The sequence below is a fragment of the Aedes albopictus genome, chromosome 2 (genome assembly GCF_035046485.1).
Source record: "Aedes albopictus strain Foshan chromosome 2, AalbF5, whole genome shotgun sequence".
Lineage (NCBI taxonomy): Eukaryota > Metazoa > Arthropoda > Insecta > Diptera > Culicidae > Aedes > Aedes albopictus.
The window spans coordinates 339,264,262-339,552,619 of record NC_085137.1 but is presented as its reverse complement, the minus strand read 5'-3'; the positions used below and the strand labels follow the sequence as shown (position 1 = coordinate 339,552,619).

The 288,358-nt window shown below is 39.7% G+C and overlaps 10 protein-coding genes and 1 pseudogene across 16 annotated transcripts; 5 read left to right on the top strand and 6 right to left on the bottom strand.

Moving 5' to 3' along the window:
* The first annotated feature begins 23,436 nt into the window (after positions 1-23,436).
* Positions 23,437-24,679, top strand: LOC109430867 (uncharacterized). The gene is made up of 2 exons (XM_019706960.3): positions 23,437-23,871; positions 23,936-24,679. The coding sequence occupies exons 1-2, from the start codon at positions 23,695-23,697 to the stop codon at positions 24,374-24,376; spliced, it is 618 nt and encodes a 205-aa protein (XP_019562505.2). The 5' UTR covers positions 23,437-23,694; the 3' UTR covers positions 24,377-24,679.
* Positions 24,680-44,886: 20,207 nt separating this feature from the next.
* On the bottom strand, positions 44,887-46,689 carry LOC109431723 (origin recognition complex subunit 4). The gene is made up of 4 exons (XM_019707996.3): positions 46,329-46,689; positions 45,920-46,265; positions 45,709-45,860; positions 44,887-45,649 (listed from the first exon to the last, which is right to left on the bottom strand). The coding sequence occupies exons 1-4, from the start codon at positions 46,518-46,520 to the stop codon at positions 44,963-44,965; spliced, it is 1,377 nt and encodes a 458-aa protein (XP_019563541.3). The 5' UTR covers positions 46,521-46,689; the 3' UTR covers positions 44,887-44,962.
* Positions 46,690-71,702: 25,013 nt separating this feature from the next.
* LOC109431691 (uncharacterized) lies at positions 71,703-97,944 on the top strand. 2 transcript variants are annotated; one of them, XM_019707959.3, is made up of 2 exons: positions 71,703-72,144; positions 97,336-97,944. In XM_019707959.3, the coding sequence occupies exons 1-2, from the start codon at positions 71,853-71,855 to the stop codon at positions 97,428-97,430; spliced, it is 387 nt and encodes a 128-aa protein (XP_019563504.1). In that variant the 5' UTR covers positions 71,703-71,852; the 3' UTR covers positions 97,431-97,944. The 2 variants fall into 2 exon arrangements, with proteins under 2 accessions (XP_019563504.1, XP_019563503.3); XM_019707958.3 differs by lacking the exon at positions 71,703-72,144 and adding an exon at positions 96,189-97,260.
* Positions 97,945-100,635: 2,691 nt separating this feature from the next.
* On the bottom strand, positions 100,636-214,614 carry LOC109431629 (upstream-binding protein 1). 4 transcript variants are annotated; one of them, XM_029874525.2, is made up of 13 exons: positions 214,291-214,614; positions 190,020-190,130; positions 156,612-158,930; positions 129,350-129,731; positions 110,153-110,222; positions 108,863-109,335; positions 107,874-107,934; positions 107,536-107,803; positions 107,178-107,468; positions 106,908-107,080; positions 106,267-106,644; positions 102,879-102,953; positions 100,636-102,824 (listed from the first exon to the last, which is right to left on the bottom strand). In XM_029874525.2, the coding sequence occupies exons 3-13, from the start codon at positions 156,921-156,923 to the stop codon at positions 102,326-102,328; spliced, it is 2,982 nt and encodes a 993-aa protein (XP_029730385.2). In that variant the 5' UTR covers positions 156,924-158,930; positions 190,020-190,130; positions 214,291-214,614; the 3' UTR covers positions 100,636-102,325. The 4 variants fall into 4 exon arrangements, with proteins under 4 accessions (XP_029730385.2, XP_029730388.2, XP_029730389.2 ...); XM_029874528.2 differs by lacking the exon at positions 190,020-190,130 and having other exon boundaries at positions 156,612-157,385; positions 157,460-158,930; XM_029874529.2 differs by having other exon boundaries at positions 107,536-107,782; positions 214,291-214,613.
* LOC109430855 (uncharacterized) lies at positions 193,426-194,933 on the bottom strand. Its single transcript, XM_062848387.1, has 2 exons — positions 193,978-194,933; positions 193,426-193,432 (listed from the first exon to the last, which is right to left on the bottom strand). The coding sequence occupies exons 1-2, from the start codon at positions 194,931-194,933 to the stop codon at positions 193,426-193,428; spliced, it is 963 nt and encodes a 320-aa protein (XP_062704371.1).
* A 4,657-nt stretch (positions 214,615-219,271) lies between the features above and the next one.
* Positions 219,272-219,985, top strand: LOC134286722 (uncharacterized). The gene has a single exon (XM_062848386.1). It carries the CDS (start codon positions 219,272-219,274, stop codon positions 219,983-219,985), a length of 714 nt encoding a protein of 237 aa, XP_062704370.1.
* A 594-nt stretch (positions 219,986-220,579) lies between these two features.
* On the top strand, positions 220,580-222,207 carry LOC109430962 (WW domain-containing oxidoreductase). The gene is made up of 2 exons (XM_019707083.4): positions 220,580-222,020; positions 222,108-222,207. Exon 1 carries the CDS (start codon positions 220,786-220,788, stop codon positions 222,013-222,015), a length of 1,230 nt encoding a protein of 409 aa, XP_019562628.3. The 5' UTR covers positions 220,580-220,785; the 3' UTR covers positions 222,016-222,020; positions 222,108-222,207.
* A 4,016-nt stretch (positions 222,208-226,223) lies between these two features.
* LOC109431614 (iduronate 2-sulfatase) lies at positions 226,224-228,577 on the bottom strand. Its single transcript, XM_019707847.3, has 3 exons — positions 228,262-228,577; positions 226,999-228,199; positions 226,224-226,936 (listed from the first exon to the last, which is right to left on the bottom strand). The coding sequence occupies exons 1-3, from the start codon at positions 228,472-228,474 to the stop codon at positions 226,800-226,802; spliced, it is 1,551 nt and encodes a 516-aa protein (XP_019563392.3). The 5' UTR covers positions 228,475-228,577; the 3' UTR covers positions 226,224-226,799.
* A 16,022-nt stretch (positions 228,578-244,599) lies between these two features.
* On the top strand, positions 244,600-245,970 carry LOC109431654 (E3 ubiquitin-protein ligase RNF113A). The gene is made up of 3 exons (XM_029874532.2): positions 244,600-244,749; positions 244,813-245,527; positions 245,739-245,970. Exons 1-3 carry the CDS (start codon positions 244,680-244,682, stop codon positions 245,902-245,904), a joined length of 951 nt encoding a protein of 316 aa, XP_029730392.2. The 5' UTR covers positions 244,600-244,679; the 3' UTR covers positions 245,905-245,970.
* Positions 245,971-252,292: 6,322 nt separating this feature from the next.
* LOC109430917 (H(+)/Cl(-) exchange transporter 5) lies at positions 252,293-285,419 on the bottom strand. 3 transcript variants are annotated; one of them, XM_029874533.2, is made up of 13 exons: positions 284,624-285,419; positions 261,533-261,812; positions 256,262-256,300; positions 255,905-256,068; positions 254,995-255,831; positions 254,707-254,921; positions 254,442-254,650; positions 254,239-254,379; positions 253,823-253,932; positions 253,658-253,758; positions 253,428-253,591; positions 253,146-253,359; positions 252,293-253,079 (listed from the first exon to the last, which is right to left on the bottom strand). In XM_029874533.2, the coding sequence occupies exons 1-13, from the start codon at positions 284,729-284,731 to the stop codon at positions 252,989-252,991; spliced, it is 2,673 nt and encodes an 890-aa protein (XP_029730393.2). In that variant the 5' UTR covers positions 284,732-285,419; the 3' UTR covers positions 252,293-252,988. The 3 variants fall into 3 exon arrangements, with proteins under 3 accessions (XP_029730393.2, XP_019562570.3, XP_019562569.3); XM_019707025.3 differs by lacking the exon at positions 284,624-285,419 and adding an exon at positions 262,192-262,349; XM_019707024.3 differs by lacking the exon at positions 256,262-256,300 and having other exon boundaries at positions 284,624-285,418.
* Positions 262,266-266,336, bottom strand: LOC134288848 (uncharacterized; annotated as a pseudogene).
* Positions 285,420-288,358: the final 2,939 nt, after the last annotated feature.

Here is a 288,358-nt window from a genome sequence, read left to right as displayed (position 1 = left end):
ATCAAAGTACACAAATTCTTCAACCGCTTCAATTAATTCACCATCGATAGAAATTCGGGGCGCTACGATAGGTGCTGAAGTCGATAATGTCGAAGAAGTGACGTCCATCAATCAGAACTTGGTCAATTTGCGATTGCGTCTACCGTGGTGATCTGCAGGTGTAACGTTAAAAGAGGCTGTGTTAAAAAAAGGAGCTACGTTACAGGGAATGAAATTATCAGCAAATTGAGACGAAAAACGGCGTTTTTCGAGCAACCGATTTTTTCTGTTTTTACTTTTCCTGTGAGAAATGTTTATCGGTCGTTGCTGTTTGCCCCCGATCAAAGACAGCCGAAAACTGGAAATCCCTCTTTTCATTTTCGCTATCCAACTTTATCCGCCTGCAAAGTTATCGCGATAATTATCAGAAGGCAAATAACAAAAATTTGCCGCTGACGGGATTCGAACCTAGACCCTCCACAAAAATGTGTATGAGCGCGCACCATAACCACTCGACCACACAAGCTGCTCGAGAGAGAACAGAAATTTTGTACATAAAAGCTACAGCCGGTGACGACAGGACTACGGAAAGGCGAACAAAGAGCAGAAAGCAAACCAGTCAACTTTTCATTGCAGATGATAATCGATTTTCGGTGCTGCGGAACGAACGAAAACACATTCTCGGGAGAAACCCGGGTCTGAAATTATCGCACGTCTTTTTTCGCCGATAATTCGTGTGGGAGAGTTTTCTACTATCGCGATCGTGATCGATAATTTCATTCACTGGGCTACGTATGGCCATGTTTTTGATGGCGGCGAAATCGATGAGTCGTGGTCGTGGGCCGTTTTCGTTCGTCAGCTTTTGGGCCCTGAACTTTCCATTGCATTGGTGTGAATTCCTCCTCCTGGTATGGGTTATACACCACGTTGTCATCTTTCACTGAAACCGTTTACGCGATTTTCCGTGCATCTGCACCTCCGAAGCACATGAGAGCCTTGTTTGTCTCATTGTGGTCATCAGCTTCTTTTAGCAAAAGCTATCCCACAAATTGCTCCTTCCACTCTTCCCATTTTTTTCCTCCCCTGGTTGGGGAAATTAAGCCACTGCGTCCAATAGGCTGAACTTTTGTGGCATGTCCCGTTTTGATATTCGCATCTATCCAGCTAATTACCATGCGTCAAGTAATCAGCTACTGCCACGACGCGTCGTCTCCCAGTCAGGTGCAATGGAATTGATGAGCTCCAAGACCTTCCCAGGTTCTGCAGACCAGATCTCACTGGGTTGCAAGCAACCACTATTTAGAAATCTTTGCCTGCGCGTGTATAAAGCACCACAAGTGCAGAGCAGATGTTCCGAGGTTTCACGTTCCGTATTACAGAAACGACAGGTATCACTCTGAATATGGCCAATATTTTTCAAGTGATAACTGCTCGGGCAGTGTCAGTTACTAGGGCAGTGTATGTACATAGATCTCTCTTGTTGAGCTCTAAAAGCTTTTTGGTTTTATATGCATTTGGTGTTATAAATCGTTTTGACTGATTGCAATTTTTGACATCCATCCAATTGGATATCACCCTCTGCTCAGCCCAGCATTTCAGGTCCATTTTTATTGTACAGTTTGATATACCTACCGCAGAATGGTTCTGAGCCAGCAAACTGTAAATTGGAACCACTTTTAGCAAGCTCGTCTGCCATTTCATTCCCTTCAATGCCACAGTGACCTGGAACCCAGTACATATAATTTTACTGAATTCCCTTGGCACAGCCTGCGCAGTGAAAGAATGCATTCTCAGACAAGCTTTGAAGGACATTTGTAAGCGCACAATGCTTTTAGTGCAGCTTGACTATCGGAGAAAATACAATTATTTGCATATCTGTATTTGCTCTCAAGGCAGATATTTGCGCATTCCAAAATAGCAAGAATCTCTGCTTGAAACGCCGTAGGATAGTGTCCCATCGCCACTGTATTCCAGGGCCGTAGATTCCTGCTCCCGTTTTTTGTTCTTATTGTTTTTATTCCAACTTTTGAGCCATCTGTAAAGAATTTGATTGACCCTTGATGAACAGTGGGACCTCCGACTTCCCAATCTGCACGAGTTGTTTCGTGCAACTTGTAAGGAACATCATGGTTCTCCACAGGTTTCATCCAGTCTTTAATCATTTTCATTACTGGCCTATTTTGGAAGTATTGTGAAATGCTCCTCAGGGGGCATCCATTTAGTACGTCACGCTAAAAATGGTAATTTTCAACCCCCCCTCCCCCCTTCGTACGGGTTTTTCCTATATTTAATACATTGCTTGTCACACTTTTCAAAACCCCCCCTCCCCCCTCTAAGCGTGACGTACTTTATGGATGCCCCGACAGGTGACCTACAAGATCACCTGGCATAAACTTTTCAACTCGTTCAAGTCTCAGCAATTCCTTTTCTGCTTCTAATTGCACGTACCTACTCGTGCAAAGGTAGCAGATTGAGAATCGCATCTCAAGCTTTTGACGGAGTGCTTCGCATCGCTCCTGTAACAGCAATGGACGCAAGACGTTGAATTTTCGCAAGCTTTGATTGCGTGGTAGCCTCTTTTGTTTTTGGCCACCAGACAAACGAAGCATACGTCAGTTTTGGGCGGATTGTGGCAGTATAAATCCACATTATCATTTTTGGTTCAAGCCCCACTCTTCCCATCGAGAGCTCACGGCCTCACAAATGGAGAAATATTGAAGTTCAGCTAGCATTTTTCCTCGATTTAGTTTCTCTCAGTTTAACTCTGTTTTCCTATAGGTTACTATAGTAACAAACAGTGAAAATTTTCCGTTTACATAATTTTCCTCTACGTCAATCTTTTTCCATCCATCCAAATAGACTGAAATTATGTTTGGATTTGAAATGGACTGAGACCACCCGTAGTGTCTCCTACATTTCTTCATCCAAATAGACTAAGATATCTCTGTATCTCCTGGATTGGAAGTGGCCTGGAATTCCTCGTAGTGTTCCCTACATTCCTATTTATTTCTTTTTCCATATAGGCTGAGACATAAAAGCTCCTGAATTTGGAAATGCTTGACTTTCCAAAGTCTTATTTCTCAGCGGTCTAAGACACGTAGTCTTCTTCGCTTTAGTCTACGTCTTAAAATTTCCATAATTATCCTTAATATGTAGCTACAATCACACAATAACAATTAACACAACTTCATATTCAGCCAAACACCAATAAATTTTGCCAAATTAGATATTGTTACACTTTTTTACCTCAGACATTGTAGAATTTGCGGTAGGTTTCTTTTTAACTTGCTGGTTTCTGAATGACGAATTTCGTGGGCATAAACAATAGGTCTTTTTAAGCAACTTTGCATATTTTGTTTTTCGAAATTTTTCAAGAGTAGCATTTGAAGAGGGCCTAACTTTTTTTCATAATTTTTTTTCCAAATCGATGTAACTCAAAAATGACAAGACCTACAAAAAAGTGTTGTATGGCGGACTATCGTGAAATTCCATGAAGTTTTTTAGAAAAATATCCAAAAAATACAAAATTAATTCCTACACTGAAAAATAAAGGTTTTAAAAATTTAAATCGATATTACAAAAAAAACCCTATGTTTTTAAATCGATGATTTTTTTTTCTGGAGAAAGGTATTTCAATTACCTACATTTTTTCCAAACAATGTTGCTGTGACATATTTAAGGGAAAAAAGTTTTTCTAACAAAAACTTTTTTCATGCCTACACTGAGTGAATATTTTTCATCGTGTTTCGTGCCAACATGGCCATATACACTACCCGCCATAAATATGGAATCGCATCTTCTAGTATTGCAACACCCCAATTGAATATTGCAGCACCCCAAAAAGTTTGGCATCACCTGAAAACCTTATGATTTACTAAACTATATCTCAAAAACCGTATCCTCTGCAAAGTTTAGACCTTCGGCAAAGTTGTTCAGCAGGCTTATGACCTTCAAATGGTGAAATGTTTGATACGTAATTCTGCCGCTATGTGGCGCCAGTGTGCATTTACAATGAAGTACTTTGACATGGTTTATCTCATGATTCTGACCACCCAGAATGTTCGTGTCTTCAGTAATGTTGATCAGAAGGTCTATGGCTATCAAATGGTGGTAATTTTAGTGCGTAATTCCGCCACTATGTGGCGCTAGTGTACATTTACAATGAAGTACTTTGACATGGTTTATCTCAAGATTCTGACCACCTAGAATGTTCGTGTCTTCAGCAATGTTGATCAGAAGGGCTATGGCTATCAAATGTGCGTAATTCCGCCGCTATGTGGCGCTAGTGTGCATTTACAATGAAGTACTTTGACATGGTTTATCTCATGATTCTGACCACCTAGAATGTTCGTGTCTTCAGCAATGTTAATCAGAAGGGTTATGGCTATCAAATGGTGGTAAGTTTAGTGCGTAATTCCGCCGCTATGTAGCGCTAGTGTGCATCTTAAACAACGTACTTTGACATGGTTTATCTCATGATTCTGACCACCTAGAATGTTCGTGTCTTCAGTAATGTTGATCAGAAGGTCTATGGCTATCAAATGGTGGTAATTTTAGTGCGTAATTCCGCCGCTATGTGGCGCTAGTGTGCATTTACAACGAAGTACTTTGACAAGGTTTATCTCAAGATTCTGAAAACCTAGAATGTTCGTGTCTTCAGCAATGTTGATCAGAAGGGTTATGACTATCAAATGGTGGTAAGTTAAGTGCGTAATTCCGCCGCTATGTAGCGCTAGTGTGCATCTTAAACAACGTACTTTGGAATGGTTTATCTCATGATTCTGACCACGTAGAAAGTTCGTGTCTTCAGACAAGTTTGTCAGGCGGTCTATGGCTATCAAATGGTGATAAGTTTAGTGCGTAATTCCGCCACTATGTGGCGCCAGTGTGCATTTACAACAAAGTAGTTCGAAATGGTTTATCTCATGATTCTGACCACATAGACCTACCTGTGCGCCGACTATATTTTGCTCGGCGGCAGCGTGATGGCCATTTTTGGCCGGCGGCGGCGGCGACACGCCGGTGGCAGCTTTCGGCGGCGTGAATCGGCGTGACCAAAATTTGATCATAATGTTACATTGACAAAGCAAACAAGTTATCATTACGCTCTAGAATTTGTATTCTGAGCTATTTGATGACCATTGATGACATAAACTATTGATTGAATGAATACCTTTTGTAAGTCCTGTTCAGATCCGTTGCTGCGACCAGTGATTAGACCTATTGTGACAATACCCGCATCCTTAGTGTAGTTCATGTTGCAATACTGCATTGCAATTAAAGGCAATACAATAGAGATTTTGCTACAATTTTTGTTTTATTTATTTAGAGGGAAGGAATCTTGTTTCTTCAGGGAGGAATCTCAGAAGGAATTCCAGGAGGAACCCTGAAAGAAACTGGAGAAATCCGTGAAGAAAATTCTGGGCTTATCTCTGCAGGAACTGCAGTATGAAATCCTGAAGGAACTACTGCAGAAACCTCTGGTGGTTCAAGAGTCTGTCTTGGAGAGATCCCTGCAGAAACTTCTAAAGGAATCCATGACTGAAATTTTCGAGGAATTTCAGGATTCCATAAATGAATTCAAAAAGAAATCCTAAGGGTTTTACAGCAGAAATCCTCGAAGGAATTCCAGTGGGAATTTCTAAGGGAATTCGAGAAGGAATCCTTTAAGCAAGGATTTCTAGGGGGAATCAACGAAAAATAGCCAGGATAAATTCCGAAAGATTTTCCAGCAAGAAACCTCAAAGAATTAAAGTGGGAGTTTAAAAGAAAACTAGAAAAAGAGTCCCCAAAGGAATTCTAAGAGGAATCAACGAAAATTACCTTAGAGCTATTTCTGGAGGAATTCCAGGAGAAATCCCTGAGAGAATTCTAGGAGGAATCCCCGAAGGAATTCTAAGAGGAATCCCCGCTGGAATTCCAGAAATAATCTTCGAAGGAATTTCCGAAGAAATTACAGGAGAAATTTATGTAGAAATCCCAGGAGGAGCCACCCAAAGAACTTCGGAAGAAATCTTTGAAGGTATTCGTGCGGAATCCTCAAAGGTTTTTTAAGAGGAAACCCCCAAGAGGAATTTCCATAGGAAGTCAGAAGGAATCCCCGAAGAAATTCAAGAAGGAATCCTCGAAGGAACTCTAGGAAGAATCCACGAATTCTAGAAAGAATTTCCGAAGGAATTCTTGGACAAATCACCGAATAAATTCAAGAAGGAAACCCTGAAGGAATTCCAGGAGGAATTCCATGGAGAATTTAAGGAATTCCAGGAGGAATTTCCGAAAAAAATAAAAGAGGAATCACCACAGGAATTCGAAGAGGTAACTTCAAAGTTATTACAGGAGGAGTTCCCGTGTTCATTTTAGGAGGAATCCCCGACGGAATATCAGGAGGAATACCCGAAGAAATATCAGGAGGAAACTTTGAAGGAAGTCCAGCAGGAATCCACGAAGGAATTCCAAGACAAATCCCCGAAGGAACTCTAAGAGGATACCCCGAAGGAATTCCCGGTGGAATCCACGACGAAATATCAAGAGGAATCCTCGAAAGAATTTCAGGAGGAATCCAGAAGGAAGTCCAGCAGGAATCCCCAAAGAAATTCCAGAAAGAGTTTTTCAAAGTAATTCGTAAAGGAATCCTCAAAAGACTTCTAGGAGGAACCATCGAAAAAAAATAGATGAATCCTCGAAGAAATTTCATGAGGAACCCGTGGATAAAATTGAAAAGGAATTTTCGAAGGAATTTTAGGGGGAATCCCCAAAGGCATTTCAGGAGGAATCCCCGCAGGAATTTTAAGAGCAAATTCCGAAAATAATCCTGCGTGAATCCCAAAGGAATTCCACCAGTTATCCACAAAAAAAATCCAGCAGGACTCCAGTGGGAACTTCCAAGGGAATTCGTAAGAATCTCCAAAGGATTTCAACAACGGATCAACGAAAAATATCCTCTGAAAGAGTTCCAGGAGAAATTCGTGAGGGAATTCTAGGAGGAATCACCGAAGGAATTCCAAGAGGAGTCCCCGAATGAATTCCTGAAGAAATTCCCCAAGGAATTCCAGTAGGAAACCCCGAAGGAATTCCAGGTGGGATCCCCGGAGGAATTCAATGAGAAATTTCTGGAGCAATCTCCGAAGAAATTCGAAGAGGAATCACAACAGAAATTCCATGAGGAAACTCCAAAGGAAATCCAGGAAGAACCTCCGAAGTAATTGCTGGAGAAGTTCCCGTAGAAATTCCAGGGGGAATCCCCGACGGAGTGTCAGGAGGAATCCTTGAAGGAAGTTCAGCAGGAATTTCCGAAAGAACTCGCGGATCAGTCCCCGAAATAATTCCAGGAGAAATCCCCAAAAGAACTCTAGGAGGAGACCCCGAAGGAATTCCAAAAGAAATCTCCGAAAGAATTCAAGGAGTAATCTCCGAAGGAATCCCTGAAGGAAGCCCAGAATAAATACTTCGACGGAATTCCAGGAGGATATCCTGAAGAAATTTCAAGAGAAATCTCTGAAGAAATTACAGGAGAAATCCCTGCAGGAATCCCAGGGGGAAGAGGAAGTACAGAAGAAATCTCCGAAAAAACTCTAAGAGAAATCCCCGAAGAAATTCCAGGAGGACTCCTGGAGGAATTTTATGAGGAATTCCTGGAGGAAATCAAGGAGGTATCTCCGTAAGAATTCTAAAAGAAACCATCGAAGAAATTCCAGGAGGACACCCTGAAGGAATTTTAATAGAAATCCACGACAGCGTATCAGGAGAAATCCCCGAAAGAATTTCAAGAAGAATCCTTGAAGGAATGCAACATTAATTTTGTTTGTGCACTGATCGCCGGCGCGAAAAATAAAAACCGGCGGTGTGAAAAACTGCGGCGTATGGCCTAGGTGATCAGAATCATGAGATAAACCATGTCAAAGTACTTCGTTTTAAATGCACACTGGCGCCACATAGCGACGGAATTACGCACTAATCTTATCACCATTTGATAGTCATAGACCGTCTGATTAACTTTGCTGAAGACACGAACTTTCTAGGTGGTCAAAATCATGAGATAACCCATGTCAAAGTACTTCGTTTTAAATGCACACTGGCGCCACATAGCGACGGAATTACGCACTAGACTTATCACCATTTGATAGTCATAGACCGTCTGATTAACTTTGCTGAAGACACGAACTTTCTAGGTGGTCAAAATCATGAGATAAACCATGTCAAAGTACTTCGTTTTAAATGCACACTAGCGTCACATAGCGGCGGAATTACGCACTAAACTTACCACCATTTCATAGCCATAGACCGTCTGATCAACATTGCTGAAGACACGAATTTTCTAGGTGGTCAGAATCATGAGATAAACCATGTCAAAGAACTTCGTTTTAAATGCACACTGGCGCCACATAGCGGCCGAATTACGCACTAAACTTACTACCATTTGATAGCCATAAGTCTTCTGATCAACTTTGCTGAAGGTCTAAACTATGCAGGGGATACGGTTTTTGAGATACAGTTCAGAAAGTGATGAAGTCTTCAGGTGATGCCAAACTTTCTGGGGGTGCTGCAATATTCAACTGGGGTGTTGCAATACTAGGCGATGCGATTCCATATTTATGGCGGGTAGTGTATAGGTTCAGTAGCCTCTCATCAACCAATGAAACTTTATGGATGTTTAAAAATTTGTTTAAGAATCAATTTTGCATAATTTAACATTTATCTAGACTAATGGGTAGTACGCAGATCGCGAGAAATTTCTTGGCCTATCTCGATGCGTGGGAAATTCAGGCAAGGAATCGCTCAAGAAATAAGAAAGCGTCGCTTTATTCCGGATCCTAGTACGGAGCTGAAACGAAACGTCAAATCAAATGGGGCTTGCTATGTTAAATTTCTTGACCATTCCGGTCACGGAAAAATAATGCACTGAACGAAAATTACTTGAGCGATTCCGTTTGAAGTGCATACCTCGCATAACATTTGAAAAGGGCGTACATATTAGGGTGGCCCACACTTATATGAAAAACATAAAATTCGAAAAATGCCAAGTCTTACCTCCGGTATCGATTGTTTTGGACTCCCAGGAGCTAAGTTCAGCATTTGAGCGAAATCGAGTTAGTCTAGGAGTGATACACAAATTATGTCACGCAAAATTCGTCCATTTTCAACCCCCCCTCCCCTCTATGTCACGCTTTTTGTATGGGACCTCACCATTGTTTGTATGGGTCGTCACGTTCTGCAAAACCTCGCCCCCTCCCCTCCTAAAGCGTATATATTATTGTAGGTTTAGCGTTTATATTATTGTAGGTGACTATATGCCAAGCAACTTTGTTGAAGACCCGTAAGCGATCCGTCAGTGATGCGAAGCATTGGGATTTCATTATTGATATTCCTTTACATGTATTGAAAAAACGACAATAATGTTTCACCTCACTTTACCTAGGGTATACTTTTTTAACAAGCTTCGGATCACTTTGCGGTCTTCGACAAAGTTGTTCGACATATCGTCACCTACAAGAATAGCTAAGGTTTTATTAGTTGAACACTTGCAGCGCCACCTAGCGGCAATAATCAAAAGCTTAAGATTTCTCCATACATTTGGCCAAGTTTTCCCATATAATATAAACTTCAAGCTCGTTAAGCGCTCCCTTAGGGGCCATGCACAAATTACGTCACGCTTTAGGAAAGGAGGGGGGTCGAGGTTTTGCAGAACGTGACGACCCATACAAACAATCGTGAGGTCACATACAAAAAGCGTGGCATAGAGGAAAGGTGGCGTTGAAAAAGGTCGAATTTTGCGTGACATAATTTGTGTATCACCCCTTACGGCGCCGACATAGTGCCGCTTCAAAGTGAGAGTGGGAGTGCGCGTCCAAAGGATTTTCGTGGATTTGCTGTTGTTGATATTCTTTTTTGCGGCTTCGCACACGCGCACTCTCACTCTCACGCGTCACGGTGTGTCTGGTAGAACAAATTTATTACAAAAAAAATGGGCATTGCTAATTTTTACGCTAAGTGAAAGTTGACGCTACCAGCTTTCATTCAAGCCCAACATCGAAATATTCCATCGGGGGAACTTTTTCATACAAAAATTGGGTATGTTTGTTAAGTAGAAATAGGGATTAATTTGGAACCGTGTATTTTTTATGTGGAAAAACAGTATTCTGAAAAAGTTGTTCGGGATCCCTCGGTGGATTTTTTTGAGAGACCCTGCAAATGAAAGCTGAAAGCCTCTATTTTTGAATAGCGAAAAATTTGACGATGCCTATTTTTTTGTTATAAACTTTTCCCATACACACGCCGTGGCGTAACTATAACGGCACCCTTAGACTAAATCGATTTCGCTCAAATGCTGAACGTAGCTTCTGGGAGTCCAAAACAACTGATACCGGAGGTAAGCCTTGGAATTTTTCGAATTTTATGTTTTTCATATAAGTGTGGGCCACCCTAATACGTCTTTTTCAAATATTAGTCTAGATAAATGTTAAATTATGCAAAATTGATTCTTAAACAAATTTTCAAACATCCATAAAGTTTCATTGGTTGATGAGAGGCTTCAGAACCTATATATGGCCATGTTGGCACGAAACACGATGAAAAATATTCACTCAATGTAGACATGAAAAAAGTTTTTGTTAGAAAAATTTTTTTCCCTTAAATATATCACAGCAACATTGTTTGGAGAAAATATAGGTAATTGAAATACCTTTCTCCAGAAAAAAAATCATCGATTTAAAAACATAGGGTTTTCTGCAATATCGATTTAAATTTTTAAAACCTTGATTTTTCAGTGTAGGAATTAATTTTGTATTGTTTGGATATTTTTTTCTAAAAAACTTCATGGAATTTCACGATAGTCCGCCATACAACACTTTTTTGTAGGTCTTGTCATTTTTGAGTTACATCGATTTGAAAAAAAATCTATGAAAAAATTAGGCCCTCTTCAAATGTTACTCTTGAAAAATTTCGAAAAACAAAATATGCAAAGTTGCTGTTTATGCCCACAAAGTTTCGTTCGATTCTGAGAGGGTGCTGCCAACCGTTGGTCGAGTTGGCGCGAAATTCGTCGAATGCAGAATTTCGTAGTCGAGAATTTTCCTCTCCGTACTTTTCCACTTCGAGTTTTCCTACTTCCAATCTTGATTTTCCTTTCCTCTTTCTTCCAAATTTTGTCCCGGCTGATTTCCTCTGGTATTGATTAATCTAGTTCGCTTCTCCTGTCGTCACATTTGAAACACTTCCGTTCTGGTTGATGGTTTGTATCAAAGTGCTTTTATTATACAATCAAGGTTCCTACGATTATAAGTATGTTTCTACCGCCTACTACATAAATAAGCAGATAATCATGGCTTACACAGCTATTTACTATGTTTAGTGAATCCACTTAATAGTTTAGCGAATTAAATCTTGGAATGCTCTCAAGTAAATTACAGTATATTTGGATTTTTGAGCAAACACTAAACAAATGCATAATAACGAATATGGAAATACCAAATAAACAAACAGGCCAGGTTCCGGAAGGAACGTAATGTCACCTAGAGAAAACATTACATATGACGTGTTCATGACCATTTAACGATTTAACAAAACCATACTACACGAGTGCAATGACACGCGTCGTGTCGTGCTACGAAAACGTAAAAACAACATCCATCTGCTACATCATGGGCTGCGCACCCGTATATCTCCCAGACCAGTTACCCATATGCCGAAATGTAGGTATTTATGCTAACCAGCAGTAATCACCTATTCATTCGTTCCTAATGAATGTCCATCACTCCCAACAACTTAATGGATCGTTTAAAACCGCATAAACGGTGTGCAATCGGTAGTTACGTTTATTTACAGTAAACTTAATGCCATTTACAGCTTACTTCACACCTTTTCCCTTTCTTCCGGGCTGTACCACACGCCAATGACGTAGCTGAAGAGCATCCACCTAGGCATGATCATGAAAACACCAGCAACAACCAAATGTACAAAACCGTACTCCCTCGGAACTCGACGGACGGAAGCAATGCTGCACTCATGCGCCACAGTCGACTCCGGATGATAAATAAACACAAATAATGAATTTGATGATTGTTATTATCCTCATCAAAGACGATAATCATGGAATCATAACTTGATTGCTATACGAATCGCCATCGTTCACATGCAAACGAGGCTGGATGTGCATCATTCTCAATTTCTTTTCCCCTCGCTGAACAATCAACGCAGCGTTGTTGTAGCGCCAGCCCGATTATCTACGTATGTTCGACGACCGTGGCCTCAACTCGTGGTGGGCCAAGATTTTCTCCAAACAGCCGCCACCACCACCACCGGCCGCATTGGAACCGAACGATCGAAAAAGACTGCACAGCACAATCAAACGATCGACGTGCGCAACGCAAAACTGTGGCCTCCCCGGTGAGAAGCTTTTCGCGCGCAACATGATCGAAAATGACGATCGTCAAGTGTTATGACAGCGCACGTTTGGTTTTCCCCCCAGTTCTGCCTGGCAGCCAGCGCCAACAACGCCAGCATGTGGCACACTTGCTTTGGGCCAACGTTTCTATGGTAACGTGGCCGTGATTGGTGCAACGAGTGCGGCGTTGGCTCCGCCCCTATCGCCCATCTATGCAAGTTTCCACGCGATTCGTAGCGGCACAGTCGCTTGTTGCCACCACCTCACGACATTCATGAAACCATAATTCATTCGGCGCGTGCAAATATGGCTTTCGCTTGAAGTCTGCCAGTATGAGGCCATTGAAAAATAAGAAAAATTTTGGTTTCTCAATTTGTTCCAGACGACAGGGCCATGAAAACAAATTTAAATTAGGAAACAATGAATCAATACTAAAATCGACAGACATTTGCGAAAAACATCATGATGTCTAACTCCTTGTACAAAGTGCACGTGCATCGGTTTTGGTCAGTCTGACAAAAATATTTATCAATAGGATATTGAACCAACGTATGAAAGCTATCAACATATCAAAAAAGTTTTAAATCTACATTTTATAGGAGCTAACACTTCAAAAATAGAAACAATGCACTAGTTTCAGCAACATTCTTAATTTAGGTTTCTATTTTGGTCAATTGTGAATATTTTTATGTGAGTTGCCAAATTAGAAACACCCTGCCCAAAATAGTTGTAGGAAGACGGGGTAAGACGTGTACTATCTGTATTTCAACAAGAAACTTCCGTTTTCTGCAAAAGCTCATCTAGGCCTCTTTTAACCCTTTATAAGACTTAGAAAACTAAACAAGGTGTCAACGCATACAATTTTGGAAATGAAATAGTTGCCACTGCCCGTTTGGCATACTTCGAGTTTTTAGGTAGCAATATAGGGTAAAAAATATAATTTGGACATGTATGTAATTTGGACAGGCACGGCTATGTATGTCGTGTTATGGAGAGCTAATAAATGTAGATACTTCTTAGTATCGATTATTGGATAAAGTAGACCCTATTCTGATTACGTACGGTGAAAATACGCTTAACAATTAAGAATTTACTTCAAAATTATCGAAAATGTAAATTATTTCACTAAAACCCTTCAAATGTACAGGTATGCAAGACGACATACACTTCGCAGTCACATAAAATATTCACCTCAAAATCATTGAATCAATAATTGTAAGAATTTTAAAAGCCTTATTGCAATGAAACATGTTCAATAAAGAAGCATTAGGCAGCCAATCTCTTAACATTCAACTAGAACGCTTAAAATAGGTGGTGTCCAAAATACATTACAAGTTTTCTACTGTAAATATATTTTGGTCACCTGACGAACTACATGCGGATGCTGTACGATTGCATACTTGGAGGCGTATTCTGTGAGTCTGGCGATATTTCCTCGATTTTAACAAAAACTGTAATAGTTATCAAAACAGATGCCTGTTAAGCGGAGAAATATGATTATTCGTAAGGAAATATTTCTTAATTTATGCTACTTCCATGATTTAACAGTATTCATGGCTAAACATTGAGATAATTGCCCTGTCCAAATTATATATATTTGAGGGTGTCCAAAACATATATTCGGTGTCCAAAATGCAATTCTAACAGGCGATTGGAAATTGTGATTTTCTCAGCTTAAAATGCTTTCGTTAAGGTTTTTGTCACCAGGAATGCAAAGTACAATCATTTAATAAGCGTATTAGTAACTTTGCAAAATAATCAATTGCTTTCTAAGGGAGCTAGGGGACGATTTTTTCCAAAGTTGTCCTCAGCCTGTCCAAAATACATGAATTACCCAAGTTGCCACTGTCCGTTTATGCCACCAGCGTTGGCAATATTCTTGGGACTGCCCGTTTGAGGTACTTTTCTTCTCAAGACTGCGACAAACAGCCTGAAAAAAATGAAGTGGTAAAAGGCTAAACCCATAATATACACTGCGTAATTCAGCTCATGTTAACCCTCTAATACCCAATCCCGCCTTTAGACGGGGTATAGTTTGAGCATTTTTGTAATTTTTGTTTCGTGGAAAATATTTTTTTTTTTTTGGCTGATATTTAGGACTCTTCTGTATATCTCAAAATAATTTTTGGTGTATTTTGAATCGTTTTTACATTGTTTAAAAATCATTGAAAAATTGATGTTCTAGTAACCTTTTAGAAGTAATTGTTTATTTTGTATTGAATCGCTACAATTAACATATTTTAAATTTTTCCCAAGTCATTCTATCCTTGTTTAATAGTTTAAGGGAATCGAATACACTCTAAAATTATTTTCCTTAAAATTACACGGAAAATAAAATTTTCTATGAAAAAAAATTTAAATAATATTTCAACAATAATCATAAAATCTCAAAATGTTTTCATCTCAAAAAATCCGTTCTCCAAATTGACTTCCAGGAAAAATATAAAAGTGTGGGGATGTACAAAAATAAAAATTAGAAAAATCAAAAACTGAAATTCACGAAATCGAGAATTGAAAAGAATCATCTTCCAAAACATGCTTAAATCGATTTTAGATGACGAAAATGATATTTAGATCAAAATTAAAAATTTGGGTGATTTGATTATTTCTTAAAATATTTACAAAATCTTCGGTTTTACAGTAAGTTTGAGCTTATTTTCTTCACGCAGTTAAATTTTGTTATTTATCAGCTCCCAAATTGTAATTAAAGTTTAGTTCAGGACCAAAAAATTCCTAGCGTTGTTAGTAATCCCAGGTACGAGTGAACTGAAAAAGAATTACGATATAAGTTGTTATTAAGGCGAAACTGGATCCATTTCCTCACTTTTTGGTTTTTGATTTTTTATAAAATAACGAAGCAATATTTTCAAAATCGGTTTTCGTACACATGTAGAGTATGGATCAGGGTATCTTCTTAATTTTTTACGCGAGAGAAAATGTTTTTCGTTTTTGCAGAAACCATTTTTGAACAAAATTCCACTAAAAAATGGTTTCTGCAAAAACGAAAAACATTTTCTGCAACGTAAAAAATTCAGAAGATACCCTGATCCATACTCTACATGTGCACGAAAACCGATTTTGAAAATATTGCTTCGTTATTTAATAAAAAATCAAAAACCAAAAAAATGAGGAAATGCTTCCAGTTTCGCCTTAAGCAGGAAAAATATAGGTGGCAATATAGTTGCCACCTGTTGTCTTATAAGGGTTAAAATACAACGTACTTGTCAGTTTGAGCAATTTTGCGCAATTTCAGCAATAGCATTTTAAAAATAAATAAACAAAATAAAGATGTTTTCCTATGTTTTGTAGAGTACTAATTAACTTGTTTCTGTTTATGGCTTCAAATGCCTTTTTCAAATCTAAGAATATGACTACTTTTCTATTTTTTTAAAGCATTTTATTACACAAAATGTAACAAGTTTATTGCTGTTTCGCAAGAATGATGTTTTCTTAAACCTGACTGTTCTGTTTGGATTGATGATCCAAAGCCTCATCCACAACGCGGTCACCTATCCTACAGAAGGGACCGCAAGGCATCGGTACAGTAGGACTTGCATAGGCGACTTCCGAGCCCTGAGACCACATTTTGGTCGCGACTGACGTAGCCACTCACCAAACCCACGAACAACCTCTTCTGTAGTTTTGTTATTCGATAATCTAGAACAGATTTTTTTCTGTTTTAACCAGATTTTTAGCCCGAGGCTAGTTCATTTCGGGCCCACGATTTACTTCCCTTCCGAAGGAAAATTCACATTTTGTGAGTTTGTCGGAAGTGGGATTCGATCCCAGGTCCTGGGCGTAATAGTCACGTGTTTTAACTACCTTACCAGGTCCACTCCATCTCAAATGTCCTTATTGAATAACTTCGAAATACGCAATTTAAACACCATAGTGTCTTGGGAAAAGTTGTAGAGTATTGACTAACTATATTCGAACGGTATCTCCGGCACCTTTTTGGAGCAATTTTGTGAATTTCTGAGTAAATTTCTGCGAAAACGGCTAAAAACACGAAATCGATTTGATACACCTTTAACCCTTATGTGGCCGGCAGGGTACCCGGGTACCCAACACCCATTTAAAATACACGGTGTAGAAAAAAGCAAAAAGTTTGCCGGCCACATAACGGTTAAACCTTTAACAATTTGGCTCAATTTTGGACTGAAGACTTGTTCTTGCATGTGGATTGATAATTTGATGTGTCACGGAGAATCGGAGAAAAAAAGTTTCAAAGTGAACAGGTCTAATGCACATACGTCAACGGTCGTTCAATATTAAACGCGTCAGCACATTGATCGTTTCCTTAACCGTCTTGCCACGAAAATTGTCGCACGATTCTGATCCCGGATTCCGCACTCGCGTTCCCATCAAATTTACCTGAAAATCGTCTGCCACTCGAAAATTCTCGAGCAATTCTGGTTTCGCATTCTACACTCGCGTCTCCATCACCCTACCGTAAAAACTGGCCAACTCACGAAAATAGTCGCGCGCTTCTCAGTTGTACAGGATAGACAAACTGTTCGGGACGAAATTTTCACTTTTCAATAAATGGTCAAATGTAACTTCTTAAAAAAGTGTATCAAAAATATGTTTGATCAAAAATAACAAAAAAACCGGCAATAAATTCAAAAAGTAATAAGATGCATATTAAAAATTCACTAAAAAAAACATAAAGTAAAGGAAATGGCAATAGTTTTTTTTTTCTTAGGCGCAGTTTCGAGTTCAAAAGGAATCGTTTCAAGAAATTTCTTGAGTGATTCCTGGCAGAAACTTTCTTCGGTGACTGCCAATTGAGCTGTCATTTCTTCGCTACTGCGTACTGCGATCGAAGAAAAACCAGTTTCTTGAGCGATTCAGGCAAGGAATTTCCCATGCATCAAAATAGGCTGAGAAATTCCTTCTGATCTGCAAACAGCGCTTTATTGATAATTTCAAGTCAAGTCTAACGTTTTTAAGTTTGATATATTTATCAATAACTAGCTGTCCCCGGCAAACTTTGTCTTACCTACTTCGTTTTTTGACGTTTGAAGTCCAAGCCCCCCCCCCCCCCCCCCCCTCGCAAAACGTATAAAAAATCGATTTCCAAAAACTCTAAATTTCTCAATGTTTTTGGCTCATAAACCTTCCTTGGGTGAAAACTAACATAACAAAACTAAGACGACTCAAATCGGACCCTCCGTTCGCAAGTTATGCGCGTTCCCACGTATGCCATTACATTTATATAGATAGATAGATAGTCAAAATTTCATTGCATTTGGTTCATTGAATCCGGAGGTATAACAGCTCAAAGTTGGCTATCGGATAGTTATACCTATTTCTATAATCTTTCTTATTTCGTGTAGAATAGCCCGATCTTTTCCAAAATTGAACCACTGATACACTACTAGTTGATCAACTTACAGTGGAAGTTTGAGAATATTCGATGCACTTTTCAAAAAGTTGCAGCTGATTGAACACTTTTTGAAAATTTAAAATTTTGCCTGTTTCGTTCATTTTGTCTATCCCCTGTTACTCTGAAAATCAATGAGATACAAACTTGCCATCTTCGACAAAATTGTGAGTTTCTGGATGCTCTAAAAGTGACCAGAACAAAGTATTGCAAACAAAATCAACACAGAAAATTATCTATATTTATAGAAATGAATTTCTGTCTGCCATTAGGAAGTACACTGAATAACGGTCCTGTCTGTCCTGTCTGTCTGTCTGTCTTGAGTTAACACGAGGACCACTCTAATCAATTTTTTTTTTGAAAATATGCAGTAAACGAATGAAAACAACTTCTCTGCAATACCAAACGCCTAAAATTAACGATAACAGAGATAGGATTTTTTCTTGCTAAAACGTGGATTTGGACCATTGTGCATTGTGCAATGCTTTTCGCAGCTTCTTGTGTTTTGAACATTCATAGGATTAACAGGAAATGATAGATTTCATAATATTTCTGTTGGAAATATTACGAGGAACCAGCCCTCCGAAGACCGCAAAGTGATCTAAGTCTAAGGCATGTGGAAAAAGTTATTGACTGAAATCTGAATAGCATGGAAACACTGTTTAACATGTAAGGAATAACAATGAATAATGAAATCTCTTAATTTAATCGATCGTGTAAGGCTTAATAAGTCCGGAACAAATCTTATTTTCTTTTTTTTGTCACTATGCTAGTTGACTTGTGAAGGGGGGGGGTGATAAATAATAAATGTGTTTTATGAAAAATTACCCAAACAATTAGGCTCACCGGATTTGTTAAGAAATTTTCTCGACAATTTAAATTTCACTTAAAAAAAGAGTTTTTAAATAATTTATTTGTATCCCCCTCAAAATGTCGAATTCCGACTAAAATTTTCCGAGGGAGGGGTGACATAAGAGAAAATCGAAATCGCCTCGCAGTCTTCCGGAGATCTGATTCCTCGTGAAGTTTTCTACAGAGCCTTCGGGCAATGCCGGCGTACTTTTGGTACAACTTGGGGTCTAAAACCCAAGTATATCAAATGGATTTACACAACTGTTGTTCGTCCAATATTGGCTTATGGATGTCTGGTGCGGTGGCAAAAGGGCGAAGTGAGAACGGTCCAATCAAAATTAGGCCATCTCCAACGGATGTGCTTAATGGCGATGTCTGGAGCGTTCTCTTCAACTCCTACGGCAGCGCTCGAAGTGCTCTTTGACGTTGCCCCACTACACATTCATCTCAAACAAGAAGCCCTTTCTTGCACTTACCGTCTATGGGTACTCGGTTTACTAGAGGAAACTCCTGTGAACCGCAGTTCAACACACACCTCGTTGTTTCCACTTTTGGTGAATTGGGACAAAGTTGTCCTTGCTCCAAGTGATCTTACAATTGCTTGTAATTTTCCATATAGGACATTTTCCACGAAATTCCCTTCCCGGGAAGAGTGGTCATCTGGTTATCTGGAGAGAAGTATTTCAGACGGCATCGTATGTTACACTGATGGGATGGCTCCCTTCTCGAAGGTCGAGCAGGTGCTGGTGTTTATTCTCGTGAGCTAAGGCTGTATCAGTCTTATTCACTTGGTAGACACTGCACCGTTTTTCAGCAGCACGTAATGGGCAAAGTAATATACTTCTGTTCAGATAGCCAGGCTGCTATTAAAGCACTTGCTTCGGCCAACTCCAGGTCGAAGATAGTTATCGCTTGTCGAACTCAAATCGAGGAGCTGAATTCAGCAAACGCTGTTCACCTTGTATGGGTACCTGGCCATTCTTCCATCGCTGGAAATGAACTGGCTGATGAGTTAGCTCGCACTGGAGCATCACATGACTTCATTGGCACTGAGCCAGCTATTCCGGTATCCAAGTGTTGGGGAACGTCCATAAATTACGTCACGCAAAAATCGACCATTTTCAACCCCCCCTCCCCCCTATGACACACTTTTTGTATGGGACCTCTAAAATTTTTGTATGGGTTGTCACACTTTTCTGAACCCCCCCTCCCCTCTCAAAGCGTGACGTAATTTATGGACGTTCCCTTGGGTGAAGCTTCAGATTGACACCTGGGCTGCCACTCAGCACAAACAATATGGAATAGTTTAGAGTCATGTCGTCAAACAAAATTGTATTGTACTGAGCCATCTCTAGGGGTGGCAAAGTATCTAACAAATCTGTCAAAGCAGAATTGCAGCATGCTGGTCAAAGCATTGACTGGCCACAGCCGACTCAGTTATCACATGGCGAATATTCAGCAAGCTGAATTTGCCTGTGATAGCTGTGAATCCGATTATGGAACTTCGTATCATTTAATATGTAACTGTCCAGTTTTTGCGCAATTGCGTTTCCGAGTACTCGGGAAACACTTATTAAGTGAAACTGACTTCAGAAACCTGAATCTTCAGGACGTTCTGTTGTTCTTGACCCGCTGTGGTAAAGAGCTATAGGCTCTCTTTACGCTTTATGCGTTATCACAGTGCCCTTCTCAGGGCGCTGTTTGAAACCCATTGTGGTACGCTTATGCGTTATTACAGTGTCCTTTTCAGGACGCTATGTGAACCCATTGTGGTACGCTTTTGCGAGTATGACGATCCTATTCCCTTACCTGTCCTTTCCCATGTACTATCCTTTTTCCTTCCCTTCTCCGTCAGGTAAATGATGAATAGGCTCGTGTTCATGGCGATGGCACAAATTTCCCGAATGGAGGAGAACGTGCCTCTAAAGCCGACCTACTGATACCTGATACCTGACTTGTGAAGGGGGGGGTGATAAATAATAAATGTGTTTTATGAAAAATTACCCAAACAATTAGGCGTCAAACTCACCGGATTTGTTAAGAAATTTTCTCGACAACTTAAATTTCACTTAAAAAAAGAGTTTTTACATAATTTATTTGTATCCCCCCTCAAAATGTCGAATTCCGACTAAAATTTTCCGAGGGAGGGGTGACATAAGAGAAAATCGAAATCGCCTCGCGGTCTTCCGGAGATCTGATTCCTCGTGAAGTTTTCTACAGAAGTTATTCATTGACTTATTTTTAGAGATTCATCTTTGAAGAATTTTCCCCCTAATAAATCGTATTAAAAACTAAGAATGGCGGGCGTTGAAATATAGTTTTCGCGATCGATCACAAATTTTGCACCAAAATGGAACCTAAAAAGTATGCAGGATCTATATATTTTTTTTCTTTTTTTATATTTTTCCATATAAACCGTGTTCCAGGTTAGTATACACTCAATAATGATTTGCATGGCCTAGATTCTAGAATAATGTCTATTGTATAGTACCGTCAGTGGGGGTGTCATTGGGCCAAAACTGCATAACCCATCCCTTTGTAGGTCGTTACAACAATATTTTAGCTTTAAATCAATGTTTAATTCGGTAGATATGTTCATTTTTATATTGTTTAGGATTGTTTAAAGTATAAATGCTTCAAGTTTAATTTTGACAATAATATGGCCTAATTAAAATTGGCCCAATTTAACCCCTTCTAGGGGGTGACATTGGGCCAAACATCAAAATTCAAACAAAATAGTTCAATGTGACAGAATATCGCTTGCAAATCAAAACTAGTTTATATATAGATGATTGCGCACAACCTATCAATGTCTAGTCACTTTAAAATCACATCACAAACAAACAAACGTGAAAGTTTGACCACATTTATTGCAAGAGATCAATGATCCATTACAATACATCCGCTATCCCCTAGATAAAACTCCAACTAGCATTCTCAAAAGACGATAGAAATATTTCCTTATCATCTACCTAGAAACTGATATGCTTGCATTTTGAATTTAGCATGAATCTTACATTTATTTCTAAAACAAACACCGTATTATGCATAAAATAATGTGAATACTCTCAGTTGTTTTAATTCACATTTGTAGGGTTCTCGTACTGACTGCATTGCTTTTATATGGCCCAAAGTCACCCCCAAAATGAATGATTTGTACTACAGCTCCAATAAATAAGTTTTACATGCAAAATGGCATACAAAACCAAGAAAACTTATATTACTTTTCAAAACAACTACTCAATAAATCTAGAAAACAGCAGTTCATTACATGTCCTATGTTCAGCTGTTTTCTATTGGGCATTTTAAAACAACGATTTTGTACAGTACACTTAACCATGATATTCACATTACGTTTTCTCAATAGAAAATTAGCTAAATGTGACTTTTTTTTCATTGGATGATCAACGCAAGTTATATTTACCATATACTTATTCGCTTTTTGATAATCACTTTAATAAATGTTAGTGTTTTGAGCGAAACATCTTTCTTGATTTTTGGCCCAAAGTTACCCCCAGGCCCAATGTCACTCCGACTGACGGTAGTATATTATAGTAGCTTTGTATAATAAAAAAGATACCGTTGCATCCGTAGACATTAGGAAGTACACTGAATAACGGTTTAAATGACCGAGAATATCCCAAATGATCAGATAATGTCTTTTGAATATGTATTCAGAAGATTCACTGGACACGATAGCTTGCAAGTCTTAACTTTTTATAATAAATAAGGATACTGTTGCATCCATAGATTTTAAAATGTAAACTCAAGAACAGTTTGAATGACCTAGGATATCATGAAAAAATATTTTGCACCATGTTTGACCCTTTTTAAGTTTTTGATGATGATGATGATGATTGTGTACCCACCATCAGCGCAAGGATTACCTATGGCTGCAGAGTCATACCGGAACGGAATGATCTACCTGATGGTTTGTTGTAGCAGGGTAAGCTAAATTCACTGGAGACCTTCGGAAAACAACATGATAATTGTTATCTCGTGACAAAGTCTGGCCACCCCACGAACATTTGCCCGGAAACCAGTTCATTTAACTTCCTTAGGCTACCCCTCCGAAATCCCCATATATGTCATGTTCAAATATAAAAAGTAATAAGGAACGAACTCACCGGGTAATCCTGACCAGCTGGTTTTCTATGTTTGGCTTTGGTCTCAGCATGCAAACGGTCCAACCATATTAAATGTGCACTCGTTCACACCGCTCGTTGATTCTCCGATCGTCCATCGAAGAATCCGAAAAAATACATAAGCGAGAATACCCGACGCACTGAAAAACAATCTCTTGGATACTAGCATTTCCGAACTCGGAATAACGACGAACACGATCACCACGATGCGGGCAATGTGGTCTCTTGCCACCGAGCCATCGTCGATCGTTTACACAAAGTGCGAACAAAAAACACAAAGAAAAATACGAAAACGCGGGAACGACGAAATGCGGCAAGTTTCAGCCTCCGCGCCCTGCTTGTCACTGACGACCGTCGACCGTTCACTCTTCCATCAGCGTTCCACTCAAGTACGAACGAAAACACAAGAAAAATGCAAAAACGCGGTAAAGACGAAATGCGGCATGTTTCAGCCTCCGCGCCCTGCTTGTCACTTTGACCCTTTTTAAGTTTTTGAACACCTAAACTAAAGAAATACGTAAAAAATATAAAAACGCTTAAAAAAAATCAGGTCCCAAAGGGTTAAAGGGTAGGCATAGATTCAAAAAACTCATTCAAGGTGTCATGGTTTGCAAAAATCATATGGTTGAGTGAGTGTTCGAACACCTGTGAAAAGATATACATATGTATTCAGATGCCTGGTAGACAGGCAAACCACTAACGGGGATGCATCACCATGAAAAAAAAATGTTTGCCTAATCAAATTTGCAACATTCATAGAAGTGCGTTGCCTTTTTGAACTCTTTACGATTGAAATATTTAAATTCCTGCAAACTCATGCGGGTTACTTTGCATACAAGTCTAGGGAGATATCATATAAATGCGGCTCGAAACCTATGACAGGTATCAGTCCGCGAGCAAAGTTAACCTTTTGATAGTGATAATCAAGACTGATTAGGGGATTTGGATCAACGATGAAGCTTTTCCTGCTTCTTGTGGCTCTTTCGGTTGCAGCAGCTGACGAGACACCAGGGTTTTTCATCAAACTTTCCAAAAGCGTGCCTCGCATCGGACGCCGGGGTGATTTCGAAAACTTCTTCCTGAAGCAATCCAAGAGCGTACCAAGGATCGGCAGACGTAGTGGTCTTTTCGTAAGTATAGTTGAAATTTGGTGTTCGGAAACGTTGACAGAACTTAATCCATATTATTTCTTAGACCGAACATTCTGCGCCTCAAGATAATTCAAACTGGGTTGAACGTTTCATGCGCCCTGCAAAACGTCCCCTATCCAGCCCACCAACGGATAACGGAAAACTCTACAACAAAGTCCGTCCGCTGGATTTGCATCACATCATCGATATCCTTTCAGACGACTTGTTCTTCGGCTCGGACCTGAAATTTATCTCTTGGGATGTGTTGGATCAAGCCCTCGAAGAGGACCCCGAGCTGATGGGTAAACTGAGCGCTCTGGCAAGAGACAAAGAAGTGCATCAGTTGAAACAGCTGCTAACCGAAAATAAAGAGGAACTTGTTCAGTATGTGCCGCTGGAGAGCGGAACATCGGACATCCACTCCAACAAGGCCTATATTTATCGCACCGACAGGGATAACCAGAATGCGGAGCTGAACAAGGAAAAATTGGAATATCAACAATAACGCAATCGTTAGTCACGGACTGGAATCCACCTATGGCTTTATATTATATCGCAATCAACGGACATGCTTTATGAATTATATAAATGTTGTATTCATTGATTTAATATTTTAACAATTGGTTTGGCCCTCTATTAAGTATTGTTAATGGAAGAATATTTATAACATTACATGTATTTTGAAATAAATCTACGGTTTACATGCGATACATCAAGCGTTCTTGTAAAAAGTAGGTAAATCACCAAAACCCACAAAAAATCACAAGAAATCTCTACATTGAATTATTAAAGCCAAATACAAAATGAAATCCATGAACAAATTATTACGGTGAATAACTGCAGGACTTTTTTAGAAAATCGCTAGAGGTTTGGAGAAATGTTTGGTTGAACCTCAAAGAAGTTTTTTTTTCGAACTTTCAAGAAAATTTTCATTAGAGACGTTAATGGATTAATCCATGAGACATATATAATGAAAATCGCTACTGGAACATTGGAAAGAAATATATTTTGCCATTACGTTGTGAAAACATCAACTTTTCATTAAGGAAAATAGCGCTAAAACGGCTACTTTTTATTAACACAAAAGTGCCGAAAAGTACTAAATTTCGACACATGTGCTAAAAAGTAGCACTGTTCGGCGCTTTTGCCAATATACATGTTTCATTCATTTTTGTGTAATCAATAGTAGAATCAACTACATGTTAAATAAGATTGATTGACCATGATACTCAGTTGTACCTCATTCTGCAGAAGTATGTAACCATCCTATTCAAACCTCCTTTTTTGTAATGACAAAAATGTTCCCAACTCGTTGCAAAACTCGATTTTTTCAGCACTCAACGAGGCAAGCCTCGTTGGATAATTACGACGAGTGCTTTAAAAATCGAATTCTGCATCGAGTATCGTACAACGTTTTTTGCAATTTCAAAAATTACCGCTTGAGGATAGTTTTTAACAAAACTTTTTCATCAATCTGTAGGGGAGACTGGAGAGACTTGATCCCTTTTTCTTAATTAACCTGAAACTTTAAGAAAAACCCGATTTAATCCACCTATGGTGAACAGAACCCTTCTTACACTTATTAAAACTATTGTTGTATTTGTATTTGTATTTAACATATTTATTTTGTGTGATGGACCAAAAGTTCTAGAAAATATTGTGGATTTGGCATCTAGTGGATTGCTTTCTGAAATAGCATCATGGACCATGGACTAAACTACCAGAAATGCCAGACACCTTCTAGAATCTCGTGTGAAATTTTAAAAAAATAGCTTACATATTCTGGAATATTGTATCTTTTGTTAACTGAAAAAAGATCTTGAATCGTGAATTTCAAATAACTCAACGTACATATGTACAGATGGGTAAATTATTGGTTAAATTGGGAAAAATCCACAGCTCAGGTGACATTTGAACTCACGACCCTAAATCTCACCTGAGCTGTGGATCTTTTCCCAATTTAACCAATAATTTACCCATCTGTACATATGTACGTTGAGTTATTTGAAATTCATAATTGACCACACGGATTGGTATTACCGAAAATTTGCACTTTGAGTGAATCTTGAATCGATTAACCAATGTATAAGAAAATCAGCGAGATACACTTTGTCTAATATCTTTTAATCAGTCGTATAAATTAGCTCCGAAGTACTTGGTATTCATGGTTATGGTGTAAAAAGGACAAAAACAATATATCTACTATGCTAATCAGTTTTGGAATTCTGTTATTCTGTTATAATCAACGCACCCCCTGGCCGTGGCCAATCTGCGTTGTTTCGCTGGGCGATACGTCTACCAGTAGACTTGTATCTGCCCTATGCTAAACCGATTAGCATATCAAGTCCTTTCCACTGATGAGTAGGCTCGAATGTCCCGCCCCTCCCTATAACCCATAGGGGGAAATAAGGAGTTTCCAGTTTCAAGTATTGTATTGATTATGACACCAACTCTTTCTATTCCTTGGGAAAAAAAATCACTAGACTTGGATTATCAGACTACTATTAATAATGAACATAATTAAGATACAAGTTTACATACACAATTGTAAAAGCAGTGTCAGATACTTTAAAGTGAATTGAAAAATGTGAATAAGATAAATTGTAAACTATTTCGCGGCGACACGAATGCTTCAATAGTGTCATAAATAAAGGCGCAAACAAACAAATAATTGATATTGAAGTATGCATATTGAAGTATTAATCTATTAGCAAAGTAGTAGAAAGAGTTGGGTGCCTGCTTATAAAATTGTTGTACTTATCTTGTGTGTTTCGGACAAGTCCCGCTTGTGTTAGCCATTAGGACACTTCTTGCTTCAAAACGGTCGTTTCTGGAATGGAAAGAGAATAATTGGCCGCACAACTCCGCAAATGGGCGGCCCGCACATATTAGTATAATGTTGCAACGATTGAAAATAATAGAGTATAATTGTTAATCTATATGAATACTGCTACTAGTTCAGGTTTCTCACCCTCCACGATTCTCTAGATACTATTATAGCGTGTTTGTTGTAAATTTGTTAAAAAGTGAAGCCTCCAAAACAGTTACGTGAAGTTGTATCAAAATTCTACAGAGTGTTGGGGAAGGGGAGGGGAAATAAACATACTTCTTCCTGCACCTAGCAGTTCGGATCTTCTGTTCACACTGTCATTCCAACCTTCTTTCAGTGTGAAACGTTTCTGGATCTGGAACGGGTGGTATCACTTTACGCTACTCTTCTATCATGAACATAGATAACTACTTTTAAAAATAAAAGTTTTGTCCTACTACCTATTTTATACCTGAAAGATGTTAATTGGTCAAATGTTTCGTTCAGCAAGTCTATGTCCATATTGATGATACCACCTTTTATTAATGAGTAATAATGTTGCTCACAGTTGTGAGGCAATATAACATTCAACTCGTTGAGGGCAAGTTATGAACCTACAGAAAATTTCTTATTAGGCTGTTACCTCTAAAACTACTAAACACATATTGAAACGTGAAATTGTATTGTAATAATTGATCCTAATCTTAACCCTATCACTGGAACGCGTTTGAAGCAAATTGATATTGCTAATGATTTGGTTGGGCATTAAAAGTTTTTTTGGTTTCGACAATAGTCACATACTATTCCCTACGACATTGACGATTCTATTGTCTATGGCTCACCTATTTCGTGCCACCCAGCAGGGACTTGGTCTGGTACCCAATTCAGTATATCCGCTCCACTTAATATACCGCACCTCTTTTGATTTGTGATATATTACGCGGAACATTACTCTCTGCATTCGGATAGCGGCTATGTAACCCATTGGATTAAAAGCCTCCATCAAACATGAAGCGATTAATCGGAGACTGAAGACTCTATACCAAATTTGGCTCAGAGACAGGTAATCAGTGAAGTCAGTTAACTTTCCACTGCATCTGCCAGCAATAATCGGTGATCGATCAACATTCCGAGTACCCCAATTTACACAAGAATGCCAAGGATCACCGCTCATGCTTTACAATACAGTTGGAAAAACTAGAACAACACCTGGCCACAATGATGCATAAAGCACTAAAGCGGACCGGAAGTGTTGGTGAGCCAGCCCCCACCTATGCTAATCAGTTTTGGAATTAGCTAGTTATTTTGGCTGTCCAGTTCTTGCATTTTTCCTACAATACATAAATTCAAAGCATTCATTTGACATACCTATTGTTAGTTTTCATAGAATTCCTGTTTATTTGTAATTTGTTATTTATAATTTTATTGAAAACAATAACCTGCTAGTATACACTTTATATGAGGTCAGCATTATTGATTGAAAAATAATTTCCCATAGACTGGTCAAAAGCTCATGCAAGATAACAAACGAATATAATATTGTCGCGCTTATCTTAGATTCTCAACAAGCTGCGTTCGAAACGCGCAGCATCAGATCGCGCCAGACCGCGCCCGTATGATTCACACACGGTGTGCACCTTGGCTAAAACTGTGTTTGCAGCCGCCGGGTGGGAGCTGTCATGGATAATCAGCCGCCGTATACAAATCATACGGGGCACAATCTTTTCGCGATAAACGACGGCTGGTTAAGATCGTCAGCATCTGAGTGATTAAGCTGGGATGCACAATAATAAAAAAAAGGAATTTATTGAAATAGTCTTCGAAAGATATCTCAGTAACCAAATGTCCAATCTAAATAAAATTTCAGGGCCTATTAAAAGGATACTGTAACTTTCAATTGGTGCTAAGAGAACCTAAATCGGTTGACAAACGGCTGAGAAATTTATTATGATACACTTGGTCAAAAATCTCTCAAAAGGTTAACCTGTATTACTCCCAAGTACTCTTTGAAAGATATCTCGATAACTAAATGTCCAAATCTAATAAAATTGTATAGGGTTCTACTAGGATGTTATAGCTTTCATTTGGTGCCAGTACAACCGAAATCGGTTGACAGACGGTTGTGATATTTATTATGATACACTTGGTCAAAAATCTCAAAAAGTTTAGTTGAATAAATCCTAAATACTCTTCGAAAGATATCTCTGTAATCAAATGTCCAATCCTAATAAAATATCTGAGCAATCTAATAGGATAGTGTAGCTTTCATTTGGGGCCAAGAGAACCCAAATCGATTGACACACGACTGAGATATTTGATATGATACACTTTGTTAAAAATCTCAAAAAGTTTAGTTGTATAACTCCTAAGTACTCTTCGAAAGATATCTCAGTAACCAAATGTCCAATCGAAATAAAATTCCAGGGCGTTCTACTAGGATGTTGTAGCTTTCATTTGCTGCCAAGGGAACTCAAATCGGTTGACAGATGGCTGAGATATTCATCAATATGGTAAATGTCAAAAAACTCTCAAAAAGCTAACCTATATTACTTCAAATTACTCTTCGAAAGATATCTCGGTAACCAAATGTCCGATCGTAATAAAATTCAATAGGGTTCTACTAGGATGTTGTAGCTTTCATTTGCAACTAAGAAAATCCAAATCGGATATCAGACGACTGAGAAACGCGCGTGATTTTTTTTGTAAGATACGCACACACACACACACACACACACACACACACACACACACACACACACACACACACACACACACACACACACGCACACACACACACACACACACACACACACACACACACACACACACACACACACACGCACACACACACACACACACACACACACACACACACACACACACACACGCACACACACACACACACACACACACACACACACACACACACACACACACACACACACACACGCGCACACACACACACACACACACACACACACACACACACACACACACACACACACACACACACACACACACACACACACACACTTTCAGACAGTATTTGTATCGATTCGGTCATGCAGAGTCCCCATTCTGTCCGACATGCCCAAACAACGAGGAGACACCGGAGCACGTGATATTCGACTGTCCGCGATTTGAAGAAGTACGTGGTGACATGCTAGCGAGCGCTGCTGGTAATCTGAGTCCCAACAACGTAGTAGAGAGAATGTGTCAGGACGAAACCGTATGGAATGCGGTGAACAGAGCGGTCACGCGGATCATGTCAGCTCTCCAGCGGAGATGGCGCGAAGATCAAAGAGTATTGGGTCGCGATCGGAGTAGGCTTGATCCACCGCCGGGGACTTGACCGAGTCGTCCGTTGCGTAGTACCGGTTATAGGTCGTCGGGGCGCCGGTGAACCGGAAGTCTACCACCAACCGGAATCGCCGGGCCGACTTCGGCACCTTACTGGTCGGGTTGAAAACATCGGTGTCGAGAGAACTTCCACCGTCGGGGTCTTTCTCTGTCGGAGTAGGCTAGGTCCGTCCACCGCCGGGGACTAGACCGAGTAGACCGCGAAAAAGCACCGGTGCTTGGTCGTCAGGGCGCCTGTGAACCGGAAGCCAGTCTCCAACCGGAATCTCAGAACCGACCTTGGCACCAGCCTGGGAAGTATCGGTAACGGAAGAAGTTTCAGTGTCGGGGAACTCTTCGTCGGATAGGGTAGATCCACCGTCGGGGACTATCCGAGTCGTGCGCGAAAAGCCGGAGTGCTAAATGGCACACGGACGGCATTAGAATAACAAATTTGGTGTATGTTTGTACCAACTGTGTCCCTGAATGGCGATAGGTTAGGTACGAACACAAAAAAGATTAGAATAACAAATTTAGAAGCGACAAAATGTGCATGAGCACAGAAGAAGAAGAGCGCATGAGCGCATTGCCCCCCCTGAAGCAGTCGCATCAGTGGTACCAGGGGGATCGAGGCGACAAGGTGTAGCAGAGTTTTTCCAATCGGTTTTCTCTGCTCGGGAGGTTGGGAGGAAAAAAAAACACACACACACACACACACACACACACACACACACACACACACACACACACACACACACACACACACACACACACACATACACACACACACACACACACACACACACACACACACACACACACACACACACACACACACACACACACACACACACACACACACACACACACACACACACACACACACACACACACACACACACACACACACACACACACACACACACACACACACACACACACACACACACACACACACACACACACACACACACACAGACATTTGCTCAGTTCGTCGAGCTGAGTTGATTGGTATATGAGACTCGGCCCTACGGGTCTCGGATCGAAAGTCGGTTTTTCGAGCGGTATTTATACCCTTCTTATGGGTGTAAGAAGGGTAAAAACACAAAACTAGATCCAATTTCCGTACAAAATGGCAGGTAAACATCTATTGCCAGTTAATGCACAACAGAAGGCCTTTAAATTATTGTTAAAGTTTTCAAAACTGTGTTTTTATGGAGGCTTGTCTTATGATGTATTTTTTCAAAAATGGGTGACACTTGATCCCCTTGATCCCCCTTTGAGCACATGGATTATTTAAAGGGAAATAATTCCAGAGTCTTCCTATTTATTTTCTTCTCGAGTTTTCTTGTATTTTCAATGAATATGGAGTGTTTGAAATTGTAAGATTTCCTTAAATTTTTAAGGATATGCCGTATTTTCAAAATGGGGAGGCTTGATCTCCCTTTTCTTGGTTTATACTAAAGTTATAATTATCTGACACATTTTATCGTTGAATAGATCAGAGATGGCATGCTCCTCAGTGCGAAACGTGAGAAGAGAAAACATACCCGGGTAGAGGAAAAGAGCTCAATAATAGCATATTTTGATATTGAGATCAAAATGTGATATTGGTTTGATTGATATAAGAGATAAAAGATCAAACAATAATATCTAAAATTTACTCCTGGAACAACATTATCAGATCATATTTAGATCTTGTAAGATCTAACCAATAGCAGCAAGCTATTCGTTTGATCTTGAAATATCAAATTTTGATATTGTTCAGATGTTCTAGGAACATTTTTCAGATCTTTTATCTCTTATATCAATCAAACCAATATCACGTATTGATCGTCAGTACTTCACCTCTACCCGGGTACACTCTACACACGACTTTCAACGAGAGCGAGGGTGAACTACGCAACTTTTTTCACACACAAACCAGCCGCTCACTCTCTGGCATCCATCGCGGCACACTCAAAATGAGTGCTCAAACAAATGTTATATTTCTCCAGGAATTACGCCAGGAATTTTTCCAGAAGTTCCTCATGGCATTCCTCAACGATTATTTCTAGAATTTTTTTTGCTTCAGGGATTCCTCCAAGAATTCCTCCAGGAATTCATCCAGGAGTTCTATCCAGGAGTTCTTCCAGGAATTTCGCCGGTAATTCTTCCAAGGATTGCTCCAGAAATTGCAAAAGTGATTTTTTTTTAATTTCTCTCAGGTTCTTTTTTAAAATTCATTCAGCAGGAACTCTTCAATTCAGAAAATTCAGAAATCCTACAATCACCTCTTTCAGGGATGCACCCAAGAACTTTTGCAGGATTACTTGAAGATTCTTATTTGTTTTTTGAATTACTTCAAGAATTTTTAGGGAAATTTCTCCAGCCAATTGTATTTGAAGATAATTTTAAAAGAAGCATACTGGTACTGGGAAATTATCCAGGGATATCTCAAGGAAATGCACCATGAATTCCTCTAGAAAATCTTTATTAAATTCCTCCAAACTTTTCATTTTGAATAAATTCCTGGATTTTTCAAAAAATTCATTATTTGAGACATTTTCGGAAATACCTGAAAGATTTTTTTAAGATCCAGACATTTCCTTCCTGAATTCTCACAGGGATACCTCGAGGGTTTCATCCAGTGATAGTTTAGAACAAACATAGCAGATTATACTGTGCAGTTGACATAATTTTTCGAAACTACGTCCAGAAAGCATCAAGAAGTTGATCAAAACTGAAAACTGATTCATTACGCAACTTAAATCAGTGCTGTAATAAACCATTAAGATATTTTTAAGAACTTCCTCCAATGATTGGTCCAGTGCTTTTCTCGAGGATTGCACCAGGAATTTTTCTAAGGATTGCCAAAGAAATGCCAACAGAGATCCTTTTAGGTATTTCTGCAAGTGTTCCTCCAAAGATTTCCTCAGGAATTTCTCCATACATTCCTTCTAACTCTACTAGAGATTGCTATAATAATTCGTTCTGGAATAATTCCAAGTAGCTGCAGGAATTTCTTCCAGGAATCTTTTCAGAAAACTTTACCAGAGATTATCTAAAACTTAATGCAGGAATACCGTAAAAAAATTTGTACAAAAAATCTTCTGGGAGTCCATACAAAGATTCCTACAATAATTCGTCCAGAAATTATTGCAGACATGGATTTCTTCAGATTTTTTTCTAGTGTTTCCTACAGAAATTCTTCCAGAAATTTGTTAAGAAAGCTTTTCTGGAATTTCCTATGGAATTCCTCATGGTTTTTTTTTCAGGAATTCCTCAAGGTTTTCCTTCGAGAATGCCTACAGGGATTCATACGGAAATTTCTTCTGTGATTCTTTCAGGAACAACTCCAAGGATTATTTAAAAAAATCCTCCAGGGATTCCCCAGGAACTCTTTTTTAAATTTCTTCAGGAATTCCTCCTGGAATTCTTTCAAGAACTCAAACAGGAATTAATCCAGCATTTTTTTCAGGAAAAATAGAGGGATTCCCTTAGGATTTCCTCTTGATATTGTTTCCGGGATTTCTTTTAGGGATTCTTCAGGAATTCCTCCAGGGATTCCTTCAGGAACTGCTACAGGGATTCATCAAGGGTCAGAGATGATCCGGCCTAGGGCTGAAAATCTTTATAATAAAGCCAAAAAAAAATCTTCAACGAGTTCCTCCACGATCTCTTCTTAGGATTCCTTCAGGATTTTTTCAAGAATTTAATCTGTGATTTCTTAAGGAATTCACCCTGGGATTCCTCCACGGATTCCTCCAGGAATTCTTCCAGGGATTCCTCTGGGAATTGCTGCAGGGATTCCTCTAAAAATTCTCCAGGGATTCCTCCAGATATGTCTCTAAAGATATCTCTAGGAACTCCTCCAGAAATTCGTTTAGGGATTCTTCTAGAGATTCCTCCGGGACTCCCTACAGGCATTCCTCTAGGATAACCTCCAGGAATTCGTCCAGGAATTCCTCCAACGATTCCTCGAAGAATTTCTCCCGGGATTTACTCTGGAATTCGTTCTGTGATTCTTTCAGGAACAACTTCAGCAATTATTTTAAAAAATCCTTCATAGATTCCCCCAGTAACTCTTCTTAGGATTTCTCCAGGAATTTCTCCTTGTTTTTTTAAGGAATTTCCCCAGGCATCAATCCAGTACTGCCTCCAGGAACTGATTAGGGATTCCATTAGGAATTCCTCTTGAAATTGCTACCCGGATTGCTTTTTAGGTTTCTTCAGGAATTCCTCTAAGGTTTTCGACAGGTACTGATACGGGAATTCCTTAAGGAGTTCCTCCACGAACTCTTTAAAAGATTCCTTCAAGATTTCTTCAAGAATTTCATCTGCGATTTCTTCAGGAATTATTTCTGGTATTCGTCCACGAACTACTTAAGAGATTCCTCCAGAATTTTCTTCAGGAATTCCTCCAGGAATTCTTGCAGGAATTCCTCAGGGAATCTCTTCTAGGGATTCCTCTAGAAATTCCGCCACAAATTCATCCAGGAATACCTACAGGAATTCTATCAGGGATTCCTCCAAGAATTCCTCGAGGGTTTCCTCCATGCATTCCTTCAGGAATACCTCCAGGCATTCCTCCAAGAATTCTTCCAGGAATTGCTTCAGGTATTCTTCCAAGAATTCCACTAGGAGTTTCTCTAGCAATTTCTACAGAATTCTTCAAGAACTTTCCCAGAGATTTCCACAGGAATTCCTTCAGGGGTTCCTTTAGAAATTCATCCAGGAATCCCTCTAAAGATATCTCCGGGTATTACTTCAGGAATTTCTCCAAGAATTCCACCAAAAATTCTCCTATACATTATTCCAGTAATTTATTCAGGTATCTTCTAGGGATTCCTTTTTGGATTCTTGCAGAGATTCGTCCAAAAAAAATTGTCTGCGATTCCTCTTCCAGGAGATTTTTCTGAGATTGCTTAAGAAATTATTCCTGAGATTCCTCCAGGAATTCATGCTGGGATTTCTTCAGGGTCTCCACGTGGAATTCTTGCAGAATTCATTCCAGGAATTTCTTCAAGAATTCCATCAGGAATTTTACCAGGAATTCTTCCGGGTTCACTTCATAAATAATTTATGACAATGATTTTTCTCAAGGGCCTAACTGACTTGACAGATTTCTCTTCGTTGATTCTCTATTTCGCGAATAACTTGATCAAAACAAACAAAATCATTATATTTTGTTTCTAGAGCAAGATGTAGTCGTCGTCTTCGCATTTCAACCAGAAAAATTTTGGAAAACTTAATACACTTTCCGTAATAACACAAAGAGAGGATCGATGAAGAGAAATCGAAAATGTCAGTTGGGCCCTAATGAAGAATCAGTGTCGAATTCTGTCAGCAATTCATCCAGGAAATCTGTCAGATTCCTTAAGAAATTCTTCAAGGATTTTCACTAGGAATACCTTCTTTAATTTTTCCAGGGATTCCTCCAGCAATTCTTCCAGATTTTCCTCCAATAATTGCTGCGAGAATTCCTCCAAGGATTTCTCCAGGGATTCCTTCAAGGACTTCTCCAGAAATTCCTCTAGAAATTTCTCCAGGAATTTATCAAGGATTTTTTTTTATATTTCGCCTGAGATTTCTCCTATAACTACTCTTAAAATACATGCAGTAATTCGTTCAAGAATTCCTGTAGAGGAATACCTCCGAATTTCTCCAGGAACTCCTTCAGGAGTTTCTGTAGGAGTTCCTCCAGAAATTCTTCCAGGAGTTTCTCCAGAAAAACCTTCAGGATTTTTTCAGGGATTCCTCTAAGCATTCCTACAGAGACTCCTCCAGGAATTCCAGGAAATGTTTCAGGGATTTCTCCAGGGATTACTTCACGAATTTCTCTAGGGATTTCCCCAGAGATTCCTGCAGGAAATCCTCCAGAAATTCCTCCAAGGGTTCTTCCAGGAAATCCTCCTGCAATTTCTCATGGGAATTTTTCAGAAATCTCTCCAGGGATTCCTCCCAGAATTCTCCTGGAGTTTTCTCCAGGAATTCTTCCAAGGATTGCTCCAATAATTCACCCAAGAATATCTCCAATAATGCCTGCAGGGTCTCATCCAAGTATTTCTCCAGGAATTACGCCAGGAATTTTTCCAGAAATTCCTCATGGCATTCCTCCACGATTATTTCTAGAATTTTTTTGCTTCAGGGAATCCTCCAAGAATTCCTCCAGGAATTCATCCAGGAGTTCTATCCACGAGTTCCTACAGGAATTTCGCCGGTAATTCTTCCAAGGATTGCTCCAGAAATTGCAAAAGTGATATATTTTTTTAACTTTTTTCTCAGGTTCTTTTTTAAAATTCATTCAGCAGGAACTCTTGAATTCAGAAATCCTACAATCATCTCTTTCAGGGATGCACCCAAGAACTTCTGCAGGATTACCTGAAGATTCTTATTTGTTTTTTGAATTACTTCAAGAAATTCTAGGGAAATTTCTCCAGCAAATTGTATTTAAAGATAATTTTAAAAGAAGCATACTGGAACTGGGAAATTATCCAGGGATTTCTCAAGGAAATGCACCATGAATTCCTCTAGAAAATCTTTATTAAATTCCTCCAAACTTTTTTTTTTAATTCCTGGATTTTTCCAAAAAAAACATTATTTGAGAGTTTTTCGGATATACCAGCAGGATTTTTTTTTCAAGATCTAGACATTCTCTTCCAGAATTCTCACAGGAATACCTCGAGGGTTTCATCCAGTGATAGTTTCAGGGCTCTTACCAGAATACCCTCAAAAATACTACAAAGGATCCTTTCAGGAATACGTCAGTTGACATTTCTATAGGATTATGCTCTGAAATGAGTATATGAAACAATCTTTGGGGAGATTCCGGTAAGTACGTACTCGGAACAACAGAGGGTTTATTTTTAGGGGAATAGATTTCCAGGACATTCCAAGATTGCGAATAACACGGCGAATAAGCAATAACAAACTGGATGATTAATTAATTAATAAACAGGAAATAATGTTATTAAATACATGTTCATCGTATTGCGTTTCGTTATAAAAGCTAGTAGATATAAATTTGCTAAGGGTGCTTGCCCTCACCTAACCAAAAAGCTGGCTACGCCCTTGCATTACAGCACTGCTAATTTGGTGTGGTAAAGTAGGCCTTTTTCTGGCAGGTTTGCGTGAGGTGAAACAGCCTATTACGATTAGAAATTGCAGAAATAACTATTTCGGAACCTGTTGAGAATACCAAAGGTGTCATTACACTGTTTGCCATTATGCCAAATATTTTCCATTGAAGTCCAACATTCTTTCAAAGTTGCTATGATTCGCGTTGTTCGTTTTTTTTTTGTTGGGCATGTTTGGTCAAATATCAGTCATGTTTAATAGGACCTTCATTACATTGCTGCATTTTTTTAATGATTGTACATTTCCCCGAAAACCAGTTCCCCGAATGAAGTTTCCCCGAAAGGTTTTTCCCCGAATGTACCATTTCTCCGAATGTACCGTTTCCCCGAAAAGAATATTGCATCTGCAATTTAACATTTTTCGTGCATCAGCTGACGCTCACCACGCTGACGTAGTACACGTGGTCCGTAATGACCTCAATGCACAACTAGGGGTCTGGTCATTAGGCCGAAGTACGCTTAGCCAAAGTACGTCAGGCTGAAGTACGTTAAGCCGAATGAGTTGTTCAGCTGGAGTTCATAAGGGAGGCCAAATGGGTCAGTAGGCTAATTTCCTAATTTTCTTTATAAACGATGTTCAAATTTGGTTTTAAAGATGTATTGAGTCCCTTGAATTTTTTAACATTCCTCGAATCTAGCGCATTATATGGATACTGGGATATACCTACTTCCATGATTTTATGAAATTCTCTCTCATAGATGACTCCTTGATGTTGATGTTATAATGTTACGGAAATATTAATAATCAATCTGCCAACATATTATCTGAGATTTTCCTTTTTTTCTAACACGCAGTTGTTTCGAGTTTTACTATTGCATAGTTTATTAGTAGTAGTTCATTAAACTACTGACTACCTTATGGCAGATCCACCTTCTTTGAGAAGTCGGCTATTCTTTTGAGTATTGGGTTTTATTGTCGATCAAACTGTTTTTTTATTCTTTTTTTCAAAACAGCTATTCTATCACAGATGTTTCCATTTTTTTTTATTAGGCGGCTTTTTGACGTTTATTCATATATTCAAATTATTCCACTAGATTGCCCGTTTATGACTTTAAACATAATCGGACTGATGACCCATCACTTTCACGACACTTTCGTTCAAATGAACTTCGGCCCAACGTACTTCGGCCTGACATACTTCTGCTTAATGACCGACTTTTTGGCCTAATTGATAATCTTATAATAAAATTTACCTTCTTTCAAACATAGGCTGTTCTATCAAGATAAAGTGTTCAGTTAGTCATCAGTAATTTAAGTGCTGCTATATTTATTAATGATTTTTTTGTTTTCGTTTACAACTGCTCTAGTATCTATAGGCATTATATGTAGCAGAAATCTTCATCAGAAATTCTCCCTTCTTTCATCATATATTGTTCTTTCAAAATATGTTGTCGAAATAATGGCGGGGCTGCAAAACGGTGAGTCGATAAGGAGAGCGTCCAATATAGCTCTGGTTCTCACAAGTTCCTACCTCATGCTTCCACGGGTCAAGCGATGACAAAGACCGCCAGCTAAGAGTTGTGTGCTTAGCTGGTAGTGCAGCCTGGGCACTGTTGTCCTTCTGACTTCAGCTAGATTGAGGAGGTACGATCCGAGTGTCTGTTCACCAAGGAGGTGCGGCTCAAACAGCGTCTGTTCTGGCATCCAGCGGCTGAGTAAGAAACGCTGCACCATGCCCAGCTAGATCCAAGGTGGTAGCCCCATCAGCGTGGTCGTCCCAGTGTTGGTTGGGACGTTAAACAGAACTGGCACGATGGCCCTCCGGCGAGACAGGAGTGTTGGCGTAGGCCCAATAAGCCACCCGTAAAAATCCCCATTGCGAATAACATAGGAGAAAATACGACTCGATACAATCGACAAAGACCCACGCGACGAAATAAGGACTACGATTGGAAACTTGGAACATGGAATTGCAAGTCACTAGGTTTCGCAGGATGTGACAGGATAATCTACGACGAACTACATCCCCGCAACTTCGACATCGTGGCGTTGCAGGAACTTTGTTGGACTGGACAGAAAGTGTGGAAAAGCGGGCATCGAGCGGCTACCTTCTACCAAAGCTGTGGCACCACCAATGAACTGGGAACAGGATTTATAGTGTTGGGCAAGATGCGACAACGTGTGATCGGGTGGCAGCCGATCAACGCAAAGATGTGCATGTTGAGAGTTAAGGGCCGTTTCTTCAACTACAGCATCATCAACGTCCACTGCCCACACGAAGGGAGACCCGATGACGAGAAAGAAGCGTTCTACGCGCAGTTAGAGCAAACATACGATGGTTGCTCGCCGCGTGACGTGAAAATCGTTGTCGGCGACATGAACGCGCAGGTAGGAAGGGAGGAAATGTACAGACCGGTAATCGGGCGAAACAGCCTGCACGCCGTATCGAATGAAAACGGCCAGCGATGCGTAAACTTTGCAGCCTCCCGTGGTATGGTAGTCCGAAGCACCTTCTTCCCCCGCAAAGATATCCATAAAGCCACCTGGAGATCCCCCGACCATCAAACAGAAAACCAAATCGACCACGTTCTAATCGACGGTAAATTCTTCTCTGATATAACCAACGTCCGCACATACCGCAGTGCGAATATAGATTCGGATCACTACTTAGTCGCTGTATGCATGCGCTCAAAACTTTCGACAGTTATCACCACGCGTCGAAGTCGAACGCCGCGGCTCAACATCGAGCAACTTCGTAACGTAGAAGTGGCTCAAGACTACGCGCAGCAGTTAGCAGTGGCCCTACCAACAGAAGAGCAGCTTGGCGCAGCTACACTTGAAGATGGCTGGAGGGACATCCGATCCGCCATAGGTAGTACCTCGGTTACAGCACTAGGCTTCGCGACTCCGAATCACAGAAACGACTGGTACGACGGCGAATGTGAACAGTTGAAAAACGAGAAGAATGCAGCATGGGCGAGAATGCTGCAACACCGTACGAGAGCGAATGAGGCACGTTACAAACAGGCGCGGAACAGGCAGAACTCAGTCTTCCGGATGAAGAAGCGCCAGCAGGAAGAACGAGATCGCGAAGCGATGGAAGAGCTGTACCGCGCTAAGGACACACGAAAGTTCTACGAGAAGCTGAACCGCTCGCGCAGAGGCTTTGTGCCACAAGCCGACATGTGCCGAGATAATCACGGGAATATTCTTACGAGCGAGCGTGAGGTGGACGAGAGGTGGCGGCAGCATTACGATGAGCACCTCAATGGCGACGTTGCAAGTACCGAAGTTGGCGTGGTAACAGATCTAGGAGTATGTGCACAGGACAAAAGACTTCCGGCCCCTGACCTTCAAGAGATTGAGGAGGAGGTTGGCCGGTTGAAAAACAACAAAGCCGCTGGAGCAGATCAACTACCAAGCGAGCTTCTAAAATACGGTGGAGAAGCACTGGTGAGAGCACTACACTGGGTCATTACCAAGATTTGGGAGGAGGAAGTATTACCGGAGGAATGGATGGAAGGTATCGTGTGCCCCATCTACAAAAAGGGCGACAAGTTGGATTGCGGGAACTACCGCGCGATCACACTACTGAGCGCTGCCTACAAGATACTCTCTCAAATTTTATGCCGCCGTCTATCTCCGATTGCAAGAGAGTTCGTGGGGCAATATCAGGCTGGATTTATGGGTGAACGCGCTACAACGGACCAGATGTTCGCCATCCGCCAGGTGTTGCAGAAATGCCGCGAATACAACGTGCCCACATCACTTGTTCATCGATTTCAAATCGGCGTATGATACAATCGATCGAGAACAGCTATGGCAGATTATGCACGAATACGGATTCCCGGATAAACTGATACGGTTGATCAAGGCGACGATGGATCGAGTGATGTGCGTAGTTCGAGTATCAGGGACACTCTCGAGTCCCTTCGAATCTCGCAGAGGGTTACGGCAAGGTGATGGTCTTTCGTGCTTGCTGTTCAACATTGCTTTGGAGGGTGTAATACGAAGAGCGGGGATAAACACGAGTGGGACGATTTTCACGAAGTCCGTTCAGCTGCTTGGTTTCGCCGATGATATTGATATCATTGCTCGTAAATTTGAGACGATGGCGGAAACGTACCGTGTGCGCACCTAACTTTGCGCAGGTCCAAACTTTGCGCATTCTTGTAAAATAACGAAAAAAATAACTAAATGTCAACATTTTCACCAGTTTAATAATTGCACTAGCATTGTGTAAATATAAACATTATTTGACGAATATTTAATTGCCATGAAATCTTTGTTTATGTTGAAAAATAAACAAAAAAATACACAAAAATGTCAAAATTTGCCTCGCCTTAACACGGTTGCCAAGAAGTAATTCTACTAAAAATCAACATTTTCCTCGATAAAACTGTGCAACGATGATAAATTTTGGCGTTAATAGACAAAAAAGGTGATATTCTAGTAATATCAATTACAGTCCATGATATTTTTTTCAATTTAATTAGTAAATAGTGGTGCGCAATGTTTGGAACCATTATTTGCACTGTGTTCCTAATGTTTGCGCACTTTCAGTAAATGCATGTGCAACGTGAATACATGCCTTATGAACCATTTAAATATTATGTAACACTAGTACTGACAATTTCAGGCCTCCGTCTCCACTATGTAGCAGATTTTGTATAGAAATTAGTAGAAAAATGTATGAACCGTTGCACTATGGCAGGCACTCTCCATCTTTCAACAATGTGACGTAATTTATAAACAGTTATTTATTTGGCTTTTCCAGCGGTCAATGTTAGGGACTATTCAAATATGCCATCCACATTTTTTTTAGGATTTTAGAACTTGCTCACCTCAAAGATGGACTCCTGCTCCTCCCCTGGCCCCTCCGTCACGCTTGATAGTATACCTAATACATGGCATATCACACTTTTTTCAGGCAACCCCAACTCCCTCTCCTCAAAGATGGACGTCATATTTTAATGACCCCTTATTGTTCCTATCCGTAACGGTCATTTAATTTATCAGGAAGCTTTTACCTTTGATCTTTAGCCATTGGAAAACCCCTGATGAAGTTAGGATTGTTCACACGGTCAATGTCTAGTACGAACCGCAGACGAATTCAAGAACTCCGGAGGCCTCCGTTCCCCCTCCCTCCTAGGACAAAGTATTTCAACAAAGATCATTTAAGGGCACACTACCTGAATAACTTTAGTTTAACGGAAAAACATTAAAAAACAGTACCTATGTTTGATGACTTTTTTGAGCAATTCATAGCATGCGCAAAGTTAGGCACACCATGCGCAAAGTTAGGAACAATCAAAGATTTTGTGCGCAAAGTTAAGAACAAGGCAATGAAATAATTTTTCTATTTTAAATATTTTTTGGTTAATATTATGATTTTTTCTCTATTGCAGACTCAAAGCAGGATCATAAGTCTATCGTATGAGCATGTTGTTCATTATATATTTTGTTTGTTTGTATGTTTTATAACGACTAGAAATTTGATTTTTCTTAACTGCGCAAAGTTTGGTGCATACACGGTACATCCGACTAAAGAGTGAAGCCAGGCGAATCGGATTAGTCATTAATGTGTCGAAGACAAAGTACATGATGGCAAAGGGCTCCAGGGAGGAATCACCGCGCCCGCGTCGGATGTCGGATAGCAACCCGACTAAAATGGTTCTCGAGAGTCATCCTACCGGTACAAGAAGACGTGGAGCGCAGCGAGCTAGGTGGGTCGACCAAGTGGAGGACGATCTGCGGACCCTACGCAGAGTGTGGAACTGGAGACAAACAGCCATGGACCGAGTGGAATGGAGGCGGATACTATGTACAGCAGAGGCCACCCCCGGTAAGGTAAGTACGAAATAATGGCGGCAGTCTAACTAGGGTATGTGTGCCATCAGTAATCTCACGCTCCCATATTCATCCTATTCGAAAACAAGCGATTACGGCACCGAATGATTCCGTTCTTTTTGTTTTCATCCGTGCTTACTTCTAACAAAAAATACAAAAATAAGGAACAAAACAAACAACGCTTCAATCAACATTCAAATTGAGCTCATAGACTTCTTTCGTAAGCAAGCATACTTTATATTATCGCGTGTGTTATGCTTAGTATACAACTTTTATGCTGATACAGCGCAACATTTTTTTTGTCTGAAGAGCAAACTAATGTGTCTCTGACAGATTCTGGGCCGCTAAATCCGAAACCGGGCTCAGATTTGCTCCAGCACGTCACAGTTTGGAACTATACCTCAATTTATAGGGCAAAATATGTGATTTTGGGCTTTTTTGACTGCAAGCCATTAAGCATGGAAATATTTTTTTAAGCAATCAAAAGGTAAATTGGATAATTAACATCTAAATTAATCCAAAATCTCTCACATTAGTTTGCTCTTGAAACAGACCAAAAGTTATTTTTTGTTACGCTGTGTAATCAGTGAGGTCAGTTTTTCTCGTTTGTCAAAAACGATTGATACGTATTAGGACAAACTTTCCTCTGTATCTGACAGCAATAACCGGTCGTCACAGAAATGTAACGACTGCGGCTAGTGCTTTGCAATACAGCTACAAAAACTAGAACAACACCTGGCCTGCATGAAGCACTAAGGCGGACCGGAAGGGTTGATGAGGGATTCCCCACCTATCTCCAATGTGTTGTAGTGCAAATAAATGATCTCATTCTATGTATGGGAATTTGAACCTTGTAATGCATTGTTATTTATTAATCTTAATTTTCTAAGCTTGACAAAAGTTTGAAGACAAACATGAGATGAGAGAATTATCTAATAAAAAAGTAACATCAGCAAAGCTTTTACATATGTATGCAAATGCTATCCATGGGGTCAAAAATTTTGGATGCATAATTAAGCACTAACTTCAAAACGTGCTTAAAAAAAAATTTAAAGTAGAACAGTTTTTGAGTTTTAGCTCAATATCGAGTTTTACAACTTTTTAAAATATTTTGCGTCGATCATCGGAATGCAGGGTTTGTGTCAGATTGATGAAATTCAAGATATTGGCGAGTTTTGGGAACGATCTCCTCAAATTTTAGCAAAATTTCCAAAAATATATGAAGAAATGTATTTTTTTTTTCAATAAGAAAAAAAACAATTTAAAAAATTTTTCTCAATGTTTTTTGACATATCATATGTAGGCGAGATACAGTAAAAATACAGCTCAATCGGAGCATTGATTACGGAGAATAAGATGTGTGAAGTGAGCGACTTTGCTTAAAAAATAGAACAAAAAACGATTTCAAACCATCAACCTTGTATATAAAGTCGAAAAAATTTCAGCTCTACTGTAATTTTTTTACCTTCGCGTTTTCGAACTCAGGACATGATTCAACGCCAAAAACGATCATCAGCTTACCGAGTTCAAAAATGCTATAAACTAGTGTAATCAGTGAGGTCAGTTTTTCTCGTTTGTCAAAGACGATGGATACGTATTAAGACGAACTTTCCACTGTATTTGCCAGCAATAACCGGTCGTCACAGAAATGTAACGAGTGGAGCGGACCTGGTGTGATGGTTACAACACTTGACTATCACGCCGAGGACCTAGGATCGAATCCCACTCCCGACAAACTCACCAAATGTGAGTTCTTCCTTCGGAAGGGAAGTAAAGCGTGGGTCCCGAGATAAACTAGCCTAGAGCTAAAAATCTCGTTAATACAGATAAAAAAAGAAAGAAATGTAACGACCGCGACTAGTGCTTTACAATACAGCTGAAAGAACTAGAGCAATAGCTCTAGTCAAAAAGGAATGGTCATCACTTCTTATGACAGTTTTCACCGCATTGCAACTCAGTAATGATAATTCTTACAATTATTATTCAACGTAAACATACATTAAAGCGATAGGACTTATTCTAGTAGGTATCTTACTAAATCAATGAGCTTTGTGCCCATTGACACAATTCAGTGGGAAGGTTTGGCGTTTTCATCACAGCCTGGTTGATTTGTCCATAAGTCAACAGTAATCGATGCAACTGATATTCCTTTTGTACCTTAGAACTGGATCCGCACACTGGAGCTATCAATTCCAGGTTTTTCACGTGTTCATACGCCTTCAGCACCACACTACGATCAATACCTTGCATCGTAGTGCTGGAATTGGCAAACTTGTTGTACCGCGTTAGAATCATTTCAAAGTTGAACGGATCTCGATCGAATATTTCCGAATGATGTTTCATGGCAATTAGTAAGCACTGTTCTAGCACTGATAGGCCACATAGTAGATTGATCTTATCGTCACATTCGAACTGTTGTCCCAGTAGCTGAATGTCTTCAACGATGACGAAAGGATGAGTGTCACTCAAAAGAGACACCAGCTCGAACAGAAATGTCTTGAAGGTAGCTTCCACAACATCATAGTAGTACATGTTTTGCAGAACGGAAGTTACCTTGGGGTTGGCAGCAAGTACATCGATGTGCTTGTTCCACTGAGAAACCCATTTGGAATCGAATGAATAATCGCTAGGTTTGAAAACCCGCCGCAGTAACGGAAGCTCGTGGTTCTGAAGTGCTTCTGCTGGGATTGGCTTGATGCGTTTAGTGTGTTCTTTGAGCTCCTGAAAACACATTTGAATTTATAGTAGGTACCTTAATCAACGAATATATTTGTACAAACCTTATCGGTTGGCAATTTTAGTAACAGTTTAAATAGTTCAACTCGATCTTCTATTCCGTTTTCACGTGGGAGTATGAATATTTGACGATGAGAGAACCTTGACTTGACACGTTTTTCTAACAGTTCAATCACATCCAAACGAGCTGTTATACCTGAAATGATAATGAAAATACCTAATGATGATCCTTTGAATCATTTTCTCAAATCCTACCTAGCACACAAATCGGAGCCTGTGCGGATTGGGCGACATCGAATAAATTGTACAACAGCGTTTGATTATGGTGAGCACAGAACAGGTCGAACTCTTCCAGCAGAAATATCACACTCTTGGACCGTTTCTTGTCGCCCGCTTTAAGGCACTCCAACAGAAAGGCCAGGTTCTCCGCGAACGATCCGAACACTTTCCCGTCGACGGCATTCTCCAAGTTCATCTGTGCGGTGGCAGACTTCAGCGCCAATCGATCGTCCGTATGGAGCAATCCGTTGAGGTACACGATCAGGGTGTTCCTGTAGAAATTCTCATCCGGAAGCAAGTCTGCCAATACTGACGTAACGAGCTAAAACAAAAACACATTACAGCTTTTACTAACATACGAAAAACAGCAACATATTTTACTTACCGTGGTTTTCCCGCACCCTCTAGGACCCAGCAGTAGGGCACTGTTAGATTCGCCATGTTCCGCCGTACGGGACAGCAGATCTCGAATGTGTTGCCATTCCGATTCGTATCCGCGGAAAGTCGTAACGTCTCTTTGGAGTCGACCTTTCAGGAATTTACGTGTCGGTCCGATTTGCTTCACCGGAACAGGCATGGTAAATTGAAGCTTTCAGTTATAAATGCTTACCGTAGTTTATTCAATAAGTTATAAGCTTAGAAGCCTATCGAAATATTTAATTTTATAACAAAACTTGAACATCTGCCTGGAAGGTTTGCACGAACTGATGCGATTTTTGCGCCGAAATGTCGGACAATGTCGACCAAAACAGTCGACAAAACGAGACAAAACATTAGCACCATTCACTACTACCACCGTTAGCATCAGCTGAGAAAATCCAAGCATATTTTTTCAAAAGGATGTAATTATCAGGTAATTATTGAGTTAATATAAGGGCGGAAGCAAGGGCGAAAGTAACATCACAGACAAACAGACGTCTCACTTGTTGAAGGGGGCAATGCTCACATCTTCGACATTTTTCATTCTGTGTGCCTTTTGCTCAACCCTATCACGCACAGCCATATGCGCACCCCTACATTGCGTTGCGCGCCCATCGTCGTTCAGCATTCGTTCGTCGTCCGCTAGCGTGTAAACTGTACTTTTTCATTCTCGTTTTCTGCAATCATTAAAGTGTGTGATTTAGCAAGTAAACTTCGTGTGTGATTTCTCCGCCAATCTGAAATTCCTTTTGGGTATTCCACTGCCGCATTCCGGAATCTGCCAACAGGTTTTGGCCCCAGCAAGCGACCCAGAAAGGAAGAAAGTTTGCGTGGAAAGATTCGGCCGGGAAGAGCCGGATAGGGTGTTATTCTTCCGCTGCTGCGTCGGCACGGAAAGTTTCGCGTGGTGAAAAGTGTAGAAAACAGTTGCGGACAGGTATTCCGCCCCAGGAGAGGGTGAAGAAAAGTAATTTCCGAGTCAGTTCTCGAAGAAAGTGATTACTTCTCCAGGGGGAGAAAGTGGAAGGTGTTCTGAACTGAAAGTGTTTGAAGAAGGAAAAAGAAGACATTTCAGGGTTTTTCCATCGTGTTCCCTAGTGCATTGAGCAGCCGCCTCTGGTTATAGATATGAGCCAAAAGACCAGGTAGACCCCCAAACTCGGATTGCAGCAAGGATTGCAGAAAATCACGTGCAGGAAGAAGAATCAGTCGTGGTCGTAAGGATGACCAGCGATTCGCCGTCCAGAAATGTTTCGTTCCAGGAGGATGTCGTGTGGTACGATGCAACCGATGAACCGGTGGCCAACCGGTACCCGTTAGGAGGACGAAAGGATTCATTCGATGACAGCAAGCCGATTTCCTCGAATTCTCTCCCGACAAACCAGGCAGAAGCGGGCATCGGAAATAGGTTGCTGAATCTCCTTAAGTTTCCGGGATTACGCAAGCTGCTCGGACATGACGAAAGCCCACTGGATAAAGAGTATTCGCATTGAGGGGCAGTGTTGAAGGGGGCAATGCTCACATCTTCGACATTTTTCATTCTGTGTGCCTTTTGCTCAACCCTATCACGCACAGCCATATGCGCACCCCTACATTGCGTTGCGCGCCCATCGTCGTTCAGCATTCGTTCGTCGTCCGCTAGCGTGTAAACTGTACTTTTTCATTCTCGTTTTCTGCAATCATTAAAGTGTGTGATTTAGCCAGAGAAAATAAGTAGAGAAGCGAAGAGTGAACAGCCGCCAGAACGGCAACACTTTTTCTGTTTTGATTTCATCGCTCGGATGCTGGCAACTGCAGCAAAGCAGATTAATCCACCCATCGAAGGTAGTGCCTGTCTCGCATACCGCATTTGAAAACAATTTATACTGTTGTTTTATTAACTAGGCATTATCAAACTGATGTTCCAAAATGGAACAATTTTCATTAATTCAAGGAATCAATGTTATTTATACTGTTATGCATGGTTTTTAAAAACTTTGGCAAAAATATGTTTCAAATGATTGCAATACTTATCTTCACTTATGCGGTAATCGTCAAGGTTTGTTGATTTTGCTCGATAGGATAGTACCAGTTTGACGGTTCGATAAGGTATTTTTGGCTTCACACTCTTCGCTTCTCTACTTATTTTCTCTGATTTAGCAAGTAAACTTCGTGTGTGATTTCTCCGCCAATCTGAAATTCCTTTTGGGTATTCCACTGCCGCATTCCGGAATCTGCCAACATCACTTCCCATCGTTTCATTTTTAACGGTTGTTTCCAATAATCTGTAGTACGTAAATCACCCGCTCAGGGAGCATCCATTTAGTACGTCACGCAAAATTTGGGAATTTTAGACCCCCCCCCCCCCTCCCCCCCTTCGTACGGGTTTTTCGTATACCAAATACATTGCTCGTCACACTTTCCGAAACACCCCCTCCCCCCTTATGAGCGTGACGTACTTTATGGATGCCCCTTCACAGCGCTCGCATCGTTTTTGCTCCTGTTTAACGATGGCTACGAGATTGGCTCACTACCGCCACCTATAGTCAACCATACTTATACTTAACCTATACTAAACGGTTTGCGAAACACAGTGTTTTAAGCATTGGGCGATGATGTTTTCGTGACGATGATTTTAATCGCAGTTTGTATCGAGTGTATTTATTGCGAAAATATTTTCATAAACACCCCCCCGAATTCCGCGCCAAAACGCTGGCGGCTTGGCTGCCGGCAACAGCTGATCAGGGCGACCGGTTAGCTGTCCTTGTTCCACCAATTGAATGTTTTTGAAAACGCGTTTGCGCGCAAAATATTTCTCGCTCATTTCTGCTGTCAAATCCGTCACCGTCCATTTGAAACGGTGACTGTTTCGAACGGTCGTGAACAGCATGGGACTGGACAATCAATATTAATTTTCCGCGTGTGAGTCTATTACGGGGTAAAATCCGCAATAACATGATCGATTTCTCTTCATCGATTCTCTCTTCTTCAAATTAAAGTGACAAGATGCCAGATTGGCGTCGGCCAAGGAGGTTGCGCCCAAGCCCGTGAGTGTTAATATCAATATTGACCGTCCAGTTCCAAACTGTTCACGACCGTTCGAAACAGTCGGCGTTTCAAACGGTCGGTGAAACAGTCGGTGACGGATTTGACAGCGAAAATGAGCGAAAAAGATTTCGCGCGCAAACGCGTTTTCAAAAACATTCTAGTGGTGGAACAAGGACAGCTAACCGGTCGTCCTGATCAGCTGTTGCTGGCAGCGAAGCCGCCAGCTTTTTAGCGCGGAAGTCGGGGGGTGTTCAGATGCAATGTTTATCACTCAACAAATTGATGAAAATATTTTTTTCGCAATAAACGTTTTAAATGTTTTAAAGTGAGGTTTAATAAATTCAGTTTATATTATTTCCAGGATAATTGCCCATGTTTGTTATTCTGAAGACCTATACGTTTGAAATAATGATGTGCTTGAACAAAGTTGCTGATAAATTGGTTTCTGTTGAATACATCTAGAATCCCCTCGATATTCGACGACTGTTCTGAACAGTTTCACAAACAGTCAGGATAATCCAACCTTGAACTGAATACACAATATCAACACTGTTGTCGTTTCGTAAAATAGACTATACCCTGTGTTTTAAGCATTACCGTCTACCCTCGTTGGTTTGACCGTCTAATCTGAACACTTTTTAATTTGACCTCCGCTGATCTGCACATCGTTTAAACGAATGTTGTTTTAGTTTTTGCGGCGGTGCTACACCGGTGCAGCACTTTTGCACCGAAAACGTTCGTTTTTGATTTTCGTGCTACATCGGTGCAGCACTTTTTCTGCACCGCGCATGATAGTGTATCGCTCATAAAATCGGGAGTGAAGCCGTGAAGCTGCGGTGCACACCGTGTCCGCCAATCATCGTTTGCAAAGTTGTTAATAGTTTGGTGTTTATACACGCACACCAATGCAACTGCACGAAAATGTTCGTTTATTCAGCGAAAAATGTATTTAGCACGAAGCGCTGTAGCGCCGCCTCAAAAACGAAAACGACAGTTACGTCAAAATGAGTATAGCACCGAGGCATGCATAGAGATAAGTGACATTAAATTTTCAGCACACGAGCACTAGCGCAAATTTTTCCTTACACAAAAGTGCACGCCGATTGAAAGGCTATTCAGATTGCATATGCAAATATTACCCAATCGAATTGGGTAAAACGGGTAAATAATGATAAAACAAACGTCCGGGGCAAGAGTGCAAATATTTTCCTCGCAGTTTCACACATCTACATAAAAGGCACGCACACATTTGAACGTGATTACCTCTATTGAGTTGTCCAAAAAATGTCTCACGAAACCTAATGCAAGCCTATCCATAGGGGCTGTCCATAAACCACGTGGTCATTAGGGGGGGGGTTCGGCCAATGACCATTTTGTATGGACAAATAAAAAATTTTGTATGGACTAATGACCACGCGGGGGGGGGGTCGAAAAGTCCCAAAAAAATGACCACGTGGTTTATGGACAGCCCCATATACGTGAGAACAAAAGATGTTTACAAAGTTCTTACAGATAGATTAAAGCCTAGTACTCAGATGGCAAGAAATGAGGTCAAGGAAAAAACAGCATTTTTACCAAAGTAATTTTGACAGTCGATCTTGAGAGAGAAAAAAGAAAAAAAAATCGACGAAACAACTTGTTTACTAATTTTGTTTATCAACAATGAATCTACGCTCAGCTTAGACTGACTTGGTCTGGAACGCAGCACAGTGGAAGATTGACCAGCATTGACTAGAACCAGCATTGTGACCCGTTGATATTCCGGCCGGACAAACTGGTTGTATTCCGCAACCGGAAGAAAGGTTATATGATTTCCAGCTGGTGGTGCATACGGTGGCGGACATATACACCAGTTCCCTTGCCTGTGACGAGGTCGGATCATTTGGAATTGTGATGCAGTTGGTCAAGTTCGAGTGGAAGCTGACAATTACTCCCAAGAAAAAATCCATCGGGATTACGGGAGGAAAATAGATGGATTACCAGCCGCGGAAAATAGCGTCGGGAATGTAGATAAAAATCGTTCTTGAATCAAAGACTGAGAAAGCCATCCCCCTTTTCCATAGCTGCGAAAATGTATCTAAAGTTTGCTCAAATATAAGCTACAAATTCCCAGGAAAAAATGCGATTCGGTGGAAGTTCTTAGTGATTTGGCAGGGGATTTACTCCAGCAATATCTTCAGGGATTTCTCCGGGAATCCCTTCGAAAACACCTCCAGGGATCCCTCGCGGAATTCCTACGAGTATTCCTCTAGGGATTTCATCAGAAATTTCTCCGGGGGTTCCTCAAGCAATTCCTCCAGGAATACATCCCGAAATTCCTCCAAGAAGTCATCCATGCATTCCTCCAGGAATTCCTTCGAGGACTGCTCCAGAAAATCCTCTATTAATTCCTGAGGGGATTCCAACGTAAATTCCTCCATGAATTTCTCCGAGCACAGCTTCAGCAAGTTCTTCGCCTATTCCTCCGGGGATTCCTCCAGGGATTACATAAAAAAATCCTCCAGTAATATTTCCAGTAGTTCTTCCTGGGAATCCTCCGGGAATTTCTTTAGAAATTCTTCCAGCCATTCCTCCAGAAATCCTAACAGGAATACCTCCAGAAATTTCTTCCAAGGAATCCTGCATGAATTCCTCCGGGGATTCCTCGAGGAATATCTCGGAGGATTCCTCCAGGAAATCCTCCGCGGATTCCTCCGGGAATTCCTCCGGAGATTCCTCCAGGAATTCCTCCGGGGATTCCTCCAGGAATTCCTCCGGGGATTCCTTCCGAAATTCCTCCGGGGATTTCTTCAGGAATTCCTCTGGGACATCTTCAGTAAGTCATTCTGGGATCATCTCAGAAATTGCTGCTTGGATTCCTCTAGGAATATGCTTTGCGATTCATGCAGTTATTCTTTTTGGAATTTCTTCACGAATTCTTTCTGATTCCTCCCGGAATTCATTCGGAGATTCCTCCAGGAATTCCTCCGGGAGTTCCTCCAGGAAGTCCTCCGGGAGTTCCTCCAGGAATTCCTCCGGGAGTTCCTCCAGGAATTCGTCCAGGAATTGCTCCAGGAATTCCTCCGGGAATTGCTCCAGGAATTCCTCCGGCATTTCTCCAGGAAATCCTCCTGGAATTCCTCCGGGGATTCCTCCAGGAATTCCTCAGTGGATTCATCCAGGAATTCCTCAGTGGATTTATCCAGGAATTCCTCCGGGGATTCCTCCTGGAATTCCTCGAGGAATTCCTCCGGGGATTCCTCCAGGAATTCCTCCGGGGATTCCTCCAGGAATTCCTCCGGGGATTCCTCCAGGAATTCCTCCGGGGATTCCTCCAGGAATTCCTCCGGGGATTCCTCCAGGAATTCCTCCGGGGATTCCTCCAGGAATTCCTCCGGGGATTCCTCCAGGAATTCCTCCGGGGATTCCTCCAGGAATTCCTCCGGGGACTCCTCCAGGAATTCCTCCGGGGATTCCTCCAGGAATTCCTCCGGGGATTCCTCCAGGAATTCCTCCGGGGATTCCTCCAGGAATTCCTCCGGGGATTCCTCCAGGAATTCCTCCGGGGATTCCTCTAGGAATTCCTCCGGCGATTCCTCCAGGAATTCCTCCGGCGATTCCTCCAGGAATTCCTCCGGCGATTCCTCCAGGAATTCCTCCGGCGATTCCTCCAGGAATTCCTCCGGCGATTCCTCCAGGAATTCCTCTGGCGATTCCTCCAGGAATTCCTCCGGCGATTCCTCCAGGAATTCCTCCGGCGATTCCTCCAGGAATTCCTCCGGCGATTCCTCCAGGAATTCCTCCGGCGATTCCTCCAGGAATTCCTCCGGCGATTCCTCCAGGAATTCCTCCGGCGATTCCTCCAGGAATTCCTCCGGCGATTCCTCCAGGAATTCCTCCGGCGATTCCTCCAGGAATTCCTCCGGCGATTCCTCCAGGAATTCCTCCGGCGATTCCTCCAGGAATTCCTCCGGGGATTCCTCCAGGAATTCCTCCGGGGATTCCTCCAGGAATTCCTCTGGGGATTCCTCCAGGAATTCCTCTGGGGATTCCTCCAGGAATTCCTCTGGGGATTCCTCCAGGAATTCCTCTGGGGATTTCTCCAGGAATTCCTCTGGGGATTTCTCCAGGAATTCCTCCGGGGATTCCTTCAGGAGTTCCTCCGGAGATTCCTCCAGGAGTTCCTCCAGGAATTGCTCTGGGGATTCCTCCAGGAGTTCCTTCAGGAATTGCTCTGGGGATTCCTCCAGGAGTTGCTCTGGGGATTCCTCCAGGAGTTGCTCTGGGGATTCTTTTAGGAGTTCCTCTAGGGATTTTTTCAGAAGTTCCACCGCGGATTCCTTCAGGAGTTCCTCCGGGGATTCCTCCAGGAGTTCCTCCGGGGATTCCTCCTGGAGTTGCTCTGGGGATTCCTTCAGGAGTTCCTCTGGGGATTCTTTTAGGGGTTCCTCAGGCTCAGTGGATTTTTCCAGAAGTTCTCTGGGATTTCTTTTGGAGTTCCTTCGGGGATTCATCCAGGTATTCCTCCGGGGATTTTTCCAGGAATTCCTCCGGGGATTCCTCCAGGAATACCTGCAGGAACTCTTCACGGAATTCCTCCAGGAATTCTTTAACGAATTCCTTCAGCAATTTCTCCAGGAATTACTCCATGAATTCTTCCAAAAATTCCACCAGGAATTCCTTCAGTAATATTTTTAGGAATGCCTCCAGAAATTCTTCTAGAAATATTACCAGGTAATTCTCCAGGAATTCTTCCAATATTTTCTCCAGGAATTCCAACAGGAATTCTTTAAAGGGTTCCTCCAGGAAATCCTCTGGGGCTTCCATAATGAATTCTTTCGAGGATTCCTCCAAGAATTACTGCGGGAATTCATCCGGGAATTGTTTCGGAAATTTTTCCAGGAGTTTTGCAGGACTCCTTCGAGGATTCTTCTAGAAATTCCTTCTGGGACTCCTCCAGGAATTCTTGCTATTCAAGAATTACTTCAAGGATTCCTCCAAGAAGTCCTTCAAGAATTACTCTGGGATCTACTCTATGAATTCCTCTGGGGGTATTTCGTGCAATTTTTACAGGAATTTCTCCAGAAACTCTTTCATGAATTCTTACCGGAATTACTCTTTAAAAAATTCTTCCAGGAATTTATCCAAAAACTTCCAGAAATTATTTATGGAATTTCTCCTGGTACTCTTCCAGGAATTCCTCCTAGAATTCTTCCAAGACTTTCTCGAGGAATTCTTCCAGGAATTCCTTCAGAAAATGTTCCAGGTATTCCTCCAGGATTTCTTCAACCAATTTCTACAGGAATTCTTACAGGAGTTTCTCTAGAATTTTTTCCAATAATTTCTTCCAGGAATTCCTCCAAGAATTCTTCCCGTGAAAACTGCAGGATTTCTTTTTAAAATTCCTTAAGGAATTCTTCCAGAAATTTTTCAAATGATTCCTCCAGGTATTCCTCCAGAAATACTTCCGGGGATTTCTCCGAGAATGCCTCCAGGAATTTATGAGATGCGGATATTTTTCCAGGAATTCATTCAAGAATTCTTCCGGGGACTTCTCCAGGAATTGCTCCGGAGATTCCTCCAGGGACTCGTTCAGGATTTTTTCCAAGGATTCCTCCAGAAACTCTTCAAGGAATTCCAACAGCAATTTCTTCAGTAATTCTCTAACGAATTCCTTTGCAATTTATCCAGGAAATACTCAAGGAATTCTTCAAAGAATTCCTCCTGGATTACTCCGGAAAATCTTGCAATAATTCTTCCAATATTTCCTCCAGGAGTTTCTGCAAGAATTCCACCAGGAATTCCTCCAAGGAATCCTCCAGGAATTCCTCCAAGGATTCCGCCAGGAAATTCTGGAAGAATCCCCGGAAGAATTCCTGGAAGAGTCCCCAGAGGGATTCCTGGAGGAATCCCCGAAGAAATTCCTGAAGGAATCCCCGGAGGAATTCCTGGAGGAATTTCTGGAGGAATCCCAGGAGGAACTTTCCTGGAGGAATTGCTGGAGAAATCCCCGGAGGAATTCCTGGAGGAATCCCCGGAGGAATTCCTGGAGGAATTTCTGGAGGAATCCCAGGAGGAATCCTGGAGGAATTGCTGGAGAAATCCCCGGAGGAATTTCTTGAGGAATCCAAGGAGGAACTTTCCTGGAGGAATTGCTGGAGAAATCCCCGGAGGAATTCCTGGAGGAATCCCCGGAGGAATTCCTAGAGGAATCCCCGGAGGAGTTCCTGGATGAATCCACTGAGGAATTCCTGGAGGAATCCCCGGAGGAATTCCCGGAGGAATTCCCGGAGGAATCCCCTGAGGAATTCCTGGATGAATCCACTGAGGAATTCCTGGAGGAATCCCCGGAGGAATTCCTGGTGGAATCCCCGGAGGAATTCCTGGAGGGATCCGCGGAGGAATTCCTCGAGGAATTCCCGGAGGAATTCCTGGAGAAATCCCCGGAGGAATTCTAGGTGGATTTCCTGGAGAAATGCCCGGAGGAATTTCTGGAGGAATCCCCGGAGGAATTTCTGGAGGAATCCCCGGAGGAATTCCTGGAAAAAAACAACCCGGAGGAATTCCATAAGGAATCCTTAGAGGAATTCCTGAATGAACCTTCGGAGGAATTCCTGGAAGAATCATTTTAAAAATTTCTGGTAGAATTTCTTAAGGAATTTAAAAAAGAAATCCTGGAAATTTTACGGGAGGAATTACTGGAACTATTGGAAAAATTTCTGGAGAAACTCCTGTAAGAATTTCTGTAGAAATTGGTTGAAGAAATCCTGTAGGAATACCTGGAACATTTTCTGAAGGAATTCCTGAAACAATTCCTGGAAGAATTCCTAGAGGAATTCTTGGAAGAATTCTAGGAGGAATTCTTGGAAGAATTCTAGGAGGAATTCCTGGAAGAGTACCAGGAGAAATTCCATTAATAATTTCTGGAAGTTTTTGGATAAATTCCTGGAAGAATTTTTGAAAGAGTAATTCCGGTAAGAATTCATGAAAGAGTTTCTGGAGAAATTCCTGTAAAAATTGCTGGAAAAATCCCCAGAGGAATTCATAGAGTAGATCCCAGAGTAATTCTTAAAGGACTTCTTGGAGGAATCCTTGAAGTAATTCTTGAATAGGAAGAATTCCTGGAGGAGTCCCAGAAGGAATTTCTAGAAGAATCCTCGAAGGAGTCCTGCAAAACTCCTGGAAAAAATTCCGAAACAATTCCCGGATGAATCCCCGCAGTAATTCCTGGAGGAATCCTCGAAGGAATTCATTGTGGAAGCCCCGAAGAATTTCCTGGAGGAACTCTTTAAAGAATTCCTGAAGGAATTGCTGGAGGAAATATTGGAAGAATTCCTGGAGAATTACCTGGTAAAATTTCTAGAAGAATTTCTGGAGGCATTCCTGAAAATATTACTGAAGGAATTCCTGGTGGAATTTTTGGAAGAATTCATGGAGTAATTTCTGGAGAAATTGCTGAAGGAATTCGTTAAAGAATTCCTGGAGAAATTGCTGGAGGAATTTCATAAAGAGTTCCTGGAGGAATCCCTGAAGGAACTCCTAAAGGAATCCCCAGAGGAACTTCTGAAGGAATCTCCAGAGGAACTCCTAAAGGAATCCCCAGAGGAACTCCTGAAGGAATCCGCGGAGGAACTCCTGGAGGAAGCCCCGGTGTACCTCCTGGGGGAATTCGCGGAGAAACTCCTGGAGGAAATCCTGAAGGAATCGCCGGAGGAATTCCTGGAAGAATTTCCGGAAGAATTCCCAAAGGAATCCCCGGAAGAATTCCTTGAAAAATCCCCGGAACAATTTCTGGAGGAATCCCCGGAAGAATTCTTGGAGAAATACCAGAATGAATTCCTGCAGAACTCCCCGAAGGAATTTCTGGAGCAATCTACGAAGGAATTTTTGGAGCAATCCCCAAAGTAATTAATGGAGGAATCCCTGGAGGAATTTCTGGAGGAATCCCTGAAAAAAATCCGGGAAGAATCCCTGAAGGAATTCCAGGAGGAATCCCTGAAGGGATTTCTGGAGGAATCCCTAAAGAATTCCTGAGGGTATCCTTAAAGGAAATCCTGGAGGAATCTCCGAATGAACTCCGGGAGGAACCAGAAAGAATTCGTGAAGAAATTCCAAAAATAATTGCTGCATGAATCTCAGAGCATATTCCTAGAGGAATCCAAGCAGCAATTTCTGAGATATTCCCAGAATGACTTACTGAAGATGTCCCAGAAAGAATATTTGAAGAAATTCCAGAACAAATTCCTGAAGAAATACTATAAGGAATTCTCGGATACTTTTTCAAAACGACGTATAATATACGCAAATCCTATGTTGATACGTCGTTTTGAATAAGTATCCGAGAATTCCTGAAATAACACAACACCCATTCCCAATCCTGCAATCCCAGAAGGAATTTCTGCAGGAATCCCAGAAGCATTTCCTGTAGGAATCCTAGAAGGAATACCTGGAGAAATTCCAGAATAAATTCTTAGAGCAATCCTAGAAAAAAATCGTGGAGAAAATTACTCATAGAATTGCTCGACAAATCCCAGAATAAATTGTAAAATTCTAGAAATCCTAGTAGAAAATCCTGGATGAACGTCAGAAGCAATATGTGAAGAAATCCCAGATGCTATTCCTGGAGATATCTCAGAATAAATTTTTGAAGAAGTCCTTGAAGAAATATCCGGACGAATTCCAGAAGGGATTCCTAGAGAAATCTAAGAAGGAATTACTAGAGTAATGTATTCCTGGAGGAATACAACAACGAATTACTGAAGGAATCCCAGAAGAATTTTTTGGGAGAATTTTCCGAAGGAATTTGTGGAGGAATCTCAAAAAGAATTCCTGGAAAGTTCCAGAAAAAAATCCTGGGGAAATCCTAGGAGTTCGTGAAGGAATCCCAGAAGCAAATCGTGGAGAAGTTACAAAAAGAATTGCTTGACAAATCCCAGAATAAATTGAACAATTTTAGAAATCCTAGAATAAATTCCTGGAGAAATCCCAGAAGTAATACGTGAAGAATTCCCAAAGTTATTCCTGAAGAAATTTCAGAATAAATTCCAGGAGAAATTCTAGAAGAAATTCCTGGACTAATTCCAAAAGGGATTCCTGGAGAAATCCAAGAAGGAATTCCGGAAGAAATACCAGAATAAATTCCTGGAGGAATTGCTCGAATTGCTGCAGAATCCCAGAAATAATTTGTGGAGAACTTCCCGAACGAATTTCTGGAGCCGTAGCAGAATGAATAGTTGGAGAAATACTGGAACTCCTAGAAGAAAATCCTGAAGAAATCATAGAAATAATTCTTGTGAAAATGTTGCAATAAATTCCTGGAGAAATAATAGAAGAAAACCCTGGAGGGATAGAGATCTCGCATAGAATTATTAGTGGAATTTCGGTAAGTATTCAAGGAGTAATCCCGGAATTTTCTGGAGAAATCGCAGTCTAATTTCCTAGATTAATCGAAAGAGGACCTCCTGGAAGAATCTCGAAAATAATTCCTGGAGGAATGCCGGAAGGAACTCCTGAAAGAATCGCGGAAGAAATTTCTGGGAGAATCCTAGAAGGAATTCCAGAATAAATCCCTGGAAAAATCCCAAAAGGCGTTAAATTCCAGAAGGAATTCGTGGAGAACTTCCACAATTAATTTACAGGGAATCCCAGAACAAATTCGTGGAGAAATCCCAAAAGGGATTCCTGGTCACAGAATAAGTTCCTGGAGAAATCGCAGAATAAATTCAAAAAAATTAGAAGAGATTCATCGAGGATTCTAGAAGGAACTCGTGGAAAATCCCAGAAGGAAGTCCTAGAGGAATCCCATAAGGCATTTGTGGGGAAATTCCAGATGAAATTCTAGAGGGTATTCCAGGAATAAATTCAGATATTATCTTTGTTAAAGAGATTTTCAGCACGAAATTCTAGAAGGTATTCCTGAATGCATCGTAGAAAGAATTCTTGGAGAAATCCCAGAAGAAATTTCTAGAGAAATCCCAGAATAAATTTCTGAAGAAATCCTAGAAGTATGCCTGGAGGAATCTCAGAAGGGATTCAAGAAATCTCACAAGGAATTTATGGAGGTATATTGGAATCTGGAAAAATACCAGATGGAATTCGTGGAGAAATCCCAGAACAAACTTCTGCAGAAATCCTAGGAGCTTCTGTAGGAATCGCAGAAGGAATTATGCACTGCAGAAATCCTAACAGTTCCTGAGGAATTCTAGATCTGGAGAAATCCCAGATAAAAAAAACCCGAAAGAATTTCACTAGGTACTTCTGGAAAATAGTCCCATCATGATTCCCATAAATGAACTCCTGGAGCAATCCTACTAGGATTTTCTGATAGAATTTCTAACGGACCTTCTTTAAAAGTTCCTTAAGCAGCCCCAGGAGGAATTCTTTAACTCTTCACAGCGTTTCTAGAAGGAATCCCAAAAGAACTAGGGTAATAATTCTCCAAAGAACTAATGAACGGATGTGTTTTCAAAGGAACTTTTGAATATCTTTGTACAGAACTTCCGAGTGTTTATTAAAAAATGAAAAATCACTTACACACATTTAAACCTGCTTTATTTTATTGGCACACTTATTCCCGCAATCCATTTTGTATAATTCGCTTATTTCTTCTCATCACTAGCTCTTAATTAACTTTTTTTTTCGGAATTCATTATTCTTGTCAGTTTGCGGCCGGAATCTCTGCTGCAGGGCTTCAGTCTTTCTTCGCGCAAACTAATTCTACCGCGCTTTTCTTTTCAGGATCATTTTATCGTATGTAGTCTAAATACCTGTTCCATTTTGACAAACACTGCAATATGTACATACCTACCAATCCCATAAAAGATGATCCCTTTTCTTCCCGCCTCAGAAGAACCACGTCTGACTATTTTCCGCTGAGCTCCTACTGCGATGCATTGGACTGGTTCCGTTTGTTGTCGGTACTTCCTCCTTCTCGCATTTCCCAGTCCAGCTCGGGTGGACATCGCAAACTCCTCCGCAAGCTTGTTTGCAGCAGCATGATTGCAGGGCGCCGGATTATAACGTTCGAGGCCAAATAGTTCCGGTCCCCATGGTGGGATGACACTGCGCCGGATTGCAGAATTTGGCACATTGACGAACTGGTGCGGCCAGGGTGACCGTGTAGCATTTTCGTCTGAATCTGATGTTACGTCGTCGGAGAAAATTGCGAATGTTTCTCGATTGCGAGTGATCAGGATCACTCGAAAAAACACAAAAAAAACTAGTCCTGCCAATGAAATGTCACTTTTACTTTGGGAATAATCGGTCAGGCTATTTTTCCCGCAGAAAAAAAGTGACAGCTGGTTTGATCGACACAATCATCACCGTCATCAATGATCATCAAGTTCATCGATTATTCCGTTCCAGCTGAGTACGGCTCAAGAAATTTTGGCAGAAAATCGTTTCTTAAGCTTAGTACTCAGATCGCAAGAAATGAGGTCAAGGAAAAAAGTGTATTTTTACCAAAGTAATTTTGACAGTCGATCTTGAGAGAGAAAAAAGAAAAAAAAATCGACGAAACTCTTTGTTTACCAATCTGACTGACTTGGAATGGAACCGGGACAATCGGCAAGAACAAGCGAACTCCCCTCCCAGGAGCAGGCATGAATCAACTGATCTGGACCACAGCAAACTGGAAGATTGACCAGCAATTCGAAGCGCTCCAGCTCTATTTGACCGGTGATATTCTGAGCGGGCCAACTGGCTGTTTGCTGCAACCAGACACGATTTGTTTTAGAAAATATCCGGCTGCTGGAAAAATGTGATTTAGAATTCGAAAAGGAATTGCTTCGGGTATTCGGAAAATCCACCGAAGCCTCCTCCAGGGATTCCTCCAGGAATTCCGTAGAGGATTCTTCCCAGAAATTCCTTCGGTGATTCCTCCAGCAATTTGTGCAGATATAACTCCAGGAATTCCTCCGGGGATTCATCCTTAAAATCCTTCTAAACTTCCTCCAGGTCTTCTTCCGGGAATTCCTCCGAGGATTCTTTCAGAAATTCATCTGAAGACTCCTTCAGAAATTCCTCCAGGAATTTCATCGGTGATTCCTCCAAGAATTCCCCGGGGATTCATCCATGAAATCCTTCTAAGATTCCTCCTGGGATTCTTCCGGGGATTCCTTCAAGAATTTCTCCAAGGATTCCTTCGGAGATTCCTCCAGGAATTCCTTCGGAGATTCATCTGTGAATTCCTTCGGAAAATCATCCGTGAATTCCTTCGGAGATTCCTTCAGGAATTCCATCGGAGATTCCTCCGAGGTTTCTTCCAGAGATTCATCCATGGAAACCTTCTAGGATTCCTCCAGGACTTTTTCCAGGGATTCCTTCAGAAATCGCTCCGGGGATGCCTTCAGAAATTCGTCCAGGGATCCCTTCAGAGATTCCTCCGAAAATTGCATCGAAGATTCTTCCGGGAATTCCATCGGAGATTTCTCCGCGGTTTTCTCCAGGAATTCCTCCGGGGATTTCTCTTGGAATTCCTCCGGGGATTCCTCCAGGAATTCCTCCGGGGATTCCTCCAGGAATTCCTCCGGGGATTCCTCCAGGAATTCCTCCGGGGATTCCTCCAGGAATTCCTCCGGGGATTCCTCCAGGAATTCCTCCGGGGATTCCTCCAGAAATTCCTCCGGGGATTCCTCCAGGAATTCCTCCGGGGATTCCTCCAGGAATTCCTCCGGGGATTCCTCCAGGAATTCCTCCGGGGATTCCTCCAGGAATTCCTCCGGGGATTCCTCCAGGAATTCCTCCGGGGATTCCTCCAGGAATTCCTCCGGGGATTCCTCCAGGAATTCCTCCGGGGATTCCTCCAGGAATTCCTCCGGGGATTCCTCCAGGAATTCCTCCGGGGATTCCTCCAGGAATTCCTCCGGGGATTCCTCCAGGAATTCCTCCGGGGATTCCTCCAGGAATTCCTCCGGGGATTCCTCCAGGAATTCCTCCGGGGATTCCTCCAGGAATTCCTCCGGGGATTCCTCCAGGAATTCCTCCGGGGATTCCTCCAGGAATTCCTCCGGGGATTCCTCCAGGAATTCCTCCGGGGATTCCTCCAGGAATTCCTCCGGGGATTCCTCCAGGAATTCCTCCGGTGATTCCTCCAGGAATTCCTCCGGGGATTCCTCCAGGAATTCCTCCGGGGATTCCTTCAGGAATTCCTCCAGGAATTCCTCCGGGGATTCCTCCAGGAATTCCTCCGGGGATTCCTCCAGGAATTCCTCCGGGGATTCCTCCAGGAATTCCTCCGGGGATTCCTCCAGGAATTCCTCCGGGGATTCCTCCGGGGATTCCTCCAGGAATTCCTCCGGGGATTCCTCCAGGAATTCCTCCGGGGATTCCTCCAGGAATTCCTCCGGGGATTCCTCCAGGAATTCCTCCGGGGATTCCTCCAGGAATTCCTCCGGAGATTCCTCCAGGAATTCCTCCGGGGATTCCTCCAGGAATTCCTCCGGGAATTCCTCCAGGAATTCCTCCGGGGATTCCTCCAGGAATTCCTCCGGGGATTCCTCCAGGAATTCCTCCGGGGATTCTTCCAGGAATTCCTCCGGGGATTCCTCCAGGAATTCCTCCGGGGATTCCTCCAGGAATTCCTCCGGGGATTCCTCCAGGAATTCCTCCGGGGATTCCTCCAGGAATTCCTCCGGGGATTCCTCCAGGAATTCCCCCGGGGATTCCTCCAGGAATTCCTCCGGGGATTCCTCCAGGGATTCCTCCAGGAATTCCTCCAGGGATTCCTCCAAGGATTCCTTAGGTAGTTCCTCCATGAATTCCTTCAGGAATTTCACCACGATTTCTTCCGGTAATTTCTCCAGGAATTCCCTCGAGAATTCCTCCAGGAATCCCTCCATGAATTCCTACAGGGTTTCTCCCAAGAATTTATTCGGGGATTCCTCCAAGTAATTCCTCCATGAATTCATTCGGGAATTTCACCAGGAATTCTTTCGGGAATTTCTCCAGGAATTCCTCCAGAGATTCCTCCAGGAGTTCCTCCAGAAATTTCTCCAGGAATTCCTCCAGGGATTTCCCCCAGGATTCCTCCCGGAATTCCTCCAGAGATTCTTCCAAGAATTCCTCCAAGTATTCCTCCAGGGATTTTTCCAGGATTTCTTCTAGGGATTTCTCCAGGAATTTCTCTAGGGATTTCTCCAGGAATTCTTCTAGAGATTTCTCCAGCAATTCCTCTACGGATTTCTCCAGGAATTCCTCTAGAGATTTCTCCAGGAATTTCTTTTGGGATTTCTCCAGGAATTCCTCTAGGGATTTCTTCAGAAATTCCTCTAGAGATTTCTCCAGGAATTCCTGAAGAAATCCCTCATGGAATTCCTCGAGGAAGTCTTCCAGAAATTCCTTCCGGAATTTCTCCAGGGAATCCTTAATTCTTCCTTAATTCTTCCAGGGATTTGTCAAGGAATTCCTCTAGGGATTCTTCAAGAGATTCCTCCAGGTATTCCATAAGAAATTCCTCATGGGATTCTTTCAGGAAGTCCTCAAGGGATTCCTCCCGGAATTCCTCCAGGGATTCCTCCCTCAATTCCTCCAGGGATTCCTTAGGAATTTCTCCGGGGATTCTCAAAGGAATACCTCCAAGGATTTTTCCAGGATAATTCCTCCAGAGATTCCTTAAAGAATCCTTAATGGGATTCTCTCGGGAAGTTTTCCAGGGAATTCTCCAGAAATTCATCAAGGGAATCATCTATCAATTCCTTCAGGAATTTATTCTGGTATTTCTCTTGGGATTCCTCAGGGCTGGATCTAAGGGGGCCGGGCCCCACATCCGGGCCTCCACATCCGCTCTGGCCCCGGACCCCACAATCCTTAATCCTGGCCTGAATTCTACCAAGACTTCTGCCTGATATTCCTTCATGATTTCTGCGAGGAATTTTTCCAGTATGTCATCCTGGCATTCCAAACTATTTGTAAAATTCACCGATGGAAATCCTTGAAGAAATTTCTGAAGAAATCCCGAAAGGAGTACCTAAAGAAATCCAGAAAGAAATTTCTTTAAAACGCCAGTAGCAATTTCTGGAGAAATCCCAGAAGCGATTTCTGCAGAAATCCCAAAAGGAATTCCAGAAAACATCCTGGAAGAGATTTCTGGAAGAATCCCCGAAGGAATTTCTGGAACAATCCCCGCATGAATTCCTGGAGGATTCGCAGAAGGAATTTCTGGAGGATTCCCAGAAGAAATTACTTGAGATACTTCCGATGGAATTCCCTGAACAACGGAAGAATTATTTGAGGCGTCTCCAAAGAAATTCGGTGAGAAATCCCGAAAGGAATTCCTGGAGGAATACCCGAAGGAATTCCTGGACGAATCTCCGAAGAAATTGGATTTTGAGAAATTCGTTGAGAAATCCCTAAAGGAATTCCTGGGGGAATACTCGAAGAAATTCCTGGAGGAATCTCCGGAGGAATTCCTGGAGGAAACCCCGGAGGAATCTCCGATGGAATTCCCGGAAGAATCTCCGGTGCAATTTTCGGAGGAATCTCCGAAGGGATCCTGGAAGAATTTCTGAAGGCATCCCCGGAAGAATTTCTTAAGGAATCCCCGGAAGAAGTCCTGGAGGAATCCTAGAAGGTTTCTATAGATAAATCTCTGGAAGAAACCCCGGAGGAATCTCCGATGGAATTCCTGGAGGAATCCCCGGAGAAATACCTGGAGGAATCGCCGGAGGAATTCCTGAAAGAATTCCTGGAGGAACTCCTGGAAGAATTCCTTGAGGAATTCCTGGAGGAATTGCTGGATAAATTCCTGGATGAATTCCTGAACGAATTCCCGGAGGAATTCCTGGAGGAATTCCTGAAGGAAACCCCGAAGGAATTCCTGGAGGAATCTCCGAAGGAATTTCTGGAGGAATCCCCGAAGGAATTCCTGGAGGAATTCCTGGAGGAATTTCTGGAAGAATTCCTGGAAGAATTCCTGGAAAAATTCCTGGAGGAACTCCTGGAAGAATTCCTAGAAGAATTCCTTGAGGAATTCCTGGATGAATTCCTGGAGGAATTGCTGGATGAATTCCTGGAGGAATTGCTGGAAGAATTCCTGGATGAATTCCTGAACGAATTCCCGGAGGAATCCCTGGAGAAATTCCTGGAGGAATCCTCGAAGGAATTCCAGGAGGAATCCTCGAAGGAATTCCTGGAGGAATCCCCGAAGGAATTCCTGGAGGAATCCCCGAAGGAATTCCTGGAGGAATTCCTGGAGGAATTCCTGGAGGAATTCCTGGAGGAATTCCTGGAAGAATTCCTGGAGGAATTCCTGGAAGAATTCCTGGAGGAATTCCTGGAAGAATTCCTGGAGGAATTCTTGGAGGAATTCCTGGAAGAATTTCTGGAGGAATTCTTGGAGGAATTCCTGGAAGAATTCCTGAAGGAGCTCCTGGAAGAATTCCTGGAGGAACTCCTGGAAGAATTCCTGGAGGAACTCCTGGAAGAATTCCTGGAGGAACTCCTGGAAGAATTCCTGGAGGAACTCCTGGAAGAATTCCTGGAGGAACTCCTGGAAGAATTCCTGGAGGAACTCCTGGAAGAATTCCTGGAGGATTTCCTGGAAGAATTCCTGGAAGAATTCCTTGAGGAATTCCTGGATGAATTCCTGGAGGAATTGCTGGATGAATTCCTGGAGGAATTGCTGGAAGAATTCCTGAACGAATTCTCGGAGGAATCCCTGGAGGAATCCCGAAGGAATTCCTGAAGGAATCCCCGAAGGAATTCCTGAAGGAATCCCCGAAGGAATTCCTGGAGGAATCCCCGAAGAAATTCCTGGAGGAATTCCTGGAAGAATTCCTGGAGGAATTCCTGGAAGAATTCCTGGAGGAATTTCTGGAAGAATTCCTGGAGGAATTCCTGGAAGAATTCCTGGAGGAATTCCTGGAAGAATTCCTGGAGGAATTCCTGGAAGAATTCCTGGAGGAATTCCTGGAAGAATTCCTGGAGGAATTCCTGGAAGAATTCTTGGAGGAATTCCTAGAAGAATTCCTGGAGGAATTCCTGGAAGAATTCCTGGAGGAATTCCTGGAGGAATTCCTGGAGGAATTCCTGGAAGAATTCCTGGAGGAATTCCTGGAAGAATTCCTGGAGGAATTCCTGGAAGAATTCCTGGAAGAATTCCTGGAAGAATTCCTGGAAGAATTCCTGGAGGAATTCCTGGAAGAATTCCTGGAGGAATTCCTGGAAGAATTCTTGGAGGAATTCCTGGAAGAATTCCTGGAGGAATTCCTGGAAGAATTCCTGGAGGAATTCCTGGAAGAATTCCTGGAGGAATTCCTGGAAGGATTCCTGGAGGAATTCCTGGAAGAATTCCTGGAGGAATTCCTGGATGAATTCCTGGAGGAATTCCTGGAAGAATTCCTGGAGGGATTCCTGGAAGAATTCCTGGAGGAATTCCTGGAAGAATTCCTGGAGGAATTCCTGGAAGGATTCCTGGAGGAATTCCTGGAAGAATTTCTGGAGGAATTCCTGGAAGAATTCCTGGAAGAATTCCTGGAGGGATTCCTGGAAGAATTCCTGGAGGAATTCCTGGAAGAATTCCTGGAGGAATTCCTGGAAGAATTCCTGGAGGAATTCCTGGAAGGATTCCTGGAGGAATTCCTGGAAGAATTTCTGGAGGAATTCCTGGAAGAATTCCTGGAGGAATTCCTGGAAGAATTCCTGGAGGAATTCCTGGAAGAATTCCTGGAGGAATTCCTGGAAGAATTCCTGGAGGAATTCCTGGAAGAATTCCTGGAGGAATTCCTGGAAGAATTCCTGGAGGAATTCCTGGAAGAATTCCTGGAGGAATCCCTGGAAGAATTCCTGGAGGAATTCCTGGAAGAATTCCTGGAAGAATTCCTGGAGGAATTCCTGGAGGAATTCCTGGAAGAATTCCTGGAGGAATTCCTGGAAGAATTCCTGGAGGAATTCCTGGAAGAATTCCTGGAGGAATTCCTGGAAGAATTCCTGGAGGAATTCCTGGAAGAATTCCTGGAGGAATTCCTGGAAGAATTCCTGGAGGAATTCCTGGAAGAATTCCTGGAGGAATTCCTGGAAGAATTCCTGGAGGAATTCCTGGAAGAATTCCTGGAGGAATTCCTGGAGGAATTCCTGGAGGAATTCCTGGAGGAATTCCTGGAGGAATTCCTGGAGGAATTCCTGGAGGAATTCCTGGAGGAATTCCTGGAAGAATTCCTGGAGGAATCCCCGAAGGAATTTCTGAAAGAACCCCCGAAGGAATTCCTGAAGGATCCTCCGAAGGAATTCTTGGAGGAATTCCTGGAAGAATTCCTGGAGGAATTCCTGGAAGAATTCCTGGAGGAATTCCTGGAGGAATCCCCGAAAGAATTCCTGAAGGAACCCCCGAAGGAATTCCTGAAGGAACCCCCGAAGGAATTCCTGAAGGAATTCCCGAAGGAATTCCTGAAGGAACCCCCGAAGGAATTCCTGAAGGAACCCCCGAAGGAATTCCTGGAGGAATCTCCGAAGGAATTCCTGGAGGAATTCCTGGAAGAATTCCTGGAGAAATTCCTGGAAGAATTCCTGGATGAATTCCTGGAAGAACTCCTGGAGGAATTCTTGGAAGAATTCCTGGAAGAATTCCTGGAGGAACTCCGGGAAGAATTCCTGGAGGAACTCCTGGAAGAATTTCTGGAGAAACTCCTGGAAGAATTCCTGGAGGAACTCCTGAAAGAATTCCTGGAGGAACTTCTGGAAGAATTCCTGGAGGGATTCCTAGAGGAATTCCTGGATGAATTCCTGGAGGAATTGCTGGATGAATTCCTGGAGGAATTGCTGGAAGAATTCCTGGAGGAATTCCTAAACAAATTCCCGGAGGAATCCCCGAAGGAATTCCTGAAGGAACCCCCGAAGGAATTCCTGGAGGAATCCCCGAAGGAATTCCTGGAGGAATCCCCGAAGGAATTCCTGGAGGAATCCTCGAAGGAATTCCTGGAGGAATCCCCGAAGGAATTCCTGGAGGAATCCCCGAAGGAATTCCTGGAGGAATCCCCGAAGGAATTCCTGGAGGAATCCCCGAAGGAATTCCTGGAGGAATCCCCGAAGGAATTCCTGGAGGAATCCCCGAAGGAATTCCTGGAGGAATCCCCGAAGGAATTCCTGGAGGAATCACCGATGGAATTCCTGGAGAAATCCCCGAAGGAATTCCTGGAGAAATCCCCGAAGGAATTCCTGGAGGAGTCACGAAGGAATTCCAGGAGGAATCCCCGAAGGAATTCCTGGAGGAATCTCCGAAGGAATTCCTGGAGAAACCCACATGGGAACTTCTACAGGAATCCCCGAAAGGAATTCCTGGAGATATCTCTGAAGGAATTTCAGTAGGAATCCCCGAGGAATTCCCCGGAGGAATTCTTGGAAGAATGCCCGGAGGAATCTTAGGAGAAATTATTATAAGAATACCCAGAGGAATTCTTGGAAGAATTTTCAGAGGAATTCCTGTAGGAATCTATGGATGAATTCCTGGAGGAATTCCCGGAGGAACCCCTGGAGGAATCCCTGGAGGAATTCCTGGTGGAATCCCTGGAGGAATTCCTGAAGCAATCTCTGGAGGAGTTCGTGGAGGAATTCCAGAAAGAATCTCCGGAGGCATTCCTGAAAGAATGCCCGGAGGAATTCTAGGATGATTTTTTTGAGGAATTACTGGTGCAATCCTCGGATGAATTCCTGGAGGAATCCCTGGAGGTATTCCTGGAGGAATCCCTGGAGGAATTTCTGGAGGAATTCCTGGAAGAATCTCTGGAGGAATCCCTGATGGAATCCTCTCAAGAATTCGTGGTGAAATGGAATGTCAGGAGGAATTCCCTGAGGTTTTTTTTGGGGAATCACAGATAGAAATCTTGGAAAAATCACAAACTCAAATACTGGTTTTGAAATCCTAGAAGAAAAATTAGGACGAAATCTCAGAAAGAACTTTTAGGCGAATTCCAAAACTGCTGGAAATATTTGAAGGAATTGCTAAGAATTCACAACAGCTTCCGGAAAAAAATCAGGAAGAATCCAAGAAAGAAACTCCGGAGGAACTCTTGGAGGTTTGCCAGAAAGAGCTCCCGGAGGAATTCCCGTACTAATCACTAATCAACACCACTTCATTTTGAAAATAGTTGCTCCCCACACTCAATTTGTATGATTTGTAACAAGTTCCGGCGTCTCATCCAGTGGTTCATTCTAGCAACAGCTAACCGCAGTGTTCCGGTGATGGTTCCATAGAAATGTAGGCATTAGAATCCGGCAGAAACATCATCTAAATTCACACCAGCAGCAGCCGCTCTATGTTGTTTACATCTCGCACTTCGCACAAAATCCGAACAGCGCGAGAAACGTCACTTTTCCTTGCGGAATAATTGGTCAGGCTATTTTTCCCAAAAGAAAAATTGACAGCTGGCTTGATCGACACAATCATCACCACCCTTGTCACCATCATCATTGATCATCAAGTTCGTCGATTTTTCCGTTTCAGCTGAGTACCGCTCAAGAAATTTCGACAGAAAATCGTTTCTTGACCGTTTCTTGGCCTATCTTTTTACACAGTACTTACGATGTGAGTATCACCCCTTAACCGTTTCTTGGCCTATCTTTTTCTACAGTACTTACGAAGTCAGTACCACCCCTAACACGGGAAATCTGAACACAAACCACTACCACACAGGAATTTGGATTGGTCAATGTGCCCTATAGTTGGTGCTTGCCTACATACGAAGCGTAAATAAACAATCGTAACACCCCTTGTTACTAAAGTCGACCTAAACGTCAACCGCATCATCAAAATGCAACACGCACACGTCTACATCTAGCTCAATCAAAAAGTTACAACTCTACTGCCTACGTGTTGTGAATGAAACTTGTAGATTTTCGTATTTTATCAATCGAGATCAAATTCCATTGATAAAAAGTAACTATTTTACTACAAACAGTTTGACACTGGTAAGTTCACCTTGTTGAGCAACGGTAAATGTTGAAGAAAGCCTAAAGTGTGCTAAACTTTATTCAATTTTACACTTTTCAGTTTCTAATTGCACTGTCGAAAGATTTTCTCTTTACATTCCGATTAAAATGGTCGAACTGAGCTCCAGCACCGATCCCTACCAGCATGGGTTTCCGAACATTGTTTTTGTCCTTCCGGCCATCGTAGTTGTGGGACTGTGCGGTAAGTTGTGATTACGATCGTTAGCTTATGTTTTAAATAATCTTGATAGGTTGGTACGTGGAACTCTGCTTCCATATGGAGCCAATACCCGTAGGGCACTGAAATTGATAAGAAAATGTTATTTTAAGTAGGTACTAACTTGTAAGAGTTTTTACGGTGCCTGATAGAGATAAGCCTGCCTAGCTATCCTTATCGAAAGTTTCATACCAATTACAGTCAACTCTCCACAACGCGATATTTTTTTTTATAATTCAATGAAAATTCTGATAAGATTGATTAAGTTTTAATTAAATCAAAAATAGGATCCCATAATTATTAAATCATTAAACAAATCATTGAGGTACAATTTCTTCAGTGATTACAAAAACAAAACGATACTCTTAATAGATTAGTACTTTTATTTTTTGGTTTTATTTTTAATTTTATCACAGACTGTAAGTTAGATACCATGGTTGCTCAATTTGATGCTTTGAGTTAGATTACATGGTTGCTTAACTTGTTGGTTGATGATTGCTTGACATAAATCAACGAAATAATGTTTATGCAAATCTGTACCATAATTTCTCTTTTATATAACTCGTTTCGGTATCATAATGATCTACTTTTCCACACTGTTTTATTATGAATATGTAATGAGTGGCATAATGAAAAATAGTTGCATTACGCTCATTATGCAACTCATTTGAGTTCTAATTTCGTCTCCTAAGGGTTAAATAATAACTTCAGAAGTGCCCAAAGAACAATGTGGCAAATGAAGTTTGAACGGTAAGTAAGCCAGGAAAGGTAGAAGCATTTAAGTACAAAAATAAGCATGAGCCGAAAGGGGAGTGAAGATCTACCATATTTACCATGTATATGAAGAGCAATCTGAAGTGAATTGATTCCAAATCTTAAGAAAAAATGTGAATTTGTTTTCAAGTTTTTAAAGCCACCCCACATAAAGTAGATGCGATAAGCAACAATGGGCAACGTATTTTATGATCTCTTTTAATGTTACTTACTATGTATAACAGGTGAACGATGAATTTATAAGTTCATTCTCTACTCCTTGGTACGTTTGATCATCCCCTAAATATAATCCGCAAGCATGGTTTGTCGGTCTAGCATCTCATATTTTTTACCGCAACATTGAATAGATAAGAATCCCGTAAAGGTGGCTCTACTCCTTATCACCTTAATGTTACCTATTCGATGCTTGTTCGATTTCTTCAGCTTGTATTTTGGATCAGTTCATTGCACCTCATAGTCGAGAAAGATTGTCTGACGCGTAAATAGCCAAAACGTAGACGTGGCCCTCCAACGTGGTCAAAGTGATAGCCAGTTAATGAAGTTCAGCCAAAGAAATTAATAGGAACAATCAATATGGAAAATGTGATTGAAGATATCATTTCGGAATCGACGGCCGGTGATGCTGCAGACATGGGTCAAGATTTACCAAAAATGCCTTCGTTTGGAGGCGCGGGTAACTTCAAGATGCCAAGCATGGAAGAGTTTATCAAGATGCTGGAGAACATGGACAATCTGTCCGATGAAGAAAAGGAGCAGCTGAAACTTGACGTTATGAAAAATTCTATGGGAAGCCGCAAGATGGAAGCTGGACTTTCAGACTACATGGTGTTTCTTGTTATGGTGCTGTTGATTGCATCGGTATTTGGTAAGAGTTCAGTAGTTTATCAAATAAAGTTAGAAACTTTAATGTTGACTAGCAATCAACATCATCAATATTTACATATAGTCTGAAGTAATGTTTTGCACGACTCCAAAAAAGTATATTTGAACAGCTTCAAAAGCTTTTTCACAAATTCAAAATGTCTCATAAAAGCTTAAACATTAACGTCAAATGGAAAGTTTTCCTATTCTGCTAAGATCTACGAAACTTTATCAGCAATGTCAAAGACTGCTATTAGAAGCTTCAAAATTATAACACTCCACAAAGTTATGTATCTTGCGGAGACCAAAACATCCCGTAGTCAGAAAATGTAACATATCTTGGATTAATTCTTGACAAAAAGCTCAACTTTGGATTACACGTTAACAATTGTTTTAAAAAATGCGAAAAGCTCACCAGATCCCTTAGTAAATCCACAGACAAACAGACGTAACAATTGCGAAATTTCCATCGACCACGCTTTTAACGATCATTTTAAATTTTCATAGTTGTGGTTTTCACAACCAGAGGCGTGCGCATCGTTTTTCTATGCGTTTGACGTTTCACACTAGCGCCTTCTGTTGACGATATTGCACAACACAGTGATTCGTGCAACTTTTCCACCAGGTGATGGTAGTGTGAACTGGTCGATGGATTTCCATGAAAATAGTTCAAAGTGTTACGTCTGTTTGTCTGTGGTAAATCGTCGATCACGATTACAGACAACCATGAAACTCCTGTTATACAAAACTGTGTTTCGACCCATGATATCATACGGTTTTCCAGCCTGGTACAATTGCGCCCAAAGCAGGGTGGCCACTCAACCGGGAATTCCGGGAAAACCGGGAATTACCCGGGAATCGCAAACAACCGGGAAAAAACCGGGAATTTGCTTAAAACATAAACAACCCTTAAAATATCATACGGTTTTCCAGCCTGGTACAATTGCGCCCAAAGCAGGGTGGCCACTCAACCGGGAATTCCGGGAAAACCGGGAATTACCCGGGAATCGCAAACAACCGGGAAAAACCGGGAAAAACCGGTAATTTGCTTAAAACATAAACAACCCTTAAAATTGAAGGTCCAGGATAATAACTTCTATCGCTTCTACATGAGAATCATTATTTTTTATTAAACATGATCAATATTTTTGTAATCTAAAGATACTATATCGCAGATACTAGATGCAGAGTTCAAAACTTAATCATGAGATTTATTTTAAATTTTTCTTAAATTTTGATTTTGAATCTTGGACTTTTTTAATAGAACTGTTGTAGTGAATTACAATTGTTTTTGAAAAAGCTAAGATATAAATGGAAAACTTTAAATAATGTGTCTTAGGTAGGACAGTCAGTGTATTGTATCATTACAGAAAAAATATTGCCATATTAAAAAAATACCTTATTTTACAGCAGTGTTCCTTTACAATTACAAATGTGTATAATTTTAGAAATTCTGTTAAATCGGTCGTCTTCAAGAATTTCATAACGTGGAGCGGATCTGGTGTGATGGTTAGAACATTTGACTATCACGCCGAGGACATGGGATCGAATCCCACTCCCGACAAACTCACAACAATGTGGGTTCTTCCTTCGGAAGGGAAGTAAAGCGTGGATCCCGAGATGAACTAGCCTAGGGCTAAAAATCTCGTTAATACAGATAAAAACAAAAATCATAACATTTTTTCCAGTATTCCATGTTGGACATGTTCTTTAGATAGTATACAATCGATTCTTCCAGGTTGCCTAACATTTCTCTTGATGATAAACCAAGGTTTTCTTCGCAGATTCTCCTAGAGAATTCTCCAAACATTCATTAAGAGATTTAACAAGATATTTTCCCAGGGATTTCTTGAAACGTCTTACAAGTAACTTTTCCAAAACAATTCAACCATATCAAGCAGTTTTACCAATAGTTTCCTTTTTGCAAGAAGATTATTGATAAAATTATAAATAATTTCTAAAGACGTTCTTAAAGATTTTACATGCTTTTCGTCAAATACTTTTGAAGTAATTTATTTGGGAATTCCAACTATATTTTACCTATTTGAATCCTCCCATGGATTTCTTCAGGAGTCCCTCTTTCATTAGTATACTGTCAAGCATCTCAACAGTGAACATTATCAAGGAATCTTTTAATAATTATTCCAGAGATTCCACAAACAGTTTTTACATTCCAGATTACCTTTACAAGTTTCTTCAAGAGATCCAGTAGATTTTCGAGAAATTGATTTGAGTTATTTTTTTCAAAAATTTCATTTGGCATTTCTATTAAAAATCTGTACCCTAACTTTGAATAGAGCATATCTAATATATATAAAATTCCGAAAATACTTTCTTGAGAAATATTTTAAGTTTTTAAGACTAGAGAAAATATGGGCTTCTTACTAAATGTGGCCTATATTGGATTTTGTTTTTCCACCGAAGATGCTCTAATAGCAGGGCTCATTCGCTTCTAATTGTTAGGTATGATTTAGTTTTCGCTTTGTTCGAAATTTTACTTACATTTTCTGAATTTTGAATGTTGATAACTTGCACATAACAAAAGAACTTCTGGTACAAAAAATCGCATTCAAGTATTTTTATGTCATTTTGAGCGTTAAACAGTTCAAGCTTAAAGCATAAAATTGAACAGTTATGGTGTTATGTTGTTGGGGAATTCAAGCCGCCATAAATTGTCAACCTCCTAGAACACGATCAATTGAGCCAAAAGTCTACTTCACTTGGGCTGTTTATGATGAATGATATTTTTTGACATTGTTAGACCTTTGACAATGGTGCGCTTCCAGTAAGGTTAAACTGTTTACAAAATCAGAAAAGTGAGAAAATAGAAAATAGAAATATCAGTGTTCCGATTTAACCATATAAATCAATTTCTAGAAAACCGGGAAAAACCGGGAAATAACCGGGAATTTATTTTACCGAGTTGAGTGGTCACCCTGCCAAAGCCATCGTAAGAAAATCCAAGTCAAGCAAAATAAATTATTAAAAAAAAGATGTTGAATCCTCCGCCGTTTCACCCTACCGATGATGTGCATAGGATGGCTGGGGTTGAACCGCTGGATGAATGGTTCGAGAGATTATTGCCGAAATTCAACCTAAGTTGCGCGACGTCTATAAACCCACTTCTTCAAGAGCTGGCGCATAGTCCACTGTGATATTACTGTTAAGTGTTCTTGTATTTGTTTATTTTTCGCTTTCTTGTTTCCTTTTGTTTTTAATAATGCAAATTTGAAGGTTTTTTTTTGTATAGAAAATTTTTCCTTCCATGCTAAACTTTAAATTAGAATACTAAATGAAACAGCATGTATTTAGTGTAATCAACGGTTGAAAGGGAACACCACACCTCAGTTAGGAATATGAGAAAACAAATTGTATGTTATAATAATTGCAATAAAATTATATATGAGTATGAGTTAAAAATTATAACACAAAATTCTTATTGTTCAATAAATAGGAGCTTTTATGTATTGACATGATCAATCAAAACAACTGAATCATAGTTTTCAGATGCCAATTCATGATTCAGCTATTGTTCAATTGACTAAAGTGATCTGAGCTTCGTGACAGTCAGTGTTGCGGTTAGCGTTATTATTTGTTTAATTGTACTATGCTATTAAGTGAATGTTCTGAGAAAAATACTATTATGAAACAAATTTAGCAGAATTAAAGATAATATTAGGATTTAAGAAATTTTCTAGAATTTCAAAAGTATTTTCAATCTGGTTTCCAAGAGAATGTGTTAGAAGAAACTAATTTCAATTAGAACCAGAAATTATGTAGGTATGCCAAAATTTAGATAAGATTTTTTTTTAGTGAAATACATGTTTCTTAATTCATGTCAAAAATCAAGAGTCTTCAACCAGAAGTTGCACAAATTAAAAGAACACGAACATTTCGCTACGAACAACTTAGTGTACCAGCGGAGGATTTCTTGTGTAACGTAAAGTTTTGCGGCGCGTCAATTTAACCCTCAACTTTCTGTCGTGAATTTTGCGTTGAAAATTCCACCACAAATACCACGAACGAACTACTAGATTTTTTATTTTTACGACACATTTGAATGACGTGCATAAGAGCTCCTGCATCATTTAAATCACGATTTCAAGACTTTTTCTTATAAAACGATAATGTCTGAAGGGATTTTAAGAAAGTTTTTTGAAGAAATTCCTAAATAAACTTTTAGAAAAAAAAAATCTTGAAGGAATCTTTGGATAAATTCTTGATAGAATCTTTGGATGAATTCCTTAAGAAATCTAGGAGAAATCTCTGATTGAATCTTTTTAATGTCATTTTCGTTTTTGCGGTGGCGCTACACCGGTGTAGCACTTTTGCACCGAAAATGTTCGTTTTTGATTTTCGTGCCACACCGGTGCAGCACTTTTTCTGCACCGCGCATGATAGTGTAGCACTCAAAAAATCGGGAGTGTAGCTGGTGCACACCGTGTCCACCAATCAGCGTTTGCAAAGTTGTCAATATTTTGGTGTTTATACACGCACACCAATGCAACTGCACCGAAAATGTTCGTTTATTCAGCGAAAAGTGTAGCACGAAGCGGTGTAGCACCGCCGCAAAAACGAAAACGACATAAGAGTTTCTTAAAAACCATTGAAAGTTATTCCTGAAAGAATCTATTGATTTGTGGTGGTGTCAAACCATTGGCACACCCCCCGTGTTCTAGAGCTGACCTTGTCAAACGAGTCAGTTGTTGTCTAAACTAATGTGAGAAGAGCCGAGAAATAAAAGCAGAGTAAATCAGTGTTAATCCTCGCGTTTTATTGATCACGATCTTGGAAATCCCACAGATTAATTGCAATGTAATCCGTGGAAGATCTTGCGAAACAAAATTCTTAAAAGAATTCCTGAAGGAATTTTTGGACAAGTTTCTTATGAAATGCTGAATGAATCCTGAAAAGAGATACTGAACGAATCACAGCCAGAATTTCTGTAATAATTATTTAAGAAATTTCTTAGGCAATTTTTGAATGTCTACTATCTGGAAAAATTAGGAAAACCGGCAATCCTCAGGGTTTTTTTTTAAACTGGGAAAAACTTGGAATACTCAGGGAATATCTTGAGTACCGTCAGTGTGCCAGAAGCCTTTTTTTTATTTATGTGTATTTTAACTAGTTGCTAATTCTACACTAGTGCCAGAAGCCGCTTGTGTTCCACTAGCCGCTCACCGTCTTGAAAATTAAGTTTATTGGCATAAATATGTATGATGGTCTTCATCCGTGTATAATTTGACACGCATATTTTGAATATCCGTGGAAAAAATATTACTTTTTTGCAGGGAACTTTGTTTTTTACACTCGTGAGCGGCTATTGGAGCACGAGCGGCTACTGGTACACTGAGAGTACTCAGGGAAATTTTACACCGATGAAAAAAAATGGGTCGTATGAATAAAAACCTGGTAGTGAAAATCCATATAGAAAATTTTGCTACAAGGATTTTTTCCAGAAATTCCATCAGGGTTTTTTTTTTTCTGGAACTTCTTTAGAAATACCTCCTGGAATGCTTCCCAGGATTTCTTATGAAATTCCTTCCGCATTTTTGACGCTATTTTTCTTGGTATTCCTTTTTGATTTTTTCCAGAAAGGTATACTTCCGGATTCCTTCCAGAATTCCTGAATTCCAACCGATTTCTTCTGGAGCTTTTCACGGGGATGCTAGAGTTCTTCCAGTGTTTTGCTCAAAGAAATCTTCGTAGGATTTCTACCAGAATTCATCCCGAATACTCTATAAGAATTTCGGTCGGGATAAATCATGGAATTTCTTTCGGCATTCCTCATAGAAATTTTACGCGATTCCTTCCGGTGTTCCTCTTGGGACTTCCACAGAAGATCTCCCAGATTTTTTTTTCAGATTTGCCAAAGGAGTTATTCCTGGGGTTTCTACTAAAGTTCCTCCAAGGGTTTCTGAAGGAGGAATTTACTGCAAGAGTTCCTCAAGAGATTTATTTAATATTTTTTCTGTGATATCTTGAAACAATTGCTTTGGGCTTCCTTCGAGATGTTCTTCCTGGTCTCCTACAGCTACAGGAATTTCTTAAAAGTTTTCGCGAGGTTTATTTTGAAGTTTTATCTGAGATTTCTCTTGGAGTATCTCCTGGAACTTCTCTTAGAAGATTCCTTCCGATGTTGGTCATGAGATGTCTCTCAGAGTTTTTCTTAATTTACCCTGGACTTTCTCCTATTTTTTTTCCAGAGTGCCTTCTGGGATTTCCACAGGAATTATTGTTGATATTTCTCATTGAATTCTTCTCTTGCATTCCTTCAGAGCCAGGCTGTTCCTTGTAGATGTACCGGATTTCTTGCAGTGATCCACCTGAGATTTTTTTTAACAGATATTCTCTGCATTATTCCCAAAATTCTTCCCGGAATCTTTACCAGAAATTGTCACGAGATTCTGGATACTCCGCCCATAGTTATCTCTTGCGATAACGTACGAAATACCTTATAGGAAATTCCTGGATAAATATTAGAGGGAATTCAAATAAAATCTTGCGAGAAACCCAAAGCAGGGTTGTGCAGTTTCAGGATGGTCAATGTCGAATGACACTCGCTCTAACCATCACTTCATACGACAAACGCAGTCCATCAAAACATAATCGATTCACGCAAAAGCCACTCAAGCCAACCCTCGTTCAATGCAGAGTCAACCACATCCAACAGCAGCGATCGTCTCTTGTTTTCGAACCACACGATGAAACACCGAAGCGAGTTTTGTTCTACGCTTTGCATTCTATTCATAGGGCGTGCTATGTTTGTGTTTGCTGCGCCATGCAATACTACTTAACAAATTGACCCTCATCCTGGCATTTTCAGACGAGAGTCACCCAGCAGTGAGTGACATAGCTCTGCGTCGGAACGACGGTTAAGAAGCGTTCGGCAACTCAAGAGATTTGCAGAGAAAGAGCGTGGCGGCGGCAGCCACCGTATCAATGTGTTCGTTTCGAATGTGTTCGATAGCAACATAGAGACGGTCGGCTGTAGCGTTGATGGAGGAAGAAGGGCAATGTTGATGTTGCGGCTTTTTTGTGTTATGATGGTGATAATGCACAAGACTGACCCAAAGTATTATTGAAGAAATCTCGACAGGAACTTCAGGAAAAACCTGAGAAAAAATGAGACATCTCGAAAAAAGTTCTAGGTAATAGTAATCCCGAGAAGAAATATTAAGGACATCCAAGGGGGAATTCTGAAAACCTCATGGAAAGCAGCTTCTGACGATTTTCTGCGAGGAAAACAAGAGAAATATCGGAAAACTATCCGTAAAAATCTCGACACAAACTATTGGATAGCTATCCCGGAAAACCACTAAAAAAGACACGGACACTGGCTTCAGCCGGCGGCTGTACCGATTGAACGAAACTTAACACGCAGAGGCTACGAAAAAAAGCTATCCTCGTGAAAAATTTCATCGCTCGGAGCGAGAATCGAACCCTCATCCATCCGGACTCTAACCACATGGCGACGAGACTCAACCAATTGCATTCTTGAAGAAACTTTGAAGTTTTAGACGGATCTTTCAAGAGGAAGCCAAGCGAGAATCTCTGGAAGTATATCGGAAAACCTTTGCAAGAAATATCAGGACGTACTCAAACAGATATTTCGTTAAAGAATCCTGCGGAAAGCCAGGAAGAAACTTTGGAAGAAATTTCTGGAATTACGCTCAGATTTCTCAGATTCAAAGAATTTATGAAGAGAAGGGGAACTTACGTATCTTCGGCAGTTTTGTGCTCTTCGTCATGGGGTTTTTTTTTTAACCTGTTGGACATGAGTTGGTATAAAATCCTTTCCAACCAAGCTGAATATGATCAAGTTTCAGGCAATTTGGCCGACATAAATCCTTCATGACAAAGAGAAGCACCCCTAAGTCACCCTTTATAATTTTAAGAAAATTTGTTTTTTTTATTAGGGTATGTGTTCCATCAGTAATCTCACGCTCCCATATTCATCCTATTCGAAAACTAGCGATTACGGCACCGATTGATTCCGTTCTTTTTGTTTTCATGCGTGCTCACTCCTAACAAAAAATACAAAAATAAGAAACAAAACAAAAAACGCTTGAATCCTTTGTTTTTCGTACGATGAAAATAGGAGCCACATGCTTAATAAGGGAACCAGCACCCTATAAACTTTCAAAATTTCATCTGGAAAAACCTGGAAAACTCAGGGAATTTTATTTTAAGTTATGAGTAGACACCCTGATAAGGGGCCGTTCATAAACCACGTAGACTTTTTGGGGGGTGGGGGTTGTGGTTCTGGTCAAAGTCTACGCTCTATACATATTTCAAAATTTTTGTATGGACAAAAGTCTACGAGGGGGAGGGGGGGGGGGTCTGAGATGAACAAATTTTGGTCTACGTGGTTTATGAACAGCTCCTAAAGAAACCTCTGAGGAAATTTTCGAACGAACCCTTGGAAGAATTTCTGATGGCATCGTTAGATGAATTAGGGAGGATCGAAGGATTTTCTTGACATACAAATACAAAATTGTCATTAGCAGAAAAAGCTCTCAACTAATAATTTTCGAAATTTGTATGGACCGTAGACTTTGGCCAGGGCCTGTCAGTTAATATCAAGGTTTATACTAGAGATATTTTGTTCAGTCACTTAGACTGGGTCAACAAAGTCGATTTTTTGGAACAAAGCTTTTTCGATTCATTTTAGCGTCCAAAGTCACTGTGCAAAATTTGGGAGCGATCGATTGCTTCTCCGTATTCCGCATTGCGATTGAAATTTGTATGGAATTTAGTATGGGAAACCGTGCTTTTTTGCATTTTTCTCGTAAATTGAAATTTTTCGTCTAAAACAATCTTACCAATGACGGTAAAGTATAGCCTAGGATATGCCGAAAAACTTTGCCGAAGACCGCAAATTGATCCGACACTTGTGAAAAAAAGTTATAACGTACAGATTGCCCGGTGGTGCTTAACATTTAACATGTAAAGGAATAACATCAATAATAAAATCTCAATTTTTGGCCTAAGTTACCAGGCGAATAACTTTTTTCACAAGCGTCGGATCACTTTGCGGTTTTCGGCAAAGTGTCTCGGCATTTCCTAGGCTATACTCTAACGTCATTAGTTACATGGTATTGAACAGAAGAATTCAACTTATGAGTAAAATGCAAAAAAAATACGTTTTCCCATATTAACTTCCATACAAATTTCAATCGCAATGCGGAATACGGGGACGCAACCAATCGCTCCCAAATTTTGCACAGTTGTTTTGGACGCTAATATAGATTGAACAAGCTTTGTTCCGGATTGATACGATGAAATTTAAAGTTTCTCCATACAACGTTGACCCACTCTACTATATATACAGTCTGGCAGATAGAGCTATCGGAGCCAATTCGATCGGAGCCAATTGAACTTGAAATTCCGAAAGAGCTTAAATACGAGGGGAGTGTGGAGCGGACCTGATGTGATGGTTAGAACACTTGACTATCACGCCGAGGACCTGGGATCGAATCCAACTCCCGAAAAAACTTACAAAAAATGTGAGTTCTTCCTTCGGAAGGAAAGTAAAGCGTGCGTCCCGAGATGAACTAGCCTAGGGCTAAAAATCTCGTTAATATAGATAAAAAAACGAGGGGAGTATTGTATCCGTAAAGATAATAAATTTATGTTCTAAAAACACAAAGTCAAACGAAAGCTTGAACGTTTCCTAGTGTTGGCAGTAAATAATCCAGTTGCCAGTTCTTAGGATTTTCTATTCGCCAGACTGCATATATAGTGACTGTAATCGCACATTTGTTCATCGAGCACATGTTCTGTTGTGCACATGGATGTCAAAGCATTTTCAACAGTGTAATTTCTCACATGGCTTGGTCAGCCAAAGCAAAATCAAGAAATTGACATTTGTAAGGTGCTACGGTCACCCTTGCCGTATTCGGTCGGCCCAGGACCGACCCGTCGAGAGTCCGGCTGCACACTAATTGTCATACCAATAAGTGATTGCGAGGCAGTGCCCGAAGCTCTCGACAATTAAAAATAACTTCCTCTTCCGCTTTGACATACATGTGCACAACAGTGTATGTGTTTGATGTTCATCTAATCCCATCCGAAGGAGGTTTGGATTGTGAAAAGAAGATAACCATGTGCGATTGTGGAATCGAGTTCAGTTCTAGGCCTACTGGCGACGGAGATAGTCGAGTGACTCCGTAGCTTGAAGGAATAGAAACGCCCGTCTAGCGAATTGGGAGTCGTGAGTTCGAGTCTCACCGGAGTACGTCGATTTCTTTTCATAATTTCAAATCTCAATTTGTTCATCGAGCACATGTTCTGTTGTGCACATGGATGTCAAAGCATTTTCAACAGTGCTATTTTTCTCTGTTTCTCCATTTTTTCTCTTTCTATTCTACTCTCATTAGCTCTAACTCACGCTCAGATCTAAAGCTGTTAATACACAGGATCAAATATTGGTCCAATGCTCAAACATCTTGTTTGACTCGATCGAATTTTCATTAGTATCAAACTGATGTTGTTTCTTGAGTACTTTCCTTGTCTAATATTTGACCCTGTGTACTAACAGCTTGCTACTTTTACGTCCTATGCTGAAATCACGGAAATCGCTCAAAGGTTCTTCATAAACTACGTAATACTATAGAATGAATAAATCGGAAATTTCAAAATTTTCCATACAAAGAATTTCTAAACCGATTCCGGCAGAAATCATCGAAGAAATTCCGGGAGAAATATCTATAAGAATATTGAGATAACTTCCTGAAATCCGAATACCAATAGAAATCCCAGCACGTAGGTATATATTGAAGAATTTCAATTTCCTCGTTTTTTTTGGTTTTTGATTTTTTATAAAATAACGAAGCAATATTTTCAAAATCGGTTTTCGTGCACATGTAGAGTATGGATGAAGGTATCTTCTGATTTTTTTGTGGTGGAAAAAGTTTTCCATTTTTGCGGAAACCATTTTTTTGTGAAATTTTATTCAAAAATGGTTTTTGCGAAAACGATAGACATTTTCCACCATGAAAAAAAATCAGGAGATACCTTGATCCATACTCAACATGTGCACGAAAACCGATTTTGAAAATATTGCTTCGTTATTTTAAAAAAAAATCAAAAACCAAAAAGTGAGGAAATGGATCACAAGAAACATCAACAGGAATCCCGGCTGGAAGCTGATCAAAAATCCCTGAAAGAGTTTTTTTTTTTTTTTTAATGTCTTTATTTATGAGATTTTCAGCCCGAGGCTGGTTCATCTCAGTTTCAAAGCGAGAGAAAAGAAAACTAGGGAGACCTGAGGGGTATTTCCTAGTCTGGAATATACATTTCAAGTTCTGGGCTGTCAATTTGTCTACTTGTCTTTGTTGTTCAAAAAGTTTCCATCTCGTATCCGTGGGAATAGCCTTGGTTGGTTGCCTTCAAGTGGGGGTTGGTAACGTAGAGATACAATCATAGTCAGTGGGTGGTGCTTGGTTCGGTTGTCCGTTTTTGGGGGTTGATAGAGTTGAAATCCAATCGTTGTCCGTTGTCATGCCTATGTCGTTGTTGGGTTTGGAGGTGGGATTCTGAAGCCTCGGGGGATATTACCCCAGAGGGCTATTGTCAGGTTCGACAGAATCGAATTTTAGTCAGGTAGTGAAGTTTAGATTAGTACAAACAGGCCAGCCTCTTTTAGGAACGTGATCAGTTTTGCTTCACTCGTCTCGTGATTTTGGAGCACGTCTGTGATGCTTCCTAGCTGGTGGGATGTTCGGAGGTATTCCAGTTTGGGGCATTCGCAAAGAACGTGTTCAACAGTGTTGAGGATGTTACAGGTGTCACATATCTTGCGGAAAGTTGATCCCCCAGAAAAATTGTGCGATATCCTGGAGTGCCCTGTTCGTAGTCTGGATAAAATAACTTGTTCTCGCCAGTTGTGACGGTCTTTCCAGGTTTCGGTGTCCCCTTTGATTTTCCGGAAGAATAAGGACCGGTTTGCCCTCCATTCCGCGGACCATGCGTCTTCAATAGTCCGTCTGCACCACAATTTCACGTCCGCTCCGGGCACATGCTGGGTGCGGCGGCGTCCTGTCCGTCCTATATTTGCCATGGTGTCGGCTTCTTCGTTACCACTGATTCCGCAGTGACCCGGGACCCACGTGAAAATTATACGGTGACCTTCTTCTTCCAGAAACTTCTGAGTTTTCTGGATCCAGGGATGTTTTGACTTCGGCGACTCCAGAGCTAGAAGAACGCTAGCTGAATCTGTAGCGACCAACACAGGTTTGTCGCTGCTTTTCGAGGCTGCCATATAGAGGGCTGCTGCCTCCGCCGAGAAGACGGAGCATTGTTCGGGTAGACTGTAGCATTTTCGGATATCGGGTCCGATAACGCCTATACCAACGGTACCGGCCGCCTTGGATCCGTCGGAATATCTGACTGTAGTCGAGGCATATCGACTGCTTATCGTTTCCGCCAAAAGAGCTTTTGCCCGTATCGAGCTTGTTCCCTTGGTGAGATGAGTTTTCATCGTGCTGTCGAAAGTAGGATCTTCAGCCGTCCAGCTTCGCGGCCTGACACGGTAGAGTTCCTCCACCGGGGGAAGCACGGATCCGGTTACATTGTTTAGGGCTCGGTTCGCCTGCTCTTCGATGAAGCAGATCTCTCCGTCACCTCTGGTTTTCTCTAGGTAGCTTATTGCTCTGCAGCATACGGCTAGGGTCGTCTTGTGATGAAAGGGTAAAATACCGGCTTCGGCACACGCAGAGAGAGCGGGTGTGGAAGGGAGGAGCCCTGACAACGCTCTAACGGTGTTGTTATATACTGGTGCAAGAATAGCGAGTAGGCTCTCCATGGCACGACAAGTGATTTCGATGCCATAAAAAAGCCTGCTGTTAATAATAGCATCGGCTACTCTGCGACGTGTCCCGCGATCGCTTCTGGTGCGTCGATTGGAGATGTTCCTTACTAGGCAGACTCGGTTTTTACAGGCGTCCTTAACATTGGTAAAGTGACTGCGGAAGGTTAGGTGCCGGTCGATGGTGATTCCAAGGATCTTGAGACTACGTTTGCTTGGCATCGGGTAACCGTTGACAATAATAGGCTTCGATGGCGGTGTGTGCTTCATTTCACAGGCATGTAATCTAACACATTTTTCTGCTGAGATGTCGAAGCCAACTTCTTGTGCCCATTTAGCGACGGCGGTGACACCAGCCTGCAACTTCCGCCTGACGATTTTCGGATGCACGCCGGTTACAATAAGGAGGATGTCGTCGGCATAGACAAGTATGTATAACCCATTGGGAAGTACTGTGAAAACGCCACTCATGGCCACGAGGAACAGGGTGACCGCAATTACCGATCCCTGTGGAACGCCGGTCTCCTCTGTGACAATTTTAGATTTTGTGTTACCTACGAGCACCTGGAATGTTCGTCCGTCCAAGAAGTTTTTTAGAAAGGTAAGCATATTGCCAGTGATGCCCCAGCTGGCCAGTCTATGTAAGACATCAGGGGTCCATGCCCTATTGTAGGCCTTGGCCAAATCCAAGGACGCCATTTCGATGTGGAGTCCTTCTTTCGTTGCATCGTTGATTATCTGGCCGAGCGATGCCAGGTAAGTACCGGTGCCGTAACCAGGACGGAGAGCGTGCTGTCGGAAATCTAATCTGTGGTTCTCTTCCAAATATTCAGTCAACCGCCGGTTCACCATTCGCTCCATGATTTTGCATATGCAGCTTGTCAGGGCGATTGGTCGGTAGCTGCTAACACTGTTGGCAGGGCCGTTGTTTTTTGGGATTGGGATGACGAAACTGTGCCGCCAGTCGTCTGGAAAAGTTCCCGAACTCCACTCTTGGTTGATGATGGAGAGAAGAGTAGCCTTTCCTCCCGTCGTTAACTTTTTCAACATTGGATATCCGATGCCATCAGGACCCGCCGACTTTCCGCTAGCCTTCTGAAGAGCGTACTCTAGCTCTTTTATTGTGAAAGGGAGGTTGAAGTTTTGTCCTTCATCAGGTGGGACCGAGAATCTGTGAATCGCTGTTTCGGGAGATGGATGTTTCTTTAGAAAGCGATCCGGGTATCGATGTAGTGAGGATAGATCGTGAAAGTATTCCGCCAAGGAATCAGTAATAATTTGCGGATCTCTTGTCGTTGTGCCATCTATTTTGATCGCTATTCCTTTGTGGCGCCTCTTTCCTTGTATGCTGTTTATTCGTTGCCACAGCTCTGAGGAGGATTGATTCTCATTAATAGAATCGAGAAACTCAACCCAAGATTTCTCTTTCGCTTCCCTGATCACTTGCCTGCAGGTGTTGCGGGCTACCTGATATTCCTCCAAGGTTCGGGTCCTATCGGGGTGACCTTCCGGTAGCTTTCTTTTCGAGTTCGGGATATCGTTGTTTATACAAGCAACCGCGAACGCGCTCGTAGTACCATTATTAAATTTAGTGGTTTTCGCGATCGTACCGGAATTTGAAGTCCTCGGTCGTTAAAAGGACAGTTATTACAAGTGCTTTCACTCAAATACCAATAAAAATCGGTGAAAACAGTGCCAAAACAGCGGTGTTGAAGTGCCTCGTTTTTGCGGGTACCGCGTGTACAATCATAAGCCATCGCATTGTTCGATGTGCACTGAAAAAAGGGACATAGTAACGGTGACCAAATCGAGGGTGAAATTAAAACATATTTACTACTTGATTTTCGTAGACCATAACTTTTATTTGAAACTACAATGTGAAGGGTCCAATTTACCATGTCGTTCTTTATTTACATTTCATGGTAATGTCGAAAATGCTTCCATAGTTCGTTTTACTATGTGTATGACAAGTGGCATAGTACGTTTGACCATCGCAATACGGTTCAAATTACTATGCACATGGTTAAATAAATAGTCTGTAGTGTCGCCACTTTATATTTACGTTTCAAAAAAAAAAACTCAGAAAGATAAACAGAATGATTTTATTATTTTTTGATTAAAAAAGACTTATTGCAAACATAACAAAAACGTGAATGAATATTTTTCGGAGGGTGTTGAGACAGGGTTTCCTTAATCATCTTCAGCTTGGTTTTTCAGTGAGTCAATCTGTGGAAATGTAAAAGTATCCGCTCCACGAATAGTTTCCCGATTCGGTGCTGTTTCTGGAGGACGCCTGTTGGGAGTGAGCGATGCTGTCCGGGAACTTGGGATAGAGCGGATGCGATGTTGATAGTCCTCTATGAAGCAATGATGATTGATGCAATCCTGGATGAGGCCGTGGCCCGCGGGTCGGGGAATGTAAGCACGTCCACAGTTCAAGGGTAGGGTCAGTTCAACTTGGAGGATCTGCTGCTTCTGGGAGGTCGGATTTCTCAAACGGTTGTCAGCGCTGTGACCCGCAAAGTGATATAGTTGGGGTAAAGGAGACCTGAAATTATAGTTCAGGCGGCTCAGAATAAGGCTAGGGAATACCTCCAACAAATAATTACCTCTTGATGTTGCCAACGTTCGATCGCGAGACACGATTCCATATTTTCCCCGTACAAGCGGCCTTCCCTATTTTTCGGCACTTCCACGATCTGCACCAGTGGCTAAGTTATCGGGATTCTTTGACGGCCGAGAATTCGATCCGCAGTCAACCAACTGCAGTCACTTCCGCACACAATTAACTAAAAACTGCAATTACCCGCTGTTCCAGTTCAAATAAAAATGAATCTTGATTCCGGGAAACAAAATTTATTAAGATAACGAACACGAACTAAACAATTCAAATAACATCCATATATTTGCAACAACTAGGGTATATGTACCATTCCTTGGCCTAATTTGCAAGCCGCCGTGTCAATTTTGACAATAACTCATGAATTAATAGCACTAGAAATAATATGTTGACCTTATTACACACTCTAGGCAATGCATGTTTCACTAATTGGAAGTAAACTTACGTAAATACTCAAGAATTTACTTAATTAAGCTGAAAAGATTCGATGCGATGGTATGCAACGTTGGTCTATGGTACAAAAATTGGCCTATTAGTGGATACAACGTTGGCCTATTGCTTTCCATGCATTAGAACCACCAATTATCTTATTTTTTCAATATTTCTGCTGAAGTATTATCTCTGCTTGTTCACCAATCTTACTTTTAAATTACATTTTCGGAGATAAATTTTCAAAAAACTATAAATAAATCACTTTAACTAAAGTTCTTTCTTAATTTAGTAACGAAAACAACGCAACCCTATTATTGTGTTATATTTTTACAGTCACCGCAAACAAAATCTTTCTTCCTGTTCGTTCTTTCTGGTTCTTACGCAAGAAATATTGTTGACGTCTTTTTATCGCTGTTTTTGACGTCACTTTACTGATGGGCCAAGATTTGGGTACATAGTTAAAAAATGTCCTCAATATTCGGCCCACATTTAATTTGTAAAATAGTTATTATTCGTTGAAAACAAATACACAAGCTCAAAATAGCGTCTTTGACCGTCGCACCAAATGTTCAGTTATTGAAAAGTCAATTCGAAATGTTCCAGAATCATGCCATTTATGATCATGTGTATAGACTACCCACTAAGCCGGAAAATCATGGCGTCTACAAAAGCTAAACAAAGTGACATTTTCATTCATTTTTAATGCTCCAAAGTGCTAAAATTGAAACGAAATGTTACAGTTGTTTGGTGCATAGCTTTTCCGATATTCAGTTATGCGTGTTTGTTTGAGTTTCTGGTTCACATTGAGATAGGCCAAACGAGTGGACTATGCCAACGAAGCATCCCGATACCCTATGTTATTTTGTAAGCTCAAAAATGTTGAATGTTTGGGCTAGCACTTTTCGAGTCAATATTACTATGTGTGCTCGCCGAATTGTAAACATCGTATAGTACTGTTGAATATGTATATTATGAAACTCACCATGTTACAGTTACCACGCAGCATGGTAATTTTTATTGATTTGTGGTAGGTGTAAAGAAATGTTTGGTTGTGTTTACGATATTTCGGCATGGTAAAATTAAGCACAATGCCGTGGTTCGCATTACTATACTTTTTTTCTCAGTGTGCTTCTCTGGACAGTGGTGTGCAGTAAAACCCGAGTAGTAGAAAGTTGCAAAACGAGAACAAACCGACTTCTTCGGTTTTCCGTGAAAAGTCTGGGAATTTGCGAAAAAGTGTGAAGCGGTGTTTTCCGTGTCGTTTAGTGCCGCGGAACTGACGTTAAGTGTTCCAGCTGTTCCCAAACAACAACTGCGGCCCACGTAAAGAAAAGAAGTGTGAAGAACGATTTCTAACATATTTCCCCGAAAAAGTTAAACCTCCCCGCCTGTACTACTGGAGTCGCCCTACCTGTGTTGAATCCCACTCCCGCCTCGCCAGTATGTCACTGGCGAGCGGACAACCACCCCGTCCAGGGGACCCAGGGGGCCCCGGTGGTGGTTGTTATGGTCCATCCAATTTCGTAAATGGGGAATACACCGGAGCTCGTGTTCCGAGCTTCATGGACAGGGATGGCACTGCAGGGCCCTTGCAGTACTTGAAAATGGAAGCTACGTCCGGACCCATGCCGCAGGATCCTTTCCTGCTACGGCTTTCAGTCGAGAAGTACATTAACGCACAAATCGACGGTGCTTACAAGGAGAACCGGGGAATCTCGTACGTTCTCAAGGTGAGAAGCCAAGCCCAGTTTGAAAAGCTGTGTAAGATGACGAAATTGGCTGACGGAACTACAATCAAGATTAGTGAACACCCCCAGCTCAACCAACGACAATGCGTAGTGTCTTGCTACGACTCCGTGACCCTTGACGACGAGTACTTAAGGCAGCAACTGGAACCTCAAGGTGTGAAGGATCTCCGGCGAATTAGACGTCGGAAACCGGATGGAACCTTCGAAAACACGCCCACAATTATCCTGACAATTAGTGGAACGGTGATCCCACCGCATGTGGACTTTGGCTGGTCGCGCTGTAAGACTAGGAACTATTATCCATCCCCGATGCAATGCTACTGCTGCTGGTCCTTTGGGCACACGGGAAAACGGTGCACCGAACCCTTTCGCATCTGTGGACGGTGCAGTAAAGTGCACGAAGAGGACCGTATTCAATCAACGGAAGCAGGAGCGGCGAACCATATGGCCATAGATCGACCGCCTTGTGTTGAAACCGTTTTTTGTAAAAACTGCAAGGTAAACGAGCACCCTGCCTCCAGCCGTAAATGCCCGATTTACGAAAAGGAAGTCGAGATCCAGCGTATTCGTATCGACCAAGGAATTTCATATCCCCAAGCCAGTCGTGAGTACGAAGTCCGCAATGGTCAAAACCAACATTCCAGTGCATACTCGAACGTCGTGAGTGCTAGCAAGGATGCCGAAATCGGGGAGCTAAAGGCGGTAGTAGCTCAACTCCAACTCGACTCCAAGAAGAAGGACGAGAGAATCCGTGACATGGAAAGAGCGGTACAGAACCGTAGCGTGAGTGACCGCCTAGATACTGTCAAAGAGCACGGGACCATAGAGGAATTAGTGCGTCAAGTTGCCGCGCTAACAACAACGGTCCGATCTCTCCAAATGGAGTTGAAAAAGAAAGACCAAATTATCGAAAAGCTTCTGTCAAGTGAAACATCCCAACATATCCAGGACGAAAACGTATCCACAGAACTACCTGAACATGGCGAGATGTTCCACTCCCAAACATCAAACTGTGGACTACTTACAAAAACACCAACACTAGATTCGACGACCACGCAGTCCGTTGCAAACTGGATCGAAGCCAGTGCTTTATCGGATTGCAAAGGGCCGAAAAAGGATAAGATAAAGCAGCAACCAAAGCTAAATAAGGATGGATACCTGTCGGACACTAGTATCGCATCACAGCAGTCAATACAAACCATCACTTCCACACCATCAAAGCGCGGCCACGCAAGTTCCTCCTCCTCCGGTGGCGAATCTTCAAATTACGTTACGGGAGCCAAGCGAGCTAGCAAAGCTGGCAAGGCAAACCCGAATTTGAGAGCACCCAAGAAGTAATCCTTGCTAACGCTCAGTACTCCCAACTATTGACACCTCGACCAGATATGAGCATGAGCATGAGCATGAGCATAGATGACCGCACAATTCGTAGTTGCTACTCCGTGATTGACCAGAGCAATCGAAATTGCACAAGGAACCAATGAACAGGGCTTGGGACTAGCTTACTATTCTCAATGTACACAGGTCGAGAGCTCTCAACTTTAATAAGGTCAATAACGGCGCCGGCCACGTCCTTACGGTCATCGAGGATGGAAGGGAATGTTAGTAAGACAAACGTTGTTAAAAAGACCGCGAATCGCTGCATCTCACCGTTTGTCTCAGGAAGGAATTTTTTGTTAGTAGGGTAAGGTACATTGTCAGTCCGGGAGTCACCTATGGTTGGTGATATGATTTGACAATGGATCAATATACACAAACCGCCGTTAACAACCGACCACTTTTCGACGCAAGAACTAGCCAAAAAGAAAATTCTATCGCGCGTCTCCACTCCACTAGGGAGCAGAAACCTTTAGTCTATTCCACACCGAAATACACTGAACGCGACTCACTTGTCGGCGCCCGGATTTTTTCTCGACCGGCGAACCCGAAGTAACATTTTTCACTCTTTTGTGTAAATGCAAAAAATGAAAGAAAATATTTATTATCAACTAAAAGTGTATTGGAAACTAGCGCCGAAGGGAAGCGAAAAATTCGGAACCGACTCGAACCACGGCGCGCGCACACTCGTCCCGTCGTCGGAGCCCCGCAGAGAGAAGAGGAAAAAAAATCGCAAAAATCTAGCAAAGCGATCGCGCGAAACTTTGCTGCTGCCGAACTACCGCACACTACTGACTGCTTGGCGTCCCGTCGTCGGAGCCCCGCAGAGGGAAGAGGAAAAAAAATCGCAAAAATCTAGCAAAGCGAGCGCGCGAAACTTTGCTGCTGCCGAACTACCGCACACCCCGCACACTACTGACTGCTTGGCGTCCCGTCGTCGGAGCCCCGCAGAGAGAAGGGGAAAGAAAATCGCAAAAATCTAGCAAAGCGAGCGCGCGAAACTTTGCTGCTGCCGAACTACCGCACACCCCGCACACTACTGACTGCTTGGCGTCCCGTCGTCGGAGCCCCGCAGAGAGGAGGGGAAAGAAAATCGCAAAAATCTAGCAAAGCGAGCGCGCGAAACTTTGCTGCTGCCGAAGTACCGCACACCCCGCACACTACTGACTCTATTGACACCTCGACCAGATATGGACGTATAACCCACCACCATCATCATCTTCCCAAGCCAAGAGCATAACATCGAATCAACGGAGTCGACTGAGCAAAAAACAACACCAAACCGTCAAACCACACCCGTTGTAGCAGCTACAGTGGAGGCCTCAGGCAGCCGAGGCCCCGTCAGTGCGGACGCTACACCCCAACCGGAACTGGCGGACAACCCTCGGCACCTGAATGTCCTCGCTGTCGGGACGCAAAAGGGTTTATACACCCATTCCCCGAAGGACGACGAGGGAGTTTCTGCGCTGGACAACGTGGGAGTCAAGCCAACCCTGAATCTGCTTACAAACCACCGAAAACGCACTACAACTGGAAACAACAATACTGCACCCACATCCGACAAGTTCTCGTTTCGTCCTCTTACGGAAGCGGAAGCGACTAATGCGTCCGCGTACGATGCTCTACATAAGGTAAGATACGGCCAAACCGCCGAGATCCTGCCCGGAACCCTAAAGAATCATCGGAATCTAGACCAGGACTTCGTTGGTTGCAAACCAGCGCAGGCTACAAGGACACACCATACGAAACATACCAGGTACCCAGGTCTGAGCGACGGCATCACGCCTCCTGGCACGGGGCAAGACCCGCACGGAGAGAATCTTGCTCCAACATTTGGGCACCCCAACCCGAGCGATAAGTCCCACAGAAGCCCTCAACAACAACAACTGCCTAATCAACGTCGCAGAAAACAAACTTTCGCCATCCAGTGGAATATAAACGGATTTTTCCACAATCTGCAGGACCTGGAGATGTTGGTACATGACCTAGAACCCACGGTACTGGCATTACAGGAGATCCACCGAGCCAATCCCAGCACGATGAAGAACACCCTGGGAAAGAAGTATCAATGGTTCTCAAAAAGTGGGCCCAATTTATACCACTCAGTGGCCGTCGGAGTATCTTCCGAGTTAGCCGTCCAGGAAATAGATCTAGACACCGATTTACCCATAGTCGCTGTCCGCACTCCATGGCCTTTCCCTATTTCGGTAGTCTGTGTCTATCTTCCGAACGGAAAGCTTCCAAACCTAGGAAACAGGATAGACATGGTTTTAGACCAGATCCCAGAGCCGATAATCTTCCTTGGCGACGTCAATAGCCACCATCACGCTTGGGGCAGCCGCACCAACAACGCGCGAGGTACTACCATCGCCCGCCTGGCAGGTCGGCGCAATCTTACCATCTTGAACGACGGTTCACCCACCTTTTTTCGTGGCCAGGCAGAATCCTCGATAGATGTCTCTCTTGCATCAGCCTCCACAACTAACCATTTTCTTTGGTCCGTGGATACCGACTTCAAAGGAAGTGATCATGCCCCGATCTGTATCACATTAGAAAACAGGGTCGCACCAGAAACTGAAAGAAGACCACGGTGGCTTTTCGATAAGGCTGACTGGGCCGGATTCCAAACTGCACTCGAAACCCAACTAGACATCCAAGTTCCAACATCGATACCTGACTTTACTGCTATCATCAACAGCGCAGCATCGTCCAATATACCGAGTACCAGCCCAAATCCTGGACGCCGTGCACTTCATTGGTGGAACGAAGACACCAAAACAGCTGTCAAAACGCGTCGAAAATCCCTGAAAGAGTCATAGAAGGAATTGTTGAAGAATCCCTGTAAAAAATCGAGAAGAATTTTTTAAAGAAACCCATCAGAAATTCCGACACGTACACTAAGTTATTTTTTTACACGGGGGATACGTCCCGTGTAAAAAAAACGTGTTAATCCGCGAAACCGTGTAAAAAAACATGTTAATTCTCGAAACCGTGTAAAAAAACCGTGTTAATTTGAGAAACCGTGTAAAAAATACCGTGCTAATTCAGGAATCCGTGTAAAAAAATGAGGGAAAGCTGAAAATATTTGAAATGTCAACACCTTCAGATATCCGAGGTTTGTTTTAGAGAGTTAATAAGGAAAGGGAGGGGGTAGTAGTAAGGGTTGAATCTACGGATTAGTGGGGAAGGAGAGAAGGGATGGGTTATGGGTAGCAGAGTGCATACTGTTTTCAAGGAAGATCGCAGAGGATATTTTGGGGCGTTAAGGACTGTTTAGACGGATGAAACGAATAATCAAGGAGAATGTTAACACCCAACAGGTCTACGGTTTCTTGTTGCATTACCGATGCATTGTAACATCCCAGAGGTCCATTGAGCATTGTACTGAAGAGTATTCATTTCTATAAATATGCTAGGTCTTCCATGAACTTTCGCGAGTTAAGGCCTTAAGATCTACAAGCGTAATCAAGCGTTGTTGTTACATTTCTGATACGTTGTAAAATGCTACAGGTTCATGAATCATTTTTCTGTAAGGAACTGATTTCCACAGATGGCCTAGGTCCTCCAAGAACTTCTATGAGTAAAGACCTGAAGATCTACAAGCGTTATCAATGGTTTATTCTTACATTACTGATAAAGTGTAGCGCCCTACAGGTCAAGGGAGCATAGTTCTGTAGAGAAATAATTTCCAAAGATAATCTAGGACCTCTAAGAACTTCCGCGAGTAAAAGCCTACATCTACGATCTACAATCGTAATGAATGGATTGTTGTTACATTTCTTATACATGTATACCTAAAAGATCCCCTCCAGGATTGCCTGAAAAAAATTCGACAGAAATCTATATTCTTTTACATTCTTTTTCGGAGGGAATCATGACAGGAATCCCGGAAAGAATAAGAATACCTAAAAGATCATTTTAAGGATTTTCTAAAGCAATTTCTGCAGAAATTCCTAATGAGATCCCAGGATGAATTCCGCAAGAAACATCCCGTTAGGAATCCTGGGAAGAATCTAAATAGAAATATGTACATGAAAAAATCTTCAAAAAAAAAACCAGAAGGTATCTTGAGAAAATCTCGAGATGTCCATCTCATACCATCTTCATGATCATCTCCTTTTTTATCCTCTTTGCTTCCCTAATTCTCTACCCTCATCCCTATAGGACTGTTAACATGAATTTAAAATAAAGCAATGAGCTCAATTGAAAAGAGTCAAACATTGAATTGCACTAAACAGTTTGTCGTGTGAAAATTTGGCGAAATTTTGAAGTTTCAAAATGAATTGGCTTGTTTAGCGCTGTTGAGATAATTTCATATTCTGAATCTGCATGCCAAACTGAGCCGAAATCCAAATTTTCATGAATATTGGTGCCCGAGAACCTATTTTATAATCAGTTTGAAGTTTGTATGGGAGCGATTTGTCGAATCACCCCTCGTCGCATTTTGTACTGGGCGGAGCTGCCAAACAGTTGCCAAGCTGTCAAAAAGTGATTTCAAAAAATCTCTTTGAAAATGTTTTAGGTATCAAACTAATATTTTTAAAAGTCTGAAAATAATCATAGTGGCTCAGAGAATGGTGCTCTTTCATATGAAATCTAAAAATCAGTATTTTTTTCTTAATTTAAAAACCCAACTGCTAAGTGGATCATTTTTCTGTCATACCCTTAAAACCCATTTTTTTTCCAATATTATTAGAATTCACTTTATTCCTCAAAAACCAAATATTTTTCAACACAGATTACTAAAACAATGTAAAATGGAAGTATTGCATTCATTGAAAGGTATATTTTATCATTTTTGCATGCAGTTTTCATTAGAAAGTGTAACAATTATATGGTGGATCTTTTTTGTGCCGGTCACTGTAGAATAGTACGATACTTCCCATTTGGACCTAATTGACCCACTTACAGTGAAAATCTGTGATTTTTTATGCACTTTTCGAAAAGTTACAGCTAGTTTACCATTTTTTGAAAAGTGAAAATTTTGCCCTTCCTGATTATTTTGTCTATCGCCCCTGCATCTCTAAATCTTCTAACACAATCTTCAAAACTTGATACTACATCTTGCCGATAAAATATACATCATTGTTATGCATAAAGAGTGTCACATGTTTGCTCATAATTGCGAGCCATTATTTCAATGTCTTCTAGCAATCCAATTATCAAACAAGTACCCGTTTGGATCATCTCACGAAAAAAACCATAGGTTCTGGTTATGGATCGGATATTTTATCGCCCTTATCTGAGGGATTTCTTATCAGCCTGTCCACGTTGGCACTTTTACAGGCCAGTCGTTTCCAGATCTAATCAAAGTACCTAGTACAGATAAGTAGATGTATACTATTATAGGTAGGTGCAAGGCGAAGTGTTCAAGTGTTAAGCCGCGCGTATTCACATTGGCAACCGATGAAAGCATGCAATCCACCACGTCACCTTCAAGCTCCATCCACAACCTCAAGTTATCGCTCCCGGGGAGGGCGATTGATTCGACAAAAGACGGTTTCAGTATCAAATTTGATATCGCCGGCTATTCATGCCGGCAGTTTGTTCAGCTTTTAACGGGCGACACGCACGCTAATTGAGTAAATTCCGAAAAAGCAATTGTTTTTTATAGAATTCCCACACATCTAACGTGTGCGCGCGCGACCGTTGGAGCATCATATCGCGGTTCAAATAGAGACTATCCAGTCACTCTCAGGCCTACGTAAAGTGTAGACCGAATTAGCACCTTTTTATTGTTTATTGAAATATTTTATCGCACAAACATGAACGCCGCTGACGGAGAGGAAAACCCCTTCATACATGCTCTGCAGTCCGATGCACTGAACGAGCTTCTTAACGATAAGGACAAACATGAAATGGCACAGCAATTGGCGGATAATTTACGGAAACTATCGGACATGTTCGTTAAACTATCCGATCAAGAGAAGCAACAGTTCGTAAAGGAGTTCAAAGGTCAATTCATAAACCAATTGAAAGGGTTGTCGGAGATGGTAAAACAGCAGAAGGTAACCCATGATAACGCCGAGGATTTGAAATCTATTCCTCTATTTGGTGCCAACGAAATTCTGCATGAAGAACTCAACTTTTATTTGATGATTGCTTTTGGGATGTTGATAGTGTTATTTGTGGGTCAGTTGAAGTTACAGATACGTTCGCTAAAAATGTACTATACTCACGATCCATATTTACATTTTATCATTTCAGTATTCTTCGGCTACAAACTATATCTTTCTCTAACCGAGAAAGAACGCAAGCTGCAGGAAAAACAGAAAGCCAAGCAGAGCAAAAAGAAGAAATGAGCTGCTGTGAACCCGCGTGGTCATACCATCAGTGGAGGTAGTCGGACGGTTCGCCACCATCAGCACAAAAACATTCCACTGGCGAAGAACTACTAATTTTTGGTACAAGTTTTTCGCCCACCACCTCCTTCTACGAAGCGCAATCAAGTGAGACTATATAGTAATATTTATGATAACTATTTTACTACAGCAACTTTTCTTTATGTCGTCTGCAATTTTATCATAAGCAAGCAAGATCTAACAAAAGGGCATCTATTGAATTGTTAAGGCAAAATAGCAGAACTTCCTATTGCTTTCGTCTGTTAAGTTTGAAAATTTCGGTCAGGACATTACAAAGAAAAACCCGAGTTGAGAAAATGTATTCAGATGTGTTATATATACAAACCCATATGTAAAGACGTTAATCAAAATCAAACAATGCCAAGCAGACAAAAGATATCTGTATATGATATTAACTTTACAGTTAATGTGTGTTTTCCTTTAAATGATGAATAAAAAATATATCATACTTGAAGCTACATGCCTTATTAAATGGATCCGAAATTCTTCGTAAATAATACACTGAACACTGAACCCATATAGCCGAAGCATTTAGCACGCTGGTATTCAGCAAGAGGATGATGGATGGGCATATGGGTGATGATCGTAATGTAAATAGGGTCTTGCAGCACTTGGGCAGGTATATCTATTTTGGACACTAACAGCCCTAGCTAAGTCAATTTTATACCTAATAACTTAATTTTTGGCACACGGTGAGATACGTACAGTATCTAATTTTATACAAAATTTCAAATCAGGTTTAAAATTGACTTAGTAATAAGCAGCGACAAGTGCCCTAAATAGGTACAAGATGCTATTGTTGAATTTTGGGCACAGAATATCATCGCACCTGCCACGCGAAGAATTATGACCACTACCCAAGGCACCACGTCAAGATCATCAAACGCGCAGGTAAGCCGAGAAAATGAGTTCAGACCGAAAATTTAAGAGTCCAGCACCCACCAGCTTAAACAAACAATCTCCCTTATTGTTACACCTGGAGATTGTAGATCGCCATAGCAGACCTAAATCGCATATCGATCATGTTCTGGCAGATGGACAGCAATTCTCATCGACGTTATGGCCTATCATGGTTAACATTGATTTTAACCACTATAGACGAGTGCACCGATGAACTGAATTCATCGCGGTCCGAGAATTTTGACACTTCAGCGGGGTCGCTTCCAATCAGAAGTGAAAGATTTCCAATCAGAATTGAACAATTCTGATTGGGAACGACCCCGCTGTAGTGTCAAAATTCTCGGACCGCGATGAATTCAGTTCATCGGTGCACTCGTCTATAGGACACTTGCTGGCTTTGATTATGTTGGGCAACATACAGTCCAGTACGCAACGATACAACCTAAAGCGACGAAGACAGCCGAATGTCGCCTCAGTATACGCGCAAAATCTCGAGGCAGCGTCGTCAGGTGAGGGCAAGCTCTATGGCCCCTCTAGATAACTGCTGGAGTACAGTAAAAGCAGCCATCAACAACGTAGCCCAGAACACCATCGGCCAATCGGATACGAAAAAAGGAATCGACAAAACGAATGGTTCGACGACGAGAGCAGAGCGATTATGGAAAAGAAGAACGCAGCGCGGGCGGTAATGCTGCAGCATGGAGCCCGACAGAACGTGGAACGATACAAATAGAAACGGAAACAGCAGACCCTCTTGTTGCAAGAGATAAACGATGCCGGATTGCGAGGAAATAGAACAGTTGTGCCGATCTCAAGAAACATGGAAGCTCTAAATAGCAGAAGCTCAACGCATCCCAGAACGGTTTCATGTCGCTAGCCGAAATGTACAAGGATAAGGATGGGAGCCCCTTGAAGAATGGACGTTGTGATGCGGTTGAGAGGTGGAAGAAGCCTTCGATGAACACCTGAATGGCAAAAACGGAGGTAACATCTACGTCAGTGCTGCAGATGGTGGAACTTATGCAACTCCTACGCTGGACAACCTGCAAAGTTGGTGTTTACTACTGATCCGGTTACCTCAAGATACCATTACGACTTTAAGGGGTCCCCACAAAATCCTTTTGTTTTGGTTATTACACATTAACTTTATGTTTCAGATTGCTCAAATACTGTTTGAAAACAAAGATTTTTTTTGCGCATCACTTTTGTAGCTCTAAGGGGCCCTCACATTCTTAAACTGGGCCTGAGAGTACACACTTAATTTAGAATGCCGAATCTCGGTTTACGTATGCCGAGATTTGCACAGCCGAGTAGTCAGTTAAATGTTTTAATAAGATCTCAGCTAATAAATGCCGAGAATCAGTATAACATGCCTTGTTGTCTAGCAACCTACCAGTTTGTTAGCTGAGTCTCGGATAAAATTCAGAAACCGAGATTTGCACAGCCGAGCTCGGTGAATAAAACTAGATTCGATCCCGAGTCCTAGGTGTAATAAGCATGCGCTCTCATAAAATGATTTTCTGATCATTCAACAGCTTTTCGAGATGCGATTCCGTAAGAATAGGCCGTATGAATAAAGTTGAGTAAATACTCTTTACTAAATCTATATGAAGCCTTGGAGCAAATCTCTGTGAAACTTGAGAGATCTGAGTAAAGAGTATTTACTCAGCTTTATTCATATGGCATAATGTCACAAGCTACTCGTCAATTATCGCAGATATGTGCGCCGAACATATCTCCAGGAACTGGTCCTGGAATCGAAAATCTGGTAAAAAATCTTGAATGTAGAACATAAAGACGCACTTGATTTAGCTTTGTGGATCTGGAATAAACTTCAAGTCACAAAAAGTAACGACTTTCTTGCTGAGATTCAGACTGTGTCCCAAACATATTTTTTATTTGCAGCAGCTGCCCATTTTTATGAAGAAAATCTGCTACTCTAGTTACAGAAAATAATGCAAGGAATTTATTTGATTTCTTTCAACTACGAAGCCAATTAAGTAAGAGTGTTTCAACCCGCCAATATCTACTTACGATTGTGTAAATGTTATCAAAGGAAAAGATGAGTATAAAAACGCAGCGAATTTTATTTCCTTCCACTTAATTCAACCGACCCTGTACGTCAAGAAACATTGTCACTGCATTTACAGAAAAAATATTACTTTATTAACCCTGCTTTACTCATTATCATTACCCTGACTTGGTTGACTTCTTTCACTTTATTTTTATTAACAACAGAGAATCATATAGCTAACTACAATTTTATTTGAGATAACATATATTTCGTCTAAAGAACATAGGTCTAGAAAACATTTTTGATTGTTGTAGATAAAAGAAAAAAAACAGAATCCATGGCATCAAAAACTGATCCAGCCACGGTAGCAACTTGTGCCACAAGAATTTTAAAACATTTAATCACATGCAATGCTGCAAAGTACCGGTATGAGTTCTTTTGTTAGTAATGGATTCATTCTTCTAGTTTCCAGTGTTTTAATAGTGTTCTTTTTTTATTATTGTTGTTGTGTGTACGATTTCTTCCTCTAAAATGTGATGATTTTGTTTCTCTGTACTTTCACAGCTACATCGGTAAGGCACGTTAATAATTCCGCCTTCGCCATATTTCACGTGGTTCCCTTTGTAGGGTGGCTCTTATATATTTTACTATAAAAGGGGTCCAGTTCTTATTTGTACTTGTGAAAAATCTCCTATGATTGATCTGATCGACACGGCACGTTCTCTACTTGCATCACAAATGCATCCTGTTCTATGGCTACAATACATTTGATTGTTAGTAAAAGTAGTGCTTGGCATTGAATGTTCTTTTGTAGCAAGATAGGTTAAAGGTTATCTTTTACTAAACGAGGCACATCAGAAACAATGAAGAATTCTAGCATTTTTTTTGTGAAATCAGTTTTTAATGTAAAATGGGTAATGGGACTGACGGACAAACATAAGTTCTAACATTACTATACGAATAAATGCGCCGCGCTAAAAGGTTATTGGACAACAATCTACACAAGAGACACAGTTTTGAAAGTTAAACATTTCACGTGATGATTGCACTTAAAAGAAACATACTCCAAAAAATAATTTAGTATGTGATTCAATGGAAGCCTGCACTCTCTTGAATTCTGACTAACTTAGGCTATCTTACCTGTAAGCGCAAATAAGTCCCAAACTTGTTGTGTTTCCTATTTAGATGGGACAGTTACGCAATAACAGTCAGACATGCTATTTCTTCGACATTTCCAATAAGTTTGATGTGCATCGTTCTCGGGAATATATATTTTAAATGATCAACTAGATGGATATGAAACCTGTTTTGAAATATGGATATGTCAACAAATTTCTTTTAGAACAGAAAATTTTGATGTTCTGCACGCATATAATGTACCATATTTGTGATTTATTCAATGAGTGCAATCAATTTCAACGAAATCATAAAATATAAATTTCATAGGTTACGTATATTCACTATATGTGCTTCGCCAAAACTTACCGAAACACAATCTGATTATCCAGGAAATGCAGCAATTGTTTCTTTGAAACAAAAAAAAATCTGTGATGCAGAGATTGTTGTTTGTGCGGTACGTTCAGTTTCGACAATGTTGTACAATGTTTATCTGTTTCGCCATGTTTTAATGTTGACTTAATGTTATTCAATAGACTTTCTGGCAATCACTTTCTATAAGATACGGGTGAAATTAGCAGTTGAAGAGGACCTATATATGTGCTCATGCATGCAACATTTTTAATGGATATAACATGAAGTTTGTCCATCATATGGTTTATCGTGAAATATGTTTAAATAAAAAGCACATCCAACACCGAACGTCAAACAACAAATGGTAACAGTTACGTCATAAAACAGAGTATAAATCAAAACACCATCTGCAAGAGAGAACGGTTGAGCATTTCCGAATAAAAGGAATCCTTTAATTCATTTCATTCTCATCCGCACTGCCAGGAGTAGTGCTGCCTGCAGCTGAAATGGCCTTCATAAGGACATTTCCGTTCGGTTTAACTTCGAGTTGGAACAAGCTCTCATCTTTGATGTTGCTCAGTACGTCTTCGGTTAAAAGCACGTTGACTCCGTTGGGGCCGTTGATCAACAGGTTCGGTCTTGGCGGAAGCGAAGATGATGATATCGGAGACGAAGGCGATGGAACGGACGTGTGGACGTCGCTTGTGGTGATGCTGGAATACTTGTTTCCACCGGCGGCACCGTTGACCGCATTCTTCAAGGCACGTTGGTAGTTGGAGGCCCACGGGTTGCTGCTTTCGGCTGTGTGCGAACATTGTACGGCATCAAGGAATCCCGGAATTTTCTGCAAATTATGTGTTAGCTCCGATATGGTATTGGAGTGCAGATAAACGGCATGATATGTGCTTCCCTCGAAACACACGTATAGAGTTAAACGTGGTGTAATAGCCCTAAAACAATATGGTTAGGTAAGTTGGTGGAGGATACCATATAAATCGGCTTACTTTGAATGAAGTATGTTGAACATACGGATGCCATCAGCTAATCCACAGATTTTGCATAAGTCATCTTTGGACATTCTAAAAACAAAAACAAAACATTTGTATTGAACAACGAAATGCAAGACATAATAGTAAAGTTTCTGAAACATTTAGATATGTGCCGGGGTCGCTGATTTCGAATATGTTGTCCAAATTCTTACAAGTTATGTACTTTTTGAGTTATTTTAAGATTAAAATCCTCCAAACCGCGAATAACGCCTAAAGGTAGACAATGGCTTAAGGATTTGATAGCCTACTTTTAATAAATCGTATATTTTACTGAAAAAGAGCATTTTTATAAAAGTTTCGTTTACTAAATCCAACTCTAGGATATCAGATTGAAGTAATACAGTGATTTTGAACCTCATATTGTACCTAGTATTCATGCCATGCATAAATGTTTAACCATGTATCTCATTGCGCTACGAATCACAGTTATGGAAAAATCGATTTATTTCAATGTTTATGAAATTAAATTTTCAAGAATTACATGCCATTTAATAGCTAAATAATATCAGATTACGATATACCCTTCGATAACAGAAACTGATTCAATGTAAAATGCTTGTTTGAACATTTCATCAGGTCGGTCAAGCCGATCAATGTTACCCCGCTGATCAATGATACCCCGTTTTACGGTAATTGAAAGATGGAACGAGTGTTTCCTAGAACATCTAAACTGCGTGCAGAAAGTACGGACGGATGACTAAAGCAGTGAGAAAACTTTTTAAATTTTAAGGAAAATGCGACAGATTTATTGATCCTTTGCTTAATTCTTTCAAGAACTGTTGTACTCTGTGACGAAGAATAGGCAAAGGTTTTCTCAAAATTTGACCAGGATTCTTTCAGATATTTCTCTAGGTATTCCTACAAGAAATCTTGTAAGTTTTCTCAAAAGACATTCCGAGAAAAACTCTGAAAAAAATCGCACAAATTCTGGTAGAAATTCCGAGTAGAGCTCTGGGAATAACCCAGAGAAAATCTGTAAGAAAATTATCTCAGGTGGATCACTGCAAGAAATTAGATAATCTACTACAAGAAAAAGCAATGAAAAACATCCGAAAATAAAATCATGAGACGAACTCCATGAGAAATACCAGCAGTAGCTCCTGCAGAAATCCCAGAAGATTCTTCAAAAAATCTTGGGAAGATGTCCAGGATAAATTCTTAAAAAAAACTCTAAGAGACATTCCAGGATTACCACCGGAAGGAATCTTCTGAAGCCACGGAAGAAACTCCGAGAAATATCAAAAGAAATCCCGTGAGAACCTTTGGGAAATGGTCAGGGTTCTGCTAAACCGAACCAAAGACCATTTTTTGAAAAAATGAGTTTTATTAACCATTGTATGAAGAATAAGATAATCTTCTTTCCGTATAAAAATCCAGTAATTCTGACAGTTCTTCGTTGAGTAAATTCAAAATTTCTGTTTGGCAGAACATACAAAAAATAAAATTGCATCCAACCAGAGTGAACTGTAAACCATTCCATAGAATCAGCGAAATATTTTAGTTTTGGTCTAGATGATGAACATTTCAATTTCTCCTCATCGCCGTCAGATTTCTAACTTCTAACCACTCATAGTAACAATCTGTGACAGAATTGAATACGTAATTAGAAATATGGATGTTGGAGGATCCACTTTTGTTTCGATGGCGCTGATCGCCATTTTTCCAAATCACATTCAGCCAGACCGAACCAAATCCACTGCATTTTAGAATCAATTTATTCTCAACAATACAAAAATCAATTGGTTTTAAATTCCTGCATTGGGTGGGCTTCCGCTGTTCATATTTCAAACTATTTTTAAACCTGTAAAGGATTGTGAGTGATATCGATTTTAACTTAATAGACGATAAAAAATCGAGATTTTTTTTTACAATCCGACTGGTTTTCACTGAAACGAAGAAACACAGTCAGCAAAACTGAACTATAAACCATATTCCAATGTTTTTGTTCAGCCAGAGTGAACTAAGTGCAAAGTGCTGAGAAATTAAATGTAATTTTATCAATGATTTCAAATAATTTACATCTATACTTCATCTCTGATGGTCAATGAAGGCTTGTAAGTTACATGTGTGTGGAAAAGTTTCAAATAATCTTAGCTGTTGTTTATTTGTTACTGTTTGAACTTTAGGCTTAATTATCTCGGAATAAAGTTTTTGGCGCTTAGTTTGGTTTAGCAGAACCCCGGCCAAATATACCAGCTGAACCTTCTGTCTGAGGAGAAACTCTAGAAGAAATCTATCTGAAATTGTTTAATTAAATCACAGGAGAAACTTCGGAAGAAATCCTGAATTCCTGCAGAAAACACCTTAAAACCCTTGGAGGAGCTTTAGTAAAAATCCCAGGAAGAACTCTTTCCAGAGGAATCCCAAGAGAAATTCTAACAGAAATTACGCGACAAAATCTGCGGTTTATCCTGAGACAGTGGCGTCGCGTAACCTCACTTTTTACCTGTGCACCGACCCCAAAACTTGCAATTGCAGGGGATTTATGATGAAAATCGAACTAGAAATGAATGAAAGCATCTATTCTCGTCATTTTCTAATTATTACAAGCAAATTTGTTAAAAAAAATATACTCGGTGCACAGGTAAAAAGTGAGGTTTCGCGACGCCACTGTCCTGAGAGAAACTTTTGTGGAGATCTCGGAAGAAATCCTGGTAGAAACCCACTGGAAATCTGGGAGCAATACTGGGAAAACCTCTAGAGAAATTCTGTATAATATCCCTCTAAAAATTCCAGAATCGTCGATCGGAATTCTGGAATCCTGAAAAATTCTCAGGGAAGAATCCTAGAAGGAAATGTTCGAATCTCCGGAAGGAATTCAAAAAGAAATACCAAGACAAATGGCGTGAAAAAAATGTAGATGGAATCTTGTGAAAACCCAGGGAGGAATTTCAAGAGTTTTATTACCTAACAAATTTCAGAAAGAAACCCTTACGGGATTTCTGGAAAAATCGTTGTAGCACTACATAATCATTTTTTTATCCATATCCACTATGTAGTAAACTCTGTGGACTCTATTTATGAGTAGATAATTAATAAAATTCGCTACTTTTTTCATAAAACCCAATGTTTTATTTTTTTTTGTCGGTGCAAAATTTCCCTGAGTATTGCAGATTTTTCCCCTTTTAATAAAATTCACTGAGGATTTCCGGTTTTCCAAGTATTGGTGAAATGATTTAGGAAAGATTGGAAATTTTAACTACCGCCAAAATGTTACAAAAGAACGGTGTGACGATGTACATTATTATGATGAAATTTCATACTGTACATTAAAATGCTTCTGTGGCCCTACCATGGCAAATAAATGTATAGCAAACCCTATTGCAGCTCCAAAATTACCTACCTCAACAGATCGGAACCTGCAAATTGCGAAAAGGTTTTCGCATACGCGCCTAACCGATGATAGCTCAGCCACTGAGCCAACGCTGCCGGATTGGAGTCCTTCGAGATGTTTGGCACATAGTCATCCAAATCGACGCTGGCCTGCGGTGGAGAAAGAACGTTCTGGTCCATCAGTTTGCACAGCCCGTTGGTCGAAGACACGTTGCCGATTGCTATCGGGTTGCTACTAACGGCAGCTGCCACCGCTGCGGCCATTACTGCTTGCTTGTTGGCCGAGTTGACCGGTCCGCTGCAGAAGGTGGACATGATGTTTTCGAACTTGTTGATGTGCACTGGCGAACTCGGTGCTCCCAGAAGTGGCGATATATTGCGTTTGATGCTGGAAAAAGTAATGTTTGGGTTGAATTGAACGCGTTGGTAGCACATGTAGCACAGATATACTTGAATTTGAATCTGAGAAAAGGAATAATAAGGACTACACCGCACTGCAAGATTGTATCGTAGATATGTATTACAAGACATACCTATAAAATTGAGAGCGTGGCCATAAAAAATGGTCGCATTTGCTTGGTGATCACTATTTAAAATTGTTTCCATCCCAGATCCAGAAGTTCGATAATATGTATATTTTCTAATACTTACTGCTCTGGACTAAATCCGCCAACCAGCGGAGTTATCATCGATTCCGTTGTGATATCGGTCAAAATCGTACACTCACAACTGCGTTGATATTTATCTTGTTCTGCTACTGGCCGCTTAAGGATCTTTTCACGATCCTGCTTGTGCTTTCGATCAGCTCCTTTCAATTTGAAAACCTTAGAAAGAGAATCACACCGTGGTGTAAGCAACAAAGAATTTGAGGCTCTTCAACCAAAGGCCGAGAGCATCCCCCATCAAAGAAATAGAATTAACCTTAATTTGGCAAGCTGCCGCATGCAGTGGTCGCACGGTATTGTCCATTCCATTCGAACCGTTCCCGCCGCCGTCGTTCAACGAGCTATCCAAAAAGGTTTCCACCTGTATGCGAAATGGAACGCCCTTCTCACCGCCATGCTTTTTCGGTGTGAATTCGGTCGAAATACAGTTCACCTTGATGTACACACCGACCTCTTTCATGGCGTCCCAGTAAACTTCAATCGTGTTCAGAAGACTGCTCGTATTCGGTTGCACCTGAATCAATCCATACGAAAGGGGAATATCAACCTGGAAAAGACGAAAAGTTCGGTCAAACTCAGCAGAATCAAGGAAACCCGGCCGAAGCCAAACTCACATCTAAAATTCTTTCCCCGGGTCGGGAAGCTTGCCACAGTTGCATCTGTTCGCGTTCCATGTACTGAAGGCGTCGCTCGTGGAAGCATATCTTGATGACACTTTTCAGTATCTTCCCCCGGAAGGGCGACAGATCGCCCAGCTTTTTCAACTTAATCTCATAGCTTTGACCCTGATTAAGATAGGTGAGAGATTCTTCATTGTTCTTGGTGGCAATGGAAGTGGCCGCAGCCAATACGTACTGGAACCTGCCGAACGAATTGAATGTACTGTTGAGGCTTGGTTTTGATTTGGTGCATTGGATTGCAAACGCGTGAGTAAAATTTATTGGATATTTACCTATTGTCATCGTGGAATGACTCTGATCGTTGTAGATTCTCGTTGGATTGAGCGAGATTTCCTAGAAAGAATGAAAATGCTTTACGATTGCATAATGGATGCAATGAAAAATTGGGACTTTGTATGATTTTGATTACCACCGAAAAACTTATCGATATCAACCAAAGCTAATGAGGTTAAACAGAGAATCAGCTAAAGACCGGAACGTGTTCAACCCTCTACTTCCCACGACTTTGAACAATTATTTCTATGCTAAGAAAGCGTTTCCAAGAAGTGGTTGAACAAAAGTTCTTGAAAATTGGCCAAATTTTCCGAAATCAACGAAAAAGTTTTTATTTGAAAATCAATAGTTTTTTTTATTGTTTATCAATAGTTCCACAGGAGCGGACCTGGTGTGATGGTTAGAACACTTGACTATCACGCCGAGGACTTGGGGTCGAATCCCACTTCCGACAAACTCACAAAATGTGCATTCTTCCTTCGGAAGGGAAGTTAAGCGTGGGTCCCAAGATGAACTAGCCTAGGGCTAAAATCTTATTAATACAGATAAAATAACATAGTTCCACTATTGAAACAATTAGATGGCAGTTGGGTTCAACTAATGAGATTACAATTATATTCAAAAAAAAAAACGAATCATGTTCTTCTAATTCCGTTTGTCTCAAGTTCGGCGAAAATCGATGGTGCAACCATGGGAAGTAGAGGGTTAATTCTGCCGTTTGATTTGTATAGGTCTTTCCTGTGATTCCTATACTGATACGACCTATTCAAATCGAACGCCAGAATTAGTAATAAACACGTGATCACATTATAGGCAATATCTTTAATGTTCATATTCTGCAGTAACAGTTTTTAGATATCGTTTTCTGATCTTCCGTTTCTTATATCAATCCAACCAATATCACGTTCTGATTATTAGGACATCATCTTTACCCGGAATTCAAGAGACATACGTTCAATGTCATAGAAAAAAATAAATGTTTCCTCACCTGTACTATCGTATCGACTGCCATGCATAAAATTCTGCAAGCCGCTCATATTGCCCATGCTTCCCGACCCATTACCGCTCATTCCCGGCACGAGTGCCTGCTCATTACCAATCGATGCTGACTGCCCTCCATTGTTGCTAGTATTATTATTATTATTGGCGTTGTTACTGTTGTTGTTCAAACTTTGCTGTTGATCACCTTGAGTGTGATGCTGTTGTGGTTGTTGTTGCTGTGGCGGTTGTAATTGCTGTGATTGAAGCTGTTCGGAGTTCTGCAAAGTATGTTGATGATGAGTCTGATGATGAGAGGGATGCTGAGAATGTTGCTGCTGTTGGGGGTGTTGTTGTTGTTGTTGCTGTTGTTGTGAGCTTGGGCCTTGAATGGTTTTTGTACTTTTAATTACTTCATGGCCTAGCTTTTGTGGTGGAGAAGGTAATTCTTGCTTGAATACGGGGAAGTTCAGCAATGAGTCACTGGAATAAATATTTGCATTAATATAATTGGACGTATCCTACATTGGCTTACTTAAGGTGAATATATGACGAAGCCACAACTCGAATTTTCAAGAGCACAAATCTGAAGAACCGAATGTCGGTTTGCGCTGAAAAGTTGATCGATTGGTTACCCCCTGGTGGTCAGTTTAAACCGACATTCGGTTCTTCAGATTTGTGCTTTCGAAAATTCGAGGTGTGGCTTCGTTATATATTCACCTTAAAAGATCTTAGCCTCAATATTGTATACCGTTAGCGCATCTTATTTCAGTATTTTTTCTGCGTTACCTTATTCCGTTCACACCACTTCAAACAAATGGCGCGAAGTGAATACCGTGTTACTATAATTGCTAGATTGCAGTGCATTTATTTTCTGGGGTTAACTTGCTTTATCGAACAAAAATGCTTATTTCTTAGATTAAAACCATCTACAAATAAAATTGACAAATCTTCCTGAAGAGTTTGTCAGAAACTTAATTTCAATGAAGAAAATGTTACACCGACAAATAAACTGTAACTGATAGCATACAATGACATTTATTCGAGTGCTAAGGGGCCGTTCATAAACCACGTAGACGTTAAGATGGAAGGGGAGTTACTAGCAAAAGTCTACGCTCCATACAAATTTTCAAATGTTTTCATGGACAAATGACGAGGGAGGAGGGGGGCTCTAAGATGGCCAGATTGCTTTACGTGATTCTTGAACCCCTAAGTACCGTTGACTTAAAATAAGGAATAAGTTAGCGTTTATAGAGTACACATATATCGTAACTAGATCTAAGGAATAGGTAATACTAACCTAATATATCCATTGTTCGAAAGGTCATTACTCAAATCTAGATCTAATTCTTCTGGCCAGCGCATTGAACCTGTAAGATAACAAACAAAAAAATACTCATATAAAAACATATAAAGCTCTTTGGCATTACATTTACTCAATTCATTATTGTTGTTTGCACTGGCATTGAAGCACTTCAATCTTTTGCGCAAAAAATCCTTATCCATAGCGGTTTCCTCATTCCCATACGCCTCGCACATTTCTGCAACCGGTTTAGTAAAATTTATTCCAAACCGGCGCGGGGGTCCAAGCATTGACAATTCAGCTGTTGTATAGCCCAGGTCAATTCACGTGGACATTGTTGTCAAGCCTGTCGAGCTGGCGCTCCATCAGTAAAACCGAATCGACTTAATTTTGCGTTCGAAACGTAAACAATCTGCCTAGCCAGCGCATTGAGCTGATGGTGACGGAATCACTTAAACAAACAGGTTCTATACGATCCGAACAACATGTGATAGCAGCAGGGATGCAAGCTCACGCTGCAGTGCAACGCGCCGCTATTATTTTCCGTTCCGTTCAAGAGTTTTAAATTGTGGCGCGAGCGCGTAAACTACGTTACCATTACACAGTAAGACTACACGTGGCTCTACCATCGACCGCGGAGGTTCACTAAATGAATTGAAGCGCTATTGTATGTAGCTCGCTCTCCATCCGACACTTCGGAATCATCTTTACCCCGTTGGCAATTATTAAACAAACAAACACCCAACTGACGGTGCGGCTTAACAGTCGTGAATCCTCGAGAAGCGAACAACAAGCGAACCGACGGACATCCCGTATCATCAGACCTAGACCCACCATCATTCCTGTTGTGATCCCCACATCAGCCATAGCGAGTTCCATGTCCCATGCGAGCAAAAGAGTGAACACACTCTAGCCCAGGAGAGCGCAATATGTTTGTGTAGACGGTTATCACGAAAAATTTACACGTTATCAACGTAATTATTAAATAAATCAAAAACACTTTGTCCAACCACCACCATCGCCATTGTCGATAACAGAGAGGAGCAGCGGTTCTCAAAGAACTTTGATTTGGCAGGTTCCAGAAACCGTATAAGTATAAATCAACGACTTTTAGGAAAATCGTATGCCAAGAACCGTATTATAACGTCATTGTCATAGACCGCTGAAAGTTGCCTCCTTTCCCACCGATACCAGGCTTCACTAAGCACTGACTCCAAGACTCAACGGCGCTCTGATATGCAGAGTGAACTCGATGATCTAGCCGAACTCTCCTCGGTCAAATCGTTAGATGTAAACACGGTCAACCCTTCAGCTTTACAGTAGCTGGGCTAGCAGTGGAGAATGTTGAAAGCTTCCAATATCTTGGTAGCCAAATGGCGGCAGGTTCACGGATCAAGAAGGCGTGTGCTTCTTATGCGAGTTTCAGAAATGTATGGAAAAATAATTAAAATAGTCGACGCATCAAAATCCGAATTTCAGACTCAAATGTGCTGCTGTACAAGTGAAACTTGGTATGTATCAATGGAGAACACCCAACGGCTGCAAGTCCTTCATCAATAGATGTCTGCGGTATATAATTCGAGCATGGTGGCCTCACAGTCGGCTCTACAATGTGACACTCCATTGGTGGGCGGGAACAACATCTGCAAGCAGGCGTTAGATTGGAGCCCAGCAGGATATCGCTGCAGAAGCAGGCCCAGAGACTAATGACGGTGCAACCTCAACAAAGAAATAAAGGAAGTCTACAGAAGTTTGACCTGGCCACAGTGACAGATCGAAGCGATGACTGGTAATCGCCCAGGATGGGGATCTTTCAATTCGGCCCTATACTTCACCATGGGTACTCAGAACTGAACGAAAGTAAGTAAATTCTGATTCTAAAACAATATTAACGCAATCTTCCAACGGTCAATAGATGTCCTTGCAGCAGCTGGAGATGGGGAGGAATGATTTATTGGATGCCCACTGAAGAGAGCAACAAAGATTTATACCTCCCTAGGGATCCCTTATAGACATCACAGGAAGTTGGCTACTTTTGTCGTAGGGTAGAGACCGCAGCATACGCTTGGTCAACGCTTAGGCACCGAAGTTCAAGATGATGTAATGCTTATTATGCGGGAACGAACTCACAAGACCATACGATCATTGCGAAACTTGCTTCGTAAATTGCTGCTAGTTATTGTAGTAGATTGGTATCGTAAGAGTGTATATTGGTCAAGATCTTTGGTGCGAACGTTTAGAAGTAATGATACCGTCTACCAGAGTTTCGACAACACACGTGAGCTGGGAACAGCTTTTATCATGGTGGGCGGCATGCAGAAGTGCATGATCGGCTGGTGACCGATCGGCGAAAGAATGTGCAATGCACATTGTGCATGTTGCACTCCGGAAGCACTAATGATGATAAAGACGCATTTTACGCGTAGCTCGAATGCGAATACGACCGCTGCCCAAACCAAGACGTCAACATCACCATGAGATACCTAAACGCTCAGATAGGCCAGGAGGAAGAATTCAGACCGACGATTGAAAAGTTCAGCGCCCACCAGCTGACGAACGAAAACGGCCAACGACTCATTGATTTCGCGGCCTCCAAAAATATGCCCATACGTAGCTTTTCCCAACACAACCTCCCTTTATCGTTACACCTGAAGATCACCACAGCAGACGGAATCGCAAATCGACCACGTTCTGATTGACGGATGGCACTTCTCCGACATTATCGACGTCAGAGCCTATCGTAGCGCAGACATCGACAAACTACACCCAAAACTTTCCATCATCAACAATGTACGGTACATGATACGGTACCGGCGATCGCCACGGTATATCCTAGAGCGACTGAAGCAACCAGATGTCGCCTCAGCATACGCACAGAATCTCAAATCAGTGTTGTAAGACGTGGGCGAGCTCGATGTGGCCCGTCTAGCGGACTGCTGGAGAACAGCAAAAGCAGTCATTAACGATGCAGCCGAGAGCACCATCGGGTACGTGGAAAGAAGTCGACGAATGGTTCGATATGGAGTGCAGAGTGATTTTGGAGAAGAAGAACACAGCATGGGCGGTAGTGTTGCAGCAAGAAACTCGGCAGAACGTGAAACGTTACAAACAGAAGCGGAGCCCAATAGCTACCAGCGTAGGGGAAGGAAGGGTTAATCTGCCCCATTCAGAAGAAAGGCGACCATTTAGAATGTGAGAACGATGTCGGAGCGATCACCATTTTGAATGCTACAAATAGTTAAAGACCGCCCCAGAAAGTATGGACGCACAGAGAAAATACTGCAATTTAAAAGTTATTGATGACTAGTTCTTTTTGAAGGCTGCATCCTGTTGACCAACCTATTGTCTCTGCATTTGTGCAGCGGTTTGTACGATTTGAACAGTTTGTTTCAAAATACTTGAACTTTCAGCGGAACATCGTCAAAAAATTGTGCACAAATGATGTACAGATCTTAAAATACCACTTGGGAAATAGGCAAAGTATGGAGGGAGTAAGTGAGAAAACCATGTAAGCAGCAAACATGGTGGGAAGAACACGTTTAAGCATAAGAAAAAAAAAAATTTTTTTTTTTCATAGTGATTACGGCGGTAGCACACTGTGCTTATGTTCTAACACCGCACCCTTTCCCTACGTTTGCTTCTATGAGCCTCTATTTTTGTTTCAACACACAGAAGTACGTAGGCATATCGTGGCCCAAGTCGACACTGTTTTGGCCTGCGTTGAACAAAAATAGTTATAATAAAAGTTTCCCTTTTTTCTTTTTGTCAATTGGTTTTTTTTAGTATGGTCCATGTATTTAGTTAGGTTCTTGTCAATTTGTCAGCTATTCGAAGTAGATTCCCAAGGTAATAGTCAATTAAGTCATTCTGATCTGTTCTATCATACCAGTTTTAGTCATTGCGTTATTGAAGTATAGTTTTATTGGAAATATGCTGAATGTCGTTATTAAAAAGAGACGTATGGAACTGTGTCCTGGTAGTTGTTGCGACATGCACATACGTCATGTCTTAATAATGCCTAGGAGATTAACGAAAACACGTGTGTTCGGTCAGATGTCCATTGCGTAGAAAGTCAAGGAAAATAGGTTTCTTTATTGTCAGTTGTTATGTAAGCCTCGCTTGAAGCACTTCCCGTGAGAACCCTGTCATCTGTACACCAACTAATCCGTATCTTCGTACTCAGCTAAATACCGTACTGTCAACCGTCGAAAAGCCTACGGGTAAATATTAAAAAAAATGAATAATAATGCTGTCTAGCGCATTGTTTTCTATTGGCCACTATTTTAGTCTAGTCCCAACTGCAAGCTATTTTCCAATCTTAGCATCAATTGTCTTCTAGATACTTCTAGATAGATTCATCGAATCAGTCGAACCCGTATGTTAAAATATAGTCGATTCTTTGTCAAATTGTTTTCTTGATTTCTACTTCTCTGTGTTCATCTCTTGTGTCCTTAAATTGTCATCGGTGAAAAACCCACAGAAACATGTAACTGAACTCCTGATATTTTTCTGTTGGTGTCATAACACTATCTAAGAGAAGAACAAAAATACGCAAAGTTGGTCAGTTGATTGTAATAAAACAAAAATTGCTTGTCAACTATTATGTATTCATCTCCCTACAAATACTATGAAAAATATTCAAATTCGTTCTATCCTAGCGGTCCTACCTCGATAAACCATGTCATTTTCTCATGCGTGGCCTAGAAATGTCAACCTAGTCATACAAAAGTAACGTTGTTCAGTTAATAAAAAGCAGTCAGCTTTTGTCCAAAATGTCACGTCGAACGCATTGATGTCAACAATGCGTTTAAATGTTCGCATGTTAGCTTCGAATCTATCAGCACAATTAAGTGCTGCAAATCTCCTTCCCACTATCAATTCGTCTGTTGATTTTAATTGCATTATTTAAAGAAAATATGACCAACTAACATGGTCTCTCTCTCTCTTCTTGGCGTAACGTCCTCATTGGGACAAAGCCTGCTTCTCAGCTTAGTGTTCTATGAGCACTTCCACAGTTATTAACTGAGAGCTTCCTCTGCCAATGACCATTTTGCATGTGTATATCGTGTGGCAGGCACGAAGATACTCTATGTCCAAGGAAGTCAAGGAAATTTCCTTTACGAAAAGATCCTGGACCGACCGGGAATCGAACCCGTCACCCTCAGCATGGTCATGCTAAATACCCGTGCGTTTACCGCCTCGGCTATATGGGCCCTAACATGGTAAAAAATCGAAAAAGCGACTATGACATTAATGAATTACTAATCAAAATCAACCGAGAAACGTGGGAAATAGAGCCCAAACAACATTTTAAAGTCAGCTGGCTGTTAAAGGTTCTAAAACCTGTCACAAATCCTATAATACTTTTATTAGGATTTGTAACGATCATCAAAACCTTCTCAAATCCAACCGACTTGAAACTGTTGTTTGGGAATAGACTCTACTGAGCCCTGGCGGTTCCTCCGTGTTTATCGAGCATATCTGATGCATATGATCAGCCATACTCCATCTGCAGCAGCCGGTTCGTGATGAACCGTTGGAGGCGCATTAAAGTGTTAAAAAGGTGATATGTTTCACTAAAGAACACTACATTACAATAATCAAAATGAAACTCCTTCACTTTAATACCGTCAACCCCTGCGAACTTGGCCAGGGAAAGCATAAGCATAAGCATAAGCAAAAAATTGGGTCAAAAATAAAGGTTATGCTAACCCTAGTTTTGATAGACGTATAATGAAGGCATTTGAGTACAAGAAAAAATCGTCTTTCCTTTAGTAATCCTCCTTTAGTAAGCAGAAACAACCAAAACGAAGCCCGAAACAAGAACCATCGATTAGGCCCAGACATCTGAAGACTAGATGCGTCCATACTTTCTGGGGCATTCTTTATATCAGATCATCTTCCATCGTCTTTCACCTAAAACGAATGAGTTCGAGGGAAGTTATCGAGCCGGCATAATCGACGGCCGGTCCATAACGAACCAGATCTTAACCGTACGGTAAATCCTCCACAAAAGCCGAAAATACCAGGTCCTATTGCACCACCTGTTCATCGCTCCAAAGCGGCATACGACAGTATCGACCGCTCAGAGCTATGGAAAATCATAGACGACGGTTTTTTTGGGAAGCTGACCGAATCTCGCCGGGAACTGTGACAAGGTCAGAATGTTATACATATCGCGGAGAAGGATAAAGGATGAAGTATTCAGAAGGTGGCCGAAGCCGGAAGGATACGGTGGGCAAGGCATATTACAAGAATGCCGGACAATAACCCTGCAAAGTTGGTATTCGCTACACAGAGTTTCTTCGCACCTTCAGACTGACGAAAAATCTCTCAATTAGATAAAATCAAATCAGAGAAACTAGAAGAAACTCTATGGATTGCAAGATGCAATACATTCACAAGAATAAATGAGAACCACTGCCAGGTCAGCTCATTCACCAGGTTGTTTTTCCCTATTTCTGTCGATGTATTTGATTGTATAGCAACAAGTAGGTAGGTGCGTTTCATCATTCACTCACAACTATAAATCAGAATGACGACGGCACACAAACAACAAACATAGAAGCGGGAAGAAGCGATAGTGCTGGGATCCCAAACATGCATTTCTTCATCACTGCATTATCCCGGCCAGTATCAACGACCAACGTCATTGAAAGAGCTGATTTGAAGGCTATGTTCCTAATGCTCGACCAAAGTTGAATGGCAGTTGATAGCCGTTTATGATTATTGAGTTTGTTACGTTTATTGTCAGTGGAACTTAGCAAAACCAAATATTTCGATCTTGCGTGTGACGATTTAACCAAATATTATTCGGAATTACAAACTGATATATTAAATTTAATTTGAACTAGACTAGTTGCAATGGAAGTATAACCACGAATTAAGAAATGAACTGTCAAAATGATGATAAGGCTCTAAATAGAAATTGATGTGTTTTTAGAAAAAAAAAAAAAGAAAAAGTTTGACAAAAATCTTTGCTTTGTAAAGCATAAAAATGTAAGCAAAAGTCCACGAGAGAGAAAAAGGTGGTGTCTGAAAATCCTCAAAATTTCAACAAACACTTCGTATCTTTCTGATGACACGACAACCCCCACTAACAGCCAAATATAAACGCAAAAGAAATAAAAAAAAGAAACGAAACAAATTGGGCTTCAACAGCAACAATCGAAGGTGCATGTTTGGGGATTCCCAATATCTACAGAAAAACAAAAACTTGTTTTGCAGACTTTATTTTCACGTGAGGATAATTGAAGAAAAAAATCAGTCATCACGTGAGAAATCGCGGTTCAAAAAATACCAGGATGGTGTGGACGTCGAGGGTATTATAAAAACCCGCCAGGAGGCAATTTTTTGCACGATTACTAATTATTCAGCAAAAAAATACACGATCGTTCGATGAGTACAAAGAAATATGATATGGGTTTACACACGCAAAAAGTTGTGCCAATAAGGACTGTAAGGAATATTATACCGAGTCTGCAGAAGATAAGTTGATGTAGAATTTTGGATTGATCATTAATAACGTCATAATAAGTGTACCATACCATGATCGAGAGTTTTCAATCTCCTGTGGCGTTGTGGCAGTTCATCATCGTTAGTTAGATCATCAATCATTAATAATTCAAAATCCACCAATCTTGTACTTACTGCACCGTCATTCCATATCTGTCTTACAATTGAATCATATGAATTTTGGCGTGACTATATTTTAAAATGGGATATTTCCTATAACAAAAAAATATTAACTAAAATGGTTGAAAGACAACTGAGGAATAACGATGGGTGTCAACTAGTGTTTTACAGGAGACTGAGCTGTAAATGAACATGTTTTGACCCCACACTTCATAGTCTGTGGCTATGGTCATCGAGCTATACATGAGCTATACAGCTCATATCCGAATGTGGCGATAGGACCAGTATCGGATGCACCAGACATCGGAACCACACAGTAAAAATTTCATGAGAAATGATTTACTGCCCGTAAATGCTATTCCAGTATCACCAGATCTACCACACCTAAACAAGGAATCAATAAGATAGCTATTTGGGACGTACAGTCGGCCGCCTTTATTTTTGCAAAAAAAAAAAACTGAAAACGTTAAAAGTACAATGTTGCAAATTGATCATTTTAGTTATAATCAATCAGGTCAAAATTTTAAGACCGTATTCTAAGGCTAAGCAGTCCCTGGACCTAAAGTTCTCACAAAAAAAAACATAAAATTTTTACTTGAGTATTAAAATACACAAACAAATTCCTTATAATGTGAAGAAAAATCATTTTACTAAAATTGATGAATTGCAATTATCCTTTATGTTTTTAAGCTATCGACGAAAAACTACCGAAAACTGTGCATTTTGACCATTCTTTGAAGTTCCTAAGGAAACCTACCCTATTTGACCTGATTAAGAAAAAAAATATTGTGACTTCAGAGAAGAACTGAGAAAAGTGGGAATCATTTGATCTTGTCTACAGGATTTCAAATTTTGGCATAGTTACCCGGGCAGACGAGAATATCTAAATCAAATCTCAAATCGAACAATTTTTGCTGTCATAGCTCGCTGCGATTTTGATGTGTTATTTAAAAAAAATAAAGAATAACGCACCAATAACTCAGAATGATATGATATCAGTTTTTGTTCTTGTCGAAATATCTGAAAATTTCTACATATTAACAAATTTAGCTCTTCTGCACGAAATGGAACACATACACCCATATGGCTCAATGTTAGTGAAATGTCATGTGTCCCTTTTTGAGCTGGGGAAACGAAAAACCTCATGCTCTTGTTGCCCAACAGTGAGCCGCAGTTGAGTGGTAAGCATCGCCGTCTGTGAGTCCTAAGGTCGTAGATTCGATGCTGGATGTTGGCATTTTTTTTTTTTCAAGAAAAAGGTCGACAAATCTTGCCTGCTATTGTTATGATCTTGTAATATCTTATGGAGCTATTATTGAGCACTTCTCCATACTAGATTTTGTTATTATTTCTGATGTTTTACCTCTTATCTCAATCAAACCGATATCAGTTTTTGTTCTTCAGTATTTCAAATATTAAAAAATGAATGTGTTATTCGTTAGATTTTCTCACCTACTCGGGTGTTTTCAAATTTGAACATATCCATTCTAAAACAGGAGAAGCCTAACGAAAACGCATTTTCAGTGTGTGAGTGGTGAGTGTTGATGTTGATAATATTCTATTTTTAGGCGAGAATGGCGCCTGCTACGTCAGATTGCAGGTAAATGTGGATAATGGAAGTGATAATTACTGTGGCCTGTTGACGGCAGATTGTGAGTTTACTCCAGTCCTGCAAAATATCAGTCTCAGTGCCTGTTTTTCAGCCGAAAATGAATGCCTGCGGCGGTCGTTTTCAGTTCCTCGATGTGAGAACTGACAGAGTCCGAGAGCTCCATTCGTGAGCGACCCAACAAGATCAATTCCCAATCATCCACACACTACTCATGCTGAAAGGCCATTCGTCTCAAGCGGTGGCTTGTGAGAGTGAGTGCCCTATACGTTAGCACGGGTGAAAACACTCAACTACAGAAAATTGAATGGAAATTTAGCCCTGTCAGCTCTCGCTTTCAGCACGCTGCGTGCGAGTGTGAGTACCTATTTCATTTCGCTCCCGTGTTGTTGATCGGATAGCAACTTTGACAGGAAAACCGAAACGGAGAAAATGAAAAAAGCAAAATATCGCTATCATAAAGGCCTGTCGAAAAATTGCAACACTGGTTTACTCCACCTGAGCTTCTATCATGCGATTGCTGGAGTGTTGTTGAGAAGTGATATTTTTATTTGTTTTTGGAAAGAGTTCACACATTGATGCGTGGATGGCAGTCGTAAATTGATTACTCTCATGATGATGCCACACAGTTCGCTTATTTGCATAGCTTGTAGGCGGTATATGATAGATGGGCACAATGCTGTGAAAGTTGAGACTTTTTTCAGCCTGTTTTTGGTTCTAGTCATGACTACAAACATTTGAATATACATCAGTTGTAAATGTATGTAGACAAGAGTGAGAAAGTAAATAAACCTCTACAAAGTATAAGGGAAGAGACGGGCCAGACATTGAATCTATAACGTTCTGCACACGGATCAAAAACGGTAGCCACTAGAACACCATAAGCCGTCTTTTTAGGTGGCGCGGATGGGATTTGAAACCATGACCATACCCATGTATAGCAAACGTGTGATCCCCAGGCATTGAAATATTTATTATAGTTGAGTAAACAAGATAACTGGATGGAGATCAACAATCATATAAGGAGTGGCAATCTCCAATAAAGCCAGAGAATGAAAGTATCGATCATGATCACGATCGTTGAATTCTTTCTAACGCGCATTCGGCAAAAAAAAGGGCAATAAATAGGACACAATCGGTGAAGTACTAGAATTGGCGTAGATCAATTCTCCGTTTCTGCAATGTAATAGGGTAAATGTACCAATAGTGGTGCTATTAGTAGCTGCTTGCACTAAAATAATTGAAAAAAAAAATGATAAAACCACAACATAAAAAGTCTTAAAATGTTAATCGGTAGTTTTTCACTTAAATTTGCTAGGAAAAATGTAAAAACCATTGTTTATTTAAGTTTTTTCTAATAAATCACTTGCACCAACTATAGGTACACTGTTCCTATTATGGTGATAAAATTTATGGTTCCTATAGTGGCGCATCCCATTGAATTCTTTTGGGACCCACCACTATAGGTGCAAAGGAGCAAAAAAATAAGGAAAATAATTGTTCAAAATAGGTTTTTCGACTAATCCTGAACACAAAACTGAATTAATGTCATTAATTAGGTATGATGCATCTTTTAAAAATGTCATTTGCGTGCTTTTTGGTCGAAATAGTGCTAAATTGGTACTACCTCCACTAAGGGAACAATTTCTGGTCATAACTCAAAAACGGAAAAAAATGCATTCCAAAAATTGCAGCGTTTAAGCTTATAAAATAACCTTCTCAAAAATATCTTTTGAAATTTTTTCACGAGTTCGGGCATAGTTTTTCCGACTTTTCTTTACGAATTTTCTCATCGGTGGAGAATTTTGTGAAAAACTTTTTCCGATTCATTTTTTTTTTTATTTCTGAGAAAATTTGCTTTCATTTTCTTAAAAAAAATGTTTCTACGATGCTTCGTTCTTGAGTTGATTTTTCAAAGTAAGTAGTGTCAGGGGAAAACAAAAAATTTCCACCTGAGTTTTCCGGGAAATAGGCGACCCTGTTTGTTTTTCATTTTTGTGTACATACATCCATGAGCCCTGCATGTTAAAAAAGTTTCATGAAAATCTGAGACCCTTCGGCCCAAACCAGTAGGGTAATAAAAAAAACTCCCCAATCCTTAAATTCTTCAGTTTTTCAGTATAGTGAAAATGAAAAAAAGGACAAAAGTAACGACCAATAAACATTTCTAACAGTAAAGGGATTCAGGGTTGTTACGATAATTTTTCTCCAACAAAAAATACTATATCTTCTATTTTTTCTCTATACATCTAAGCTTCACAGACGTACAGATTACATGAAAAAAGTGTTGAAACATATCGGTAGATTATTCTCAGAACTAGAAGATTTTTGTTCAGGTAGCCATGAACGGACTTTGAAAACTTATATTTTTTGTAGGAAAATTTCAAAAATAGTTTCACAAACTCTCAGTGCTCAAATTGCTTCGATAATGTAGGTCACAGAATAGCCTTTCAATGAAGAATAAAACATTTTCAAAAACTATGCAAACATACCGAAAAATTAGGGTGACCCATCTTGCCCCGTCTACACAATACACGTAGTTATGTGGAATGTATAGCAAAAGAAGTATAACGAAAAAATATTTTATTTTTTTCTGTGCAAGGAACGTAAAGAATTTTTAAAACAATATATCACTTTTTTGTGTATCCACTTCGTTCATCTGGGAAAATTATTGAAAGATTCAAAAAATATATAGTACGGTTGAAAACGGTACTGACCCATCTTGCCCCCTGACCCATCTTGCCCCCACATACCATAATTGAATTGAGGTAAATCGGTATAGAAATTCGGCGTTCCTGAAAAAAAAACATCCAGAAACAGTCAGGGAAAGTTTCAGGAGAAACATGCCTTCAGGATGTTTCAGGCGAAAAATCCAGAAAGATGTCTCTACTCTGCTACAGAAAAACAAACAATTTTGCAGGGATTTATATGTATTTTTATAAACTTCCTCTAAGATGAAAAACAACTGATTTTCCCGGGGAATTGTCTGGAAATTATCTAGGGATTCGCGCCAAATCCGCCAAATTTGCGAAATCCGGGCAGTTGCTCGAAAAAAAACGATTTTTGTCTTAAATTGCCGATAAGTTCTTTTTAAGAGCAATGCTATCCTGTTTTTAATTCTGTTTCACTGTGTGTTCTTAGGATCAACAGGTTAAGGTCAAATAAAATATATGGGCAAGAGAAGATCCGATTATGATTAAAGATTTGGCGCTTCTACGGCATTCAGTTTAGATCAATTTAATTTCTTCATTCAAGTATTCAAACGTTTTTATTTGATGCTTAGAAAACCGTTTGTGAATATTTCATGAGTTTGTCAAGCATCTCGTCAAAAATATACCAAAGAATCTGCTAATATCCACCGAAGATTTTAAAGCGATCCGTATCGATATGATACATCCTAGTACTGTATATTGTTACTTATTATGTCAAACGTAATTACTAACCCACAAATGAGCTAGTGACGAACTATTCGTCAAACAGAATAGATTCGTGACTCGAACTATTATCAAAGGTTGATAACTCGAATAACCTTTAGGCCCTCGCTCCAAATGCGAGAAACAAAATTTCGACATTACAGTGACCCCACACCGATGAATCACCTTAAATTTTGTACACTATTTATGAATCACCGTGTTGATCAAATGGAGTGATCCATAAACTGTGGTCATTTTTGCCGATTCATAAATTGTGGGGTCACTGTACAACAGATTGGGCTTTGCACGTTTTTGTATGTCTCTAGCGTACTCTACCAATCACGGTTTCCTCATTATGTCTTAACACTTAAACTACTGAGGGGGTAAAAATTCCCGCGAACTACCAAGGGTCCAAAAAAAGTCGGAAGTCCAACTTTGACAAGGCATTTCTCGGCCGTTTTCCAGCCGATTTCAAAACTTTTTTTTTGCGATGGAACCGGACAGGTTTCAAGATCATCGTCCATTTAGAAAAATATAAAATAGATGCGTCTACCCAAAGTTATTAAGCAAAAGGCACTTCCTAGTTTTTTTGAGATCACATTTTTTGCGCACATTGATCAATAAAACAAAATTTAAAGCGATGACATATGGTTTTTTCGACTCTAAATCATACGTACAGCTGGAGTGAACATGTTTATGCAAAATTAGTGATTTTTCAGTACACTGATATTTTACCTTACTCAAAAAACTGCTAAAATACCCTATTTTTCACATAAAGCAAGCAATAAATCAAAATTCAAAGCGATGACATATAGTTTTTTTGGTCTTAAATTGTTCGTAGGATTGTACTCGACATTTTTGATGAACAATGAAAATGTTCTAATAACACTCTTATTTTGTTTTACCCGGAAAACTGCGAAAACTCCATACTTTTTACACAAAGTAGTCAACAAAACTAAATTTGAAACGATAATATGTAGTTGTTTAGCCTTGAAATGTTCGTAGCAGTTTGGGGGACATACTCGAAGAATAATAGTGATGTTTTCATTACACTCTAATTTTGATTGACTCAAAAATCAACGAAAGTACCACATTTTTCACGCAAAGTTATTTACAAAAATAATGGCTTACAATGCAAAGTAGTTGTCTGCCTTTAAATTATTCATGAAAGCGTACTGAATGTTCTTGATGAGTAATAGTGACGTTTTCATGACACACTTAATTTGTTTTACTCGAAAATCTACAAATATACTATTTTTTTTACAAAACAGTCAATAAAACAAAATTTAAAGCCATAACATGTAGTTTTATGGCCTTAAATTTTCCGTTACAATGTACTGGACCTGTTTTTGATAAAATGTTGATGTTTACATTACACTAATATTTTGTTTTATAAAAAGTTGTACGAAAATACCAAAAAAAACGAATAAGCCAAAATTTAAAGCAATGATATTTAGTTTTTCAACTTTGAATTTATCGTAGTAGTTTTGTGGATATATTTGAACAACCCTAGCGATGTTTTTATTACACTCATATTTTATTTCACTTTGAATACTAGGAAAATACCACATTTTTCACACAAAGTAGTCAACAAATAAAAATATAAGGCAATGCATTCTGTTTTTTTGCCTTGATTTTTTTCGTGAAATTATGAACATTGAATAATAATACCTCCTTCATGACACTCTTAATTTATTTTACCAAACAAGTTTTAAAATTTCATAACTTTCTTACAAAATAGTCAATAAAACAAAATTCAAAGCAATGACATGTAGTTGATAGTCTTAAAATTTTCCGTTCGAATGTACTAGACATGTGTTTGATAAAATTTAGATGTTAACATCACATCCACATTTTGTTTTACACAAAATAGTCATTTTATTTTTCACACAAAATAGTCAATAACACAAAATTCAAAACAAACACATGCAGATTTCTATAGCTGTTTTTTTTTTGTACCAGTTTCACGTTATCTACTACCTGAAAAAATACAAGGCAAACCGAAAATCCACCATGGATTTTTTTATTTGTTTTTATTTGAGTCCATTTGCGTCTCCTGAACATGCAGTAGCAATCACCAAAAAATAAACGGAAATCCCGTGAAAATGAAACAAATTATGAACTTAACTGATTTCCAAAGTTAAGGTTAGGTTTTGTGTCTTTATTAGAGAGATTTTCAGCCTTCTTTCATTCCTGTTCCTTGGGATTCCTTTTCAAATTCCTCTCGGAGATTCTTTCGTATTCCTATCGACGTGTTTATTTTAGATTCAAACAGTTCTTTCCGGAAATATTCCTGGAGAATATTGCAGGATGTTTGAATTCCAAATATTGTCTCCTGAAGTTTTTATGGGAATCCTATGGATTTTCTTCCTGAGATTTTTCCATGTTGCTCTCAGAGTCTCTCGTTGGATTTTTCCTACAGCGTTTTGCTCAAACAAAATTTCGTGGAATTTATTCTCTTTCCTCCTGGAATATACCTCATATGTTGTCGTAGAATTTCTCTTAGAGTTTCTCTCGGAATTTTGCTTGAAGGTTTTCCGCGATTTGTTCCGGTATTCCTCTTGGTACTTCTCCATGAGATTTTTCCGGTGTTTCTAAGGTTTTTACAGAAACTATTGCTGGGATTTCAACTAAGGCTCCTCCCGGATGTTAAAGGAGTTTTTCACGAGTTTTCTGAAGGAATTGCTTCTGGGATTTCTCCCGAAGTTTTAAGTAATTTCAATGATTTTTTCTGGAGTTTCTTCCCGGATTTCTACAGAAGTTTCATCCGGGATATTTTATAAAGGTTTTTGCGAGAGAGTTTTAAAGTTTCACCTGAGATTATTCTCGGAGTTAGTGCTCTAGAAGCTGAAATGCAGAACTCCAAACTTAAGCATTTTGTATGAAAACCGATCAATGCGTCCAGTACTGTACTTTTCTAGGAGTGTTTCTCGGAAAATCGCCTGCCTGAGATAACCTACAAATTTCATTGTTGTAAATTCCCGGAGACATGTCGGAATGAATCCACGTGATTTTTGCGAGAAATGCTGCAATGAGGAACGCAAGAGAAACTTCGGAATAAATCCTGAGAAGAACTGGGAAATCTCGGAAAAAAGCTCTTGTAGGAAATATTTAGAAAATTCATAAAAGAACTCTGAAAAACTCCAAGAGAAATCCAGGAAGAAACTTCGGATGGAAACCAGCGAAGAATTTTAGAAGAAATATCGGAAAACTCTTTGGCAGAAATTCCAGATATAATTATCGGAAATCTAAAAAAATACCGAAAAAAAACACGAAGTAACCATTAATGAGAGTAAATAAAAGAAAAATTCATGGGAACTAGAATGGAAACTTGAGAGAACTGGAGAAAGCCAGAAAAAAACTTCGAAAATGCTCCAGGAAAAAAAATAAGAGATTCCTGAAAAAATATGATAATATTCTAAATAATTCTTTGGTGGATTCACTGAGAAAATCTACGGAAGGTTTTTTAAATGAATCCTTGGAGAAATTTATCAAGCAATCGCTAGAGGAATTTCTGATGAAAACCCAAGGGAATAATTCACGAAAACATTTCAAAAGTTTTCTAAAAGAATCCCTTGAGAAATAGAACCCCTAAATAAATTCCGCATGAATCTTTGATGTTCTTGAAAATATCCCTGAAAGAATCTCAAGAATATTTTTGAAAGATTTTCAAAAAGAACCCACGACAAAATATTTTGAAAGAATCTTTGGAAGATATCCTAGAATATAAATGCACTTTTTGGGAAATTTCTGAAAAACAAATGTATAGAAGAGTTTCTGAAGCAATACCGTAAAACGGGGTAACTTTGATAGTATTTTCCCTGTTTTAATAGTTTTAAAACAAGTACTGGTGTCTCAGTTATAATTGCAATGTAAGGATTGGATAGTTTTAATTGTTTTGGGTGATCAATATTTTTTTCATATGAGCGAGAATCACATTTTTATTTTGGGGAAATTTTGATAGTGCTCTGAAAAACATATCAAATCCCAAAAAAATATTACAGATTGCAACGCAAAGAGTATCAGCATGATGGGAAAAGCCGTATGAAACATGTTAGGTTTATTTATTGTATCAAAACATTTTATAAAATTATAAATAACAAAGTGAGTCAGTACTCCACCAGAGTGAAAATCTCAGTGCTTTTAGCTATCAAAAATCATTATCTGTAAAAAAATATATATTTTTTACGGTACAACATGTGACTATATGCTGCGCATAGTAAGTTCTCTTTATTTGAGTTGTTTTTGGTTTTTTATAAACAAATTTAGAAAACAACGAGTGTAATTGAAAGATCACTATTATTTATCAAACAAGTCTAGTACTTTTTTACAAATAATTTCATGGCAAAAAAACTATAATGCATTGACTCCAATTTTTATCTGATGGCTACTTTGTGTGAAAAATGTGGTATTTTCCTAGTATTTCGAGTGAAATAAAATATGAGTGTAATAAAAACATCACTAGGATTGTTCAAATCAATCCCTTAAACTACTACGATAAATTCAAAGTTGAAAAACTAAATATCATTGCTTTAAATTTTGGCTTATTCGCTTTTTTTGGTATTTTCGTCCTTTTTTATAAAACAAAATATAAATGTAATGTAAACATCAACATTTTATCAAAAACACGTCCAGTACATTGTAACGGAAAATTTAAGGCCGTAAAACTACATGTTATGGCTTTAAATTTTAATTTATTGACTGTATTGTAAGAAAATTATGGTATTTTTGTAAATTTTCGAGTAAAATAAATTAAGTGTGTCATGAAAACGTCACTATTACTCATCAAGAACGTCCAGTACGCTTTCACGAATAATTTAAAGGCAAAAAACTACTTTGCATTGTAGGCCATTATTTTTGTTAACCATTTTGCGTGAAAAATGTGGTACTTTCGTTGATTTTTGAGTTAATCAAAATTAGAGTGTAATGAAAACATCACTATTATTCTTCGAGTATGTCCCCCAAACTGCTACGAACATTTCAAGGCTAAAAAACTACATATTATCGTTTCAAATTTAGTTTTGTTGACTACTTTGTGTAAAAAGTATGGAGTTTTCGCAGTTTTCCGGGTAAAACAAAGTAAGAGTGTTATTAGAACATTTTCATTGTTCATCAAAAATGTCGAGTACAATCCTACGAACAATTTAAGACCAAAAAACTATATGTCATCGCTTTGAATTTTGATTTATTGCTTGCTTTATGTGAAAAATAGGGTATTTTAGTAGTTTTTTGAGTAAGGTAAAATATCAGTGTACTGAAAAATCACTAATTTTGCATAAACATGTTCACTCCAGCTGTACGTATGATTTAGAGTCGAAAAAACCATATGTCATCGCTTTAAATTTTGTTTTATTGATCAATGTGCGCAAAAAATGTGATCTCAAAAAAACTAGGAAGTGCCTTTTGCTTAATAACTTTGGGTAGACGCATCTATTTTATATTTTTTGAAATGGACGATGATCTTGAAACCTGTTCGGTTCCATCGCAAAAAAAAGTTTTGAAATCGGTTGGAAAACGGCCGAGAAATGCCTTGTCAAAGTTGGACTTCCGACTTTTTTTGGACCCTTGGTAGTTTAGGAGTTAAAAAAAAAGCCATCGCAAACTGTTCACTCAGAAATAAATGTATACACGGAATTACTATTATTTATGCATTTTGTATCCGCATCTCTCTCACTCTCTTTCTGTTTTCATGCTATCTGCCGTTTAGCTTGGGTTGAAGAGAAGTGTTTCGTCAACCCAGGCGAAGCACCAGATAGCATGAAAACAGAAAGAGAGTGAGAGAGATACGGAAACAAAATGCATAAATAATAGTAATTCCGTGTATACTTTTATTTCTGAGTGTTCAGAGATGAACATTTAATGCGACAACATTTTTTTGAATTGTTTCTACAACAGTTTCATTCATATTATATTAATGCGTAGGGATTTAGCGAAAACAAAAACATAACGACAAAAAGTCGCGTCGATTTGGGGGAGCCCTAATATCTTCATACAACACTGCACTTTTTCAAATCATGCATACGTGATACGTGGTAAGAACATGTTCATTTTGTCGTCGTTACCTTTGTTGCAAGTACACCTTCAAGTTGTCAACGCTTAAGGTTAAAATTGGCCTTAAAGATAAACCGTGTTTTGGAATTATTTATTACGCTCTGACAGGCAGACTATTTGGTCATTTTTCTAAAAGATAAGAGGGAACAAATTAACACAGACAGTTTCAGAGCTGAAACATACATCCTTCTACGAAGGCCTTGGACTACTTATGGAGTAATATTCAAATTCAAACAGTCAATCTAATCAGTGGATGATTACATACAATCAAAATGGTCTGGAAGTAGTCTGTTTTGTTAGTTTACTAAACAGATAAGCCAGAACATGTGAACAAACACAACCTCAATGAATTGAGACACATGTCTCATTTCTGTTCACATACACTTTGGGTGGATTCTTCAAGCAGACTCAAATTAGAACGTTCATCTCTGGTAGCTAACTAAAATTTGCCGAGAAAGTATAAAACCATGATAAAAAAAAACTTACCTTTGCGTCTGACATCTCGTTCCTTTTCCGTGTTTGCAATTTTCGACTCGGATCCATCGTTCTCCTCTTCCTGGTGGGTGGACATCCATTCGAGACGGCGCTTACGGTTGGGCATAACAACGGAGTACGAGCTCTCCTGCTGGGCGGCCGCAGCAGCTGCAGCAGCCGCAGCCGCTGCCGCTGCCACTGCCACGACATTGGGCGATGTAGCCGTGTTGGCGCCACTATTCGCGGGCAATCCGGACTGCATTTTGTTGTATTCCACGGGCCAAGATTCCTTAGAGTCTGGAGGTGAGTCGACGAAGTTGTTACGATAGTCCTGGAAGTTGTTCGGCGATCCACTGTAGGTATCGTCGTTGTCGAGGTTATAGTTTTGGGAAATCTGCAAGGGATACGAAGAATATAGTTCTAATGAAATGTTTCCGTAGAACATGCTTTTTATATAAAGTTGAGCACAAACATTCCTTAAAATTCAATGCTAATCCTTGACTTAAAATCATATTACAGAATTTAAACAAGTTTTCCTGAGTAACCGACTTGAACCAGTAATCCTGTTCTCATTAGCACTAAATTCATAAAAAATGCGCCTTATCTAAAGTATGCATCCACAATAATCGGGACTCAGAAATACGAGTGTAACTCTGAAATGGATACGCTAAACTTGCTAAAACTTGACCTGAGAACATCTTGAGATGTGCTCGTTTCACCTGTAAAATATCATGAGAATCGGTTCAGTACTTTTAGTTTTGTACAGTGAAACAGTACCCAGCCAGCAATTTGATTGCTATATCGAAATTGCAACTGAAATAGTCACACATATATAGCACCGAAGAAATCGTATTCAATGCACGAAACACGCACATACATACTGAAGTGGAGCCCATATCAAAACATGTATCCGATTACTGCGATTCCATCCAACATGATTTACGATCTCTCGAAAGAAAAATACGATTTCGCCGATTTTCTCCGTCTAAATATACGATTATGTATGATCTTATTACGATTGAGAGTACTGATATACAACTCAAGATTTTCAACTTAAAAAATCAATTGGTGTTCAGTAGGAATCGAACTTTGGTCCTTTGATTGAGGACTGTGCGTTATCTCTATCTCTATTGGCTATATAGCTAAGTTGGAAGTAGAGAGTTCAAAGTGAATGGGATGAAACGAATAAAAATTAGCATGATTCGGTGCCAGATTTGGGGTGGGAGCATTGTTGTTGTACATTGAGTGGCACCAAAAGTGGTACCGTGAAAGATGCTCGGAACTCCGTCCTTGTTGGAATCTATACACCACTTATTAAAAGTCATTTGCTGTATATAAATAGTATGAAAACCAACCTAGGTATTTGTTTGAAATAATTGCTATCATAGTTCACATGTGCCAACAAAAAAAAAAAAACAAATTTGCGATGAATATTTTTTTCCTTTCCTCCATCATACAAATATGTAAACAAATCCATTTACGATTTCCTAGATTAAAATTTGACTATTAAAAGTGCAGTAACAATCATATGCGACTGTAAAAATGAATATACGATTTGTACGATTTCGTTTTCTTCGTATACGACGCAAGTATGACGCAAACGATCAATATACAATATTATTATCGTTGTATACGATTGCACCGATTTTAATCATACCTCTGGGAAGGCAGCTCGATTTATCAGATTCATATACGATGTAAAACGACGATTTTCACGATTCAAAGAGATCACTTATACGATTTTAGCGAACTTGAAGCTTCACACCCAGAACGTATGATTTTTTACGATTCTACCCGATTATGTGCGATCCTACCGATAGTATCTAGCACCTTTTATGATTGGAGACGACTATATGCAACGAAATCGGAATTGAAATTTAATTTGTCATAAAATGCGATTTTACGCAATCATTGGCAACAAATATACATATTATCATACAATTCTGATTCAATATATCGAAATATACGACTTTTTTCACACAATGATTTACGATATGTGATTGGCAGGGTAGAACGTGTGCAATTGAATTTTATAAAACACTTAGTTCGGATTTCCAGCGCTGTAACTTTTGAAATTGATAAGAAAATGGCTGAAATCATGCACAAACCTCTCAATAGATATGACTTGTATCGACAAAATTTCAGAAAACAACGATGCAAACAACAATCAAGTGAGCACCACTTATTGTTCCGATTGTTCTGTTTAAAGTACTATTCCAATAATCAAAAAAAATTTGCAGGCATAGGGTAAATTGACAATGATTGCACACCTTATAAGAAAAGCATGGAGTGTGCAGCAATAGGTGTTCAACAAGCTGCAACTTTTCATAGGGTGCATAAAAAATTCTCAAATTTGGACTGTTTGACAAGCTATTATATATGCATCATTGGTACAAATTTTAGCCTCTTTGGTTAATCTTTCTCGAAGCTAGAACAGCTCTCGTAAAACACTATTTTTCAAACAACTACACGCAGAAAAAAGCATGGTAAAATCAAAAATATTTCAGGTAAACTCAAATAAATTGTCAATTTGTTCTGGCAACAAAAATAAAACTGTTTGGAGCAAATCGAACGTCACATTTGAAGCAAATTCAATCCGTTTTTGAAACAAACATGTATCTTCTGACTGGTTATGTTAGAAACAAATGTAAAAATTTTTGCTTTTTTTTGTGGCAGGTCGGCCCAACGGAAAAATTTGTTTTCCAATTAAATTTACAAAATTATTTCCTTCTCTAGGAAAATCCACTTCCCGCGTGGCACTTTCAATGCCAACATCATGTAGATAACATACGCTCCCGAAATCAATGGGAGTTCGTGGAAACTTTTGCTGGAACTTTAGAGTTTTGTTTATGTTCTCGACGGCGGAACGGGGGGCTCTTCAATGGGTATTGTAGAAATCAATATGTAATTGAGTTTGTTTTAAAAATTAATATTTTAGTTTTAAAGACGGGCTTGGTGGTCTAGTGGCTACCGCTTCTGATTTATATGCAGAAGGTCCTGGGTTCAATCCCTGGCCCGTCCCTTTCCTCCTACTTTGTATCTTTCTATATACTTTCTCTCTGCTCTCTACATATACATCTCATGTATATAAACATGTTCATAGCCGTCGCTAGAACAGAAACGGGTTGAAAAAGCCGTTTCCCTTCCTTCCCAAAACTTTCACAGCACAGTGTCACAATCCTATTAGAAATCGCCTACAAGTTATGCAATCAAGCGAACTGTGCCGCACATCTTCAAAATAATAAAAACACACAATTCTATCACCTTCCACTGGTATCCACACACCAATGTGTGAACCATCTGCCAACCAATTCCCACCAACACTCCAACATCCGCATGAGTTTGTGCTGGCGCAGAGGTATATTCGGCCAGATGTGGATACAAACGATTGCAATCATCACTTCCTTACCCCTTTCCCACATTGACCTGCAACCTGACGTGGCAGGCGCCATTGTCGCCTAAAAATAGAAGATCATCAACGCTCACACACTGAAGATGCCTGCTAGTCCCCGGCAGTTATCTCATTGGTCCTTGTGTGAGTGTAGCTGGTCTGGCGATACTGGAGTAGCATCCACGGGCGGTCAATCAAGCTCAAGCTCAAGCTCAAAATTAATATTTTAGTTTTAAATATTTTATCAGTTTACCGAATAAACATGAATATTTTTGTTTCAAACGAACGAAATTTGTCTCCGTGTAATTTTTGAACTGTTATATCTCGGAAACCAGTGAATCGAATTTAATAAAATTTTGAGCATTTTTTAACAATACATTACTAATTGATACGACGCTAAAAAATGTAATGTGAGCTCACAACAAATAAAGTTGAATGTTTGACGCACGCTATTAAAAGTTAAAGCTTGTTGAACTTGAAAAAAAAGTTGCCTATCCCAAACATTTTGGTATACATAATCAACTACCTTCTGTAAAAATGCTGTGTAAATCGGAAAAGGCAACCAAACGTCATGATTGTGCAGACATCGCACTTGGAAAATACGAAAAATATTTACAAATACTCTCCTCACATCAACATTCATAGCTTTCAAACCAGACGTTGATGAATGATTACATTTTTCTAGAAAGTTTATGTATGTGTTGTGTATTACACCCTAGATTACATTCGATTCTTTTTTTTCACGGGTCATTTTTTTTTTTGCATAAGTCAATTTTTTTGTATAAGGGTAACTCTCGCTGAGACCGGCCCACTATTTACACCTTGTCTTCAAAATTGTTTAAAGTGCCGATTTTCTGTAAGCCCTCGCTAAAAAAGTAAGAAAAATGCATTTGGTTACTCAAATTGATGGACGGGGGGGTTAGTTAGAGCCACAACAATTTTTGCAGACCCCTCGGTTTGGTCAAATGGTGGCTCATTTAAACCGTTATAACTCGAAAGTTTCTCCAAAAACCACCTCAAAACGAATTGTTGTTGAAAAGAGGAAAGATAGAGCTACTATTTTCAATAATAAAAAGTTGGGTCGGCCATATTGATTTTGGCCGCCATCTTGGATTTTTATACCAAAACATTTTTTTCATCATGAGGGCAACCACCGATTTTCAAAATTTTTGCATCAATTGAAAGCTGAGGCATTTATACACAACATATCAAAAAATTAGAGATGTCTTTTTTTCCTATCAAAAGTTATCTACAGTTTTGTAAATTTAGCCACGTTTTCTCCATACATTTCCATGCGCACCGGCAACGACATGCAACCACCGACGAACCGACGTGACAGCTAGAACAAATAAATTCAAATTTGTTGTCCGCGACGCCATGATGAAAAATAGCCGAACACTATCGCCACCTCTATAACGGCTCGCGATGATTTGATAGCTCGACACCAAACCCCCGTGTGTTCATATAGGAAACGGTTCGCGTCTGCGCTGATTTGACAGAAGCGATCGCTCGCTTCGCTGGTCGACCGTTAAATTTGGGGGGGACAGTTTTGAATCGCCACTGTCACGTCGGTTCGTCGGTGATGCAACAGCATTCTACTTTACGCCTGCATGTATACACAAAGGCGCGTGACGCAAAATTTGGCCAAATCGGAGTTTCGTTTCCGTTTTTGACTGTTTCTAAATGATGCGGGCATTGTTTTCATAACTTTTATAGTGTTTTGAAAAGCTTAAATCTTCAGCTTTCCATTAATGGACTCAGAATTTAAATTCGTGCTCGTAAACACTGCGAAATAACGCTGCATTTATGTGAACGTCCGGCACCGGGCCCAGTGCGCAAAAGTGGCATGTTTTACAAAACGGCAGATAACTTTAGAAAGAAGAAAAAGACATCTCTAATTTTTTTATATGTTATGTATAAATGTCTCAGCTTTCAATTGATGCAAAAATTTTGAAAATCGGTGGTTGCCCTCATGGTGAAAAAAATGTTTTGGTATAAAAATCCAAGATAGCGGCCAAAATCAATATGGTTGACCCAAATTTTTATTACTGTAAATAGTAGCTCTATCTTTCCTCTTTTCAACAACAATTCGTTTTAAGGTGGTTTTTGGAGAAACTTTCGAGTTATAACGGTTTAAATGAGCCACCATTTGACCAAACCGAGGGGTCTGCAAAAAATGTTGTGGCTCTAACTAACGGGGGGTCCATCAATTTGAGTAACGAAATGCATTTTTCTTACTTTTTTAGCGAGGGCTTCCAGAAAATCGGCACTTTAAACATTTTTAAAGACAAGGTGTAAATAGTGGGCCGGTCTCAGCGAGAATTACCCATAAGTCAATTTTGAACCAATCGACTTGATTTTTCGTACACGGATAGTACCAACTGATGGAGTTATAGCAAAAACCCGACCCGCGCAAAAAATATTCGGGTGTATAACTGATTACTGCTTCATCATTATCCGTACTTTGAGGTAGCGGAGAACTACCATCTCACATGCAGATAAAAATTGGTCATGATTGTACAAAATGCTTAAATGTACACCCGATTCTATTTTTGCACGGGTCGCTATAACGGCGTTATTGAATGATGAGTTTACATGCTTTATAGCCAATTAGTCTCATATTTCTAAATACAAATTTTCCAACACTGCGTGTTAGGCGAACTTCAAAGACATTTTCAAACTTTTGTTGCCGAAGCAGTATCGCACTTGTAATGAATGTTCCTAGCTGCCAACCGCAAAACCCGATTTCACCATCAACAATTCTATAAATACTCAAATTTATGTATAAAATTATACTTTTCGAAAGTAATCACATATTTAGTATGGAAATCGCATACTTTCAGGCGTTTTCTTGGGATTTAAACTTAAATAATAAAAGTTTAGTAAAGTTGTAAAAGTTTTGCATAGCTTTTCGCATTCTGAGATGGTTAATTCAGGTGGAAAAATATTTTCACGACTTACAAAGACATTTCTCTAACTGATCAATTTCACCCGAAGGTAAAATGTTTGTTTTTTTTTTCAAATGACATTTAGGCTGATACAAATTTATTTTTGACTTTTTGTCTCCCCCCACTTCAAAAATTTTTGACAGGATTTAGCATTTTGAGGGGGCAGATGAAAAATATTTATCAAAATATCAGGTCTTGCTGGAAATTCTTTAACAAATCCGATGAGTTTTTAATATTTTTCAGAATAAATGCTTTATTATTTTTATCCCCCCCCCCTCGACCAGCCAAAGAGTGGTGGGACAAAAAGTGAAATAAATATTTGTAACGGCCTTGTTATAATAAAACGATTTACATTTAAAGTTTCAACCTCGTTGGCAGATGAAAGCCATGGTCGTACTTGTTCTAAAGCATAAAGTTAAACCATATCTATAAATATTCAAAAAAAAATTAGGAAACTGCAAAAAGTAATCCATTTCACCCGAAATCACGGTATCTCAGCAAAATTGTCGAATACTCTGCTGTGCGAATGCTTTCAAAAGTTTATAGCAGTGATGATAATTCGGCAAAATTAGTTAAGTTTATAAAATGATGGGATTCAAGCTCCGAGGATATCTACAACTGTGAATCCGGGTGAATTACATTAGAATAGTGTGTTACGGCGTAAGATCTACATACCATATTATGTTGTAAAACATTTTGGCAGATAACCGGCAAATTTTGCTTGGTTTTGTCATGCTGTTTGCTTTGCAGTAGTGTTTAGTGTGTTGATCTTAATATTTTCCATGCCTGATTACTTCAAATGCAGAAACATTCGAGGATCAAGATGTGATTAATTTATTTATTTTTTACTTTTTTCTAATATTTTGTGCTTGTAATAAACGTTTTATTTCAGACGAATTCAGGTTAATTTATTGTGTAAGACCATTTGAAGACAATGCCACTGTTGAGAGAGTATAACTATTTATTTAATAGAAGATAAACATTTCTTAAACTAATAATATAAACTTTCCTTTCTTTCTTAAACAGTAACTTACAGCTTTCGTTACTACACAATAGGAAATGATATTCGGCACATGCATCTCCAGTGAAATGCTGTACACGCAAACAGTGCTGTACACGTAAAAAGTGCACTCACATATCTATGCAGCTCTGACATTTGGGAATGAATGCATAAACAAACGTTATTTTCATACACATCCTGCCTTAATATACATATTAACATGATATGTCAATTATAAAAATTTGTTTGCAAAAAACAATCCCTAAAATACTTTATAGAGCTTCTGCAAAAATTGCTATATTTTTCAAGAACATTGCTTAGCAAATTATTTTCTACGCATGAAATTGAGCGCTATAATTAAAAAATATATCCATGATTTTCTTGAATCTGATAATTGAATTCAAACACCAAAATCGATATTTTTGAAAACCCTATTTACTAATAAATGAAAACAAGCTAGTTTTTGGAGTTTTCTGAATATATATCACAGCATGCAGGAAACTACAATTGTATTTCACTATAAATAAAATGAATGCTTCAGCCTGATTGAGTGTAGATTAAATTATTTTTAAACACATGTTTTAAAACTCAAATTTTTGTAGACATGTCTTATCCAGAAATAGAAAAGTTGAAATTTTCAGTTTTCTCAAAATACTGAAGTACCCGTACGCACAGGCAAAACATATATTTATGGTAAGTGGGGGCAGGATGGGTCACCTAAGAAATGGATCCCTATAACATTCTGAATATAAATAGCATTTCTCTTTTTCTATCACGACTTCCAGATACACTAGTCAGCTATGATATAAGGGTATAGAAAGGTCATACAGTTTGAAACCTGCTTCTTGACAAACAATTGTCAAAACATGACCCATCTTGCCCCACCTCATTTCTACGGGGGCAAGATGGGTCAGCTATCAGAAATTCGATTTTTCTCCAACAAAAAATACTAGATCTTCTATTTTTTCTTTATACATCTAAGCTTCACATACGTACAGATTACATGAAAGAAGTGTTGAAACATATCGGTAGATTATTCTCAGAAATAGAATATTTTTATTCAGGTAGCCATAAAAAACTTTTTTGTAGAAAAATATTAAAAATATGTTCACAAATTTTCAGCGCTCTAGTCGCTTCGATAATGTAGGTCACATAATAGCCTTTCTATGAAAAATAAAACATTTTTAAAAACTATGCAAACATACCGAAAAATTAGTGTGACCCATCTTGCCCCGTCTACACATTACACGTAGTTATATGGAATGTATAGCATAAGGAGTATAACGAAAAAATACTTTTTTTTTTCTGCGTAAGGAACGTAAAGAATTTTAAAAACAATATATCACTTTTTTGTGTATCCACGTCGTTCATCTGGGAAAATTATAGAAAGATTCAAAAAATAAATAGTACGGTTGAAAACGGTACTGACCCATCTTGCCCCCACATACCATATAAAAAATTAAATTAAGCGTCTAAAGAAACATTTTTTTGCAAAAAAAAAAGTTTCTTGCAAAATGTTGCGAATTTGGGTATTTGGCAAAACCGTAAAAAAGTAGTTTGTGCAGGAGTTTCAAAAGTTGATTTTTTTAGTTTGCATACAAAAACTCTTTATAAAGTATAAAGGTAAGGTATGTACAGATAATAATATTATCATGTACAGATAATAATATTATCATAGTATTATCAAACACGGAACGGAAACGTTTAAGGCTTCTAGTGAGCTACTAGTTCATTGAACCGAGCATGATACTAGACAACGGACTAGTGTGAAGCGCCCAGTGGCAAAAAACTTCAGTACATGAACATAATGTTGCACGGTAAAACTTAACATTTAAGCTTCAACACGTTTTGCCATCGTTTAATATCACAGCGAAGCGTTTTTCTTTCATCTCAAAGGCAAACTTATGTATCTGACAGATTTTGAGTCGCGAATCTGAGAGAATTTGAAATATATCTCAATTTATAGAGCAAAATACACTGTGGTACATAATTGTTCATACAAAATGGCCAAGTTTGGAATGCTGTAACTTTGGTTTACGTGGACAGATTGAGCTCAATTTTTGACACGGAACTACTATATGCTGAATTTTACGTATACAAGGTACAAAATGTTTCCGTTTTCAGGTTTGGGCGTGGCAAGGCGTTCAAAATGTGCAAAAGTGATCGGATAGCGGCACGCGTGTAAATCAAAGGGGTATTCTATAGTAGTTCCTTATCAAAAATTGAGCTCAATCCATCAACGCAAACCATAGTTACAGCATCTCAAACTTGGCCATTTTGTATGGAAATCAGCGTTTGTCCGATCAATTATGCATCACAGTGTATATAATTTTGGGCTTTATTGACTGCAAACCATTAGCCATGGATGTTTTTTTTTTTCATTCAAAGAGTAAATTATTCGAATAACAACTAAATTAAGGATTTGTGAAAAATATTTCGTTTGATCAAATCATCTATTTTATGTTATGTCCAATATTTATCACACAAGTTGGCCCTAAAATGTTGCATGCAAGTTTATGTACCATGAAGAGAATAAACCTGCCGATAATACCCTTAGTCAAGAGAGAAAATCTTCGGTATACATAATAAGTTGCATATACTTTACAACGGTCAGAACGTGGTATTGGTGGTGGTGGTATGTAAGAGATAAAAGTACTGAAAACAAGGTTGCGACTTCATTTACGCTGTGGAAAGTTGCCTTCACAGCTCGCTCACGACTTTGGTATACGTTTGCGACCCCAATGTTATTCAGCAAACTTTCAGATAAAACTGCAAGGTTAAATTCATCCATATATTGTTTTTCGATAGTATGCTTCTGAACTGAGATAATAGCAAATGAATGTAAATCTTTGCAAATGAATGGTCGCAACCTTGACTGAAAATAATATCTAGAAATGTTCCTGGAACATCTTAACAATATCAAATAACAAATATTTATATTTAAAGATCAACCGAACAGCTCTCTGTTATTGCTTAGATCTTACAAGAGATCTTGCATGATATGATGCTGATGTTCTGGGACTGAATTTGAGAAATTATTTTTAGATCAATCAAATCTAAATATCAAAATATGCTACTGTTGAGATCTTTTTCTCTACTCGGGCTCTGACGACAATTGCCTAAGCGTAAAACTTTCCACAACAGACGAGTTAAACAAGCTTAATCCTCTGAACATGGAACTACTCGAAAAGTACGGTTTGTAAACGATAACGTACCCAAGACTTGTAACTGATGTATGTACACGAAAATCTTACGTGAATTCCATAGAACTGTTCCAACTAAAAATCAACTTTATTTGGAAACTAGCTGACCCGGCAAACTTTGTATTGCCCCATTTTAATTGTGGATCTTTCTTTACGACACTTTAGATTGGTTTAGTTCTGATGGTTTTGAATATCTTCTTTTCTCATAGAACTTATGATATTTTCTCAATTTTTCTAATGTTTTTGTTTATTTTCTTAATGTTAATGCTCTCACCCTGAGAACAAATTCAAAAATCTTGTTGATCATTTCTTTCGTTTATTAGTTATATGGCTACAAATGATATGTAAATTATTGTGTGTATTGATTGGAAAGTTGGCTGCAGAAGCACTTTATCTTCCATTTGAATCATTTGACTTTATCTTATTTTATCTCTGGTTATTTTTTTATGTGAAGGCCTATTCTTTCATAACAGTTCAAAAGAACAGCCTATTTCAAAAGAATGAAAAATCTCTGATGGAGTGAGCATTATAAGCAGCAGGATGTACAACCTGTGTGACAAAGAGGACATGGTCATTCTACCTGTGGATTTATTGTTATATGAACTTCGGCCTAATAACCGTCGGCCGTACACTTTTCCTAGTTATGCAAAAATTTCTTTTTAATTTGCATGAGAACCCCCTACACTCTCTGGAAGCACTCACAATAGCATAGACATTCCATGCCTTCAAAAATGTCTCTCTCTCTCTTCTTGGCGTAACGTCCTCAATGGGACAAAGCCTGCTTCTCAGCTTAGTGTTCTATGAGCACTTCCACAGTTATTAACTGAGAGCTTCCTCTGCCAATGACCATTTTGCATGCGTATATCGTGTGGCAGGCACGAAGATACTCTATGCCCAAGGAAGTCAAGGAAATTTCCTTTACGAAAAGATCCTGGACCGACCGGGAATCGAACCCGTCACCCTCAGCATGGTCATGCTGAATACCCGTGCGTTTACCGCCTCGGCTATATGGGCCCTTCAAAAATGTCCACATTCTAAATGTAGATTGTTTTACACATATTATGCAGATATTCTCTGGATTCTGTTTCATTAGGATTGTTTCTTTTTGCTCCCAGATGAAGGAAGGGTCGTTGACCCTCAACTTTTGAAACATTCCTTGCCTTCAAAACCCTCCATGCCAAATTTTGATTTATTTTCTTGATTAATTTTTGAGTTATGATTCATGTTTTATCTGTATGAGAGCCTTTACCTCTGGAGGAATCTCCGAAAGAATCTTTAGTGGAATCCCTGAAGGCATAAATTCCTCGAGGATTTGCTGATAAATTACTGGTGAATCCTGTTCGTATTACTGGAGGAATCCCTTGAATCAATTCCTGGAGAAATCTCCGAAGGACTACCTGGATGCTTGGAATAATGCGTGTATAAACTCCGGGAGGATGATTTCCTGGAGAAATTCCTCGATAAATTGCCGTTTTATTTTCCGAGGTGTTCCTGGGGTAATTCTTGGAGGAATTTTAAAGGTATTTCTGGAGGAGTCCCATATTTAAATCCTGAAGAAATACCTGGATGAATCCCTATAAAATTCCCTGGAGGAGTGCCTGGAGGTATTCCTAAAAGATTTCCTGGAGGAATTCCTAGAGCGATCCCTAGAGGATTCCCTAGGAGGAACCCCTGAAGGAATGTCTGTGCGAATTCCTGGAGGAATTTCTAGAGAAAATCCTTGAGAAATTGTCAGAAGAACTCCTTAAGGAATTTCTGGAGGATTTTCTTGAAGAATCTCTGGAAAACTTTCAGGTCGAATCCCTGGATGAATCCTTTAAAGATTTTCTGAAGAAATTTCTCGAGGAATCCCTTGTGGAATTTCCACAGGAATTTCATGAGGTATCTCTAGAGAAATACCTGGCGGAATTCCTCGAGGAATCCTTGAGAAATCTCCAGAGGAACTCCTGGAGGAATCCTTGCAGAAATTCCATTTGAAATTTGAAATTTCTGGAAAAAATCATCAAGGAAACCCTGGATGAATTCCCGGAGGAATCCCTGGAAAAACTCATGGAGGAATTACTGAAGAAAATATTAAAATATGCAGAGTGAGAGGGATTTCACATCACAATATAAACACATCTCTTGACTTCTAGGCTCTCGATTCGCTTAATCGGCTCTCAAGCAAACTTTCATTGATTTTTTTAAAGAAAATTTTGCCAGCTTAGGATAAGTTTAAGAACAACCATTTATAGAATAGATTCGCAGAAATCATATTAAAAAAAAGGTTTCTGTTAAATTCCTCGGTCGGTGGATGCCAGCGCGGCCATTCCGCGCCCCGATATCTTCGGAATTGACCTTATGGGTTCGGACGCATGCCTGCAAGTGGAGCTCGACGACGAATCCGAAAAGTTGTTGACCATCAACACTCACTGAGGCTTTTCCGATTCAACCGTTTGGCACCGGGTGTCAAATCAGCCCCCGGCGCGTTTCAGCAGCTGATGGCGAAGATGGTAGCCGGACTACGCGGCGTTGAAGTTTTCCTCGACGACATTCTGGTGCACAGCAAAACACTCGCGGAACCCAACCGAATCCTGCACATGCTTTTCCGGTGCCTACGTGAGTATGGTTTCCACTTGTAATCCATTAATCCAGAGGTGATGTTTCCGATTCCAAAATAACCCTACACGATCACATTGTTGACATATCTGTTCGCTCATTTGTATTTCCCGGCAAACTTCGTACTGCCTGCCTACTGTGGTTTTTGACATGCAGCTCCATATGGACGTCCCCCGCGAAGTTATCTGTATAGGAGCCCCCCTTTCCAGAGACCGGAGAGGTCTCACACCAAGCTAAGAACCTTCCCCGACCTCAAACATACCCGCATACAAAATTTCACATCAATCGGTTCAGTAGTTTCCAAATGCATAGCGTTCATACAGACAGACAGACAGACAGACGGAAATCCATTTTTATATACATAGATTATGCAAATATTAGACATATGTAGGGCTGTTACAAAAGGGTCGATTTGGAAACCGCAAAATCCGCGCCAAGCCATTTGAAATCCGCGCTGAGGTCATCAAATCCGCGCCAGTACAAAAACATATGGTTTTGAAGACTGAAGCTAATGAAAAGCCAGACTTTATATGTACTCCATATAAATAGCATTTTTAATGAAAAATAAATTTTTAACTATTACTAATCTATGACTTTAGATGACAACTTATACATCAAACAAGAATTGAAAAATGTTGCAAACAGGCTAGTTCTTTTTATTAAAATAAAAAGTTTTGAATCGATCGTCCTTTGATTTTTTATCAATCAGTGTATCTGCAATTTAACGAGAATAGGTTTTCCTGATCTCTAGGATTCCGAAAAGGGACCATTCTTGGCGAATGTTTTGAAACAATTTATAACCAAGGTTATGGTAGAAATGGGCCCATATAGCCGAGGCGGTAAACGCACGGGTATTCAGCATGACCATGCTGAGGGTGACGGGTTCGATTCCCGGTCGGTCCAGGATCTTTTCGTAAAGGAAATTTCCTTGACTTCCTTGGGCATAGAGTATCTTCGTGCCTGCCACACGATATACGCATGCAAAATGGTCATTGGCAGAGGAAGCTCTCAGTTAATAACTGTGGAAGTGCTCATAGAACACTAAGCTGAGAAGTAGGCTTTGTCCCAATGAGGACGTTACGCCAAGAAGAGAGAGAGAGTTATGGTAGAAATCCTGGATTAAAATCTAGTAAATACCAAAAGATCGTTCGAGAGAATCGAAAGAAAATTATCAGAAACTTCTTAAGAATTTCATGGTTTATTTTCTACAGAAACTTATTTTATAAAGAAATAGAGTAATACTAGTGGAGTTCATTGATTATATCACCAAGAAACTTTACTTCTAAGAGATATATTTATAAAAATGAAGCACTTCAAAAAAACTGTCTGGAAATTCAGTGAAGATTTTAACAAGTTAGGATTCCGAAAACTTCAACGATTTCTACAAGTATTCTGCCAAAAAAAAATCCTCAAAAAATTCTGCCAAGAAACCCAAGTAATCACGAGGCACTATAATTCACCTGGAGGCGAATATAATGCTACTAACGAGCTGACATGCGCTATATTGGCCGCTTAATAGCCCTGTGAGCCAAAAGTGGCGAAATATAGTGCTAATGGTTACTAGGGAACCCTCTAATAATCGTTCCCGCTATTCTCTTCAAAACGAGTGTTCCGACTGGAAATCAAAGAGAAATTTTACAACAGAAGTTTACGTATTTTTTGGATAATTCTACCAGAATTTCAGCAAAAAATCGATTCTACATAAATTCCACAAATAACTGATTCAGGAATTCCGCGAACTCCGCTAAATTCATCAATAATGAATGAAAAAAGTCCTGAATGTTAAAAAAAATCACTAGAGTTTTTTCAAGCTTTTATACGTGGCCTTTTATAAGAATGCAATCATAAAAGTCTTCAGGACGTCTTACCTGTATTACCTGTATTTTTTTAGGAATATCTGAATTTTAACGACATACTGTGTCAGAAAACCAATCAGATTGATTTTTCACGACACATACAGTCTACAAAACCAATGATTTTTTTGTGAGATTCTATTAAATGTGGCTACAAAACTCACAAATACAATGTTTGTCCAAAATTTCCGGTAGGCGTCATTTTACAATTTCCATAAAAAACAGCTTTCAGTATCACCAAGGAAGCCCAGCCCCATAACTCTAATTTGAAAATGTTCATTTTTACTGATTGTGTTGAGCCTCATGTCCAAATATTTAATGTAAATGTATTTGAAAACGATTTCCGCAAAATCCGCGCTGAAATTAGCAAAAGCGCGCGAAACACAAAAATCGCAAAGAAACGCAAAATCCGCGCCACGTGTAACAGCCTTGCATATGTAAGAAAGATGATATGTTGTCTTTCATATAGATTAGATTCGCCCTTGTAGAGAACGAGCGTCGTCATCTATTTCCTCCAATCATTCTTATTTATACATTCTATCGTGGTCGTAAGCATCAGTGTTGTCTAAGTATATTTGATCGTCAGCTTTAGCATATTGTAGATAACTTGTTTAAAGTAGTCGACAGTTGATATTTTGTACAAATACATGATATGAGAATGATGGAATTTCACCCACAGGTTGCTCAGTTTGCTCGTCAGTAAAATCTTCCGCTCCTATGGAGCCATGAGTATACGCATTCAATTCAAATCAAGCCTAACTTTACCAAACACCGTATCTAACAAAATCCAAGAACCGAGAAAATCGAAGGAGAAGTTCACTGTTCCCATAGCAACTCATACATTGAGCATATTAGAAACGTGAAAAATAGATAGATAGATAGATAGATGTCTTTATTAAAGAGATTTTCAGCCCGAGGCTTGCTCATCTCTAAAACGTGAAAAATCCGGGTATTTTTTTTCACAAATCATCCCAAAAGGTGAGTGATACAAGTAATCCTTAATGAAATTCAGAGCCTCAAGTAAAAATCTCTTTTTTGTTTACATATGTTGCATATGGTGTTTGAACACAGTTAAATCTTCTACATAGAACCATAACAGAATTTTGTAAGTCATTCAAACCAAGTTGGGAGCTGGGTAAATTGATGTACAAAACAGTAATAGGACCATCGTTGTTGTATGGAACAAAAGTATCAGTATTAACAAAGAAAAGTAGGGTGTCAATAGCTAATTATGAAAAGTTAATTCTTGGAAATATTTACCAATATTGCAGAAAACCAAAGAACCTCAAATTCAACGCGAGAAAGTTATTAGACGGAAAAACTATAAACAGAAGAATTAGAGTAGGAAGAACCACTCTCTCAAGTTAGCTTTTAAACTAAATCATAGGAAGAAGAAAGAGGGACGGCCCTCTCAGACATGGTTAAAATCATTAGAACAGGATTTTCTTAAATATGAAAACATGAATAGGGACAGCTTTGAAGAACTTTCGAAGGATAGGGAAAAACTGAAAAGTAAGTTAGATGAGATCTATAAAAAAGAGGATAGTGAAATTTCGGATGGGGAATCAGATGAGGACAGTAATGACAAAACATACAAGCATTGGAAAAGGAAAAGAAGGAATGAAACTTAGTGAGAGGGGTAGCGGCTCTCTGAAACCAGGTTTGAAGTACACCACCGTCGGTTTCAATCGGATTAATATATTGGGAGGTAATAATACAATTTTGAAAGCATAAATACCAAGTAAAATCAATAAATGTTGTGGTGACGAGTGTCTTCACTCGTTTACCTTAATACAATGCACTCGCGCGCATTCATGCTCCTACGTGTCAGCCGACCGACTGTGCGCAGCACAACAGAAGAATAGTCAGTCTAATATACACACTCGCGCTTGCCAGACGCGGCTACCACAAGTGGCGACGAGGATGAAAAGTAAAATCAAATTCTACCGCGTAAAGTTCGCGTTTTTGATTCGTTTTTGATTGATATAATTTTTGCTTATATTCTGTGCTAGTATATCGCAAAGTATTTAGTTGCATTGGAGTGAAAAAAAATACGATGTGATTGGAATACAAACGAGAAAAAAATGGTATTTATTGGTGAAAAATGCAAATAGATTGGAAAGAAATGAAAAAAAAATAATAATAATAATAATAAAATCAATTGTGAAAAGTGAAGAAAGAAGGCTAATAGTGTGAAGAGTTTTGATTTTCCAGCAGGCGAAAAATGAAAACAACGATGTGACGCCGCGTAGCGTGTAGCGTGGGTGCTTTGTGCAGAAAAAAGTGTTGACCTTGAGTCATTGTTCCATGCGCGCGGCATGGGGGAGTGTTTTTACAGTGCATGTGCTAGTGACCAACCGCGGGGAATCAATGTTACACAGATCGTGCAAATGTGTGTCTGTTTCTGCTGGATGAAGGTGGTAATTGGAATTACTGCAAGATGCGGTGATGTGGTACGGTGATACCGTGGAAGAACACAGTGAGTATATTTATTGTAGCCAGATGCACTGGCGCGATGAAGGATGTGTGCTGTTTTTTACTGCGAGGTATGTAGGTATTATCAATTCGGTTGATCTCGTATCTAAAGTGAAAGAAAGGTGCAATCGAACACAGTCTAATTTTGTGAACGCCCATTATTGCACCAAAATCTTTGAAGACATCGTGATTAAATTCACTACTGATAAAAGATAGTACTTTGAAATATTGTGATTAAATTCACTCCTGGTATTATAAAATCTTTTTATTGAGTGCTGCTATGTTAATATTAAAAAATGCCATTCTTCAAGTTTCCAGCACCTATTGGACCGGTTTGGTCTCTGTATAGTTTAGGAATAACGAAATATACACTCCGTTTCTTTTTCTGTATATGTACTCGCAGGGAGTTAGTCGATTGTTTATTGAAAACACCAACTGAATAAGTATGTGCGTAGTACATTTGATGTAGAAATGAGTTTCTTATAAGCCGCAGTTTCTTTTACAATCCATAGAATGCATAAATTCTACTGATGGTAGAAAAAAAAAAACAACTAATTTCGATATCTGCCGTTGGGTTTGACGCTTTCGGTTTGTTGCGGATGGTGCATTCTAGCTATCAATCCACACATACAGTTGAAAATTATCATGCCATCCACAAATATAAAAAAGTCCAGACTTTAAGACAATCGTACCCAGTTTAATAAACTTTCAACGTTTCATGACACTATTTTGATTTTGAACTTAATTCAACAAATACTCCATAAAGTCCATAATTTAATTCAAGTGATCAGCGGTGCAGTTTGTTCAAAGCTAGAGGTTGTATTTAGTGGTTGATTGCATCAACGGATTTCAATAGACCTCCCCAAGTAATCGCAATATTTCTGACGAATTTTCCTCACCTTCTGAATGTAGTCCATGCCATGTATTTAAACATTTTGATAGAGTTTATCGTTAGTACATGGTGCAGGATTTAGTTGGTTTATGAGTAGATTCACGAGAAGTGCGTGAAGGATGTTGTGATTGGATTCACTGAACACATATGGAAGGTATTTGTGTTAAGATAATGAGAAGAACGTGACACGCATTGAGAGGACTGTGATTAAATTCACTGAGAGCAAGACGATGTTGTGATTAAGCTCACTTGAAAACCACGGATAGGTAACAGTCATGTGATTAAATTCACTAACAATGTGGTGAAATCGGCTAATTGAGTCACTGAGAGAGCTCATGGGACCAACTGTGATTAAATTCACTGACTGACCGCCTGAGTACATAAAGAGTTGTGATTAAATTCACTTACATGCGGAAGGAGAAAGAAGTGTATTGAATAAAGAGTACAACAGAGATATTTGAGTTCACGGAGGATGAGGGAGCACATATAAGCTATGAGGCTGGGAGAGGGGCTGTTCAGCGAGATCCTGCCGAGAGAGTCTTGGTTCAAGTTCTGGTCCCAAGGAAGATCTTTTCATTTTTTTCGCTCATCTGAGACATACATTATTTCTTGATACACGAGTGCAAATGGTAAAGCGAAACACTGAGGTGGTCAGCGTCAAAGGGAGAAATAAACATGGAAGATAGTGATTTCACATGCTGGCATCTGGAAAAGGGCAGAATTGTTTTTCATATCATATCTTGGTTTGAATTTTAGGTGGTGCTTTTGTGGTAGAGGATGTTATCAGGATAACCATACCATAAGGGACCACTTGTAATGAAATTAGCGCAGTTTTGTTCCTTTGCTACGTTGGTAGCCGGACAGAGTTTTGTGTATTCATTGTTTCTCTCATGTATTGTCCTGGTAGCTGCTTCGTTTCGGCGGTTTAACGAGAAAATGATTGAACAATTCCATGGATCAAACTGGATATATGATTGCTTCAAATGTGAAATTAGAGTCAAGTCCAAGCACGCATATTTTGATCCAGACTGGTACCACGGTGTACAACATTTAGAAGGTGAAAAAAAAAATCCGAAAAGCTGACACTTCTTGATGACATAAATCAAATCGTTCAAAGACGTGAACAAAATGATCTAGTATATCAATTTGATCAACGTAAAAGGACGATAAGAACGACGACACATGTTTACGTCGGAAATTTGTGTGTACATAGTACTGCCTATCTTGTGATCTTGTGTGCCGTTGCTGGCACTATGAGTTTTGATATAGGATCTTAGGATATTGCTCAATCGAAATGCATGTGTTGTAGTGACTTGTTTCTATATTCCATGTGTTAATAATTTATGAGTACTTTGAAAACATTTTGTTTTGTTCTCCCGTATATAGATTTCTTGCATTAGGTTTCGTGAGACTTTTCTGAACAACTCAATATGATGGTACAGGCTCACATCTTTATTGATGAAGTACTCTGCTTGACAAATGCTTTAGTCGGAAAGAAAGTTGATGGAAGTTGATGGAGTGGAGTGATATTGTTCTGCAGTTGAAACGGATTTAACAGCGGTCTGATCAAGGATGTGTTCACACAAAGTGAGCTCTGCCCCTGGGAAATGTCCGTTAGTAGCCTGAGGTATTCAATGGGTCTATTTGGTTTGATGCGCAGTAAATATTGTTATAATTAGACAAGTGTTTCAAGTTTGAATGTAAGGAGTGATTTGATTAAGTGGAGCGAGTTTTTGCTTGAAGCCGCGTTGTTTGGAGTTGTTGTACCAAACAGTGTCCAGGACTTTGTTAGGAGTGTGATTAGTTGTATCGGTCCTATGATCGAAGCAGTGGATGAGCGAGTGTTCGGCAAGACTTAATCGTAGTTTCCTTGGACTTCTTAAGTGTGGAATGTCTTTGCATGCAGTTGCAAGTTTGTCATTGAAGGGAGATCTCAGGTGGCGTAAAGGTGGTCTAGCATTCACTTGACTGAGAAGCAGACGATGTCCTAGTTGGTGCGTTGCGCCTTGCAGAGGAATTAAGACGTTCAGGTGTAGGTCGGTGCAACATGGTGAGGACTTGTGATTAAATTCACTGGAAGCGTGCCGTTGTGATTAAATTCACTGAGGGTGTTCAAGAAGCAGTGGATTCGATTACAGGAATCCATTATATGGAGGATGGTAAATGTGGTAATTAAATTTACAGGGATGAACATCATCCGTTCTACCTAAGGGTGTCTTGAGGAAGAAATACAGTAAAGCGGAATTGATTCTATTGCGAGATGGTGTGTTTCAGAAAGTCGGATTACAAAGTGCATGGTGGTGCTGTGGAGTTGTGCTGAAATGAGATCTAGCAGCATTCTTTGGATGATCAAAATGAGAGCTGCACTGCAGTGGTCACATATTAGAAGAGTGACTATCGGAAGAGGTGTTCAATGGGAAAGCAAAATATGACGTTATTTTCATGCCAGGCTACTCACATGAAAGATTTTGCGATTGCAAAGAATATTTGTAGTATCATGGTCGTACGGTTGGGTTCGATTCACGTGTTGATGTTTTTGCATATACAAGAGAACATTCAGTGCAACTGAAAGCGTTTGACTACGACAAATGAAGAACAGACCCATAATTCAAAGATAACTAATAAAAAGTAATTATTCATTGAAAGGAGAAGACTTTCGAGGAAGTCGTATATTCGGAACTTAGAGATAATATGCGTATGTTAATGTATAGTGATCCTATGAGGAGTAAGGGGAGCAACTGCTCTGCCATGCTAAAATACCTTTAGAGTAGTTTAACACTGTGTGGTCATGGTTATTTGCGTAATCATTGGTCAGATGCTGATTGGTGTTTAGACAGGAGAAAGCCACGGTGCCACATTTTGATAAGTCGTACAAGGCCGGCCGATTGTGTACTTGATTAGGGGACACACTTCATTATATGGGGGGAGAGACGGAGCCGGTCTGCAGAAACTTGAAAGTATTGGTCTGGCGACAGCCTCATGATTACCTGAAGGATGTTGGCGTGCGGATCAAGGGAATCATAGAAAATTCATGGAGTACTAGTAGGTGTACTTTATTCATGGAGTGTGGCATCGAATCACTACATTAAATTCATGATTATCCCATATGGCGTTAAGACGATTCTGACACTCGACGTTTCAAGGTTCATTCGGACTTTAAAGAACTCTAAGCCAATGCGCAAATTCAGATTATAGAAAGGGGGATGTGGTGACGAGTGTCTTCACTCGTTTACCTTAATACAATGCACTCGCGCGCATTCATGCTCCTACGTGTCAGCCGACCGACTGTGCGCAGCACAACAGAAGAATAGTCAGTCTAATATACACACTCGCGCTTGCCAGACGCGGCTACCACAAATGTCACAAAAGGTAAGACTGTATTATAAATTCATGAACATCAAGATAATGGTAAGTGTCTTCTACTTTAAATGTTATCATAGAAACATATTCCAAAAATAAATATATAAATATAGGATGTCTGAGTGAAGTAATATGGAAGGGAAGAGTGGAATTGCCAACTTTTTATCTTCAACATATTGCGGAGCAAGGCAGAGTCCTTTCCCACTTATTGAGACATCCTTCTATATGGTGTGATGGCTGGATGAAAATCAGGCTTGAGGCCATAATCATTTTATACATTAATGATTGAATAAAATCTGCATTTCAGCTGGACCCACACATGTAGAGAGGACAGTCTATTGTCTAACGGCTGTGCCCTGCAACAATAAGTGGTTACCTTTACATACATACATACATAGGGGAGACTGAGGAGACTTGATCCCTGGGGAGACTTGTTCCCCCCATATTTTCTCGGAACCAAAAACAGTTTTCTTTTGGCATATTTTTTTCCAAAACTACATCTGGGCAGACGACAATGTTTTGGATACAAGCGATTTTGATTGTGTGTTGCATTATTTTTTAGTGGTTGATGGTTTATTTTCAGTCCTTCAGAAATCTTTTAGACGATTCCGAAAAATCTCAATAACTTTGTGAAAATTGAGCCAAACTGTGTCAAAATTTCACAGCACATATTTTAAATAATATACATACTATCAAATAAGGCTGTAATATGAATATTTTATTTATGGCAGCTTAGTATATCCAACAGTGGGGAGCAGTGTTGCAATTTTTCGACAGGCCTTTATGATAACGATATTTTGCTTTTTTCATTTTCTCCGTTTTGTTTTTCGTGTCAAAGTTGTTTTCCGATCAGGTACACTCGCACGCAGCGTGCTGAAAGCGAGAGCTGACAGGGCTAAATTTCTATTCAATTTTCTTTAGTTGAGTGTTTTCACCCGTGCTAACGTATAGGGCACTCACTCTCACAAGCCACCGCTTGAGACGAATGGCCTTTCAGCATGAGTAGTGTGTGGATGATTGGGAATTGATCTTGTTGGGTCGCTCACGAATGGAGCTCTCGGACTCTGTCAGTTCTCACATCGAGGAACTGAAAACGACCGCCGCAGTCATTTATTTTCGGCTGAAAAACAGGCACTGAGACTGATATTTTGCAGGACTGGTGGGGAGACTTCATCCCTCGAGGATGACACGCGCATTATGCATGTGAAAAATAAAATTCTATTTGGAAGCCTCTATTTAATCGGAGTTCTAGTATTTTCAATGATAAAATGTGTCAGATAATTATTATTTTATTACCCACCATAAAAAGGGGGATCAAGTCTCCCAATTTTCAAAATACGGCATACCCTTAAAAATTTAAGGAAATCTTGCAATTTCAAATACACTATATTCATCAAAAATATAAGAAAACTTTAAAAGAAAATGAATAGGAAGATTCTGGAGTTATTTTCCCTTTAAATTAACCATGTGCTCAAAAGGGGATCTGTTGTGACCCATTTTTGAAAAATACATCATAAGACATGCCTCCATGAAAACACAGATTTGATCACTTTAACAATAATTTAAAGTCCTTCTGTTGTGTATAAAGTAGCAATAGATGTTTACCTGCCATTCTGTACGAAAAACGGATCTAGTTTTGGGTTTTTCTTAAAGTTACAGGCAAATTAAGAAAAAGGGATCAAGTCTACCCAGTCTCCCCTACATGTTGCATACGGTGTTGTTCTTTTTTACTGAAAGTGTATCAAATTTGTAAAGTTTTCAGAAATACGATTTAATTGAAGTTTAGTTGGAACTTGCTATTGGAGATGACTGGTCGACGACGTCCTTTTGTTTGCGCCGAACTGCTGCGACCTTCTCTTGAATGGACTTCGGCTTTTATAAAAAAAAAAATTAATTATCTTGTTCAGATAATTCAACGATGTAAAAATTAGGGATTGCAAAAGCAACGACCCAGCCTAGTATTGCCTCTAGCCTTGACCTTACAGTTCTACGACAATAGGCCATATATTGACCTCGCAGCACCAAATCTGGACGAACATTTGAAAAGGGCCTATCTGCTTTGCGTAAACAAACAATGTTTTTGTCTCTGTAGGGCCCATCTGCATCCACCCACGCACGTCAACACCCTTATCAGAAAGAGTGTTAAGGGTTTGATGTGCGTGGGTGGATGCAGATGGGCCCTACAGAGACAAAAACATGTTTGTTTACAAAAAGCAGATAGGCCCTTTTCAAATGTTCGTCCAGAAATCGGAGTTCGCCAGTTGCACTAGCGAAGCGAAGTTTTCAGCGAACTTTCTGTCATTCCTCATCCGACCCGACATGCATCCCTGATGTTTTCGTTTTCAGTCCGACGCCGTGTCGACAATCACGACTTTATCCTACCTGGGCGTCTGTCAGAGCGAGCGCGCCAAATTTTTCGTGAGTGAGCATGTGGTGTTGGTGGTTAAGATGAAACGGTACGCTAGCCGCTATTAATTGGAAAAATTGTTTCGGTAATGTCGATCGGCTTTTTTTTTGCGAAAACGCAAATTGAAAAGTATTAATTTATTAAAAATAGTAAGCGCACGGGTACAATAGGTTAGCAAGTTCGGAATTTTGTGTGAAATTAGTTTTTGTTTTCACCACGGAAAAATGCTTCTGACTACCATGGTGAGTTCGTCTCATTTTCCCTTAAGTTCGCTAGTAATGCAGTGAAGTTTGAGCGATGCTCATTCTTCGGTTTTCTTCCAAATCCACAATAAATGGAGCTGAGCAAATGCTCTTTATTTTATTTTTTATATGATCCACGGTCTTGCATAGTAAGAAAAGAATATTTAGTCAACTTTATTCATATAACCTGTTAAATTTGTTAACGGGAATTCTAATCTAATCTAAGACAAACACAGTTCGAGAAACTATCCTGGAAAGTAATCAGGTTAGATTAGGCTCATTTACTTTTCTTGTCAATATTGGGGCTTGTAGCATATCAAAGATATGATATGATAAAAGCGTCAAGGCGGCCTTCAAAAAATGCCAATGATATTCATGGTGAATATCAATTGGCATTTTTGTAAGGTAGCCCGTGACATTTACCTTAAATATTCGCGAGTGTAGAATTAGCATTTAAGTTAAAATACACAAAAATAAAAACTAAAAAAAAACCTAAATATTCGAAAAAATAGCGGTTTTTCCGTGACTTTCTTGTAGTACTGATCTAGCCGCAAAAGTTTTTCATATACCATATTCTGCGGTTTGGCTTCTAAAATGAGCTGTAGGTGGTTGAATTTAGATATGACGAAATGATTTTTTCAGCACTGGATACTGCACTTATGATTTTCATAGTTTTCGTCTAATGAATCTTTTTTTTATTTTTTTTAATGATTTCATAGTATTTGTATACTTTTCATAAACGGGGTAGCGAAATGCATAAGATTTATCGTATGACAAACCTCATAAGAAGATAACACTGAAGTTTTTTTTACGACGGTAATGGTACCGCGTAAAAAACCGCGTTATTTATACGTCTTAAAAAACCGCGTTATTTCAAAACAGTCGTAAAAACCGCGTCATTTCAAAAAACGTCGTATAAAAATGTCAAGTCACGGTAGATGTGGACCTGACTATTTTACGCGTGTTTTAAAAAAAACGCGTTTTTTACAACGGTTTTTGAAATAACGTGGTTTTTTAGGACGGACTGCGTAAAAAAACTTCAAAGTATTATGAAAATCATAAGATACATTATATAACGCCGTTGATAAAAAACAATAAAACTTTTTATTGGCTTCTAACCACTTCATCTTTTGAAGCATTGCGACATGTCAAAGAAGGAAAAACTCATTTTTTGCATCCAAAAACACTTCAGATTTAACCAAAAACATAATACTATACAGCGTATTAAATTCTTCCGGCGTTATGTTTTTGAAATATAGTGCCAAAGGCACGACACCTACATATATAACAATGATTTGATCTCTCTATGTACACTTCTGACCCTTAGTAATATTTAGCTCAAACAACGACGGTAAAACTGTAAATATTACTCTTCGAATTGTTGAAAAAGTCCATTAGAGCAAGCCTTACTAGAAGGTCTTTATACTAAAGCAACATTAAATTTAGGTCATCATAGATTTCTATTGAGCATTACTTCAAATTCTACTTCCTCGAATGATTTAATCTTTTCTCCCGTCAAAAGGTGATCAATACCGACATCTACGCCTTTAAAACGACGAAACCATCGTCACAATGTGTCAAAATGAAATAATCATTTTGGAATTCATTTGAGGCTTTCATAAACGCTTAATCCAGCGTTTAGTTTAGAATGAAAAGAGACAATTTTCCGCAAACTCAATTCATGATAGGGGAACTTACGTATTCTCGGCAGTTTTGTTCTCTTCGTCATGGGGGGGTTTTTTGAAACCTGTAGGTCTCAAAATTGGCCTCAAATCCTTCCCAACCAAGGTGAGTTACATGCCCAAATTTCAGGCAATTCGGCCCACAAAAACCCCCCATGACGAAGAGAACAAACCTGCCGATAATACCCATCGTCACCCTATTTTGAATATTTGTGAACATTTACCTGCGCTATCTGAAGAAAAATGCTAGAAACAAAAATATTGCGCACTTAAAACTTGTGCATGTATGATTCAGAAAAACGTGCTGCTGGGAGCAAATAAATATTGTATTTTCAAGAGAAAATATAAAAGTTTATTTAACTTTGGGCTAAACTATGTTTAGAGTAACATACCAAAAACTTTCATATTCATTGGGAACACATCTAAAACGCGTAACCATAAAATGTCCTGTTTCGTTTGGCAGCTTTACGAAGACGATATAAAGGTGAAATTAGAAGCATGTCCTGATTTTTTTTGGTTTGGATTTTATTACATAAATAACGAAGCAATATTTTCAAAATCGGTTTTCGTACACATGTAGAATATGATTGATTGATTGATTTGTCTTTATTAAAGAGACTTTCGGCCCTTGGCTGGTTCGTCTCTCCGATGTAGAATATGGATAAAGGTATCTTTTGTTTTTTTCCGTGGTGGAAAATGTTTTCCATTTTTGCAGAAACCATTTTTTTACGAAATTTTGTTTAAAAATTGTTTCTGCAAAAACGAAAAAACATTTTCCACCAGGACAAAAAAATCAGAAGATATCTTGATCCATACTCTACATGTGTACAAAAACCGATTTTGAAAATATTGCTTCAATGTTTTATGATTAATCAAAAATCAAAAAAATGAGGAGATGGAACCAGTTTCGCCTCAATGGGAACATCTGGGATAATTCCGTTACCGTTGTACTCCATCATACATCTTCCAATTCCAAATTTTCTGCGACAGTGATCAATTTAAATGTTTTATAAAATTAACGAAGCAGACTTGATGAAATAGTAATTGGAACAGATCACATTGGCATCGAATATAGTGACCAAAATGTTCCCCTGATTTTACGCTTGGATTAGGCAAAGATTGCATATATTGAATTTTGCTACATTCTTCTCATTGTAATTTAGCCTGGGGTATTTTAAAAATTCTGAAAGTAGATTGAATGAAATACTGTTACAAAGACATACCTCTTCGAATTCCTGCTGATTTGGTTGATGTTGTTGATTTGAGTGTTGCGGTCGTTGATCTTGCTGTTGCTGATGTTGTTGCTGCTGCTGTTGGTGTTGCTGCTGCTGCTGATAGAACGAGTTCTGGTATTCCATTTGTTCTTCTTTTCCACACAGATCGCGTCCACCTTGTTGATGCTGGTGTTGTTGCTGATGATAGTGGTGGTTGTTGTAATGGCCGTTGGTGTGATAGTAAAACTTTAACGGCTCAGGTGTTTGGCAGAGCTGCTCTAATCCACTATTGCATAAGTTTGCCAACAGCGATACCGCCATTCGTGATTCTATCTCACCAAATTTCACCCGGCTGATTCAAACGAAGAAGTCGAAATTTCTAACTCTCGATATATCTTATCAGCAGCCTTCGCGGCTTCCACAAAACGACGCGCAACCGTGACGACAACACACAACCCCGATGTTATTGGGTATTTTCTTCTCGAGAAGTTTTGGAATGAATTTTAATTTACTTTCAACAATGGAAATATTGATATCTCACTGGCTGTCACGACCCGAAATTCAATCACACGTACCTCTCACTTATTTAGTACACGATAACAGGCACTCGATTTTTACGTTTCTTCCGTATGATTTCTTCTGTGTTTGTTCAATTGTTTCAGGTGCAACTGATATGATTCTGTTAATATCTCCACAGTTTCTTCACGACCGATTGTTCAGTAGTTTACATTTTCGGACTGTATAACCTTTAATTTCAGGAAGCTGGAGCCCACGTGCATGAATCTACTTTATATGGGTAATATACTATGATTATACTTATACTTTATATTATAAAAAATTTGCACTTTGTAATTTACCTTTTTGGGACTTTTTCTTCACATTCGAATGATAAGTACAAGCACATTACACTTGATATGCACCGATACTTTGGTCCTTGTTTCAGCGAGTCAGTTAGAATAGCACAAAGAAGGAATTGTACAATTTCTTAATTCCGGTAGTTTCACGCTGTCGATGGCTTTGCAGTAGAGTGTTTTCGATATCAATCAGCATTTTGTTAACCATGAAAACGACAAATTCCAGACACTTATTTTCCGTCTCCATATGGCACACTAAGGGCGCAAAACTTTAAGGACAACTGTTCAAGCACTTTGTTCTGTAGCAGCTCCACTTTGACAATGAATGAAAATCGTTTCGCAGGAAGGTTCTCTAGTTGGATTTTCTTCTTTCACGACACGTTACGGTTTTTTCTTCGATAAAACTTGTTTTTCTGCTTCGGTTGACTGCTAGTTTGCACGGGTAATTAACACTCGTCTTGGATTCACATTTTATCAAGTTTTAGCAATCAATACTCGCTGGTCACTTCCACCATTTTGGTTTTTTCTTCTATTTGGTCGTAGCTACTACATAAATGCGACTTCGAGGTGTTGAGTAGCTTGTATTTAGAAGTAGACTCACGTAAAGAAAACCGGCACAACTAGACACTCGCGCGCGCGTTCGACGACTTGATTTTCTTCGTATGTTTTAAGTCCCACCGGTCGGTTAGTCGTTAATATAATACTCGATCGACCTTATACAATCCATAGTAGCATTTGATTGCGGTCTTTGATTCCACACTATCAAATATTGAAGCATAGCTTCGCGCAGTACGCTAACGCACTCAACATTTTGGGCATGTTATCTCGTCCGGAACACAACAAGAAATGTGGCGCTCAGTCAGACGGTCACAGTCACTTGGTTCAACAAATGGAGCCGATGTGGTTTGTTGTCAGTTGGCGGTTCCACAGTACGGAAATCTCACGAGTTAAGGCACAGAGCACAGTGTGACACAGCAATCAACTTATTCTACTTTAAATTAAGATTTATTGAGCCCAATAGAGCAACAGAAGCTTGGTTCGTCTGGACGGGGACACTTGGCTGCATATACGATGTTCTCCGGCGTATAGAGCAATAATTTCATTCCATATCAGCTCTAATTTACTGCTCTTGCCCTTTTGTTTGCGTTTATACTTTTCACTTTAAATGATAAACTGTCATCTGTTGCCGAGTTCGAATCGTGTATATAACAACGGAACAGTTCTGCCCGCAGTGTTCTTCGCACGATTTGGTTAATACACTTTGAACACGAATCACACAACGCACGAAAATCGCCTTGAATTCCGAACTAGGCTATGCAACGAGCCGTGAAGTAGTCGTTCAAGTCTTCCACATGTCACAAGTCGTTTGGTACTGATCGGGTCTCCCCTCCGGACTCTGGTGGTAGCAAAGAAGAAACCTCTTGCGAACAGAATCAGGCTTAACCGTCTCGCCCAGCCTAACCACGTGAATGAACTGAAAAGTAGAATGAAAGTTGAACGTATATGCTATTAATGAACCCGTCAGTAATTGTTTCGAATCCACAACTCTGTGAAAACGTGTGCGTTGGTGACGACACCGCGAGTATCAGTAAACGAAGTGGAGGATGAAAATGATAAAAATGAGTATAATATTATCATACAGGTACCTGGGCATACACTCATAGTCGAACGGGGATGAGAGATCAAAACTTGTTTGGAAGTGAAATCGGACGAGACGCCAGAGACGTGCCTAGACGGGTTTGCGCGGGGCAAAAGCCATTTATTAGGGTGAAGGTAAATTCCTTTCTTTTAAATGAGCCCACACGAAGGTATCGAATATTGTGAAAGCGACGTAATACTATTTCATTCACACATATGTATCAGTCAAATTACCGTATGAATATGATGAATGTTATCAATGCTATTGTGTTTACCTATAATCTAATTTACTAAACTGACCAAATGCAGAATATGTCCGAAACACAATTGATAGTGTATGATATGATCTGATTTGACTGATTGAAAACTGTATGATCTGAAATTTTTATCAGGTGTTTCTGGCCAGTAATGTCGGTAAATGGAAAGTTACGTACCGTAAACCGGGGTCAAATTGATCAGCGGGGTGAAATTGATCACTCGGGTACTACATTGTAATTCCGTACTAGGAACTCTTAAGCGTCGTAATGATCTTAAACTATTTACGTCATCAGATTCGTAGATGTCTAGAGATGAGTATAGACTTTTAATTTTTTAGAAAAAAGTTAGTTTTGCCTTATTTTTTCAAGGAATTTGCAATGTATTTCACATTTAGCTGAAATCATTGCTACTAAACAATCAATTGCTAATAGGACTTCCCGTGAATTCTCTGTTTTAACATTTTTGTGGAGCCTTGGTAGGAATGTATTGCAGCTAACTGAAAATGAAATAGTTATAAAAAGTTCATTTTATGAAGAAATAATCATTTTTTTATGATAGAAATCACTTATTTTAAATGAAATTGCCTACTTTTAGGCGTTTAAGGGGAAATTTCAAAATTTAATTTTGCATTTAAAGTATTAAATTCACTAGTTGTAAGATTTTAGACGCGTTATTCGATTTTAGAAGAGCAAAATTAAGCGGTGAAGGAAATTTTTCTTTCCAACCGATGCTTAACTGTATACTGATCAATTTCGCCCCAAAGTGGCATTTCCAATATTTTGGTATTTGAAGTTATTTAACTTAAAGTTTAAATTTGTTGAACAAAATTCTGTCACATGGTTCCATGGAGATCCACTGGGTACTGGTTTTACAGAAATTCTTTTAGCGATATTTGAACAGGCACTAATGTTATCAGCAAAAGTTGTTTTAAAGTGATCAATTTGACCCCGGATTACGGTAGTGAGATTACCAAATTATGTTTGCATATTCTCATTTTTTATTTCTTTCACTTTCATGAACCTAGAGTATCTTTGTACCTGTCATACAATATACGAATACAACATAAACATTGGCAGAGGAAGTTCTCAGTTAATAGCCGTGGAACACTGATGCGCTGAGAAACAGGGGGTTGCTACGCCAAGAAGAGGAGAGAATGTTCTCATTAAAGATTAGAAAAGATTTTAGGATTAAGTTTTAATTTACAAGTATATAAATTACACAACTGCTGACTACGCAGTTTTCAGATGAATTGATGAGCTTGTTTCATTATACATTCTCTGTTCATATACTAACCATGACAAGAACCAAGAGCTGATGACTATACACTTATCAAATTATAATTAAACTGTTGCAGTTCGCGTAAAGGTTCGGAATTGTTTTATCTGGTTGAAATATTTATTTGAAGATATCGATCTATTACAATGCACAACATCGAAAAAGGCTATTAATAGTGATGGTACTATATGTAAAAGAGATCACGGCTTCTTATGCCGGTATACCCTCATCTGATATCTCAAACATATGTAGATAAGCTGCCCAATTCGCGCCTTTCCCCCTAGTTATGTTGCACTACTTGAAAATATCGATCTGTTACGGGGCTGTTCATAAACCACGTAGACCAAAATTTGGCCATCTCAGACCCCCCCTCCCCCCTCGTAGACTTTTGTCCATACAAAAAATTTAAAATTTGTATGGAGCGTAGACTTTGGCCAGACCCCCCCTCCCCCCAAAAAGTCTACGTGGTTTATGAACGGCCCCTACAGTGCACGGTCTTGATAAAGGCAATCAAAAATGATGGTACCTTATGCAACAAAAAAAGTCAAAAGGAATTGTATGCCGGTATCGCCTTCGTTGTCAAATCTCGATAAGTGGCCCTATTCATTTCTATTCCCCTACAAGTTGTACATTTTTTTTAATATCGATGCAAAGCATTAGCATTACAATTAGCATTAAGCATAGTCTTAGGTAGTAGGGGAGACTGAGGAGACTTGATCCCTGGGGAGACTTGTCCCCCCATATTTGCTCGGAATCAAAAACATTTTTCTTCTAGCATAATTTTTCCAAAACTACTCCTGGACAAACGACTATGTTTTGGCTATAAGTGATTTCGATTGTGCATTGCATTATTTTTTAATGGCTGATGGTTTGTTTTCAGTCCTTCAGAAATATTTTAGGCGATTCCGAAAAATCTCAATAACTTTGTGAAAATAAAACCAAATCGTGTCAAAATTTCACAGCACATAGTTTGAACAGAACACTTTCAAACTTATTTATCCAAATAAAGCTGTTGTTAACATATTTTAATTAATTCAGCTTAGTATACACGACAGTGACATTAGGAGACTTGATCCCTCGAGGATTACACACACATTATACATGTGAAAAAAAAAATCTATTCGGAAGCCTCTATTTACTTGGAATTCTAGTCTATTCAACGATAAAATGTGTCAGATAATTCTAACTTTAGTACAAATCAAGAAAAGGGGGATCAAGTCTTCCCATTTTGAAAATACGGCATATCCCTAAAAATTTAAGGAAATCTTACAATTTCAAACACTCTAAATTCATCGAAAATACAAGAAAACTCGAAAAGAAAATGAATAGGAAGACTCTGGAATTATTTTCCCTTTAAATAAACCATGTGCTCAAAGGGGGATCAAGTGTCACCCATATTTGAAAAATACATCATAAGACATGCCTCCATAAAACACAGTTTTGAAAACTTTAACAATAATTTAAAGGCCTTCTGTTGTGTATTAACTTGCAATAGATGTTTACCTGCCATTTTGTACGGAAATCGGATCTAGTTTTGTGTTTTTTTCTTAAAGTTTTAGGTAAAAAAAGAAAAAGGGATCAAGTCTTCCCTACAGTTTCAGATCACTGTTATAAGGATCCCATCCGTTATCAAAGCACAGAGATTTGGGAAAATCACTGAAAAATGCTGACCTGACCAGCTGAGCGATGTGAAAGGAAGATTAGTTGGACACTTAAGGACAGACTTGTTAGAATTCCAAAATGGCCGCCACAATGGCCGATTTTGGGACCTACTCACGATTTTGAGGGCACAAATCTCTTCGTAAACAAAACTAGCGCACCTGATCTTCTTATTTTAAGCTTTTTTCAAGTGAGCAAGAACAGAATAATGAAATGCACTGTTGTTTGAAGCTTGCTTCTTGAGATGTATGCGTCTGAAGTTCTGATGCACTGTTGAAGCGGGATTTCTAGACGTTTGTCCTTAAGAAAGGTATGTAGATACCTCTACGTCCTCTGAGGTGGGTGTTATTAGTGGAAGGGTGAAGTTCAAAGGATACGTTTAGTCAACGTTCAGGCAGTAAAACTATTCCTCGATAGGAATAAGACAAACATTCACAACAATCGCGACGTGATCCGACAGGAATCGTATGATGGTATCTCCCCGAGAGTCTCTTCTTTGGATTCCCCGGATTTTTTTTTACAAAAGATACACTATTTTCCGTAAACTCAAAAACTCGTTTCTGAATTGCCTGTTTTTTTTTTGTTCAAAATAAGTTACTGTGAGGCGATTGGCTGCGTATGCTAAATTTATATTTGAGTAACTTTCGCTGAGACCGGCCCACTATTTACACCTTGCCTTCAAACATATTTAAGGGTGGCGAGTTACTGAAAGTCCTTTCCAAAAAAGTAAGGAAAATGCATTTGGTAACTCAAATTGATGGACCCCCCGTTACACCAATTTTTACAGACCCCTCGATTTTGGTCAAATGATGGTCCATTTAAACCGTTATAACTCAAAAGTTTCTCCAAAAACCACATCAAAACGAATTGTTGTTGAAAAGAGGAAAGATAGAGCTACTATTTACAATTATTAAAAAGTCAGGTCAGCCATATTGATTTTGGTTGCCATCTCGGATTTTTATACCAAAACTTTTTTTTTCACCATGAGGGTAACCAATTTTCAAAATATTTGCATCAATTGATAGCTGAGACATTTAAATTAGAGATCTATTTTTTTTTCCTATCAAAAGTTTTCTGCAGTTTTTTGACTCAACTTTTAGGAAGCGATAGAAGCAGCTATTATTATTATTAGGAGAGGATGGATGTATGCAGTGCATATTTTGTTAGTGTCTTGTTGTTGAAATGCTAGATATTTAAAAAAAATCAAAAACCGCTCACGAATCGCATCGCCGGTCGATCGCTCGTCACTGACAAGCAGATACACATACAAAAGCGACACCCGTTCGTTGCGGAGTAGCCTACAATGTGAATAAGGATGCGAAGTGTAAAACAGGGACCCTGAATAGGGATAACTTGGAAAAGGTCCAATACACGAGACCGAAACGTCTGACAATACCAAAACTAGTCGTTTCAATCTTATAGATGAGAAAGCTACATCAGTCCAACAATTAAAATTACCTAGATAGACTGGTTCATAGTATTAATTCTTAACCTCCACAGTGAGTTAATCATACTCTCACACTCTCACTCTGAAAGCGAAAGTATTTTGGTTTTATATTTCATTTTAGCCTAAAAACGGGTCGTTTCATCGCCTGTGAGTCGGAAAGGATATTTATGGTTGTGATTGCAATGCATTATCTTTGAGCGGGTTAGTGAACTTTGGACTTATTGGCAGACTTCCTGATACCCAATCAGAAGCGATAGGGATGCTTATCAGCAAACGAGGCCATTTAATATTAGGAATAACAGGTCGAATAGAAGAGTGGAACAAATCACACAATGCGAAAACAAATTCTGCAAAAAGGCATTCTATTAGAATTAGACAAGACGGCTAAAAAATAAATAATAATTTGCAATGCTATTTTACTTAGTATTCGTATTATTACGGGATTTCCTTTAGCTTTTGCTCTGAATCAATAACTGAATAAGTACAAAGAAAACTTATCTGATAAACAGCTTTTACTGAAAATATTCAAACAAATCTAAACTTTGCAGAAAATTTTCGAAATGCAAGTAAGTTTAACGGAGAATTAATGAGCTGTTTTTTTTCTGTTTTGTTCTGGAAAGTGTGCCAAAAAAAGCATTAGGTATACGAAAAAATCTGTACGAATGGGGGAGGAGGGTCGAGAATTCTCAAATGTTGAGTGACGTACTCAGTGGATGCCCCCTTTCCTTTTTTATATATTTTAGATGATTGTTTACTGAAATTCCTCTCCAAAAAAGGAAATTAGAGCCAACATTTTTTTTTGCGTTACTTGTTGGCTTATTTAAACTGTTATAACTCAAAAGTTTCTTGGAAACCACCTCAAAATGAAATGTCGTTAAAAAGAGGGAAAATAGAGCTACTGTATACAGTTTTGAAAAGTTGAGTCGACCATATTATACTCGGCCGCCATCTTGTTTTTTTTTAGAGAAAAACTTTTTTCCACATTGTTTGCAATAACTGATTTTCATAATTTTACATCAGTTGAAAGCTGAGACATTAAGATTCCTATCAAGAGTTCAACAGTACTGCAGTTTTGTAAATCATGTCACCTTTTCTCCATATATAGGGGCTTGTGGGGCAAGATGGCCATGTGGGGCAAGATGGCCACCCTGTGTTTTAAGCATTAACTCGCATCACAAAAATATTTTCTGCATGGGGTGTCATTATAAACAATGATTCATGTTTATAATGTGCGAAAAAGTTACTATTAGTTTGAAAAATCTGCTATAAAATAATGTTTGAAGTTTGAGTGTTCATAAACAGTGTTTTCTTATAGTATTAGGTCATCTGATTTTAAGGATTAGTAATGAAATAACATCGTTTTTTAAAATTATTTTTAGTTTTTAATGGTGTCCATATGTGACTGTTGTTAAACCTCGACAATAAAATTTCATTGTTTTTAATTAATTATATCATATAAAAAATGATAAACGTATCGTAATCATTCGGGGCAAGATGGCTACCTGTGGTAAGGTCTATGTCGCCATCCGAAAACCAATCTAAAGCAGCCTCAAAGTTGTTATTGATATTGAGAGATACTGCAAAACCACAGAAAATTGTTAAAGTAAAAGGGTTCGGTACAAGACGTTGAATTACATTTTGACAAATACCACACCCTCTGTAGGCAAAGCGTTGCGGGTGATTCGACCTTGGTTTATTGAACGCTTCTTAGGGATTGAAGCACACTAATTGTAAAAATTTAGCTCTGTGGCCGTCTTGCCCCGATGGAGTGGCCATCTTGCCCCATATGGCAAAAATTCTATGTCGAAAGTAGCATTTTTCAAATGAATTTATTTTGCATTCATAGTGCAAAATAAAATGCTTTTTTGTGTTAAGAAGATAGAAAAGACATGAAACAAAGGGGTTGAGTGTTAAATAGCCATATTCTAATGAAAGTATATGCTCCCGAGGCGCCTACGCTTAGGGTGGCCATCTTGCCCCACAACCCCCTACATACGACACGTAACATCGTCAGAGTTTACACCTGGATGCACACACAAAAGCATCTGCAGCCAAATTTAGGAAACTCGTAGGTCCATTCTCGTTTTCAACTGCTTCTCAATACTGAGATAAATACTTTTAAAAGATTAATAGAAATTTGAAATTCTGAATCTTTTTGATTTTCATTGGTGTAGATTGCTGTTTGTAAGCTTTATGAAATAACGTTGTAGTCTTGAAACAGCTGACGTCTGACCAAGTGCACAAAAGTGACATTATTTGCAAAACTGCAGATAACTTTTAATAAAAGACATCTTTGTTTGATTTGTTATCTAAAAATGTAAAAATGAGTGCTAAAATATTGAAAATCGGTGTTTGCAGCACAGTATGAGTTCAGTAACAAATTTTGAAAACGACGTATAATCAATGGTGTAGCATTGATTATACGTCGTTTTCAAAATTTGTTACTGAGTTTTTCTTTAAAAATTCAAGATGGCTTCCGCATTCGTCCATAACCATGAATCAACTTTTTTAAGCTATAAATGAAAGCTCTATCTTTCCACTTTGCAACAACATTTTGTTTTGGAGGGGGTTTTGCAGTTTAAATAATCAACAATTGACTAAAATCAAGGAGTTCGCAAACATTGTTGTGGTTTTAACTAACCACAACAAAATTCATTTTATTTATTTATTTATTTTTATCTGTATTAACGAGATTTTTAGCCCTAGGCTAGTTCATCTCGGGACCCACGCTTTACTTCCCTTCCGAAGGAAGAACTCACATTTCGTGAGTTTGTCGGGAGTGGGATTCGATCCCAGGTCCTCGGCGTGATAGTCACGTGCTTTAACCATCACACCAGGTCCGCTCCACAATTCATTTTATTTATTTATTTATTTTTTTGTGGGGAAAATTCAGAAAACCGTCATTTAAAATATTTTTACTGACACGGTGAAAATAGTGGGGCGGTCTTAGCGAGAATTACTCTGAGTTGAACCAGCTTAGTATTGATAGCTACTGTTTGTCAATAAATTTCCAAAATTGAGAAATTTGAACAAATTAATAAATAAAATTGTAAATATTTTTCGATAAAAAAAATCGTTGCATTCATTAGTATTAGATTAGATAACACAAAATCGTTGCATTAATTAATTTCTATGATTGACTGTGATACGGAAAATGAAATGTATTATGTGTTTTCATGCAAAATCCCATACAAATGTTGACTCGGTCTAGTATAGATATTTTTTCCACTCGACTAAACCCTCAACCGGACCAGGATTCGATCTCGACCATTCGGTTTGTAAACTGCACCCCTATCTACAATCGTGCATTGCTACAGCCGGCCGCATTATTGCAGGTGAGGGTGTATTTATTCACTAGCTTTGAACACGCGCCATTTCCGAATTGGCAACACGAGGTTTTGCTCAGTGCGACTGGAGAACTAGTCTTGAACAAAAACAAGCGTTGTCACTGTATGCATGCATTTGCATTTCTAGAGTCGAATGCTAGAGCGCTAAATATGATTAGATTAACCAGGAGCTCTGTGATGTCCACGTTTACTTTACGTCAATGATAGGCGAAGAATAATGGAAATAGCAGGTGCTGAGAATGAAAATTAAACAGATTAATGTCTGCTTTTATAAACTTTATATGTACATGATATACACTTTTATTTGTGTTGATCACAATTCGATACAAAACAATTTTTAAAGTTCTTTGACATGTTGACTCAAAATAAAAATAATTTTCATATTATTGTTTTATCTGGAGAAAACTTGAAGATATGGTTTTACAAAAAAATATAATTCTGGTTCTCTAGTCTAGCTCTGGATTGTAAGTACAGTTTCGGTCAACAATTTAGGGATACCCCAAAAAACATGATACTTTTAACCCATATATCAGACAATTTACATGTGATTTCAAAAATCCAGATCTCATTTCAAAGATGATAGTCAAAGAAACATGACAAACGATCTCGTCCAAATTTAGATTAAAAAAATTCTATAAAAACTTAACCTAAAGTAGCAACGTGTTCTTAAATAAAGATTGAAATTTTAAGTTTTGTGTCGCTGATTAAGTATTCATACATTATTTTTAAATATCGGTTTAATCATGTTTAATAAGTTTTATTGACTTAAAAATCTTTTGAATGATACCTAGTTTTTCAAAGTCACAACTATAAGATTACATTTCACAAGTTTGCTGGACAAGTTCGTTCCTGGAAGAAGCTGTTGTTTACTGGCTGCGTCATTTCTAGTTAGTAGTTTACGAATACGTTACTAGTTTTTTGTTTAGTGCGAGAATATGTTCATATCACTATTCTCTACATCTAAACAATACCTTTAAACAACAGTTCCAGCATGGAACCTCAATATAATCAAGATAAGAACGGTCAGACCCCTTGTGAAAAAAATCTCACGGTTCAAAGTTTTCAACATGCACTTGTTACATGTTACACTGAAGCGAGAAAATATATTTGATTATGTTTCAATGTTCTCATTTTAAAACATTATTCAAACCCCAATATCATTAAGAAAATCTTCTGAACCAAATAGCCAGACTGCTGAACTGCTCACCCGACGTTGCCATGCACGAGCAAGGTGGTGAATGTTGTTCAGGCATGAAACGTTGCCGTTTCGTAAGTCAACTCGAGCGCTATTGAGGATTTTATTAAATATTAAGTGTTAATTGCTTTCAACTGTGGCATTGGGTGGGATTTTGATAGGAATTGTGGAAAGAACCGAATCTTTGTGGCTCTGGCAAAATGTGAATGAGGATAGGTGTCAGGGCAGCTAAATAAATACAGGACTTCATTCATCGTAACATTTCACCAATTCCGGATGAAAGGATAGTTTAGCAAAATTCTTATGTTGTTTGAAAGTTTCCAAATATATATTCACAATGCCGTTATAATTTGGAAAAAATGGCATGGCATCTACTTTCAAACGTGCGAATGACGTCAATCCTAATTTTGGATTCTATGTCATCGTTTCTCAGCAGAATTAGGTGTGTGATTTTTCGTTGCTTTCAACTTACTTCTTCGGAGTGATCCTTTAAATGCAAATGTGGTTTTTAATTTGGCTGACTGAAAAGTCAAACGTCATATTCAGGTAAGGCATTAATTTTTGATCATACCATAGTGCAACTAGGATAATAATATAAGCGGATGACAAAGTTCATAAAATACTTAATTTCCCATATTTCATTTTTTATAATCCACCACTCTTAAACCAAGCGTGAGATCATTTGAGAAGGATCCTATCAATAACTATTCCCTAAAACTATTTTAAGATTTGCATTCTGATATTATTTACAGCTTTACTGAACATCGTTAAAACAAGAGATTTAAATACAAAAGTCGTTGGATTGGTTTGGATTATTGAGCAAACTAAACTTTATGGCTGATTCTGAATAAAGTTTTAAAATGTTTACAGCTGGTGTATTTCGAATGTAAAAATAAATTTCAGTAAATTTCAGAATGAAATCCTTGAGGTAGGCTGTTTATTTCAAAATAGTCTGACTTTCGTAAAAAAATATGCTATTTCAAATAGAATTTCCACGTTAACATCAATGTTTACTCAAAGTTAAATTCAATAAAGCTACTATGAATGAATGAAACAGCTTTGTGTGAGTCATCTGGTATTCATGGGTGGACGCGCTACAACGGACCAGATGTTCGCCATCCACGATGTGTTGCAGAAAAGCCGCGAATACAACGTGCCCACACATCACTTGTTCATCGATTTTGAATCGTCGTATGAATGATACAATCGATCGAGGCCAGCTATGGCAGATTTTGCACGAATACGGATTCCCGGAGAAACTGATTCGATTGATCAAGGCGACGATAGATCGAGTGGTGTGCGTGGTTCGAGTATCAGGGACAATCTTGAGTACCTTCGAATCTTACAGAGGGTTATGGTCTTTCGTGCTTGCTGTTTAACATTGCTTTAGAGAGTGTAATAAGGACAACGGAGATAAACACGAGTGGAACGATTTTCACGAAGTCCGTTCAGCTGCTTAGTTTCGCTGATGATATTGATATTATAGCTCGTAAATTTGAGACGATGGCGGAAACGTACTCAGCAGAACTGTACGATCGAATAAAGTTCGCCGTAACACGAAGTTAAATCTACAAAACGCTGATTAGACCGGTAGTCCTCTATGGGCACGAAACATGCGGAGAATCATCTAGCCCTTTAGAGTTTTCGAATGGAAGGTGGCGTGCCATCTACGGCAGAGTGCAGATGGAAGACGGGGCTTGAAGAAAGCGAATTAACCACGAGCTGCATCAGGTGCTGAGAGAACCAAACATCGTCCAGGAAAATCGGGAGACTACGGTGGGCGGTTCACGTCATCAGGATGTAAGGTAAGTAAGCGGTTAATTTACGATATTTAAAAAAACGTGGTTTTGTACGCGGATTGCGTAAAAAAACCGCATGAAAAAATAACGCGTATAAAAACTTCAGTGGAAGCATTATGTAGGAACTTGTGAGGACCAGAGCTATGTTGAACGCTCTTCTAATCGACTCACCGTTTTGCAGCCCGTAGACGTATTTTGAAAATCATACTGAAAAATTAAAGTGTGCAGACCAAACAAAACAAATAGTAGCAATCCATAATGTTAAAAACTATGTGGGTATAAGTCAATCAGGAATAGACCATTCTGCTTGTAGCAACTATTTTGCACGAAAGGAAATCAAATGAATGTGATGCAAGCAACAGGCAAACGAATAACGCGAAACATATAGAAGATCCTTCCCAATTGAGGTCAATTGATCGGGCGTAGCACGTTTTTAATTGTGTTCTTGGCTCGTCGATCATCATTTACTTTATTGCACTTTTTAAATTGAGCGGGAGCCGATTGCTCCGCATTAGAGACAATCAGTACGAACAAGTCCGCAATATGGTCATTTCAAAATTCCATTCAGCTGGCTCTCATCTCCAGCGAATAATAAATATATGCCAAGTTGGGAGGATACGCATCAAAATGTCAGCGTCGTTGTAGCCTTCGAAGACTGGCGCTCAACAATCACGTGCCACATAAAATGCAATACAAGCAACACAAACAACAACTGGTTTCTCTCGGTCAATCATCTGGAACTATATAACTAATACAAAGACAAAGTTTAAATTGACTTGATTGATAATGTGGTTCTATCAACGCTTCCATGTTTTGCTTCGAATGATGTTCGTTATAGATACACTGTGGTGCATAATTGATCGGACAAACGCCGATTTTCATACAAAATGGCCAAGTTTGAGATGCTGTAACTATGGTTTGCGTTGATGGATTGAGCTCAAATTTTGACACGGAACTACTTATATGCTGAATTTTACGTATACAAGAGACAAAATGTTTTCGTTCACAGGTTTGGGCGTGGCAAGGCGTTCATATTGTGCAAAAGTGATCGGACAGCGGCACCCCTTTGATTTACACGCGTGCCGCTGTCCGAACACTTTTGCACAATATGAACGCCTTGCCAAGCTCAAACCTGTGAACGAAAACATTTTGTATCTTGTATACGTAAAATTCAGCATATAAGTAGTTCCGTGTCAAAATTTGAGCTCAATCCATCAACGCAAACCATAGTTACAGCATCTCAAACTTGGCCATTTTGTATGAAAATCGGCGTTTGTCCGATCAATTATGCACCACAGTGTACGTATACATTTAATTTCGTTACGCCCAAGCAGACCAATCACTGTAGTACTAATTTATCATAATAGATACACAATAGTGTCTACGTACATAACAGTTGCTGCATCACCCAAACAAGCTCATAGTCATAGCCACCTAATAGCACTAAACTAGTTTTTGAACAATCTTGAACTCCGTCAATGACTCATAGTACGGTTATGTTGCTAATGCGGCTTTAATATCTTCCTATACTGTTAGGTTTTACCAGAAACGAGAATTACCTGTTGTGCCCCCTCAAGAAGACCCGATTGCGACCTTTCACAACCTAACCGAATTCAAACAACGCGCACGATCAATCACCCAATTGAGTTTGACGGCTGCCGTCGTCGGCGTCGTCTCGACTTCTCGACATAGTATATGCGATACGGGTGATGTGATGTGGCGAGGAGGATGAAAGAAACTCAAAAATTTGCCTAATCAGTGGCTTTAGTAGTGGCGAGTTGGCAACCTGACACATGCAAACTTAATAACGAGTTTCGATGTATCCGGTAGGCCAGTGATACCGGTTCTAACCGGTGCGTAATATGTACGTAAACAGCCGGTGGACGCATAGTTGTCTCATGTTACACAACATGTATTAAGGGGAAATTGCTTAGGATTGAACACACAGTACTTAACAAAATTAGTTACACAAGGATCGACTCACACATGGCAAAATCAACTTCCAAAACATATTTAATAGTTATGTATGTAAGAGTTTCAAAAGTCTCGAGGTTTATTGAATCAAACAAATATTTTTTTGTTTTCAATATTGGAGAATGGATAATGCCAATATGAGCAAGGTGATTCAGACGCAGAAAAAATATTTTAAACTCAAAAATAAAGTGCTTTGAATCAAAGAAAGTAAACCATTGAACCACGGCTTAATACCATTTTTCTTTGAATCAAATACATTTGGTATTTGTTTCAAAGCATTATTTTCATTGATTTAACAATCACGCCTCTGCGGCACTGATTGTACACTCAGAATAACACATATTAGAATCAAATATAAAGAAACAGCACCATGTTGGATCATTCTTGTTTTGAGCTACGATTGAAGGATTAATTTTAGAGAAAGCTTCAAGAATGTTGGATTTGGATTATGGGTTGAATCGGGTGAGATCTTTCTGATTTTTATTTAAGTTATAATATAGGGCAATTCTCACTGAGACCGGCCCACTATTTACACCTTGTCTTCAAAAATGTTTGAGATGCCGATTTTCTGAAAGTCCTCGCTAAAAAAGTTAGGAAAATGCATTTGGTTACTCAAATTGATGGACCCCCCGTAAGTTAGAGCCACAACAATTTTGGCAGACCCCTCGATTTTGATCAAATTGTGGCTCATTTAAACCGTTATAACTCGAAAGTTTCTCCAAAAACCACAACAAAACGAATTGTTGTTGAAACGAGGAAAGATCAAGGAAAGATAGAACTACTATTGACAATAATGAAAAGTTGGGTCGTCCATATTGATTTTGACCGCCATCTTGGATTTTATAACAAAACATTTTTTTTCACCATGATGGCAACCACCGATTTTTAAATTTTTTGCATCAATTGAAAGCTGAGACATTTATACATAACATGTCAAAAAATTGGAGATGTATTTTTCTTCTTTCAAAAGTTATCTGCCGTTTTGTAAACCACGCTACTTTTGCGCACTGGGCCCGATGCCGGCCGTTTACATAAATGCAGCGTTATTTCGCAGTGTTTACGAACACGAATTTGAAATCTGAACCCATTAATGAAAAACTGAAGGTTTAAACTTTTCAAAAGACTAAAAAAGTTATAAAAGTAATGCCCGCATCATTGAGAAACAGTCAAAACCGGATACGAACCTCCGATTTGCCCAAATTTAGCGGCAGGTGCCTTTGTGTATACATGCAGGCGCAAACTCGGATGCTGTTGCATGTCGTTACCGGTGCGCATGGAAATGTGTAGCGGTCCTGCCGACCGAAGGAAGCATTTCCCTCCCTGTATCGAATAAATCTAAAGATCAATGATCACCATTGATCTAAGAAAGACCATTTATTTCCTCATGGTGATCCACGCAATTAGTGGATTACATCACATGTGGATTTCACGGTCATGTTTATAGACCAACGCCGGTTAACCAAGAAATAAGCGATGCAAGCAGAGAGAATGCTTACTGCTTGTTGCTGGTTGACCTGGTGATATAACGTTCTCGCTCCAATGCCGGAGAAATGTTTTTCTTTTAATTTTTGTTTGTCGCCCGGCAGCGCTGACTGAACCCCAACAAGGTCTCAGTCACGCGGCCGAACTAATGAAGCCAGAGTGGACGACGCCCGTTTTGGCTTTTCTCTTTTCTCTTATTTCTTTTCAGATCGGGAGAATGAGTTCTTGCGACGGCAAGTTAAAAGACCCGCGATTGACGCCGGGGCGTTGTTGTATTGTTGTGGTGCGCGTTTTGGACTGTCCGCGGGGTCCGTTTGCCGGCCGTTCGACGTCGCCCGGATCGTTTTGTTGTTGTTGGTTCTATGGTGGTATTCTGCGCAAGTTTCGTGGAGTTTAGTGATAAGAAAATAAGTGTTAAGAGATAAGGGATTTCTTGGAAAAGTTATAATTACAGTGTTGTGCCAAAGTGAAAGTTTGGCGTGTTTTTACGATAGACCAAAAAGAAATCCGTGGTGATCAAGGGGAACAATCCAGTGCCGTGCCGCTCACGGCTCTACAAATGTATGGAGAAAACGTGGCTTAATTAACAAAACTGTAAATAAGTTTTGATAGGAAAAAAAAGACATCTCTAATTTTTAGATATGTTATGGTGATTCTTCTGCCGGTTTGGCCGGTGCTACGCCATCCGGATAGCTTCCGCGTGTAAAAAAGTGCTTGTTCTGTGAGAATTTTAATAGTGGATTTATTGATATCGAAATAATAATAATTGCCAAATGACTCGTGCGATAGCGGAGGGTTTCAAAGATTGTGTGTGTTTGAATGCCGCTGCAAAAGTAGTTTTGAGTTCGAAAACGGTGCTCGAGAGTGTAGGAATGTGCCGTCTATTTCGCGTTTTCACGTAGAACGGTCAATGGCGCTACGCCTTCCAGTAGTTGTCCATTGTAAAGTCCCGCACTGGAGTTTTGTTTCGTGTTTTTTTTTTACGAATGTGGCATTAAATTACCGCCATGCCATCAGTGATTCGCGAGGGATTACAGAATCATAATTTCGTGGGAGCTAAAGTGACGTGTGTTCAAATGATGACTGGCTGCAAGCGCAACGGTGGCGACACGAAGAGGAAGCCTGATTGCACAACGAAGACGTTGCCATGGTGAAGACAGCGCTACCTTGGATTGGATGGATTCCGGTGAGAATGTTCTGATTACTTTTACTACAACAAAATGAACTAAATACGCGTCAACTTTAACCGCTTGTCATTTTTTGCGCGTTCTCAAAACGAATTTTATTTGACGATTCCGCTGGTGGTTTGGCCGGTATTACGCCACCCAGTCAGTTTTCCGCGCGTGAAAGTGTAATTCTTCAGCGTAGTATCATTCGGGATTTTCGGTGTGGTGCCAGTAATCGCTGACTCGGTGGATCGCTCCACGTCGTTTAAAGTGTACGTGGCAATGAAATCAATCCTATTTCGGTCGTTGCTGCACCGCTGGAGAAATAAGACTACAGCTACATCACGGCAGACTATGAAGAACTTGGTGAGATCTTTCTAATTAAAAAACGTCAATTTATTCATACATGTGATATTTACCATACCAAATACGCGCCAGAAACAAAAATGCAAATTTTTGATTCAGGAAGTGTTAATGCATTTCAGATATCCAATTGCAGGGTGTCGACTCAATTTTGAAAATCAAATTCCCTGACTTTCCCTGACTTTCCAGTCTATTTCACTGAAAATTCCAGGTCATGGAAATCTAAGCTTAAGGGGGTCTGTTCATTTGCTAAAATGTAATTCTCTGATTTTTTTTAAAGACACGGACACGTTCAATGCTTCCAGTGAGATTTTCGCTCTTTGAAGGAAGCACGACACTAGACAACGGACTAGCATGCAACGCCCAGTGGCACAGCCGAAAACTTTTCCTGACAGCTGTGGCGGGAATCGAACCCGCACTCCTCAGCACGATGCGACTAAGAGCTTGGTGACCCTAACCGCACGACCACGGAGCCGCACAATTTTCCTGGTTTTTCTAGGAGAGAAAAAAAAACAAGTAAAGTGCACAAGATTTTTCCTAGAAATTGAAAGCATATTGGCAGCTGTTTCGTCCAGCGGTTGATAGGCCCCTACGTTGTGTTATCTTTCTCCCGGGGGACTCGAAGAAGAACGGACTACTTTTACTAATCACGTTTTATTGCGCACCACAGAGAGGCAGTGCTCCTGCTCTGTGGTGGTACTTTGCTTACAACTAACATTACATGACACAAGCTGCCGCTTTTATAGGCGGCAGCGATAGTACGGATTTATTTGAATGCGTATCGCCACAATGAACGATGCGCTGACGGGCTAGCATCACGCAGCCTAGTGCGACTGTTACAATAGCCACTGGGCTGCTTGCTGCTAGCAGTGAAATAAAGAAAGCAAAACTATCTCAATTGAATAGGTACGCCACAGCGCTGCTGCTGCGGCTGAAGGTGCCTGGATGACGCCGTTCATGTGCTGCGCCAACAGCAGCTTTTCAGCAGAGTTCTTCTACCTGATACGCTGTGCTTGAAATAACTTTTGACATGCCCACCAAAATTTCCTTAATTTAGATAATATCCATTGAAATTTAGGCTGGAATTTGCATTTTGAGAGGGAAGAAAAAAATATTTATCAAAATTTGAGGTTTTTCTAAAAATTCTTCAACGAATCCGAAGAGTTTTTAATACTTTTCATATTAAATGCTTTATTATTACCCCCCCCCCCTCTCGACTAGCCAAAGGGTGGTGGAAAAAAAGTGAAATATGTACATTTGTATTTGTAACTTCTTTAGAATTTTGTCTCGAAATTTATTACATTTATTTTCTAGAAATTATGTTTCAAAAATACTTTTAAAAGCATCATAAAACACTTGAAAATTCGTACGGATTTTCTTGTAAAACTCTACCTGAGATCACTAGCCATGATTGAACATCTGTTTAATCCTACTGTAAGTTCACAGGATGTATAGCACGTTGTGTCTCGAAATTCTCCCAAAATAATTTCAAAACTATGAACTTCCCTTGAAGGACTTTTAAGAGATTGATAGCCCTAGTCATTTCATCTTTAATTAGCTGAGACTTTTCAAATGCTTATGGGGCTGTCCATAAACCACATGGTCATTTTTTTGGGACTTTTCAACACCCCCCCCCCCCCCCCCCCCGCGTGGTCATTAGTCCATACAAAAAAAAATATTTGTCCATACAAAATGGTCATTGGCCGAACCCCGCCCCCCCATGACCACGTGGTTTATGGACAGCCCCTATCAGGAATAGATTTTGAACATGTTCAAAAGTCTGTCAAGAATCTTCTAGTTAACCAGTATAGCAAAGAATGTCTTTTCTGTTCAATTGTGCTTTTTTATTTTCAAGTATCGAACAATTTGCAATTCTATTTTGATTTTTGGTAAACTCGTGGCTAGACTCTACATTTTTTTATCGGCAATTTTGATGGTTTCTTTACTGTAGACTTTTTAGATCCTTGAAGCATTTCTTGTAGAAGGACAAGATTCTGCTTTTTTTTTAAGTTTAACCCACATATTTTCATCAAACCATTAATCCTTCATATAATATTTTCTGGTACGCATCATTGAAAATATCAGATGTATCCGTAAGTTATCAACACAGATATTTTGCCGTGCCAAGAAACATTTCTTAAGTTCGCCCAAATTCAAAATTTTCATTAATTTTCCATCAATAAACTGATTAATAGTTTCCACAAAGCCTTAAATACACGAAGGGTCAAGGAATGTCCATTTTTTGTAATAGAATAATATTGCAAGAGTCTGGGTATAATATTTCACACTTCAATTTTTGAGGGTTTGGTTATCACCGTCGTAAGCTAAAAATGCACTTAAACATGTATCCAGTTCAATAACGCGCAAGGCTTTCTTTGCCTATAAAATGCTTAAAGAACACTACTTAAGCTGAAGGCGTAGATCTAGAATGAATCGGAAGAAAACTAGGCAATCATCTCGGGAAGATCTTTCCGGAATTATTACTAGGGATTCAGCAAAGATTTCTCCAGAAATTAAAAACAAGCTCTCGGTGGTCTGTACAACATATTTCTGGGCATCTCAAGACTAAATTCGCCAATAAATTCATTAGAAACCCTTAAAAAAGGTTTGTTGAGGTATCTAAAAAATATATCACTAAAGAACGGATCAAACATTCACCCAACTTTATATTAGAGAAATTTCCGTGTAGAAAAGTGTGATGTACTTTCAATTTTTAGGTTATTTGCTCTAAAATGGACTTGTAATTTAGACATGAAATAAGGCATGAAGCCTCAGAACAGCATTAAGGTTAACTGAAAACTATAAAACTCAGGATTAAGATAATACATTGATTTGATCGTAAGTCAGAATCATGGATTTAGCTGGTTAAAGAAGGAATTCAAATAGTTTTTCAAATTTCATAAGTTTAGGAATTTGTATAACTCAAATACAAATGATTATCGTGAAAATTTTTCCCTGACCATCAACAAAATTCCCTGATTTTCCCTGACTTTCCAGGTCCAGAAATAAATTCCCTGACATTCCCTGACTTTCCAGGTTTTTCCAGGTAGTCGACACCCTGAATTGATATCCGGATGCATCAATGCGGGGCTTACTGTTTCAGAAAACGACCTCAAGATGTACGTGGAAGCCCTGTCATACTTGAAATGGGTCGTTGGATGTGCAGTAGAGCTATCACCTTCCATCTCCAGGAATAAAAGTGTTTGCGTCTATGGGTAAAAGTTAAAAATAGACGCAGACATTTTTCTTCCATAAAAGCACTGCCGGTCAGTGGGAGATGGATTGTACATACATACATACATACATACATCTCTAATTTTTAGATATGTTATGTATAAATGTCTCAGCTTTCAATTGATGCAAAAATTTTGAAAAACGGTGGTTGCCATCATGGTGAAAAAAATGTTTTGTTATAAAAATCCAAGATGGCGGCCAAAATCAATATGGCCGACCCAACTTTTTATTATTGTAAATAGTAGCTCTATTTTTCCTCTTTTAAACAACAATCCGTTTTGAGGTGGTTTTTGGAGAAACTTTCGAGTTATAACGGTTTAAATGAGCCACCATTTGATTAAAATCGAGGGGTCTGCAAAAATTGTTATGGCTTAACGGGGGGTCCATCAATTTGAGTAACTAAATGCTTTTTAGCTTTTTCCTTACTTTTTTAGTGAGGACTTTCAGAAAATCGGCACCTCAAACATTTTTGAAAACAAGGTTTAATAGTGGACCGGTCTCAGCGAGAGTTACCCATTCTGTTCATTAAACTTGACCATGCAATTGGAAGAGATCAGTAGTGTTTTTTGTTTCAGAGAGCGAGTTTAGGCGCATAAGCCTAGGCATTAGGGCCAGGACACGGACTAAATAACTTTGATCCATCCCAGGATTCCAAGGACCAAGGGGTGACATTAATCATGGCTTGCATTGTTAGTGTGAAATCCATTTATTTATTTTGTTTGTATATTTATTAATTATTATTATTATTATTATTTTTGAATTTAGCATGCATTTATTTTACATGTTTTTGAGATTACTTGGTACTGTGTATTGTACACTTCAACCTTTTTTTTACGTCCATGCATGGCTGATCGAAAACAATTTCTACCGTGCAAGTAATGACTAAACTAGACAATTTTATATTATGTCAATTGAAGTGTTGAAAATTTTTCAATTGCTTAGTTTTGTCATTGCTTTTTACAGTACACATTATTTTCGATCAAGAAAGGATGAACGTAAAATAAGATTAAACTGAGGACACACGTCGGACACTTCATCCATCGCACCGATAGGGAAGAAGTGTATAATTTACCGAATGATTTTCGTTTATGAAGAAGGCGTCTTTTCTGCATCGGACAACACCATTATAATGCAGACAATTATTGGCGTATAGCGCAAATCATCAAGCAAGTCATTGTCAAAACTTGATTTCCCAACAAGCACATAAGAACGGCGCAAATATTACTGGTTCTTCTGCGACGCTCCTGGGCCCAAATCCCTTCTAATAAGCGAACCAACACAACTGGTGCTTTGAGATAGTTATACTCTGGTTTTTCCATTACCTGGTTTACATAAACATATGAAGTTCTACTCAGACAGAATGAGAGAGGTTAACGTTTACGAATACCTTCCATCCGATTAGGACTTGCTAGCGCTAATAGTAAACCATGCTACTAAACCACTAACTAACGCGATAGTGCAGCTCATTTTGTCAACATCTATTCGTCCCGTATTAAAATACTAAAGTGTTAATTCTTAAATGAGTTCTAGTGTTATAATTATAATTTAGAATAACAATAATACAGCTTCGAAGCTTATTGCAACGTAATCTTCTATCAAACGATGTCAATTATTTCGGACAAATATTATTATTACAAAGAACAGTAGCGTTACAAAAAACTTATAGATCCTTATAGTTAATAAAAAAAATGCTTTCTGTTGTATTGTACAATGTTGTGTTAAATTCGGTATCGCAGAATAATAAAAAGCGTGCTAAAAAGAATTCAAAATCAAAGCATCTATTAGGTTAACACAAATTTCGATTTTCTCTTATGTCACCGCCCCCTCGGAAAATTTTGGTCGAAATTCAACATATTGAGGGGGGACACCAATAAATTATTCAAGAAATTTTAAAATTTTAAGGTGAAATTAGAGTTGCACAGAAAATTTCTTAACAAATCCGATGAGTTTATAGATTTTGCCAAATCGTTTGGGTATTTCTTCGTCAAATACATTTATCACAGACAAACAGACGTATCACTTGGAACAAAAAGCGATAAAAATCATCGTCACGCAAACATAATCGCCCAATACTAATTTTGCTGTGGTACGCAAATCCACTGAGTAGATGGCGGTAGTGAGCAAACGTCAAACAGGAGCAAAACGATGCGAGCGCCATGAGCGAGCGATTTGCGAACTATGGAATATTTGAATAATCCGTTAAAAAGAGAAACGATGGGAAGTGAGTAGAGTGAGACGTCTGTTTGTCTGTGCATTTATTGTTTATTGTCCTCCCCCTTAGCGAGCCAACGAGTATTGTGACAAAAGAAGAAAATGAGATTTGTTCCGGCCTTAAGCCTGCAGCAAACACACTTCAGTTAGTAATAGCTGTCCTAATAGCCGGACAACAGGTGAACGTATAATTAAAAAGCAACATCAAGCTCAATCTTTGTCAGATAGTGGACATTTTTGAGTCGGAGAATAATCCTTTTAATATTTAACAACTACAGAGTTCATAAAATTCCAAGCTGAGAGTTACGCACTAACTAAACTGGAATGTAATGCCAGTTTAAAAAAAGTTAGCAACACATACGCACCAGTACGAGAACGGATGGCGGCCGGTCAACGAAAGAATGTGTAAGATTAAAGATCATGCTAGAGTTGATTGTTCAAAATACTCGAGAAACGTGTTCAGCCCACGCTCTCTGAACTCGTCTGAAGCGCTGAGAATGAGTCTACACTACAGACGATTGCACGCAGCTTGAACGTGAATACAACTACTGACCGAACCATGACGTAGAGTAGAGAGGAGACTTCAGACCAGACAGTAGGAAGACTCAAGCCAGCCTGATTGAAGCCAAAAAGTTCGAATGAACAAAAACAGCCTTGGGCTGATTGATTTCTCCGTCTTGAAGAAAAATGGTCATTCGATGAGAGTGTGCTGTAGCTAGGCTGCCGGTGGATGCATAACTGTCCCATGTGTAAAATTATACATTTATATTTTAGGCAATTCACGTCCAAAATTCTAGCATTTTAAAGGTTCCATTGATTTTTCTTCGGTGATGTAATTTGTTTTTCTTATTATTTTTTTTCGTTTTATACGTTTGCACTGAAGCGAGGTTTGACTCTCTTCAACTTAGCGTTCTTTGAGCACTTCCGCAGTAACTAATTAGATGAGCTTTGCCTGCCATTGCAATAATTTGAATGTGTGGCATGCACAGTCCAGTCGGAATTCGCAATTTTCTGTCGTCTTTCGACCAATTCAGTTGATTAGGAAGGTGATAAGCTCTCTCTATGCCGCAGCCACACACGAAAAAATAACTAAATCGGATGTAAGATAGCCGAGCCATTACGGTGGACGTTAAGTACAATCCAACATGTATAACGAAGTCCGACTGTACACTATGTACAGTTACCTTACCTTACCTTACCCCGGTCAGACGGAGTTCAAAGCAAGCCTCTGTTGTACGTATAGGAGTCGTCTCCATTCGACTCGATCCATTGCTGTGCGTCTCCAGTTCCACACACTGCGAAGGGTCCGCAAATCGTCCTCCACTTGATTAATTCGTCTAGCCTCTTCGCGTCTTATTGTACCGGTCGGATGGCTCTCGAGAATTATTTTAATCGGGTTGTTATCCGGCATCCTGATGACGTGATCCGCCCACCGTAGCCTCCCGATTTTCACGGTGTGGACGATGATTGGTTCTCTCAGCAGCTGATGTATGTAGATCGAGGCTCATTCGCCTTCCTCCACACCCTAAAACGCAAGTACACAGCGGATGAGTAACTTGCGAAAAGACAAAGGATTTTTAACTCATATTTGCGTACGACTGGATCAGCACAAAAAATGTGTTGATCCGGTGTTACACAAATTTGCGTGAAATTTCACACAAGTTTGCATGAAATCTTTTGTCTTTTCGATCGCTGCGTGAAAGTTACTCCATGCTCTGTGTACATCGATCTTTCCGTTCAAGTTTCATTCACCCCCTATTCTATCGCAGAGTTCTGCGGAGTTCAAAGCAAGCTCGATTTCCTGCCACAATGCGTCTCTGAATTTCTCAGCTGGTGTCATTGTCGGTGGTCAGCAGTAAGCCCAAGTACACAAATTCTCAAAACCGCCTCGATTTTATCACCATCGATAGAAATTCGGAGTGGCGGGCGCGGTGATTCCTCCCTGAAGCCCTTTGCCATCATGTACTTTGTCTTCGACACATTAATGACTAATCCGATTCGCCTGGCTTCATTACGTTTCCGCTATGGTTTAAAATTTTCATGAAAATCGTTCCCCTCGTGCTTTCCCGCTCTCCTTACTACACCTTCTAAAGCAATTTTAACAGCAAGCACGAAAGACCATTGCGAGAGACCACTGCGACATTCGAAAGGACTCGAGAGTGTCCCTGATACTCGAACTACGCATATCACTCGATCCAATCGTATCAATTTATCCGGGAATCCGCATCGTGCATAATCTGCCATAGCTGGTCTCGATCGATTGTATCATACGCCGATTTAAAATCGACAAACAACTGATGTGTGGGCACGTTGTATTCGCTGCATTTCTACAACACCTGGCGAACATCTGATCTATTGTAACGCGTGCACCCATGAACCCAGCCTGATATTGTCCCGCGAACTCTCTCTCGCAATCGGTGATAGACGGCAGTATAAAATTTGAGAGAGTATGTATCTTGTAGCGCTCAGTAGTGTGATCGCGCGGTAGTTCCCGCAATCCATTTTGTTGCCCTTTTTGTAAATGGGACACACAATACCTTCCATCTCACTCCTCCGGTAATACTTCTTCCTTCCAAATGATGGTGACCCAGTGTAGTGCTCCCACCAGTGCTTCTCCGCCGTATTTTAGAAGCTCGCTTGGTATTTGATCTGCTCCAGCGGCTTTGTTGTTTTCAACCGGCCAACCTCCTCCTCAATCTCTTGGAGATTAGGGGCAGGAAATCTTTCGTCGTGCGCACATGTTGCTAAATCTGTTACCAAACCACCTTTGGTGCTTGCAACGGCGCCATTATTGGGTGCTCTTCGTAATGCTACCACCCTCGCCCCCGTACGGTGTCATATTTAAGTGTAGTTGCGCCAAGCTGCTCTTCCGTTGGTAGGGCTACTGCTAAGCGGTGCGCGTAGTCTTGGGTCACTTCTACTTCCCACAGCCGCGGCGTTCAACTTCGATGCGTGGTATCACGGATTTTTAGAAAAATTTCCACTCTGCGGTAGCCGCCGAGTTCTACCGCAGCTGTCAAAGTCCTACCGCAGGCTTGAAAATCATCCTGTCATTGAAACTGAAGGCCGAATCAAAGCATGCTTGCAAGGTGATTTGCACTGAAAACCAACAACAAACAATGATCATCGGCGTCGTATCCAAGGGTATCCAAGGCATCGCTAGGGCTCGCTAGGGTAGATCGATGATACCTCAGTGAAAATCAGTAGTCTGACAGCTGCGGTAGCTTTTCGTTCTACCGTAAAACGGAAAGTTTTCTCCAAATTAGCCCTATATTTTTGCACAGTAATAGAAACTAGCTACGGCAAAAACGATCAAATTTATGCAGAAAAGAAAAGTTTTAAATGTTTGGACCTAGGAGATGCTGTAATTGACCCTACCATTTTTAATTTGAAGGTAGGTAAATATATGCCAAACATCTTTATTGAATACCGTAAAGTGACCCGACGTATGCGAAAAAAGTTATACCATTGACAAAGTGTGGTGAAATATAGAGATTTCCTAATTGATGATATTACTTTGCATGTGTAGGTAAACAATAAGAGTTTTTGACCTATGGTGCCAAAGCTCTCGAGCAGATCCACCTTTCTTCGATAACTGTGCCTTGTATATAAATAATCACCATTGCAGTAGGGGAGACTGAGGAGACTTGATCCCTGGGGAGACTTGCTCCCCCCATATTTTCTCGGAATCAAAAACAGTTTTCTTCTAGCATATTTTTTCCAAAACAACTTCTGGACAGACGACAATGTTTTGGCTATAATTGATTTTAATTATGTATTGCATTATTTTTAAATGGCTGATGGTTTGTTTTCAGTCCTTCAGAAATCTTCTAGGCGATTCCGAAAAATCTCAATAACTTTGTGAAAATTGAACCAAATCGTGTCAAAATTTCACAGCACATAGTATAAATAACATACTATCAAACGTATTTGTCCAAATAAGGCTGTTATATAAATATTTCAAATAATGTAGCTTAGTGTATACAACAGTGACATGGGGAGACTTGATCCCTCGAGGATTACACATACATTATACATGTGAAAAATAAAATTCTATTTGGAAGCCTCTATTTACTCGGAATTCTAGTATATTCAATGATAAAACGTGTCAGATAATTATGATTGTATTACACACCATCAAAAGGGGGATCAAGTCTCCCCATTTTCAAAATACGGCATATCCTTAACAATTTAAGTAAATCTCCTAATTTCAAATACACCGTATTCATCAAAAATATAAGAAAACTTGAAAAGAACATGAATAGGAAGCGTCTGGAGTTATTTTCCCTTTAAAATAACCATGTGCTCAAAAGGGGATCAATTGTGACCCATTTTTGAAAAATACATCATAAGACATGCCTCCATAAAAACTCAGTTTTGAAAACTTTAACAATAATTTAAACTCCTTCTGTTGTGTAAAAGTTTGCAATAGACGTTTACCTGCCATTCTGTACGAAAAATTTATCTAGTTTTGTGTTTTTTCTTGAAGTTACAGGCAAATTAAGAAAAAGGGATCAAGTCTCCCCAGTCTCCCCTACAGAACAAACGAAAACATTATTTCAAACCAACAAAAATAACTTACTCACTAAACTCACCGTGAGTAAAATGAGTAACTCACGCGTGAGTAATGACGTCATACTCTCGCGTGAGTATTACTCATAGGTGAGTAATACTCACGCGAGAGTATGACGTCATTACTCACGCGTGAGTATACTCATACGCGAGTAACTCACAGCGTGAGCATTACTCGCAAATGAGTAAGGTGAGTGAGTATTTTTTACTCGTGAGCATGAGTTTCGCAACACTGATAATAACCGTCGAAAGTTTTGAGCGCATGTATAGGGCACTGCATGAAATTCCCTGCCCTTCGATTCAGAAAGGGGTATGGGCGCGTTCTGCCAACTTGGTCGAGGCAGATTTCTTGTGTGAACAAGTTCCATACGGACATTCAAAAGTGCCTGAACGAAATATGTCGCTTGTTAGGATCACTTGAAGATCGGATGGAAGATCACTCTCTCTTTTAGAATATTCGCGTTCGTTCATTTGTTGTTTTCTTTCGCGTTCGTGTATTTCAAGTTTATCTACCACTGAGTTTGATGATCGCTGTTAAGACAGCAGGAATGATCTTCTCATCTGCATCCGTTGAACCATTCTGAATGGCCGTAGTGAAAGTATCACCAAAACACTAATAATATTTTTTCTATCTTTTCATGTACATCAAATCCCACGTCCGAGTATTGAGTCGGACACCAGGACATCGAATTAATCAAAGCTAAGTACATTTGATTTCCTTTTTCATCATATATGGGAGGGTTATGAAAGCTATATAGATGTTTTTAGACTTGGGATTATTTACTTTTCTAAACTATTCGGTTGATATAGACAAACACTATTAGTTTCATTTGAAAAATATGCAATAATTGATACCGTTAGTTTTTCACACACACAAACATACACACACACACACACAGTTCTTGAAACTTGGTAACATTTCCATTCTTAGTATTTGTAGGAGATCGTTTTGTGGGTGGCTCCCTGACCAAGATCACAGGGTTTGACGGTATTAAAGTGAAGGATGTTAATTGTAATTCTTGTAATGAAAATATCACCTTTAACACTTTAATGCGCCTCCAACGGTTCATTGCGAACCGGCTTCTACAGATGGAGTATGGCTGATTTATCAGAAATGCTCGATATACAGGAGGAACCTGCAGGGGCTTAGTAGTTTCTATACCCAGGAAACAGTTCCGGTAGATTGAGTCTAGGAGGGTACCGAGAGTCGTTGTGGATCATAATGAAAATATTTGTGTTTTGTGACGGGTCTCGGAATCTTTTTTGAGTCAGCAGACTTTGAACTGTTGCATGGGCTTCCCACTATTTGGTTAATTTTAATAAATACACTAAAAAAATTCAATTCAAATATGAAATAATTAGTAGTATCTCGTGTATTCAATTTGCTAATACATAGGTCTCAACATTTGATGTGCATTCGTGATTTAATTTTCTCTTTAATTATTTTTATATCTGATAGTTTTGTGAGTAAACCCTAATATGTTTCATGCCTAGTGCATAATGATATTTTCTTGCGATATCAATTCAAAATAACTATAAACTAATAGTGGGAAGTGCAGCATTTAATAGTGCATGCTTATAGATTCGAAGCTAACGTGTGATCAAGACGAAATCGACAAAAACTGACTACTTAGACTTTGACTAACGTAGACTATTTATGACAAATTAGATTTTTTACATTTTTCGGCTGTATGGAAGGTTTTCTTTAATTTTGACCTATTTGGACCTTTCTGATAATGCTAGGGATGTGGACGAAATACAACTTGCAAAGATAAAAAAAAAGTACTAAAATAAGGATCAACAAAAATGGACATAACAAACACATCGACCATCTAACAGATCATAGGCACACCAAAGATTACTGAACTATATGGCAGACCATAAATTTGAACAATAACATTATTTAAACCTAGACATGATAAAAAAAAAACAAATACAAAATCGACCAAATGACAATAAACCGAAACTTTCACACCTTCTACCGTAACCTTCTGAATCAGTACGCAACAGTGTCTTACTGGACGACATGTCCGTGCACGGCTGGTGAACTGCTTCTGAAGGAATACGTTCTCTATCCTATCCAAAGGCCTAGTGAACTGTCGTTGTCCGCGCAAACGCATCGTGCTCTTCCATATAGACGCGAGACGATTGTGCACACAGTGATGGGAGAGGTTTCTACGTCCCTCGGCGTGCCGCTAGGAACCTTTCAAAAAAAAAAAAAAAAAAAAAAAAAAAAAAAAAAAAAAAAAAAAAAAAAATGTATAGGGCACTGCATGAAATTCTCTCCCTCTCTTTCACTCTTACAGAAATTTTGTAAACAACAAGGCCAAGAAACGTCAAAAGCCCATACTAAATCATAACAATGCAGTGCCCTATACAGCGACCAGGTAGTGATCCGAATCTATATTCGCACTGCGGTATGTACGAACATTCGTTATACCCGAGAAGATTTTTTTTTCTGTTTGGTAGTCGGGGATCTCCAGGTGGCTTTCTAAGCACACGACTCTTAGTTGGCGGCCTTTGTCATCGGTTGACCCGTGGAAGCATGAGGAACTTGCAAGGGCCAGCCCATGCACACTATGTCGTTGGTGTGTTCGACTGTTTTACGAAACTGTTTCGTGGTGGCTTGTCAGTCTTGACAAAAATAAAACACTATTTATGTTATTTTGTCCGACGTTTCGGTCCGTTTGGGACCTTCTTCAGGGACTCTGGAAATGTTTATTTATTAGTTGTAACATTTTTAACATTCGAGAAAACTTTCAATTTTTACCAATAGTTACAGTGTTCTCGTCCAGTGTGGTTCGGTAGAACTTGTAACTGTCGATTTGGTTCGAATTTCTGTCGGATACAACACGAGAACGCTGTAACTATTGGTAAAAATTGAAAGTTTTCTCGAATGTTAAAAATGTTACAACTAATAAATAAACATTTCCAGAGTCCCTGAAGAAGGTCCCAAACAGACCGAAACGTCGGACAAAATAACATAAATAGTGTTTTATTTTTGTCAAGACTGACAAGCCACCACGAAACATGCACACTATGCACAGGAAAGCCATGGAAAACTCACGAACGGAACGGACGGGGGTCTAACCCGTTTTGTTTTTTTTTTCAATTGCATAATCACAGACAAACAGACGTAACACTACGAACATTATTCGATACAAAACGTAGTCACGGAAAGTCATTCGCCCGATGCTTAAAAACTGACTTTGACCAACCATGAACTATGTGGCAGTAGTGAGCAAACTTCAAACTTGAACAAAACCGACGCGAGCGCCACGGGTGGGTAGTTGGTCAACCATCAAATTTTGAAATTTATCGTTAAATCGGAGTGCGATGGGAATGATTAGGGTGTGACGTCTGTTTGTCTGTGGCATAATATTAATTGACTTCACAACTAGGTTAATAAGCGGTCTCCAGTTAGCCCAGTGGTAAGGCTTGGGATCGCCAATCCGGAGACGGCGAGTTCGATACTCGTTCGGGTCGGGCAAATTTTCTCGACTTACCTATTCATAGTGTATCATTGTACTTGCCTATACAAATTCATGCAATGCCAGGCAAAGAAAGCCCTTCAATTAATAACTGTGGAAGTGCTCAAAGAACACTAAGTTTAAGAGAAGCAGGTCAAGTTCCAGTTGGAACGTCGAGCCAGAAAGAAGAAAAAGAAAACGTCTTCATCAATGCTTGCCATTGTTCGACATTCCTATTATTTCGAATCTAATTGTTTTAATTTAACACTCACGTGATGCATTAGGATTGTTAGTAGGCATTGGATTAGTAAGGTTGACAATAGTAATTATTATTAGCTTTATTAGGGAGATTTTCAGCCCGAGGCTGGTTCATCTCCGTACATTAGTAAGTATTAGTATTTGTAAGAAATAATTTAATTCAATAAGGCATTTAAACTTCCGTTACATGTACGTACATACAATTTTGTCGTTGATTAAAAGATACAAACTTGTTTACTGGTGTCTCGTAAACTTATTTTTAACTGTTATACGACCTCAAGATGTGCAACTGCAAAATATGTTCGATCAAAATCAAATTGAAAATAATCGACGATAATTATTTAATCAATTTGGACAAACTTCAAGCTAATTTGTTAAGCAAATTCAAGAGTTTACACTTGAGGAGAACAATGCTACAGCAAGGTCAACCATTTTGACTGAAAATCGGTATTCACCGCTTATTTTCATGAAATGTTTTTGTAAACGTCAGTGAGTTTCTATTGCAGATACTATATTTGGATTTAATTATTCTCCTCTCCTTTGCTGAGCGTAACGTCCTCACTAGGTCAAAGCCTGCTTCTCAGCTTAGAATTCTATTAGCACTTCCACAGTTTTTAACTGAGAGCTTTCCCTGCAAATGATCATTTTGCATTTGGGTGGGTATCGTATGGCAGGCGCGAGGATACTGTATGCTCACGAAAATTGAAGGAAATTACCATTACGAAAAATTTCTGGCCAGATCGGGCATCATACTCGTTCCTCCCACTATGGTCTTGCTGAATACCCGCGCGTCTACCACTACGGCTATATGGGCCCTTGAGTTGTATCATAGAAATATGATAGCTTGTGAATTACTGAACGCTATGTCGGAGCTCTGCCAATGCTGGGAATCAGGGAGAGTTGCAATCGATATCTGTCTTGATATCTGTCAATTATGTCAATTAATGTAATTAACAACAAGGCTTGTGATATTTTTTATTCCAGTGTTAGTAAAATAGAGTTAAGTAATAGAAAATATTTTTGAAAGTTTGTTCGGGTTTCCCTTCATTTCGGCTTTAGAGGAAATTCGTTATTTTTACCATCACCCACCCATCCAAAAGCAATAACACCAAGCCATCAGGTTTCTCCATTACATTTGATCAACTGTTCTCATATCAGTTTTGGACCATTTGCGGAAGCACTTCCCGGGAACTTTTAGGGGGTATTTTTACTCACCTAAACTATCATTCAAGGACGCAAGGTTTGAAGTACAGAGTTCTAACAGGGGCCTTAATTGTTCGAAATGTGAACTGAAACAGTATGGCGAAATGAATTGAAATGGCGTGTCTAAAACGAGAGAAAAAAGGTGATATCATCATTTTCAAATGTGGATTTAGATGAAGTGGGCGACTTAAGAACGGTATGTTTTGATTTATTCTTGATAGTGTCAGTTTTACAAAATGTCATTTTTGTGTTTTAAAAATTAAATCTGATTTGCCATTCCATTTGAATAATGTTATCACACAACTTCACCAACCTAATAGATTCGGACATGACAATTCTCGCTGAGCAGCTATTTAATCTGCAAAATGAAACTTCCAAAGTAATGTGAAAATCATGATACTTAGTAAATACTGAAAAAAAAACTTTCTTGAAATTGCAAGAAGAAAAACAGAGATGTATGTAGTACTACGTTAAAAATTTAACTATAACTGGTTACTTACGTATTTGGAAACAGGAGATTTTTTTGCTATCGTACAATTTGGGTCGGAGTTTAGGTACACTGAACGGCGGCTTGCGGTGAAAATTACTATTCTGAGGGTTAATTTAAATGCACAACGCCACTAAATTTGTGCAGACTGAGTTTCGTTTTAATTCAACAGAATTATGTTTTCAATTTTACCATGGACTCGATTTTCAATTAAAAAAAGTCTCTGTTGGCAGCCGGATTCGAACCAAGAATCTTGACATCACCAGGCTCGCACGCTACCACTCAGCTATCGAACCGGTTGATGTGAAAAGAAACAAAACGCACACAAGAAGCGTTGATGGGTCGATGATCATGTTTTGCCATGGTAAATTTAAAAACATTTTTGTGCTTGTCATTACCGTCAAACGGGGTTACTTGCAACAGCGGTGTAACTTGCAACACGATGACATACACTGAATGTGAAGTATTTTCTAATAATAATGAAAACTAGTATGCTCTTCTATTTCGGTTATAGAGATTATATATACCAAAGATCAATTTAGTGAAAAAATAGTTTTGTTTCTTCGTTTATTGTATAGCTACACTGTTAAAACGGTTTACTCATTTTATGCCATAAAAACAAGTATGAAAATCGTGTTTCACCTCTCCCCTAGGGTAAGTGCGATAAGTCTGATGACCTTGGTTGCAGTTAAGGTACCTAATAGTAAGCTTAGCTAAACGATAAAAGTTTAATAAACTTATCGACTGAGTAATGTAAAAAATCATTATTATATTCGTCAACCACTATGGGGTAACTTGCAACAGTTAAATTTGACAAAAACTCCTATTATTTATCTTCATTTCACGATATTTTTGACAGAAAAAATCGAAACGGATCATTTCTTGATTACGTAACGAGTTCATTTTCAAACGACAACTCATTTTTTACATTTTTTTAAACGTGATTTTCAAACATTGTTAGGAAATACCATATTATGGAGTTTTATTTATGGGCCCATATAGCCGAGGCGGTAAACGCACGGGTATTCAGCTTGACCATGCTGAGGGTGACGGGTTCGATTCCCGGTCGGTCCAGGATCTTTTCGTAAAGGAAATTTCCTTGACTTCCTTGGGCATAGGGTATATTCGTGCCTGCCACACGATATACACATGCAAAATGGTCATTGGCAGAGGAAGCTCTCAGTTAAAAACTGTGGAAGTGCTCATTGAACACTAAGCTGAGAAGCAGGCTTTGTCCCAGTGAGGACGTTACGCCAAGAAGAGGAGGAGGAGTTTCATTCATGTTACATCTTGTTAAAAGTTTAATTTAGTTTATGGGCGCTTTAAAACAATCACCATAATCAATTCTGAACCTAGATGGGCTAAATTATTTCAGCTGAGTATCCAAATTGACGACTTTGATGTTTGAAGTTCAAGAGATGTGTTTCACTCATGTTATTGTAGCTGAAATTGTCAAACACCACTTCAAACTGAAAACTACTTAAAGATGACTCACTACCTTTTCAAGAAATGACAATTATCATTGTTGACATTTTGTTACGAGTACTATGTCACGAAATCCATATATACTTTATTTTTGAGGGACGTGAGACCTGTCGTTAAACGATATACTCTAACTTAGCAATAACTATTAACCCTTTCATGAAAAAATATATGTCAATTGGTTAGTGTACATCTTAACAATGTATTTTTCATGTATTACATTAGAAATTTACAATACGACTAAGCACTAGAATGTTCGTGCTGTTTAATGATAGCTAACTTAACTTCATGTCCTGTGTTGCAAGTTACCCTACAGATGGGGAAACCTGCAACAAGCATGTATTTGGCACCTCCTGATTAGGTGACAACATATTTTGATAAATCAATTGCTGCATAGTATTCTACTCTGGGTAATTAGCGTACACGATGCTTTAAGGGATGGTTCAAATGTTTATATTTTCAATGACATTGCTTCAAAGTCGAAAAGTGTTGCAAGTTACCCCATTTGACGGTACTGCATGGCTCCTTTCAGTGTATAGAGTATATCATAGGTTCCCAAACTTTTCGGGTGCGTGACCGCCCTTTGCCAGCAGACGTACTTTTCGCGACCCACCATAGAAATTCCCTCATTTGTTGTCTCTTACAGTAAAACATTCAACTGTCCCTCGCGACCCCATGGATGAAGGCGACCCCCTGGGGGGTCGCGACCTACAGTTCTGGAAACTATGGAGTATATTATTAACCCATTTTATCCCAGATGTACGGAATCAAATTCTTATAAAACCAATATACAGTGTATCAAACAATTGTCCGTACAGCAAATTTTATGTCAAAATAATTTTCCATTCAAATTTTTAGAACTTTTTTATGCGTCAATCAAAAACGCTGAAATTTTGTCCAATCATGAATCATATATAAAAGCTCCATTGGTAAAATTTTGAGCGAGATCGAATAAGTTTACTGAAAATAATAGAACTTTTAGTAAAACTTATAAGATTTTTGAACACATTTTTAAACCATTATATCTCAATATGTACTCGATGATTTTTTTTCAATTTTTTTTTGTGTTACTTCTTATACCTAAGGCTTTCATATGCAGCTATGTTTGAGGTTTTATATTCACTACAAAAAATATGAAAAATGTGCTTATGTAATTGACGATGTTTAAAAATTTATCATACTTTGCACATATAAACTGGCAAACGTTTTCCACCAATAAAAGTGCATTAACTGAACGAAAAATCCATAAGACCTACTCTTCATATGTAGTTTAGTAGGCCTTGTATAAAAATATTACATTAAGAGAGTTTAAGAAAGTTGAAAACACTTGGCACTTTTATTGATGAAAATATGATAAATTTTCAATTGACACACTGAACATATACAGATTTTTTATATTTTTTGTAAAGAATATAAAACCTTAAACGAGGCTGCATATGAAAACCTTAATTATAACCTGTAACACAAAAAATTTGAAAAAGTTTCGTGTACATATTGAGATATAATGTTTTAAAAATGTGTTCAAAAATCTTATAAGTTTTACTAAAACTTCTACTTTAGGAAAACTTATTCGATCTCGCTCAAAATTTCAAAATTTCACCAATGGAGCTTTAATATATGGGTTATAATTGGTTAAAATTTCAGCGTTTTTGATTGACGTATAAAAAAAGTTGTATAAAAAATCTTAATTTTTACGCTGATTCGATCTTTAAATATGATTTCTTTTAAAACAAGCCTTATAAGTAATGAGTTTCGGACTGCTTTTTCTCCATATATCAAACACTTCAAAACTTTAAACATTTGTTTTTATTATAGTTTCCACCTCAAACAATTTGAAAAACTTCATAATGATGGTTCAGTCCTTTGGCGCAATGGACTTTGGTAATTGAGCCAAGCCCCCCTTTAGCTGTGTTGGAGTGATAGAAGACACGCCTCACCCGACTATGTGTTAATGCCATTGCACACATTATGCACGGTTCATGAGTTAAATAAACATCGTACCCCGTGCAGAGGTAAGGCCCGTACTTGGCCAAATTATCCTCGTGTGGAGAAATGTCGTCCAGATTGATGCTTTCAATCGGTTTTATTGGTTGAGCTCCGAATTTTAGATCGGTAAATTCATCTTTCAGTAGTCGCATGTGTTCTGGGTCGATTCCGCCGAGGATAAAGCCATGCTCGCTATCAACCGAAGTTGAATGCTCACGACTGTTATGCCAAATGCCACCATTTTGGGAGACAGCTACATTATCAATTAACACCATAGGACAATGCATCATCGGATGTTCACCGCTTTTACCCATCCCGACAGCCGCAATTCGTCTCAGTTTGGGATTAACACATATGCCGGCTGGATTGTTTGCGAACTGGCGTGCCAAAAAGAGACAAGCAGCCATGATCCGAGTGTGAAACGTTTTTTCGTTATCGCTGAAAACCATGTTTGCGTACAAATTTTCCGAATATTTGTTCGGATGAAATTTACATGGCCAATGCTTATTAGCATCGTCATACTGCCATTTCAGCTTCGGCTGGCACCGTGCAACTTTCTTTATGGCAACAGTTGTGCAGATACTTTTCACCAAACTATCGTTGACGTTATTCCGCTGGAAATATTTAGCGATTCCAATTTGAATATCTTCGCTAGATAGGCTATTGTCTCCGCTGACGACGTACCCTTCACGCTTCAGCAGTTGTTCTAGCTCCGAAGCTTCCGCCAATATAATTGTCCCGTCACGTCCGACACGTTTAAGATGCTGCAGCCCTGGGATTTTCAAGCACCGGTTGAGCTCAGGGATCAGTTTCGATATACTTGGGTTATCTTCAATTCGGCCAGCATAAACATCTACCAGTTGGACTGGTTGGGTTAAATCGTCTGGCAATATGGATTTGATCATGCTCAGGCTATTTTCTTCTATAATTTTAGGTTTCTTCGGGGCCGGTGGACTTAAGCTTTCAGCCATTTTTTTTTCTTTTTTTTTAACTCAACTGTTTAATCAAAGTGCATCTGAATCTGCAAAGAAACCAAATTAAGACCCAAATAGAACCAATATGGTAATTATTATTTACCTGAAAATCAATAAATTGTAAACTTCCGCGGCTTACTGGATCAAATATGTTTGTTCTATGTGCACAATTTTAACTACAGTTAGAAAAATACTCCGAACATTCGCCATATAAAGTCATCATAAATTGAATTAACCGTTATGTGGCCGGCAAACTTTTTGCTTTTTTCTACACCGTGTATTTTAAATGGGTGCTGGGTACCCGGGTACCCTGCCGGCCACATAAGGGTTAACATTTTAGATAATTTGTTGGAAAATTACATTTACTTCAAATTAAAAGTATATGAGATCTTCCCTATAACGTTCGATGTAGCTATCCTTGCCCATTAAGGTGCCAGATAAAAATATTATGCTACCTAAGGTGATGTTATAACGAAGCCATACCTCAAATTTTCAATAGCATGAATCTGAAAACCAAATGACGGTTGGCGTTAAAATGTTGACCTTGAAAAGCTGATTGATACTCGCTGGTGAGGACAAATCGTTTACCTTTTCATTTCAAACAGTCATTTGGTTCTTTAGATTAGTGCTCATTAAAATACCAGATGTTGCTTTGTTATATCTTCGCCCTTATCAAAGCTTATTATCATATAATTTCAAATCGATCGTAAACTGAAGTCGTATACTGTCCTTCTAGCTTCTAAGCATATCTGTACCATGCTGTTTTTTTTACAAAATTATTCCATTTGCTCTATCTAAGATTCTGTTTTCAAAAAAACGATCAACGATCAACGATCAAATCTGACTATACATGTCAATGGTTGCTACTCCGTGATTGATCTGAGCTGGAACCAATTGCACTGAGATCCAAATGAATAAGGGCTGGGCACTTATTCTCAAAGTGCAAATCTAGCAGCTCATACATTTTGGATCAATAACGGCGCCGGCCACGTCCTTATAGTCAGTTGGGAAGGGAAAGGAATGTTAGAGTGTGCTGGATGTTGCTACTAAAGACCGAGAGCACCTCTGCATCCCCACAACCAGCACGGACTGGGGTATTTGTTAGACGGAAAGGATGGGAGATCTGGGAGTCACCGTTGGGTCGGTGATGCGATCCATGGATAGGGGGTTATTTTTATAGTGTTCGTAAGGTGATAGATTGTGTGGTGAATGAGGTGAATAAGGTCAAGCGGCACAGCACGCTTTGGTTGCATAACTTGTAGGCGTTATATACACTGTGCTGTGAGTGGAAGTTGGAATGGAGGGAAACGACTTTTTTCCAATTCGTTTCTGGTTCTAGCGATGGCTATGAACATATGAATATACATGAGTTGTATATGTAGAGGAGAGAGAGAGAGAGAGAGAGAGAGAGAGAGAGAGAGAGAGAGAGAGAGAGAGAGAGAGAGAGAGAGAGAGAGAGAGAGAGAGAGAGAGAGAGAGAGAGAGAGAGAGAAAGTGGATAGAAAGATACAAAGTAGGATGAAAGGGACGGGCCAGGGATTGAACCCATGACCTTCTGCATACGAATCAGAAGCGATAGCCACTAGACCACCAAGCCCGTTACTAAGATTCTGTTTTCAAATAAATGTCAGAAACATGCACAACGCTGTCATGGCATATTGATTCATGAAACAAGTTGGATAAAAATATCAAATTAACTTAAATATGGTTTGATTTGAAAACAAAATGCTTAGAAAGGCAATCCAAAAAGTAAATTTAATGTACTTCGAGTCACATTTTCCAATATCAGTTGGATCTAGGAATGTTAGTTTTGCAACGTGCTAAAGTATGTTTTTTTTCTACAGAATATCTAGAATAACTAAATGACAAATCTATATCAAATAATTGTAACGGCGTTCGAAGATTACAGCATTCACGTTACAACGTAAAATAATCGACCATGATTTTCGACCAAAACACACAATCAAAAGAATAAATATTTACAACAAACATTAGCAAACATTTAAAAATCTTAGCGCTCTTTCAAACTATGTTACTAATGTTCGCAACACATGCTTTTAATTGCTGGGTGAAGGGCAACACATCTAACTGGCCTGCTAAATGATCAAAATCAACAAAAACAATTAATTTGTACCTTGCTGCGCAGATTATTGGGGAGTTTTTCTGAGACGCTGTTGATATTAAGGGTCAAAGTCGAAGCTCAACATCGACAGGTATACCTTCGCACGCATTTCACTATACTTCCGTATATCACGTGGACAATCATAACTATAGTCACGAGCTGACCAATTGGCATGTGTCAGATGAAGAACCTTTATCTGATCATCGCTACATCTTTTTTAAACTTTTAAATGTTACTTGCGTTTCAGGAATCCCCGGTCAACCAACTGGGATCTCTTCACTGATTTGGTTGCGGCCAAGTTTCATGGATACTCACCAATCACCATTCATTGGCACTCCAAGTGATTTAGATGATGCCGTTGCTAATACAACGGCCCTCATCATGGAAGCTTTTGAAGAAGCTTGCCCTCTACGGTCTGTGAAGACCACAAGAGGAACCCCTTGGTGGAACTCTGATCTGGCCAAGCTCAGGAGACAATGTAGAAAGAGTTGGAACAGACGACGTTCGGCTGGATCGGAGCCTTCCAGTACAGCTCGCAAGGCCTACCAGAAAAGCTTCGGATGTTTTCAGTTTGAGTAAAGTCAGTCGGCTGACCAAATCCTTTCAAAATCTAAGGATTTCCAAGTGAACGAACTTCGTTTGCCAAATGGCGACTTCACTTCTTCTGATGAGGAATTTTTGGAATGTTTATTCAATACACACTTCCCCGCATGTGTGAATATTACATCTCCGAACCTGATGTCTTTTCTTGTAGTTATGATTCTTTAGCTTCGGCTCGGAGTATCATAACTTTAGAATCGATTGAATGGGCACTAAATAGCTTTGCTCCTTTCAAATCTCCTAGATCAGATGGGATATTTCCTATTTTGCTTCAGAAGGGATTTGTTTTTTTAAACATGTTTTGAAAAAACTACTTGTTTGCAGTTTTGCTACGGGGTATATTTTCAAATCCTGGCGGAATATTCCTGTAAAGTTTATTCTGAAAGTGAGTCGAGGGTCGTATGAAGAAGCAACAAGTTTCAGAGCTATCAGTTTGACCTCTTTTCTTCTGAAATGCTTAGAACGCATTGTCGATCGTCACATCCGTGATGTGCATCTGGCCAAGGTGCCTTTTCATGTGAACCAACATGCTTACTAATCTGGAAAGTTCACTGTGACTCTTTTACACATGGTTGTTTGCGATATTGAGAATGCATTCATTTAAAAGCAATCTTGTTTGGGCGTTTTCTTAGATATCAAGGGTGCTTTTGACAACGTGCCTTTCGATGCCATATTGGAAGCCGCACGGAGTCATAGTATATCTCCAAAGTTTTCCAATTGGATTTACCAAATGCTCAAAAACCGAAACCTCTTCTCGAAATTGCGTCAAGCAGCGATTGAAAACTTGAGTGTTTGTGGGTGCCCCCAAGGGGGAGTCTTATCATCACTTTTATGAAATCTCGTAGCAGATACGCTATTGAGACAACTCAATAATAGCGGATTTCCTACTCATAGTTTTGCCACAGAGAAGTTTTGCCGACGACTATCTTACATTGTTAGTAGGTAGGGAATCGCGCCACTTGGGCGGTGGCTTCTATATTCGTCTGTTTTCCACTATAACTCAGTCAAATTTGAACCAATTTACACAACTTTTTGAATTTGGTGAGATAGGTATAGTATCTACCCGTGTACAACATTTCAAGTCAATTGGTTCAAAATTGACTGAGTTATAGTGGCAAACAGACGAATAAAGAAGCCACCGCCCAAGTGGCGCGATACCCTATGTGCATCAGCACCCTTTTCGACCTGATGCAAAGCGCCCTTAAGGTAGTTGAGGGGTGGTGTCGCCAATATGGCCTTTCGGTAAATCCGAGTAAAACATCTATCTTTTCACGGAAAGGCGAAACCGTAATGGCGTTCGACCTTTGCGTTTCTTTGATTCTGAAATCAATGTGACTGATTAGGTAAATAACGATGGAGTTATTCTTGATTCCAAGCTTTCCTGGACACCTCACATTGAGTTCAGAATCAAGTAAGCTTGTATGGCCTTCGGGCAATCCCGACGAACCTTTGGTAAAACTTGGGGCCTAAAACCCAAGTATATCAAATGGATTTACACAACTGTTGTTTAGCCAATATTGGCCTACGCATGTCTTGTGTGGTGGCAAAAAAAGTGAGAACAATCCAATCAAAATTAGGCCATCTCCAAAGGATGTACTTAATGGCGATGTCTGGAGCGTTCTCTTCAACTCCCACGGCAGCGTAAGAAGTTCTTTTTGATGTTGCCCCACTACACATTCATCTTAAACAAGAAGCACTTTCTTGCACTTACCGCCTATCAGTACTCGGTTTACTGGAGGAAACTCCTGTGAACCACACAGCAACCCTGGAAAAAGGCAGAACTCAGTCTTCCGGATGAAGAAGCGCCAGCAGGAAGAACGAGATCACGAAGCTGTACCGCGCTAAGGACACACGAAAGCTCTACGAGAAGCTGGACCGCTCGCGCAGAGGCTTTGTGCCACAAGCCGTCATATGCCGACATAATCACGGGAATATTCTCACGAGCGAGCGTGAGGTGGTCGAGAGGTGGCGGCAGCATAACGATGAGCACCTCAATGGCGACGTTGCAAGCACCTCAATGGCGACGTTGCAAGCACCGAAGGTGGCGCGGAAACAGATCTAGGAGTATGTGCGCAGGACGAAAGATTTCCAGCCCCCAACCTCCAAGAGATTGAGGAGGAGGTTGGCCGGTTGAAAAACAACAAAGCCGCTGGAGCAGATCAACTACCAAGCGAGCTTCTAAAATACGGCGGAGAAACACTGGTGAGAGCACTACACTGGGTCATTACCAAGATTTGGGAGGAGGAAGTATTACCGGAGGAGTGGATGGAAGGTATCGTGTGTCCCATCTATAAAAAGGGCGACAAGTTGGATTGCGGGAACTACCGCGCGATCACACTACTGAGCGCTGCCTACAAGATACTCACTCAAATTGTATACTCCCGTCTATCACCGATTGCAAGAGAGTTCGTGGGGCAATATCAGGCTGGATTTATGGGTGAACGCGCTACAACGGACCAGATGTTCGCCATCCGCCAGGTGTTGCAGAAATGCCGCGAATACAACGTGCCCACACATCACTTGTTCATCGATTTTGAATTGGCGTATGATACAATCGATCGAGAACAGCTATGGCAGATTATGCACGAATACGGATTCTCGAAAAAACGGTAGAAAGATTGATCAAGGCGACGATGGATCGAATGATGTGCGTAGTTCGAGTATCAGGGACACTCTCGAGTCCCTTCGATTCCCGCAGAGGGTTATGGCAAGATGACGGTCTTTCGCTTGCTGTTCGACATTGCGTTAGAAGGTGTAATAAGGAGAGCCGAGATAAACACGAGTGGGACGTTTTTCACGAAGTCCGTTCAGCTGCTTGGTGATGATATTGATATTATTGCTCGCAATTTTGAGACGATGGCGGAAACGTACATATGATCAAAGAGTGAAGCCAGGCAAATCGGATTAGTCATTAATGTGTCAAAGACAAAGTACATGATGGCAAAGGGTAATCTCCGCGCCCGCCATCCCGAATTTATATCGACGGTGATGAAATCGAGGCGGTTGTAGAATTCGTGTACTTGGGCTCACTGACCGCCGACAACGACAACAGCAGAGAAATTCAGAGGCGCATTGTGGCAGGAAATCGTGCTCACTTTGGACTCCGCAGAATTCTACGATCGAATAAAGTTCGCCGTAACACGAAGTTAACTATCTATAAAACGCTGATTAGACCGGTCGTCCTCTATGGGCACGAAACATGGACCCTACGTGCAGAGAACCAACGCGCCCTTGGAGTAACGGAAGGTGTTGCGTACCATCTACGGCGGAGTGCAGATGGAAGACGGGACTTGGAGAAGGCGAATGAACCACGAGCTGCATCAGCTGCTGAGAGAACCAACCATCGTCCATACCGCGAAAATCGGGAGGCTACGGTGGGCGGGTCACGTCATCAGGATGTCGTATAGCAACCCGACTAAAATGGTTCTCGAGAGTTACAAGAAGGCGTGGAGCGCCGCGAACTAGGTGGGTCGACCAAGTGGAGGACGATCTGCGGGCCCTACGTAGAGTGCGGAACTGGAGACAAACAACTATAGATCGAGTGGAATGGAGGCGGCTACTATGTACAGCAGAGGCCACCTCGGCCTTAGCCTGATCGGTAAGGTAAATAAGGTCCTTGCTCCTTGCACTTAGTGATCTTACAATTGGCGGGGATAAACCAGCCTCGGGCTGAAAATCCCCATAATAAAGAGCCAATAATAGTAATGATCTTACAATTGCTTGTAATTTTCCATATACGAAATTCCCTTCCATGGTAGAGTGGACATCTGGTTATCTGGAGAGAAGTATTTCAGACGGCATCGTATGTTACACTGGCTCCCTTGTCGAAGGTCGAGCAGGTACTGGTGTCCGTCCACTCTTGTGAGCTAAGGCTTACTCTTTTGGTAGACACTGCACCGTTTTCAGCCTGAAACCTTATGTGTTATGAAACTCTTATGTGTGGAGTGCAGTCAGCACTTCAACAACACGTAATGCGCAAAGTCATATACTTCTGTTCAGTTAGCCAGGCTGCTATTTAAGCACTTGCGTCGGCCAACTCTACCTCAATGTTAGTTATCGCTTGTCGAACTCAAATCGAGGAGGTGAATTTCAGCAAATGCTGTTCACCTTGTATGGGTACCTGGCCATTCTTCTATCGCTGAAAATGGAATAGCTGATGAGTTAGCTTGCACTAGAGCATCACATGACTTCATTGGCCCTGAACCAGCTAGTCTGAAATCGAAGTGCTGGATTAAGCTTCAGATTGACACCTGGGCTGCCATTCAACACAAACAATATTAAAATAGTTTGGAGTCATGTCGTCAAATAAAATTGTATTGTACTAAGCCGTCTCCAAAGGTGGCGAAGTATCACTTCCCTTCTCCCTCAGGTAAATGATTAATAGGCTCGTGTTCATGGCGATGGCACAAATTCCCAAATGGAGGAGAACGTGTGTCGGAAGCCGACCTCCTGATACCTGATACCTAGGAGACTAGCATTAATCTACGAAAGAAAAGGGTGTTTATTGACAAATTCTTCACTCTCATTGAACATCAAAACAAAATGGTTTTTGCCTATACAGGTAAGACTCGATTATCCGGAGTCAGATTCTGAAGCTTCTCAAACATAAAGACACGGGCACGTTTAATGCTTCCAGTGAGCATGCTCATGAAAATGCGAGTCAAAAATTTATTTGGAAGCGCTATTTCAGCTTAATTCGAGCTCGGCCAAACAAACTTGATTTGAACATTTTAAAGCTGGCTTGGATGGCATATTCAAAACTGATAAATATGGTTTTGTAAACCGCAAAATTTGGCATAGATCGTTGATTTACATGTAAATTAATAAGCTCCACTATTTATTGCAATAATTCTGATTTTTCGACCGTATTTATTTATAGCTTAATCATTTTATAGTTTTACCGGTGTAAGCACAGTGTATCATAGTGTAAGGGAGTAGTGATCAAAGTGGACTATGAAATAATAGATATGATATTTAGTAATCACTTACAAGGATCCGAGCGATGACTATTCTAAATGCCGTCTAAAAAGTGCTATCCTAGATCATCTTCCGGTGTCGTATCATCTAAACGAATGCGTTGGTTGTCATCATTGATAGCCGGTCGACAGCGGACAAGATATTTACTTTACGGTAAAATCTCAAGAAATGTCGTAAGCATTAGATCCCCACGCATCATCTCTTCGGTCGACAGCGGACAAGATATTTACTTTACGGTAAAATCTCAAGAAATGTCGTAAGCATTATATCCCCACGCATCATCTCTTCATCGATTTCAAGCCGGCATGTAATAGTATCGAAAAATTATGGACGTGAACGGCTTTCCCGAAAAGTTTACAAATTTGATATGAGCAACGATGTGCAAAACTGCGTGAAAATTTCGGGCGAACTATCTAGTTCGTTAGAACCTCGACGACGACTACGACAGACTGATGGAGTGTCGTGCTGGCTGTTAGATGATATCAAGCGGAAATCCGAGTGTAGCAGCCGGGGTACAATTTTAACCGTCCAACCAATTTGTTTGCTTTACTGATGGATATCATCGGCAGAACAGTTGGAACGGTGACAGCGTGTACATCAGCGTGGGACACAAAAAGACAGTTTACTCCTGTACACATTTTGAGTTCCTTTTTGGCTCCATATAAACTGTGCAAAATTTCAACTCGATCGGAGAAACTATATTTTAGCGCCAACCGTTTTAAGTTTTAATACGATTTACTATGGGGAAAATTTAACGAAGAATTAACCTTCTGACGCTGTTTAACATGTAAGGAATAACAATAAATAATGAAATCTTGTTACTTCATCGATCGGGGAAGGCTTAATAACTTTTTCCACGAATTTCGCATCGATTTGCGGTCTTCGAAGGTCTGATTCCTCGTGAAGTTATTTACAGAAATCATTCAATGACTTATTCTTAGGGGTTAATGGGTGACCTTAAGCGATTTTTCTTTGAAGAAGTAAATTTTCCCCATAGTAAATCGTATGAAAAAATAAGAATGGCGGGCACTAAAATATAATTTCTTCGATCGATCTGAAATTTTGCACAGTTGATATGGAACCAAAATGTAACTCAAAAAGCATACAGGAGTTGCAGTTTTTCCATTTTTTATATTTTCCCATATAAACCGTGTACCAGGCTAATGTACACCCGCCCTAAACGCGAAACAGCAAAAGTCGGACTGGTGGTGATGGTCTGGTGAATGCGTCAAAAACACAGTACTTGCTGGTAGGTGGAACTGAGCAAGACAGGGTAAGCTACTGGCAGGAATGTTGCGGTAGACGAGGATACCATCGAGGAAGTGAAGAAATTCGTTAACCTCAGTTCCTCGGTACAGGATGCTAATAAGTCGAGTGGCCCACTAGAAACATTAGACATCGACCATGCTCGAGAAGGATTAGCACTTAGAGTATTTAAGTGACGCAAGCTAAGTACGATCTTTGGCGACGGAGAACGGTGTCTAACGGATGTCTGAAGGATGGACCATAAGCTCACTGCGCTTTACAGCGAACCCAACATTCAGAATGTTGCCAGAGGCGGAAGGATACGGTGGGTAGAGCATGTTGCAATAGCATGTTGGATAGCAACGCTGCAAAAACAAATGTTAATGCGAGAAATTCGGATGGTACAAAAAGCACATTGGACAAGTTGGGCTGACCTGGTCGAGGGTGATTTGTCGAGTGTAGGCTATGTAAAGGTATTACACTGAGTAAATGAATGAATCATATGATATTTATGATATTACCCATAGAGATCAAGTCAGCAAGAGAATATTCATTTAATTTTGTTTATATTGCATATTGTTGCATTTTGTCACGGAGAAAACAGATGAAATTACCTATTTTTCGTAATACTATCAGTATCAAAATATGAATAGAATGAAGAATAGACTATTCCCAAAAAATGCAACTCGAGAGATTATTACACATTTCATGTAGTGCTACAGATTCGTTGAATAGAGATAGTTATAATCTACGCTTTAAATCGTCTTTTACTGCGCAATGGATATCTTTTTTATCGATGTCATTATATATGTCGCATCGAATGATATTGGACATCGTTTCGATTCAACTTCATACGATAATATCAATAAAATCAGAACACGCTCTCGTGCCTCCTTACCGGGAATTGTTGTGTCCAGATAAAAAAAAAAATACTGCGCCAATTGCGATCGAATTATTCAAACTATAAAATATTCAGAAACAGAATTAATAGGTATGCAAGTTCTATGGAATTTCATCGACCTAAAGAAATATATATCAAACTACGCTGAGAGATTGGAATACTCAATCAATGGGAAATTTAATGCATCGATCAGACGTATCTTTCTACAAATTCTGGTAACCTCCATTGACCATACATTTTAGCCAACCTCTCTAAATTCCTACAACATCAGCTATATTGTAACCGTTGTTACAAGCTTCAAATAGTTTTTTTTAAATGCACCATGTGGTCGAACATTCAAATATTCGAACATCATCGGCAGTCAAACTCACTTAGCAGTCCGACACGGCCATATGTAACGGCCGTTGTAACATGGCGTAACACAATTACAACAAAATGGGTCATGGAGTCTCGAGTGGGCTGAAGGGTTCGAAGGATGATTGTTGGGCGGCCATCGCCCACTTATAATCAGGCGAGCGTGTAGACCAGAAGTGCTCTGTGGAGTTGCGAATTTTTAAGAAAAACTAGTGCGAGTAGTGAATCGAGTTACGTTGGAGAGACCGTTCACCGCAGTTCAGGTAATTCAATAGCTCGAACCAATTTATGGAGCAATTATCCTGATTATTTCCTCGCCAGGACCTTTTGTGTGCCTTTTAAACAGTACGTTCTGGTTGGCGCGTCTGAAGACCGCCATTGCACGCCGGTCAAGGTGACCTCGTAGTCGCCAAGACCTAATTGTCAAGGACCCCAATACCTCTGGCCGAAGGCCATCCACGTCAAGGAGGACTGTTCTCGGGCCGAGGCCCTAAATATCAAGAAGAATTCCCTTCACGGTTCGACAATAGGGCGGCCTTGCCGTCGTCGACCGGTTTAGTCTGAAGGAAGCGCCTGATCATCCGAACCAACTCCACATCGCTGAATACCGCCATTCCAGCCCACCGAAATCCGCCATTGTCTCCAAATCCCCATTCATCGAGATCGGGGCCATCTTGCCGATCACTACAACGTCCGAAGGAGTGACCGTGCCGCCGGAATTGGATCCGGCAACCCATCGCGAGCGCTCGCAGGACTGCAGATCATCAGGTACGTGCCAGAAAATCCAGTGAAACACCCGTGAACAACAGAACAACAGTTTAGTCAAATATATAGTGTAATTTGAACCGCTCGTGTGATAACTGATTATTTGAATGATTGAGTGCCAATTTTGATCCGCGAAGCCCCTCCGGTTGCCCGGTAGCGCGCCGACCCTGTGACTACGTCCGAGTCTCGCGCTGCTGAGTTGTTGTCGGGCAGAACATTAGTTTCAATTGGCTCCCAGCCAAAATCGCGAAAGGCAAACGGAGGATCGAGTAGTATAAAAAAATTGTTTGAATTTTTTAACACGAGCGGGAGGAGAATACACACTCAGTTTTTCACTGATTGTGCAGGATCCGCGCATTACTCTTTGCCAACACAGATTTTTAGATTGATTTGGAGAAGTTTAAAGGTGGTGGCCATTGGAATCGGTTTCGGAAGTGCTGAAAAATTTGAAGTTTAGAGCACACTACAGTCGTTAGAATTGAATTGGATTACTGACTGATAATCAATTGAATCGTTAAGCGACTAAAAGTAAAAAAAAAAGGTCCTGAATGAGCACTAACACTATACACTAAAACACACAAATTAACACCATTTATTGAATTCGTATTTCCTTATTTCGATTTTTAGTTTTAAAGTTTCCTAGCGTAAGTTGATTGAATTTTTATTTGTATATATTGTGCTACTGTTTTTTGAATTTCCTTAATGTTTTATTGAATTGCTTAGTTTTGAATTACCTATTATTGAATTTTCCTTACTGAATTACTACTCAATTAACGTCACAATGAATGACGAACACGTGATGATTTATCAATCGATGAACGTTGCGCACTTACTAGATGATGAGGTCGAACATGAACTCGTCATCCGTCGGGAGAAGTTTTCTAGTGGTGATTCGAGGGACGTGAAGAGACGCAAATTGCGAGGAGTGATGAAGCTGCAAAGGGATAAGAACGATTTTACTATCTGTTTGTTGAAAGACGAGCAGATTGAGGCAGAGTTTCAAGAAATTGACGAAAAGTTGGCCAAGATTCGCGAGGCGTTAGAAAACAGATTAGTGAAGAAGGTCGATATGCCACCGTTGAAAACGCGGTTAGTTCATTTGCTTTTCCGGTTGCGTAGGTTGAAAGAAGGAAAGAAGTTCGATACGCAAGGTCTCGAGAACGCGGCGGTTCAAATGCTGAACAACTACTTCTCGTTTCTCTCGACTGACCCAGATGCAGTGTTAGAAACGCAGGAGAGATTAAGGAACGATTTGAGTAGGCTTAGTGTTCAAGGAGGGAAAGAGAATGGAGAGGACGAAGAAACAGAATCGTTGTCGGAGGAAGACGTTGTTGTAGCGCGTAGAAAGGGTAAGAAAAGGCGGCCTACAAGTACGCCTAGGAAAATTAGAAGGAGGAAGATGAAAAGCCCCGACAAAATGATGAAGATGATGATGAGCAGAATAGATAAGTACCTTGAGCAGAAGTTGAGCAGTTTGAATCTGAGTAGAGGGAATGAAATGAGTAGTAGCCAGTCTAGAGGGCCAGGGAATAGCGTCGAGGTCGTAGAATCGGTGAGCGAGGAAGAACAACCGCAAGCTGAGGGAAGCGGAGCGGTAGGAAGAATCCAGGTCCAGAAGAACAGCAAACCGACTCGTAAAACGCAGGTAGACGACCGTGTCGCGAAGAGAAGAGAGGAAACGCGTAGAGCAGAGGTTTGTGACGAAAGCAGTGAGGACGATTCGGACGGTTCCACAAGTTCGAGTGACGAGGAGGAATCTAGCAGCTCGGATGGAGCCCGCCGCAGTAAGAGGAAGGGATCGTCTCGTAGACCGCGACCAGTAGCAGATTGGAAGCTCAAGTACGATGGGAAGGACGACGGAAAGCTGCTGAATAAGTTCATTGCGGAGGTCGAGTTTATGGCGGAAGCTGAAAACATCAGCAAGAGGACGTTGTTTAAGGAGGCAATCCACTTGTTCGCAGGAGAGGTTCGTACGTGGTACATGGACGGAAAGCGGAACAAGGACTTCAGGAACTGGAGCGAATTAGTCACGGAGCTGAAGTTGGAGTACCAATCGCCGGACCTGGATTTCCACTACGAACAGCAGGCTACGCAGAGAAGACAGAGGAGATCCGAAAAGTTCTCGGAATACTACAACGCGATCAAGGAGATTTTTGGATATATGTCAGTACCACCCACTGAGGACAGGAAGTTTGACATCGTGTTTCGAAATTTAAGGTCCGATTATAAAAACGCATTGGTGGTGAAAAATATTCGGACTCTTAAAGCGTTAAAGGTCTGGGGAAGAAAACTGGATTCGGCAAACTGGTATTTATACCGGAACAAGGACAATGAAGCAGGCCAGAAGTCCGCCCAAGTGCATGAAGTTTCTAGGAAACCATTCCAGAAACCAATGGGCACTACTGGGAAGGATTGGAAGCCGAAGTCCTTTGGCAACAGGGTTCCAGAGCAGAAACATCAGGATCAAAAATTCCCAAGAAGACCAGCCGAGAATCAGAAACCACCCACACCTAGGAGAGAACCACGGAGAGAGCCGTCGCCGCAGGAAGGTAGTTCAGCAGGCACTCTAGCGAGGCAGGCTGCAATGTACCGTATGCCGGACAGTGAGGTGTGTTTTAACTGTAGAGGTAAAAACCACCATTACAAATCCTGTCTACAGAAGCGTGAGAAGTTTTGTACAAAATGTGGTTTGCATGACTTTACAACGGAAAATTGCCTATTTTGTCAAAAAAACGGACGCAAATCGACGTAGGAGGTCGTCGAGTGCGGAACCAAAAACCTCTAACTGTCTTCGTGCCGTCCAATCCAGAAGTGGAGGAGTTAACTGTTCAGGTAGAAGGTGATAATCGTCCGTTTGTCAAATTTGAGGTAATGGGGATGCAAATGGTAGGGCTTTTAGACAGTGGTGCCCAGGTGTCAATTCTAGGAATTGGAGGCGAGAAACTGTTGAGAAAGCTGAACATGAAAAAGTCCCAGACGAAAACGAAGTTGTTCACAGCTGGAGGAGAGGTTTTAGAAGTTCGTGGAGCGGTGCATCTACCAATTACGTTCAACGGCAGGACGAGACTTGTAACGACCCTAATTGCTCCCTCACTGAAAAGAAGGTTTATCCTGGGGATGAACTTTTGGCGTCTTTTTGGCATTGAACCCACCATCAAAGAGTCGTCGGAGGCGTTTGTTGAGGAAGTCGAGGTTGAGCAAGATGAGGAGATACAGTTGACACCAGAACAGCAGGAACAGTTAGAAGCTGTCAAAAAGGAGTTCAAAGCGTTTGAAGATGGTCAGATTTTGGAAACAACTCCGCTTATAACTCACAAAATTGAATTCACCGAGGACTTTCAGGCAGCACCACCGGTCCGATTAAACCCATACCCTTGGTCTCCAGAGGTACAGAAGCAGGTAGACATAGAATTGGACAAATGGATCGAGGCCGGAGTTGTAGAACGATCGACGAGTGATTGGGCTCTGCTGATTGTACCCGTGATGAAAAAAGGCGAGACAACCGAGGGAGAAACCAGCTTGAAGGTTCGCATGTGCTTGGACGCCCGAAAACTCAACGACCGAACGCGTAGAGATGCCTACCCACTGCCGCATCAGGATCGAATCCTTGGACGATTGGGGTCTGCGCGATTCCTGTCGACAATAGATCTGTCCAAAGCATTTTGGCAGATTCCCTTGGACCCTGAATCCCGTAAATATACGGCGTTTCGGGTGTTTGGTAGGGGTCTATTCCAGTTCACTAGGCTTCCATTTGGCTTGGTGAATAGCCCAGCCACTTTGTCAAGGCTGATGGACCAAGTGCTTGGATACGGTGAATTGGAACCAAAAGTGTTCGTGTATTTGGATGATATTGTCATCGCGAACGACACTTTTGAGGACCACATCCGCAGTTTGAAGGAAGTTGCTCGAAGGTTGAAGGAGGCGAACCTGTCCATAAACGTGAAAAAGTCGAGATTCTGTGTTCCTGAACTGCCATATTTAGGGTTTATCTTGTCTCGAAATGGCGTAAGGCCGAATCCGGACAAAGTTGAGTCGATAGTGAACTTTGAACGCCCAACTTCCGTTCGGTCTCTCAGGCGGTTTTTGGGCATGATCAATTATTATAGGCGGTTTATCGAGGGATACAGTGAAATAACAACGCCACTAACCGACCTGTTGAAGGGAAAACCAAAGGTGGTTAGATGGAATGAGCAAGCAGAGACAGCATTCATCAACCTGAAGGAGAGATTAATCTCGGCACCAATTCTGACGAACCCGAACTTCGAGTTTCCGTTCACGGTGCAGACCGACGCCAGTGACAGTGCAATCGCAGGAGTATTGACCCAGGAGATTGAAGGAGTAGAACAGGTGATCGCATATTTCTCTAGGAAGCTAACCACACCACAGAGAGCCTGGAAAGCAGCTGAAAAGGAGGGCTTGGCTGCCATGGAAGCGATCGAAAAATTTAGGCCTTATATAGAAGGTACTAGATTTACCCTGATCACGGATTCCTCAGCATTGTCGTTCATCATGAACACCAAGTGGAAGTCCTCTTCCAAGCTGAGTCGCTGGAGCATGCAACTGCAACAATACGATATGGTAGTGCGCCACCGAAAGGGGAAGGAAAACGTGGTTCCTGACGCCTTGTCCAGGTCCATGGAGGCTTTAGAGGTCGTCGAGCAGGATGGATGGTATGCAGGCCTGATTCGTAAAGTTGCCGATTGTCCCGAAGATTACGCGGATTTTAAGGTAGAGAATTCCAAATTGTACAAATTTGTGTCTTCTCCAACGGATTCACTGGATTACACTTTTGAGTGGAAATTGCGTGTCCCGGAAAATCTGCGGAGGTCAGTCCTTGAAGAGGAACATGATGGTGCGATGCATCCAGGCTACGAGAAAAACATCCAGCGATTGAAATGTAGGTACTACTGGCCACGGATGGCAGTGGATTGCAAGAAGCACATTAAGAACTGTAAAACTTGCAAGGAATGCAAGCCTTCAACTGTTTCCACTGTACCGCAAATGGGTAACCAAAGGCTCACCAATAAGCCGTTCCAAATCCTAGCATTGGACTTCATTCAAAGTCTGCCGAGAAGCAAGCAGGGTAAATGCCATTTATTGGTCATGATGGACCTGTTTTCGAAATGGATTCTGCTTGCCCCATTGAGGAAAATTGAAGCGAAGGACGTGTGTAGGATTGTGGAGGACCATTGGATGAGGAGGTTTGGAACACCAGAGGTAATGATTACGGATAATGCGACGACATTTGTGGGAAAGGAGTTCCAGGGACTGCTTCAACGTCGAGGGGTTCAGCATTGGCCGAACGCTAGGCACCATAGCCAGGCAAACCCGGTGGAAAGGGTAAACCGGACGATAAATGCGTGCTTAAGGACCTACATGCGGGAGGATCAACGCAACTGGGATGCGAAGATCTCTGAAGTGGAGGAGATGATCAATACGACTGTGCATGCCTCCACGGGATTTTCGCCTTACCGTATCCTGTATGGCCACGAAAAAGTCGCGAAAGGTGATCACCACCGGCTTGAAAGAGAGGAAAAGGAGATTTCAGAAGGGGAGAGGGAGCATATTCGCGCACAGATTAACGAAAAAGTGTTTAGAATTGTAGAAGAGAATCTCAAGAAAAGCTATGATAAAAACTTGAAGAACTACAATCTGCGCCACAAGAAATTTGCACCGACTTACCAAATAGGACAGCGAGTTTTTAAAAGAAATTTTAAGCAGTCGTCGGCGGTGGAGAAGTATAATGCCAAATATGGGCCAGTTTATACTCCATGCGTCATCGTCGCGAAACGAGGGACGAATGCTTACGAGGTGGCCGACGAAGAAGGTAAAAATCTCGGTGTTTTCTCAGCCGCCGATCTACGACCTGATGACTCCAATTCTCATTAATTGGGACGTGAGAACCTAAAAGAGAAACGGAGTGTTAAAATCATTTCAGCAATCAAAGATAATGAATGAATATTCACCATAGGGAAAGGAGCTGCACTGTTGCACCTGCAGAGCATCATTAGGAGGCATCGGATAGGGTCATCATTGTTCCTCGGTCGTATGTACCATCGCGCGGTAGTTCGCTCGTGAGGTAGTCAGGTCGTGAGAACGTAGGATTCATTATAGCCCCAATGTAGTGTAGGAGCCGTCCGTCCAATAGAGCAGAGAGTGAAAACTCTCTTGCTCAAGGTTGAGAGGATGAGTACCATGAGTGTCCAACCTGTGAATCAAAGATTAATGACGTCATCAATTAAGAAGCTGCGCAGCGAGAAAGAGTAGGAAAGTAGGAAACAAATTTAACCCTTTTGTCGGTGAAGCCGATTACAAAAGAGGTGATGATAGATGAGGGGAAATTATAGGATAATAGAGTAGATAATAGGTATTTATAGATTAGGTATAGGCTTAAGGTAGGAAGATAAGAAAATTTAGGCTAGAAGAAGAAATGGTGTCGTTGAACTGTTGAAAACTTACCCGTTACATGTTTAGGATATCAAATTATAGCATTTTACAACGCGATGAAAAATGCTCGTTTTCAGGTTCGTTCCGCAGGAAAACCGTTGATAGGATGCTTTCAATGCGCGCCGAAAGCTTGACCAGCAGAATAGGGTCTATGTACTTCGTAGACAAAACCTGTTACGACCAGGAAGGCCACCTGGTCGAATAAACCTGAAAATAAACATATTCGTCCAGCTTAACGCATAGTAGATACATCATGAAATACTTATCGTAATAATTCCGTCCATAGCATCACCATTCGACAGCGTCTATCCCGTCCGTCGTTGTTTGTTTTGTAGCACATTTTAATCCGTAGTCCTTTGTCCAGTTTTAATAAAGAACTTTTGTAACTGTCCGGTCAACTAGAACGTATAATCGCGATCGCGTGTGAGAGGAGACTGATTGGTCATCTCAATCTCCTACTGTATGTAGGCTGATTTGTAGATAGGCTCAGAGAGAAGGAAGTAGTAGAACGAATTCACCGTAGGTGTTCATTGACATACTTACTCACTACAAAATAATCTCACGTGCTCAATTATAGCAAGTTTCTTAAGGAAATTCATGCTTTTAGTTTGCCGAAGATTTTAATGTGTTTTGATGTCCAGATGATTTTAATTGAATTTTAACTACTTCGCGTAGCGATTAGTGTATGTTTGTAATGTGTATGGCAACCCCCTTATAACTTTGATAAAGATATTTGAATTTCTGTGTGGGATTAAATAATTACGCAGTAATTATTTAACCTCGGCGGGGGGATAGTGTAACCGTTGTTACAAGCTTCAAATAGTTTTTTTTAAATGCACCATGTGGTCGAACATTCAAATATTCGAACATCATCGGCAGTCAAACTCACTTAGCAGTCCGACACGGCCATATGTAACGGCCGTTGTAACATGGCGTAACACAATTACAACAAAATGGGTCATGGAGTCTCGAGTGGGCTGAAGGGTTCGAAGGATGATTGTTGGGCGGCCATCGCCCACTTATAATCAGGCGAGCGTGTAGACCAGAAGTGCTCTGTGGAGTTGCGAATTTTTAAGAAAAACTAGTGCGAGTAGTGAATCGAGTTACGTTGGAGAGACCGTTCACCGCAGTTCAGGTAATTCAATAGCTCGAACCAATTTATGGAGCAATTATCCTGATTATTTCCTCGCCAGGACCTTTTGTGTGCCTTTTAAACAGTACGTTCTGGTTGGCGCGTCTGAAGACCGCCATTGCACGCCGGTCAAGGTGACCTCGTAGTCGCCAAGACCTAATTGTCAAGGACCCCAATACCTCTGGCCGAAGGCCATCCACGTCAAGGAGGACTGTTCTCGGGCCGAGGCCCTAAATATCAAGGAGAATTCCCTTCACGGTTCGACAATAGGGCGGCCTTGCCGTCGTCGACCGGTTTAGTCTGAAGGAAGCGCCTGATCATCCGAACCAACTCCACATCGCTGAATACCGCCATTCCAGCCCACCGAAATCCGCCATTGTCTCCAAATCCCCATTCATCGAGATCGGGGCCATCTTGCCGATCACTACAACGTCCGAAGGAGTGACCGTGCCGCCGGAATTGGATCCGGCAACCCATCGCGAGCGCTCGCAGGACTGCAGATCATCAGGTACGTGCCAGAAAATCCAGTGAAACACCCGTGAACAACAGAACAACAGTTTAGTCAAATATATAGTGTAATTTGAACCGCTCGTGTGATAACTGATTATTTGAATGATTGAGTGCCAATTTTGATCCGCGAAGCCCCTCCGGTTGCCCGGTAGCGCGCCGACCCTGTGACTACGTCCGAGTCTCGCGCTGCTGAGTTGTTGTCGGGCAGAACATTAGTTTCAATATATACATGTATACCTAGTAACTAGACGCTCAGAGAAAATCTTGATCATTGGAAATAATTATTATTCGCTTTGCTTACCCAATCAACCATCATCAGCATGGAGTACGTCGACGTTGTCGTCACAATCGAATGAATGATCTAACCAAAGCTTTGGCCAAACACAATCAACCTTCATTCTCAAACAGGAAAATCTACCATGTCGATTCGGTGTTCCTGCGGCTTCAACGGTGGCGCCACGTATAAAGTGCAATGCTTTGCAGAGGCTCCAGTTGCACCAGAACACGGAAACACACCGGAAAACTTCGAATTCCCTGAGCAAATTCCAGATATTTTTGCTATCACAAATTCCGTAGTATTATTTTTATCAATGAAAATGACAGCACTCGCTCTGACAGGCAACCAAAAATTTACGCATTTTCTTTTCAACACCCTCTCGCTGTCCTTGTCAATGAAGCGTAATCCAGATGGGCCAAACGATGGAGAAGCGCTCGTGCGCTTGTTGAAATATTTCATATTTACACACGAAGAAAAAACCGCTCGTATAAAATAATTAGAATCGGCGACTTTTAGAGCGTGATGCGAAAAACTAATTCATTTCTCAGAAAAATTGTAAAAACGGCAATTAAAACTGTTTGCTTTGTATTTGAGAGTGAGAAAGTAAATACAAATCTTTACTAATCAGACCAAGGTGTTTTTAAGGGTTTTGAGTATTGTCGCGCTTATCTTTTATTAGAGTCCTGCGGCGGTCGTACGCTCGCAAGGCATACCGCCGCATGACAGTCGCAAGGCAAAACAAAAGAAAAAGTGTTCCCGCCAAAAACAAAAGCACGTGGGTTTCGTGAAGTGACAGATGTTTTTTAATGTATTTGTGACGAACGGAAAGAGTGGCTCAGTGGAATGAGTGCTCTTGCTGTCAAACCCCATATAATGGAATTATATACTTTTAAATCTGGTGACGCTGTTATGATTAGTGACTGTCGCGCTAATATCAGAAGCCAGAGGCAGAAAATCGCCATATTCTAATTTTTCTTGAGAGGCATAATACCTTGAATCAGACTACGCACGAAAACCTGTCCATCATCAATCATCATATTTACATGGTGCAATTGACTTCCTGGAAGTGTCTCCAACATCGCTAAAGAAGCCAATTATCTCAACACCACTAAAGAAACGAATCAGGCGAGACGTCACAAGTTTTCACAACCCGAAAAAGTCGGAGTATCTCACAAATTCCACTAAGGGTCTGTTCCAATTGGCGAATTAAAATTGATTTTTGTTGGAATATAATTTACTTTGGGCCGACGGTCATCCTTGATATTTTGGCAGCACTGCACACTTGGTGTGGTGCCTTGCGCTAGAGACAAAACATTCTGTTAAGTTGTTCAATCAAAATAAAGCACACGCGTTTTTCTCTCGATTATTATATTATGCCTCTCAAGAAAAATCAGAATATGGCGAATATCTGCCTCTGGCTTCTGATATTACCGCGACAGTCACTTATCATAACAGCGTCACAAGATTTAAAAGTATATAATTCCATTATATGGGGTTTGATAGCAAGAACACTCATTCCACTGAGCCACTCTTGCCTTTCGTCACAAATACATACAAAAACATCTGTCACTTCGCGAAACCCACGTGCTTTTGTTTTTGGCGGGAACACTTTTTCTTTTGTTTTGCCTTGCGACTGTCATGCGGCGGTATGCCTTGCGAGTGTACGACCGCCGCAGGACTCTAATAAAAGATAAGCGCGACAATATTTCGTCGTTTTCAGTAAACTAGTTTCCGAATATCGTTTGCTTCCACCTGGCCAATAGGTTTTGAGCCCAGGCACTGTCGGAAACTAGTCGGTTCGCGGGAATATCGTGTCGGTCCGTTGGAATTTGCCGGGAAAAATGTCCGAGCGTGTAGCCTTGGAAAAACTGGGGGATCATAACTGGCCCCTGTGGAAGTACAAGGTTATGTTGCTGCTCGGTGAAAAAGGCCTAGCGGACATCGTGAAGACAGATGCACCTGCTGTTCCGTCGAAGGATTGGTTGTCGCGGGATGGAATTGCCCAATCGGTCATCGGCCTGGCACTGGAAGACTCCCAGTTGTGCCATGTGATGGAAAAATCGACCGCCAAGGAGATGTGGGATTCCCTCCAACAATATCACGAGCGGAAGTCGATGTCGGGGAAAGTTTACCTGCTCCGTCGGCTGATTTCGTTGCGTTTGTCGGACAAGGGCAACATGGCGGATCACCTGTCGCAGATCACCATGCTCGTTAACCGGCTCGTTGGAATCGGCGAGAAGCTGTCAGACCAGTGGTTGATCGCCATCATCCTTTCGAGCCTCCCGGAAACCTACAATGTGCTCATCATGTCCCTGGAATCGCGGGCGGAAGATGAATTGACGTTGGATTTTGTCAAGGGGCGTTTGTTGGAGGAATGGAGACGCCGATGCGAACATGGACAGCACCCATCGGTTCACGACGACGAGTCTGTCCTGCAAGCGACTAAAGCAGCCGCCAAGACGAAATTCAAATGCCATTATTGCGGAAAGGAAGGCCACTACAAGCGGGATTGCCGGAAGCTCAAGCAGGACCAGCAGCGGAAACAGAATCCAGGTTCCGGAAAGCAAGGTGGCAGCGGTCGGGATTCAGGCCGGGTTGATACGAGCGGAAAACCGCAGAAGCTAAACAAAGCGGAGTCGGATGGACAAATTTGTTTTGGTGTGCGTTCAGTTGCGGCTGGTGACGTTTGGTTTCTCGACTCCGGCTGCACATTGCATATCTTCACGGCGACCTTACCGAGGAAGTTTTCATGCGTCAACCTCCGGGGTTTGCTGTACCAGGTCGAGAACGAATGGTTTGTCACCTACACAAAAGCGTCTATGGACTCCGGCAATCCGCCAGATGTTGGAATAGCCGCCTCGATGAAGTGCTTAAGAAGATGGGGTTCAAACAGAGTATGGCTGACCCCTGTCTGTACAGCTCGGAAATTAAAGGTAAGAAGGTGTACGCTTTGATTTACGTTGATGACGTGGTAGTTGGATGCGAGGATGAATGCCTGATCGACGAAGTACACGCTGAATTGAAGAAGCACTTCGACATAGTTTCGCTGGGAAATATGAAATACTTTCTCGGGCTTGAGGTAAACCGTGTTGCCGGAAATTACAGCGTGAACCTAGCAGGATACCGAGGGGCGAATCACTAGCGCATTTTCGATTCAGCCTTGCGTATTGACATACGCATTGGCGCATTTTGTTACGCATTAGCGTATTAAGGTACGCATTTCTAAAATTGAACAACACCTGTCAAAATTTTACAGCATGCACTTTTCAACGCATTGATAAAATTGTTCGTATTTTTATACGCATTGTCAAAAAAACTTGCATTTTTCTACGCAATGATAGAAAACACGCATTTTTCTACGCATTGATAGAAAACACGCATTTTTATGCACATTGGTGGAATGCTCGCATTTTCATACGCATTGATAAATAACACGCATTTTCCTACACTGAGGATATTTTCCGTATAACTATTATGTGTGAAACTATATAATTTTTTGCAATTTGTCTCCACAAATAAAATATATGTATTGCAAACATAAAAAATAAACGGTTTACATCATATAAAAATTATGTTTTTCCCTACATACAGTTTATGTGTGGGATTTATAACTTCTATGTTTTAAGGAAACATAATTTTCATGCATGAGTTCTTATGAAAAATATTATTAAAACAAATAATTTTTATTTTTTTTCTATTTTGACAAAAAAAAACTACAAAAAATAGTTAATATTTATATTCATTTTATTGCATTGTAATTATTTAAATATCATTCTGTTTTTGTCTGCTGCGATTGGGCGCCTGCTGCTGACATCATTCTTGCTCCGATTCCTGCTGCATCGCCATGTACATCCGACGTCGTCGACGTTGGTATTGTCCTCTGCTGTTGAGGACTTCAGGCAGCTGGTGAAATCAAGTGTCCCTTGTGGATCCACGACAGGCTGACTACATTGCGAAGGTATCGCAATGATTATCGAGACCAGCGTGAATGAGCGTAATCTTGGGTGACTTACTCGGCCGTGCTTATTCGGAGGACGGTGACGGGGATGGCGACCTTTTTTTCCGGAGCAGCTCTAGTGGGTTCCAGTGCAATATCCGCTGCAAAAGCTGAAAATTTCATTAAATTTCAATAAATTCACGATCCGGACACAAGAGTTTTTAATTTTACCTGTATGCCGGAAATAGAAAACATGCCACTACGACCTAAGTTCCGGCTGCTGGTTCCGGCTAGGATGAAAAATCGTTCTTTCAGGGGATACCGTCGATGCTGGCCCTCCTTCTCTGCTTTTTTTGGTACTGCCGATAGGGGATTATTTACAGCCGTTTTGATGATTTACATCGCCAGCTTATCCTCCGAAGCTGATTCGGATCTCCGCATAATGGTTTTCTGAAAATAATTGGAAATATTCATTTCATGGCAAGAAATTTAGCAGAACAACTTACCTTCCAAACTGGCGGCAATGGCGGTTGCGGAATTTTCAACCGTTGCAAATTTGTTTGGCATCATGACTAAGCAATCATTATAATTATAAGTGAACTTCTATAATTTTTAACTATAACGAAGTCTCTTATAATCATTATGTTTGCGCAAACATAAACGATAATGAGTCGAACATACTGCTTATTGACCAACTCCATACAACATAAAAAGCTTGACATGGTGTTCATAGTCACACACATAAAAATAATCATTCAAGAGTCTTATAAACTAGAAGGTTGCCAACTACATAAACTTTAAGTTTGGATTTTTTTCGGTGTACGCATTGGCGTATTTTTCAACAAATTATGTAATAAAACTCCAAAAATTCGTCATGCATTTCTGTGCATTTTTAAACGCATTGGATATTTTGGCGCATTTTTCAACGCATTGGAGCATTTTGTAACGCATTTTCATCAAAACACATTTTCGATTCAGTTGTTCAGAAGTGATCCGCCCCTCGCAGGATACATTCAGCGAACTGCACAGAAATTTGGACTCGGTGACTGCAAGTCGGCGCGCACGCCGATGGAAGAGAACTACGCTCGGGGCGAAATTGAAAGTCCACCGTTAGCAGATTCTTCTCTTTATCGAAGCCTTGTTGGGTCCCTCCTCTACATCGCCATTCATGCTAGACCGGATATAGCACATGCAACCGCGGTGCTCGGTCGCAAAGTCAATCAACCGACTGAAGCTGACTGGGTAGCTGCTAAGCGGGTTATTCGATTTTTGCGCGGTACTTTGAACAAGAAGCTATGTTTCAACGGAACGTCTGAAGAGCTGACGGGCTTCGCTGATGCGGACTGGGCGGGCGACTGCAAGACCAGAAAGTCGACGTCCGGTTATGTCTTCATGATAGGAGGAGCAGCCGTTTCGTGGAGAAGTGCCAAGCAAAGCTCTGTATCACTCTCATCTATGGAGTCCGAATACATCGCACTCTGCGATGCAGTTCAGGAGGCGATTTGGTTACGGCGCGTTCTAGAGGACTTCGGGGTGAAGCAGAATGGACCTACAACTATATTCGAGGACAATCAGGCCTGTCTTGCGTTCGTCAGGTCCGAGAGAACAACGAAACGGTCCAAGCACATTGAGACCAAGGAGAGGTTCGTCCAGGATATCTGCAAGAAAGGTCTGATCAAGCTGGAGTATCTGTGTTCTGAAGACATGACTGCTGACGCCCTCACCAAATCCCTCGGAACGGTGAAGGTTATCAACTTTGCAGAGAAGATGGGAATCGTCTGAAGCCACTCACCGTCGGCCTAATTCAAATTAAGGAGGAGTGTTGGAATATAATTTACTTTGGGCCGACGGTCATCCTTGATATTTTGGCAGCACTGCACACTCGGTGTGGTGCCTTGCGCTAGAGACAAATCATTCTGTTAAGTTGTTCAATCAAAATAAAGCACACGCGTTTTTCTCTCGATTATTATATTTCGTCGTTTTCAGTAAACTAGTTTCCGAATATCGTTTGCTTCCACCTGGCCAATAATTTTTACTTAAATTTGACAGTTCGACACTTAAACTTGACAGTTCTCCTAAGGAAATAATTATCGAACTGTCAAGTTTAAGTCGATATTAATTTTAATTCTCCAATTGGAACAGACCCTAAAAAGATGGAAGAGCCTGTTTTTTTTTGTTTTTTTTTTTATATATTTCGGCTTGGGAAAACTGACATCGCCCTCCTCAAAGCCAAATTCGGTTATGAAAAATTTGGTTGTTTTCGCATTGTTATTGTTCGCCAAGTTGTTCGCCAGTTACGCCCTATTCGGGAATCACTCTGGCTTTGTAAAAAAATCGAAAAATGTGTTTTCGATCAGTGTAAGTTTTTGGTTTTGCAGTTTTGATCCTCTGTTTTGTTCGTATCGGAACGGAATCGGAACGCGTACAGGATCGTGTAATTTAAAATTTATATTAATATTATTGAACGTAAACCTGTCGTTACATTAACTTTTAACCAATTCAAGGACGCTGAGGCTATAATCAATTAATTAATAATAACTATTCAGTTGCGCGTGTGGATAATTACGTGAAAATATAGAACAATGCCGGTGCCCCTTCCAGAATCGGACTCGGAAGATGAATTGCCACCGGCCTGGGAAGAGCGAGCCACCAACGATGGGTTTGTTTACTACGTAAATCATCAAACCAAATCGACGCAGTGGACGCACCCCCGAACCGGTAAGATGAAGCGAGTGTCGGGAGAACTTCCACTGGGCTGGAGCAAACAGGTTGAAGAACCGACGGGGAAGATTATCTTCGTTGAGGATGCCACGCAGAGGAAGTCCTACACGGATCCACGGCTGGCATTTGCAGTGGAAGAAGCCCCCCAGGTGGTGGGGGAATTGCGACAACGGTTCGACGCGGGTACGAATGCCCTTCAAGTGCTACACGGTAGGGATCTGAGTGGTAAAATTGCACTAATTACCGGGGCCAATGTCGGAATTGGGTTCGAAACGGCGCGATCGCTCGCTTTACATGGGTGTGAGGTGATTTTTGCCTGCCGCAATGAATCCGCTACGAAGGAAGCTATTGAAAAGGTATTAGCTGAGAAGGAAGCAGCTGGGCGGCGGTGCAAGTTCGTGAAGTTGGACCTAGCAAGTCTACGATCTGTCAAGGAGTTTGCTCGACAAGTGAAGGCCGAATACAAACGTTTGGACTATTTAATTTTGAATGCCGGGGTGTTTGCATTGCCCTACAGCACTACCGAAGATGGTTTCGAAACAACGTTCCAAGTGTCTCATTTGTCCCACTTTTATTTGGCCAATCTTCTTGCCGGTCTGTTGGATCACACTTCAAGAGTTGTTGTGGTGTCGTCTGAGTCACATCGCTTCAGCCTGCTACCGAACGATTTATCCGAAAGCGATCTTTCACCTCCGGCTAACAAATACTGGAGCATGACAGCATACAACAATGTGAAACTGTTAAACGTCCTATTCGCGTGTGAGCTGTCCAAACGATGGAAAACTCGAGGCATATCCGTATTCGCCGTCCATCCCGGCAATATGGTATCATCTCAGATTGCTCGAAACTGGTGGTTCTTTAGGCTGCTTTTCACGATTGTAAGACCTTTCACCAAATCACTCCAGCAAGCAGCCAGTACCACTATTTATTGCGCCACGGCCCCGGAATTGAATGGCTTCACTGGGCTGTACTTCAACAATTGCTACGTCTGTGATCCCAGCGGCCCATCCAAGAGCGAACGCATGCAGCAAAGTCTTTGGACGCTGAGCGAGAAGATGGTCGAGCGATCCGTTAACCAGGAGGCTCTGTGATCAAGGTAGGTTTGCCACGTTATTCTATTTTATGTTTATTTTCTGTTCAAGTTTTATTTTTTGTATAAGCCGATTTTATATTCGTGTTTTAGTCTTATGGCTGCTTCATCTCATATTGATATTAGGGGCAAGGTTTTCTTAGGAGAGAGCTTGGTGTAATAGTATTAATTAAACTGTAAAGCTGGGAAAAAACTCTGGTCCTACTTCGTTCAAAGCCAGTTTTGAAGACTCCTTTTAGAAAAAACATAGACTGCTAAGAGTTCCGTAGGGAATGTCTCTAAGAAATCCACTATTAATATTGAATTCCGAAAGAAATTCCTTGAGGAGAATCTATCGTAGTTCCAAAATTGCAGAAAACATAACACTATTAAATATTTATATGAAAGCTAAGATTAAGATGGTTCCTGTGGGATTGCTTAGAATTTTGATACCCAAACATACATGACTGTATTGTGACATTCAAAGTTTTGTAACTTTCAACGTGTTCAGCCAAAATATGGTTCAATGTTTGACTGAAAACATTTTAATATACTCGTTAGTTTGACACTGGCATATTTTATTGAGAATCGGAGCAATGAGGCCTTGTGCCATTTGAGCATGTGTACCTATGTAAGGCTTTTGCCGCTATAGAGACGAACCAGCCAAGGGCTGAAAGTCTCTATAATATAGGTAAATTAATCAATTTGCCGCTATAACTAACCCAAGAAACATAACAATTGAAGAACAGTTTCATAAACTAAAGTTTGCTTAAGAGTGGGTTGTTCCACTCCTGTACAGCTAAAATGTTTGTTGGGAAGTTATTTTATATCTAATAACTTTATTTTGGGCACCCGGTGAGATACGTACAGTATCTAACTCTGTGTGTAAATGTCCAAAATAGATACACCTGCCCAAATGATACTGTTATAACCAGTCAATTTGGTTTCGGAGGGATTAAGAAATGCGGTGTGTGCTGTGTACGGTCTAGACTTTCGCCTACAGCATTTATTTATACATTAAGAAGAGCCTCTACTCTCTCATTCTCTTAGCTCCAGATATCACTTTGGGGTGACTGACTCTATTGTAGCCTTACATCTATTCGATAGGATCATTGATCACAACAGGTACACTGCATATGATCGCATAGCTGTCCCATATGAATAGGAAACCCAGCAAATATGGGACTGATATGCGATCATAGGCAGTACAGAACTCTATACTGACAATTCTACGATCAGTAGACATTGCTAAAAAAAGACCTAAAATTTACTCTGAAGCGGATTGAGTTTTGAATTCTAGAAAATTCAGTACTAAACCGATTTTGATGAAATTTTTATCACCTCATTTTGTTACGGGTAAATATTTGTTACATTAATAAGACAGAATAATTGTTTAATGTGTTCAAAGTTTAATATTCGTACGTTCTTTGTGTTACATGTTGATTTTTTTTTTGAAATATTTGTGGAAGCTACTGAGTGTTAAAAAAAACAGAAAAATCCTCTAGAATGTTCTCGAACTTCAAACTGCTTTAAATACCTAGAACATTCAAGAAGCTGCTGAAACATTAAAAGCAGCAGAAAGAATTTCCTAGAACACATTTTTAAATGCCGAGAATGTTCGGGGAGTTGGTGAGCGGTCATAAAAAAAATATAAAATGAACCTTCTAAAAAGATCTGGAGCATCAAAATTCATCAAATTTCTAGAACTTTCTGAAGATTAGTATACGTTCAAGACAGAATCATTTTGAAGAGAGATTCTGGAATGTTTTACAGAAATAGCTGAACATTCTAGAAATCTCTGGAACTCTCCTTTCGACTATATGAATGCGTACGACCAGTAGATTCAGCAGTATTTTATGAACCGACAGACGTTTATGTGAAAAAGTGTTGCAGTGAAGAAGTGTAACTGAAACTTTAAAAAATCTTTCCTAAGCTAACGTGGCTAGCCACGTCGGGTCAGCTAGTTAGGAATAGTTTTCCTAGATAAAACCAAGCTATGAACACAGCAACAAATGCTGTGAACTAAAAGGCAAACTGCCAACTAGAATACAATTCCAGGATGACTGATGGACCCAAGCCAATACATCAAACCTCGTCATCCTGTGACCGGAAGATGTTATCTTTCTGGATAACAGAGCACGTTTATGTTTTGTGTCATGTGTTTGTCAATTTGTGATGTCTCCATATTGTGCATTTGTGGGGTTTTATGCTAACGAATAAGTCTAACCTAAAACTTTACTTTTATGGACGTGCACTTTTCCATAAACATAAAATGGCCCTAAAACTGTCGTTATAATCCTTCCAACTAGCCTTCATTTGCATATACGGTTTTTTTTTTAGTTGGGCACTATGTAACAAAAATTCAACATGGAACCCTACAAATGCTAGGGCCCCACGTTGGGCGCCAAGTTACAAAAAACAGAAAACAATTATTACAAAGGAATAACTCATCACGACACATAAAACCTTACAAAGGCACAAATAAAATACATCAAAAATAGACACAGCACAATACAAAACATAAATGTACCCTGTTATCCAGATGGATAATATTTTCCAATCACAGGATGACGAAGTTTCATTTATTGGTTTGGGTCCATCAGACATACTGGAATTGTATTGTAGTTGGCAGTTTGCCTTTTAGTTCACATCATTTGTTGCTTTTTTCATAGCTTGTTTTCGTCTAGGAAAACTAACCCTAATCGGGCATCCCGTTTTGGGTTTCGATACTTGAGCTCAACAATGTTATGTCCGTTAGGAAACGATTTGTGGTTGAACTTTGTCCGAATATGCCTAAAAGTTTGCAATTCAAAACGAGATTGCATTTCTTCCGCTCATATTCGGCCTGAACCCTATAAATGTGCATTTAAATTAGGGAAATATATACGAGTTAAAATAAAATATATAACACGAAGAACGCACGAATATTAAGCGTATGTATAACACATTGAAAATTCTCAGCGTGTATCCGTGCGTTTGCAGATGTGGAGGTGTTCTTCATTTTTAATGGTAACACAAGTTTACAAAATAAAACGAAAGTCGTGAACTTCTGTCAACGACCAAAATTTTTGAAGCACAATTTAGTGCTGATTTCGAAACCGACCTTCAAAAAATTTTAAGTAGACCAGTTTTTGAGTTTTAGCTCAATATCGAATTTTATAACTTTTCAAAATATGTAATTTACTAAAATGCAAATAACTTGCGTTTTGTTCAACCAATTTTAAATCTTTTTTTACCAATTGAAAGCTGAATACAATACCATTCGATCATCTGAATACAGGTTTTGCGCCAGATTGATGAAATTAAAGATATTGGCGAGCTTTAGGGACGATCTTCTCAAATTTTAGCCAAATTCCCAAAATTTTTTGAAGAAATGTATTTTTTTCAATAAGAAAAAAACAACTTAAAATTTTTTTCTCGACGTTTAGTTGACATATCAAATGTAGGCGAATTACAGTAAAAATTTCGGCTCAATCGAAGAATTGATTACGGAGAATTAGATGTTTGAAGTGAGCGACTTTGCTTAAAAATAGAACAAAAATCGATTTCAAATCATCAACCTTGTATGGAAAGTCGAAAAAATTTCCGCTCTACTGTAATTTTTTTCATTCGCGTTTTCGAACTCAGGGCATGATTCTACACCAAAAATGATCATCAGCTTACCGAGTTCAAAAATGCTGTAAACTAGTGTAATGAACCGACAAGCCTTTTCGATAATCGTATGAAATCAGTGTTAAGTGTCGTTGAAATGTGCAAACAGCGTGGGTATCTCACCATACAAAAATCAAGCTCACTATTTCCGATCTGGTACTTCACTGATTGCGTCCTATTATTTAAAATACAAAATTACAATAAAAGTTAAGTTGTTTTCAGATGTTTTGAAAAACTAACAGTGAAGTTATATCTTGTACCGACCTTTCGAACTCTCTAAGCAGAATACCCTCTTCGAATGAGTGTAATCAGTTTTGTGCCTTTTAATTCTGCCCCATGTTGCTTATCCTTTGACAGATCCGCGTATTTCGACTACCACTTGTAATCTTCCTCAGGGTCAGTTATCCACTAGATAATCAAAGGATAAGCAAAATAGGGCGGAATTAAAAGGTATAAAACTGATTACATACACTCGTTCGCAAAATAAAGTTATAGCCTAAACCATTTTCACATTGAGTGTACAAGAATATGTATACTAGTCTACGTCGGTTGACGAAATGAAATGAAATGAAATGACGAAATGAAAATTCCAAAATCACATTTTCTCGCATCGGAGATATCTTCGCCAAGAGTATTATCGGCAGGTGTGTTCTCTTCGTCATGAGGGGTTTTTGTAGGTTGAATTCCCTGAAATTTGGGCATACATATAACTCAGCTTGGTTGGGAAGGATTCGAGGATTCGGGGCCAAATATGAGTTCAACAGGTTTCCCCTGCTGTTATTGGTTAAAAAATTAGCTATTTTGATGCATGCAATCTAAAGCTATACACTACTCTCCGTGGTGCAATTTGATTCCGTCCACTCTTTCCTGGTCAGAGGTTTTTAAGGGTGCCGCAAAGAGCTTAAATATTCCTCACATCACATGGTCGGTGTTAATTCAGAGGGGACCAAGTAACAAAATTGACGAAAATTTGATTTTTTAAAACTCTGGAAACTGTTTACGTAATATATCTATTTTATTGTGACTACAATACTTTATCCAGTAATATAGGAAGTTTAAAATGATTTCCCTTGTTATTATTTATTCTTGAAAAGATTTATTTGTTGACGATTTGCTGTTATCTCCTGTTGCAGTGGAAGATCGTCGCAGGTTTGTTCAACAGAACATCTCTTGCAGTCGTAATCTCAGCCATTCAACTATGGTCACTAATTGCGGTCGGTCGACTAGATTCATATTCTCCTTGGGATCAATCGTATGATCATATAATTCTTCACCGTAGATTTTGCTCCAATCTAAAAAACGACTTATTTCTATAAAAATACATTTATCATATATGTCATATCCAATAACTTACTCCGTTTGAAAGTGTTTGGGTCAAATCCAATCCACGCCGTATATCGAAATTGCTTCGTGCGCAAACTGTAGCCCATAATCTCTATTTGGTAGAGTTTAGGTTTATCACTGTTTGGATGAATAGACGGGTACGTTCCTGGTCTGGGATATTGGCTGAAAGCTTCTTCCAGTAGACTATCGCACGGATCGCCGAAAATTAGTGGTTGCAATGATTTTCCTTCTACGCACGTTTCCTCCACTCTCCTATTGTTTTTGCATGTTGAAATTGGTGGTAGACCGGCCAAGTCCACTAAAGTTGGAAAGAGGTCCAACAGCTCAACAACCGTTGCTATTTTATTCTCTGACTTGGGTTTCACTTGAGGACTGTAGATGATGAGAGGCACATTAAGCGCAACATCGTAGTTACTGAACTTTGACCACTCGGCATGTTCACCTAGTGCCCATCCGTGATCGGACGTTAGTACGATTATGGTGTCTTCGAAGTTAACATTTTTCAACAGCTCTCCAATCATGGCATCGACATAGCTAACAGCTGCGTAATAGTGTTGTCGTATTTTTAATTTTACCAAATCTGGAATTGGTCCGAACGGATAGCTTATATTCAATGCCATCATGTCATCTCGGCTTCTTATGTCTAAGTAGGAATTCCAAGCTACGGTTGGTAATCCATGTGGTGGATAATCCAAGTCGAGAGTCTTGAAATCGGTGTTCTCGTGTAGCTGTAGATATTGCGTCGGTATTTTGAAAGGAATATGAGGTTTGTAATACCCTACAGCCAGAAAATATGGCAAACTGGAGTTTCGATGGGATTTCAAGAAGTTTGTAGCTTCTTCGGTACTCTGAATGTCAGGAAGTGTTCCTTCCGGTTGCAGTTGCAGCACAACAGGACACAGTAAATTATTGGTCATGTTTCCTGTTTTCATATCAATGCATGTTGGCTTATTGTTGTATTCTGCTGTAGAAGGATGATAAGGTTCTTCACTCCAACTTAAAGGATAATCATCTGTAAAATTTGACGATATTCCTGGATGAAATATCTTTCCAATTGATTTAGTAAGGTAGCCGTTTTGTTTAAAGTATTGAGGTAGTGTTGTGAAGTTCCCAGCTGATTCTCTCCAATAACTGTAGAAATCGTACAACTTTGTTGTATCTGGTCTACGACCGGTGAGAAACGAATTTCTACTTGGTGCACAAATCGATTGCTGTAAAATATGATATACGATACGGTCAAACACTCCATAGACCTAATCTAATTAAAACTTACCTGTGCGAACGCATTAGTAAAGTAATATCCATTGTTAACTAATCGATCAATGTTTGGTGTTATCGCTTTGGCATCCCCAAACGACCTTATAGCCGGGCGAAAATCATCCAAAACCAGAAGTAATACATTTGGTCTTTTTATAATTTGCGTAGATCTAAATGGTACGCTCACCAGTAATAACAACAGAACTATGCTTGTTTTGAGGTTTTCCATACTGCACTTTCCAAACACAACTGGTCGAAGTGCACACCTCACCAACTAGGTACATGGGAATTTATCTACCCAATGCATCCTTTGTCGACACTTCATTCTCCATTCAACAACAGCTGCTCGAGAAGTATATAAATAGCTACATGCATGAAGTGCAACAGAGATAGATGCATGTAATAAGGAAGGACGTTATTAGCTGTAAAAACATTTGTGACAAATACAAAATATTTTTTGTATTACGATGACTTTTTAGTTTCATATGGATTTTTCCAACTTCAAATGCCGTTTTCTCAATTCCTACGTTTTACAAATGGGACTGTTATGCCTGTCGGTTCAGTTTACAAGGTGTGAAAGGTAAAATTGTTCTGCTTACAAACGTACTTTTCACACGAATCCATATAAAAATCATGTTTTATAGTTTGAAATTAAAGTTTGCATGTAGGGTGGGGCAGGGCAAGATGGGTCACCTAAGGATGGATCACCATAACTTTGTAAATACAAATTGTGTTGGTTTGTATTCGTCCGCTACTCTTTAAAACACTAGTAAGCTATGCTCAAAGTTGATAAAATGTTCATTAAATACAAAATATGATGTTAAACAAGCAGTTTTAAAAAGTGATAGATTTTGCGCCGTGAAAAAAGTGCGGGGCAAGATGGGTCACCTTTTAAATAATTCACATTTTCTCAACGAAAAACGTCAAAATATAAGATTTGTTCCGCATTTATATATGCTCCATATCCATACTGAGTAAACAAGAACTACTAGTAAACATTTTATAAATTTATTTGGAATATAAAAAACTTTACGATTTGAGTGGTCCTAAGACGACTTGAAAATCGATGTTTTCACTAAAAAATTATCATAATTTTATGTTATAATTTTGAGCGTTCATTCCGCTTGATTGAAGTCATTTATGAGATAGTCTTGTAATAAAAAATAAATAACTTTTGAATGCTCCAAAAATACGTTCAAAATTGAAGGTGACTTCTTGCCCCGCGGCCGTTTATATGGAGATTATATGGAATATATCGCATAAGAAAAATGGCTAAAAATCATTTTATTTTTTATTTCCAATGAGAGTGAATGATTTTTCAATCAATGCCCCAAACTTTTTTATATTGATGCTGGTCATCTAACAAAATTATTAACATAATCAAAACATGAGTAATGCGCCCGAAAATGGCACTGACCCATCTTGCCCCGCGACCCATCTTGCCCCGCCTCACCCTACATATGCAAACTTGGTATTAAATTGGATATTCTGTAATTAAAACTTCTGAAATTAACATTTCTAAGTTATTCATTTTATTATTGTTCATTTCATCAACCAATTTAACTGCATAGTGCATAATTCACTTTAGCCCTATCGACTAGTGCGAAGAAAAGACTTGACTATTTCGCTGGTGATGCATACGTAAATTGGTGAGCTCGTTTAATGTTATTATTTTATTATGAAAGTTTCAAGGAATATTATTCTTGTACAGTCACTACAAATTTCACACTCACTGCATACAATGATCAAAATTCATCGGTGAGTTCGTTCCATATTATAATAATTATTTGATATGATGTATAAAAATTAAATCATATTTTATCATAATCATAACTTCACAAATATTTAAAAGTTCGACACGTCAAGTGTCGGCACAAGTTCCCGTAATTAATAAATAGTTAATAATAGGGTTTCAGTGCCATAAGTAATCTCACACTCCCAAATTCATTCTATTCGAAAACAAGCGAATACGGCACCGATTGTTTTCATGCGTGCTCACTAGAGTGTCCATCCCGGGTAGAGGTGTGCGCCGCCGCGCAACGCCGGCGCCGCCCCGATTTTCTGTTTACGCCGCCACCGCCGATTATTTTTCGGCACGCCGCCGCTTACGCCGCCGAACTCCAGTTTTCTACGCCGATCTCATAAACGCATTGATAAATTAAATTATTTCTTGATTTATTTCATTACAATATTTCAAGCAATGGAGTCATCTGCCCGCCAGCTAAGAGTTGTGTGCTTAGCTGGTAGTGCAGCCTGGGCACTGTTGTCCTTCTGACTTCAGCTAGATTGAGGAGGTACGTCTCGAGCGTCTGTTCACCAAGGAGGTGCGGCTCAAACAGCGTCTGTTCTGGCATCCAGCGAGTATGAAATGCTCCTCCACCGGAAGCTAGATCTATGGTGCCCCACCACGATGGATAGGGGACCTTAGGCCAACAACCTACTGTCATCGAAACCCAAAAAAAAACGTTACTGAAACCGAAAAAAAGGAGTCATCTGCATACATAGCATTTGTAAGGTCGTTTCAGCGGTGGTCCATTTTTTAGGTCCAGATTAATAACAGTTCTAAAAAAGTGAAAGAGTTTGTCCTTCGAATTAAAACGAGTTTACAAAGATACCGGGGATGATGACTGAAAAAAGAATCTAGAGATTCCGAAGTATGCAGAAAATGCTGGTGATTCTGAAAAAAATGTTGTTGTGTTCAGCTCCAGAAGAGATGAAATTTGTCCAGCAACTTTTTTGAGGATTCTTCCTGTAGTTTCGCGAAGCATTCCGCTAAGAGTTCCTACAAGAACTCTAGAAGGTCCTTCGGTCTCCCGAGATCAACTAGCCTAGGGTTAAAAATCTCGTTCATACAGATAAAAAAAGGTCCTTCCGGAAATCCGAGGGTTTCCTCCGAGACATCCTCTAGGAGTTTCTTCGGGCATTGCTACACAATTTTCACTGAGACTTTTTGTAGTACTTCCTCGAGAAACTCCTCTAAGAGTTACTCCGGGTATTCTTTAAGGTATCCTCCAGGAATTCATCTAGAAGTTTTACTGGGAATTCCTTTGAGATCATCCGGCAATTCCTCTGACAGAGGGACGAATAACCACTAGGTTGAAGTCCCTCTTCAAAATCAAATACACACACAATTCCTCCAGGAGCACCTCCGGGAATTCCTCCACCAGTTCTTCAACGAGTTCATCCGGAAATTCCTTAACGAATTTCTACGGGAGTTCATAGAAATTGCACCGGAAATACCAGAAGTTTCCTCCGATAATTCCTCTAGGAGTTTCTCTTGTAATTCCTCTAGGAGTTCTTTCGGGAATTCTTCCAAGAGTTCGCCCGGAAATTCTACCAGAAGTTTCTTCGAACATTCCTCTAGGAGTTCCTGTGGGAATTTCTCTAGGGTTTCCTCTAGGAATTCTTCCGCGAATTCCTTCCCTTCCGAGTTTCTTCGGGGATTCCATTTTTTCCGAGAATTACACTAAGAGTTTCACCGTGACTTTCTCTAAAAGTTCTTCCGGGAATTCCTCTAGAACTTCTTCCGGGAATTCGTCTAGAAGTGCTTCCGGGAGTACGAATATCTTCGGAAACACCTTTAGGTACGAGTTTCACCGGGAAAAAGTTCCCCAGGCAATTTCACTACGAGTTGCTAATGCTATATAAGTTTTTTTCTATAACTTGCACTGGGTATGCCAGGAGCAGGGAATGAAATTATCAGCAAATTGAGACGAAAAACGGCGTTTTTCGAGCAACCGATTTTTTCTGTTTTTATTTTTCCTGTGAGAAACGTTTATCGGTCGTTGCTGTTTGTCCCCGATCAAAGATAGCCGAAAATTGGAAATCGCTCTTTTCATTTTCGCTATCCAATTTTATCGCTTGTAAAGTTATCGCGATAATTATCAGAAGGCAAATAACAAAAAATTGCCGCTAACGGGATTCGAACCTAGACCTTCCACAAAAATGTGTATGAGCGCGCACCATAACCACACGACCACACAACCTGCTCGAGAGAGAACAGAAATTTTATACATAAAAGCTACAGTCGGTGACGACGGCACTACGGAAAGGCGAACAAAGATCAGAAAGCAAACCAGTCAACTTTTCATTGCTGATGATAATCGATTTTCGGCGCTGCGAACCGAGCGAAAACACATTCTCGGGAGAAGCCCGGGTCTGAATTTATCGCACGTCCTTTTTCGCCGATAATGCGTGTGAGAGAGTTTTCTATTATCACGATCGTGATCGATAATTTCATTCCGTGGCCAGGAGATTCCTTCGAGAAGTCCTTTAAGAATTTCCCCGAACGTTCCTCTAAGAGTTTTCCAAGGAATTTCTCTAGAAGTATCTGAGTTCATCCGAGAATTTCTCTACGAGTTCTTCCGGAAATTTCTTCACGAATTTCTTGATAATTGTTCTAGGAGTTCCATCGGGAGTTGCTCTAGAAATCCGGCTGGTAATTCCTCAAGTAAATCTTTCGGGAAGTCCTTTAAGAGTTCATCCGAGAACTCATCTATGAATACCTGTGGTAATTTCTCTACGAGTTCCTCCTTGAATTCCTTTTCGAATTTCTCCGGCAATTTCTCTACGAGTTCCTCCGAAAGTTCCTCTGGCGATTACTTTACTAGTTGCAACAATCTAAAAAGTTCGGAATCACCTCGAATATGCTACTATCAATTATCTAGACCACTGGAGATGACCACAGACGTTACAAACGTTGTTTTTTTTTCGAATATGAAAATTTGATTTTTTTGGTCAATGGCACTTACACCCCTTTACCACTAAACTACTGACTTACACCCCTTTGCCTCCAAACAAATCCTCCATAGGGCGCAACTCTATATGTGTTATGCAAGAAGTGTCCTAAAATTCAAAATAAAGTCTCGTTTTAAGTGAACGATGCTTACAAGCAAGATGACTTAGTAACGTGACGAAAAGGTCACAGAGTTTATTTTCTGTAATGTAATTTGAAAATTACATTTTATTAAATAAACATGTAAAATTAAGGCGCTACTGTCACATGTTTTTTTTTTAACTCATAAAAATAGTCAAAAAAATACATCCCTGTATGTCTGCAAGCTGAATTATTGTTATATTGTAGATTAATAGCATTCATTTTTGCTTACAGATAGTTTCTGTAGTTTAGGGAAAATTTTACTTATTATACTTACCATAAAAAATAAACTCGCCCCATATCACCCTAAAAAAACTGACAAAACTTATGTCAAAATAAAATTCATATGTCGAAAACATCACAATAGCATACACCAAGAAACAGAACGTGTGAAAATTTGGCAAAATTTTGATGTTCCAGAATTAATTGCTAAGTGGATCTTTTATTCTGTCATACCCAATTTTTAAGCAATTTCTCCAATCTTATCAGAATTTCCTTTATTCCTCAAAAACCAAATATTTTTCAACACAGATTACTAAAACAATGTAAAATGGATGTAGTGCATTCATTGAAATATACCTTTCATGATGATTATTTCATGTAGGTTTCATTAGAAACTGTAACCATTATATGGTGGATCTTTTTTTGTGTCGGTCACTGTATACAAAGGGATCATAGATGCACATTGACTCATAATAAAGTTTGATATGTTGATTTTTGAGAATTATTATAAACATAATATTGCACTTACACCCTTTTCCCTCCAAACAAATCTCCTCCATGGTTAAGCGTCATTTTTTCGTTCAAAATTACGGGTCTTTGGCAACAAACAAAGTTGATCTCGTAAAGTGACGTAGGATATGTATCTCAATTTTGAATTTTTGGTCACTTACATCCCTCTGCCTCTAACCCCCTCAACTATCTAATGAATGTAAACACTCAAAAGGGTCCACTATAGGCACATTCAGGAGGGTCCACTATAGGCGTGGCAGATAACATGTGCGACTCCGTGGTCGTGCGGCTAGGGTCATCAAGCTCTTAGTCGCATCGTGCTGAGGAGCGCGGGTTCGATTCCCGCCGCAGCTGTCAGGAAAAGTTTTCGGCTGTGCCACTGGGCGTTGCATGCTAGTCCGTTGTGTAGTGTCGTGTTTCCTTCAAAGAGCGAAAAAGCTCACTGGAAGCATTGAACGTGTTCGTGTCTTTTTTAAGAAAATCAAATGAGGGGTCCACTATAGGTGCCGAGATATTTGTAAATAATCCTATAGTGGACCCCGGTGGGGTTCATTATAGGCAACATCGATGTATATTTTCAAATGCGTATTTCACTGGCATAATTTATTGACGGTTATAACATAAAGAGGGGACATGAAACTTGTTATAAAATTCAACTTTGGAACAATCCACCAACGTAACATAGCTAAAAAGCTGCAGAAATAAATTTCGATGGCTTAGGGGGTCCACTACTAGCACCCAAACTCTAGATGTTAAAAAAATATTTGGAAAGAGTTTCTCCACAAACCTGCAGAGAAAATTTCGTCAAGAATGCTCAAAAGAATTTGACCAAAAATTAAAAAAAAAGTCAGCATTGCAATACCACAAGTAATAAATGAAGCGACTATATTATGTGCAACTCGGATTTGACGGAGTCTTGATAAATCAAACCGATTTGTTATCTCACCCGCAATCCACAGGCACCGTTAGCGGTTAGATTTTCATTAGACCCCCCCCCCCCCCCCCCCCTCTAACAAGGCTTGTCCGCACTCAGCGCATGAAAATTCTGCTCTTTTGATTTACACCACCAAAACCATCGTATCAATGCAATCTTCCTACCTTTTCTGATAGAAGGATGTTGAAATATCCTAAATGTCATTTGGAACTGTCAAAAAATTGCACCGCAGTGCCACACTGTGCGCGCAAAGAGAATTTCACCCGGGTGAATTCACCCCAGTGATTTTCTCTTTGCACGCTCAGTGCGGCACTGCGGTGCGATTTTTTGACAGTTTGAAATGACATTTTGGATATTCAAACATCCTTCTATCAAGTAAGATAGAAAGATTACATAAATACAATGGTTTTGGTGGTGTAAATCAAAAGAGCAGAGTTTTCATGCGCTCAGTGCGGACAAAACCATCCATTCTTAGGCACGGCACGGTACGCATTAAGCCGCATGACACCATGAATTAGGGGTCGCCTGTTTGGTGAACTTTTACCACCGGATCAGACAATCCGTAGTGATATCTATTATTAGTCTACTATTAAATATTAGTCTATGGTGATATTCTTAGCCAGTTCAGTTGATGGAACTGCTACCGCCACTAGATAGCACAGCTATCTAGGCTGATCGGGAATAGAAATTAATATTGATAATCAACTTCTTTCTGTCGGACTATCGACTGCGGAACGGGAGCCTTCCGGAACCACACGACGACGAGCGGAGTGTCGAACAACGCGGTGGAGATTAGCCAGGCACCAGCGGAACAGAGGGAATCGGATTTGGGAATAAACTCCAAGAAACTCGCGAGGAAACTTCGAATACAAATTAACTTTTATTGAGCGATAGAAAAATACGTGTACAAAACGCGGTTCGCGGCAAACTTGTGTTGTTATAATAGTTGTCTGTTCATCTCTCTAAAAGGAGCGAGGGGTGTGCGGATAGTCTGGACAAAGTTATGAAAAGGGCGAAATCATTGCTTTCCGACACTCCTCCTCAATGTGCAGCCGTTTTACGCTAAAATCCCGAGCATCTCTCGGAAACGTTCGAGCTTACCTGGTCCTAGCGGCTTCGTTAGAACATCAGCTGCCATGACGTCGGTTGGGCAGTATTCCAGGGTTAGCTGTCCACTGCTGCAGAGCTCCTCGACAAAGCGCTCTTTTGTGTCGATATGCTTGGATTTGCGACTCGACCGCCCTGTTGTTGCAAACGTCAGGCAGCTCTGGTTGTCCTCTCGTAAAATCGTCGGTCCTACTTGTTCTTCATCGAGATCGTGCAGGAGGTGCCTCAGCCAGATGGCGTCTTGGCTTGCCTCGCAAAGCGCGACGTACTCGGCTTCCATGGAGCTGAGTGTCACGCACGCTTGACGTCTGCTGGCCCAAACGATGGCTCCGTCGCCGAACTTGAACACGAATCCCGACGTCGAACGGCGCGTCTCGACATCATCAGCCCAATCTGAATCGCTGTATCCTGCTAGTACGCTACCCTCACCGGCTCTCAGGTGCAGGTAGTACTCCTTCGTACCTTGTAGATAACGCAGTACGCGCTTGGCAGCTGTCCAATCCCGTTCTGTGGGCTTGGAGAACTTTCGTCCTAGAATGGCCGCGCTAGCGGCTATGTCCGGCCGGGCACATACCGAAAGGTAGAGCAGGCCGCCTACCAAGCTGCGGTATTGCGTCGCGTTCTCAAGCTCGTCACTGGTGTCTATCGTTTTAATGTACCCAGGATCCATTGGGCACTTCGCAGTCTTGGCCTGACTCATTCCGAAACTCCAAATATACTATATTAACAATATAGGTCACTCTTACGATTTTTTGGCGACACCTTTTTAGTGAATGTGGCGCCACCAAGCGTCAGAAGAGGTACTACTACACACTAAATGCATGCGCTATCCGAATGACGTTTATTCTGTCGAACTGTCATTACATGGTGGGGATGCCCATTTCTTCTGAAATAATCGATTAAACATTAATCGATTTTTTTTCAACTACGCAAATTAGAACAAATTTAATTCTCTCTTCTTGAACAATTTCTGGCGTATATTATCGTCGCAGCACCAAATCGAAGTCGCGACTCGCGCGACATGCGAAGTTGCAGATGAGAAGTAAATTTGAACCGATAAACGTTCATAACAGAGACTAAAACACAGACGACCCAAAGCGAACTTTCCGTTAGCGAGTTATGAACGGTGTTTTCTCCGGAAATAACACAAGAATTTCCTTGTGGAATCCCTTTAAGAATTGTACCCTGGATTTTTTTTCTCCAAGATTCCTCCAGAAGCTCTTGGGGGATTCCTCCTAGAAATTATTCTGGAATTATTTTAGGAACTCCTTTCGGGATTGCTTAGGGAAAGCGTTCCAGCGTTCCTCCTCCATCCTTCAACAATTTGTTTCATCTGGGATTACATATCTCCAAGAAAAAAACGCAATCAGTGAAATACTAGATTTGTAGTAATAAGCTGAATTTTTATATAATGAGAAAGTAAATTCTCCGTTGCTGCAATAAAATGGTAACTGCAATAATGGTAACAAAAAAGGAAGGGTTTTATGACTGCTTGTGTGATTTGATGCTGTTTGAGCAAAACTTTGTGTAACTGTGTTGTTGTATTCTCATTTATTGCAACTTCAACATAGTTCCCCAAAGTTTTGCTCAAGCAGCATCAAACTAGGCTAAGAATCATAATACCAATGAGTTTGCACCGTTTCAATGCAGAAACGGAGAGTTTAGCATCTCACCATACAACAAACCAACTCATTACTACAAATCTAGTCTTCACATATTCCTTCTGGGAATCCCGAAAAAAAAAACTTTTGAAAACATTCCAAATGTATAGAAATCTCGGAAGGAATCACGAAAATAATAAGGATTTCTGATACTTCAAAGAGGTAACTTCTAAAGGAATCCTGGAAAGATCCCTCGAAAAATATTTATTAATTGTTCATATAAAATCGCGTTGGAGTTTTACAAAGTCACTTCGGAATTTCTCCGGAATTTCAAAAGAAGTTCCTTGAAAAATTCCAAATCTTCACTCGGTGGAAATACTTAAAGGATGGAGTGAATTCCAGAAGGAACTTTTGGGAGAATACTGGTAGAAATCCCGGTTGAAATTCCCAGAAGGAGGAATTTTTGAAGGAACTTTTGGATAAATCCTTGAAACAACTCCTGGTCGTTCTTGGAAAATTCCAGAAGAAACTCCAAGTGATATTCACCGTGAATATCATTGGGCATTTTTACAAGGTAGTTCGTGACATTTACCTTAAAAATTCGAAAAAAACGGTTTTTCCGTGACTTTCTTGCAGAACTGGTCTAGCCGCACACGTTTTTCATATACCATATTCTCAGGTTCAGCTTCTAAAATGAGCTGTAGATGATTGAATTTAGATATGTCGAAATGAATTTTTCAGCACTGATTATCACTCTGCAGCAGGCGAATTTGCCAGAATATTTTTACTAACTGAAGTTCACCCAGAAGCCCATGACTGTATATTTAAAAATAATGAGCTTTGCAAGGATTTCGCAACGATCGTGTAAATGTCCAATCTTTGACAGCACAGTGTTCACACATCCAACAACAAAGCCGATTAGTCCGGAATAAAACAATCAGTATTCAGTATGTATGTATGTCAGCGTGGACATTAAGAAAGATGATAATTTAAGCCATTGTCAAAGGAAAATAGCAACCACCAGGGCAAAATATAAGTTAATTTTGAGGGTGAAAATTTTAAATTTCGAAGTGAAACGATTTCGGTGACGTTACAGTGAGGGAGCATTTAAATTCTTCTACAGATGTATTCGTAGATGTCATCTAATGAAATATTATTTTGTTTGTTTATATTGTAAATCGATTATTTATTAATCGATTATTTGGGAACAAAAAACTTTGACACCCCTAACATCTTTTTTCGAGAAATGTCACCTTGCACGGAAAACAAAAATTGATCAAAATACAATTATTGACTTTTTCTGACAACAGGTGGTGCTGTAATCATTCGTAAACGGCGTCTCCATGTCGTTGTATGTGAAAACACGAAGTGACCTATATTGTTAATATAGTATATTTGGAAACTCTCAATTAGCTGCTCGATGTACTTTAGCAAACGTAACTTGAAGGCTTCGTCTTCACGCTTCACCTCCATGCCCAGGAAGTGACTCACGTCACCCAGGCACGTCAGCTCAAATTCACCGTTAAGAGCCTCAACGATCCGCTTGATTTCTCGTTCGTCAGCCGAAGCGACGAGAATATCATCGACATATACCAATAGAAAAATAGTTTTTCCACATACCTTTTTGAAGAACAGACATGGATCTGCGGTAGACTGTTGGAATCCGAGCCGGCCAAGAACTTCCTGCAGCTTCTTACTCCAACATCTCGCCGACTGCCGCAGCCCGTATATGCTGCGTTTTAGCCGACAAACCAGCTCCTCCTGGCCTGATGCTACGTAACCCGGTGGCTGCTTCATAAATACTTCCTCTTTGAGCTCCGCGTTCAAATAAGCCGTCTTAACATCGAGATGTTTAACAGCAAGTCCCTTTTTCGCGGCCACAGCAAGGAAGGTGCGGAAGGTTGCCTGTTGCGTAACTGGAGCATACACTTGTTCAAAATCCACTCCGTACTTCTGCGCATAACCTTGCGCCACAATGCGGGCTTTGTACTTCACTACCTGTCCCAACTCGTTTTGCTTAACCTTAAAAACCCACTTCGAACCGATCACTTTGCGGCCTTTCGGCAGCGGCACCAGTTCCCAGGTTTCATTTCGGCTATGCGACTCAAGTTCATCGTTCATAGCATCCCGCCACACTTTCACTTGCTTCGCTTCTTCAACACTGTTTGGTTCTTCAAGCACACATTCCGCACTTCCTGCTGCGATGTCCAGCACGAAATCATTCAGATACTGAGGCTTCACTCCGCGGTTCTTCCTTGCAGACCTTCTTTCTTCACGATCTCGCGGCTCTTCATCATCGCTCAGCGAGTCGTACACACTTGTTTCACTATTGTCGTCATTGAGTTCATTTTCACGTCGTGGAACATTAAGTGGATCTTCACTCGCACTTTGTGGTGTTTTAACACCCACTGATTTATCATTCTTCTCCGCGAATGGCGGAATCTTCACCTTTTCCACAGGCGCGCGTTGCTCCTCCTCAGGAACGGCCGGGAACTCCATCGATGATCCGTTGCCGAGTTCGATGAATCGCGCATCTCGGCTTACTGTTATCTGATTGGTCTCGCGATCGACGAATCGGTAGCCCTTATTCTCCATGGAGTACCCAATCAGCGTCAGCTTACGAGCTTTACTTTCCATTTTAGCCCGCTTCACAGATGGGATGTGAACGTAGGCCTCACTTCCAAACACTCTCACGTGGCTCAGGTCCGGTTTTCGTCCCCACCACAACTCGAACGGAGTGCGCTCGACGGATCTCGACGGCAGGCGGTTCTGGAGGTAGGTGGCCGTCAGCACGGCCTCACCCCAAAAACGCTTCTCCAGACCGGCGTCTAGCAACATGCATGTTGCCATCTCGGTGATGGAGCGGTTTTTCCGCTCCGCGACTCCATTGGACTGCGGCGAATACGGGGTAGTATATTGCGGCACGATTCCCTCCGTCTTGTAGAAGTTTCTCAACTCGGCGTTATCGAACTCCCCGCCACCGTCAGAGCGGATCACCCGTGGCTTACGCCCGAATACATTTTCGACCCACCGCACAAAATCTTTGATGTTCCCCGCAGCCTCTGATTTGCTCTTAAGCAAATACGTCACTGTGAACCGGCTGTGATCGTCTATCAAGTGCATCACATACCGGTTGCCGCTCGGAGTTGTCGCTTTCATAGGGCCACATAGATCGGTATGGATGATGTCAAGTATTTGGCGAGACTTTCGCTCCTCAACCGGTGGAAACGGAGCACGAGCCGACTTTCCCTCAGCACAACATTCGCATATAATTTGTAGATTGCATTTGCTTACCTTCATCCCTGTCGCCATGTCGTCCTTCACCAGGCGCTCCACCGCCGCCCAATCACGGTGGCCGAGCCGACGATGCCACTGGTGACGACAATTCTCGGTGTGCTGACCAACAGTAGTGGCCAACGACGACGCTCCCTGGCACAAATGATACAATCCATTACTGCGGCTTCCGGTTGCCACAACTTCACCGCTCCGGTTTGAAATCTTACAGTCATCCTTCCCGAAGGTCACATTCAGCCCTTTTCGACCCAACTGGCTCACAGAAATCAAATTTGATGCGAGCCCGGGCACGAACTGCACGTCACTCATTTCGATTCGCACTGTGCACTCCTTATCGTCGACGCCGTACAGCAAACCACTTCCATGGCCGCGGATCTGGGTGCGCTTTCCATCGGCGAGGGTAATCCATCCACCTTCATACTTCTGCAGCGACGAAAAGAACGATTCGTCGGCGGTCATGTGGGCGCTGGCTCCGCTGTCGATTATCCACGACATGAACTCGCCACCGACGGTGAATGCGACATTTTTCGTCTCGCTGTGGGCAGCCTTTGCCTTCACTTTCTCGTTCTTCACCGTTCCTTCTTTCTGTGAAGCAATGTACTTCCGGCAGTTGCGCCGAAGGTGGCCGGGCTGCTTACAGAAGTGACATGTTCGGGTTTCTTTTCCTTGCTTACCTGCAGGTCGATTTATCTGGGAACGCATTGCCTTTTCCGGGTTCACCGAAGGGCCGTCTCGCTCCCGCCGGCGCTGATACTCGTCAACCAAACGAGCTTTGACGACGTCCATCGAAATCTCGTTGTCCGATTGACTATCCAACACGGAAACAATCGGGTCGAACGACGGGGGCAAACTGCGCAGCAGCATGCAAATCTTCATGTCGGTGTCCAGCTTCGTTCCTGCACCATCGAGCCGATCGAACAGCTCGTCGATCTCACTAATATGCTGATCAAGGTCCCCGTTTTCCACCAGGTTTATCGCACACAGTCGCTTTAATAACGAAACACGAACCGAGCGACTCGTCTTCTGGTGGTAGGTTTTTAGTGCTTCGAACACATCGCGCGCGTATTTTTTGTTTTTGATGAGCGAGAGCTGGCTATCCTCCAGCAACAAGATAATCGTAGCCTTCGCTTTTCTATCGTCACTGCACCACTCTTCGTCACGGTCTTCTTCTTCTTCCGGAACGGGATCTCTCACAACGTACCAAAGGTCTTCTCGGCAGAGCAAGCTCTCCAGACGAATCTTCCACGTCTGCCAATTTTGCCCACTCAACTTTGGTACTGCGAACCTCGCGTCAACCATCGTTTCACTTTTTCCACACTAACACAGTTACACCTTCTCGCGATCAATCTCTTCTTCCTCCCGCAGAGGGAAAACACAACCTCCAAATCTTCCGTCTTTCGCGAACGCACTGGGGCTACTCTCTGGGGCCCAAAACCTGTCGGACTATCGACTGCGGAACGGGAGCCTTCCGGAACCACACGACGACGAGCGGAGTGTCGAACAACGCGGTGGAGATTAGCCAGGCACCAGCGGATCAGAGGGAATCGGATTTGGGAATAAACTCCAAGAAACTCGCGAGGAAACTTCGAATACAAATTAACTTTTATTGAGCGATAGAAAAATACGTGTACAAAACGCGGTTCGCGGCAAACTTGTGTTGTTATAATAGTTGTCTGTTCATCTCTCTAAAAGGAGCGAGGGGTGTGCGGATAGTCTGGACAAAGTTATGAAAAGGGCGAAATCATTGCTTTCCGACACTTTCGAGCCCGAACAGCCGGAAATTTCGCTTCCTCAGCTGCTTTTCTCCACAAACTAAACGTCATGCTCAACCTTACAATATACACACACTTATTTCTGAATTACCTGTTCGGTACTTTTTTGACGAGATTATAACAGCAGTACGATCTCGGTAGTTTCGGTAATTGATTTTACTGAGGTTCAGTAAAACAACTGTCAAAATCGTATGGAAAAGGTAAACAATGCATTTTTGCTGAACGAGCTCGGTGCTCAGCAGTTTTAATCTCGTCAAAAAATTACCGAACTCGGTAATCAAAATTAAGTGTGTATGTATAATAACCATGGGGCCCATATAGCCGAGGCGGTAAACGCACGGATATTCAGCATGACCATGCTGAGGGTGACGGGTTCGATTCCCGGTCGGTCCAGGATCTTTTCGTAAAGGAAATTTCCTTGACTTCCTTGGGCATAGAGTATCTTCGTGCCTGCCACCAGGCTTGATAATCCTCCTCGAAATCAAAAGAGCTTTGCAACATGCTCTAGAGCTGTGTTTTGCTTTTTCCTCGTCGCGAGGGAGCGAACGAACCCCAAACAGAGAGGCAATAAAAACTGAGCGAGGAAGAGGGGAACGAAAAAAGAGCCGATGATTATTTCGGGTTTTTGAGTGCGATTTTCGCCTCGAGAGTCTTTCTTTGTATGGGAATGGAACTCGCGAGGGCTTTTTGAGTGTGAGTGGACGTGAGAAACACAACAAGCAATTATGAGTGTTGGACGAACTCCTCGCTGCGCGGCAAGCTCGCGCTCGGTGCTGTTGAGGATTTGCGTTGTGATTTCTGAGTTTTATTTTCACTCCTCAGAAAATCGCCAAAATCGCTTCCTCTTTTTCTCGCGAGGGAGTTTCTGTCAAGCCTGCCTGCCACACGATATACACATGCAAAATGGTCATTGGCAGAGGAAGCTCTCAGTTAATAACTGTGGAAGTGCTCATAGAACACTAAGCTGAGAAGCAGGCTTTGTCCCAGTGAGGACGTTACGCCAAGAAGAGAGAGAGTATAATAACCATGGAACACAAAACGGTTGAATGGGTTCACCCTATTTTAGTGGGTACAAAGTGGGTAACATTGATTTCTTGTCAAAAAGGAGAAGTATCACCCAAAGTATATAAATATGTACCAAGGTAAGAGATTCCCGTGAATGTCAAAAATGAAACTCACCAACACATCTGCGTTAGTTATGAAAAGTTGGTGTTTTTACACTAAAATGTCATTATTTCAGCAAAGTTTGTGAAGTTTTGTTAGTTTGGATGTTTCTAAATGCTAAAAAAATATGTTTAGAATCAATTAAAAAAAAATTGTTACCGATTTTCAAATGGCGATATTTTCTATTTTATTGCATGGAGGTCACATTTAATCCAGTCAAATGCAATTAAATAATGGCTTCTAAGATGGGAGTGCTGAATTTCTTAAGAAAGTTTGCTAAATAGTGATGTGCCCATACAAATCAGCGCAAACTCCATAACTATTTTTTGCTTTTTTCCTTTTCTCACTAATCCGTGAATATTAGCGGGAATCTCTTACCTTGGTATTTAGATACTTTGAAGTATCACCAGGTATCACCCAAAGTATCTAAATACCAAGGTAAGAGATTCCCGCTAATATTCACGGATTAGTGAGAAAAGGAAAAAAGCAAAAAATAGTTATGGAGTTTGCGCTGATTTGTATGGGCACATCACTATTTAGCAAACTTTCTTAAGAAATTCAGCACTCCCATCTTAGAAGCCATTATTTAATTGCATTTGACTGGATTAAATGTGACCTCCATGCAATAAAATAGAAAATATCGCCATTTGAAAATCGGTAACAATTTTTTTTTAATTGATTCTAAACATATTTTTTTAGCATTTAGAAACATCCAAACTAACAAAACTTCACAAACTTTGCTGAAATAATGACATTTTAGTGTAAAAACACCAACTTTTCATAACTAACGCAGATGTGTTGGTGAGTTTCATTTTTGACATTCACGGGAATCTCTTACCTTGGTACATATTTATATACTTTGGGTATCACCCAGTTCACCACAAAAACATAAATCCTTTGCATCCTCTGTGTTTATAACAACATTCGTTAGATTTTGTGTGATTTATTTCAATAATGTCGACGTTTATAAAACGTAATGTAAAGAACAAATTCGCTAGGAAACGAAAGCAATCATCTGAATCCGGTAAGGTCACTTTCAATCAATTGTTATTATTTATTTTACTAATCTATGCTGATTTTTCTCTAGACGAGGCTGAACCAGAATCCGCAGTGGTTATCAGCCAGGATAAACGAAAGAAGACGAACCCAAACGTTCAGAGCACATCATCTGTAAAGCACCAGCGCAAAGCAACTGAAAATGCATCCGATAGCGGTTCCGGTAGCGAGGATGAGGATCGTGCTGTCGGCGTCAGTTACAAGTCGAAACGAAATGCAGCCCCAGCTGGACCGCAAGATCAGGGTGCGACCGCGGAACTTGAGATTGAAACCGATAAGAACCATGATGCACAGGCGATCTATGAGAAAAGTATTGAGATCAACAAGGAACTGGAGGGCAAGGAAGACGACAAAGTATACCGAGGATTGGCGAACTATACTCAGTTTTACAAGAAGAAAGACAGTGCGTTGGGAAATGCTGCTTCCGGAATGGTGCGCAAAGGACCAATTCGAGCACCATCAAACATAAGGTCTACGGTCCGATGGGATTATCAACCGGACATTTGCAAGGACTACAAAGAAACGGGTTACTGTGGTTTCGGAGACAGTTGTAAATTCCTGCACGACCGCAGTGATTACAAACATGGTTGGCAGCTGGAGCAGGAAGCATCAACGACGGGCGGTACCTATGCAGCCGATGATTCCGATGGGGACGACACCAAATATGAGATTCACTCCGATGATGAAGAGCTTCCCTTCAAATGCTTCATATGTAGGGAGAGTTTCGTGGATCCTATTGTGACGAAGTAAGTATCATATGCATGTTTTTAGTAGAATAATAGTAGGTATCAACATGTTATTTAGATTAAAACTAGAAATTGTGGTAACAGTGATAGTAATGAAATTCATAGCACAAGCATTGCAATGCAACACTAATCACTATTCTTGATCATGTTCTGAATTCTATTTTTCCGCGTCTTAAATTTCGTTGTGCTTCATTTATTTTATTTTTTTCAGATGCAAACATTACTTTTGTGAAAAGTGTGCCCTGTCAAACTATAAGAAATCAACCCGATGTGCGATTTGCGGCGTACAGACAAATGGTGTATTTAATCCGGCTAAAGAGTTGATAGCGCGATTGAAGACCAGAGAAATCAATGAAGAAGAATCTGACAGTGACTGAACATGGGTGATCCTGAAATATTACAGTTAAAAATAATATAATAAACTTTCTTGTTCATTGCTAGAATGATCTTTATACTCTCAGTTTATGAGGGGTTGGACAGAACACGACGATATGCTGAATCCAGAATCCCTCTGTAATCAGCACACCAAACTGTGTCGTGATCACCAAATTGCGGCCTGCAAACTATCAAAAAGATGACATCACTGCTATCAAGCAGTATTACCAAAGACAAAATTAACTTTGCTAACACCACTAAGCCTGCCTCTGTCTCTACACGCAATCATGTACTTCATCTCGGTCGAGTTATTCATCAAGTCTATCATCGTTGATTTCTTCTTCAGAACAGCAAGCTTTCTCCGCAATAATAATAATAAAAGTTGCGGATTTTCATGTCGATGTGTGAAAAAATACAAAATCATGTGCGTCCCATATTGAAAGTACCCGCATAACAGTCCTATCCTGGATTTGTGTACCCCGTAAGAAAGAACTGTACACGTTTGTAGTAAAAGTAATATTTTCACAGTTTTGTATTTAGGTACAAAGTAATCTGTGAAAGTTTCGAGATAATCGGATTATTTTTCATGTTATGGCGATTTTTCAAAGTTTTACATGCCGTTTTCTCAATTCCTACTTTTTACAAATGAGGCCGTTATGAATGTGGGCAGCATACCTCCTAATAGCTCATTCGAGTAAGGTACACCGGGGCTAGTTGAAACGGGTGGGGTAAGATGAAACAGCGCCATAAAACATAGTTTTTGATTCAAACAATGTTTTAGCGAAGGAAAAATTTCGAAATTGTATTGAACTCTATTTCAAAACTTCGTGTTTCAACTTGCCCCGGTGTACCTTACAATGTTTTTTTTTTTTTTTTTTTTTGAAGAGTGACCAGGTGGAGCTGCAGGACAGCTGATAGCAAAGCCTGGACCCTTTCCCAACTTTCCCCCTACTAGGACCAATACTCACGATGGACTAGACGATGTCGTCAACTTGAGCAAAGTGTGTAGTAATTAGCATTGGGTCGTAGTAGTTTTGAAAAATACTGTTTTTAACTTTTCCCATCGCACTAGTGTTTTGATCGAATGGAAGCTCCAAAGATGATTTGATAATTGAACAATATTTCAATAATCGAAAATCTCCGAGGTCACTGGACAACATTCAGAGATAAAAAAGGGTGTCTATGTCTATGTTAACGCCTTCAGAGTACTATTCTTAAGAAATATACAAAGAGCAAAAAGAAAAAAAAAATGTGTCGTAGCTAATTTTTAAAGATTTGATATTTCTGAAAATTATTCGAAGACAGCTACCAGAGCTAGCGTTTTTAGCCGATATGGGCAACTAGTTTTTCTGACAGCTTCCCCAAACAATAATCAGATAAGGACTGTATCGGAAATTAACTATAAACATTAAAAATGCTCTATCTCGAAGCACGGTTGGTCTTTTTATTCCGGCTCTTCTATGAAATCTTCAGAATATAGTTAAGTTTAGAACAGCTTGAAGAAATTTGGAAAATGTTTATTATTATTGAAAATATGGTTCTATGAGTATACCACACAAAATAACAATCTGTACAAACTGCATTTTTTTGAAATTTTTTTAACGTTTCAATCATTTGTAGCGGAAAAAATTGTACGGGGAAAAATCTGAAAAATAATTATTATTACTAGCAGTTATGTATACATAACATATCACTTAAAACCGACTTTTAAAATTATTATTTTGGATAGAAAAACCTCCAACATTAAGAATACGGTCTCTCCCAAAAAACACCTACTTTTTGGTCGAACTTTGACGCTCTGTTTTAAATATCTTCAGAGGTTATAAAATTCCGTTCTATGGTAAAACTACCTCTTCAATAGATTTAAATACATACCCAATCGAAAAACATGCAAATTTTCAACTTTACGTATTTTTTTATTTGCGTAATCGTTCTTTGAAGACGGATAAAAAAAGAGTTCCTCGAAAAATGGCCTTTTTTCGTTTTAAAGAATTGCCCTAAACTGCGGAGGGATTTTTTCTTGATCAAAATAATTTTTCTATATCATGAGCATTCTGGAAAAGAATATATTTGCGCAAAAATGAGAGAAAAAATTGAATATTTTCCCACAGTTTTCGCAATTTTAAATTTTTAGGAGGTGTCCAAAATTTTAAAAACATATGTGCAATCTTTGAGATAAAAGTCCAAGTTAAATGATTATTTTTTGAAAATCAGAACTGCCATTCTTTATTTAAGAGATTTATATAGTATCTCCAAAAATAAAGTTATGTTTATTTCGAACAGATTATTTTTCAGGCAATTTTGAACGTTTATAGTTAATTTCCGATACAGTCCTTAATATCCTCAGTTATTTTATAATACATTCTGAAAATTATTTCAAGCTGATTACCAATGGTGTCAATAACCGATGTTAGTCATTGACAGCACCAGCATCATCCCCAAATAACTCTCATATTAGTGTTAGATAACACTTTTTGAGCTTCCATTCGATATTGTAAAGAAATTTGTCAAACCCTATTTGTCAAAATATAGTCAATAATGTATCAAATTGTGTTTCTAATTTCGCTAGCCGTCTTCTGCATATCTGTGATCATCTCAGTCCAAAGTAATATTATATCCATCGTAATTCTTTACAATGTCAACCGTCCTAAGTCCTAACTAAATTCCTGCTTTTTTTGATCAGTGAAATACTACCGTCTAAGATATAAAAACAAAAAAGTTTAGTCAACTGATTTTTGTCAAAAATAAAAATGATAATGATTATTTGTCAACTTTTATAAATTCACAAAACCCATAAAAATAAGAAATACAAATATAAACTCCTATAATCAACAGTTGTATCTTTACCTAATCAGTCCATAATTTTCTAATTGTAATGAATCTAATCTGTAAGGCTGTAAGTCAACTTATCCTAGCGTCCCCTGTTCTGTGTACTAACGAATTCAAGTAACGAATGATGAGTGTAACGCAGAGACCTCCTCTACCCACTCTTGCGTTACGTTAAATTTAACAATTATTGTTAAATTTGAGAAAATTCAAAGAATGCAAAGATTAGGTCTATGTAAGCTGACTTATAGGTAATTTGTTTTGACTTGTGATAAATACACGACGGATACTCCTTTGGTTCCCATTAGCACTTACGGCGATTCCTTCACTTGCGGTCAGCTCGTAAACTAGATATATCTAGCTCAAAGTCCAAGCGGTGGTGAATGAACTGGCGCTAAAGTGCTAATGGGTTAAGCCCTCCCATCGCGTCAAGATCGAATATCCAGGGGGAGGGTTGCCCCGGTGTACCTTACAATGTTGAACAGTTAATTTGAAAGAGCTTCAATCTGCTTTATTGATTTTAGTTTTATCTTTATTACCGCAGGTTAAACATTTAATCAGTCGTTGGTATTGTTCGTGCAGTTGAAAATCGGAATTTTTGACTCGCGAAAATCGATGTTTCTCCTAATGGCTAGTTTCCACTTCGTACGTACTGGCAAAAAGATAGGACAAGTAATGGTCAAGACTTGTAATGATTGCGCTTCAAAATTACTTGTGCAGTTCGCAGATGGCAAGTAAGGAAAAACGTGTAACACTCGTAACGCCTCCCGTGCGAATCAAATGGAGCTGTCACTTTTCCTCGCGGAAAAATAGTCCGCGCTATTATTCCGTAAGGAAAAGTAACGTTTCTCCCCTAACTGAATCAGTTGTTAAAACTACTTGCGGAAAAAGGTGGAATTTTACTTGAGCGCTCTACTTGGCAACAAGAAACTAAGCTTAAACCGTGTGTCGGACGTACGTCGGACACAGTGCGCTGGATAGAGGGCAAGGTCCGCTATGCGCACTACGTCCGACGTTAGGTTTCTCGTATGGATTTTGAGAAAATTCGATTGTTGGGTGTGGGGAAACTTCGGGTTTCAACCGCGACGACAATAAGCTCTCACCAAAATCAGCCTGATTTTTGCCAAAAGGTGTCAGTCTGTTGAACAGGACACGTGACAGTATCTTGTACGCCAAATTTAAAAGGGTGATTCCTTTGTATGCCCTTATAAATTGGGCATAATATGATGCCATCCAACCAACTGGTAGCCGGATTTCGTCGCGCAGTGGTCACACGTTCACTTCATAAGCGAATCATCATGGGTTCGATCCCAGCGCCGGCACTTTGTTATGTAGTTGCTCTTTCCCCGAGAACAGCTGGCACTTGACCCTCTTCCGACTGCATAGCAATGGACCCACAATTGGGTTTTCAAATTTAGAAAAATGTATTGATTTTTCGATTTTATACGAAAGAGCGCCTTTTTCTGAACCACCATGATTTTTTTTTTCAGATTGTTAGAGCTTCGTTTAGGTACCTAAAATCGCTTTCGAAGAGATTTTTCGAAATCACCTTTTGACAGCTGGCCAACTGCCTGATAGCTCCACCCAGTACAAAATGCGACAAGAGTGATTCAACAAATCGCTCAGCTTCAAACTGATTTTTAAATAGGTTCCCGGGCACCAAAATTCATGAAAATTTGGATTTCGGCTCAGTTTTGCATGCAGATTCTGAATATGGAATTATCTCAACACCGCAGAAGAAGCCAATTGCAAGCTTGCTATTTGGTGAAAACATTCGCGAAATGATGCGATTCGCTTTCGATAACGAATACGTTTTCACCCTACCTCGCTATATCAAACCAACCTCCTGTACGAATAGACCTTTTCATGTGACAGATCCGTGCATGCATTTGTTTACAAAGCTTGAACAACAGCTGCTAACAAGAACGTGTCATCTTCATAGAAGAACTGTCAAACGCCCGAACAATCAGCTGATTTAAGACGTCAAATGAAAAGGCCCATAGCACACGAAGAGACTCGATGCTGATCAGCATTGTTGGCTGCTCCTTTTCGCCGTTGAGCTGTTGCGTTCCAGGCAAGCCTGTCTTTTCATCGCTTTCGATGCTTTTCGATCACCTTTTCACGAAGCATCGAAGGCTGGGAACGTTATTAGTGTGGTGTCGGTACATGCGAATGTTGCTTCTGTGTGTGTGTCGAGCGTTCGTGCCGTAGCTTCTAAAACCATCCCATTCGGTGTTGTTCGGGCGAGCATGTGGCGGCACTGACAGATGCGTGCAAAATCGTGTGTGAGTTACATCATGTTGGTTTTGCCACCTCTTTGCCTCTGGTCATCGCTGAGCAGTGTACAGTTCAATCGCAAGCGAAAAAAATACAATTGGGTTTTTAAATTTTGAAAAAAAAATATTCATTTTTTGATTTTATTCCAAAGAGAACTTTTTTCTGAGCCGCTATGATTTTTTCCAGATTTTTAGAACATTATTTTGATACTTAAAATCAATATCAAAGAGATTTTCCAAAACCACCTTTTGACAGCTGGGAAATTGTTTGACAGCTCTGCCCAGTACAAAATGCAACGAGGGGTGATTCGACAAATCGCTCCCATACAAACTTCAAATTGATTTTTAAATATGTTTCTGGGCATCAAAATTCATGAAAGTTTGGATTTCGGCTCAATTTGGCATGCAGATGCAGAATCTGGAATTATCTCAACACCGCTAAAGAAGCCAATTGATAAGTTGATTGAGCATTCGTGAGATGATATTTTGCATCATTGGCCAATTGGATTTGAAAAGGAACATCAGCTACACATAATCATCCTCTTACTCATCATTCTACCATGGATAATGTAGCGAAGAAAAAGCAGTACAAAGACCAGTTCTAAATAGTAGAATAGAATAAATTTAGGCGCTGTACAAACTGTAAGTGCAGCTGTCAGTGGTAATCGCCCTCGTAGTGCCCTAGTGTACAAGAGCTGTAAATTAGGTTTAAAAGTGGTTAAGAATAAAAACAAACAATTGGTGGACAATTCTTCGTCTACCTATATATTTAGCAGAATATGGTAGATTTGTTGAATGATCCCTCGTTGGATTTTGTACTGGGCGGAACTGTCAATTGATTGATTGATTTGTCTTTATTAAAGAGACTTTCAGCCCTTGGCTGGTTCGTCTCTCACTGTCAAACAGTTGCCCATAAATGTCAAAAGGTGATTAAAAAAATCTTTGAGATTGATTCAAGGTATCAAAATGCAGTTCTAAAAACTTGGAAAGAAAATCATGGTCACTCATAAAAAATGCTCACTAATTAAACATAAATAAAAAGAACTTTTCCAAAATTTAAAAATCCCATTTGATTGAGTTATACTAGCATCTGTAGCCGGCCTTAAGATTTATAGCAGCAAGTGCCCAAAATGGATCCCCGGTCCCAGACTTAAAATAGTAATATCTTACTTAGGGGAGCGATTATGTTTTTCCTCAGCTCCAAGGGTGCGATACTTCCAGAAAGTTAGGGAAACACTGGTTTTAATGATTTTTTTGGCAATTACGGATAATTAAAACATAGTGCATGTATGTTTTAGTACATAAATATACAACTTTATTATCTCCCATTGAATTATGCTGCATTTGACTTGGCTGGATTTCCAGAGTAAAGCGACTTCTCAACATTCTATAGGAAACAATTACAACCGATAGCTTCATGAGTATCGCACTGTCATTAGTATGAGCTATCCAAACTATTACCTATAGAAGCTTGCATTTCCCTTCAATATACAATACAAAAATGGGTTAACGCTGTATAAAATTTATACAATTTAGTTGCTTTACTTTCATTTACTCTACCTTTCTAATACTCAAAAACAGCCTAAATCAACTGATCGAAATATTTTCCAATCATCTCTTCTGAATAATATATTTAGAATGAAACTATGTATACTATGAATTTGATAACAGAAGTGTATATATTGTATGATGTTCTTTCCTCACTATTTATACTTGGACAAAAATTTCAACTGATTTTAAATTAAACTATAAAAATATCAGTATCAGTAATAAAATTTGATTCCTATTTCATACCATGAATTTGTGGTTTTGTCCTGTAGACAGTTTAGTCATTCATGCAATACTCATTTTTTTCTGGGAAGGGTTCCTGTTTCGTTTTCGTGTGCTAAATAAATACAACTCAAAAATGTGAAACATTGCGATTTGCTACAAATTCGTAATTTTAAGTAGGACTCAAGTGGGGTGTTATTGGAAGCTAATTTTCCTAATTGAACAGAACCGTGTTGGGATCTTCATTGTCCATTTGTTTAACGTGCCGTAGGACATCTTTTTTGGTGATCACTCCCAGGAGCCGACTGAAATTTAAATGTAAAGAAAACTTACTATCTTGCGGAGGGAACATCTATAGCCAAACTTCTTACCCGTTATGTGTCACCAGAGTTTGCCTTAACCCCAGCTTGCGGAACATGTCCACGACAGTTTCCATTGGGGTTTGGTCAGTCACAGTGATTGGTGCCATATCAAGGATTTTCTTCAGTTTCAATGGCGATGGTCCAAGGTTTTGAACCGGCTGCGCCGACGTAAATATCACCAATGATTGTCCTGCTATGCCATCGATCATCCGTCGGGCATTCGCTGGATGTCAGAAAAAAAAAATCAGAATTAGTTTGAGTCCTACCAAATTGCCAAACACCTTGACTTACCTATGGCGAGATTGAGATCCCTCCGCAGAACAAATCCCACGAGATACTGGTTTTCTTTGGACACAACTACAGGATAGCCGTTGTGCTCAGTCTCTTTAAGTAGGGTCTCGATGTCATCCACCGTCATCGAGTCCTGAGTAATTACAGATAGCGTTTCATTCCGCCTGCAGAGAAAAAATATGTGTAAGGAGTGTTGTGTTGCTATAAAAGACAAAATGTCGATGTCTTACTTTGGCTGCATCACATCAGCTGCTAAAGTAGTGTGCTGGAACTCATCTTTACTATCCAAAAATGGATAACCGTTTAGAGCTATGTGAGCATCATATATTCCCTGTAATGAATATTTTAATCATTATACGGCCAATAAAGCTTGTTGCAGCTCAACTTGCGCTTACCTGTCTTCCGAGAGCGTCTCCGACCCATTTGGATGCCATTGCTGCTGCCATGAGAGGTACGATATACCTCACTCCTCCGGTCAGTTCAAACATTATGACCACAAGTGAAACTGTAATATATGAACACAACAACATACATGTGTAATAGTAGTTATAACAATATATATAGAAATGTTTTGGATCTGATTGAATTTACGGATATTGGCCTTAAAAATCATACCCTTGAGTTTAAAAAAAAATTGTTGAACGAGCTATATCATGCTAACCTAACTAAATTTATGCAGAAATTTAGAACTGTATATTTCTGCCACAAGATCGCATTGAAAGTATCTTCACTTTGACTTTCTAAAGACCCCAGTGATTATTTTCATTTAGCGATTTTTTTATGTTTGTCTAGCAGTATGACAATTTCTCACCTGTCATTCTGGTCACACCTCCTAGAACTGCAGCTGCTCCTACCATGGCATACAAACCCGGTGTAATACAATCGTCACCTGTTGAGCATTCTCCAGAGAAAATCCAGATCTTTGGATAATGGTATGCCAGTTGTTCCATTCCTAAAATTTTAAACCGGAAAGTGGGATAAATAATGCCTGTTTATTGTATGATAAAACCCTACCGATTCCGACGATGCGACCCACGATGGCTCCCAGAGCTAGCGATGGAATGAAGAGTCCACAAGGAACTTTCATACCAAACGTGAAAATGGTCATAACCAGTTTCATGACCAGTGCCAACGTTAGCAGCCATATCGCTTTGTATACTCCCGGGCCAGCGGCAGCGATTTCGATGGTTTTCTTCACATCGGTGAAATTACGATTATAATCACTGAAAGAGAAAGCCATCACAATAACTCCCACACAATATTTCTTAGAATAGTTTACCATAGATAATCGCTGTTGGAGATGCCACACTGGCTAAACAATAGGTAGATCAGCTCGCTTGTGTTCATTCGTGTGTAGTGGTTTGGATAAGCAATAACCGCGGTGATGAATGTAACGGCAAGAACTTCGGTCACCGGGTACTGTCCCAACTTGCTGTACTTTCTAAAGCGGCACCACCATAGATTGGCCTTGATGAAAAGTGTAGCGATGCAACCCTAAATAACAAGAAAAAGTCACGATTAAAGTGAGTTGAGTTCGGAATAGGACATATAAATATATAATAGTTACCCCAATTATTCCAAGTCCAATAAACGGCACCAACTCAAAGAATATCCAAGGTTTGTTATACTCCACGTAGAACAACACTGAATGCTCGTTGCCAAATGGATTAATCGATCGCAATATAAAGGCGGCTATCAGCGCACAGAAGAACGATCTCCATAACGTCTTCAACGGAAAGTAATAAGAAACTTCTTCTAAACTGAAGAGAACCCCTCCTATTGGTGCGCCAAAAGCCACGGAGACTCCAGCTGCCGCTGCTGCTGATATGATTTCGCGCTTCTTTGCCTCGTTTCTACCGTATTTTGGAAACAAGTAGGACAATATGTTTCCTATACAGCTTGCTATGTGCACCATTGGGCCTTCCTTACCTAAACTAAGACCTGTTGATACGGCCAATATGAGGCCGACGGACTTTATGATGAGCGTCCACTTGCCCAAATAGCTTCGTATGATGAATCCTGACAGGATAGTTTTGATTTCCGGTATACCGGAACCGCATGCATAAGGAGCAAACATGCGCACCAAAGAGGCTGCCAACAAGGCAAACAACATTGCCCACGCAATGTAGAAAAAGTATGATATGATATAAGCGCCCGCGCCCTCGCGAGTCGATGCGATTATCTCCGACCACGTGTGCCACTGTGAGCAATTACCGCTGACGAAACTAGTTTCGTTGGATGACCAACAGCATTGCTCCCTGTTCAACCAAAAAGCTTGCGGGCAGATTCCGAACTTCAAATCTGTCATCCAACTGGCACCAATATCAATCACGCCAGCCACACAACCGGTGAACAATCCTACCAATAAGACACAAACCCAACCAGATGAGGCATCATGAGCTCCCTGAAAAACAGAATTAGGAAAATCATTAATTCTCCAGGATCAGTACCTCTGCATGTCAAGTTTTCTTTCTTACCTTTATCAGATCCCAAAATGAATCCTGTCGTTTTTTCACGATGTATCGATGTCGCATCCGGTCGCGGGCTATATCCCGCTGCCAGTCGATCGTATGAAAATCATCATACTGACCAATGCCGGGAATATCGTCACTGTTGTCGGTCATTCCGGAAAACGAAATACCTAAGGGCCAATGAGATAATGATAGAAGACATAAGCTATCTATGAATTCTCCTCTATTTTACACATTTCACCCTGGCATGCAATTAGCTAATGTCAATGCAAACAGCTAAACATTATTATGGGAAATGTTAAAACTGAATGATGGGACATCACATTCGAGTTTCTTATAACTTCTTAAAAAAAGCAAAGTTACCTTCGGCAAGACTGGAAAACGATACTGCAGTTACAGAATCTGTTACAAAATGCAATAATTATTATACTAAGGGTTTTGTCTTGTAGAAGAAATAAACTATAATAGCGTTTGAATAAATATCCAAGACACTAGAGTAGAGCAACCAAAACATCCGAGCGCTTTGAATTTTAGGCAAAATTTTTAAATTAGTTCCATATGTGAGAGGTAGGGTAAAAACACTAGACTTCGCCCCCCTAAAATTATGCTCTAATCTTCTCCACTTCATACATAAAAAATGGGATTTGTATGGAGAGGGCGAAGGCTACAGCAGTGGCGAAGTCTAGTGCTTTTACCCTATATAACTCTGGCATCAAGTCACTTTTCAGTTATTTGTCACTAACTTGCAGTGGCTGGCCCTCTCTATATTTTAAGGCATTTTTTCTGTCAATAAGTTGCTATGATCGACTTTTTGGAATGTACACAATCCGTAAAGAATGTGGAATTAAATATTGCAACTCTCATATTGCAGAAAATATTTCAGCACATCGAATGTTTGGCATCACCCTAAAATCACAAATACATAGGATTTCTACCTATAAATGTGATTATGTCAAGACCTTGAAGTTTAACCCTTTATAAGGCCGAGAAAACTAGAAGAGTTGTCAACGCATACTATTATGGAAATGATTATATACATGATTACATGTACAAAACAATTTTTGTTTGAAAGAAACTATCAAAAACCTAGGTGGCAATATAGTTGCCACTGCCCGTTTAGGCCAAAAACGCTGGTGGCAATATAGTTGCCACTGCCCGTTAACCCCAAAAACGAGCTTTTGAGGTGGCAATATAGTTGCCACTGCCCGTTTAGGCCACCAGCGCTGGTGGCAATATTCTTGCCACTGCCCGTTTAGGGTACTTTTCTTCTTTTGACTTCGACAAAAAGCCGGAAAAGAGATTTTAGAGTGGATTGGGGCTTAACTCATAATATAAACTGTGTAGTTCAGCTCATGTCAACCCAGAATTTGATTATTTCTTAAAATATTACCAAATCTATAAATTTTACAATAAGTTTGAGCTAATTTTCTTCACGCGGTCAAAATTAGCCATTTTTGAGACTACAAATGGCTCCTAAATTGTTGTTAAAGCTTTGTTTAGTACCAAAAAAATACCAGGCGTTGTTAGTAGTCCCAATTTTGCGTAAATCAAAAAAAAAGTTCGAAATGAATTGTTATAAAACAGAAAAAAATACAAACAGTAGGTGGCAATATAGTTGCCACTGCCTTATAAAGGGTTAAAATACTTCCTAGCAGCATTGCAAGCGAAAATCGTGGAAAATTAAAAATAGTTATTTATGTGACGAGTTGCAAAAAGTTGATTTTTTCAGCACGAGTCGTAGGGTATTGGTTCCCTTCTTAAGCATGTGGCTCCCATTTTCATCCTACAAAAAACAAAGGATTGAAGCGCTGTTTGTTTTGTTTCTTATTTTTGTATTTTTTGTTGGAAGTGAGCACCCATGAAAACAAAAATAACGGAATCAATCGGTGCCGTAATCGCTTGTTTTCGAATAGGATGAATATGGGAGCATGAGATTAATGATGGCACACATACCCTACATTTATCCAACGAGGCTTGCCGAGTTGGATAAATACGAAGAGTGCTGAAAAAATCGAGTTTTGCAACGAGTCCCATACAAAATTTTATGCAATGATTTTTTCATAATGCAACTCATTTGAGTTGCATAATGTTCATAATGCAACTCAAATGAGTTGCATTATGAACATTATGCAACTATTTTCCATTATGCAACTCATTTCAGTTGCATTATGAACCGGTACGGAAAAGTTGGTCATTATGATACTGAAATGAGTAGTATAAAATAGAAATTATGACACTGAATTGCATAAAGATTATTACTTTGCACCTCAATACTCTGGCAAAATTCCTGGTACAAATTTATAAAATTTTCAAATCTAGGTTAAAGTTTTAGAAGTATTTTTGGGAGCCCTTTTAGTGATGTTCTTGTAGAACTGAAGCTTCTGAAATGAGCTGTAAATGATTGAATCTAGATACGTCGAATTTAAATTTTCAGCACTACACATATCTTTTGAACAATGTTTACTCAAACGTGTCGTGGAATCGCCGAATTTTTCATATATTCATAAAGCATCTGCTGAAGTTGTACAGGCTTTTCTAGGAAAGACTTTTTATAAGCATTTTTCCATTCCTTTGCCGCGGATCGTAGCAGGATAATTCGTCTTATTCCCATTTGGGTGCCTAAATTCGTCTTCATTTTCGCGTGATTTCCGTGTATGTTTTGGTGATACATATCTGGATATTCGAGAGACGCATATGAAAGTCAACAACTCGTATAATTTGGTGAGAGTATTCCTGTATGTTGTGTTGGTGCCTAATCGTTGACCAAACGTATCCTTTGGACTTGACCCTTCCACTAACAACTCAACACCCAAATCCCCTTGACAACTAGGCTTGAGAAGACGTAAAGGTTTCTACATACATACTTTTGTTAGGTGTCCAACTAATCTTACTTTCCAATATTTCGCAAGGACGTGACCAGGATAGTTTTCGACAATCTTGTTTTAGAGTCAGAACTGGTTAGAGTTCCTGACGAAAATTCTTGAATTTTCTCATCAAATTGGTTTGTAATTTGTGGAAAATGATGAAAATAGTCGTTTTCCCTTTCAATTTGTGTACTTAGTGCTAACGTAAGAACAAACACGACATTCACGAAACGCGACGCGAGATAAGACACGACACTTATGGTTCTTACAATCGTCAAAATAATTAAAAAATTACCTTACCGAAACCGGTCGAAACGATTGTAAGAACCATAAGTGTCGTGTCTTATCTCGCGTCGCGTTTCGTGAATGTAGTCGTTTTCGTTCATTTTCAATTTGATTTTAATCATGAATTTTACGCAAATGCAAGTTTTAGGGTCGTTGAACAGGTAAAAAGTGAGGTTACGAGACGCCACTGCCTGGAGTAATACCTCGAGGAATGCCTGGAGGCATTTGTGGAGCAATTGAGTCCACCAGTGGATAATTGACACTGAGGAAGATTACAAGTGGTAGTCGAAATACGCGTATCCGTCAAAGGATAAGCAAAATAGGGCGGAATTCAAAGGTACAAAACTCATTACACTCATTCTACTTGGAGGGTTCGAAAAGTCGGTACAAGATGATAATATTTTCCGCTTTTTTATTGATAAAGAATACCATGCTTAATCGTATTGTTCAATAAAAACGGGATTTTGTCATTAATTTTAGGACCTTATTCGTGGAGGAATTCATGGAAAAATTTCTGTAGGAATGCCTGTACGAATTCCAGAATTCTAGGAAGAATTTATGGAGGAATTCCTGAAGGACTCTTTGAAAGAATCCCTGCAGGAATTTCTTTGACGTATCACTAAAGCAATTCCAGGAGAAATCCCTGGTGGAATCTCTAGAGCAATTCCTGAAGGAATCCCTGCAGGAACTCCTTAAGAAAATCCAGGTAGCAATTTCAAGAGAAATTCCTAATGAAATCCGCAAATAATTTCTGGAGGAATTCCAAGATGAATTCTTTGAGGAGCGTATGTGAAAGAATACGAGAACGAGTTTCTGAAGGAATAACAAAAAAAAGTTCCTGGAATAATCTTTTAAAATTATTTTTTTCAATAATCCTTTGTGCTGTTCCTGAAAGCATCTCAGAAGGAATTCCCGAGTGAATCCATGGAGAAATTCCCTGAAACCTTGGAATTCTTAGAGGAATATCCGGAGGAACTCATGAAAAACCCCTAATAGGAATCCCGGAAGCAATCCCATAAGGAATTCACTAGAAAATCTCAGGAGTGATTTCTAAACGAATCTCTGGTAGCATTTATGTACAAACACTTGTTTTTTTTTTTTTTTGAGGGATCGATGTCTGCAAAATTTCTAGCCGAATCATCAAAGGAATCCTTGAAAGAACTGCTGAAGAATTTTGTAGAAAATTTTAAAGGAATTTCTGGATTGGTTTATGAATATATATATGTGGTAGAATTTTCTGAAAGAATTCTTGGAAGAAATTTCTGCACAAATACTTCGAATGACTCCAGATGTAATCATTAGTGTAATCTCTAGCGGATTTTTTGAATATATTCCTTCAAAAATCCCACTAAAGAGAAATCCATGAAGAAATACCTAACAGGATATCTGGAGAAATTCCTGAAAGAATCCTTAAAGCACTGGAACAATCACTGGAGAAACCTCTAAAGATATCCCAGGAGAAATTCTGGTGGAATCTTGGAATTTTTGAAGGAATCTCTATAGGAAAAACCCTGTAGGAATGCTTCGATACATCCTTGCAGAAGTATTTCAATAATTTTTGAAGGAATCGTGGGACGTATTTCTGAAGCATTCCACATTTCACAAGCCCTGAAAAAATCACTATCTGAACACCGAAGACGTCCGTGGAGTAATTCACGAAGGCAGTGGCGATTCCCTAACCTCAAACCTACCTGCTCAACAAGTAAGCAGCATAATTGATCGCGTTCGCTATTGTCTCGCGTAAAAATCAAAACAATAGATGCACGGGTGTTTAGTTTTCAGTACTGTGTAGTTCTTTGCTGTGCATGCGTGTGTCGAAAAATAGTGTCGCACGATCGTATCGATTTTAGTGATAGGTGGACGGGTGCTCGAGTAAATGATTGAAGATCTGATGATTGGTGAGCTTGTTCCTTGTTTTTCTTTGAAAAAAAAAACGCAGTAAATTCTATTAGTTCAAAACCATCCTTCATATATTTACTCAACCCATCGTGCCAAAATTTTGCACAATTTTTGGGACCTCAATCGAAACCTGAAAAGAAAATCTCCATATAACGGATGACCTCACGCATTGATTGCCCGTTGAAATACATACTGAAAAAAATACCGACAATTGAACGGTCGATGAAGATTACAGATCGATCAGTAAATTGTATCAGAAAAAATAACTCTCAAAATATTACTAGTATATCGGTAGTTATATGCACCAAACATATTTAAAAAAATAAGCGAAAATATTCCCACGAGAAATAATTGAGGTAGGTACATTTATGTCACACAGATTTGTCAATTCCAATCTACGCAAAGAAAAAAAAATCAAAGGTAGGATTGATTTGGAAAACAGTTGATAGAAATCCTCCATATGATATTTATGAAGTTATAAACTGAATACTGAAATTCAATTCTGTTAAAATCTACATTCTAAAACTCTTTCAAACCGCTAAATGTGTTACATATATAACATTCCATCCAAATCTATTCAACCTACCTTCATGATCCGAATGAAAATCTCGCCCAAATCGGCTGTGCGTGGGCGATGTCCTCACACTGTTATCACTGCCGGCGTGCAGACTGCCTCCCAATCCGCTTCCAGTGGCACCTAATGTTTCTCCACCCACGCCGTCCTCCCGACTGCCACCGCCGTTCGAGGACGAGTGGTACTGATAGTTGGGATTGCTTACGTTATTTGGCGTAATGTCAATCATTTCGTCGTCCGATGTGAGCGAAGTCGTATTTATGAAACTCCTCTCATTAGTTGGCGATGCAGTCTGTTGGGGAAAGTATGTGGAGAAAAAAAACAGTCTCTATAATTGCCAGCCAATAAGTATATCCAAGATGCTAGAAGGAATTTCTCTCCAATAAATTATTAATAGCCGAGGTGTGTCCGCTGCAAGGAAGGATGCAAACGGAGAATAAAAACTACTTTTGGCATAGTTCATCATTTTGCCTCAAAGTATCGACTTTCATTACAGAAAATAAATCACTATAATTAATACCTGTTATAATGACTTGAAATCATTTCAAAACCATTAGTTATTCAATGATGTTTTCACAATCTGCCCGTCTGACCATGCAGACAACAACACAATTTCGGTATAATTTGATTTTAAGGGCTATGAACAGGCATGTGAATGGTTTTCTGATTACCTAAGCTACACCAGCCATGTTAAAATGCACTTCAATATCATTTGATTTACGATCACTGGAACACAACCAACAATTTACGAAGCAAAATGCATCACATTTTGTAGATTCGTCAATCTTTTGGCAATTGGATGGAAAATAGATAAAAATCGATAGAGGCGCAAACTGCGCATGTTTCGTTCAACGTGAAATGTTGATGTTTGTTTGCTAGCTCGCCTGTTACATGAAAGTGCAATGTAAGTACATAGCAGCATGCTGATTTTGACATGCGTTCACAGTTGGCACTTGGCATAGATTACATTTATTGATAACGTACAGTAAAGTCCCTTACAATGTCCTGTCATTTACTTCACGCCCACTTCATTGTTTAGCGTGCTTTGCATCTTGTTTAGAATTTTTTTGGATGATGTACACTGTAGTACATAATTAATCGGACAAACGCCGATTTTTATAGGAAATGGCCAACTTTGAGATGCTGTAACTATGATTCGATGGATTGTGCTAAATTTTTGACACGGAATCGCCAATATGCTGAATTTTATGTATACGAAGTACACAATGTTTTCATCTACAGGTCTGTGACCTGGCGTGACAAGGTGTTCAAAATGTCCAAAAGTGATCGGACAGCGGCACCCCTTTGATTTACACGCGTGCCGCTGTTCGATCAAATTTGCACATTTTAAACTTCGACTTCGTATATGTAAAATTCAATATATTGGTGGTTCCGTGTTAAACATTTAGCTCAATCATCTGATGTTCAGCTTTTAGACTTTCAGCTTTCTAATGGTGAGTTCAAATTTGAAATCGGTAGTTGCGAAAACAACGACAATCGTAATTTAAATTCAAATTGGTCTATTTCAAATGGTCTATACTTTCCCTTCATAGAAATGTTAAGTATTGTACATTAGCGTGGTTCAAAAAATCGTTTTTTCCACACCGCTTATTTGATTCGTAACCAGATTCTATGCCATATCTCCCAAAATTTGAGCTCATTTGGTTGAAAAGCCCTTCAAAGTTTGTCCTCAGTCAAGGGCTGAAAGTCTCTTAACCCGTTGAACCCCAGGTAAAAAATAAAAGTTCAAAAAATTGCCAACAGCCCATTTCTTAACAGAATTTAACCAAATTTTGAACACAAACTCGCTCAACACTACAGTTTTGGAAATATATGGGATCAACATTTTCTTGGACTTCTGGACGGAGTAAGGCCGGTGGGTCACTGGGTCAAGTCGGGTAAAAAAAAGGCCAAGTACGATTTGCACCCCCATAACTTTCTTCTTAACGAAGTATTTCAATGGGAGTTTGCACATTCCGTTGTCTAATGATAGTTGATGTTGCTACAGGTTCGAATTGGAGATTTTCCGATAGGTTTCTTTTGAGTTCTTGGGATGTTCAACATTTTTGAACCATCCAAGTCTACATTTGCGTTTGTTGTTTTCAAATGAAATTAAACACGAGATATTATCCCCTTATTGACCCCATAGGCAATCGGAAACATCTATAGAACATGTGTTGTCCTTGTAGTACTGTTAATATTTCCTGAATATCTCGATGGATTGTCCGAATCCGTCCTGACAAAACATGAACACTCGAAATAATCACCAAGGATTGTTTTCAATGATTTTTATCGGTCTTATTTGCACCAATGCTTGAACATCTGTATAATGTTTGTGATATCAACGAACTGTAGAAATTTTGGACGATCTGATCGAAGTCATGCCTTGACTACAGAGAACCGTAGATGGACTACAATTAGACCTATTTGCATGCGGAAAACAACGATTAGCTGCAGAAACCAATACTACATCGAACAGGAGTAAGCAAAAGCCTCGACTAGGTTCCTGAGTACCCTGGATGGCCTGGCTGAAGTCAGGCCTTGAGTTCATTGAGCTGTAGTACAACTGTAATCACATGTTTTACCTATGTAGAACCTCTGTGCACTGCATAAATTAATATTCGATCATGTGTCAATAAAAAGGTCCCACACAACTATTCATAGGAAAATGTGATGACCCAAGCGAAGTCATGCCTTGACTTCAGAGAACCATAGATGGACAACAATGAGAGTTATTTGCACGCGGAAAACAATGGTTAGCTCCAGAAACCAATACTGCATCGAACAGGAGTAAGTAAATTCCTCGACTAGATTCCTGAGTACCCGGGATGGCCTGGCAAAAGTCAGGCCTTGAGTTCATTGAGCTTTAGATGAAATCAAATCACATTTTTACCTGTGTGAAATCTCTGTGGTCTTCATAAACTCATATTCTACCATTTGTCAATAAAAAGGTCTCTCAAAACTATTTCTAGGGAAATTTGATAAACTAAGCGAATTCATGCCTTGACTGAGATGGACGTCATGGGTTTTTTTTTTGAAACCTGTTGATCTAAAAATGGCCTCATATCCTTCCCAACTAACCTTCTATCAATTTGGCCCACAAAAAAAAAATGACAAAGAGAACAAACCTGCCGATAATAACCTTTGTCACCCCACATACATCCGCGAGAAATGTTTTATGAAGCGGTTCACAAAGTTTCGTGTTTACTCTTTACTCTAAACTTTATTTGAAAAACTTATTCTATGTCATAATGCTGATGTACCCGTTTGTGCCTTGCATTTATGACAAATAAATCCCTGTGTAGTTCTACTACAGTTTCCACATTCGAACACCGCGCAATACGAGCAAGTAGTCATCGTTTTTCTGTCTCTCTTGCATAGTTCACATCTTTTTCGTTTAAGATTTACCGTCTGTACTCGAAAAGTTTGGGAATGCTGCCTTCCGCAATTTACACAAATAATGATTTTGATGACTTTTCCACGCTTCCAAAACTTTTGCTTACATTTAACACACATCCCTAAGCTTTTAGACGATGAGCAACATTTATCTCTTTTGTTATAAACCGCCATTTGACTGCTGAAATCCTTCAATATTTTTTTCATGTTGGATCCAATATACCGGTTTTCACTCCGAATCACAACATTCTCTTGAATCAGTTCGTTGCATAAGCGTTTCAAGTACTCTGATCGCCATAAGTGATTCTCCGGAGCAAACACTTTTCTGTAGACGCAACTTCCATTGAGGCAAGCTATATTGATAACACAGACAAACAGACGTAACACCTTGAACGATTTTCATGGAAATCCATCGCCCAGTTCACACTACCATCACCTGGTGGAAAAGTTGCACGAATCACTGTGTTGTGCAATATCGTCAACAGAAGGCGCTAGTGTGAAACCACAAAACAGATGTGTATCTTCGAACAAATTTGAAGTTTCGAGGTGGAAGTCGTAAAATTTTCCTTGGAAAACTAGATTGGAATGAATTTCCTTGGAGAAATAAAAAATCATCAAAGCGTGCCTCGCTCCCGCCCTATGCTCACTGTACAAAAAAGCTTGCTTTCCACCACCAGGTTCGCTAGTGTCCAGCAATCAAACGAGCGGCTCTTTTCGTGATGAAGATTCACCCCCGTGGTGAAACGTCAAACGCATAGAAAAACGATGCGCGCGCCTCTGGTTGTGAAAGCCATAACTATGAAAATTTAAAATGATCGTTAAAAGCGTGGTCGATGGAAATTTCGCAAGTGTTACGTCTGTTTGTCTGTGTTGATAATCTCCATAATTACTTTTTTCGACCACACTCTAGTTTTTCGGGAACAATTCGTGTTTCGGGTGACGAATACACCTGTGCCGACTGCCCCTTTCGTTTTGTTATAATGAATAACAATCGCTGGTTTATTTGAGCTTTTTTCGATAGCTTCGTGATTGGTAGTGAGCACAACAACAGGTTTAGACTTTTTCCCTTCGTCTGATGTTACGGCGCATTGTTTGTTGTACCCCACCAGAACCGAGTTCTGCTCACGTCCTTTAACCGACACAAATTCTGCGGGAAGGTCTGGTTTATTTTGTCGAAGGATTCCAGTTATGAGTGTCTTTTGTTTCCACAGGTCTTCCGCTAACTCCCGCGATGTGAAGAAGTTATCTGTTGTTACTTCACGCCATGAGTTGAGGAACGGCTGAAGCAAGTCTAGCCCCACACGTTTTCCTTGTCCTTTTTCTGGTGTTCCGCCCTTTTTACCCGTGTATTTATGTATTGGCAGTCGACGCACGAACAGCACCAAAACTTCACTCCATATTTTCCAGGTTTGGATTTCATGTAAACCCGGAAAGGGATCGTGTAAAAATGCATAAACATTCAGTTTGTTCATATTCACGTGATGAGGTATATACAGTTTAGACGATACAGTTAACGATACAGCTTACATTTACTTACCAAGACCATTCTGAGAATGACGATGGTTTAGTATAGATTTACATTTGGGACATTTTTTATATCAAATTTTCTCATTTTTGTGCATGTACACAAAAAAAGGGGCTCATTTATACAAACATCTATAATAACAGTTTATCTACAACGTGTTGAGATCAAGGACTGACTTCAACCAAATCATCCTGGGTTTTCATGTTTCAGTAACATATTTGATTCCCATATCAATACATTACTCTAACTGCTATCCATCTACGGTTCTCTGAAATCAAGGCATGAATTCGCTTAGTTTATCAAATATCTGTAGAAATAGTTTTGAGAGACTTGCTCATTGGCACATGATAGAATATAAATTCATGTAGTCCACAGAGATTTCACACAGGTAAAACACATGATTACATCTCATCAACAGCTCAAGGCCTGACTTCATCCCGAGTACCCAGGAATCTAGTCGAGGAATTTATTTACTCCTATTCGATGTAGTAATGGTTTCTGGAGCTAACCATTGTTTTCCGCGTGCAAAAAACTCTCATGATTGTCCGTCTATGGTTCTCTGAAGTCAAGGCATGACTTCGTTTAGGTCATCTTGAAGTCCACAGAGATCCCACACAGGTAAAAATGTGATTAGATTTCATCTACAGCTCAATGAGCTCAAGGCCTGACTTTTGCCAGGCCATCCCGGGTACTCAGGAATCTAGTCGAGGAATTTACTTACTCCTGTTCGATGCAGTATTGGTTTCTGGAGGTAACCATTGTTTTCCGCGTGCAAATAACTCTCATTGTTGTCCATCTATGGTTCTCTGAAGTCAAGGCATGACTTCGCTTGAGTCCGCTTGAGTTCCTAGGAATAGTTGTGGGGGACCTTTTTATTGACACATAATCGAATATGAGTTTATGCAGTGCACTGAGGTTCTACATAGGTAAAACATGTGATTACAGTTGATCTACAGCTCAATGAACTCAAGGCCTGACTTCAGCCAGGCCATCCAGGGTACTCAGGAATCTAGTCGAGGCTTTCGCTTACTGCTGTTCGATGTAGTATTGGTTTCTGGAGCTAATCGTTTTTTCCGCATGCAAATAGGTCTAATTGTAGTCCATCTACGGTTCTCTGTAGTCAAGGCATGACTTCAATCAGATCGTCCAAAATTTCTACAGTTCGTTGATATCACAAACATTATACAGATGTTCAAGTATTGGTGCAAATTGGAGCGATAAAAATCATTGAAAACAATCATTGGTGATTATTTCGAGTGTTCATATTTTGTAAGGACGGATTCGGACAATCCATCGAGATATTCAGGAAATATTAACAGTACTACAAGGACAACACATGTTCTATAGATGTCTCCGATTACCTATGGGGTCAATAAGGGAATAATATCTCGTGTTTAATTTCATTTGAAAACAACAAACGCAAATGTAGACTTGGATGGTTCAAAAATGTTGAATATCCCAAGAACTCAAAAGAAATCTATCGGAAAAACTCAAATTCGAACCTGTAGCAACATTCAACTATCATTAGGCAACGGAATGTGCAAACTCCCATTGAAATACTTCGTTAAGAAGAAAGTCATGGGGGTGCAAATCGTACTTGGCCTTTTTTTTACCCGACTTGACCCAGTGACCCACCGGCCTTACTCCGTCCAGAAGTCCAAGTAAATGCTGATCCCATATATTTCCAAAACTGTAGTGTTGTGCGAGTTTGTGTTCAAAATTTGGTTAAATTCTGTTAAGAAATGGGCTGTTGGCAATTTTTTGAACTTTTATTTTTTACCTGGGGTTCAACGGGTTGAAGGCAATTAACAGCGGTACCAACAATGTTTACAAGATTGATGTAAAACGACAGCCTTTATTCGCCTGAAATTTTCTTAGACCCACGGTGAATGGCGACTTGACGGTATACTGAAATCATGGCAACTATGTCTCACTGCAAAAGGCAGTGATGCCCACCGAATAGTTTAACCATCATGTGTAAAGATTTCGATTCTGGATAAAAATCGGTAACTATTTAATGAGGCATGCGATTTGAATGAAGTCTCTGGCAAAGTTGTAGCTGATATACTATTCTAGGTGTACCCTTGCAACTAAGGGTTCATTCAAATATTACGTAACGCAAAATTTCACAATTTTAGACCCCCTCCCACCCCCACGTAACAACTTTTGTATGAGAAATTTCAAAATTTTGTATGAAGCGTAACACAGTGCTAGACCCCCTCCCTCCCCCCATAACGTTACGTAATATTTGAACGAGCCCTAACCTTCTAGGACACTTGGGGAAATACTACGATCAAGTGAATGAAAAACATCGTTTTCCCATAGGGTAGTGGAGGTATTTTGGACCGGGCAGATATTTTGGCCCACTTAGGGAATTTTATGATATTTATCACACAATCTCTACTAAATCTTGGTCCCTCCCCCTGGATATGCGATCTTGACGCGATGGGAGGGCTTAACCCATTAGCACTTTAGCGCCAGTTCATTCACCACCGCTTGGATTTTAAGCTAGATATATCTAGTTTACGAGTTGAGCGCAAGTGAAGGAATCGCCGTAAGTGCTAATGGAAACCAAAGGAGTATCCGTCGTGCATTTATCACAAGTCAAAAACAAATTATAATTCAGCTTGCATAGACCTAATCTTTGCATTCTTTGAATTTTCTCAAATATAACAATAATTGTTGAATTTAACGTAACGCAAGAGTGCGTAGAGGAGGTCTCTGCGTTACACTCATCATTCGTTACTTGAATTCGTTAGTTCACAGGACAGGGGACGCTAGGATAAGATGACTTACAGCCTTACAGATTAGATTCATTACAATTAGAAAATTATGGACTGATTAGGTAAAGATAAAACTATTGATTATAGGAGTTTATATTTGTATTTATTATTTTTATGGGTTTTGTGAATTTATAAAAGTTGACAAATAATCATTATCATTTTTATTTTTGACAAAAATCAGTTGACTAAACTTTTTGTTTTTATATCTTATACGGTATTATTTCACTGATCAAAAAAGCAGGAGACGACTAGCGCAATTAGAAACACAATTTGATACATTATTGACTATATTTTGACAAATAGGGTTTGACAAATTTCTTTACAATATCGAATGGAAGCTCAAAAAGTGTTATCTAACACTAATATGAGAGTTATTTGGGGATGATGCTGGTGCTGTCAATGACTAACATCGGTTATTGACACTATTGGTAATCAGCTTGAAATAATTTTCAGAATGTATTATAAAATAACTGAGGATATTATCTGATTATTGTTTGGGGAAGCTGTCAGAAAAACTAGTTGCCCATATCGGCTAAAAACGCTAACTCTGGTAGCTGTCTTCGAATAATTGTCAGAAATATCAAATCTTCAAAAATTAGCTACGACACATTTTTTTTTCTTTTTGCTCTTTGTATATTTCTTAAGAATAGTACTCTGAAGGCGTTAACATAGACATAGACACCCTTTTTTATCTCTGAATGTTGTCCAGTGACCTCGGAGATTTTTGATTATTGAAATATTGTTCAATTATCAAATCATCTTTGGAGCTTCCATTCGATCAAAACACTAGTGCAATGGGAAAGTTAAAAACAGTATTTTTAAAAACTACTACGAACCAATGCTAATTACTACACACTTTGCTCAAGTTGACGACATCGTCTAGTCCATCGTGAGTATTGGTCCTAGTAGGAGGAAAGTTGGGAAAGGGTCCAGGCTTTGCTATCAGCTGTCCTGCAGCTCCACCTGGTCATTCTTCAAAAAAAAAAAATAAATAAAAAATAATCTCTACTAAATCTTGGTAAATTTTTATTGGAACACAAAAAGTATTCAACTATGTGATGACCTTTATATTGAATGTCAGTTAAATATGCTGTTCAGAATCAAAAATAGAGAAAATGTTTTCACTTCCAATGAAATGCACGGAAAAGCACCAAAAACAAAGAAGGTGACAAATTTGTAGTCGGCTTCGAAGAGGTATTAAATTTTAGAAATAAATATTTATTCCTTGTGAATGTAGTTAGGGTCTTGCAAGAACTCAAATAAACTTCTAAAGGAAGAAAATGTTCTTGCCAATGTAATGTACTTTAAAAACAGATACCCTCAGTGTACCAGTAGCCGCTCGTGTTCCAATAGCCGCTCACGAGTGTAGAAAACAAAGTTCCCTGCAAAAATACAATCTTTTTTCCACGGATATTCAAAATATGCATGCCAAATTATGCACGGATGAAGACAATCATACATATTTATGCCAATAAACATCATTTTCAAGTACTGGTAAACTGACGGTAAATAGAATAAGTTGGGAGCTCCGAAGATATGGGTTGTTATACGTTTATTTTACAATGAGATTGTTGTGGGTTCGATTTGTTTTAACAACTTTTCGCCAAGTTAAAAATTTCGATTTGATTTGTGTCATAACAACTATTCAACAAGTTGAAATTTTCTGGTGTTCAGTCATCCAGTTTAGAAAAGTTGCGCTTCTTGGCAATCAGTTGATGACTGAGACAATGTATTATCTAATGTATGTTTGACAATTTACGTATCATTCAAATTGCTTTTTTTGTTGACCTTTCCACTCATTACAATATGTGTGGAACGCCTTTATATTTAACAAAATCACTAGACTTTCACACTTCTATGAGGTAACGCCGTAATTTATGCATGGTGACTGACGTCATGCAATAGTCAATAAATGCACGTTTTGCATAACATGTTTATGAAACATCATACTACAATGCGTAAAAACTGACAATTGCAACAAAATTTCATCTTTTTTTACCGTTACCGTTGAATAGGAAAGATGTAAACTTCACGTAGTTTTTTTTTTGCTAGGTTTCTAGCTGCACTCTGAATAGAGTTGAAACCACTACACTAGACCCGAAGATAGAAAAGAGTACGTAGTCTTTCAGAAGCAGTTTGCCAGCCGTACGCGGAAAATGATATCCATTAAGACACTGTTGCAACTGACTCAGAAAGTTACGGTAGAAGATTGGAAAGTTTTCAATTGGTCTGTCAGTCAGGATTTGCCTATGTAGTGTTATGGTCACACGGTTTGTGTTTGTCTCCTTGTTTGATTTTGTGGTATGGTTAAATATGTTTTTCTCCTCGTTAAGTCAGTTGTCGTATGTTTGTTTTTTTTTTTCAACGAATCAATCGAACCCTGTATGTTAAAATATAGTCGATCCTGTGTCAAATTGTTTTCTTGTTTTCGCTAATCGTTTTCTACTTGTGTTCATCTCTTGTGTACTTAAATTGTCATCGGTCCAAAATCCACAGAAACATGTAACTGAATTTCTGAACATCTAAGAGATAATCAAAAATACGGCAAGTTGGTCAGTTGATAGCAATAAAATTTTAAAATAATAAAGATTTCATGTCAACTTTCATCCCGCTACAAATACTATTCTGTTATTCTGTTATAATCAACGCACCCCCGGGCCGTGGCCAATCTGCGTTGAATCGCTGGGCGATACGTCTACCAGTAGACTTGTATCTGCCCTATGCTAAACCGATTAGCATAGCAAGTCCTTTCCACTGATGAGTAGGCTCGAATGTCCCGCTCCTCCCTATAACCCATAGGGGGAAATAAGGAGTTTTCAGTTTCAAGTTTTGCATGAATCATGACACAAACTCTTTCTACCATAATGCTTTAAAAATTCTGAAATAAAAGAAAACTAATATGATGAAAATAATTGAGATGCAAGTTTTTATACAAAATTTAAAGATCAGTTATTTAAAGGTGAATTGAAGAAATGTTAAGTACGGTACCTATATTATAAAATGTTCCGCACCGCCACGAATGTGATAAATAAGCAAACACATAAATATTCTATTTGCCTAGTAGTAGAAAGAGTTGCGTGCCTGTTTATAAAAGTTTTTACTTATCTTGATTGCTCCGGACAATTTCCGTTTGTGTTTGGGAACTTCGTGGGTGTATCTTCAGAACTATCCACTTATCCGCGAGCGGTAATGGCGGTGGCGGGCTTGCCCAACCGGTTCGGTTTTTGACGTTTCATGGGGGAAAGTCAAAACAGATTCATTCTCCTCCTCACCCCTTCACCCACCGTTTAGTGGCGCCAACCGATTGCGATCCCCACGAAACGTCAAAATTCGAATCGGTTTTTTATGCCCGCCGCCGCCATTACCGCTCGCGGATAAGTGGATGGCGTTTTCTGGAATTAAAAAATAAAAGGAAATACTGGGCCGCACAGCTCCGCGGCCCACTTATATTAGTATAAACATATATATATATATATATATATATATATATATATAGGACGAAGTGGTCAGTTTTTGTCGATTTCGTCAAGTATGCGTCTTAAGTCTTGAGTCTTGATCACCCGTTGGCTTCGAATCTATAAGCAAGCACTATTAAATGCTGCACTTTCACACTATTGGTTTCGGTTTCTTAGTTATTTTAAATTGATATGGCAAGAAAACATTATTAAGCATTAGACATTCAAAACATAGGTATTAGGGTTTACTGACAAAACAACTATCACATATGAAAATACTGATATTGAAAATTAAAATTAATATTAATCACAAGTAAATACAATGTCAGCACTGTGAATGAGCAATTTGAATACACGAGATACTATTATTTGTTGCATATTGATTGTTAAAATTCACCAAATAGTGGAAAGCCCAGACAACAATATTCCAAGTCTGCTGACTCCAGAAAGATCCCAAGATTCGTCACAAAGCACAAATGTTTTCATTATGATTCACAACGACTCTCGCAACCCTTCCCGACTCAACCGTCAGGAACTGTTTTCTGAGTATAGAAACTACTAAGCCCTAGCAGGTTCCTCCTGTTTATCGAGCATTTCTGATAAATCAGCTATACTCCATCTGTAGCAGCCGGTTCGCAATGAACCGCTGGAGGCGCATTAAAGTGTTAAAGGTGATATTTTCATTACAAGAATTATAATTAACTTCCTTCACTTAAATACCGTCAAACCCTGTGATCTTGGCTAGGGAGAAAACAGTTACGTGAAGTTGTATCAAAATTCTACAGAGTGTTGGGGAAGGGGAGGGGAAATAAACATACTTCTTCCTACTCCTAGCAGTTCGGATCTTCTGTTCACACTGTCATTCCAACCTTCTTTCAGTGTGAAACGTTTCTGGATCTGTAACGGGTGGTATCACTTTACGCTACTCTTCTATCATGAACATAGATAACTGCTTTTAAAAATAAAAGTTTTGTCCTACTACCTATTTTATACCTGAAAGATGTTAATTGGTCAAATGTTTCGTTCAGCAAGTCTATGTCCATATTGATGATACAACCTTTTATTAATGAGTAATAATGTTGCTTACAGTTGTGAGGCAATATAACATTCAACGTGAAATTGTATTGTAATAATTGATCCTAATCTTAACCCTATCACTGGAACGCGTTTGAAGCAAATTGATATTGCTAATGATTTGGTTGGGCATTAAAAGTTTTTTTGGTTTCGACAATAGTCACATACTATGCCCTACGACATTGACGATTCTATTGTCTATGGCTCACCTATTTCGTGCCACCCAGCAGGGACTTGGTCTGGTACCCAATTCAGTATATCCGCTCCACGTAATATACCGCACCTCTTTGTGATATATTACGCGGAACATTACTCTCTTCATTCGGATAGCGGCTATGTAACCCATTGGATTAAAAGCCTCCATCAAACATGAAGCGATTAATCGGAGACTGAAGACTCTATACCAAATTTGGCTCAGAGACAGGTAATCAGTGAGGTCAGTTTTTCTCGTTTTTCAGAGACGATTGATACGTATTAAGACAAACTTTCCACTGCATCTGCCAGCAATAATCGGTGATCGATCAACATTCCGAGTACCCCAATTTACACAAGAATGCCAAGGATCACCGCTCATGCTTTACAATACAGTTGGAAAAACTAGAACAACACCTGGCCACAATGATGCATAAAGCACTAAAGCGGACCGGAAGTGTTGGTGAGCCAGCCCCCACCAACTTTCATCCCGCTACAAATACTATTAAAAATATTCAAATTCGTTCAATTGTCCTATCGGCCCTACCTGGATGAACCATGTCATTTTCTAGAGCGTAGCCTAGAAATGTATACCTAGACATACACAAGTAACATTGTTCAGTTAATATAAAGCAGTCAGTTTTTGTCCGAAATGTCACGTCGAACGCATTGACGTCAACAATGCGTTTAAGTGTTCGCACGTTAGCTTTGAATCTATCAGCACAATTAAGTGCTGCAAATCTCCTTCCCACTATTGATTCTTCGATCGATTTTAATTGCTTTATTTAAAAAAAAAATATGACCGACTAACATTGTAAAAATTCGAAAAAGCGACTATGACATTAATAAATTACTATGTAATAAAAATCAACCGAGAAACGTGGGAAATAGAGCCCAAACAACATTTTGAAGTCAGAGGTTCCAAAACCTGTCACAAATCCTACAATACTTTTATTAGGATTTGTAACGATCATCAAAACCTTCTCAAATCCAACCGACTTGGAACTATTGCTTGGGAATAGACTCTACTGAGCCCTGGCGGTTCCTCCTGTTTATCGAGCCTGTCTGATGCATATGATCAGCCATACTCCATCTGCAGCAGCCGGTTCGTGATGAACCGTTGGAGGCGCATTAAAGTGTTAAAAAGGTGATATGTTTCACTAAAGAACACTACATTACAATAAATAATCAAAATGAAACTCCTTCACTTTAATACCCTGGCCAAGTTCGCAGGGTTTGACGGTATTAAAGTGAAGGTTATTGTAATGTAGTATTCTTTAGTGAATCATATCACCTTTTTAACACTTTAATGCGCCTCCAACGGTTCATCACGAACCGGCTGCTGCAGATGGAGTATGGCTGATCATATGTTTTTGCATATTCATCAGACATGCTCGATATACACGGAGGGACCGCCGGGGCTCAATAGATTCTATACCCAAGCAATAGTTCCAAGTTGGTTGGATTTGAGAAGGTTTTGAGGATCGTTACAAATCCTACTAGAAATATTATAGGTTTTGTAACAGGTTTTGAAAACTTTTTATTGCCAGTAGACTTGAAAATGCTGTTTGGGCTTTCTTTCCCACGTTTTTTGGTTGATTTTGATTCACTACTAAATTTACAATAATTTGAGTAATTTACAATAATTAAATATATTTAAATTAGTAATTTTATCAAAACAAATTTGTTTTTTTTTTTTTTTTTTAATATTACAATGATATCCAGTAATATTCTCTTTATATAAATCTGGTAAAATCAACCGAATAGTAGGAAGGAAAGTTGCAGCACATAATAGTGCTGATAGATTCGAAGCTAACGTGCGAACAATGGATTACTGCACGATACTACTGGCCTGCTTGCTCTCACACATGGTTTGACGTTTGAGCTGTGACGACACCGCTCAAACGCCAAATTATCTTTGGGAGTGAGCGGGCCGGCCCAAGTTCGTGCAGTGGACCATACTTTAACACTTTATTGACGTCAATGCGTTCGACGTGACATTTTGGACAAAAACTGATTGTTTCTAAGCTGAAGGACGTTACTTGTGTATGACTAGGCTGACATTTCTAGGTTACGGGGAGAAAATGACTTGGTTTATCTAGGTAGGACGGATAGGACAAATGAACGGATTGGCTCTGTTTTAATAGTTAGGTTGTTTTCGTTTCTCGTATCATTGGAAGCCCATGCATGACATGTTCAAAACTAGTGTCTATCATTGGGGATGGCGCCAGTGCTGTAGGTGGCTACCAACATAGGTGTTATCGCAGTAAAGGTTGTTGTCTTCAATTGGTATTTGACCATAATTATTTCAACTATACATTTTACATAATATTTCTTGGAGATAGTATAGGCACAGTTGTCAACATAGACAGCATTTTGTGCTATGTTATTTCCAAGAAGTAATAGCAAGGATATAAATATTCCTGGTGCTTCAGGCTTCGCGGGTAGAGATTTATTCTGATAGCTTCATATACTTCACATGACTGAGGGTAGACAGACATGACTAATACATCTACGGGAGGGAAAATGCAAAATTTTGATTAAAACTACTTAGGCACAATGTAAAAACTAGTGTTAAATTGGGCAACATAGCCTATTCCGTCTAAACATTGGTCTTGGTAGAGATGGAATTTGAATAACGGGTTCAGCCTTGACAATCAAGCTGTCACGCAGCTCCAACTGAAAACCCATGAAAAAAAAAAGAAAAAAAAAAAAAAAAAAATGAAACTCCTTCACTTTAATACCGTCAACCCCTGCGAACTTGGCCAGGTAAACTTCACGTAGTTTTAACTGTGTTTAAATTCTTGCTGAGGTGGCTTTCATTTCATTATTCAATTGAACTTTAATTTGGTGGGCCAACATATGTGCACTTGGTGGTCCAAAATAAAATCAGATGGTCCAAAATAGAAGCCCGAGATCCTTCAGGAGCTTGATATTTCTTGTATTTACTACAACAATTTTGAGTTCTGTTTGGCCTTTTTCGACAGAAAACATGTTGCTCTACATAATGCCTACTGAAATTATCCATATTTTTAAGTGGGAATTTTCTTTTTTCGCTGAATTGTTCATCCACTTCCTAAAGGGGTCCAAAATACCTCTCTTACCCTAGTAATGCCCATACAAACTTTGAAGGGCTTGTGCAGTCTCAATTGGGTTTTTCAATTAAGAAAAATCTATCGACTTTTTTATTTTATACAAAAGAGCACCTTTTTCTGAGCCACTATGACTTTTTTCAGATTTTCAGAACTTTATTTTGGCACCTAAAATCAATTTCGAAGAGATTTTTTGAAATCACCTCTTGACAGCTGGGTAACTGTTTGACAGCTCCACCCAGTACAAAATGCGACGAGGGGTGATTCGACAAATTGCTCGCATACAAACTTCAAATTGATTTTTAAATAGGTTCCCGGTCAACAAAATTCATGAAAATTTGGATTTCGGCTCAGTTTCGCATGCAGATTCAGAATATGGAATTATCTCAACACCGCTAAAGAAGCCAATTTTCAACCAAATGAGCTAAAATTTTGGGAAGACGGCATAGAATCTGGTTACGAATCGAATAAGCGGTGTGGAGCAAAAACGATTTTTTGAATCACGCTATTGTGTATGCTACAACATGAATTGTTGAGATATTACGCGAGGTGCAAAATCGTCATTTTTGTCACCTTGTCAGCCCTTAGGAAGCGAGGGGTCCATCAATTTAACCATACCAAAGTGGTTTTCATCCTTTTTTTTATCACTTTCTATGGAATAAGCAAGAAAAAAATTTAAATCACAGCCTTAAGGCGAAAGTGGAAGCATTTCCTCATTTTTTGGTTTTTAATTTTTTATAAAATAACGAAGCAATATTTTCAAAATCGGTTTTCATGCACATGTAGAGTATGGATCAAGGTATCTTCTGTTTTTTTTTGTGGTGGAAAATATTTTTCGTTTTTGTAGAAACCATTTTTGAATAAAATTTCACTAAAAAAATGGTTTCTGCAAAAATGGAAAACATTTTCCACCTCAAAAAAAAATCAGAAGATACCTTGATCCATACTCCCCAGGTAACCAATAAGCAGTTAAAATGGCATTGATTCGGCACTATATGCGCCTTTACGGCAGGTCATTAAATGCTAATTTGCCCCATATGCGCCATAAGTGCTACTTAAATGCAGGTTTTGGCCCAATATACGGCTGATTTAATGCTTAAATTTCCTACCCCCCACATTGTCAAAAATGAAAACAAAAAATTTCCCCTGCCCATTTTACGGCCTCTCTTTCTCTTCTATTTTTATCTTACCTCTCCTGTGAAACTTTTGAGGCTTGGGGGCACGTTTTGAAATTCTGTTCTTGTTTTTTTGCTGATTTCGGCGAAATTGGGATTTGATCCCTCGATCCTCGGGTTGACGATGGTGCTGAACCTCGCTACGATGTAAGCTATAGATGATTGGGATCAATTTAAAGCTTGAATATTACACCGGCAGTAGCTTCGTCAGATATGCTATGTGTCCAACATGTGCTGATAATTAAATAAATCGAGCATTGGAAAGTAGCCAAAACCATGGAATTTATTTGCCAAAGCATGTTTTTTAGTTGCTACTCTATAAATGACAGGACAAGCGAATGATAATGGCATCTACAGCCGGGGCACGTAAATTAAAAAGTGGAAATGTGTTGTGGGTTCAGCATCACTCCTCCCACTTAGCAGTTTTATGGCACTAATGTAGCAGTTATGCTGCTTGTTGACCAAAACATACCGTGCATTTGAAATGCTACATAACTGCTGTCAGATTTTAAGTAGCATTTCAATTGCGAATATAGGGCAGTTTAGCCGTCGAACTGCTATCATACGGCAGTAAGCAGGTCAAATGCAGATATAAAACAGAAATACGGCTAATTCAAATGCTTATTGGTTACCTGGGTAGTGTACTAAAGAGTAGAGGACGAATACAAACCTATACGATTTGTATTTACAAAGTGATGATGATCCAGCCTTAGGCGACCCATCTTGCCCCACCCCACCCTACACATAATCAACTACCTTCTGTGAAAATTTCATGAAAATTGGGAGAGAAATTTGAAATTTATGAATAGGCAAACATCGCACATGAAAAACACGAAAAATTTTCACCCTTATCGACACAAGTAGCTTTCAAACCAATCGATAAAAGTTGATGAAATTTTGCAAGAAAGTGTCTCTATAAGTATCATAACTGCTAACGAAATTTCAAAATTATCATCACAGAACTTTGAACTGTAGCCTAAAAGAACTATCTACTATGCGAATGAAAATTGGTCATGATTGTACAAAATGCTTAAAACCACGTCTGTTTGTTTTCATCCACAGTTAAAAGTAATGCATCAATTTTTATGAAATTTTAACAAATAATAAACATACACCAAAGAGTTCTGAGTCAATTATTTGGCCAATTTTGCCGATTCATTACAGAGCTACAGCCGTACTTCTGTGTCCCGATTATTGCGGATACAGGCTTTATTTGTATCGTTATACATTATAAATGACCATTTCACCAAAATAAAGGATTGATGGTACCTTTTTTAAGGCTGTCTATATTACAATTTCACGCTGCTCATAGTACCAAAGATGGCACAGAGCCATCTAGAAACGCATATGTTTATTGAAATAATGCATGATATAGTATACCGTGACCGGCCCTAATTCTGCGCAGTCCCTAATTCGGCGCACTTTCTCGAATATATCACAAAATCACGGACGCTAGTTCAATATTAGCTTCAAATATATTTTTTGAATATTGTGTCAATAGTAACGAAAAAGTTTATGAAGAATTTTTTTTTTTCAAATCAACGACCATTATTTTGTAAAAAAATAAAATGATGTCGCAAGTACTGGAAATTGTCTGAAATCTGTGTCCTTTAGCGAAACTGCTAAAAAGTTGCCTCATGAGCTGAAGCATTTTACGACATAAATAATGAAGAGAATGTCTGCTTTTCCATGCGCATCCTGTACTGCTGTTTCCGAGGAATCAGAATCGGCAAAAAATAATTGAGTTTTCTTCTTCTTTTCTTAATCTTCTTGTTCTTCTTAGGTGCGCAGAATTAGAAACCGATATTAAATGGTGGTCCTAATTCTGCGCAGACATTTCAACACTAAGGTTTGAACATATAATTAATAAACAAACATCATATAAATGCCGCCATGGTTATAACCAGGATATTCTATGTTTCTAGCAATCCGGTGAAGGTAATTACGCATCAACAAGTTAGTTTATAAACTTTGAAGGCTAATTTACGATTCTTGCATTTTTTATTTGATAGTTCGACCAGACTAACCACTTGTTTTAAACATTTTCTATTAACCTCGGGGGCATAGGCGCCAACTTAGGGAGGGCAAGCATGGTCTCCCCCCCCCCAATATTTGACGATTTTTCGATTTTCCCATACAAAAAATCAGAAAAACCAGGCTTTGCCCCAACCCCCCCCCCCCCCCCCCCCCCAATAATTTTACCAAGTTGGCGTGTCTGCTCGGGGGAAAATTTATGTATTCATGCAAATTCGTCAAATGCGATATATGATGTGAGTTTACATGGAATTTTCTTAAACAGTAGAAACCCTGAAGTTAGACAAGAAATAAGTCTCAGTTTTCTAGGTTTCTAGCTGCACTCTGAATAGAGTTGACACCTCTACACTAGACCCGAAGATAGAAAAGAGTACGTAATCTTTCAGAAGCAGTTTGCCAGCCGTACGCGGAAAATGATATCCATTAAGACACTGTTGCCTACTGACTCAGAAAGTTACGGTAGAAGGTTGGAAAGTTTTCAATTGGTCAGTCAGTCAGGATTTGCCTATGTAGTGTTATGGTCACACGATTTGTGTTTGTCGTCTTGTTCGATTTTGTGGTATGGTTCAATATGTTTTTCTTCTCGTTAAGTCAGTTGTCCTATGTTTGTTTTTTTTTCATCGAATCAATCAAACCCTGTATGTTAAAATATAGTCGATCCTGTGTCAAATTGTTTTCTTGATTTCGCTAATTGTTTTCTACTTCTCTGTGTTCATCTCTTGTGTCCTTAAATTGTCATCGGTCCAAAAGCCACAGAAACATGCAACTGAACTTCTGATATTTTTCTGTTGGTGTCAAAATGCCATCTAAGAGATAAACAAAAATACGTCAAGTTGGTCAGTTGATTGCAATAAAATTTTAAAATAATAAAGATTGCTTGTCAACTATTATGTATTCGTCCTCCTACAAATACTATGAAAAATGTTCAAATTCGTTCAATTGTCCTATCGGTCCTACCTAGATAAACCATGTCATTTTCTCAAGCGTAGCCTAGAAATGTCAACCTAGTCATACACAAGTAACGTTGTTCAGTTATAAAAAGCAGTCAGTTTTTGTCCAAAATGTCACGTCGAACGCATTGACGTCAACAATGCGTTTAAGTGTTCGCACGTTAGCTTCGAATCTATCAGCACAATTAAGTGCTGCAAATCTCCTTCCCACTATTAATTCTTCGGTCGATTTTAATTGCTTTATTTAAAGAAAATATGACCAACCAACATTCTAAAAATTCGAAAAAGCGACTATGACATTAATGAATTACTAATCAAAATCAACCAAGAAACGTGGGAAATAGAGCCCAAACAACATTTTGAAGTCAGCTGGCTGTAAAAGGTTCCAAAACCTGTCACAAATCCTACAATACTTTTATTAGGATTTGTAACGATCATCAAAACCTTCTTCAATCCAACCGACTTGGAACTATTGCTTGGTAATAGACTCTAATGAGCCCTGGCGGATCCTCCATGTTTATCGAGCATGTCTGATGCATATGATCAGCCATACTCCATCTGCAGCAGCCGGTTCGTGATGAACCGTTGGAGGCGCATTAAAGTGTTAAAAAGGTGATATGTTTCACTAAAGAACACTACATTACAATAATCAAAATGAAACTCCTTCACTTTAATACCGTCAACCCCTGCGAACTTGGCCAGGGAAGAAAGAAGTCTCAGTTTGCAAACAAATATTGTGCCACCTTGTCATGGCGAAAAAGTTTAAAGCCTTTAGAAATGAAAGTAGATTTTACTAATAATGTGCATATGCGGATAACTAAAAAGCTTTACGTAGTAGTATTCGATAATGCTACAAAATCATTTAGTGTATTATGATTAAAATTCCCTTTGCTTAGTAATTAAAGTAGGTAGTATAAGTGTTGGGGACATGCAAAGTTCCAATATGGTCGTAATGTCGTATAAAAGTTGAAAATGAAGAATTCAATTGAATTTCGTCTATGAATCATGTTCTTATTACAATATGTTATCTCTTTAGAGTTTTTCCCATGTGCGCAGAATAGGAAGCAATCAGTAAAGTACTAGATTGAAAGTAGTGAGCTGGATTTTTGTATGGTGAGATGATCAATTCTCCGTTTCTGCAATGAAATGGTGCAAACAGCTTGGGTTATATGATTTCTTGCCTAATTTGATGCTGTTTGAGCAAAAGTTTGGGTAACTGTGTTGTTGTATTATTTATTTCTTGCAACTTCAACAACACAGTTACCCAAAGTTTTGCTCAAACAGCATCAAATTAGGCAAGAAATCATATAACCCACGCTGTTTGCAGCATTTCTTTGCAGAAACGGAGAATTGATCATCTCACCATACAAAAATCCAGCTCACTACTTTCAATCTAGTACTTCACTGATTGCCTCCTATTAGGAACATTAGTGCGCAGAATAAGGAACATTCCAAAAAAAGGTGCGCAGAATTAGGAACAGAGACACACTTCAGATCATGATTTTACATATAAATTGAGTGTTTTGTATGAGAATTATATTTTTCCCTCATTTACAAAGCTAATAACTATGTGCGGTAAAAAATTCAGCCAAATCAGTTCGATTTGGAATTTGTTACAGCTGATTGAAATTGAAAAAATCTTAGGTGCGCAGAATATGGGCCCTCCACGGTACTACAGTATTGGTACAATGTAGTTTTCTAAATAACCCTGGAATTTTGAACGCAGTTTTGTTAAAATTTAAAATGTCCAAAGTAGCCCCCATATAGTTCTATATGAGATGTGTCCGATTGGTGTATGAACAACTTTTTTGTTTATTGCTGGATTTAGCTCAAATTTTGCATACATCCTACATACATACTCACAATTATTATGTGTAAAAATTCTGGAAATCCATTGACTACTCTGGGAGTTATAATGTCATAAAGTTGAAAAACCATGAAAAATTGTATAAAGAAGCCCCGCACGACGGTATACAGCAAAAAGTAGTCGTCGAAAATGTCCTAAAGCGGTGTGCTCTGTATACACGGTGTTCAATAAGTTCGGACACACAATCAAATTGAATTTATTTCCCATCTGTAACTTAGATTTTCAAAGTGAATATATTAATTGAAAGCTCACATAATACTGAATAAATACAGCATATGTTTTGAAATAAACTGTCTTTTGTCCTTTTGCAATAATTGCAAATGTGTCTCAAATTCCTTTCGGCCGGCACGCTTGTCTTTGTTGGGTATTTCGTCTAATTGTCATTGAGTAATGGTGTTAACGGAGTCATTTTATCTTGATGCTTAAAATTGCTAAAATTGTCGCTGTACCTGTTTTAAAGATTTTTGTTTTGTAAACAAGCAAGGCTGCGTGATGTCTCAGTTTAACCCAGAATTATTTTTTCCAAATCTTGTTTATATCCCTATAGTGGCAAGTTTTGTATTTATGCCTTTTTCATAGAAACAAGCACAATTTGACTAAACTTGCAAATTTATCGCCATATCATCACCGAAATAGCAGTTAAAGCTTTTGTCTATAAATTTAGTTGTTTTAATTTAGTATAGTAAGATGTAAACTCAAAAGTCAACGTGCTTTAATATGCAGCTTCGTTTGAAGTTTTATATTCACTTTAAAAATATGAAAAATCTGTATATATTCAGAGTATCTTTTGGAAATTTAACATATTATGATCAATAAAAATGCCAAGTGTTTTCAACTTCTTCGAACTCTCATGTAATAATTTCACACGGAACATACTAAACTACATATGCAGGGTAGTTTGCATATGCGTTTTTCGTTCAATAAATGCACTTTTATATTAGTAGAAAACGTTTGGCAGATTATATGTGCAAAATATGGTAAATTTATAAACATTGTCAACTACATAAACATAAACATTTTTCATTTTTTTTTTGTAGTGAACAAATTTACTTATTCTATTTTGCTCAAAATTTTATCAATGGAGCTTTAATATATGGTTTATGGTTGGTCAAAATTTCAGTGTTTTTGATTGAAAATAATGTTGACGAAAAAATTACTGTACGGAACGGACAATTGTACGGAAAAGTGACATTTTTTTTTTTATTGACACAAAAAAATGTCACTTTTCCTTACGGAAAAAAATTAAATGGAAGATTTTGTTAACTTTCAATAGGTAAAAAAAAAATATTTTTAAGCAAAATGCTTGATGGATGTACATTGGACATCTGATTTGAACTCAGGAAAAATACAAGGTACTACCTATCTTGATAATAACATACAACCCATCAGGTTACAACAAACAATAAGGTAGAATAGACGAAAAAAATCATCTTCCTTTTATCTTCATGCAATGACTAAACCAACAAACTCGCTGCACGGCTAGGAATTCGAAATGCATCTCATTTGCACGATGATAAAAGCCTGCATACAGCATCAACGATTTAAGTGGAGGTTACTTACCTTACGCCCAACCGCTTGATAAGAAGGGTGATCTCCGCTCAATGGATGACTGCCGACCACCGTTGCTGATGTGGAAATATTGGTTCCTTTCAGGGGGAATTTTTCCATACCGTTTCCTTAGATCACTGGGGCACTGATGTTATTAGCTCATCAACTGTCTAGTTTCACCATTACAGCAAAAGCATTCATTGCTGTGTCGATCAGATTCTTAAGAGGCGTTGCTAGAACCGTATCAGAAGTGGGTGTTTCAAGTTTAAACTCACTACCAATCACTATTGCGAATTATGCAGATCTCGTTTTACCACCTTCACCGCAGAACATAAATGTACTGACACGTAGTAATGATTGTTAGAGCTGTTTTCTTCTTAATATTATGAATAAGCAATATCAGTAGGTACGCACTGTACAGACACAATTATTATTTTTTCTTAGGCTAGACTACAATGCACCCTTCACTTTATTTGATTTTTATCTTCATGTAATACGAACTAATCACGATTCAAAGAATAAATACGTATTATGAAGAGGGTAGCAATATTTGTGCTGGTATGTATTCACGAAATAGATCACAAATTACGCGATATCCACTGGCATCGATTTTCATCAGACTGGTGTCCTTTTTCATATTATTTTCCAAAAAATGTAAAACCGAAAGAACTACGAAACATTTAACATAACTATTTCATCAAAATTCTTTCTATTAAAAACCCACAACATACTTTAATATTCACTTTTCTAATTAACTACAGCTTTGCGACCGAATTTGTTGGAATTTTTACGATGACAGCTCAGTTTTGACTGTTCTTTTTTGCTCTGATGTTTTGTTTGGAATTTTTTGACCATCGAGAACGTGATCCACAAGTGTTACCCACTACACGGTAAAAATATATTTAACATTTTCTGCAACACTACCTGCTACAAATATATTTACACCGTGTCCAATATAAATTCTCATACAAAATACAAATTTAGAAAATATCATTTTATTTCAAAATATGTGTTTCATATTTTTAAAATTAATACATCATGTATTGAAAGGCCACTTAATACTGATTAAATAAAGTGTTGTGGTGGAATATTTCCTTCGATAGAAATCAACTACACCTATTGATAGCAGCTTCCTTTAAGCAGCTTCAATGCTGTAATAAACACTTTATTTAACTAAACTATTTTAATTTGTAAATTAAACTTACACTTTAGTGTAGGATTCCGACATCGCAAGGCTACAATTCCCACTTCACTACCTATTCAAACACATTTCTTCTCTCAAATATTACTATACATTTGCACTGTCTTTGCCCATTTCAGTGTGGCCAGTTTCACTGACCTTACCACAACAATCTCCCTCCCGTGAAACTGGTAATCAACTGAACATGTAACTACTATAATAATTTGATTATTATGATGAAGAACGAATTTAACTAAACTTCTCCAAATTAAACCAGCAACACTTCCCCCAGGATCGAAAACGCCGAAGATATCTCCTATCGCCCCCGTCATCGTTGTCGCATCGCAGCATCCAAAGGTGTTATCGTATACACGGACTTGCCCTTTCTGTTTTGCTAGACGATACACGATCTGCATGCGATCGACACAAATTTGCCGCGCTCCGATTCGAGCCATCTTATTATTGCCATCACTATTGTTTCGATCCAGTTCAGCCTTACCCGAAACGTGTGCAGTAGCAGCAGCCGCAGCCACAGCAACCAAAGGCTTTCGAGTTAAACTGTTCGTTTGAGGTTTGGTCGGTTGTTCAATGTTTACTTTAATGCATTGAGAAGTAGTGCAAACAGAATCTGAAATGCTAGGGGAAGTGACCGAGCTTGGATCACCAGTTGAATTTTGATCTGCATTTTTATCACAGAACTGTTTTTTTACTTCTGCTTTCTTGGCGGCGAATTCCAGCTCAATTTGTTTTGCAGCTTTACGGTACTCCTCATCAATCTCCGCCAAATTCCGCTGGTATTCTTCCTCAATACGTCGTTCTTCCTCGTCGTACTGCTTTCGCCTTACCACACTTTGCTCCTCCAAAAATTTGAGCCTGCGTATGGTAGCCTCCAAGGTAGCATCCATTGTTAACTATCGGTAGGTGATTAAAGTCATTGAAGTTTGTTGTGGTGGAATCTTTCCTTCGATAGAAATCAACTACACCTATTGATAGCAGCTTCCTTTAAGCAGCTTCAATGCTGTAATAAACACTTTATTTAACTAAACTATTTTAATTTGTAAATTAAACTTACACTTTAGTGTAGGATTCCGACATCGCAAGGCTACAATTCCCACTTCACTACCTATTCAAATTCATTTCTTCTCTCAAATATTACCAGCGGCGTCATGGTCGCTATTTTTTCCGCAGTCAAGTTCGCAGATTGTGAACAATCCTCGGTACTCACTTTACGTAATTTATGTTTAGTCCCTTGCTGTCAGAGCTGTCAGATCGGTGTAACACGCTAAATATAATTTATACAAAAGGCAATTTACACGGAAAAAAATACACGGTAATGAATATTTGTTGGGTACCGGACTGGACACCGAAAATTTAATGGTTTTCTTTGGAACATCGAGGTCTTGAAATTAGTCTATGATATTACTATACATTTGCACTGTCTTTGCCCATTTCAGTGTGGCCAGTTTCACTGAACTTACCACAACAATTTTGTTGTTGTGGCTACAATTCCCACTTCACTACCTATTCAAACTCATTTCTTCTCTCAAATATTACTATACATTTGCACTGTCTTTGCCCATTTCAGTGTGGCCAGTTTCACTGAACTTACCACAATTTGTTGGGACAATCTTAACCGGAATGATTGAATACCTCTCGACAGCAGATTACATTGCAATCAGCTTCAAAGCTGCAATTTTATTATAATTTCAATTAATACATTTGATTATAATATAATATAAAACTTACATTTTAGTATTTACATCCACGATGATTCGATTCCCCAACACCATAACTTAACAACTACCTCATAAACTATTATCGGTTTTCTATACCCGACATTATGCCAACTATTATCCAGTGCTGCCAGTTTCACCAAGCAGTAGTAAAGTCACCACAACAATCCCCCTCACGTGAAACTGGTAACGCACGTGAATATGGTCCCACCAATTTATTTACCAATTTGCCGTGGAATTGCTTCTTGCACATTTACCGACGCATACGATCTTGCACACAATCGATCGCTGCTGTCAGTCTTCGATAACCTAAACGCTTTATGTGTGTATTCATTGAACAGGATCAATGTTGACAACTGTAAACTTTGTTGTGATTTTCGCTCAGTACTGCCTCCAGGATCGAAAATCGCACGTAATCAATCCAACCCGCCTTGAGTTGTATATTTCCGTATTTGCATGATACGGACTGAATTTTGTTGCTTATGATGTGTATTGCCAGTTTGATGAATGTGACAAACCGTCATGATGAAGATCCTCGTAACTCCAGTTTGACCGTTAGACGCAGACAATGTTACACTAGACTGAATGGATGATGTTTTCTCTTGTGCGGTTATTTTTTCCTTAACTTGTGGAACTACTAGAACATCACACCACAGACAAACAGACGTAACTCTTAGAGTAAATTCATCAAAAACTTTTGCCCGGTGTCATTTTCATGAGCACACTGCCACCTGTTGGTAGAACCGCGCGCAACACTATCGGCCATGATGGTTTTCGATTTGACGTTTTGCTGACACGCACACTACTACACAAATTGCCTGTGATTTTTGCTTG

Bases quoted from the DNA above. Each gene is read 5' to 3' on its own strand.
- LOC109430855 (XM_062848387.1), bottom strand. From the start codon at position 194,933: ATGGCTGAAAGCTTAAGTCCACCGGCCCCGAAGAAACCTAAAATTATA.
- LOC109431629 (XM_029874525.2), bottom strand. From the start codon at position 156,923: ATGGCGGTATCGCTGTTGGCAAACTTATGCAATAGTGGATTAGAGCAG. The intron at 106,645-106,907 runs GTAAGTATTAGA...TACTTTTTCCAG, and splicing joins GGCGGATTTAGTCCAGAGCA to CATCAAACGCAATATATCGC. The intron at 102,825-102,878 runs GTAAGCCGATTT...ATATTGTTTTAG, and splicing joins TTCAACATACTTCATTCAAA to GGCTATTACACCACGTTTAA.
- LOC109430867 (XM_019706960.3), top strand. From the start codon at position 23,695: ATGAAGCTTTTCCTGCTTCTTGTGGCTCTTTCGGTTGCAGCAGCTGAC. The intron at 23,872-23,935 runs GTAAGTATAGTT...ATTATTTCTTAG, and splicing joins GCAGACGTAGTGGTCTTTTC to ACCGAACATTCTGCGCCTCA.
- LOC109431614 (XM_019707847.3), bottom strand. From the start codon at position 228,474: ATGGAAAACCTCAAAACAAGCATAGTTCTGTTGTTATTACTGGTGAGC. The intron at 228,200-228,261 runs GTAAGTTTTAAT...CATATTTTACAG, and splicing joins TTACTAATGCGTTCGCACAG to CAATCGATTTGTGCACCAAG. The intron at 226,937-226,998 runs GTAAGTTATTGG...GTCGTTTTTTAG, and splicing joins CCCAAACACTTTCAAACGGA to ATTGGAGCAAAATCTACGGT.
- LOC109430962 (XM_019707083.4), top strand. From the start codon at position 220,786: ATGCCGGTGCCCCTTCCAGAATCGGACTCGGAAGATGAATTGCCACCG.
- LOC109430917 (XM_029874533.2), bottom strand. From the start codon at position 284,731: ATGGAAAAATTCCCCCTGAAAGGAACCAATATTTCCACATCAGCAACG. The intron at 255,832-255,904 runs GTAAGAAAGAAA...TCTGTTTTTCAG, and splicing joins CATTTTGGGATCTGATAAAG to GGAGCTCATGATGCCTCATC. The intron at 254,651-254,706 runs GTAAACTATTCT...TTTCTCTTTCAG, and splicing joins TCCAACAGCGATTATCTATG to TGATTATAATCGTAATTTCA.
- LOC109431654 (XM_029874532.2), top strand. From the start codon at position 244,680: ATGTCGACGTTTATAAAACGTAATGTAAAGAACAAATTCGCTAGGAAA. The intron at 244,750-244,812 runs GTAAGGTCACTT...ATTTTTCTCTAG, and splicing joins AAAGCAATCATCTGAATCCG to ACGAGGCTGAACCAGAATCC. The intron at 245,528-245,738 runs GTAAGTATCATA...TATTTTTTTCAG, and splicing joins GTGGATCCTATTGTGACGAA to ATGCAAACATTACTTTTGTG.
- LOC109431723 (XM_019707996.3), bottom strand. From the start codon at position 46,520: ATGCCTGTTCCGGTGAAGCAAATCGGACCGACACGTAAATTCCTGAAA. The intron at 46,266-46,328 runs GTAAGTAAAATA...TTTTTGTTTTAG, and splicing joins GAGGGTGCGGGAAAACCACG to CTCGTTACGTCAGTATTGGC. The intron at 45,650-45,708 runs GTTTGTACAAAT...ATGTGTTTTCAG, and splicing joins TAAAATTGCCAACCGATAAG to GAGCTCAAAGAACACACTAA.
- LOC109431691 (XM_019707958.3), top strand. From the start codon at position 96,894: ATGAACGCCGCTGACGGAGAGGAAAACCCCTTCATACATGCTCTGCAG. The intron at 97,261-97,335 runs GTCAGTTGAAGT...TTATCATTTCAG, and splicing joins GTTGATAGTGTTATTTGTGG to TATTCTTCGGCTACAAACTA.
- LOC134286722 (XM_062848386.1), top strand. From the start codon at position 219,272: ATGGAAGAGAACTACGCTCGGGGCGAAATTGAAAGTCCACCGTTAGCA.